Here is a 246,836-nt window from a genome sequence, read left to right as displayed (position 1 = left end):
CGTGTAGCCAATCAGAATATTAGAGTCTTACAGTATTAGACATACAAGTAGCCAATCAGAATATTAGAGTCTTACAGGACTAGACATACGCGTAGCCAATCAGAATATTAGAATCCTACAAGACTAGACATACGTGTAGCCAATCAGAATAGAGTCTTACAGGACTAGACATAAGTGTAGCCAATCAGAATATTAGAGTCTTACAGGAGTAGACATACTTGTAGCCAATCAGAATATTAGAATCTTACAGGACTAGACATACGAGTAACCAATAAGAATATTAGAATCTTACAGGACTAGACATACGTGTAGCCAATCAGAATATTAGAATCTTACAGGACTAGACATATGAGTAGCCAATCAGAATATTAGAATCTTACTGGACTAGACATATGAGTAGCCAATAAGAATATTAGAATCTTACTGGACTAGACATATGAGTAGCCAATAAGAATATTAGAATCTTACAGGACTAGACATACTGTATGAGTAGCCAGAGTGTTAGAAAGCTCCTGTTGGATCAATGGATTTAATGTTTTTTTCTTTCTAACCAACTGGGGAGGTGTAAGGCCTGGGCCTCTTTATAGTATCACATTAGTGCAGGGCCAATATGAGCATCACAGGGGCCCCATTGGGGTATATAAATGTGGATAAAGGTCTTTATTGTCTAGTATTGAATATTTTTATTCCACATGTAATGAACATCCCTAAATTATTCCATACCCCCCCCCCCAATTATACTACCCACGACCCCTGTGTAAGGAGCAGTAAAAGTTGCCAAAAAGCAGTGAATTGCCCTGAGTTTGGTGACAATGAAATGGTTGTCGGGATCCGGCGTTTCTCCTCCAGAACCAAAACGCGTGTTTATTCTCCGATTTGCCTTTCGGGGCAGATTATGAAAGTTAATCGCTGGTGGCAAAAGGCCAAATTGCAAATAAACAGAATTTATTTCCTGCAGGGTCGGCGCTGATTGGCTGTGGAAGTGAAATGGGGATTGTTGTGGTGCCTGCGTTTGTGCAAGTAAAAACATATTTACCCCGATTAATAGCGACACACCTTAACCCTTGCCTCTCGGCGCTTCCAATCAGGATCCTGTTGGGATTTGAAGGTGAAATTGTCCAGTAATTACTGAGAAGGCAGAGGGGCGAGTGGGGACTGGTACGTGAGAGTTGGGAAATTGATTAATAACTTTTATGTTTAACTTTCCCTTTCTTTTTGTAGCTCGTTAGCGGTGACAAATCATTGCACAATCCTGCTCGTTACTGCGCCCAATTACAGTCAATGGCAAACTCACCAGGAATAGAACCAGGACACTGACACACCGGGCGGATTTTGGGCGTTTTGTCCTCTCCCATCAGACTGATGCCAAAGTGCCCACAGCTGCCACCGGCCAATGAGGTGTGTGAACTTAAAATGTTCTCCATTGGAAGCAGCATCGGTTTATATTCTCTGCACTGCTGGTTCTGACTCCTTTTTTATTACTTGTAGTTTTTGAGTTATTTAGCTTTTTATTCAGCAGCTCCAAAATTCCCCTAGCAACCATGCATTGATTTGAATTAGGGATGCACCGAATTCACTATTTTGGATTCGGCCGAACCCCCGAATCCGAACTCTAATTTGCATATGCAATATATGTAAAAAATGTTTTCCCCTTCCCACCCATAATTTGCATATGCAAATTAGGGGTGGGAAGGGGAAAACATTTTTTACTTCCTTGTTTTGTGACAAAAAGTCACTCAATTTCCCTTGGATTCGGTTCGGCCGGGTCGAAGGATTCAGCCAAATCCGAATCCTGCTGAAAAAGGCCGAATCCCTAATTGAATAAGAGACTGGAATATGAATAGGAGAGGCCTGAATAGAAAGATGAGGAATAAAAAGTAACAATAACAATAAATCTGTAGCCTTACAGAGCATTTGTTTTTTAGATGGGGTCAGTGAGTCAAAAGAAAAAGGCAAATAATTTTAAAAAAAACTATAAAAAAAACAAATAATGAAGACCAATTGGAAAGTTGCTTAGAATTGGCCATTCTATAACATACTAAAAGTTAACTTAAAGGGATTCTGTCAGGATTTTTATGATGTCGTTTTTATGTCTAAATGACACTGTTTACACTGCAAATAATTCACTGTACAATATAAAATGTCATTCCTGAACCAGCAAGTGTATTTAGTTGTAATATTGGTGTGTAGGTGCATCTCAGCTCATTTTGCCTGGTCATGTGATTTCAGAAAGAGCCAGCACTTTAGGATGGAACTGCTTTCTGGCAGGCTGTTGTTTCCCCTACTCAATGTAACTGAATGTGTCTCAGTGGGACCTGGATTTTACTATTGGTCTTAGATCTACCAGGCAGCTGTTATCTTGTGTTAAGCTGGCCATAGACACAAAGATCTGATCATACGAATCATCCCATCTCCCGACCTGCCACTAACCATTCCGATCAAATAAAGTAGTAAAAAAACAGATGAGCCGATGTTCTGCCCCTGCAGCAATTGTACGAAAGTTATGTCTGACAAAAACTGGTGACAGTCTCCCTCTGAAAATCGTACGATCGGCAATATACGCAGAGAAATTACCCGCAGCCGACAGAAATCTTTTAACCTGTCCGATTGACCAAACGACTGATCACAACCGAATAAAAAATGTCGGGAAAATGTCAGAAAATCGAACAAATCAAGGATTCGTACGATTTTTGGACATTTTCAAGATATTTTTAGTCGGCTGATCTGTTCTTTGCGTCTATGGCCAGCTTAAGGGAGCTGCTATCTGGTTACCTTCCCATTGTTCTGTTGTTAAAGTGCTTGGGGGGTGATATCAGTCTAACTTGCAGTACAGCAGTAAAGAGTGATTGAAGTTTATCAGAGCACAAGTCACATGACTGGGGGCAGCTGGGAAACTGACAATATGCCTAGCCCCATGTCAGATTTCAAAATCAAATATAAAAAAATCTGTTTGCTCTTTTGAGAAATGGATTTCAGTGCAGAATTCTGCTGGAGCAGCACTATTAACTGATGTGTTTTGAAAAGAACATTGTATCCTATGACAGATCCCCGTACACTAAGCTGTTGTGCTGCTGAAAGTTGTGGAGTAAGAACGTGGCACGTGGCAGGTTACCCGTAGGTAGAAATAACATTTGTATTCAGACTGTAGGATCCTTTCAAGTGAAGGGACAGGCAGACAGGTGCCGGGGCAGTTTCATGGGAAAACATTTGGCAGCTACATGGGGCACAATAGCTTTCGTTTACTGTAACAATTTCTTCATCGGTTGCTTTAATTACATCACTTTAAACAAAGCAGGATAATTGCACCTGTGTCTGTAGCACATGAAAGTATCAGATTTTTTATCCTCACCCCCTTGTAGGCCCCCGTGGCACCCAACATGAAACAGACCGTAGTTTTGCACAGGTTTCTATAAATCCTTCATTTAAAAGGGCACGTCACCTTTAAGTATGTTACAGAATGGCCAATTCTAAGCAGCTTTTCAATTGGTCTTCATTATTTATAGTTTTTAAATGATGTGCCTTCTGCTTCTGACTCTTTCCAGCTTTCAAATGGGGGGGTCACTGACCCATATAAAAAAAACAAATGTAAGGCTACAAATGTATTGTTATTGCTACTTTTTATTCCTCATCTTTCTATTCAGGCCTCTCCTATTTATATTCCAGTCTCTTATTCAAATCAATGCATGGTTGCTAGGGGAATTCAGACCCTAGCAACCAGACGGCTGAAATTACAAACTGGAGAGCTGCTGAATAAAAAGCTAAATAACTCAAACACCAAAAATAATAAAAAAATGCTCATAGTTCACACATGTGAGTTACCTGGTACAATACTATCAGTGGTGGAACTATAGAGGAAACAGACCCCAAAATCGCATGGGGCCCTGGGAAAAAGTGGGGCCCAGGTCTGCTTCCTCTATAGTTAACAATACCCCCTCTTCCCAGAGTGCAAATCAGCATGGGCGGAGTTGGGCAGGGAGTGGGTGGAGTCTGGGTGAAGAGTAGGTGGAGTCAGGGTGGGAAGTGGGCAGGAGGATGGGGATCGTAGTGCGCTGGGTGCAGAGGGGGCTGACAGGCCTGGATTTGTGGAAAGGCCACCTAGGCCCGGGCCTAGGGTGGCAGGATTTTAGGGAGGCGGCATGCTGCCCAACCACACCCACATTGGTTAAAAACACTGGAGATACAATCATTTTTTTAATTTCCCATGCGCAATCCCTATTGCTCCGGTCCAGATGATGAAAATTTGGACGAATAAAGGGAAGGGAACAGGGGCGATGAATGCCAGTGGGCCTAGGGGCGCCAACTATGTAAATCCGTCCCTGGGGGCTGACACTCTAGTTACGCCTCTGAGTACTATCAATGGTGTCTCGTCTCCAAAAAAAAAATTCAGGACTTGGATGTGTCTCCAAAATAAACAATTCTTTGTAATAAAAACGTGCCAATAAACATGAATAATAAATGAAGAGGCATTGAAATCTAATGGGGCAAAACTGGACCCCATAGCTGTTCCCCTTCAGCAAAGCTGAAATTATCTTGGATCCCAGTCTCACGGTCACTGTATCAAGTTCCAGATATATAATATATATATATATATTGCTAATAAACTGTGGCCTCCATTGTGCTCATCGGCCAAATGGTCAACTTATTTCAACTCAGTCGCCAGTTGGGGCCATATTGGAGCCCATAGCCGTGCCCGTTGACCAAAGATAATATTTATATTGGAAAGAAGCCATTTCATTGTCACTATATATTCCGGCTATAAACTGTAAATGTACAGGGGTATAGAGACAAGCCAGACACCCAGCCTGCTAATTGCACTTCATCACTCAATACCTTTCAGCTCAGTCGTATGTGTCTTTAACATCTGCTCTTGCTTTACATAACAAACGACTAAGGACCCCATCAACCAAGGTCATCACAAGGCACCCCCCGAAATTGTGCCACCGCTTGAGAACAGCCTGGAAAGTCCTTATGTATCTTGGGCAAGAGACAGAAGAGTTGGTCGGCTTCTCTGAATATCTGGTGTAGGATTCTTCTCCAGTAACCAACAGACTCATGTATCACTTTACTACACCATCACAAAACTATAGGGTGGTCTCCATGACAACTATGGGTCTGCTGGTTTGACAGTAATTGGTTTATGTTCCTCAGCCTCTACAGGTCTCCCTTCTCTTCCGGTACAAGATTGAATCTCACATGGGAATGAACCTTAAGAAATAGATTCAACTGGTATCTGTTTATCCTCAACAACTGATACAAAGTCTCAACAAATGCCTTGGCAGCTATTTTAGATATATATATTAAAGGACAAGTAAAGTCTAAAACAGAATAAGGCTAGAAATGCTGTATTTTGTATACTAAACATAAACATGAACTTACTGCACCACAAGTCTAATCAAACAAATGATTTATGCTTTCAAAGTTGGCCACAGGGGGTCACCATCTTGTAACTTTGTTATACATCTTTGCAAGACCAAGACTGTGCACATGCTCAGTGTGATCTGGGCTGCTTAGAGATCGTCATAAATGATCAAAACAGCACAAGTCAAATAATATCTGCCAGAAGCCAATACACAAGACTGATTAATAATCAGAATATACAGACTGCACTGGGTCCTGTGTTGTCATGAAATCTTATGTGGATTTTTATAGTTTGTGTATTGTTTAAAGGACATGTAAACAGTGAACGGCCTCTTTGAAATCTTTAGATAACTGCCACTCTGGCTGTTAAAAGGTTAACAGTAAGGACATATGATCCCACTCACTCACATGTATGAGCGAGTGGGATTACATGTATGAGTGGGATTATGTGTATGAGTGGGATTATGCATATAATTATGCACATTTATGAGTATGAGTGGGATTATGCATATGAGTGCGTGGGATTACATGTATGAGTGAGTGGGATTACATGTATGAGCGGGATTATGCATATGAGTGAGTGGGATTATGCATATGAGTGAGTGGGATTACATGTATGAGTGGGATTATGCATATGAGCGAGTGGGATTACATGTACACATGAGTGGGATTACAAGTATGAGTGGGATTATGCATATGAGCAAGTGGGATTATGCATATAATTATGCACATTTATGAGTATGAGTGGGATTATGCATATGAGTGAGTGGGATTACATGTAGGAGTGAGTAGGATAACACATACTTGCTAATAAAATTACATTACCAAAAAGAACTTCTGAGCAAGGTCATCAGGCGCGGCTGGATATACAAATATAAATGATAATGAAGCCAATAGAAAACGACGGCCTGGTTGAAGCAGATCTTGTATTCAGGAAACACTACAGTGCGGCTAATGGAGGGGATACAGATACTACCTGACCCAATACAGAGACAATGATGCATTTTGTGTGGGGAATATGTGCCCAATTTAATGACATGGTAAAGGTTTATAGGGTTTACATGTCCTTTAATACAAACTTTCTCCAACTCTGCAGAACCAGTGGCTGCAGCAAAATAATCCTCCAAATAGAATCCCAGTTTATCTGTTTAAATCTGGCTCCATGATCTTTGTCCCTGCAGCTGGAGTTGGAAACAGTAAAGGGGATGTAAAGGCAAAAATAAAATCCAATACAAATCTCTACACAGTCACCGACTGCTCTACAGGGAAACAAACAAAGCTGCTTGAGTTCTGCATGGCTGGGAAGTAAGGCGGGGGCTCCCCCTGCTGTTCATAAGTATGATTGTTTCCCTGCAGAGCAGTTAGGGACCGTCTGACAATTCCTATCCACAGCAGTAAATGAAGGGAGAATTTCACTGCATACAGTCAGGTTTCTTATAAAAACAGGACGTATTTTTTAATTAAAGTATATTGGACATAGGTTTCTTTTTCATTAAAGAAAGTAAAAATGGGATTTTATTTTTTTGCCTTTCCTTGTCCCTTAAGCAAGCCAGTGCATTAGATGAGCTTATACATCTCAATAATGATGTGTTCATACTCCAGCTCATGGAGCAGACTACCTGTAGGCTAGATCATTTAAGCACCGATGGAGTAGCTACATGTTCCAGTACTGCTGCCTGGAGCTGCCTGTGATATGTATAACTAAGAGACATAGAGGAAGAGATGGGATACTTGGGCAGGGGCAGATCAAATATTAAAGCAAGGCTTGGTAATTATATAAGGACAGTCTCTCTTTAAGGTATTGTGCAAGGTCGTATATAAGAAACCCTGATCATCTCAGCTTCAATGCGTTGTGCCCAAGGTCTGTTCTATGTACAAGTGGGAGCATTCTGCCCCTATACACACAAGCCTAATTACCACCTGGAACATTATGTGCACCAAATACTCCACTTTCTTCTTTATAATAAAGGCCGTGTTTCATAAGGAATGATATCAATGTCTGGGGAACAGCAGCTCCACATCTGTCATTATCTTCCTATTAAGTTTATTACACTTCTCTCAGTTTAGTGTAAATTAGATACTGAATAGTAATGTACCCAAAGGGGAAAAAGCCAGGACAGGAGAGCAACCATATGTTTTATGTGTGGGGTTAAAATGCTGAACACTGGAAGTAGTAGAGTCTGGCACAGAGAAAGACATGGCAGGTAAATTAGGCAACATTAGGGTAAGATGAGCACACGGAGACAGTAGGGCAAGATGGAGACAGTGGGACAATGTTGAGAGAGTAAGGTGGGATGGAGACAGTAGGGCAAGATGAATAGAATAGGACAAAATTAAGGCAGTAAGGCAAGATGGAGACAGCAGGACAAGATCAAGACAGTTACGTAACATGGAAACTGTAGAGATGCTGAGCCAGTAGGACAAGATGGAGGCAGTAAGGTAAAATGGAGACAGTAGGGCAAGCTGAACGCAGTAGGACAAAATGACGGCAGTAAGGCAAGATGGTGGCATTATGACAAGATGGAGACCATATGGAAACATGGAGACAGTTAAGTAACATGGAGACAGTAGGACATGGTGAAGACATTAGGACAATATGGAGGCAGTAAGGTAAGATGGAGACATTAGGACAACATGGCAACAGTAAGGTAAATAGAGACAGTAGGACAAGATGGAGACAGTAGGACATGATGGACAAAGTAGGGAAAGATGGAGACAGTAGGGAAAGATGGAAACAGTAGGACAAGATGGAGACAGTAGGGTAAGATGGAGACATTAGGACAACATGGCAACAGTAAGGTAAATAGAGACAGTAGGACAAGATGGAGACAGTAGGACATGATGGACTAAGTAGGGAAAGATGGAAACAGTAGGGAAAGATGGAGACAGTAGGGAAAGATGGAGACAGTAGGGTACAATGGACACAGTAGGGCAAGATGGAGACAGTAGGACAAGATGGAGGCAGTAGGAAAACCCTGTGACAGTAAGGTAAAATGGAGACAGTAGGACAAGATGGAGGCAGTAATGTAAGATTAAACATATGTCTCCCAATGTGCAGGTCTTCAGGTGTGGTTGAAGTACAACTTCCAGCACCCAGGTATACTTCTGCCACATGGCAAGGTGATGGGTTGCTCTGTACTATGCCATGAGTTGGGATTACTCTATGGAACATATAATCTATCAGTATATTCTGTCTGTATTACTCAGTAGGTTCCTATGATTAAAATCTCTAATATGGAATGGGAAGGGGTTTCGTCTATGAACTGAAAGGCAGACAACTTGTTTTTCTATGGCATGAAAGTAATTTCTCTCTGGCAACACAATGTGTCCATGAATGTGTTTTCTCTATAGTAACAAAGTCGTTCACCTGTGACAGCCAGGTGGTTCCCTTTTCACTCCCAGGTATTATTACATAAAGGAACATAACAATACACATAGAAGTAAATACAGAAGTAGGTAATAAGTAGCTACTGAGTCTTGTCTAAACAATGGCCTAGGGCAACACATTGACCATGATTACGCAAGGACGTAGAAAGAGACAACAAGGTCAACTAAACCCTACAAAACAGATTGGACTTCATCTGCTTCTCTTTCCACGACATTCTTATATCACAGCCAGGGCTGATCCTATCAAATGTGGGGCCCAATTGGGACCATGTTGGCGGGGCCCCTAGACAAAGTGTTGCCGGCTACTGACACACCAAGTATTTAGGAAAATAAGGGCATACAGGCACAAAATAGAGAGGAACAGACAAGGTAAGAGAGTGAGAGGGATGAAATAGGGGCACATAATAGGGGCACACAGGGTAAGAGAGAGAGGGAGGAAATAGGAGAGTGGACTGGGCCAATTAGATTGGGGCAGGCTGGGCCGATTCAGCTTGGGAGCAGGCTTGGTTGGATTGGGGGCAGGCAAGGCCTATCAAGGTTGGAGGAAAGCTGGGCCTATGAGAGTTGGGGGGCAGGCTAGACCTATGGAGTTGGGGGATAGGCTGGCTTATCAGAGTTGGGGGTGGGATGGACCTATGGATTTGGGGATGGGCTGAACTCTCAAAGTTGGGGGCAGGCCAGGCAGCATCATGTGCTGAGGGAAATATTATCTGTGCTGCCCTGTGTTGCGGGGCCCCCAGAGATGCGGGGCCCCCAGAGGTGCAGGGCCCTATTGGGCCCAATTGGTCCAATAGGCCTAAGGCCGGCCCTGATCACAGCCCTTGGAAAGGAAGGGCGCAAGGAATATAAAGGGCCCAATTGGGGTCCCGACCAACTCAAGGTGTCAACATTCGTCTCCTAAACCGATCATCTCCAGAGTATGAGATATGGAGGGGCTTGTGCCCTTACAGTACAACATTTTATGTATAAAGATGTATGACAGTTTTTGATCTATAGTATCTATAGGATGGTGAGTGTGAAACTTCTCCTCACGTGTGTCACATTGGGAATATGTCTGACAAGTGTTTGTTCCATAGATTCAAGGAAATTCCGGAGCCGCATTTCAATTTAACTTCCAGGAACCTTTGAAGAATATAATAAATCTGTCAACAATAATTCATTAACAACCTTCCATGAGGGAACTGTCTGCCAGCACTTATCATTGGGCAGGAGCTTGATAACTTACTATAGCTTGTATTGATTGGGGCAGCCACCCAACCAATCAGATCAGAATGAGTGGTATGGACACTTGACCATGGGAACTCCACCCAAAAACTTGTTTTCTGATGATGAGTTCCCTTTAAGATATGTAGTTAGTGTTGTGGGACAGGTAGATCTTGGCATTATGTTGTGTGTGTGTGCAAGTAGGGATGGACTGGGGGTTCCTGGGCCCACTGGGGCTTCTTTCTCAGGGCCCCCCATCGCTGATGCAACCCCCCTTTAGCCCATGCATGCACCTTCTTTTGCTGCGACCGGGGAGGGTGGTTTGGGGCAGGGAGCGGGTCTGGGCTGGTGAGGCCCATGAGAGCCGGAGCCCACTGGATTTTTTCCCGATTCAGTGTCTCTACCCCAGCACTGTATTCCTCACTGCAGTTGACTTCTTTACAGTTCATCAATTTAGAAGAGTTGGTAGTGCAGCCGGCAGGGCCGGAACATCTACCTCTTCTTTGTCAGTCAATACAGGTCTTTATTCCTAGAGGATTTCTCTAACCCAAGCACAGACGGGCTCTTGTCCTACGCAAGCGCCCAATATGGACGACAAAAGGACTTCAGTTCAAATGAAGAGAAAAAAGGAAGTTTGATCACCGCAAACATTGGTGCTATTGCAGAAATTTATTTTCTCCAGCAAAGATTCAACTTATATCAGACTGAGAAATGAGGTTGGTTTCTAACCAGATACTAATAGGGTGAAGAAATATGGATTTAAAGGTGCTGCACCCCTCAAACAAACAGTATATGGGCACCTTCTGAATCATATATTGTTCAAACAGGGTGATGGCACTTGCTGACTTGCTGACTTGCACGGGAAATGCCTGAAGGTCCTATAAAACATTTGCATGATCTCAGCGAATTCACAATCACTCAACTTTATAGTTTGCCCTCTTTAAGGGCTCTTACTCACGAGCGGTTGTAGCTGCGCTCCCCTGCGTTCTGTTTTTCTGCGTTCAGCCGCAGGGGAGCGCAGGAATAGACGCATTACATTTTTTCCAATGGGGCTGTACTCACACAGGCGCGTGTAGGGGCCGAACACAGGTTGAGATGCAACTTGCTGCATTTTTCCAGCGTTCGGCGCCTACACGCGCCTGTGTGAGTAATGCATCTATCCCTGCGTTTCCCTGTGGCTGAACGCAGAAAAACGGAACGCAGGAGAGCGCAAAAATGGCAAGTTAGTGTAGATAGTTACTGTAGTGTAAGATGCACACATGGGAGGGACTCGTGGGTGAGCAGACAAGCAGCAGGGGCCCCAGAGGCGGTGTGAGGGCCCCTGGGTTAACAGCCCCAGTGGACCTTGCACATCCCAGTCTGACCCTGCCTTGATACTGTTAGAGCTATTTGCAGTAACGAAGAGAACAGAAGGACCCAGAAGATACAGGGACAAGTGAAAAGTTCATAGAATCTACTTATAATAACCCAGAACACATGACAAGATAACTATAGTACTTATTTCATATATACAGTAATACAACTCAGAACACATATGGCAGGATAAACCCAACAGATATTCCATCCATAACAACCTAAGGATGAATGCACATAAAGATCAGCCTAAGTGCTTGGTCATTGCTAGTTGTAAGGACAGATGATCCATGTTTATGATGGAGACCAAGGATCAGAGGTGAGAGCCATAACCAGGTTCTATTTGAAGGCACCACATATTCCCATGGGCTGATCCAAACAAATCAGAATGACAGAAGAAGAAACACACGAAGGTAAGTACTTTAAACAACACTTGTGCAATACTGATTTTCTGAAGAACCCATCTGAGCTAATCCCAGGCTGATGTCTCCTCTTTTCAAACAAGCCCAGTTGTGAGTTGAAGGAGCCTCTTAGTGAGAACCTTGATTGCTATGCTAAATGTAGGTTGTCTTTGGTAGAAATAAGAAAGGGCCGATTTTCCTTGGCAGGGGTCCACTAGAGCCAGGGCTCACTACATTGTAGCAGGGAAGTTGAAGGCATAAAGCCGATTGATCATGCGGTTGGTAAATCATTACCTTAAAAGGGGCAGTGTATGGGCTAAATGTGTACGGCGGCACAGCACTAAAACTGTCTGGCACCACTCCCAAGTGACTACACAATCTCAGTAGCAGGAGAGACAATGTGCCAGCACCTATTTTCTGCCCAGTCTCTGCCGAACTATTAGCCAATCAGCTAACATGTTCATGTGGGGGAGAATCCTGGGCAACAATTAGAGAGGGGCCCCTAGCAACAGGAAGGTAAGGGCCCACATTGGAACATGAGAGAGCATTGAGCTTTACACAATATTCCCTGTTAGTAAAAGTGTCTCAGTGGATCTTGCACTTGGTACCAAACATATATCTGCATGAATGTGGTGGGCATAGTATAATGGTGTCAACAGATAACATTTTTGGGATGTTTTTGGTCCCACCATATCCATGACCTATTGGTTTCACTCAGGCCTCGCACACAAATCCAGAAATTCATGATGTTTGACAGCTCTGTGCTTAATTGCTTTGGTGGGTAAAAAGAAACTGAGAAACCTGGGGACTGTTATCTTCCAAAATAAATATTTATATAAATTTGTTTTGAAGTCAAAATCCATCTGTATCCAGGTTGCAATTCACTGTCACAGGCGACTGGCATATTTCCACTAGTGGAGCAAACACTACAGGTACCATAATCCTTATCTGCCCTGGTACAAATGAGGCATCACCAGACTGAGTTTTCTGGACCCAAAGGAAACTTCATCGAAAGGGCCCCTGCTTCCAAGGCCCCAGCCCTAGTAGTTGAGGTAGTTCAAGGCTCATCGGCCCAAAAAGAACTAGTGCTTTTGGTTTGGTGGCCTAAAAATGATACACCACCTAGAAAATTGGCATCTCTACGAATGTTCCTCAGGAGGCGGAAAAGAAGGCAAGAAGTGTTACAGTTTTAGAAGGCCCAATACTTCATACTGACTTGAAGGAACATTCTATTCATGTATCTAGGACTAGACCTTCACCAAAGTGTGGCACTGCTATGAGCCTACAAAGTTCTTCTATGTTGCGATCCTCCTGTACATCCAAGAAGTAGATTCAGGAACTGATTCTTAGTTCCTCACTAAGGTTGTCACAAGGTTGCAATTGGGCTTCAGGTAAAAAGAAAAATAATGGTGCCTAGTACTCTAGCCAAAGATCTAGGTCTAGGGTAATACCTCAGCCAACAGTGTCAGTGTGGTACTATGAGCTTACAATTTTCTAGAAAGTTCATCTTTATTGAGGTCCTCCTAAAGATCCAAGAAGTAGAGGAATGGACTGGAACTTAGTTCCTCAACAAGATCCTGGCCCACAAACTAGTCACAAGGTTGCAATCGATCTTCAGGTAGAGACAAGACAACTATGGTTAGTAATCTAAAAGCTATCTTTATGAGCTACTCATCACCGCAAAAACACTTTCTTCTTCTATCAACAAGGCCAACAAAAGGGATTCTCTTATGTTCAGCACTTTACAGATATGATCTAATATTATGTAATACCCTAAGATTAATTAGAGGTTACAGAAGCTTAAAAACACGACGATAGAACACATCTTAACAGAGACCTGTGTTAGCAAAGTACAATAATGATTTTAATGTTACAGAATGCTGGCATGCCAACAATTTGTGGTACCACACCTTGGGCGTGGAGTGAAGAGACGGGATGAGCAGTCTGGAGAAGACTGTCACAGAGGTACAAAGACTATAGCTCCCAGCTGAGACTCAAAACATGTGCAGACAGCGTTTCATGTGATGTACATTGCACTTCATGTTCTCAACAAGATCCCCAGCCAGATAAAACAATAAAAATGTCAACAAGACATGAAACACAAGGATTAGCTTGGGGTGTGAGAGATAAAGTTATATAAGAAACTGTTAATACAAGGCAGGCATAGTGGCAGCCACGACAGTTCTGGCTTTGGAGAATACAATATGGCTTGAGAAGAGTTTGAAGAGTCAGTCTTGTGGCATGGTTCCAGCATCTCCTTCCACTGATGGAACAATTTGGTCTGGTGAAATCAAAAACTGTACTCCATGGCCAAAAGTATCCACCGACTTCCAACCCAGGGGAGCTTTCAGCCACAAGAGCATAAGTGAGGTTGGGCACTGATGTTGGGGATCAGACTCACAGTTGGGGTTCCAGTTCATTGTACAGGGGTTTAGTTGGGTTGGGGGCTCTGTGCAGTTATGTTCTTCCCATCATAGCAAATCCATTCTGTATGGACCTTGTTCTGTCCATGAGGCATTATTGTACTGAAACAAGAAAGGGCCTTCCCCAATCTGTTCTAACAGTCGGAATCATGGAATTGTCAGAAATGTCATTGTACCCTCACTGGAATAAGGGGCCCCAGCCCAAACCACAGACACATTATACAGTTCTGATTTGGTAGAAGTTGGTGGTACCACTGTGAATGTCCTGATCTAATGAGTTTTACAGGCTTGTCTAGCCCAGCAACTGGTTTATTTACCTGACTGCTGACCCTGTGAATGTTCTAATGCTCTGATTGGCTACAGGTTGGTCTAGCCTTTTGAACATTCCAATACTCTTATTGGCTTTAGGTTGGTCTAGACCTGTGAATATTCTAATATTTTCATTGTCTAAGGTTGGTCTGAACCAAGTGAATGTCCTAATTCGCTACTAGTTGGGTATAGCTCTAAATAGCAGCGAGTGGATCCAGGCCTGGATTTGTGGAAAGGCCACCAAGACCCGGGCCTAGGGTGGCAGGATTTTAGGGGACGGCATGCTGCCCAACCACACCCACATTAGTTCAAAAACACTGGGGTATCGCTTGAGATACAATAATTTTTTTAAATTTCCCATGCGCCAATCCCTATTGCTTCGGGCCCATTGAAAATTTGCATGAATAAAGAGGAGGGGAAAGGGTGACGAACAGCAGTGGCCTAATGGTGCCCACTTTGTAAATCCGGGCCTGAGTGGATCGCCTTGGTCGAGCTGTAGATGTTGTATTTGGCTGCAGGTTAATTCTAGCACAGTGAACATTCTAACCATCGGACATGACAAAGAAGCTCAATCTTCCATTGTTGGACCCTGTGTTGCCAACCCTACTGTTGAAGGTGTCTATCAACGACTCACGAATTCACGGGCACTGGCGTATTTTTAGCAGCATTTCTAAAATATCAGCTATAGGCCAACCCTAATTATACTTTATATTGGTTCCAAGTATTATTTACCAGCGTAGATGCTATAAAAAGCAAATAATGTCTGTATTTATGGAATATAAAACAAATAAAGGTAATTGCATATTTGCCCTTATATCCAGTGAGACTTACTCACCAAACCTCTACTCTAGGTTATTAAACGTTATGGGCCAATGAAACATTTATTGATTGAACTAAATGATAACTATGACACAAGCCCAGAATGTTTGGAGTGTGGAGTAGGATATGGCTCATGTCCAAAGAAGCCCATTAGATATTGCTCCAGGAATATGTAAAACTCAAATCACAGCCTGGAAGACCTTTGAACTGGGCATCTAGGAGACTACATAGACATTTTCTCCAAAACTCCCCACGACTAATACTCTGGCACCATTAGGGCCACCTGAATTAAGGTTGAGTAAGAAGCTACATGAAGTTGCTCCTCACTAGAGTTGCAAGCAACATAGACAAACACTTTTGGCCTCCTAAGGCACACCAGACAGCCTGACATCAACCCAACCTTGGCCCACTGTTAGATCATTTGTTACTCTGGCAGACCAGACCAACGCTTGCCAGTGGCCTAACAATAAGGCCAGCTGGCCCAGAGGCTGCAAGGTGGGTGGGTGGGGGCAGCATAGCAGGGTCCATTGAACCCTGTGAGTTATAAGACCAGGCACTGGAATCTATATTCTATAAATGTTATATTAAGGGCTCTGAAGAATTAGTTGCCAGACTAGTAGTTCTTGTTGGTGACTCACAATTGTGCATGGGTGCCTTTATTGAAAGCCCAGAACGCCATTTGCTTCAGTAGTGGGTGTTTTCTAACTGACTCATCTCATTTTGGGGTGTAAGGAACATGAAGCTCAGGGTGCTGGTTGCACCATCTCGCCTTCATTAGGAAGCAATCAATTAATTGCTGGCTTAGCGATACTGGCAGGGGATGTGCTGGCTACTAAATTATACAGGTATCAGTCGTGAGATAAATTTGGAATGGAATCCAGACATGATTACTCCACCCTACACTATAAAGTAGCACTCACCACCCTGTAAATAATTAAGTGTCCAACGTGATGGTTTTGCCATTCCTGAACCATAAATCCCACCACCCAGTAATCGCTGAACTACATTGTACAGTCGGTTGACAAGGAGGTGTCCTACCTGCCTCTCGTTGTCCGCCTAGTGGCCATTCTGTGAAACTGCACACATGCCTAAACAATCCAGCGTAGTCACTTAGGGGTCTCATCTAGTGTCTGAATGTCTGGTCTTCTACCCACTTGGAGCTTGTCATGTAACCTCTTACCTGCCTCTGCATTTATGGTGCGTCCTTGATTTTGCAAAATAAGCTGAATTGCAACCAGCCCCCTCTCCCATCTAAATGATCTTCACTTAACCTGCCAGGGTTATCAGAGGGCTCTTCTAGGCAGTAGAACTAAAAAAAAACTCTAATGGCACCAGGAAAGGAGAAAGTCTGTGACTCAAGCAGAGGGTGGGACTAACACTCTGATGGAAGTTTAAAGGGGAGGGACAGGAAGTGGAACTTGAGCAGCGGTTGGGACTAAATACTGATGGCATCTTACAGGGAGGCAGGAAGTCTAACACACACAGTGGGCTGGACTTGAACAGTGTAAAGTGATCTTACAGGCAATCTGTAAATCTAGATGTGGGTGGGACTAGGGGAGGGACAGGAAGCCTAAATCATTCAGTGGGTGGGACTAGGGGAAGTTAAAGGTGAATCTGTACCACACACTGAGCATGGCTAGAACCCTTATATGGAAGTTTACAGGGGGAGGAGCAGGGAGTCTGTGACAAGCTGTGGGCTGGACTATAATACTGATGACAGCTTATGGGGAGGGACAGGAAGTCTGTAACTCAAGCAGTGGGTGGAACTAGAAAATGTACATGGAAACAGTGGGTGAGGCTAAAAAAAACTCTATGGCGGCTTACTGGGGGGTTTAGGGAGACCGTGACTCAAGCAGTGAGCAGCCTAGAATATTCTTATAGCAACTTAGACATGGAAGGGCAGAAAGCCTTTAAAGCAGAATTAAACCCTAAAAATGAATATGGCTAGAAATGCCATATTTTAAATACTTAACTTATTGAGCCAGCCTAAAGATTCAGCATCTCTATAATAGTAATTATCCAGGCCTCCAAAGATGTCACAGGAGTTTCCCATCTTGGATTTTGATTTAGTAGGGTCAGTGACACTGCACATGCTCAGTGGGCTCTGAGCAGCTGTTGAGAAACTAAGCTTAGGGGCCGTCATTAATTACCCAGCAGAAAATGAGGTTGGTCTGTAATATAAGCGGATTATTAAATTCTGATGCTAATTGCACTGGTTTCTGTGCTGCCATGTAGTAATTATGTGTATTAATTACTAATCAGCCTTATATTGTGACATTTCTATTCTATGTGTACTGTATATTGTGAGTGGCTCCCTAAGCTCAGTAAGTGACAGCAGCACAGAGCATGTGCAGTGAATCAGCAGAAAAGAAGATGGGGAGCTACTGGGGCATCTTTGGAGACACAGATCTTTACTGCTAAAGGGCTGTGGTTGCCTTGGGCTGGTACCGAAGCACAAAACATCATGTACAACATTTCTAGCTACTTCTTTAGTTAGGCTTTAGTTCTCCTTTAAATCAAGGAGTGGGGCATCTTGGAATATAGTAGAGTTACCAACCTACTCAACCCCTAACTTTGTATTGTGATCATCGTAATACTCCGGCTACTTCTTTTAACCGTGTGATCTCTATTACAAACGTCGGACTTTCTCTTGTACTCATTGGCCATAGGTTGGCTTTGCCCATAAAGCAACAAACAAGCCATTTCAATGGAGCATCCAAGAGGAACCTACTACACCCAACATAAACGAGGGGGGCATACTGTATATAGCAACCTCCATAACAAGATGAATGGGAGAGGCTAAGTCCCTGGTATAAGTCAAGGGAGAGGAGAAGCCAAGGGAATACTCAATCCCCTGTCAACAGAGATGTTAAACCCATAATCGCCGTGTTCCTTGGCAAAACAACAAGTAAATATATAAATATCGACAGCATCCAAGCCTTGTTCTGAAGTCAATACACAGACATAATAGTCCCGAGCACAACAGACTCTTCCATGAAAGGCGTTTGTATCGGGCACTTGGCAACGTGGGGTATCCAGGTAATAGAGACAACGAGACAGCGAGACAGATACTGTTTCACAACAAACCAGGAGAGAAACGATTCCTCCAGGGCATCTGGCGTCCCTCTATACAAGTATCGGCTCTTGTACCTCCCGTCGTGCCCTGGCGCCACTTCACTTGATTTCCCCAAACTTATTTACACTTACTTTGCTCGTGTTCTGCCAACGTGAGTGGCTGGGTATGGAGCCTTGGGTTAATTCTGGAGATAGGGTTACACACAGGCTGTGCCTAGACTCTGTGAGGTTCCCTATCCTATATAATAAAGTTCAAGTGTCTCTGCGTCCAGTCCCTGTGTCCGTGGAATTGCGCTACTGCGCATGTGCCCCACGGACCGTCTCTGGCGAATTTACGCTAGCATCTCAGGCGAATTTACGCTAGCGAAGTAGATAGACGCCAACCAGAGCGTAAATTCGCACTTTAGTGAATTTGCGTAGCGCAGGTGAAAATTCGCCTGGCGAAGTGCGGCGAACGCTCGCGAAGCCTGCGCTAGCGATTTTTCGGCACCATGTGACAGAGGAGCAGCTCGAGCTGTGGGATGTGTGACCCGGGGAGTCCGCGGCGCAGTCAGTAAAGGTAAATGGGGGGTCGGGGTTGAGAGAGACTTCTACCAGCTCCTCGCAGAGCGTCTTGCCTCTTTACCGTCTCTGGCGAATGTTTGACTACATATGTTCTAGCGCTCGTTAATTTAACGGGCTTAATGCCTAGTTTTATATAAAATACAAATGGCCACCTATAACCGGTGCCGATATATAACATTGCTTCACATAAGGGGTTCAAACTGTGAAATGAAAGCTTTATTGGATTCCACATTACACATTATTCGGGCCAACAGAATATCACACAAAGGCTTATACCCTAATAAATTTTCATGGCTCAGTCTTCACTCACAATGTTGACGTGTGCTTGGCCCATACACGTGTGGAGAAGATGTGTAGATGGACCCGTCCATAGAAAATTGATGACTGCCGCCCATAACTGTCAGATCAGATGAGGTTACCGGGCCCCTGCTAGGCTGGGGGACACATGCAAGGAGTTCAATGTAGAAGTAAAGGGTAAGTAGCAGGATATTGTTATGATGGAGGCAGTTTAGAAGGTAAGGGGCATGCAGTCATGGAACCTCACTATGGGCTGGATAATTCATGCAGTTGGGATGGTGGAAATTCTATGGCCGGTCCAGTTCCCACTCACAGAACCACTTCGCACTGCTGATGCTCTTTCATAGAACCAGAGTGTTGCTCACTGAAATTCACACACACAAAAAAGCCAAGACCCTAGGACAGCGACATCTCTAGGTCAGAGAATGACAAGGTACTAAAGAACAAGGTGCTAGGGTTCTGCTGCTAGAGGGGTCTAGGCCCATTGCCTCTCACACACACACACACAGCAGAAGTCATAGAGAGGGAACACGTTACTGCAGCACTCGCAGGGAAGCAACACGGAACAGGCAGAGGATTAAAAGCAAATTCAGCAGGAGCTCAGGGGACCGAGTTGAGAAGATCACGAAGGAAGCCGTCGGGGTCTTCAATTTCAGATAAGAGCCCTACAAAGAGGAATGGATAATGGTCAAGGTACAACTGAGATGGGAAACCTACAACCTTGAACTGCAACTCCCAAATAAATAGTATTGAGGTTGTCCATCTGTGGGGCAAAAGCTCAGCTCTCCAGTTTGAATATAGAGGAAGGATGAGCCACTAGTCTACAGACTATATCTAAACCAGGTTATGTCAGCGCCAAATGATTGGGCAGCACAAAGGAATTCGCTTGGGCATATAATTAACTCAGAAGACATCCATTAACTAATTTTGTTACTATATGGGGCAATTAAAAAGGAAACTATTATTACTCCTCTTTATTCTACCGTTTCATAATTTTAGCTGTAATGTTTTATTTTTGTTTATGTCAAGTAGTAGTTAGTGGATTATCGTTGCCATATTGGTGCTGTAATGTGTAACAGCTAAAGCCTCCCTTACCGTCAGTCTGTTACATCACCATAGCGGGCAGGGAAGGGCTCCCATATTGCAACTCCCAAACTGTTGCCAAGGGAAGCTTTTTTTTTAATGTGCAGTAATTTCAATTCACTACTTAGAAAAGGTGTACTGCAGCTTTAAATCATATGCCAATAGAAAAAGAATAAAGATACGAACCGGCCACATCTATGAACTCGGAAAAGGATTCGACCGGCATGAACTCGTCCTGGAAGGTTTTTAAGGCTTTGTCTGCAGCCTCATAGATGGGCATGTCGTTGAGTCGGATGTAATCGGCCAGGGAGTAAGACCAGCCCCCCTCTGTGTTACTCGTTGGTACCTTCTGCAACAGACAGGAAGAGACCAAAGGGTTAAAATCATTGATCTTATCAATAAGATGACAACATATGATGCCCATCGTAATGCCAGTCCCATGCATGGCTGGTGACTCGTGCCCATGGGGGGGAAGCAGATTTCAGTTTTGGGCACCATTGCTTATTAAGCTTGTTCAGAGGTAACACAGGTGGGAGCAGTGGGCGTATCACATGGTTGCGCCTGGATCACAGTGTACGGCAATCATTGCTGTGCCATGGGAAGAACATGGGAGGACAGCTAAGAGTCACTGGGGCTCATTTATCAAAACTGGGCAAATTTGCCCATGGGCAGTTACCCATAGCAATCAATCAGTGAATAGCTTTTTAAAGCCAGCTGCAAGTAGAAAAATGAATGCAGCAATTTGATTGGTTGCCATGGGTTACCGCCCATGGGCAAATTTGCCCAGTGTTGATAAATGACCCCCACTGATTTATAAACCTGGTCAAACAGGCTGTGAGGTTTGTGTGTTACACAGGAAAACAACAAGAGCCATGGGCAACAGACTGACCATTATTGAGACAGTGGGGCATTTACCTTAAACATATTGTAAATGAGGTCAACCAGGGCCCAAAAGAGCAGACTGGAACGATACACTGAGTAGTCCTTTATGGTCTTATCTGTCAGCCTGAGAAGGAGAAGAGGAAAGGGTTAATGTTTGATTGATAAAGCCGCATGGATCTGTTCCTGCAAAGAACCAGTTACTGGGGCAGTTAATTTCATTGCTAATTAATTGCACCGTATTAATACACATGTAAACCATGTCCCAAATATCCCTGGCCACTCTAGGTCCATGTATTTAGGATGGGGGTCTTGTACTTTATATGAAGGACTATTTGCTGGGGCTCCTACAGCTTTCAGGCATCTATTATGGAGAGGGATTCAGTCCTGAGGATGAACGCTATGTAACTAAGTGTTCCACGATGGGGAATTAGAGCAGCTTATATTTACTAATTATTAACTGAACCTCTAATTTAAAGGTGTGGAGGCTGTCCAGCCTGGAGAGGTGCATGCTACAAGCCTCCCCATCCATCTTGCACTGACAGGCAGGAGTCAGACTCTCCATTCCTGTAATTAAAGGATTGATACAAATCTCAGGGAGCTTTGCACATTGCCTTGGAATGAAATCACAGCAGTGAGCCAAGCCTGTTTAGTCTGTGACAGGACACGCCTCTAGTGAAATCACTGTATCAGGACAGGACCTACCCAGCACAGGAATGTCACTCACTGGGCTCCTGAGTGGCCACACACACTCACTTCCTCACAGACACGAGCATCTTCCCTAAAATACTGCACCCAAATCAGCTCACATGCACGGGGGTACCTCCAGCATAAAACATGCAACACAAAGATTGCATGTTTATATCTGAGATAGTTCCCCCTATGATTTCTCATGTGCAAAGTGTTAATCAGTCCTGAGGGTTATCAGATCACCCACAAGCAAGGATGGATACATTGCACCAATCTGGCAGGCTTCTAATTAAAGAATAAGTAAATCTTAAAAATAAGTGAATGCTAAATTTATGAGGGGCTATTCTAAGCACTTTTGGAATGTACATTGATTTTTAATTCCAAGATATTAAGGGATACATGTGCTGTTACTATGAATGAATTTTGTTACAACAGCGCCACCTGCTGGTCATTTTCCCACCAGTCTGACCAGCAAGTAGTCAAGGAAGTTGTCAGGAGAAAGAAAGAGGCTGATGTTCTTCTGCTTAGGAAAGATGTGAGAAAGGTTTCTAATTTTATCATTAACATCAGAGCAGCCTCTTTCTTTCTCCTGACAACTTCCTTGACTACTTGCTGGTCAGACTGGTGGGAAACTGACCAGCAGGTGGCGCTGTTGTAACAAAATTCATTCATAGTAACAGTACATGTATCCCTTAATATCTTGGAATTAAAAATAAATAAATAATGAATGTACATTGCAAAAGTGCTAAGAATAGACCCCCATATCAATTTTACATTCACTTATTTTTAAAGTTTACTTGAAGAATCTGATGACATAGGTAGTGGGAAGGAGATACAGTACCTGTCACCACTAGATGGGGGAGATCATAGGATTTCCTGTCCAGGGATCACATGACAATGTTACCTGTTTGCTCCGCTGGGTGACACAGCTCGTGCGTGACTGATGACAAGTAGCCGGCGTAACACGTCAATTCGGATGGTTTTCCACCTCTCAGTGGGCAGAAGGTGAAGTGCTAGCGCTGTGTAATAATGGGGTCCGTCAACGTCGAAGGCACTTTCCACCCATTTCTCTTTGGGCTGCTCTAAAAAGGTCTGTACGTTTTTCTCTTCTCTGGATATGGCCCGGGTTCTGGAGAAACAAAGCGATGTTTGTGCATAGAATTATCTTTTGTAGCCGGTCAATTAAAGGAATTGTTCAGTATAAAAATAAAAACTGGGTAAATAAATAGGCAGTGCAAAATAAAAAATGTATCTAATATAGTGAGGCAAAAATGTAATGTATAAAGGCTGGAGTGAGTGGATGTGTAACATAATAGCCAGAACACTACTTCCTGCTTTTCAGCTCTCTTGCTTTCCACTGATTGGTTACCAGGCAGTAACCAATCAGAGACTTGAGGGGGGCACATGGGACATAACTGTTGCTTTTGAATCTGAGCTGGATGCTGAGGATCAATTGCAAACTCACTGAACAGTTATCTTTCTATTCAGGCCTCTCCTATTCATATTCCAGTCTCTCATTTAAATCAATGCATGGTTGCTAGGGTCATTTGGAACCTAGCAACCCGATGGCTGAAACTGCAAACTGGAGAGCTGCTGAATAAAAAGCTCAAACACCACAAATAATAAAAAATGAAAACAAATTGCAAATTTTCTCAGAATACTACTCTCTACATCATACTAACAGTTAATTTAAAGGTGAACAACCCCTTTAACTAACAAAACAGCTCCAACTTTCTTACCAGAATTAATTTCTCTATTCTATTGCTCCCACTGAGGTGGGGACATGGAAGACTTACGTGTTGAGGACATAAAGCACGGTGTGAATGATGTATGGGATGAGATGTATGTTGCTCTCCCTGCCTCCTCCTCCTGTGTCGGCGCTGAAGGATTGCTCCATGGCGAATCGGAGGAACAAGAGCTTGAGATCGTGTATGTTGAGCTGGTAGGTGGGTTCTCGCTGAACTGTGCACTCCTGTAGGTAAGTGTTGTGCCTAAGGGGAAAGCAAACAAATATATTCAATATCTGCAGCTCATTATACTGAATCAATTAAGATTTCTGTACTATTTCTGAAATAATCAAGTTTATATTCACTATCCCTCTCTAAGCATCTGTTTCTCTTCATTCTGTCTTCATGCGGCAGTTGGGTGTCAGATATTCACTGACAGATAGATCCAATATATCTTATAGGGGGGCTCCTTTTGCCAAGAAGACGTATTAGAGGTCACTCTATTAAACTCACCAGACATCATGTCTCTCTACATGCAGGATTTGTGCAAAAGTCAGCTATTTTGTTAGATTTTGTTTGTAGTGGAATCAGTTATTTGAGTGAAAGGAGCTCCCGTATAAAATATATTGGATCTAACTGTCAATTATTATCTGACACCCAACTGCCGCTGAAGACAGAATGAAGAGAAACAGATGCTGAGAGAGGGATAGTGAAGATAAACTTGATTATTTCAGAAATGATGTAGAATATTTAATTGATTGTATTTAGAAAACTTCTTATTTCAGTATGAGGAAGCGTATATTACATTTTCATTTTCAGTTTACCTTTAAATAAAGGGGAACTATCCTAAAAATTAAATATAAGCTTCCTCATACTGAAATAAGAAACTTTCTAAATACAATCAATTAAAAATTCTACATCATTTCTGAAATAATCAAGTTTATCTTCACTATTCCTCTCTCATCATCTGTTTCTCTTCATTCTCTCTTCATGCAGCAGTTGGGTGTCAGATAATTATTGAAAGTTAGATCCAATATATCTTATAGGGGGGCTTCCTTTCCTAGCAGATGTATTAGAGCTCACTCAAATAACTGATTCCAGTAGAAAAAAAATCTAACACAATATCTGCCTTTTGCACAAATCCTGCATGTAGAGAGACATGAGGTCTGGTGATTTTAATAGAGTGACCTCTAATACGTCTTCTAGGCAAAAGGAGCCCCCTATAAGATATATTGGATCATTCATCTGACACCGAACTCCTTAATAAAGAGGAAATGAGGATAAACAGATGCCGAGAGAGGGATAGTGGAGATAAACTTGATTTCAGAAATGGTACAGAATTTTAATTGATTGTATTTAGAAAGTTTCTTATTTCAGTATGAGGAAGGTTATATTCAATTTTCATTTTCACGATAGTTCCCCTTTATTTAAACCAAACGATCATTGTATATGCCCTTTGTTTATTCTGCAGCACATTCCTGTACTTTCAGTCCTTACAGTTGCCTCGTACATCAGCTTGGGGCCCACAGGAACACTGTGCCTTTATTCATTTTACAGCGTGTTCCTGTACTTTCAGGCCTTATAATCACCTTTTTGCTGAATCTCATCAGCCATTAATAAACCCACCTGACTGTTATATCAAAATCTCTCTGAAAGGTTCAGATTCTCTGCTATGTCTATTATCAAAGAGCTTCAGCCTGTGGCTCTCAAATTGTCCCTTTTCAACAGGACAGCCACGGGCTCTAATGGGTTGCTGGGAGTTGTAGTACTGAAAAGCCCAGTGCTTTACAGATACCAGTTTTCTGACCTGCTACAAATGCTTTCACCCAATCACAGTGGGGGCATTTATCAACATTGGGCAAATTTGCCCATGGGCAGTTACCCATGGTAGCTTGTTGCATTCATGTTCTACCTGCAGCTGCCTGAAAAACCAAGCACTGATTGGTTGCTACGGGTTACTGCCCAGGGCAAATCTGCCCAGTGTTGGTAAATAAGCCCCAGAATCCCTCTGTAGGTTCTACAACAAAGTCTTTAGAAATAAGATTGGGGTTACAGGAGGCAGGATACAGTAATGGGGCAATGATATGTTACCGGGCTAAGCAGGTGGCAAATGCAGACTCAGGTACGTGGGGGCCCCAAACTGGCAGCAAGCCGTTGCATTTAGTGTTGGCGTTCTGCAGGGCCGCGCTGTCCCATTCTTCCCGTCCACGGGCCAACCTGCAATGCAACATGTAGTATTGGTAAATAGAAAGAGTAAATATAAATATGCTTCAGGGAGGTAGGGCCAAGACAAATGTGACTACATTACTGTACCTGACAGCTGCTAAGTGACAGTCGTAGTGCACAATGTTGAAGTGAGACACGGTGCTGTATCCCTGCTGCTTGCGGGGCTTGTTCTCCGACTCCTCCAGGTTCATGCGCTTGGTAAAGGTGTAAATGCCAAGCACTTTAGTGGGCTGCAACATAGAAAGTGTGGCGTGAGACCCCCCCCTGCACAGTTTGCTTATTACATCTACACTCTGTATAGATGGGAAATCTCTTGCCTTACAGAGCATTTGTTATTTAGATGGGGGTCAGTGACCCCCATTTGAAAGAGTCAGAAGAAGAAGGCAAACAATTTTGAAACTATATAAAAAAAATAAAAATAAAGACTGATTGAAAAAGTTGTTTAGAATCGGCAATTTTATAACATACTAAAAGTCAACTTAAAGTTAAACCACCTGTTTAAAGGATAAGTAAACTTTACAAATAAGTGAATGTAAAATGGATGGGGGGGGGGCTATTCTAAGGACTTTTGCAATGTACATTCATTATTTATTTATTTTTAATTCCAAGATATTAAGGGATACATGTACTGTTACTATGAATGAATTTTGTTACAACAGCGCCACCTGCTGGTCAGTTTCCCACCAGTCTGACCAGCAAGTAGTCAAGGAAGTTGTCAGGAGAAAGAAAGAGGCTGATGTTCTTCTGCTTAAGGGATACTGTCATGGGAAATTTATTTTTTTCAAAATGAATCAGTTAATATTGCTGCTCCAGCAGAATTCTGCACTGAAATCCATTTCTCAAAAGAGCAAACAGATTTTTTTATATTCAATTTTGAAATCTGACATGGGGCTAGACATATTGTCAATTTCCCAGCTGCCCCCAGTCATGTGACTTGAGCTCTGATAAACTTCAATCACTCTTTACTGCTGTACTGCAAGTTGGACTGATATCAACCCCCTCACTTTTTCCCCCCAGCAGCCAAACAACAGAACAATGGGAAGGTAACCAGATAACAGCTGCCTGGTAGATCTAAGAACAACACTCAATAGCAAAAACCCATGTCCCACTGAGACACATTCAGTTACATTGAGAAGGAAAATCAGCAGCCTGCCAGAAAGCATTTCTCTCCTAAAGCGCAGGCACAAGTCCCATGACCAGGGGCAGCTGGGAAATTGACAAAATGTCTAGCCCCATGTCAAATTTTAAAATTGAATATAAAAAATCTGTTTGCTCTTTTGAGAAATGGATTTCAGTGCAGAATTCTGCTGGAGTAGCTCTATTAACTGATTCATTTTGAAAATTTTTTTTTTTCCCATGACAGTATCCCTTTAGGAATAAAATTAGAAACCTCTCTCACATCTTTCCTAAGCAGAAGAACATCAGCCTCTTTCTTTCTCCTGACAACTTCCTTGACTACTTGCTGGTCAGACTGGTGGGAAACTGACCAGCAGGTGGCGCTGTTGTAACACAATTCATTCATAGTAACAGTACATGTATCCCTTAATATCTTGGAATTAAAAATAAATAAATAATGAATTGCAAAAGTGCTTAGAATAGCCCCCTCATCAATTTTACATTCACTTATTTTTAAGGTTTACTTATCCTTTAAGAACAACTATGCGCTCATAATTGCTCAATTACTATTATCAATTAGCAGACTTTCAGTTCAACAGCTCCCAGTTACAGTGGGAGAGCCTCACTATTAATCAATTAACCCAAAGGTTGTTGACACTCTGACTCAGAATTAAAGGGATGGTTCTCCTTTCAGTTTATCTTTAGTATGTTACAGAATGGCCAAGTCTGAACTTTTCAATTGGTCTTCATTATTTTTTTTTTTTTGTTTTAAATTATTTGCCTTTTTCTTCTGACTCTTTCAGGCTTTCCAATGGGAGTCACTGACCCCATGTAAAACAAATATTCTGTAAGGCTACAAATGTATTATTATTGTATTATTCCTCATCTTTCTATTCAGGCCTCTTCTATTCATATTGCAGTCTCTTATACAAATCAGTGCATGGTTGCTAATGTAATTTGGGCCCTAGCAACCAGATGGCTGAAATTGCAAACTGCTGAATAAAAAGCTAAATAACTCAAAAACCACAAATAATAAACAATGAAAACCCAATTACAAATTGTCTCAGAATATCCCTCTCTACGTCATACGAACAGTTAATTTAAAGGTGAACAACCCCTTTAAATTGCTAATAGCAATAGGCGTTTGTTTACATTAATTTTCTTTTTGGTTTTAGAATTGAATACAAATGAGGTTGACTCATTATAGAGAGAGTTTATGGTTCTATGAAGGAATGTATAAAAGAGGGAATAACGTTGGGCGACGATTGGCAAAGGTTTCTAAGGCTGTGTCATACGTTCCACCCAAGCACTGAATACTTATACAGTTTGGTCATTAATTCTGAGCCCCACCTACTGTTTATTCTGAAGGGTGTCACTTCAATGGACCTGTTGGGGATATCCTTCTTGTTTGCAATGATTTCGGTAGGACAATTACAGTCTAATGAAACAGAGGCTCCCTCTAATGGCCAGAAACATGCACTGCACCCAATATGATGAATCAAGAGAGAACCCCAAATCCACACCGGCCAGACCCTCTTTGCCCCAACAGGGGTTGCAGGAATTGTCTGGGTGGTCCTTATGACCTTCCTCGGCCAGGGAGCTGACTCCCTGGTGGGTTACCTAAAATAGGGGGTTAACCACAATGGATACAGGGATCCCTTTTTATGGTATCACCCCAGAGAATCTCTCCTTGCAATGTCAGTCTATGCTCCTGGGAGCAGGACATTCAAAAATGGATTGGCCGAGTACAGAGTGGGGGGGATTAAGCCAGATCGACAAGACCCCCTAATTATTATTAAGTGTCCAGCCTCCTGGAAGGGGTGAGCTTAAAGCAGAACTTAAAGGAGAACTATAGCAAAAATTAATATGGGAATGAATGGGGTTAAAGGGGAGCTTTTGCGAAAATGCAAATTTAATATAATCTTCCTCATGCTGAATACAATCAATTAAAAATTCTACATTGTTTCTGACACCCAACAGCTGAATGAAGACAGAATGAAGAGAAACAGATGCTGAGAGAGGGATAGTGAAGATAAACTTGTTTATTTCAGAAACAATGCAGAATATTTAATTGGTTGTATCTAGAAAGTTTCCTATTTAAATATAATGAAGCTTATATTAAATTTGCATTTTCACAAAAGCTCCCCTTTAACCCCATTCATTCCCTGTGTCCTCCTGGGAAAATGCACTGCACTCCATATGATGAGTCAAGAGAGAATACTCTATGGGTAATATGCTTCTATATAAACCATAATTCTGCAGGGCTATTTTAGACGTAGTTTACTATGTATTTAAGGCATGTCTGCTTCCAGGAGAAGGGCTGCACTGAAGTCTGTATAAAGGAGCCAAGCCCAATGCATCACTGACAACTCTACCTGGAATTTGTATCCCTCTCTGCAGATGCAGCAGGTCAGACCAGGTTCCTCAATGAGTTCCTCCATCTGCTTCAGGAGAGTGGTCTTAGTCACCACCTGACCCTTCTCGTTTGTCTATGGAAGAGAACAGGTATTGTATTGTTACACACAGTATGATTTGCTAGCACAGGGCAGCTAAATATGTGTTACAGGCCCAATTTATGGATATGAGTGGAGCAAGTTGCTGCTCGTTAGCCTTGTAGGTAATAGAGATCTGATAAGTCAGTTATGTCCTCTCTCTGTATAGAGACATAGCAACTTAGGTATCCCCTGTACTAAGCACAATTCAGCATGAACAGTCCCCTAAATTTGCTCATAGTCTGTACAGAGAGATCCCATAAAACTATGACAGCATAGGTATTCCCTGTACTAAGCACAATTCAGCAGGAACAGTCCCTAAGTTTGTTCATAGTCTGTACAGAGAGATCCCATAAAACTATGACAGCATAGGTATTCCCTGTACTAAGCACAATTCAGCAGGAACAGCCCCTAAGTTTGCTCATAGTCTGTACAGAGAGATCCCATAAAACTATGGCAGCATAGGTATTCCCTGTACTAAGCACAATTCAGCAGGAACAGCCCCCTAAGTTTGTTCATAGTCTGTACAGAGAAATCCCATAAAACTATGGCAGCATAGGTATTCCCCTGTACTAAGCACAATTCAGCAGGAACAGCCCCCTAAGTTTGCTCATAGTCTGTACAGAGAGATCCCATAAAACTATGGCAGCATAGGTATTCCCTGTACTAAGCACAATTCAGCAGGAACAGTCCCCTAAGTTTGCTCATAGTCTGTACAGAGAGATCCCATAAAACTATGGCAGCATAGGTATTCCCTGTACTAAGCACAATTCAGCAGGAACAGCCCCCTAAGTTTGTTCATAGTCTGTACAGAGAGATCCCATAAAACTATGGCAGCATAGGTATTCCCCTGTACTAAGCACAATTCAGCAGGAACAGCCCCCTAAGTTTGCTCATAGTCTGTACAGAGAGATCCCATAAAACTATGGCAGCATAGGTATTCCCTGTACTAAGCACAATTCAGCAGGAACAGCCCCTAAGTTTGCTCATAGTCTGTACAGAGAGATCCCATAAAACTATGGCAGCATAGGTATTCCCTGTACTAAGCACAATTCAGCAGGAACAGCCCCCTAAGTTTGCTCATAGTCTGTACAGAGAGATCCCATAAAACTATGGCAGCATAGGTATCCCCTGTACTAAGCACAATTCAGCTGGAACAGCCTCGAAATTTGCTCATAGTCTGCACTAAGCACAAATGCTATTTTCTATAGACAGAGGCTAATAGTAGAATTTGCTAGCAATTACTAAATGAAAGGCTTTGCATAGAGGACCATGCCCTGCCCTGAAAAGGGAATCTTAGTGTGGGTTTTATGGAGTGATCGGCAGGTAGGTACTCACAGTCATTCCCAAAGTGCCCAGTGCTTTCTGCCTCATTGCCATTGCCATGCGCTTCTTCTCTGAACGAGTCTCTTTCCGCGCAGCATCGATCTTTTTATTGACATCTGGGTGTTCCCGGAGAGCCTCCAGGAGATTCTCAGCCAGGGTACCAATGCCTTCATCACTAGAGACCTGCTCCAGTTTATGCAAATTAGAGATGGATTCTGTACCGATTAGGGCCTGAAAAAAATATGAAACAAGAAAAAGATCAAGATTTATCAGATTCCCCACCCAGTGCCAGGAGTCTGGGCTGTAAGGGAGGGGAGAACAGGTGCCAGGAGCAGAGAACAGCAGGAGGAATAAATTGGGGTTAGGGATTCTATACTTGCACTAGCAGACAATCCCCCTAAACACATAACACCCCCAAAATTATGATTGTTCTCTTTTTATTTAAAGGAATTAAAGTGTAAAAATAAAAACTTGGTAAATAGATAAAATAAAACAAAATAAAAAAAATGTATCTAATACAGTTAGTCAGCTAAATATGAAATGTATAAAGGCTGGAGTGACTCTGAGTTAGTCAGTGACTATAAGGGGGGGCCACATGGGACATAACTGTTCAGTGAGTTTCTAATTGATCCTCAGCATTCAGCTCAGATTCAAAAGCAACAGTTATGTCCCATGTGGCCTCCCCTCAAGTCTCTGATTGGTTACTGCCTGGTAACCAATCAGTGGAAACCAAGAGAGCTGAAAAGCAGGAAGTAGTGTTCTGGCTATTATAGTTACATAGTTACATAGTTAAATTGGGTTGAAAAAAGACAAAGTCCATCAAGTTCAACCCCTCCAAATGAAAACCCAGCCCCATACACACACCCCTCCCTACTGTCACATAAATGATATATCCCCATATCTATACTAACTATAGAGTTTAGTATCACAATAGCCTTTGATATTCTGTCTGTCCAAGAAATCATCCAAGTCCCTCTTATAGTCATTAACTGAATCATCACCCGGCAGTGCATTCCCCAACCTCACTGTCCTCACTGTGATGAACCCCCTACTCTGTTCCTTTAAATGAAACTTCTTTTCCTCTAGTCTGAAGGGGAGGCCTCTGGTACGTGATTCTCTTTATGGGTAAAAGGTCCCCTGCTATTTGTCTATAATGTCCTCTAATGTACTTGTAAAGTCTAATCATGTCCCCTCACAAGCGCCTTTTTTCCAGAGAAAACAACCCCAACCTTGTCAGTCTCCCCTCATAATTTAACTCTTCCCTCCCTCTAACCAGTTTAGTTGCACTTAGTCTCTGCACTCTCTCCAGCTCATTTATATCCCTCTTAAGGACTGGAGTCCAAAACTGCCCCCATACTCCAGATGAGGCCTCACCAGGGACCTATAAAGAGACACAATTATGTTTCATCCCTTGAGTTAATGCCCTTTTTTATACAAGAACTTTATTTGCTTTAGTAGCCACAGAATGACACTGCCCAGAATTAGACAACTTGTTATCTACAAAGACCCCAAGATCCTTCTCATTTAAGGAAACTCCCAACACATTGCCATTTAGTGTATCACTTGCATTTATATTATTTTTGCCAAAGTGCATAACCTGCATTTATCAACATTGAACCTCATTTTCCAGTTTGCTGCCCAGTTTTCCAGTTTAGACAAATCACTGTGCAAAGTGGCAGCATCCTGCATGGAACCTATAGTTCTGCACAATTTAGTCTCATCTGCACAAATAGAAACAGTACTTTCAATGGCCACCTCCAGGTCATTAATAAACAAGTTGAAAAGCAAGGGACCTAGTACAGAGCCCTGCGGTACTCCACTAACAACACTGGTCCAATTAGAAAATGTTCCATTTACCACCACTCTTTGTAGTCTATCTTTTAGCCAGTTCTCTATCCAGGTATAAATACTATGTTCCAGGCCAACATTCCTTCATTTAACCAGTAACCTTTTGTGTGGCACTGTATCAAATGCTTTAGCAAAGTCTAAGTAAATCACATCCACTGCCATCCCAGAATCGAGGTCTCTACTTACATTCTCATAAAAAGAAATTAAGTTAGTCTGGCAAGATCTATTACACATAAAACCATGCTGGCACAGACTCATAGTATAATGATTTGCTATGAAGTCCATTATCTTATCCTTTATTAACCCTTCGAAAAGCTTTCCTACCACTGACGTCAGACTAACTGGCCTATAGTTTTGAGGCTGAGAACGGGATCCTTTTTTGAATAGAGGCACCACATTAGCAATTCGCCAGTCTCTCGGCACTATGCCAGATCTCAATGAATCCTGAAAAATTAAGTAAAGAGGTTTGGCAATCACAGAGCTAAGCTCGCTAAGTACCCTGGGATGAATACCATCTGGCCCCGGACCTTTGTTAATCTTAACATGTTCTAGTCTCTTTTGAATTTCTTCATGTGTGAACCATGCATCATTAGTTGTATTACTAGAATTGGGACTATTAAGAAGGAAACCTTCACTCATTAGTTCCTCATTTGTGTAGACAGATGATGTTACACATCCAGTCACTCCAGTCTTTATACATTACATTTTTGCCTAACTAACTAACTAACTATATTAGATACATTTTTTATTTTGCACAGTCTATTTACCTAGTTTTTATTTTTATACTGAACTGTTCCTTTAAAGGATAAGTAAAAGTTTAGTAAAATTAATGTAAAATTGATGAGGGGCTATGCTGAGCACTTTTGCAATGTACATTCATTATTTATTTATTTTTTTAATTCCAAGATATTAAAGGATACATGTACTGTTACTATGAATGAATTGTGTTACAACAGCGCCACCTGCTGGTCAGTTTCCCACCAGTCTGACCAGCAAGTAGTCAAGGAAGTTGTCAGGAGAAAGAAAGAGGCTGATGTTCTTCTGCTTAGGAAAGATATGAGAAAGGTTTCTAATTTCATTCCTAACCCAGGTGGCATGGATTAATTGCGCACAGTTTCTATCTTATGGAAAAGCACAAGAAGAAATGAGGGCAGAGAACAAAATGATGATTGTGTTCGCCACTAACTGATTTCTTGGCCACATTAATAAAGGATTGTACGTTGTGGCAACAGATTAATTTGGTAAATCAAATAAAGAACTGCAGCTGGCACAGTAAACGCATGGCGTGCCAAGGCAACATCACGAGCCAATAAAAACATACCTGGGTGGGAGGGTGTTGTGTGGCCAATCCTCGCAGCAAGCGCAAAATAAAGGGAAGAGCAGGCCGGGACAGGAACTTCTTCCATATATCAGCATCCAGGCTGCAAACAAAGATTCAATTTAGAGGAATAACAGAACCACACACAAATAGTTTGCCCATGCTCTGTGCCAACATAAATCCTTCCATCCCCTGTGGCACGTTCTCTAATTTGTCTCTGCAGTAAACCAAACTTTCCACTTACATATACATCTATATAGAGACTTACCATTGATAAAAGCAACACCCGGGAAATGATTGGTTGTTAGCACCCTTAGGTGATGCCCAGTACTAACAAAGCAGGGGGCCTAAAAATGTCAGCCATGGGCAAAAATGGGAGCTTTGTCTGTGACTGCAGCAATGACTGTTTCATGTATGTGGATAGAAAGAGGGATAATATTTGCAGGCCCAGTAGGATGCTTAACAAATATGGGGGTGATGGTGGGAAAGGAAGAAACCCTATGATGCCAGTTGGGATATGACAGTTGGGATATGACAGTTGGGATATGACAGTTGGGATATGACAGTTGGGATAACGGCCATTTCTATTTACTTTTTGGCACTAGGGATATGCTTCTTCATATAGTCCAAGGCATTCTGGGTAATGCCTTTCTGGAGGATCAGGTCCTTCAGCTGGTGCCCATTGCTGTTATTTTTGATGCCGGCAGCGATCTTGCAGAAACAGTCCAGGAAGACTTTGTCGTCAGCACTGTGCTCATCGTCGTACCTGCCGGGGGAAGACAATTAGTTCATGCATATCTCCTAGGACAAGGTCAAAACCCAGTACTTACTTACAATCACCCCCTAGAGAGCACACACACACAAGTCCCCGCCATTGAACAGACGCCATTAATTCTACTAAATAGAAGATAGTACCAGGACGTACTTCTCAAAAGTGCAATATGGTTTAAAGCGATCCACCAGAATCTGCATCTTCTCCATCTCTCCAAAGGACAAGTAGGGGATGATGCGCAGCAGACCCTGCAGGACACTGGGATTGGAGCGCACGAAGGTGCTGTTGATCTGGTCCAGCAACATTACAAGTTGATCCTTGTCTCCGGACAGCAGGAGGTTGCCCTGGGGAAAGTATGACATGGAACCGACTGAGGACATGGGACACTTTATAAAGTCTTCTGTTAATGTCTGAGGGGGTCTTGATGAATTAAGAGCTTTGTAGTTTCCCTACAGCAGAACACGTTCCTGTAGCCCTTTTAATAGAAGTAACTACAGTCTGAGCAGGTGACCAGGCAATGCTGTGTAGCCCCAAGGTTTGAATGAGATTATGTATGAAGTGCCACCAAAGGCTGCATAAAGGCAGCCATAGACGATTTACCTACAATATTGGACGAATGATCTGACTTTCCAATCTCCCGACCTGCCACTAACCTTCAGTTAAATAAAGTAGTAAAAGAACAGATGAGCCGATGTTCTGCCCCTGCAGCAATCGTACGATAGTTATGTCCGACAAAAGCTGGTGACAGTCTCCCACTGAAAATCGTATGATCGGCAATACACGCAGAGATATTATCAGCAGCCGACAGAAATCTTTTAACCTGTCTGATCAAATGTCGGGACACTCCACACGCGGTCCGAAAATCATACAAATCGAGGATTCGTAACAATCGGATGTTTGTGTCTATGACCAGCTTTAGACAAAGTTTAAAGTAGCGATGCACCGAATCCAGGATTCGGTTCGGGAATTGGCCAGGATTCTGCCTTTTTCAGCAGGATTCAGATTCGGCTAAATCCTTCTGCCTGGCCGAACCGCATCCTAATTTGCATATGCAAATTAGGGGCGTGGATGGAAATTGCGTGACTTTTTGTCACAAAACAAGGAAATAAAAAATGTTTTCTCCTTCCCACCCCTAATTTGCATATGCAAATTAGGATTTGGTTCGGTATTCGGCCGAATCTTTCGCAAAGAATTCGGCCGAATCCAAAATAGTGGATTCGGTGCATCCCTAGTTTAAAGGGATATTGTCATGGGAAACATGTTTTTATTCAAAATGCATCCTGTTTTTCAAAAGAGCAAACTGATTTTTTTAATATTTAATTTTGAAATCTGACATGGGGCTAGACATATTGTCAGTTTCCCAGGTGCCCCCAGTCATCAGGCCCGTATTTGTGGCGAGGCAGCAAAATTTTATGGGCGGCATGCCACCCAGCCACATACAAAGTGGCAAAGGGGAGCCGCAGCTCTTCAGTGAACCGGCACGTGGCTCACACGCTCGCAGGAGGGTGGTGCGTCTAACCGGGCAGGCGCTAGGACCTGGCAGCCTCAGGGCAGCTCCTCAGTGAATCTGCATTTCACTCGAACGTTCGCAGTGGGGCAGTGCGCCAAACCGGCAGGTGCAAAGACCTGATGGCCTTGGGATGCCAGGTGAGTAAATACGGCCCTGCCAGTCATGTGACTTGTGCTCTCATAAACTTAAGTCACACTTTACTGCTGTACTGCAAGTTGGAGTGATATCACCCCCTCCCTTCCCCTCAGCAGCCAAACAACAGAACAATGGGAAAGTAACCAGATAACAGCCCCTTGGTACATAGAAGAACAGCACTCAATAGTAAAATCCATGTCCTGCTGCGACCCCATTCAGTTACATTGAATAGGAGAAACAACAGCCTGCCAGAAAGCAGTTCCATCCTAAAGTGCTGGCTCTTTCTGAAAGCATATGACCAGGCAAAATGACCTGAGATGCACCTACACAACAATATTACAACTAAAATAATACACTTGATGGTTCAGGAATTACATTTTATATGGTAGAGTGAATTATTCGTAGTGTAAACAGTGTAGTTTAGAAATAAATCTATACCATAAAAATCTTATCAATCTTTTAATTGGACTGGTGTTCGTGTGTTTGAGCACACTCTATAGGCCAGATAACCATCACACTAACCTTGTCCTCACTCAGTGGCTCTGCATTGGACTCATCCAAGATAATCTCCATGATACTCAGCACCTGCTCGGCTACAACTGCTCCTCCGCTGTCCTTGCTCTCCTGCTCAGCAACCAAGGCCTAGGGGAGTGGGCCCAAGGGGTTAGTTGGAGCTAGAAGGTGCCACAGCATATTAACCTTGGCCTATGGCTTTTCTTACCAAGTTCAGGGTGCCCAGCATAACATTCAGGGTGTTCATCTCCAGCTTCACTAGCTGCTGTCTGTTGACTTTCACCTTCACGCAGTAACTGAACAGTTTCAGGAGGACCTGGTGGAGGAGAAGTTGGTGGTTACATTGATCAACCAGACTCTCGCCAAAACAGGAGGAACTACTTGACTGCAGCACAAAATACATCAATGCAAATTGCTGCCTTAAAGGCAGTGGTAAGAAAGATCTATATTTAATGGAGCTGATTAAATACTCTAGGTACAATCTCAGTTAGACTTACAGTAAGAAGATGACGTCCTTGCTTGAAATCTTTGATTCCCGTGAGGCGATTCAGCATGCACTCCAGGCCTCCGCACTGTGCCATTACTCCTGCCATCTTGTATACTTCTTCCTCATCCTCCTCTTCATCTGCAAGTAACAAACACCACCAAAAGGTTTTGTAGTGACACGGGCAGATAGTAATATTAAACGGGTAGATGGTCTGATTATACTGTATGTACGAATAAGAAAGAAGGCCTGACGGGCTGTAGGGTGCACCAGTACCTGTTGTCGAATCCAAAGATTCAATGAATTCCTCTGTTGCATCTCCCAGCAGGCCTCGCATTCGATAGATGATTCGCATTGGCTCTCCCTGCACAGGACACACATTAATACATTTCATTAAATAGGTGTTAATTATTAATTTTTCAAACCTTAAATATAAGTGAATGTAAAATTGATGAGGGGCTATTCTAACCATTATTTATTTATTTATTCATTATTTTTCTTTATTCCAAGATATTAAGGGATACATGTGCCGTTACTGTGAATTAATTTTGTTTTAACAGCGCCACCTGCTGGTCATTTTCCCACCAGTCTGACCAGCAAGTAGTCAAGGAAGTTGTCAGGAGAAAGAAAGAGGCTGATGTTCTTCTGCTTAGGAATAAAATTAGAAACCTTTCTCACATCTTTCCTAAGCAGAAGAACATCAGCCTCTTTCTTTCTCCTGACAACTTCCTTGACTACTTGCTGGTCAGACTGGTGGGAAAATGACCAGCAGGTGGCGCTGTTGTAACAAAATTCATTCATAGTAACAGACATGTATCCCTTAATATCTGGAATTAAAAAAAAAATGAATGTACATTATAAAAGTGCTTATAATAGCCCCCCTCATCAATTTTACATTCACTTATTTTTAAGGTTTACTTATCCTTTAACAGGTAAACAGACCAAAGGAAAAATCCAACAACACACCTCATTGGTTGGGCACCAAACCTTCTTGTAAACTTCAGCAACAGGCAGGTCCAGGCTAATGATCTTGTTATTGACCAGTAGCTGCGAGAGAACAGAAGAAAGAAATTGTTACGAGTCACACATGCAGCATGGAATAAAGCCCCAAAAGAACTGTTTTTCTACTTAATACAGTTCAACACGTTTAAGGCCAACAAAAAAGAAAATCTGCCTAAATGACACTCCAGCTGCAGCCATAACACACATAATATTATTAGGGATGCACCAAATCGAGGATTCGGGCAGGATTCAGCATTTTTCAGCAGGATTTGGATTCGGCTGAATCCTTCTGCCCGGACCGAATTTGCATATGTAAATTAGGGGTGGAGAGGAATGGTTTCCCCCATCCCTAATTTGCATATGCAAATTAGGAATCGGATTTGGTTCAGTATTCAGCAAAATCTTTTGCAATGGATTCGGGGGTTCGGCCGAATCCAAAATAGTGGATTAGTTGCATCCCTAAATATTATATAGGACAGCAATTGTATAGCCAAACAGCTACACATGGCCTGAAGTGCTTTATACCCACCTCCATGCCACTGTCATCCTCCAGCAGGGCCACAAGGTCGCAATCCTGGCAGATTTTGTTCTTAATATCCCTCATGAGAGGCCCAATACCCGGTTCATTGCTGCTGTACGGGTTGCCTGGCATGCGGCCCTGTAGAAAATCCTCCTGTTGGGGGTCTTTCTCAAGAGTTACAAAGAATTCTGTCACTTCATTCTCTTCCTGTATGTGAAAGACAGCGGGTAAAAATATTTATAACAAGGACAAGGTCAAGAATCATTGCCCTGGGTTTTGGATAGAAAAAAAAATACAAAAAAGACTTTAATTGTCTACTGCCTACCCATTGAGTCAATTCTTGCTGCAGTACTTGCCAAGTGACAAGTGATTGTCAGTATTTCCTGATTATGGGCCGCTCTACTTCCCGAGGTCAGGCAAAAATTAAGACTCTTGGCAAGAAAATCCAATCTTCGCTTAATGACATGTATAGGTACAAAGTTCTGTTCTAACTGTATAGGCAAAAGCAGGGTGTTGCAGTTGTAGGCCCACAGAGCACGTTTTCCTCCACTGATCTTTAAGGTTTACTTATCCTTTAAAATCTCTTGAATGTAAAATTGATGAGGGGGTTATTTTAAGCACTTTTGTAATGTACATTCATTATTTCTTTATTTTTATTCCAAGATATTAAGGGATACATGTACTGTTACTATGAATGAATTTTGTTACAACAGCGCCACCTGCTGGTCATTTTCCCACCAGTCTGACCAGCAAGTAGTCAAGGAAGTTGTCAGGAGAAAGAAAGAGGCTGATGTTCTTCTGCTTAGGAATAAAATTAGAAACCTTTCTCACATCTTTCCTAAGCAGAAGAACATCAGCCTCTTTCTTTCTCCTGACAACTTCCTTGACTACTTGCTGGTCAGACTGGTGGGAAACTGACCAGCAGGTGGCGCTGTTGTAACAAAATTCATTCATAGTAACAGTACATGTATCCCTTAATATCTTGGCATTAAAGAAATAAATAATGAATGTACATTGCAAAAGTGATTAGAATAACCCCCTCATCAGTTTTACATTCACTTTTTTTGAAAGATTTACTTCTTTTTATTGTAACCCAACCAAAAAACATCTGACAAAAGTAAATAACTGCTGGACTAAATTGGAGACAACGGCCTGTTAGAGCTCATCAGTGCAAGATATTGTATCATGGCTTCTGGTGGGGGGTAGGACTAGGGTTGCCACCTGGCCAGTATTTTGCTGGCCTGGCCGGTAAAAATTATGCTTGAAGCCAAAGTTATTAATAGGAGAAAAAGGCAAGAATATAGGAAGGCTGGTTTTTTTTCCAGAAAAGGTGGCAACCCTAGGTAGGACTTGGAGAGCAGTGAAGCAGAGGTACCAACCTGTTTAGGGCAAGAAGTTCTAGTGTTTGAAATATTTTATTTGGTTTTCACAGTAAACCATAAAAATCAATATGATAAATAGTATGCAGAATAAAAGGATTAATACAATGACATATTATACAGAATGTATAACTTACAATGAAGTAATATGTAAAAGCAAGAAGTTCTAAATGGATCCTTCTCACCCTAACCAGGTTTCTCTGAATTGGAGTAGTTAGATAGCATTGAATTAGGGAAAAACAACTGTGAACAGCAGCAAGAACTCCCTCTAGTGGCCAAAGCTACACTGTGCATGAGCAATACATGGATGAGACAGCAGAGGGGATAATCTTTTGGAGCAATGCAAATAGACTAAGGGTTTTAGGAACTTTTTTTTCCCGAAGAGGAAGAACATTTTAGACATACTCGTACTCACAGGGTATATGATACTGCAGAGTCTTTCAAATATAAACACAGGGGTCCGGTAATCATCTAGGCTGTAGCGCTTGGCTGTCTCAATGCACACTGCCATAAAGGCCTTGGTCTCCGATTCAGTTCCTAAAGGAAGGGCAGAATATGTGAAAATGCATGGAGGGAGGGGTGTATCCATCTTTTTACTGCATTGCTGTGTAATCAAATGATTGCACAAGGGAATTCTAGACCAAATATAAAGCAGGAACACCCCAAACAATATGGTCACCCTTCTATTCCATCGCAGGTGTAAGTACCTGTCGTCATATCCTCCAGCATTTCCAGTAACATATCCTGGGTCTCGTCGATCAGCTTAGTTCTCTGCACCACCAGCTTCCGGAGGCACAGGTAGCCGTTTAACACGGTCCCAACCAGGCGGCTTTTGAAGTGGCGTTTGATTGATTCAACCTCCACAAACGAGGACAGAAGGCCTGAAAAAACAAAAGGGATCCATAAAATATGTCAAGATACATGAGAGAGGAACACAATCTGTATATAAAAGTCCAAGTTACCCGTGAGGCTCTTCAAGGCGTAGCCCTGCTGCAAATCTGTACTCAGAGTCGCTTCTTCCAGTGCAAGCAAACGTGCAATTTCCTGAAGGTGAAAGATACACGCTAGTATCGATCTACACGAATATACTTTTATATTAGATTAACTGGAATATGCACCTTGTGTGTAGACTGAAGGCAGAGTGAGCAGACAATCAGTATACAGTGAAACCTCAATTTTAAGTCCCCTGATTTTAAAGGATAAGTAAACCTTAAAAATAAGTGAATGTAAAATTGATGAGGGGGCTATTCTAAGCACTATTTACATTCATTATTTATTTATTTTTTATTCCAAGATATTAAAGGATATATGTACTGTTACTATGAATGAATTTTGTTACAACAGCGCCACCTGCTGGTCATTTTCCCACCAGTCTGACCAGCAAGTAGTCAAGGAAGTTGTCAGGGGAAAGAAAGAGGCTGATGTTCTTCTGCTTAGGAAAGATGTGAGAAAGGTTTCTAATTTTATTCCTAAGCAGAAGAACATCAGCCTCTTTCTTTCTCCTGACAACTTCCTTGACTACTTGCTGGTCAGACTGGTGGGAAAATGACCAGCAGGTGGCGCTGTTGTAACAAAATTCATTCATAGTAACAGTACATGTATCCCTTAATATCTTGGAATTAAAAATAAATAATGAATGTAAATAGTGCTTAGAATAGCCCCGCCATCAATTTTATATTCACTTATTTTTAAGGTTTACTTATCCTTTAAGTTTTCACTCAGTTTAAATATTTTATTATTTATTTATTTATAAATGCAATTTATAATGCATTTTAATGGGTGCATTTCCCTGATTTTAAGTAATGTTTTCCAAGATTTTGCATCAAAATTTTGCCCTGATGGACCCAACAACTGCTGTTTGTTCTCTATGAATATTATTAGTGAAAAAAAGCGGTTTAAAATACTAACCAGATGTATAGTTTGCCATGGTTCTGTCGGTAAATGGTCAATTCCAATGAGTCTGCCCCTTATACAGTCCTGCACCAATCACTTATTGCTTTAGGTTGCGTATGTGACTGACACGGAGTCTTGAACTCGCCCCCCATAGTGTAACATTAACACTGTAATTCTCGATTATAGACAAGTTGCTACAACTATACTTGCGCTTTTTCTATCTCCGGGTGCACGCAGCTTTCCCACCGCAAAAGGAACCAATTATTCATAGAAAAATTCACACTGCAGCACCCCAAAATGGTGAAAATCTAAATTTATTTGTGCCAAAGACAACTTTTGGGCTCCCAGATTTCCACCATTTTGGAGTGGTGCATCGTGAATTTTTCTATAAATAACGCTGTAATGCTTGTCCCTTGTTATTAACACAGTAACTATTGTATCTCAAAGTAAACCTGACTCGTGTGTTTACAGTATATCCTTTAAAGGGGAAGGAAACCTAGTTGGCGCAAAAACCCTCCCCCCCTCCCATGTGTTGCCCACCCTCCCTCCCCCCCCTGGCCTACCCTTCCCGCTGGGCAAATGCCCCTAACTTGTTACTTACCCTTCTGCGCAGGTCTAGTCCAAGGAGTTCACCGACGCCTTCTTCTTCCACGCGATCTTCTTCCTGCTTTGAACAGCGTTTTGGCGCATGCATAGCAGTAGCATTTCGCTGTTACGGATCTACTGCGCATGCGACAAAAGTCACAAAGTACTTTTGGCGCATGCGCAGTAGATTGTACCAGGGAAATGCTCCTACTGTGCATGCGCTGGTCAAAGCAGGAAGAAGATTGCGTGGAAGAAGATGTCGTCTGTGAACTCCTTGGACTGGACCTGCGCAGAAGGGTAAGTAACAAGTTAGGGGCATTTGCCCAACGGGACGGGTAGGCCAAGGGGGAGGATGGGCAACACACGGGAGGTGGGGGAGGGTTTTTGCGCCAACTAGGTTTCCTTCCCCTTTAAAGAAAAAGTGCCTACTTGAAGAAAATGGGACCTATCACCTAGACATTAAAAACTGTATAATAAAAGTCCTTTACCTATTAAACATGAAATCAAAATTCTTTATTCTATTTAAGCATTCATAGTTGTAAACTCGTTTCAAAATCTCAGCTGTCAATCAAATATTGCTGCCCGCCTCTATGCCATAGGCAATTACTTTCACTTTTGTGATTGGAATAATATTTTTAGGTGACAGGTTCACTTTAACAAATTTCCATGATTTTACATTTTCCCAGATTTTACATTCATTTTTCCTGGTCCCCTGAAAAACGTAAAATGGGGGTTCTACTGTATATTGATACTGTCCTGCTGCCAACCAGCAAAGCAGCGGTAGACCCCAGTCCCCCTACACCCTTGATAGGTAAATACCTTGGTGATGAGATTGCCTACATAAGGCAGGACCCCTCTAGCTGTGAGATAAACCTTCCAGTGAGCTGGTTTGATCAGTTTCTGATAAAGTGCCAGATACTCAGCAGCACACTCCCCTGCGACACTCAGCTCATCCAAATAGCTGAAAGAGGGACAGAGAGAAGAGCATGAACACAAGAGTAAGAACCATTCAGACAGAATATTCCATTGTGTGTCAGATCCAGGACTGTGCAACCTATACATTCATTTTTACGTACAATATCTGTGCATGCAGAACCTATTTGTGTTGCATATTTCATAGCTGATACCAAAGCACAGCAAAATGAAACCAATGTCACTGGCTATGGTTGGGTTTCACTGATCCCAGCTGACCTGGTAAGAAGATCGAGGACCTGTTGCCTGCGGCTAGGAATGGTAGCCAACGCCTCCACGATGGTGCACGCAGCCTGGCGGGCGGCTTGGGTAGCAGGTGTAAATAAAACCTGTGGGAAAAGCAATGGGTTACTATCTGTGTATTCCAAAAGGGAGGAGAGCAGAGAAAGACAAGAGTTGCAATATACTCACCTGTCTCAGCCAGTTGTTGTGCCCCAGTTTGAGATCCAGAGGAGATGTCCTTTTGCCCTTTCTGCTCATGAATTGTTTCCATTTCCAGACATATTTCTCCTGCAGGTACATCTGCCTCCTCTCTGTTTTACTAGGAGACTTACCACTGTGATCAGCACCTGCCAGGAAAACAGGCTCTGATTATTTCCTATTACTGGATAAAGGCCTCTCCCATTTCCTCAGGGATCTGGCCCTTAATGTGGGACAACTCTATGGTTAAACCACTTGAGTACTAAGTTCAGTTTCTGGTTGGGACGTCAGAGCCATCTCCTTGTAGAGTTGGACAAGAGTCATTAAACCTGTAGTCCCCATGTTTGAGCAGTCATTTCTGTGTCACAGTCATGTAAACTAAACCTATGCACAGGCCTCCTTGACTGCTGGTGGTCATATCCCCTTAAATCAGAGATCCCCTTAAATCATCATCTTCACAATAGAATCCACCTTACCACGGGCAGAGAGGCATTTCTTCCAAGCTTCGTATGAGGCCTTTGGGTCTCTCTTCAGCCACTGTGGGGCCTGAGCGTGAATCTCATTGCTGTAGGGTTTGACTGTTGTAAGGGTGTCCACAGGTACCTCCTAGCCAACACAATATATTACTATGCAGCTCAATATCAGTTTTATATACACTTGTGTTAAACAGATCTGTTTTATTATTATATAACAGTAAGACCAGTGTGCATATTTCGTGTGGAGATGGGTACCTTGTTCTTCTTGCTAGTCGGAGAGGGGGGCTTAATAAGCTTCTGAAGGATCCGCAGGCACATTAAAGTGATGTTCTCCACTACTACTGGGGTTTTTATATTAACAGCCATCAGGAACAGGCTCAGAGCTACGGGTAAAACATATGAGACGCAGTGAATATATAGTGAATAAAGTAGCCCCTCTTGTAAAATATAAGGATATTATAAGTTACCGAGGAGTTCCATGACCATATAAAAGTACGAGGCCGAAGGCCGAGTGTTTTTATACAGGTCATGGAACTCCGAGGTAACTTCTAATATCCTCATATTTTGCAACTGGGGGTACTTTATTTATTATAATACACAAGTTTCAGTGAGTCATGTGACAGAAATGACATCAGAACTCACCGTTTATAAGGATATAATTTACAAGATATTCATGGCTTTTGTGTATTATATAAATATAAAATGTTTACTCTTTAACACAGAGAATCTTATACATTTTAAGAACAATAACAGGTAGGGTTTGGGATGTCCTAAGGAGGCAAGCCCATACAACTCTCTCCTGATTGGACATGCAGGGAACAGGAGTAGCAAATCTGCCTTATTGTCCTTAAACATTCACTACAGCAAATAGTGATAGTTCTTTTTTAAAACAGGGTTGATGGTGGCATAAATCACTTTTTGGTAAACTCACCGCAGCGCAGGCGAAGCTCCCAGCAGTTGTCCTCTTTGGATATGGAGTCTGTGAGAAGCAGCATCTCGTACTGAAGGCTGCTGGCCTAAAAGACAGAAAACAGAATGGAGGTGTTGTATCACAAAACAGGATTTTTGGATACTCACCGTTAAATCCATTCTCTGTAGTCGAAAGGGGGACACAGGGAACGATGGGGTTAAGCTCCACCCTCCAGGAGGCAGGACACTTAATAATTAATTAAGGGGCGTGCCATACTTGGCTTAACCCCACACACAGTGCTCAACAATTAGTTTGTCCCAAAAAAAACTATAACAGGATACTGAATTAACTGAATAACTATGACAGAATGAAAACCAGGGATTATCCTGGACACGACCATCCGGTCAACGGCTCATCCTAGGGCAGAAAGCCCCGTGTCTCCCTTTTGACTACAGAGAAACAAATTTAACAGTGAGTATCAAAAAATCCTGTTTTCTCTGTCGTCTTAGGGGGACACAGGGAACGATGGGGACTTAACAAAGCAGTCCCAGAACAGCAGGGTGGGATGAGCCAGATTGTGCATAATTAATGCAAGACAGACTGCAACACCTTGCGACCGAGAGAGGCCTCCGCCGAAGAACTTGTGTTGAGTCTGTAAAATTTGGTAAAGGTATGAACAGAGGACCAGGTAGCTGCTTTGCAGATCTGATCCACTGAGGCCAAATTGCACCACGCTGAAGAAGCTCCCATTGCTCTTGTTGAATGGGCTTTGACGCCCTCAGGCGGTGTCTTTCCTTTTGACAGATAAGCTTGTCTGATGGTTTGTCTGATCCATCTGGCGATGGTTGTCTTCGATGCTGGCTGACCCTTGCGAGGTTTGGTCGGAATGACGAAAAGAGATTGAGATCTACGAAAGGGCTTTGACCTTTCAAGGTACCACTTAAGTGCTCTGACTACGTCTAGATTGTGGATCCATCGTTCCTTGTTATTACTAGGATCAGGACATAGTGATGGTACTATAATTTCTTGATTTATGTGGAAGGATGACACCACTTTGGGTAGAAATGAAGGAACTGTTCGCAATACTGCTTTGTCTTTGTGGAAAATTAGAAATGATGGTTCACAGGATAGTGCACTTATTTCAGACACTCTCCTAGTTGACGAAATTGCCAGGTGAGCCAGGTGTAGGAAATTGAACTCATTGGTTCAAATAGAGGGTCGAGCAGGGCCTCGAGCACTAGATTAAGGTCCCAACCTGGGACCGGTGGTAGAAATGGAGGAGTTACATGTGCAACTCCTTGTAAAAAGGTTCGTATAATATCTTCTGTTGCTAGACGATGTTGGAACAGAATGGACAAGGCTGATTGTTGCACTTTTAGGGAGCGGAGTTTTAGACCTAGCTGTAGACCTTTTTGTAAGAATGATAGCACTCTGGGAATGTTGAGTTTGAGAAAGGGCAGATCAAGCACTTCACACCAGTTGTAGAAGGAATGCCACACTCTGTGATAAGACTTTGAAGAAGTGGGTTTACGTGCCTTTAGCATTGTTGAAATAACCTCCTCTTCTATCCCCTTTCTTCAACAGATGGCTGCCTCAACAGCCATCTCGTCGAAGCGAACAGGCCGGGATTGGGATGTGTCAGTGGACCCTGTCTGAGAAGGTCTGGCCTGCATTTCAGACTAATTGGATGGTCTATCGACATCTCCTGCAGATTCGAAAACCATGTTCTGCGAGGCCAATAGGGGGCCACCACAATGACTGTGATGGCTGATTGCCTGATCTTTTTGAGGACCCGAGGAAACATTGGTAGAGGGGGAAAGATGTATGGTAGTCCAAGTTTGAGTCATAGCATCTACCCCTGCTGCTATTACGTCTCGACTTCGAGCAAAGAATGTGTGTGTTGTTTCTGGATGCCATCAGATCTATCTGTGGTTGGCCCCAGTGCTTTACTAGCATCATGAATGCCTCCGGATGAACCTCCCATTCGCCTGGATGCACTTGATTTCGGCTAAGGAAATCTGCTTTGATGTTGGACACCCCAGGAATATGAATTGCCGACAATCTTACTCTGTTGGCTTCCGCCCACCCCAATATTGCTTGGGCTTCTGTCAGAGCTGCCTTGCTGCGTGTTCCTCCCTGATGATTTATGTATGCCACTGTGGTGACGTTTTTCTTTGGATGCAAACTGACTTTTCCTGCAGACGGAGAGACCAATGGTCTAGTGCCAGTTTTACGGCCCGTAACTCCAGAATGTTTATGGGTAGTTTGGACTCCTCGAGAGACCATTGACCTTGTGCAGATAGATTGTTCCATGTAGCTCCCCATCCTTTCAGACTGGTGTCCGTGGAAATTACCTCCCAGTCCGGAGTCGCCGAGGATTGCCATGTGGCCAGATTGGTTGTTTTCAGCCACCACTGGAGAGTCTACCTTGTCGTTTGAGACAAATTGAGGGCTTGAGAAAGAGGGCCTCCTTTCCATGACGATAGTATGCTTTCTTGTAAGGCTCGCAGATGAATCTGTGCAAAGGGAACCGCCTCGATGGCCGAGACCATGAGCCCTAACACCTTCATTGCCATATGAACAGTTGGCCTCTAATTGGATAGCAAGGAGTGTACTTGGTGTGTGATCTTGTGTTGTTTGTCTCGTGAGAGACATACCGATTGCGAGATAGTGTTGAATTCCAGACCCAGAAATATCATCTGATGGCTGGGCTGTAAGTTGGATTTTGACCAGTTGATGGTCCAGCCGAAACTCTGCAGCAGCAGGACTGTCTGATTTAGGTCCTGCTTGGCTCTCTCCTCTGATCTGGCCTTCAGGAGGAGATCGTCCAGATAGGGGGTCACTGACACTCCTTGTAGACGTAATGTTGCTGATGTTACCGCCATAAGTTTGGTGAACACTCTTGGTGCTCACGAGATTCCGCACGGTAGTGCTACTAATTGGTAGTGTTGATTCGCGAAAGTGACTCTAAGGTACTGCTGGTGGGGAGTCCAAATTGGTACATGAAGGTATGCATCCTTTATGTCTAGGGACATCATCAGCTGGCCCTGTTCCATTCCTCGGATCACTGACCGTAGGGTTTCCATCTTGAAGCGAATGGCTCGTAACAACTTGTTTAACTGCTTGAGATCCAACACTGGTCTGAAGGACCCATAGGGCCGTCTTTCTTTGGTACTATAAACAGATTGGAGTAAAACCCCAAGAATCTCTCCGGCCGTGGTACTGGTACAATTACTTCATTTGCTCCATTTTTGAAATGCAATGCAAGAAGGCTTGTGCCATTTGTAGGTGAGATGGAACTCTGGACATCAAAAATTTTCAAGGGGGTAGGTTTGTGAAGTCGAGGTGGTAGCCTTCTGTGATTATTTCGTTGACCCATATGTGCTGGGTCCACTCCTCCCGGAATCGTAGTAACTTGCCCCCTATCTGTTCCAGCGATTCTGGAGGCGGTGGCCCATCAGGCAGTGGTAGACTTGTCTCCTGCATGCTTGTTGTAGGTTTTGTTATTCTTCCATGTGTTACGACTCTTATCGTTGGACTTGTTACGAAAGTGTGAGCGCTGAGGTGGACTGGTTTTTGGAGTATATCGTCCACTTTGGCCACAAATTTTTTTTTTCGTGTCTGGCTGATCCCGCCAACCTGCTTTTCGCTTGGGGAAGAAAAGTACGTTTCCCTCCGGTTGCCTGTGAGATTATTTTCTCAAGTTCCTTGCCAAAAAACCGTTGACCCTTGAAGGGTAGCGATGTCAATGATTTCTTGGAACTAAGATCAGCTGGCCAGTTTTTAAGCCATAAGGTTCTTTGTGCCGCTATGGATAAGGCTGAAGTCTGGGCTGTAATTTGGGAGGTATCGAGGGAGGTGTCACACAGATAAGGCGATGCCTCTGCGATTGACTGTGCTGTAGTTAATAGATCAGTTCTGGGTACTGCCCAGAAACCCAAGCGGATGCCAAACTAGGCCTTAATGTTGAGCCAGCAGAGGAGTAAATGGCTCGTAGAAACCCTTCCAAACGCCTGTCTGAAGGGTCTTTAAAAGCTGCTGAATCAGTCACTGGAAGGGTAGTAGACTTTGACAGCCTGGAAACCGGGCATCCACCGCTGGAGGATTAGTTCACTTATCCACGAGTTCTTTAGGAAAGGGGTAGGATTTGGAAAATTTCTTTGTAGCTTAGAACTTTTGCTCTGGGATGTTCCATTCATCTTGCATTATCTCCAGCAGCTGTTCATTCGATGGAAATAATTTTGTGGATTTATGTTGACTTTTAAACAATTGTGGTGTTTCCGCTTGTTGCTTTGGTGTTTGTGAGATATTAAGTACTTCCAGAACTCCTTTAATGATTTTTTCTATATCATGTTGGGAATCGCGGTCTCTCTCACCATCCTGATTTTCCTCTTCCGAGGAATCATCTGAAGATGGAATTTCACCCTCTGACTGGGAAGATACCTGTTCTGCCGACGACTCAACGGGGGAAGTGTGCACTAATTTGTCCTCCTTAGCGTCATCTGTGCACTTGCTGGAAGGCTTCTGGTTAAACTTTGCCAACGCCTTTCCTAAATGGTCAGCAATAGCGGGTAGACCCTGCAGAGTGGCCAGGGACTGGGAAAGCTGGACTGCCCAGAGGGGGGGGGGGTCAGTCGGTCTTGTGCCCGACTGGGCCCTGGTTCCTGAGGTAGATTTTCTGCACTGGTGTTCTCGGTCTGTGCCACTGTAGGAATTCCTAAAGGAAGTCCCCCTGCTGCAGACTGCTCCGCTGCAGCTTGTCAGACCTCTGTGCTAACGCCGTGGACAAAATGGCAACTCATATGCGTTCCAGCGCAAGTGGGATCCAGAATGAAAAACAGGGACATCGCTCAGAGTCCCGCCCCTCCTTCTAGTGCTCGCACCAAGGTATTGGGCTTCTGGCCTCTCAGGTCTAGCTATTGCGCCTTATGCGCATTGACTCTGGAGTGCCGGTTGGTCTTGAGAGAGAGGGAGCAGCAGGGATTTATTCCCCCTGTTTCCACACGTTGACAGAGAAACAGAGTGAGTGACACAGGGAGGGGGGAGTGTTGGGGGGTACTGCTGAAGGCTGGGGCCACAGTAGCATAGGGGTTACTAGTGGGTACCCACGTACTTACCCAAGGGTATGTTCACATGGCCAGACCTTCTGCTGACCGAGTGGAAGACAGGCACTGTCTGGGTGGTCGTTATAGACCTCTGGCTATATAATGACCCCAGTGAATATTCCATGGTGGGGGCTAACCGTAAGGATGCAGGCAGCCCTGCTCCTGGTGTCACCCCGGGTGCCAGCCTCAGCTGGCCGAAGAATGCATTTCCCCATAAGGAAAGTCCATCCTCCTGGTAGCAGGACACATGAAAAACTGATTGATGAGCACTGTGCGTGGGGTTAAGCCAAGTATGGCACACCTCTTAATTATTATCAAGTGACCTGCCTCCTGGAGGTTGGAGCTTAACTCCATAGTTCCCCTAAGACGACAGAGAAACTGTATTTTCTCAGATAAGCAGCCAGTAGATACACAGAGTGAAATATTAATGCAATTACCAGGTCTGGATTGGCCCAGTGGCCTTTGAGAGCGGTGGACACTTTCCCTATGATTAGATCATTCATTTGCTGTGTGGCTTCTGGATTGTCCCTGTGAATAGAACCATTAATGATTAGACTTGTATAGAGATTGAACTACAACAAGAAACAGACATTCAAGAGTCACTGAGGTCCACTCATACCTGGTGAGAAGGCACATGACCTGCCGCACCTCATCCCGCATGGTGGCAGGCCCACGTCGCAGGTTATAGTCAAACAGTTCCCGGATGAGCCCTTGTGATACCAGGATGTGTCTGATTGTACTGTTAGTGGCCAGGGCACGGAGTAATGTAATACAGTGTTCGGTCACGGCCGAGGCACATCCGTAGCACTTCGTAGAGGAGGTGTGACCACAGCCCAACACTGAAAGGGATCTGTACTGGCTGGCAGTGAAGGTGGGCTGCACTGTGGTGCGGGAAGATTTAGTGGCTGCTTCTCTTTGCTGAAGGTCGTACTCCAGCAGCTCCTTCCGAGAGGCAAAGACTTTCTGGAACGGTATAAACAATGGACAAGATGTAAATGAGCAAATGGACACAAATCTTCTTCAGGCTTGAGAATAACTCACAGATACAATAACGGATACCTGAATGATCTTGGAGAGCTCATCAAAAGAATTCTTGCAGTCTCCGCAGTATTCCTGGGCCAGCTGTAAGATGTATCTGTTCACACTGGCAGATGTAGAACTTATGCTTCCGGCATTGGCAGCGTCATCCTGTAAAGTAAAAATCATGGAGATTGTTACTGCAGCGAAGGGCCACATAGAATGGGCACGGTGCAGCTTTGTAAAGAAAATTACCTGAGGCTTCTCTGGTGCAGCTTCATTTACTTTGCAGAGCAAATTCTCCAGCTGGGGTCTGTGACCCATCAACTGGTGGTACACACGGTCAGCTTTGTCCAGCAGAGTGTTGATATTGGTCACAGCCTGAAGTGGTGAATGTAAATAAGAAAAGATTGTGACATCTGCATTTGATAAATATCTGTAGAAATAAGTCAAACCCACTGGATTTGCTGTGTTTTTACTTGAAAACTTTTCACCAGTCATCCAACTGGCTTTCCCAATTCAGAATAACTCCGCTTCAGTAATTCTGAATTGAGAAAGCCAGTTGGATGACTGGTGAAACATCTTCAAGTAAAAACACAGCAAATCCAGGTGATTTGACTTATTTCTACAGAGATATCATGACCTTGATGAATGAGAATCGTCACAAACAGAAAGAGTGCAGAGAGGCAGGCGAGGGGTAGAACTGACACTTTAATCAGTATGTAAAAAACCTACTTTCTTCCGATCTTCTTCATTTTCAATGGGGTCCACCGCACAGCAGGGTCTGGCGTACAGCATGAAATCAAACCGGGCGTACTTGCAGAAGCCGCAGGCGTTGCACAGGAAAGGATCCTTTTCGTCGTAGTTAATGGATCTAAGAAGAAAAGGAGATTTTGTGTATTCACCGTTAAATCTCTTTCTCTTCTGTCTCTTGGGGGACACAGGGACAGTGGGGGTACAGCTAGTAAAACTAGTAGTAAAAAGGGCAACTGACTCCTCCCCTACTGGTTATACCCCCAGCAGGCGGAGCTTAGGTCAGTTTGCACCAAAGTCAACAGGATATAATGTATGTAAATGTAAGTAAATATAACTCATAACAGTATCATGTTTGACGGCAGTGAGAGCCTCAATCCAGGGAGGGAAGCCCTGTGTCCCCCAAGAGACTGAAAAGCAAGAGATTTAAAAGTGAGTACACAAAATCTCCTTTTCTCCAAGTCATCTTGGGGGGACACAGGGACAGTGGGGACGTACCAAAGCTGTCCCCTGAATTCCCGGGTGGGAGATTGAGGCCTATGTAGAGGAACCCACCGCGGCCTGAAGCACCTTTCTGTAAAAGCGAGTGTCAGAAGCCGCAAAGGTATCGAAATGATAGAATTTTTAAAAGGAATGAACAGACGTCCATGTTGCCAATTTGCATAGCTGTTCAGCTGATGTTTGTTTCCTGAACGTCCAGGACGTACTCACACGTGGAATGGGCTGTGACTCTGCTTGGTGGGGTCCGGCCCCATGCGGTGTATGCTTTCTGAATGGCTTGCTTGATCCAGCGGGATATGGACTGTTTGGTAGCCGGTGCACCCTGCCATGGTCCTGAGGGAATGACCAGTAGAGAGTCAGATTTTCGTATGTCTTGAACTCTGTGGAGGTAGAACTTTAGAGCCCTTACCGGGTCTAGGGTGTGCAAGTCCCTTTCTTTCTTCGCTGGAGAGGAACAGAAGGAAGGGACAACAATTTATGGATATAGATGAAGCTTTGAAACCACCTTCGGTAGGAAGGATGGAATAGTATGAAGGGTTGCTCTGTCATGTTGGTCCCATCTCGCAGTAGCGATTGCTAGTAGAAAAACGGTTTTCCAAGTGAGGAACTGCAGAGACACAGAGCCTAGTGGTTCGAAAGGTGGATGTTGAAGTGCACGTAGAACCAGAGTGAGGTCCCAGAGAGGGGGAGGAGCCCTTATTGGGGAGCCACGTGAGCTCTGATACTGATAGCGCTGAAATCTGAGGGAACCTAGGGACAAGCCCATTGAGAGACCTTCTTGCAGGAACTCCAGAACATTGGGTATGGATAGTACCCTGAACTTGACACCAACGGAGGTACGTGGACCAAACTCTGTTGTAGGCCCTGGCTGAAACCGGCTTTCGGGCTGCACACATTGTGTGTTCCACAGCCTTGGAGAATCCCTTCTGGATTAGAATTTGGGTCTCAAGAGACACGCTGTCAAGTTGAGGTATGTCAGATTTGGATGTCGACCTGAGTGAGAAGGTCCGGGAGTGGAGGCAGAGGCCATGGTTCTTCGATGGAGAGGTTGAGAAGATCTGTGAACCACGCTCGTCAAGGCCACCTTGGTGCTATCAGTATGAGGGTGGTCTGTTCCCGTTGTAACTTTCTGATGGTTCTGGGGATGAGTGGTAGGGGTGGGAAGGCATACACCAGTCTGACGGGCCAGGTGCATCGGCCTTTATGGCCATTGGATCTCTGTATCTGGCAGATTTCTGTTCTGCCTAGTTGCCATCAGGTCTACCTCTGGAGTTCGCCACCTCTGAGTTATCTTTTGTAAGATTTTGTCCTTCAGTGACCACTCGCCTGGGTCTAGGGACTGTTGGCTGAGGAAGTCTGCTTCAAAGTTTAACAGACCTGGAATGTAAATGGCTGACAGTTGGACTCGCTGTGTTTCGGCCCAGTGGAAGATACGTTTCTCATTGAGTGCTCCCCTGCTTCTTGTACTGCCTTGGTGGTTGATGTAAGCCACCGCAGTGGAGTTGTCGAACTGTACCTTTACTGCTTGACCTGCCAGGTCTTGCTCCCAGTGAAGTAGACCTAGGCGAATTGCTCGGATTTTGAGCAGGTTGATCTGTAACTTCTTTTTGTTCAGATTCCATTTCCCCTGGGCTGACCTGCCCTCAAGGACTGCCCCCCAGCCGAATAGACTCTCATCCGGTGTCAGGATGCGCCAGTGAGGTTCCCCTAAACTAGGGATGCACCGAATCCAGGATTCGGTTTGGGATTCGGCCAAATCCTTCTGCCCATCCGAACCAAATCCGAATTTGCATATGCAAATTAGGGGCTGGGAGGGAAAGCACAGGACTTTTTGTCAAAAAACAAGGAAGTAAAAAATGTTTTCCCCTTCCCACCCCTAATTTGCATATGCAAATTAGGGGTCGGATTCCGTTCGGTATTCGGCCGAATCTTTCTCAAAGGATTCGGGGGTTCGGCCGAATCAAAAATAGTGGATTCGGTGCATCCCTACCTTAGACATTTTCCCATGGGGAGATGAGTGGACTGTAACCATCACAGAAGGGAGAACAGAGTTTGTCAGGACAGCAGGATCTCTTGTAGTAAGGATTTGCTTCTCCAAGTGTTGAGTATGTTCCACTGGAGATCCCTAAGGTGGAATTGGGCGAACGGTACTGCTTCTATAGTAGAGACCATGACTCCATTGGGGCTCCTGGAGGGATGACGCCTTGATCAATAAATCGTCCAGATAGGGAGTGATGGAAATTCCTTCGTTGCGAATCATTGCTGTGGCAGCCACCGTGATTTTTGTAAAGACTTGAGGAGCCGATGAGAGGCCAAATGGAAGGCTTGTGGATTGGTAATAGAGATTTTGGAATACAAAGCGCAAATACTTCTGATGCGGAGGGAAAATGGGAACATGTAGGTAAACGTCCTTTATGTAGAGAGACATAAGGAATTGCCCTGGTGACATCGCTGCGATGACAGACCGAAGGGATTCCATCTTGAATTTTCGTGGGCGAATTAATTTGTTAAATTCTTTTAAGTCTAGGATGGGGCGGACTGAGCAGTCTTTCTTGGGAACTACGAAGAGGGACGAGGTCGATTACCTCTGCAAGAAGAAGTTGGAAATTACTCCTTGAAAGGCTGTGCATTTGGTAAGTTCATGGGGGGAGTCTTGACATGAAGAACTGGTGCGGGGGGAGAGACAAGAACTCTAGGTGGTATCCTCGAGTGACAACCTCGTGAATCCAGGCGTCTGGAATATTGACGTTGGAAAATTTGTTTAATCTCCCCCCTATCAACGCTGGACCCGGAGGCAGAGATAGCGGTGCTGTGAGACAAAGGCACAAACTCCGCTTCTGCACTAGATCTGTTAATAGTGGAGCCGCTCTTCCCTCCCTGTTTGTATTGATTTTCCCCTGTAGGCTGCCACTAAGGAGCAGTGAGGTGAGGGAGGGAGAGGGATAGGCTTCCACTAGGGAGAATTGCAGCTGTTCTTCTAGAAGGCATACAGCCTGTCCCATCGCTGCCCTACCGTGTGGGATAAGGAGGGAGCAGGGAAGGGTGAGATGAGGGAGCTCCCAGTGGGACTTACCTGCACTGGATAACCACTCTCCCTTGTCAGTCTGCCGGCCAGCCTGGTCTCCTCCTGCAATTGAAAGGAGAATGAATATGGCTGGGTGGTCTGTGCACAGCACCTGGGACCCCGGGGACAGTCCCACGTAGGAGGATGTTAATGAGCTCCTTTACGCAGTGTAAAGGTTCAAAACAGCCCCTGGTGTCAGCAAAAACTGACTGGAGAAAAACTTTCCGTCCTGACCTCCTGAGGACACAACTAAAACTGACCTAAGCCCCGCCTGCTGGGGGTATAGCCAGTAGGGGAGGAGTCAGTTGCCTTTTTTGTAGTGGTGTCCTGCCTCCTAGTTGTACTAGCTATACCCCACTATCCCTGTGTCCCCCAAGATGACTTGGAGAAAGGATGGTTATCCATAGTAGATACTACTGACATAGACAAATGTCCATCAAATTCAACTTTCCAACCATTTTCTATCTACTCCATAACAAACAAGGGAAAGTTGTGCTCACCACTAAATTTTAGTGCAATGAAACTGTGACCACAAAATTCATAGACAAATACAAGAGTCCTCTGCACTCAACCCTCATTATCAATATGTTTAAGACATTGAGACATTTTGTGCATACAGCTACCAATAATCTATAGTTATACAGGAGCAGTGACCAGCTCCATGTTGTAGTTCCGACCCATCCCAGCTATAGTCAGGTGATCCCACTGGTGTCCAATAAAAGGGCAACCAAGTTTGGGAGTTTTAACCTTGAAAGCAGCAAGTTAATTGCAAGTAAAGCTTAGTCCCTGTGTAAAATGTATAATGAATCAATTGGATTCTTAAAAAAATCAGATGAAAGTTGAGTGTAGGAACTGGCCACACCGGGGATGACTTTGATGTATTAAATATATTGCAATATATGGACAAACAATCCCCTGGGTAAAGAATTTTTTAGGACTCAAGGCAAAAAATGTCTCAATGTCCTAAATATATTTTCTATCTAGTCCTCTGGGGGACACAAACACTAAGACACTAATTCTGGATCAGACCCTTTTAACCCCTTTGCCACCATTATAGACTGAGCTCACAACAAAGAATTAACTAACTGTTCCAGCCAATAATCCATTTTCAGCAATGTCTTGCTTCTGGGACAGTTACAAACACTGTGGGAAGCTCGTGGCTTCCATTCTTACCTGCATTTGTGACACTGGTACACATTTTCCCCACAGTTGCCACAGACTCCGGGATTTGCGGGTACAGAGGCGCTGCAACGAGGACACTGAAGGGTCTCGGAGGAGGCCTGATAATTCTCATAGAAGTCGGCAAACTCGATCATCAAGTTGGATGCCACAATAGGCAGTGGAAGGTCGATCTTTACCTCGGTTTGTCCAGGGGTCAGTTGCACTTTCTTAGCCTTGTGCCAGCGGGCAGGCCTGCGACATTAGGAATTGTTAGGATTGTTAGCAAACAAATACCCAAGCGTTCCCATGGGAAGCAGAAATGCATTACAAGGGAAAGTGCCACATACTTGTTTTTAAGCTCAACAATAGCCTGTACGGTGCGATTGTTATAGTACAGGTTGATGGTTCGCACCATCTTGGTCCGTTTAAGGTCTCCAATCTTCACAGTCACTTTGCTGATAGTGTGGCTACCAATGAGTTTAACCACCTGCTGGGTTGTAGTGTAGCGGGTGTCCACCTTTATGGAGGAAAGCTTGATGTTCTGCCAAGAAGAAACAATGGATTATAGCGAGAAGTTGATGCTGATGCCAATAGCTCTCCATAGGAAATTCACTGGCTGCCACACACACAGAAAAACAAGGATATTGATGTAAAGTCAAGGATACTTACACACAGAGGAACTTCTGGGTTATTACACACCAGGCATGGGTCACTTTCCAAATAATAACCATCAAATTCTACCAGACCAGAAAGGGTGCTGAACAGAAAACACATCTGTGATTTAACTGTGACAGGGAATAAAATGAAATGTAATAAAAACAGCTGAACATAAGACTTACTTGTAAATGTTTGAGTTCGGGTGGTTGGTCAGGATGTGGTTTTGTGTTCGCAAGATTTCCACAGCCTTCTGGGAGTATTCCTTGAACTGAAATAAGAATGAACATGTTGGATATTAATTTCGGGATACACATTTTATTTTCTGTACACTGATCTACATCAGTGGAAGCTACCATATGGTTTCCCCTGAAGGAAGCAGAGTATGAAATTATTATCTTACTGTTCAAATCATTCCATCATTCTTAATGTCTATTTCCATGTGACTGCACTGGGCGCAGGAAGAATATATTTTAGTTGGTCAGGCACTTACCTTCTTCTCACTTTGAGGGGTCTTCAGTGAAAAGTATCCAAGCAGATCTACGAACTGGGCAGCTTTGCGTCCGTAAGCTGGGAGTTCAGGCCAAATGGACCACATAAGATCTAGTAACAATTCTTGCTGGGACTTGTTAGAGTTTCTGGGTAAGAGGAAAAGTAGCAGTCAGTATTCACAGTTTCCAGTGGAAGAACACAGGCATTTTGATAATCTGTACATATTGGTTACACAGTATTCCTGGGTAAAGGAAAAACCAGCATAAAGAGCTAAGAATTGAGCCTGCTAGAACACAGAGGAGGCAGTAACTTGCTCACCTGTAGATATGGAGAGCTAAGCAGTAGGCCTGCTAGAACACAGAGGAGATAGTAACTTGCTCATTTGTAGATATGGAGAGCTAAGCAGTGAGCCTGCTATAACACAGAGGAGGTAGTAACTTGCTCACCTGTAGATATGGAGAGCTAAGCAGTGGGCCTGCCAGCGCACAGCAGAAGCATTTGATTCTAGTAGGAAGCATCGCAAGAACTGGATAAGTGTCTCCTTGTCTGCATATTTATTAAGCTGATTGACCAGGGCGGTGCAGAGCTGCTCCTCTTGGCTGTTGGAACTTTCTCCTGCAATATGAGACAAAATATTTGGAATGTTGGCTTTGCTCTAGGATCAAAATCAACTGCAATCAACTTTCTATTCCATAGTCTTCACCTTCTTTCTCTTTCTCCTTATCCTCCTTTTTGCTCTTCTTAGTGGATGACTTGGTCTGGGAACCGGTTGGGCCAGAGGAAGGTTGAGCGTTGGAACTGGAGAATGACGATGCAGAGAGAACTTTACTGCCACACAGAGCACAGGAGAGAAGCTGCAGCAGCACCGGAGAAACCCCTTCATCCACCAGGAAACTGACTTGAAGCAAGAAGTACAGGACCGCTGAAGGGAAACAACATGGTTCAGTCATTATTCTTTGACCACGAGGCATCAGGTAATATATCAGGTCTTAATATCAAACGCAGGAAATCGCTTACAATCATCCTTGATGCAAAATTTTTGCCAGTTGACAGTTCTCTGGGACGCGATCTCCGCACACGCTTTGAGATGTTCCATCTGAAACACAAACAGCTCTCAGAACGTTTGACATGTCAGATTGTTTTCATTTTTGTAATGTTTCTGTGTAATAGGGGCCCTTTTTTATTCCCTGGGGCACAAGTGCTAGAGCTATAATAGGTGCAAGAGCCCCATCAGACTCAGGAGGTGCAGCCAAGCCCTGTCATTACTGTCAGAATGATGCACAAGTTAGGACTAGGGGGTAGGAGGCACGCCTCCCCTCACCAATATAGTTCTGACAAACATTTATAAAGACTGGTCAAATTTGCACTTACTAATCCATGGCAACCAAAGAGATATGTGCTTTTATTGTTCAATCTTCAGAGGAAGCTGCCTGTTATTCTGAAGACCCCTACCCATTTCATTTCACCCCATGGTTGGTGAAACAGGGAGGGGCCGGTGGGATGGCATACAAATCGTTTCAGATTTCACTAGGAAACTTCGGCCGACTTCATTCGTATGCCATCCCGCTGCCGATTCGTATTCTTGCTGGAGGGAAGGTATCTCGGGGAGATTAGTCGCCCTGAGCAGAAAAGGTTTGTCACTGGGTGACTAATCTCCCCGTCTGCCACCACACTTAAAGCTGGAACTTTACTGCAAAAGGCACCAGGATATATGGGTCTGGTACTTTGAGTAGGAAAATGATAGAGGCATTCCCTGAGGACTGAGCAGTGTGAATCCTAGGGTAGAAAAACACTTGTCTGCTGAAACAGTCTCAATAAGCACACAGGGTGTTGTCTTCTCTGACGTCCAATAGACAAACTCGCAGGAGTGCAAGCAGGAACAAAACATTATTCTGTAGTTATAAAGGGGGACCCAAAAAAAAAGAAAAATACAGCAAAGAATCAGGAATACTAAAACACTTACCAAATTAATGAGTGTGTCGTATTGTAATGCAGATCCTGAACTGGCAGTGACTACACCGGCACGCAGGAAAATTCCATGTTCCTCCAATAGTTTTTTTATACTTTTGACGTGGGAATCGAGCGTGTGCAAGTCCCTCAGCTGACGATATTTCTCTTTGGAGCCGCAGATGAAGAGGAGGAGTTTGCGCACTTGTCGTCGAACGAATGGAGTCTGTTGAATCATCAGGTACTGCGCAAGAGAAGGGTTAAATTAGCACAGAGCTTGGAAAATGCAAACGATTCATCACAAATCAACATTGAAGCACCAACGCTTGACATAAAACATGAGTACTGGCATGAATATAACAAAGAACTGGGAATGTTAGAGCTACTTACCTCTGACAGGAAGTAAAACCAGGAGTGATCAAACACAGGAGGTGGGATTCTGGAACTGGTATCGGCAATTTTCTTAATTTGGTAGGGAAGGCGTAGAACCATCTCAGTCAGCAGCTGGGTATAGGCCTGGAAAACATCAGCAGCGTGGCCCTGCAAAGGAAAAGACAACTGGTCTAGAGAAAATAAATTCACAAGATACAAAGCTATTGTATTGCAATAACAAATCTCCCAACAGCTGGACAAACCCGTCTCACAACTGCCAGCTTTTAAAAATCAAAAGTTTATAAAATTAGCATTATAACAGATTAAAAGTTAGTACATACTGACCCCATATGATCCACCTTCCGCGTTTCGTACCCTCCGGTAGTTAATCATCGGTTTTTATGCCAGTATTCCCTTAGTCCCAAAATTTTAAAACAGTGTAATCCCAATAATTTTAATTTAAAACCAATCAGAAAGGTTTATCCTCTTTATTTTGATCCTACTATTTCCAGGGTACTAGTACTGTCCCCTGTATCATGTATAAACAATTATAACTCCTATAACACTTCTATAGTAACATATGGAAACCAGCCCTTTGTTATATTTTATAAACAACTTGTAATAAATAAGTCAATAATACAGTTAATACAGTCAGTATAATATTACGCGGTGCAATTGAAAATGTTAAAATATCACATCATTATAGTCTTCATAAAACCAATTTTACTCCCATATACTTCCTATTTCCATTCTAAGTGTCTCATTTATCTCACACGTGGGCATCATAGATATTGATATAAGTATACATATAGGTAACCCTATCAGGACTGAACTCCATGGCCTTTAAGTGTAATATGTAATGTGAAACTCATAGTTTAAAGGACCAGTCACATAATTTTTTATTTTTTTTAAATTGTTAGTACATAGAACAAAAAACAAAAAAAACAAATGAAACTTTCAAATCACTAAGTCTTTATTAAGAAATAACTTACCGAAACTCCAATTGTGCTCCTCTTTATAAAAGGCAATCCAGCAATCCATTGTGAGGCGCTTGATTTCTCCTCCTTGCTTTCCTTATAGGAGATAGCCAGGGAGGAGATATCAAGCGCCGCATGATGGATTGTCACCATGTCACCTTTTCTAAAGAGGAGCGCAAGCGGAGTTTCGGTAAGTTATTTCTTAATAAAGACTTAGCGATTTAAAAGTTTCATTTGTCTTTCAGTTTTTTTTTTTATATATACCAATGAATTTTTTTCTAAAAAAAATTGATGTTACTGATCCTTTAACCCCAAGGGCAGTGTTTGTAAAGGTAAAATCCAGAATACCTCCCTCCTTGCCAGAAGGCTCATACAATCGCCTCCTCTAACTCCTAATCTCACTCTTTCTATCCCTTGAACTGAAAAGTAGGGGGTGTCCCCACCATTACACTGTGCAAAATGTCTAGTAACATTGCTCTTCTTATTTGCCCGTGAATTTCTAATTTGACTCAAATGTTCTCTTATCCTTTCCTTATCCTTAAAAGCGGACGCACCTTAACATACTGGCGCAGGAAAAAGGGGCTCATGTCAGGAGGGGAGGAAGTGGTGTGGGGCTTCAGGAGTTGGCTGGTAGCCACGGGCTCCTCATCACTCTGCTGGCTCTTCCAGTAATCAAGGAGAGACTTGAGCACATGTAAGCAGTAATCCACAGCTCCGGAGCTCAGCAGGGCAGTTGCAGTCGCACTAGAGATCAGCGACGAGGACTTCAGAGAAAGAAAGATGAATGAGTGATTGTCTGTTGTGTTCCACGAGTTTTCATTATAATTAACCTTTCTTAAAGGGGGCTGTTCATCTTCCAAACACTTTTTTCAGTTCAATTGTTTTCAGATTGTTCCCCAGAAATAGACTTTTTTAATTACTTTCCATTTTTTATTTTTTACTGCTTAAAGTTTAAAGGGCAACTCCATAAAAACTTAACAAGCTTTTTAAAAAGTAAACAAACATAATTTCAAGCAACTTTGCAATATATATCATTTAAAAAAAATGCAGACTTTTCATGATTTTTAATGGTTTCTGACAGTAAGCCTAGCCCCCTGCTAGGCATTAATTAACACTTTATAAAAAAAAAAAACAGGTAACTGTGATGGGTATATTAGGGGTTTCTGTGTTATTTTGCCTCTTTATCAAATTTTGGTTTGGAACCCAGAGTTCCCCTTTAATGTTCTTGTCTCTGGTGTTTGAGTTGGGCAGTAGTGATGTGCAGGTCGGGATTTTCCCGACCCGCACCCGACCGTAACCCGCCCTCCCACATCTGACTTCTGCGTTGCTTTTATAGACTCGCACCCACCCGCCCTGCCGATGACGTCACAAAAGGGGCGGGACGAGCAGTCGCAGCGTCTATAAAAGATGAACCCTAAATCTGGAAGCCGGCATTTGATGGTGGTGGGCGGGGAGAGCAGGGAAAGAGCTCAACCCGCACCCCTGAGGAAGAGTGCGAGGTCAGCCTGAACCCGCCAGATCGGGCCGGCCCGCACATCACTATCCGGCAGCTCAGTAATTCAAGCGCAAACTCTAAACTGTTACAATTTTACAACATTTAGTTGATCCATTTCTCAGCCGCATCTCTGGAGTATTAGTAACTATTGTATCAAGTCTAACAGCTGCCTGTAATGGAACCCAGGGATTCTGCTCAGCAAGGACAAAGATAAGAAATGGATCAACTAAATGTATCAATTTAGAACAGTTTCCAGTGTCGGCGACCCCCCTCCCCAGAGCTGCTTTATAAAGGTGAGAAATGAAAGTTTACACTTCAATATTAGAAAAATGGTCACACATAGAAAATAGAAAGTACTTGGGAAAAGTCTTTATTTCTAGGGAACTGTCTGAAAAAAGTGTTAGAAGGTGAACAACCCCTTTAAAAGGACTATAAACTGCTTATGTATCCCCACCCTCTGCACATACAGATGGAAGGTAGAAATCGGGTGACCCCAACCTTCTCAGAGGAAGTGTCAGGGTAACCTAACCACCTGTATAGTGGAAGTGGGCATGTCACCCCACACTCTGCATACGGAAGTGGGAATCAGTGACTGTGTAGTGACCCCACTCTCTGGGAGGACATAGTCATGTGATCCCACCTTCTGTATGCGGCCATGGTCATGTAACCCCACCTTTTGCATTCAGCCCTAGGAGGAAAGTAGAGATATGAATCATTTACTTCACAGATGGAGGATTTGGAGCCAGATTTTGTTCTGGACATGAAGACGCTGAGCAGCCTCATGATGACCAAGTGAACCTCGTTAAGCGTTGTGCGTTCATTCTTCTTGGACACATCCTGGGACAGGGGGTTAAACAGATTGCAGACATATTAGGCTCTGTAGAGATGGGTAATAACTGAGCATCACAGTGAGATTTCCATGTATGTCAGCCACAGGGCTTGTTACCTTTTTGTCCAGGCCAAGCTCTGCAATCAACTGGGACAATAGGTTATCCAATGCACCTTTATCCTTCTCCTCCTCCCCATCAAGATCTGCTGTCAGCATCAGTAGCACCTGAGTAATAAGACACAGACAGCATCAGCTATAGGTGCCCTTTCCTCTCTCTTGACCACCCACCCCGGCTTGAGATTAAACATATGCCTTGGGGCAGCCATTCAAGCAGATGATACTCAATAGATAGATAAGTTCTGAAGAATCCTATTGTATAATACATCACTTATCTGCTTTGTGTTCTGTGCCTTTTCCCTATTTTCAGCTTTGAATGGCTGCCCCCATGGCTACACAGCAGCTTGTTTATATAAACTATAGTAGTACTTATCTGTTATCTACTGTGTATCCTGTGCTTGAATGGCTGCCCCCATGGCTACACAGCAGCTTGTTTATATAAACTATAGTAGTACTTATCTGTTATCTACTGTGTATCCTGTGCCTGAATGGCTGCCCCCATGGCTACACAGCAGCTTGTTTATATAAACTATAGTAGTACTTATCTGTTATCTACTGTGTATCCTGTGATTGAATGGCTGTCCCCATGGCTACACAGCAGCTTGTTTATATAAACTATAGTAGTACTTATCTGTTATCTACTGTGTATCCTGTGCTTGAATGGCTGTCCCCGTGGCAACACAGCAGCTTGTTTATATAAACTATAGTAGCGTTTCTGAAGCAAACACACCAGTTGTACCAATGCAGCACAACAGTTGAGTAAGTTTTCATTATTTTACACATTTTTTGGTGTTATTGTTCCTTTAACCACACTGGGTTCAGATGAGCTGTATGTCACACCTCCTCTGCACTCTCTCGCTTCTTGTGTCTTTCCCCTACACCCCAAAGTTTATTATCTGCATACCTTTCCCTTGCAGCTATATAGACCTGTTTGAACTCTCCTACTTCCTTTATGTTCTTCCTCAGGGACAACTTTAGCCTCACATCAGGAGACAGCTAGAAAACATCCTCACAAACTTGATCACCCCTAATACCCCAAAAAATTGCACTGTCACTTAAAATGCCGACTGCTAGTACCGGTGGCTATATAAGGCTCAGTAAAGTTAAATGGGTGTATTGTTTGCCTTTGTATTACCTGCATGTATGGGATGGCACGGACCCCTCCGACCCCTCGTAGACTAGGCAGCGACTGAAGCAAGCGTTCCAGCAGCATAAGGCGCACCATGTGGAGTCTGAAAATGGCATAAAAATCGGTGAATTATGAAGTAACCAAAGTCTGAATTGTACTTGTCAGATGTTACTGTAGCCTTACAACTAAAGCCAACCTGTTGCTGGTATGAGTGTCACCCTCTGTCTCCCCTTCTCCATCAGAGCCGTCGCCCTCATGTTGGCCAGTAGTAGTGCTGATTGCTCCAGTGCTGGAACTGATGCTTCCCGGGCCTGTAGGGTGCCCTTCAACTGTGGTGTCACCATAAGCGCTGCTTCGTCCTGAGACTAGAACAAAAAGGAGAAGGGTGGCAAAACCAAGAACGGACGTGCAGATTTCCACTATATTAAATAGTGCCCCCCCCCCCCCCACATTATAAGAAAATTGGTGGCCAGGGCCCCTTAAACGTCCATTCCTTCCCGAAGTCAGCAACTCTCAAAAAGATGGGGCGCCCGGCTAATCAAGTAAGTGTGGCGTGGCCGGGGCCCCCTTACCCTCGGGGCCCCCTACAACTCTCCCCCCTGTCCCCCCATGATGGCTGCCCTGCCCACAGCACTCCCTTGGGCAATCAATTTTCAAAGCCCTGTCAGTATCACTTTAACTAAAACATAAAAACATGGATTTGGAGCTACCGCTTTTATAATGGTCACATCCTCTCTAGTCCCTCAAGCAACTTCAGTCTGCTTCCCACTGATCTCAAATTCAAGCCTTACACTATAATGGCTGTGGCCCTTTTCATGACGGACACAAGACAGACGTACCACTATGCTCACCAGCCACCGAGTCGACTGCACTGCCACCGCTTTCTGAGCCCACGCTGCCTCCATGATCCGCTGGAGAAGTGCGTAGATTGGAACCGTCTGTTGCTGCGGTGCTTCCTTCATCGTCTGAGGCTGGAGCTACAAGCATGAGGAGAGCTGTTACAGGTAAAAACACAGTCTCTAACTAACACGTCAGTGGGATGCAGACCCCCAACAAGCAGGACATGTAGCCCCCTGCTACAGAATATATGATCACTATTTTCCAGAAGCATGTGACCTCCCAGCTATAGGCCTGAAAGCATGCAACCAACAGAAACTTTGGGGACAGTTAAAGGGGAACTATCGCAAAAATGAAAATTTTATATAAGCTTCCTCATACTGAAATAAGAAACTTTCTAAACACAATCAATTAAAAATTCTGTACCGTTTCTGAAATAATCAAGTTTATCTTCACTATCCCTCTCTCAGCATCTGTTTCTCTTCATTCTCTCTTCATGCAGCAGTTGGGTGTCAGATATTCACTGACAGTTAGATCCAATATATCTAATAGGGGGCTCCATTTCCTAGCAGATGAATTAGAGCTCACTCAAATAACTGATTCCAGTAGAAACAAAATCTAACAAAATAACTGCCTTTTGCACAAATCCTGCATGTAGAGAGACATGATGTCTGGTGATTTTAATAGTGAGCTCTAAGCTTTTAAACAGCTGGATTTCAGCATAGAAAATGGCATTTATTCATAACTGTGATGGGTATATAATGGGTTTCTATGTTATGTGCGTCTCTATCAAATTTTGGTTTGGAAGCTGGAGTTTCCCTTTAAAGGGGAAGTAAAGTCTAAAATAGAATAAGCTAGAAATGCTGTATTTTGTATACTAAACATGAACTTACTGCACCACAAGCCTAATCAAACAAATGATTTATGCTTTCAAAGTTGGCTACAGGGGGTCACCATCTTGTAACTTTGTTATACATCTTTGAAAGACCAAGACTGTGCACATGCTCAGTGTGATCTGGGCTGCTTAGGGATTATCATAAATGATCAAACCAGCACAAGTCAAATCATATCTGCCAGAAGCCGATACAACAAGACTGATTAATAATCAGAATATACAGACTGCACTGGGTCCTGTGTTGTCATGTAATCTAATGTGGATTTTATAGTTTTTGTATTGTTTAATATAAACTTTCTCCAACTCTGCAGAACCAGTGGCTGCAGCAAAATAATCCTCCAAATAGAATCCCAGTTTATCTGTTTAAATCTGGCTCCACGATCTTTGTCCCTGCAGCTGGAGTTGGAAACAGTAAAGGGGATGTAAAGGCAAATATAAAATCCAATACAAATCTCTACACAGTCGCCGACTGCTCTACAGGGAAACAAACAAAGCTGCTTGAGTTCTGCATGGCTGGGAAGTAAGGCGGGGGCTCCCCCTGCTGTACATAAGTATGATTGTTTCCCCGCAGAGCAGTTAGGGACCGTCTGACAATTCCTATCCAAAGCAGTAAATGAAGGGAGAATTTCACTGCATACAGTCAGGTTTCTTATAAAAACGGTACACATTTTTTAATTAAAGTATATTGGAGATGGGTTTCCTTTTCATTAAAGAAAGTAAAAATGGGATATTATTTGTTTGCCTTTACATGCCCTTTAAGTACAAGCAAATGAAGCAATACCCCTCAAGCAGATGCAAGAAAATAACTTAAGCATCACCAAATGAGAGGGTTCCCTGTGATATAGCCATTGTGAGTTGAAAGGCAGTTTACAGAGTAATACGGTGTATGGATTTACATTAATTCTAAGGCTATGGGCACACATACAGCTGCATACTTTTGCAGGCTGAGAGAAGCAGATCCGCTCAGTGCCCCAGTTCCATTGATTTGAATTCCATCAGCATGTGTGCGGTCAAACTCAGCGGACCTGAAGCCTAGGTCAGTTTTTGGGTTGACCTGAGCCCGTGTGTGAATGCACACAGATTGAATTCAAATCAATGGAGCTGGGGCACTGAGCAGATCTGCTTCTCTCAGCCTGACATCAGCCTGTGTGCCCATAGCCTAAGCTTTTTCATATACACACCACCCCATTTTTATAAATGGCAGTAGGTACAGACCTGATGTACAAAGTCCCTGCTGAATAAAGCTAGGCCCAAACACCATGGAGTAATCAGAACCAACTTGAAAACTAGCTGGAGCTTTTATAAAAGTGCCCACAGAAATGCAAATGTATTTGATCTGTGCACAGCAATAACACAACAGCAGCTTATGAACATGATGGGCGTCCTCAGGACTGAGCTGCATATACCTGATGCAGTGGTGTCTGATAAGGTTCCTGCATCCAAGGAAGAGGAGCTCGGAGCCTGCCCAGAGAGCCCTAAACTCTGTAGCCCTAGGGCGCTGCTGCTGCTCCCTGTGAAGAGAACAGAAAATACTACAAAATATGTGATCTGCTCCCATATCACACAGATGTAAAGCACAACAGCCAATAAGATGTTAGTGTTCACCATACTAACTTGTTAAAAATAGAGGTTGCTATTACTTACAAGGCTGGGCAAACACATGTATGTATGCAAATGTCTGAGAGGGAGGAAAGCTCAGAGTTTGCCTCTTGTAGTCCATTGATTATAAAAAATATATAGATATACATCCTTGATAAAGGCCCTAATGTGGGCCGAAACGTTGGACACGTGAGTGATGTTGAAATAAACCTTTTTTCTGATTGAAGATTTGGTGTGCTGGTCCATTTTATATATATATATATATATATATATATATATATATATATATATATATATATATATATATATATATATATATATATATATATATATATATATATATATATATATATATATATATATATATGTATATATATTTATATATATATATATATATATATATATAAGGAGATTTTGTGTACTCACCGTTAAATCCTTTTCTCTTCAGTCACTTGGGGGACACAGGGACAATGGGTATAGCTAGTACCATTAGGAGGCAGGACACAACTACAAAAAAGACAACTGGCTCCTCCCCCACTGGCTATACCCCCAGCAGGCTAGAGAAGAGCTCAGTTTGTACCAAAGTCAACAGGATATGACATAACGCAATGTAACTTTTCAAAAAAGCCAATAACTGCTAACGAGAGAAAAAACGGTTAACTTGTCTGACGGAAGTGAAAACCTCATCCCAGGGAGGGAAGCCCTGTGTCCCCCAAGTGACTGAAGAGAAAAGGATTTAACGGTGAGTACACAAAATCTCCTTTTCTCAAAGTCAGCTTGGGGGACACAGGGACAATGGGGACGTTCCAAAGCTGTCCCCGAACAATCGGGTGGGCAACAAGAGGCTTATGTGGTATCAGCCACAGCGGCCTGAAGCACTTTTCTGCCAAAGTGAGTGTCAGATGCCGCAAAGGTGTCAAAATGGTAGAATTTTGCGAATGAATGGACCGAGGTCCAAGTCGCCGCCTTGCAAAGCTGGGCAGTCGAAGCCTGATTTCTGAAGGCCCAGGACGTACTCACACCCCTGGTGGAATGGGCAGTGACCCTGGACGGAGGCGTTCGACCTCGGGCTTTGTATGCTCCTTGAATAGCTTGTTTGACCCAGCGAGAAATGGATTGCTTGGTGGCGGCTGCTCCGCGCCGCGAACCTGAGGGAAGTACCAGCAGGGAATCCGACTTGCGGAAGTCTTGAACTCTGAAGAGGTAAAACTTTAAGGCCCGCACTGGGTCCAGAGTGTGCAGCGCCCGTTCCTTGTGATTTGCTGGAGACGGGCAGAAGGAAGGAACCACGATCTCTTGGTTAATATGAAAATCCGAGACCACCTTAGGCAGGAAGGACGGGATGGTACGAAGGACCGCTTTGTCGTGATGGAAGACGAGGTAAGGTGACTTGTAGGAAAGAGCGCTAAGCTCAGAAACCCGTCGTGCAGTAGCAATAGCCAGGAGGAAGACTGTTTTCCAGGTCAGGAACTGAATGGACACCGACCCCAGAGGCTCAAACGGAGGAAGTTGAAGGGCCTTGAGCACTAAAGTGAGATCCCAGGTGGGCGCCGGAGCCCTGACAGGTGGAGCTACGTGAGCCACTCCTTGCATGAAGGTCTTGACGTCGGGAATCAGGGCAAGTTTTTTCTGGAAAAGCACTGATAAGGCCGAGATTTGAGACTTGAGGGAACCCAAGGACAGTCCCAGAGAGAGGCCATCCTGCAGGAACTCCAGAAGGGCTGGCAGAGAGAACCGCTCGAAGTTAATCTTGTGAGTGAGACACCATTGACGGTAGGTAGACCAGAGCCTGTGATAGGCCCTGGCTGAAACTGGCTTCCGAGCCGCACACATAGTGCGTGCCACTGCTGGAGAGAACCCCTTTTTAATCAGAATCTTGGTCTCAAGAGCCACGCCGTCAAGTTGAGGTAAGCCGGGTTCGGGTGCAGGATTGGACCCTGAGTGAGAAGGTCTGGGAGAGGAGGCAGTGGCCACGGGTCTGCGACGGAGAGGTTGAGAAGGTCGGTGAACCATGCTCGTCGAGGCCACCTCGGTGCTATGAGGATGAGTGTGGACCGTTCCCTTTGGAGTTTTCTGATCGTCCTGGGAATGAGAGGAGTCGGTGGAAAAGCATACGCCAGATGAAAGGGCCATGGGGCCGTCAGAGCATCCACCGCTAGGGCTAATGGGTCTCTGTAACGAGCCAGGAAGGCTGGAACCTTTCTGTTGAGCCTTGTCGCCATGAGATCCACCTCTGGAATGCCCCATCTTGAAGTTATTTCTTGAAACACCTCGTCGTTCAGGGACCACTCGCCCGGGTCGAGAGACTGCCTGCTTAGGAAGTCGGCTTCCCAGTTCAGGAGACCCGGAATGAAGATGGCGGACAGTTGTACGCTGTGAGCCTCGGCCCAGTGGAATATGATCTTTATCTCGCTTAGAGCCGCCCTGCTCCTTGTGCCGCCCTGGTGGTTGATGTAGGCCACCGCCGTGGAGTTGTCCGACTGTATTTTGACCGCCTGCCCCGCGAGGTCCTGCTGCCAATGGATGAGGCCTAGGCGAATGGCGCGGATCTCGAGCAGATTGATCTGCAACTTCTTTTCGGTGAGATTCCACTGTCCCTGGGCTGACTTGCCTTCGAGCACGGCTCCCCAGCCGAAGAGGCTTGCATCGGTCGTGAGGATGCGCCAACTGGGGTCCCCGAGGCGTTTCCCCCTGGAGAGGTGAGAGGAGTTGAGCCACCACAGAAGGGACGTCCGGGTTTGAGGAGAGAGGAGGATCTCCTGAAGTAAGGACTTCCTCCTCCAGGTGCTGAGGATGTTCCACTGGAGTTCCCGGAGGTGAAACTGTGCGAAGGGGACTGCTTCTATGGTGGAAACCATGACGCCCAGTACCTTCATGCAGAACCGCACGGGATGCCGGGGCTTCTGCAGGAGTGATCGAACCAACGCTTGGAGATGGAAGATCTTCTCCTGAGGGAGAGAGATCCTCTGGGTGAGCGTGTCGAAGTTCATGCCCAGAAAGTTCATGGATTGACAGGGGATTAAGGAGGATTTTTGCAGGTTGAGAACCCAACCCAAGTCCCGGAGCTTGTCCATGGAGATCTGGAGTGAGCGCTGGGCCTCCTGGGGGGAGGAAGCTTTGATTAGAAGGTCGTCCAGGTACGGGGTGATGGAGACCCCCTCGTTGCGAATCAGTGCGGTGGCAGCCGCCATAATCTTCGTGAAGACCCGGGGGGCGGACGTGAGACCAAAGGGCAGACTTGTAAACTGGTAGTGGGAGCTTTGGAATGCAAAGCGTAAGAATCTCTGATGAGGAGGGAAAATGGGAACATGCAGGTAGGCGTCTTTGATGTCGAGAGACATTAGGAATTGCCCTGGGGACATCGCCGCGATGACAGATCGGAGGGATTCCATCTTGAATTTTCGCGGACGAATGAGCTTGTTCAGTTCCTTGAGATCTAGGATCGGCCGGACGGAGCCGTCCTTTTTGGGAACAATAAACAGGTTTGAGTAGTAACCCCTGAAGTGTTCGTCCGGGGGGACAGGAGTAATCACTCCCGCCGTGAGAAGATTGGAGATGGCCCCCTGAAAGGCTGCACGCTTGCCTGATTCTAGTGGAAGTCTGGACATGAAGAATCGGTGAGGTGGGATAGACGAAAACTCCAGATGGTAGCCTCGTGTAACCACCTCGTGAATCCAGGTGTCTTGAACAAGAGATACCCACGTGTTGGCAAAGTGGGATAATCTCCCCCCTATGGAGCCCGGGGCGGGAAGGACGGCGTCATGCCGAAGTAGTCTTGTCGGTGGGCTTTGAGGAGTGCTTACGGTTCTGCCAGGGAGGTCGGGGTTTGTTTCCGAATCGACCCTTGGTGGAAAAGGATTGTCTTGGGGGAGAGGATCTTGCGCTCTTGGAGTGGGAGCCACGAAAAAACTTGTTCCTCCGAAAGGAGGGACGTGCCTTAGGTTGGGGAAGAAGAGTGCTTTTACCCCCGGTAGCTTGACTGATGATCTTATCCAGATCTGAGCCGAAGAGGAGCTTCCCCTTGAACGGGATGGAAGTCAGGGATTTCTTAGAGGAAAGATCCGCTGACCATAGCTTCATCCAGAGCGATCTGCGGGCTGCCACCGAGAGAGCGGAGGCTCTGCTGATAGCTTGAGCGGCGTCAAGGGAGGCTTCACACATGTAGTCATTGGCCTCCTTGATTTGAGATGCCAGTTGCGAGAGTTCGTGACGTGGCGCTCCGTCCGCAATGGCAGAGATAAGAGTGTCAGACCAGGATTGCATAGCCCGGCTGACCCATGCTGTAGCTAGGACCGGCCTCAGCGAGGATCCAGAAGCTGCAAATAAGGAGCGTAGTAAACTCTCTAACTTCTTGTCCATAGAGTCTTTGAAGGAGGACGCATCGGGGACTGGTAATGCCGTATTCTTAGAGAGTCGGGATACTGGGGCGTCCACGGATGGAGGAGTAGCCCATTTATCAGTAAGCTCAGGTGGAAAGGGATACAGCCTCAGGAACCGACGGTTAGTTTGAAAACGTCTCTCGGGAGTGTCCCATTCTTGTTGGATAATTTGGTCAAGCTGGTTGTGAGAAGGGAACATAGGCGAAGTCTTATTGCGTCGCTTGAAAAGGGACTTGGAAGACTCTGCGCGGACCTCCGGCTCCTGAAGGTGGAGGGTGTCTAGGACAGAGGAGATAAGTGAGTCCACAGTGTCAGAAGAAATCCTAGAATCATCGTGGTCTGAATCTGAGAAAAGCTCCCCATCTGAATGATCCTGTTCATCCCCTGAATCAGGGGGTGAAAAGAGCCTGGGAGGGGAATCGCTGTCGTCTTCGGATGGGGTGGGGGCCCTGCGTTTGGAGGGTCTAGGTTTATGACTGTCAAGGCGAGAAAGCAATTTGTCTAGCGACTGTGCTAGTTTTGGAATGCCTGTGGCTAATTGGGTTGCCCACTCAGGTGCTGCATGTAATTGGCTAGGAGAAGCTTCAGGGCTGGATGCTAAGGGATCCCCCTGGGCAGCCTGATTCACCAGGGGTGGAGAAGGTGGTGAGGGTTCAGAAACCTGCTGTGGAGAGCACTGGTTGCAGAGGGCTGATTTGTGCCCTGTGGGCAAATGTTTGCGACATTTGGCACAAGACAGAAAAGTGATCAGGGCTGAGGAAGACCCCCTAGAGAAGAGGTTGGCACTGGGTCCATCAGACATATTGGAAAAAATATGGGGAATACCTGGGAGAATAACCCAGTCGAATATAGCCTGACACTTATCTGAGCAGTAGGAGAGAATCGAGTTGTCAATTCTGCAGTGGTGCCTGTGTCTCTGCTACCAGAGTATTGTAGTCTGGGAGCAGCGCCTGTGCGTGTCTAATCCCTTGAGCGCGATCCAAGATGGCGGCCGCGAGTGAGAAGGGAGCGCAGAAGATCGCGCGAGAGGCCCGGGACCGCGGGAATTCACTTCCGCAATACCAAAATGGCGTCCGGTAGTACTGCGTATCCGGAGCGCATCCAACCGCATCTGAGCGGCTTAGAGAGAGTACTCTCTCTGCGGCTGGCTAAACCCCTGTGTAGGAGCCGCGACCGGAGCCGCATAAATAGGAGGCCCCTGCGCAGATATTAGGGAATCCCTCCCTGCTCGCTGTGGATGCGCCCAGAAATGAAGGGGAAACACGGCATAGGAAAAAATCCCTCCCCTTACCTCTCCAGCGAGGTTGTTAGGGGGGTGAGGGAAAACCCAAATCTGCCCTCCATAGTTAGGGGAGGGAGAAGGGAAGGAGGAGAGGGAGCCCACTAGGACTTACCTGTCCTGGAGACCGCACTCCCCGTTCTGTCTGCCGGCCAGCCTGGTCTCCTCCTGTGAAGGAAGGAGAGGAATTGGCTGAGTGGTCTGTGTAAAACACCAGTGACCCCAGAGACAGATCCCACGTTGGAAGGTGCCAGTGAGGTACTTTACACAGTGTAAAGGTTCAGGTCACCCCCTGGTGTCAGCCAGGCTGACTAGACAATAAAATAAAAAATTCTTCTGTCCTAACCTCCTGAGGACACAACTAAAAACTGAGCTCTTCTCTAGCCTGCTGGGGGTATAGCCAGTGGGGGAGGAGCCAGTTGTCTTTTTTGTAGTTGTGTCCTGCCTCCTAATGGTACTAGCTATACCCATTGTCCCTGTGTCCCCCAAGCTGACTTTGAGAAATATATATATATATATATATATATATATATATATATATATATATATATATATATATATATATATATATAGCGGTGAAGAAGATACCAACGTTTTTGGACATCAAGGATATATATATCAAGGATATATATATACACACACACACACACACACACACACACACACACACAGATAAAACCTACCCTGCTGATCCTGCTGCAGACTGAGTGCGATTGCTAATTCCACCATTGTCTCATCATCAGCATCTGGAGGAATATCCAGCATTGGTGGAAAACCTTCTGCTCCGGCCAGGAGAGCCTCCAGAGGTGATGGGTTTCCATTGTTTACACTGTCAGCACTCTCTAGCACCATAGATTCCGACTGTAAAAAACAGAAAAACGTTCTCACAAAACTGCAGTTCACCAACATCAAGTGCGGGTCTTACAATCGAAGTTGCTCACCACCATTTCAAAGTCCCCGTGATCAGTTTCATTCTGTTCTTGGCTCTGCTGCCGAAGATGTTCCCTGTGAGCGATACCTGAAGTATGCATCTTGTCTTCAGCTTCATCGTCGTCGTCATCGTCCTTGTCTCCTAGGCCAAAAAAAGCACATTGCTATTGAAAGCAGTAAATGTCTGCGCCTTTGTGTTCTCTGGTTCTGACTCTTGAAACAATGTAGCAGCCTTCAGTTTCTCCCAGGTCAGTTAATCTAGTTCTGCTAGACTGCACCAGGAGTCAGAGCCAGCAGCGCATAGAATACATGCTGAAATTCATAGCAGTATATGCCTTGCTTTGACGTTTATATTTAGGTCACAGAAAGGCAACCTTAAAGGGGAACTATCATGAAAATAAAGATAAAGTTGATTATTTCAGAAATGGTACAGAATCTTTAATTGATTGTATTTAGAAAGTTTCTTATTTCAGAATGATGAAGCTTATACTGTATTGAATGTTCATTTTCACGATAGTTCCCCTTAAGTCAGGCAATGTGTGCAGAAGGAGAAGAGCCATACCCATGGGTGTGTTACTGCGCGGAGATGATGGTAGGGTGACATGGCGGCGCTTATTGCGAGGTCTCAGCACCCGAATAAGAGCTTGCTTGCAGGAGAAACTCACAGCAGGGTCCTACAATATAAATGATCATTATACAGATTAGTAAAATGCTCTCCGTGTGGTTTTTATCCAGTGATGGCCAATCGGACCAGGAGTATATTAGTATATTAGAGGAGTATATTAGTATATGAGAGGAGTATATTAGTATATTAGAGGAGAATATTAGTATATTAGAGGACTATATTAGTATATGAGGAGTATATTAGAGTAGTATATTAGAGGAGAATATTAGTATATTAGGAGTATATTAGTATATTAGAGGAGTATATTAGAGGTGTATTTTACTATATTAGAGGAGTATATAAGAATATAAGAGGAGTATATTGGTATAATAGAGGAGTACATTAGTATATTAGAGGATTATAAGTATATTAGAGGAGTATATTAGAGGAGTATTAGTATATTAGAGGAGTATATTAGTATATTAGAGGAGTATGATAGTATATTAGAGGAGTATATTAAAGGAGTATATTAGTATATTAGAGGAGTATGATAGTATATTAGAGGAGTATATTAAAGGAGTATATTAGTATATTAGAGGAGTATAAGTATATTAGAGGAGTATGATAGTATATTAGAGGAGTATGATAGTATATTAGAGGATTATATTAGAGGAGTATATTAGTGGAGTATATTAGTATATTAGAGGAGTATATTAGAGGGCAGTAATAAATCTAGGGGCTGGTATAACAAGCAAACACTTACTGGGCACAGCAGCATCTGCATGTAGATCTTGGACGCCAGGTTGATACAGTCCAGCTCACAAGTACAGTATCCGTGTATGATGTCCACCAGAGCATTGACTGTGGCTTCCACATGAGTGAGCCCTAACATGGTCATAAACAAATCTCTTTAGTTTTATATAAAATGACAGGCAGCAGAGACAAATCTTTGGGACAGCTCTCAGAACTCACCCGGCAAGCAGGCAGGAGCCAGGAAAGCATTTTTTGGTTTGGATGCATGGAGTTTCCAGAACTGTCTGACTAGCTGTGTGATGAAAACATAAGCCTCGTCTCCATCTGCAGCTCTCTGTGACTCTTTCCCTTCGTCAGGAATCTCTAAAGAGAAAGAATATAGACGTGTGTTTGTGCACCAGGTCGATGGGAAGAAATTTTACATTGCAAGTATCTGCCTGAATCTCACCTGCTTCTCCCACTGGCAGTTTGGAATCTGTGAAATGGACCAGGTTTGTTGGACGCATGATGGCAATAGACCGGGCGGTGATGACCAACCTCTGGAATACATCTGGATCAAGGTCCTTGGCTTCATGAACGCAGGAGGACAAGCATTGCACAGCATTGCTCAATAGCGCCTGATCCTGGGAAACAAGAATATGAAGATAACAAATAAGCAGGAATAGCTGTGATATATACAGGCAATGGTGTGCCGTAACCACAGGGTGGCTGGGCACTGACTCTACCACTCCCTGTAGGAATGTGGAGCTTGGGAAGGGAACTCGAAGGAGGGGAGAGAGGAGGAGGAGGGGGGGAGAGAGAGAGAGAAGGGGAGAGAGAGAGAGAGAGGGAGAGGGAGGGGGGGAGGAGGGGAGAGAGGGAGGAGTGGAGTCCCTGCAGGAATGTGGAGATTGGGAAGGGAAGAGAACACAACAGAGGGCAGGGTATGGAGGAGGGGGGAGAGAGGGAGGGTGACGGGAGGGAGGAGGGGAGAGTGAAGGAGGGGATGGTGACAGGAGGGAGGGGAGAAGGAGGGAGGGGTGGGTGACAGAGGCAAGGAAGGGGTGTAAGACTGAAGGCGAGAACCCGGCTAGGACTAGGCAGAAGACAATTTCAGAGGTAGCTGCCCAGCGCCCCCCTATCATTGCGCCCTAGGCAGCTGCCTCTTCTGCCTACCTCTAGTCCGGCCCTGATTGGCAATATATCTTAGGGTGCCTGTTCAGATGAGCTCAATGGAAAATGAACTACATTTTTACCTTGTGATTGTGATAAGCAGAGCGGCTGGTATGCAGACTGGCCAGGAGATTCTTGGTCTGTAGCTGAACACTGGATGGGGTGGGCATGGACAGCAGGATGGTAGCCAGTTCAAGAGCAGAGGCCTTGCTTTTTTCCTGAATCAAAAAAAAAAAGGAGTATTTAAAGGGTTGGTACACCTTTAATTTAACTTTTAGTATGTTATAGAATGACCAGTTCCAAAAACTTTTCAATTGGTCTTCATTATTTAGTTTCATTATTTGCCTTTTTCTTCTTCTGATTCTTTCGGGTTTTCAAATGGGGGTGTTTGACCCCATATAATAAACAAATGCTCTGTAAGGCTACAAATGTATTGTTATTGTTACTTTGTATGAATAATCTCTCTATTCAGGCCTCTCCAGTTCATATTCCAGTCTATTATTTAAAACAATGCATGGCTGCTATGTTATTGTCTATGGCAGGGTATTTTTTTTAGGAACAAAAAGTAGCTACTGTTAGAAGCAGCTACATTTTGTGGCTACAAAATGACAAAAAAAAATACCCTGCCATAGAAAATACTGAGAACTGCCTCTGCTAAAACACACGGGGTTATTTATCAAAATCCGTTTTTTTCTGACTTTTTAAGTAAAAAAAAAAAAAAAGTCAGAACAAACTAGAATCCACGATTTGACCTTATTTATCATTGAAAAAACTTGATAAAATCTGATCGGGGAAAAAAACTCATATATAAAAAAACACTCATATTTTTCCTGAAATCGCTCGAAGCCCCTGAATTTTTCAGATTTTTGATCGAAACTCAGCATGGGCCATGATATCTTCAAATTTGAAATGGGAACTTTGCCATTTACTTCTATAGTTCCCCGACAGCTTGGAGATGGAGTATTTTCAGATTTGGACTTTTTCGATCCTCCGGAAATTTTAGGTATTTTTTTTCCACAAAAAATTCTGATTTTATAAAAAAAACAAAAAAAACAATAAAACACAAATTTTGAGTTTTTGGCATTCAGACTTTAATAAATAACCCCCGTAGCGTCTTAGCAAAGCCAATAATCACTATTGTCTATTTTGTAGCCATGACAAATAGCTGCTACTAGTAGCTGTGTGTCTTCACCCATACACTCCAGTACTACTCATGACCTACCTTCTCAGGCACTGGTCCATAGGCAAAGCAGCTTTCAAGGGCTTCCAAAGAGCTTCCCACTAGTCTACAGAGGAGAAAAACATTTTGTCCAGGTGAGAACTTACACATTCCCACATATCCACAGCCTAAGCCGAGGGCTGTTATTAATCGAACATCTTAAAGACGCAACGCGAGTTCCATTCTGGGTCAAAACAGTGGGCACAATGAGAAGGGGGGGAAATTAATGGCAATTAATAGCTCGGTGCACTGCAAGTCAATCAGAGCCACAGATCTGTGGCAGTTTGTTGAGATCCATGTGCTGATATACTGTAATACAGTCTATTATACAGGCAGCATGGCTCTACTGATATTCCCTGGCTGTAGCATATACAATTGTGAAAGCTAAAATGATAATAAAAGAAAAACTGGTCTTAACAGAGTTAAAAACACCTTTAATATCCTGACAATGCTTTTATTGAAAGGATTTGGACTGCACTATAAACAAAAGTGTTTTTAAATAATAAAAATATAATGCAGTGCTGCCCTACACTGGTAAATCTAGTGTGATTGCTTCAGAAACACTACTATAGTTTATGTAAACAAGCTGCTGTGTAGCCATGGGGGCAGCCATTCAAGCAAAGGATACACAGTAGATAACATATAAGTACTACTATAGTTTATATAAACAAGCTGCTGTGTAGCCATGGGGACAGCCATTCAAGCACAGAATACACAGTAGATAACAGATAAGTACTACTATAGTTTATATAAACAAGCTGCTGTGTAGCCATGGGGACAGCCATTCAAGCACCGAATACACAGTAGATAACAGATAAGTACTACTATAGTTTATATAAACAAGCTGCTGTGTAGCCATGGGGGCAGCCATTCAAGCACAAGATACACAGTAGATAACAAATAAGTACTACTATAGTTTATATAAACAAGCTGCTGTGTAGCCATGGGGGCAGCCATTCAAGCACAGGATACACAGTAGATAACAGATAAGTACTACTATAGTTTATATAAACAAGCTGCTGTGTAGCCATGGGGGCAGCCATTCAAGCACAGGATACACAGTAGAGAACAGATAAGTACTACTATAGTTTATATAAACAATCTGCTGTGTAGCAATGGGGGCAGCCATTCAAGCACAGGATACACAGTAGATAACAGATAAGTACTGCTATAGTTTATATAAACAAACTGCTGTGTAGCCATGGGGGCAGCCATTCAAGCACAGGATACACAGTAGATAACAGATAAGTACTACTATAGTTTATATAAACAAACTGCTGTGTAGCCATGGGGGCAGCCATTCAAAGGGGAAAAGGTTCAGGTTACACAGCAGATATCAGATAAGCTCTGTAAAAAATAATGGTGTTATCTGTTATCTATCTACTATTTAACCTGAGCCTTTTTTTTAATTTCCGCCATTGCTATACAGCAGCTTGTTTATATAAACTATAGTAGTACTTATCTGTTATCTACTGTGTATCCTGTGCTTGAATGGCTGCCCCCATGGCTACACAGTAGCTTGTTTATATAAACTATAGTAGTACCTATCTGTTATCTACTGTGTATCCTGTGCTTGAATGGCTGCCCCCATGGTTACACAGCAGCTTGTTTATATAAACTATAGTAGTGTATCTGAAGCAAACACATCAGTTTTACCAGTGCAGGGCAACAGTACATGATAAATACTGTTTCTACCTAAATAAATCTATAAAATTGGGAAAGTCATGGGATACTACAGACCTACAGTTATGACCCAAAATTACACTAGTGTGGCAATAAATGTCAGTACAAGGTGATTTGTAGCCAGTGATGTCAAGGGCAGTTGTATCGGTTCTCCTATCAGCTATTCCCCTGAATTGGTTCTTTTCAATGATACTGTTCTGCACAACCAATACAAATGAACAGTGGGCCTATGGAAACTAAAATGAACTAATCTGTTCAGCCAGTTGTACATTTATGGCTGGAATAGTTTTACAGGATAATCGTTTAAATAAGCTCTATGGGCTACAATCATTAGCGCACTAATATCCACACGTTCATTCACTACCAAGACTTAGGCGTGGGATCTGTTATCCAAAATGCTTAGAACCAAGGGCTTTTCCATATAAGGGATCCTTCCTTTATTTGGAGTATTGTGTTTTAAGGACAACAGGATTGTTGGCCATCAATAAAGAGTTATGATTGTTCAGTTATCTCGGGAAAGATTTTTGTTTGTTTAAAAAGGGCATTATGGGATAATGCACTTCCATATTGCAGAGCTTTCTGGATAATAAATCCCATACCTGTATAGATATATGACTAATGTTAAGCTTCAGTTTGTAGCATGGGAAACCATTCAAATGTAGTGCACTAAACCTAAGATTACCATTGCAGGGTGTTACATAAAATCGAAGGTAAAACCTAAAAGTTTATCCAGTTACCGCCATGCAAAAGGGGCCGAGATGGTTAAAGGGGAACTATTGCGAAAATGAAAATCTAATACAAGTTTCATCATACTGAAATAAGAAACTTTCTAAAAACAATCAATTAATATTCTGCATTGTTTCTGAAATAATCAAGTTTATATTCACTATTCCTCTCTCAGCATCTGTTTCTCTTCATTCTCTCTTCATGCAGCAGTTGGGTGTCAGATATTCATTGACAGTTAGATCCAATATATCTTATAGGGGGGCTCCTTTCCTAGCAGATGTATTAGAGCTCACTCAAATAACTGATTCCAGTACAAACAAAATCTAACAAAATAATTGCCTTTTGCACAAATTCTGCATGTAGAGAGACATGGTGTTTGGTGATTTTAATATAATGAGCTCTAATACATCTTCTAGGCAAAATGAGCCCCCCTTTAAGATATATTGGATCATTCATCTGACACCAAACCCCTGAATGAAAGCCAGCAGTTGGGTGTCAGATATTCATTGACAGTTAGATCCATATATCTTATAGGGGGGGGGGGCTGCTTTTGCCTAGAAGATGTATTAGAGCTCACTCTATTAAAATCACCAGACATCATGTCTCTCTACATGCAGAATTTGTGCAAAAGGCAGTTATTGTGTTAGATTTTGTTTGTACTGGAATCTGGTATTTGAGTGAGCTCTAATACATCTGCTAGGAAAGGGAGCCCCCTCCCCCTATAAGATATATTGGATCTAACTGTCAGTGAATATCTGACACCCAACTGCTGCTGAAGACAGAATGAAGAGAAACAGATGCCGAGAGAGAGGAATAGTGAATATAAACTTGATTATTTCAGAAACAATGCAGAATATTAATTGATTATAATTTAGAAAGTTTCATTTATTTCAGAAACAGTACAGAATTCTTAATTGATTGATTATGTTTCTTATTTCAGTATGATGAAGCTAATATTACATTTTAAATTTTGCGATAGTTGCCCTTTAAAAAGCAAAAGAGGCACACTAGCAGGGGTGGGTCGGGGGAAGGATTGTGCTCACACTCACTCGTGCATAGAAATGAGAACTTACTAACCGGTCCAAGATCGTTAGGGGTTCAGGGTCAGGACTATGATGGAGCAAAGAAAAAAAAAAGGGAAATGTGAAGTCAAAAGAGCTAAAGGGGCTGAGCGTTTGAGTGAACCCTAAAAAAAAAAGGATTAGACTACCTAACACAAGGGATCCCTTTCCCCACACCATGAAGATTTAGGACATGACCGGGGAAGCAGCTACTCTCACACCTTTCAATGGCAGTGCCGTTGTTTGAGGGTGGAGCCGTCGCCTCTCCATCTGTGGATCCGTTCCCTTGGTTCAGGTTGGGGGGGCACACGCTGCTCACAGACGCAGACGGGAAGTCATCCGGGGGTTCATCAGGCCAACCGAATTGCTCCTTGGTCTTCCCATAAATTTTAATGGCATCAATCATGGTGACACCAGCTGGATCCACAGAAGCACCGACTGCAACAAGTATAATAATGTTCATGAGTGTAATCATTCTAGCATTGCAATGCAGGCATGCAGCACACGGCACTCAAAATGTAAAAGGTATTTCAGTTGGGGCTGTTGAAAACCAGCAGCGAGGTGGTTAAAAAGAAAAAAACAATTGTTACATAGCATTAAAGGGATACGGTCACGGGAAAACATTTTTGTTTCAAAAATCATTAGTTAATAGAGCTGCTCCAGCAGAATTCTGCACTGAAATCTGTTTCTCAAAAGAGCAAACAGATTTTTTAATATTTAATTTTGAAATCGGACATGGGGCTAGACATATTGTCAGTTTCCCAGCTGCCCCCAGTCATGTGACTTGTGCTCTGATAAACTTCAGTCACTCTTTACTGCTGTACTGCAAGTTGGAGTGATATCACCCTCTCCCTTCCCCCCCCAGCAGCCTAACAACAGAACAATGGGAATGTAACCAGATAACAGCTCCCTAACACAAGATAACAGCTGCCTGGTAGATCTAAGAACAACACTCAATAGTAAAATCCAGGTCCCACTGAGACACATTCAGTAACATTGAGTAGGAGAAACAACAGCCTGCCAGAAAGCAGTTCCATCCTAAAGTGCTGGCTCTTTCTGGAAGCACATGACCAGGCGAAATTACCCGAGATGCACCTACACACCAATATTACAACTAAATACACTTAATTTACACTTAGGAATGAAATTTTCTATTGCAGAGTGTAAACAGTGTAAACAGTGTCCTTTAGAAATAAATAAAAATCATGACAGAATCCCTTTAATAAACTTACTGAATAAGGTTAACTTTTTGTCTGCTTGCAGAGCTTCTTCACGCGTAAAGGGAAAGTCAAACCATCGAGCGCGGCTCAAATTTAACTGCATAGTGCGGCCAAACATCTCAATGTAAGACGGGGCCCTCTCAACGGCCTGGGTGCCAATCTGAAGGCGCATTCCAGTCATAACCATGGTGCTGTTGTTGTTTGTTACTTCAACTGTAAATCCGCCAGGCTGGAGAGGAGAACATTATGCTTAGTGTCAATGGACCTGTGCCAAGGGCTGATCATTAAGTGAAATTAAATTGTACTTACCTTAGTGTTTGCAACGTACATCCCAGTTGAATTGAGTCGGTGCTTTATCTGCTGTGCATTGTACAACTGCAAAAGGTCGTTGCCTCCAAACTCCACATCCGTAAGCTGCTGATTGTGCTCGAAGAAATCAATAGGAAAGGTCACCTGACTGGATGTACGGGTCACTAGAAGGAAGCATGGACAGATAAGGCCAAGATAAGACACTACAATGCAACCTGTAGAGCAGGGATCACCAACCTTTTGAAGCCATGAGCAACATTCAGAAATAAAAGGAGTTGGGGAGCAACACTAGCATGAAAAATGATATTGGGGTGCCAAATAAGTGCTGTGATTGGCCATTTGGTTGCCCCATATGGATTGTCAACCTACATTGAGGCTCTGTTTAGCAGTGCACCTGGTTTTTATGCAACCAAAACTTGCCTCCAAGCCTGGAATTCAAAAATAAGCTCCTGCTTTTGGGCCACTGGGAGCAACATCCAAGGGGTCGGAGAGCAACATGTTGGGTATCACTGCTGTAGAGAATCACATGAGTCCTAGAGGTGCAAACGGCTACTTACTGACAGCGGCAGGCTTGCGTTTGCGTACAGGTTTCAGGATACTAATGCTGCTGCTGGGCTGCAGAGAAGGCTGAAGCCAATAGGATGTGTTCTCTACATTGGCCATGTAGATGCGCAGACTTCCATCCTCACACAGAAGGATCATGGTGGTCCTCTGCTGGTCATTGCTGGCCGTGTGCCGAATGGCAACCATGTCCTGAATCTACAGAAAGCAACAGGAGTCAAATACATGGAACAAACCAATGGGTATATCTTTAACTTCACTCTTTGATAAATATACCCCCCCCCCAAGACTGGCATCATTCCTGCAGTCTCTCTCTGCGCTTACCTTGGCTTTGGCCGGCAATGTCTTGATCTCCTGAATGAGAAAACTGTCGGGCTTCACCATGACCACAAGAGGAATTCCTGTCGTCTGCTGGACACAGCACACCAGACCGGGATGGTTCATTACTTCTGACCACTGACAAAGGGCTGGAGAGGTCTTACTCCCTCCATTTGAACTGTGTAACAAGCAAGGAAGCTTCATTAAAGGGATACTGACATGGGATACTGTCAGTTAATAGAGCTGCTCCAGCAGAATTCTGCACTGAAACCCGTTTCTCAAAAGAGCAAACAGATTTTTTTATATTTAATTTTGAAATCTGACATGGGGCTAGACATATTGTCAGTTTCCCAGCTGCCAGCAGTCACGTGACTTGTGCTCTGATCAACTTCAGTCACTCTTTACTGCTGTACTGCAAGTTGGAGTGATATCACCCCTCCCTTCCCCTCAGCAGCCTAACAACAGAACAATGGGAAGGCAACCAGATAACAGCCCCTTGGTAAATAGAAGAACAGCACTCAGTAGTAAAATCCATGTCCCGCTGAAACCCCATTCAGTTACATTGAGTAGGGGAAACAACAGCCTGCCAGAAAGCAGTTCCATCCTAAAGTGCTGGCTCTTTCTGAAAGCACATGACCAGGCAAAATGACCTGAGATGCACCTACACACCAATATTACAACTAAATACACTTGCTGGTTAAGAAATTACATTTAATATTGTAGAGTGAATTATTTGCAGTGTAAACTGTGATTTAGAAATTAAAACTACATCATAAAAACCATGACAGAATCCCTTTAAGCACACAGATCTTCCTTTAACCTGTTAATAGTCTACAAACAATAGGCAGCCCTACCTCTTTATGTTAATGGGGAAAAGGCGCAGTATCTCCAAAGTCACTCTGTTCATGGTGGCGGCGAAGGATTTGCCTTGACTGTAACTGAAGAAGAGCATCTGAAGGACGTGAGAGTAATAGACAGAGACGCCTCCCCCTGCAACTTGCCCGTTACTGTCCTGTATGAGATGGTCATTCAAACAAGGGAATAAAGAGAAGCAGTTAGGTTTAACAACTAACAAAAGCTGGCACTTTAGTACACTTTAGTACAGCATATAGTAATAGCACATCTACTCTTATCATGGGTCTAATATGGAGCAGTATTCCCTCCTGTTTTGTTTTTTTAAAAGTTGTATTGAGAATTATTAGCATTACAAATGAGATCGGTATAAACAATATTTAAAGGGATCCTGTCATCGGAAAACATGTTTTTTTCAAAACACATCAGTTAATAGTGCTACTCCAGCAGAATTCTGCACTGAAATCCATTTCTCAAAAGAGCAAACTGATTTTTTTATATTCAATTTTGAAATCTGACATGGGGCTAGACATTTTGTCAATTTCCCAGCTGCCCCTGGTCACGTGACTTGTGCCTGCACTTTAGGAGAGAAATGCTTTCTGGCAGGCTGCTGTTTTTCCTTCTCAATGTAACAATGTGTCTCAGTGGGACATGGGTTTTTACTATTGAGTGTTGTTCTTAGATTTACCAGGCAGCTGTTATCTTGTGTTAGAGAGCTGCTATCTGGTTACCTTCCCATTGTTCTGTTGTTTGGCTGCTGGGGGGGAAAGGGAGGGGGTGATATCACTCCAACTTGCAGTACAGCAGTAAAGAGTGACTGAATTTTATCAGAGCACAAGTCACATGACTCGGGGCAGCTGGGAAATTGACAAAATGTCTAGCCCCATGTCAGATTTCAAAATTGAATATAAAAAAAATCTGTTTGCTCTTTTGAGAAATGGATTTCAGTACAGAATTCTGCTGGAGCAGCACTATTAACTGATGCAGTTTGAAATAAAAAATTTTCCCATGACAGTATCCCTTTAACATTGCAGTACTATGCATCAATAATGTACATATCAATTAAACATTGGGCATTAAAATATTATTCATTTGTCTTCCGTTCTTGGTAAGTGATATGCTCTGAAATGTGGTATTGTGAGAGGATAGGAGGTTGGGTGGGGTGTAATGTACTAATTAGGAGAGGGGGGAACGAGAAAGATAGGTAGAGCCAGACATAGAAGATAGATGTCATGGGAGACCAGTATAACTATATTCCTTTACTGATTTGCATTATAGGAGTCAGTATCTTTGAATAGTAGCCACCTTGTCCATGTAGTAGAGTATTTGGTAAACTGTTCAAGGTTGAAGGCAGTAACTTCTTCAAGCTTGTGGATTTCAGAAATTTTTTTGAGCCACTCTTTAATCATAGGGATCTGTGTGGATTTCCAATGCAATAGAATTAAGAGTTTTGCTGCGTTCAATAGTTGTGGCTCTAAGCTGGGGATGAAGGTTGAGGTAGGTTGTGGGCTATGGAATAACCAGACATACCCAGGATCCGCAGGTATATCAGTCCCTAGAATTTGGCTAGAGAGTGAACAAACCTTTTATGAGATTGCATGTCCAAAAAATGTGGGGCATGGTGCTTTTTTTCTTTGTTGCAACGTCAACATTTGCCGTTTGAGTTTTTATAAATGCTCTGTAGCTTAGAAGGTGTGTAGTACCAACTTGTTAGTATCTTATAATTTAGTTCTTGGATTCGGCTGCACCTCAAGCTTTTGAGTAGTTTGTAGAGCCTGTTTCCAATCGGTTTCTCTTCCCACTGGATATTTAGTTCTCTAGACCAGGTATTAATTGATTTCACCGATGCCCATTTGGTTGGTATTTGGTGCAATTTGTATATAGTGGAGATACCATGCTTTGGTGGGTCTTGGGACGTACACAGGGTCTCGAAGGAGGTGAGGTCACGTCCCAATGTTTGTGGGGCCCCCAGGCTATAGGTGGCCATACACGGGCCGATAAAAGCTGCCGACAGACCGCGTCGGCAGCTTATTGGCCCATATATGGGGCCCCCCGACGGGCTTCACCAATCGAGATCTGGCCGAAAGTCGGGCAGATCACGATCGGATGGGACAAAAAATCCCGTCGGATCGCGGCCGCATTTATTCGTTGATGCGGTCCCGCGATCCGACCGCCCATTGCTATTCGTTAGGATCCGATCGTTGGGCCCTAGGGCCCACGATCAGATCAGCCCGATATTGCCCACCCCAAGGTTGGCATATAGGGGAGAGATCCGCTCGTATGACGACATCGCCAAACGAGCGGATCTCTCAGTGTATGGGCACCTTATGAAAGATGTGAGCAATTTGGGCAAACTTTAGGTGGTCTATTGGTTTAAATGGTTTTCTTTAGTTATTAATAATTTATGTTCCATAAAATGGCATAGTTGTAGATTCCCTTCTTGCCAGTCTTTGAAGTTGTTGACTTTTAGTCAGCCAGGGTCCTCCTGTTATTATTTTAAGCCCTGGGAAAGACCCCCGGCAGAGATTAAGCTACAGGTTGTAGCACCATGTATGCCAATTCTAAGCAACTTTTCAATTGGTCTTTATTATTATTATTATTATTTTTTTTTATAGTTTTTGAATTACTTGCTGCCTTCTTCTGAATGTTTCCAGCTTTCAAATGGGGGTCACTGACCCCATCTAAAATCAAATGCTCTGTAACGCTACAAATGTATTGTTATTGCTACTTTTTATTACTCATCTTTCTATTCAGGCCTCTCCTACTAATTTTCTAGTCTCTTATTAAAATCAATGCACGGGTGCTAGGGTAATTTGAACCCTAGCAACCAGATTGTTGAAATTACAAACTGGAGAGCTGCTGAATAAAAAGTAGAATAACTAAAAAAAACACAAATAATAGAAAATGAAAAACAATTTGTTTCAGAATATCACTGATATTCAATGGTTTCAGAATATCACTCTCTACGTCATACTAAAACTTAACTCAAAGGTGAACAACCCCTTTAACAAATCCACACAACACAGGCCATGCTCTCCTTACAAACCTTAAGGTCCTCATGGTTCACTTCCAGAACATTGGTGACATAAAATGGCCCATGCCTGGCACTGCTGGCCTCCTCCATGAGCTGAGTGTACACATAACCCGCAGAGGACATAATGACAATGATGTTTTTTCCTTCCTCGTTGAAAAGGAAAGTGACGTCCCGTATTTTGGAGCTCGGCAGCAGGAAGTAAAATGTGGGGCTGAGAGCATCTGAAGACAAGTCGTAAACCTTTAATAAATAGAGAAAGTTGCATTATCCAGCAAGATCTTCCTTTGAAGATACTTGGGTCTCACAAGGTACTGATAGAGATTCTAAATCAACAACATATATAGCGGGAGATGCCCTTTCTAAGATGCAGGCTTACCATACCTTTAAAGGAGAACTAAACCCTAAAAATTAATGTGGCTAAAAATGGCATATTTCATATAGTGAACTTATTGCACCAGCAGCAATGATCCAGGACTTCAAACTTGTCACAGGGGGTCACCATCTTGGAAAGTGTGTGACACACACATGCTCAGTGGGCTCTGATTGGCTGCTGAGAAGCTAAGCTTAGGGCTCGTCACTAATTATCCAGCAGAAAATGAGCTTCCCTGGCTGTAATATAAGCTGATGCTACAGGTTTGCTGATTATTAAATTCTGATGCTAATTGCACTGGTTTCTGTGCTGCCATGTAGTAATTATGTGTATTAATTACTAATCAGCCTTATATTGTGACATTTCTATTCTATGTGTACTGTATATTGTGAGTGGCTCCCTAAGCTCAGTAAGTGACAGCAGCACAGACCATGTGAATCAGTGAATCAGCAGAAAAGAAGATGGGGAGCTACTGGGGCATCTTTGGAGACACAGATCTTTACTGCTAAAGGGCTATGGTTGCCTTGGGCTGGTACAGAAGCTCAAAACATCATGTACAACATTTCTACCTACTTCTTAAGTTAGGCTTTCTCCTTTAAGTTCCAGTTTTATGAGCATCCTATTTACCTTTACAAAGTCTGCAGTTACAATGGCCAGTTCAGTCTGAGAGCCTGGCAACCACACAGCTTTAATGATAAAATTCCCAGTTGCCAACTGAGGATGAAGCACCAAGTGATCAGAGACTGATCCAGAGCTGCTGAACGTCAGAACGTGACAGTCCTAGGGAAGAATATAAAAAGGTTTAGAACAAACAAGTCAGTCTGGGAAATTACCTATTAAAGGAGAAGGAAAGCTATGGAGGCATTTTATTGCCAATGGATTAGCTGCAATAGTGCAAGCTAGAATGCTATATTTATTCTGTAGAATGTTTTACCATACCTGAGTAAAAAGCTCTAGAAACTCTCTGTTTGTTTAGGATAGGAGCTGCAGTATTAACATGGTGTGACATCACTTCCTGCCTGAGTCTCTCCCTGCTCTGGGCTCCGATTACAGTAGAGAAGGGAGGGGAGGGGGAACAGGAGCAAACTGAGCATGCTCTTGCCCAGGGCAATGAGGTTTAAGCTGAAGGCAGGAAGTCGGATACAGAAGCCCATGTGTACACAATAGAAGGAAAGAAATGCAGTGTTTCTTTTGACAGGAGACTCAGAGCAGCACTACTTTGGGGGTTTACTGGTATATTTAGATGGACCTTTCTGATAAGGCTTACTTAGTTTTAACCTTTCCTTCTCCTTTAAACACAACTCCTGCTAAGCACAACTCCATGCACCTACCTTAAGTCCACACACAGCCAGGTAATCCTCTTTACAGGGGTTCCCAGTCAAGCTGAGAACAGTGAAGGGAACAGGGGCAGAGGCCAGGCGCGTTAAGGTGAGTTTTCTCTTGCTGGAATCGGCTTGTTTCAGGAGAGCAGAGAGTTGTAATACTGTAATCTGCACAGAGCAAAAATGTGGATTTATGCTCCTAGTATTACCTTAAAGGAACAGTTCAGTATAACAAAAACTGGGTAAATAGATAGGCTGTGCAAAATAAAAAATGTATCTAATATAGTAAGTGAGGCAAAAATGTAATGTATAAAGGCTGGAGTGAGTGGATGTGTAACATAATAGCCAGAACTCTACTTCCTGCTTTTCAGCTCTCTTGCTTTCCACTGATTGGTTACCAGGCAGTAACCAATCATAGACTTGAGGGGAGGCACATGGGACATAACTGTTGCTTTTGAATCTGAGCTGAATGCTGCGGATGAATTGTAAACTCACTGAACAGTTATGTACCATGTGGCCCCCCTTATAGTCACTGACTAACTCAGAGTTAGAGAGCTGAAAAGCAGGAAGTAGTGTTCTGGCTATTATGTTACACATCCACTCACTCCAGCCTTTATACATTACATTTTTAGCTAACTATATTAGATACATGTTTTTTATTTTGCTATTATTTTATCTATTTACCAAGTTTTTATTTTTACACTTTAATTCCTTTAAATTGGAACTTGTCATAGTTGTCATAAAATGCCACTAATTTGTAGTCTTTTTTAGCTATTTTTTTTATAGGTGCATTTTTATTGTTTTATTTTAAGTTGAGCTATTTAATGTTTCAGTAATGAGCAATAATGAGTAACATGTTACAAGTCCTGGTTGTACCAGAGGAAAATTGGGTTAAGGGAACATGTGTCAGTAATTACCCTTATGACAGCACAAGTCAAGTAAGAACGTTCATCTTATGGAGGCCCATCAGGAAGAACACTTTCCAGCCTGTCCAATAATCGTGCATGTGACCCAGCGAACCATACAAAGGTCACCTACTCCAGAATACCTCCCTCTATGCCGATATGTATGTCCTGGTTAATTATATCTAAACCCACCCACTGCCCAACAGCTGATGACCCCCAAAAAAACAGAAGACACGTGCACACACTTACTTTTCCCTTTTCATGGCTTACAGCAAGATGCTGCCTCCGGCCGTGGGGGGAGGACAGGACACACATTGCGACTCTGCGCAACACATGGGCGCTAATCAGCTGACGGATCGTCTGTCCCTGATCTCCACTGTAATTCATTCTCACGTTCTCAAAAGCTCCTTCCTGAGAGCCAAGTGTGGGAACCTAGAGGGGGGAAGAAAAAGCACAGAAATGTACCTCAAATAAAACTCTAATGCTACACAGCAGCAATGCTTACGGCTGCACAATTGTCCTAAGCCTCCCCTGCACTTACCATTAACTGATCAGTCATTTCCACACTCTTGTCCATAGAGTGTAGCTGATCCAAAGCCTGCTGGGCTCGGCTGCTACTCCCAACTGCAGAAGCCTGCTGGAAGTTATTTTGTATGGCACCCATCAAGAAGTTCAGCATATCCAGGACTAGGGGTGCAAAGGAGACATTCGCCTGGAAAAGAGGGAGGAATACATGTTACCTGTACCTTCCAATCGCACAAACCAAGGCCGTGCATTTAAATGCATCTATAGATCCAACACATATGCTTCACTTTGGTTTATACTTAGGGGCAGATTTATTAAGGGTTGAATTGATAAGGGAGTTATTCAAATTCGATTCGAGTTTTTAAAAAAAAAATGTAATTTGATTTATCCTACTCTGGCCCTCGAATTTGACACCTAAAACCTGCGAATTGCTGTTTAAGTCAACGGGAGACGTCCAGGGATCAATTTGGAGTTGTTTGCAGCCTTCCTGACATTCATGAGTTTTTTAAATTTGAATCGAATTTGATTCGAGTTTTTCGGGTCGATTCAATTCATCAGTTTTAAAAATTCAGTTTTATTAATAAGTTTTGATTAGTCAATTTCTAATTAATGGGAGTTTAGGGGAGTTTTTAAAAACTCACATGAATTTGAAATACGAGCTTTGATAAATGTGCCTCCCCGTGTTGTTCCACATATATACAATATAAGTATATATATACTTATACAAACAGCAGTTATGTGCAGCTCCTTACTCTTACTATTTGCTGGGTGTATGCTCATCAAGTAACCAGCAGCTAACTAGTGAAATGGTGAGGGAAAAAGAAAGGTCACAGAACTGCTAATCATGGGAAAATGCAGAGCAGTCCTGTATATTTAAACCAGCCACCTTCCTCTCCACTCACCTGACATACGAGTTCCTCTCTGCAGCCTTCGATGTTACGGCACAAGCTGCTCCTCTTTGGTTTGTCGTCGTCTCCCTTTCCATCACTGATGGTGACCTTGCCCTTGTCTGAGAGGGCGGAACCTACGTGGCGAATTGTGCTGTCTGGAAGGCGGGGCTCGTTCTGGAAAGCAGATTCTTTCATGGTGGAACCTATCCCACTGCTGGGGGTTCTCTTAACCAAGGCCTATGTGAGGGTAATAGATTAATATAATCTGACCACAACTCTAATGGTTAGCATTAGCAGATAGAATTTTGAGTCTGGACAGACATATCCTATGGGATTGCAGGACAACAGTTTACACTATAATTAACCTTGGTCATCTTGCTCAGCTTTAGAGCAAAGAGGTTAGCAGAATATCTAAAGCAATATTTCAGTGTAAAAATAAAACACATAGGATGTGCAAAATAAAAAATGTATCTAATATAGTTAGTTAGCCAAAAATGTAATGTATAAAGGCTGGAGTGACTGGATGTGTAACATAATAGCCAGAACACTACTTCCTGCTTTACAGCTCTCTTGGTTTCCAATGATTAGTTACCAGGCAATAACCAATTAGAGACTTGAGGGGGAGCCACATGGGTCATAACTGTTGCTTTTGAATCTGAGCTGAATGCTGAGGATCAATTACAAACTCACTGAACAGTTATGTCCCATGTGGCCCCCCTTATAGTCACTGACTAACTCAAGAGTTAGAGAGCTGAAAAGCAGGAAGTAGTATTCTGGCTGTTATGTTACACATCCAGTCACTCAAGCCTTTATACATTACATTTTTGGCTAACTAACTATATTAGATACATTTTTTATTTTGCACAGCCTATCTATTTACCCAGTTTTTGTTTTTACACTGAACTGTTCCTTTAACTGCTTTCACAGGAAGGGGATGCTGTTCATTTAAACTTACCAGGCAGCTGCCATCTTCCTTTGCTCCGCAGTCACAGAAAAAGGAGCCGTATTTAGCATAGGAAATCTCGTGATCCTTGTGGCAGACTTTAGCACACACCGTACACACTCCCACGCCATCAACCATTCTGCACGTGTGGCAGTGATACCTACAAAATGAGCAAGCCCCCAATTTTATGCTCTGTTATAGTTCAGAATCAATATACAGAGGATGATATGTTCATTCAGACACAGGAAATAAGACTGAAAATTCTTTAAAGCACTCAAATGAAGGCAATCTTCCACTAGGTAATTAAATTGAAGTAAAGTAATTTATTGTGTTCACAGCCTTACGCGTTTCGTGTTACAAATGCTTAGTCATAACACGAAATGCATAAGGCGGCGGACACAAATTACTTTACTTCAATTTTAAAACCTGGTGGACTATTGCCTTCATTTCAGTACCTGCTTTAAAGAATTTTTGGTTTGTCCTCTCCCCTGCTAAGGGCGGTGCACCTGGGCCACTTCCTATATACAGTGAGTAACCATCTAACTATTTGGAGACCCCTTTACAAGAAAGATTATACCACAGGAAAAGGAGATTTTATGTACTCACCGTTAAATCTCTTTCTATTCAGTCTCTTGGGGGACACAGGAACAGTCGGGTTAGCTGGTACCACTAGGAGGTAGGACACAACAAAGTAAAACTAGAACTAGCTCCTCCCCTGCCAGCTATACCCCCCCAGCAGGCGGAGCCCCAGTTCCGTTTGTACCAAAGTCATCATAATGTAACTAATAATCCTTATCATAACCGTTTAATGAAGAATTAACCTAACTTGGTGACAATTTACAGAACATGAAAATATTGAAAAGACCACATCTGACAGGTAGCGAAACCCCCTATCCAGGGAGGGAAGTCCTGTGTCCCCCGAGAAAGAGATTTAACAGTGAGTATACAAAATCTCCTTTTCTCCATTGGTGTTTTGGGGGAGACAGGAACAGTGGGAACGTACCGATGTTAGAGCGTCCACACTCTGTGCTAGAGGATCCCGATTCCTGGTGAAGAAGCTGGGTACCTTTCGATTGTGAAGGGTGGCCATGAGATCCACGTCCGGTATTCCCCATCTGTCTACTATCTCGTCGAAAACTTCCCCTTTTAGGGACCATTCTTCCGGATACAGGGACTGCTTGCTGAGGAAGTCTGCTTCCCAGTTTTGGATTCCTGGTATGTATATGACGGACAGCAGCGTCTGATTGCTTTTCGCCCAGTGAAAGATGAGCTTGACCTCATTCAGTGCCTTTCTGTTCTTTGTTCCGCCCTGGTGGTTTATGTAAGCGACTGCCATGGAATTGTCCGATTGAACCTTCATGACTTGAACTGTGAGTTTGCGTTGCCAGTGAACTAGTCCCAGGCGGATTGCCCGAATCTAGAGTATGTTGTTCAAAGTTTGCTCTCTTCCATTGACCATAGGCCCTGAGCTGTTCTGCCTTCTAGTACCACTCCCCATCCGAATAGGCCTGCATCCATTGTCAGAACGCACCATTGAGGGATTACAAGCGGTCTTCCCTTGTGGAGGTTGCTGCTGTTCAACCACCAAAGTAGGGATGTTCGGGTCCTGGAGGAGATTCGTATCATCTGAAAGAGAGAATTCTTTTTCCATGATGATAGTATATTCCACTGTAGCTCCCTGAGATGGAACTGTGAGAGGGATACCGCATCCATTGTCGACACCATAACCCCTAAAACCTTCATGCAGAACCTGGCAGTGTGAGCTGGTTTCGCTAAAAGGTTCTTGACCAGAGATTGTAGGCGGAGGATCTTCTCTTAAGGTAAAGAGATCCTCTGCTTCAGTGTGTCGAATTGCATCAATAGAAAAACTGTCGACTGACTGGGAACCAGAGAGGACTTGCTCCCGTTGAGACACCATCCCAGGTCTTGTAGTGTCATTACTGTGACCTGAAGGGCCTGCTGTGATTCCTGAGACTGATGGAGCCTTGATGAGAAGATCGTGATTTAGATTCCCCTCTTGCGGATAACCTCTGTGGCCGCCGCCATGATCTTCGTGAACAACCGTGGGGCCGATGTCAGACCGAATGGAAGTGCCGTGAATTGGTAGTGTAGATTTTTGTAGGCAAAGCGTGAGAATCTCTGATGGGGAGGGAAAATAGGAACATGTAGGTATGCATCCTTTATGTGTAGAAAAACCAGGAACTCCCTTGGATACATCGCTGCGATGACTGAGCGGAGAGATTCCATCTTGAACTTGCGTGGGCGAATAAACTTGTTCAGTTCTTTGAGATCTAGAACTGGACAAAATGACCAATCCTTTTTGGGGACTATGAACAGGTTTGAATAATAGCCCTTGAATCTTTCTCCAGATGGAACCAGAATGATCACCTCCTTTTGGAGTAGATTGGAGATGACCGTCAAGCTGAAGTGGTCTTGGTAAAGGGTTTGCGGCTTTGCCAGGAGGATCTGGTCTTGCCCCCCCCCAACGGCCTCTCCCTGAGGTAGTATGACGAGGGGGTGATGATCACTATGTCTTGTTTTGGGAGCCCCGAAAAAACTTCCCTCTACGAAAGGACAGGCATGTTCTTGGTTGTGGGAGTAAGGTGCTCTTGCCACCTGTTGCTTGACTTATGAGTTTGCCGAGGTCAGGACCAAAAAGAAGTTTTCCATTGAATGGAAGTCAGGGATTTCTTGGAAGACATATCAGCGGACCACAGTTTGAGCCACAAAGACCACCAAGCAGCAGCTGATGACCTGGAGGGTGTCCAGGGATGATTCACAAATGTAGTCGTTTGCTTCCTTGATTTGTGAGGCCAGAAAGGATAGTTCATGGCATGGGACCCCCGATTGAATAGCGTCCAGTAGAGAGTCCGACCATGTTTGGATGGCTCTGCTAACCCATGCCGTGGCAAGGGCTGGACGAAGAGATGTGCCAGAAGCAGAAAAGGCTGAGCGAAGAAGACCTTCGAGCTTTTTGTCCATTGCATCATTGAAGGATGAGGCATCGGGGACTTGAAATGCAGTATTTTTAGAAAGTGGCGATACAGGAGCAATTCAGTGATGGGGTGTAGTCCATTTCTCTGCGGCTTCGGTACTAAAGGGGTAATTCTTTAGAAATCTCCTGTTAGGTTGGAAACGCCTTTTCTGGTTTATCCCACTATTGTTCAATGATCTGATCGAGTTGAGTGGGAGGGGGAAACTGGTGACACCTTACTGTGTCTCTTGAAGAGGGAGCTAGAAATTCCCGAAGAAGTTTATGGTTCCTGGAGGTGGAGAGTAGCTAGAACCGAAGACACTAAGGCATCTATGGCCTCCGACAAATAAGTGTGGGTTCCCTCATCCTCCTGGTCACTCTGGCATAGCTCTCCCTCAGAGAGAGCTGGGTCAGGGGGTGGAAGGGACTGTTCGGGTTCATCGCCGTCACTCTCATTCTCTGAAAAAGAGGGTGAAGCTCTTCTTTTGTGTGCCTTGATATTAGGACTGTCAAGACGTGATAGAAGTTTGTCTAGGGATTGGGCTAATTTTGGGATCAGAGTTGCTAATTGGGAAGCCCATAGCGGCATATCCTGAGGGTCTTGCGGGGAGGGAACTGTGGTAGCATTTCCTGAATGCCCCTGGGAAGTCTGAGCCCCTTGAGGATGAGCAGTCTCTGAGGAATTGGAACTGACAGCTGATGAATTACAATTTGAACAAATAGGTTCCTTGTGACCCCTAGTTAAACGTTTGCAACATTTAGCACAAGCTAAGTATTTAACAGATGTGCCCCCCCTAGTAAAAAGGGGTTCACTAGCCCCATCAGACATGTTAAGACAATACCCGGAAAGCCTAAATGGCTTGAAAGTGAACAAGCCTTCTTCTCTGTGGGGAGTGATGGGCTGTTCTGAGATCCCCGTGCAGTGGAATGTATTGGAGTCAAGCAGGAGGAGATATCAATCTGGGTGATACTGCTGAAATATATATGGCAGCAGCTACCCCACTGATGCGCCGTGTAGTTCCCCTGCTCAGCGTTTACGTCCTCCCTCCTGAGGACACAACAAAAAACTGAACTGGGGCTCCACCTGCTGGGGGGTATAGGAAGGAGGGAAGGAGCTAGTTCTAGTTTTACTTTGTTGTGTCCTACTTCCTAGTGGTACCAGCCAAACCGACTGTTCCTGTGTCCCCCAAGATGACAATGGAGGAAAAAAGATTGTAAAGGATAAACAGCCAAGTACTCACCAATGCTGGTTCATGAACTCTTTCTGGGTGATAGTAAATGTGCAAAGTTTATTGCACAGGGAATCTTCATCCTATAATTAAAGAAAAAATAAAGTTAATAAAATTTAAAAAATCAGCACAACAAGTGTTCAATGGATTTCCTGCAACTTGCCCTAACTTGTTGGGTGTGCATGCAAATTTGGCAAGGCTGGAAAGACTCCTTAGCACCCTACTGAAATTAAGGTGTAGGTTCAGTTGTGGGGAGTCTTGTCAAGCAGACTCTATGATCACAACAAATAAGAAAACATCTGACATACTGGAAAAAAGCTTCTATAGACTGTAATTACTCTATACTCTATGTTTCTATACATTCATTAATTTTTTGAGAAGGTCGATGCAGGCTGGTGTATCTGGTGGGAAAAAGAGATGCAGATTCGGTGGGGTTAGGGTGCAGGGGATCATGTACTTACAGAGTCCTCAGCCTGAGAGTCATCTTCCTCAGCAGCCAATTCCTCCACCCAATCAGAATCCACCTCTATTGCTCTCTCCTCCCCGTCAACAGGAGGATGGCTGTGCCCGTGTCCAGAGCTGTGACTCAACGCATTGGTGACATCAGCCAGATAAGCCACAATGTGACATGTGCACTCCAGGATGGTCACATGCTATAAAGAAAATCACCTTAGTGATGCCCAATGCATAACAGGAGCAGTTATTTGATCTGGAGACACGCTGTATACTTACCTTCCCCTGCATCACATTGTTGTTCATTTTCTCCACAACATTTTTCTGTGAAAGGTACTTCTTACTGCAAAAGAAGATTTACATTTAGGAGCTAAAGAAAATATATACACAGACAGGGCTACTAGCATAGATAAAGACTGGATACCAGTGTTCCAGAAAAAGAAATCTTTAGCTTTACTTCCATAGAAGGAAGTAGGATAAGTAAACCTTTAAAATAAGTGGATGTAAATGTTATAAGGGGGCTATTCTAAGCACTTTTGCAATGTAAATTCAGTATTTATTTTTAATTCCAAGATATTAAGGGATACATGTACTGTTACTATGAATGAATTGTGTTACAACAGCGCCACCTGCTGGTCAGTTTCCCACCAGTCTGACCAGCAAGTAGTCAAGGAAGTTGTCAGGGGAAAGAAAGAGGCTGCTCTGATGTTCTTCTGCTTAGGAAAGGTTTGAGAAAGATTTCTAATTATTTTCCTAAGCAGAAGAACATCAGCCTCTTTCTTTCTCCTGACAACTTTCTTGACTACTTGTTGGTCAGACTGGTGGGGAAAATGACCAGCAGGTGGCGCTGTTATAACAAAATTCATCCATTTTAACAGCACATGTATCTTTTAATATCTCGGAATAAAAAGAAAATAAATGATGAATATAAATTACAAAAGTGCTTAGAATATCCCTCCTCTCATTTATGCATTCATTTATTTTAAATGTTTACTTATCCTTGAATTCTCCCTAACCTAAGAAACCCTTACAAATTGGTCCCACAAAAAGCAGACTGTGATGGTCAGGTTCCCTGCTCACCATCTTGACAACCAATCCATGGCAGCTCTGTGCAGCTGTAGATGTCCAGCCCCTTGCCCGGCACTAGCCAATGTTGCCATGACCACCATCAGCTCTGGAAAGCCAGTTCCATCTCCGTTAGCAAGAAGGTCCGTGGCCATGGGTATGAGGGTGCTGAGCAGCACGGTGCAAACTCCTTCTCCTACTTGGCTGCAGATAAGCAAGAGGTTACAATAAATTATACTCCAACTAAGGATGAGATTGGAGAACTACATTTCCAGCAGAAATCCCAGAAGGATGGTAGTTTCAGATCACCTGTTCTCTCGCACAATGTAAGCAGTCAGCAGTTGCAGTAACTGGCGGTTCTCTTGCACAATTTCCGATTGGTCTGAGTCTTTGGGTGGTGCTGCTGTCATACGGATGAGCCAAGACTGTAAGCGAGGTGGCTCCACGCAGGCAAGCTGAGCCAGTGTTCCACAGAGACGGAGAAGGCTGGGATTGGGGCTCTTCTCAGCTGCAAAGAAACAAAGCACAGCTTACAAAGCAGCTGCAGAAAATATAGCTTCTGACGGGTTCTTCGGAGTGGTATCATAGCTACTATTTAGCCTAATTTTATAACTTGCAGTGTTACATGTGCAATAATATAAATACTGTAGACTCACTTAATTGGAAGAGTTTGGTGAAGAACTTCAGGACTTTGTTGCAGAATTTGGCTGAGAGAGCCTCATTTGCAGTAGCCATCATGATCTGCACCAGTTCTCCCCTGCAAGAAACCAGAGAGATACAGAGTAAGCAAAAATACAGCAAATATGCACAACGACAGAGCTCCCAACAAAACATACTCATAGGGGAACAAGAACATGATATAAGAGCTAGATGAGTAGGGAAAGGGGGGCAAAAGAGGTGGGAAGCCCATCACTAGCCATTATAGCACCACTCAAGGCCAAGGTAGAGAAACTGATGGTACTACCTGCATTAGCTCTTTCTCGATCCTTTCACATTGACCATGACAGGATTTTTAATATTGTTCAGGCATAGGGAACCACAACTCTAAACAAACCAGGTCAATTTCAAGTTGTCACACCAAATTAATAGATGAACCAGCGCTAAACAGCTTGAGGACAGACAGTACAAAAACAAAAGGGTTTGAGATTGGATACTCAAACATTTAAAATTCTGCAAGCCTTGTTCAGCAACCAGTAGTTCTAAAAAATGTACTTAAAATAGTGTAAATAGTTTTACACTATTAAAAGGATTTTACACTATTTTAAGTACAGTAGAACCCCCATTTCACGTTTTTCAGGGGACCAGAAAAAATGGTGTAAAATCCAGGAAAATGTAAAATCAGGGAATGTATTATGCAGAATATATAGGTGGGACAACAAAACAACAATGTAAAATAAGGGAAAACTTAAAATCAGGGGATGTAAAATTGAGGTTTCACTAACATCTTTTAGAACTACTGGTGGCTGAACAATGGAGAGAGAAAAAATATATCAATGCTTGCAGAATTTTAAACATTTGTGAGTAACCAATCTCATACCCTAGAAGGTGTCACTGTTTAAAAGGATTGGTAAAGGGTATATAAACCCCAAAAGGTGAAGGAAAAAGAGCACTTCCCCTAATTGTGGGTGTGCAATAGAGCCTGGAATACTACATTAGGCTATTTTGTTTTTGTATTGTCTACCCTCAAGCTGTTTAGCGCTGGTTCATCTCTTAATTTGGTGTGGCTGTTATATCCAAGGGAGAACAGAATGTGGACCGGCTGAGGAAGTGAACTGCGGAATTCCCAGACATTTCCTTATATTTTGAGCAATATCAGGTTGTGCATGCCCATCTTATAGTTAGATTACAGCCCCAGCATTATAACTTTCCCTGCTACCTGTCAGTGAAGTAGTCCTCCATTGCTTTGCGGGCTTGGCTGCTTTCTAGTTGCTTCTCCAAGTGTTGCAGACACTCCTCTAAAATGGATTCGTCAAGACCACTGGGAAGTCGAGAAGAGAACAATCAGTAACAGTCTCAAATTTCGTGGTCCCGGGACCAGTTATATTGAATAACTCACCTTGCTGGGTCCGAGTAGTTGGCCAGGATATTGTAACAGCCGGTTATGAGTTTCTCGTAGACGCATGAGAGGAAGTCATCGGACTCTGCTGGGCCCAGGACCCGCTCCAGGGAGGTAATGCATAACTCAGCCACACTCTCTGTGCTGCTCTCCAGAAGAAGGGGTAGCAGGGATTGTATGAGTTGCCGTGAATTCAGATCCTCGGGGTACCATCTGAAACAGTAGAGTCATTAAGACATAGTAGGCAATGAAGGTGATGTTATCTGTAGCAGCACTTGCATTACTGGCTCAGTAGTAAAAGTTGCTTGAAGTCATGTCAAAGATTTCCTCTATTGCTCCCAAACTTTACATCCTCTCATACCCCATGCACCCCATGTACTGTTTTTAACAACAATAAGTCTATGCACAAAAACAGACAAAGGCTGCTCTAGTTTTCTTACTCTCAGTAGCCTGTGCTAGAGCAGCTAAAATAATGAAACAAAGTATCCAATTGGCACAAACATCACAGCCAAACATGATAACTCGGGCAGTAGAGTGGTAGAGACAACAAAAAAGTGTTTGATTCAGTGGTGTGGGCATATCTGTGGGCCATAATGAGATCAATGGGCATTGGGAAAAATGTTCTAAGATGGGTGCAAGCTTTATATAGTAACCCTAGGGCCAAGGTTAAAACTAACCAAAATGTGTCATAGTCCTTTACTTTCTCCAGGGGCACTCGGCAGGGTTGCCCCCTCTCTCCGCTGTTATTTGCTCCAGCAATGGAGCCCCTACCTATACTTGTGAAAGAAAATGTAAACTTCGTTGGGCTCAAGGTTGGTCGCCATATGGGAAAAAATTGCAATGTATGCAGATGATACTCTATTATTTCTTGAAAATCCATATGCATCACTCACCACGGCGCTGGAAATGATTAATGGCCATACAACATTCTCAGGTCTCAAAATTAATTGGGTAAAAAAACAAAAATTTTTCCTATAGACCAATTCAACCCAGACCAACCTCAAATCCAGACCAATGTAACTTGGGCTGACTCATTTAAATACTTAGGAATAATTATACAGAGACATGGACAGGATTCTAGAGTTAAATGTGGCCCCTATTCTAACTAGCTTAGAGGGCAAACTTGGGCACAGTTGCCCCTGACAACTATAGGAAAAAATCAACCTTTTTAAAATGCTCTTAATTCCACGATTTACATATGTATTTCGCCAGTCTCCCATAAGCATTCCAACCTCCCTCTTTAAAAAAAAAAAAAAAAAAATAGACTCGCTACTTACATCACTTTACTGGGTGAACTCTGCCCCCCGAGTCTCCCTAGCCACACTACAACTCCCCATAGATGCTGGGGGACTAGCTGGACCAAACATGCGTATGTACTACTTATCAGCTAGACTCGTGACAGCATGGTGTTGGGCTTCACCAACAGGCTCGAACGCAGCCACTATACTTGAGTCACATTTAGTGGGACTCTCGGAGGCACCTGCTTCATAGAGGATTAGGTATTAACAAGAACATTACACGAACCATGAAGGTCACAATAACTGACTGGAAATTAGCCCAAAAACACTTCCCTAGGGATAAAAACGATTGCTCACGGTTTTCACCCCTATGGTTTAAAACTAGTCCCTTCAATACTGGCTATACTCCAAGCAGGCGGAGCTTAGACCAGTTTGTTCCAGTCAACAGGAAAAATCTTATTAACCATAACAACTTAGTACTAAATGTAACATGTCTGATGGAAAAATGAGAGCCTCAGTCCATGGAGGGAAGCCCTGTGTCCCCCAAGTGTCTGAAGAGAAAAAGATTTAACAGTGAGTACACAAAATCTCCTTTTCACCAAGTCATCTTGGGGAACACAGGGACAGAGGGGACGTACCAAAGCTGTCCCCTAAATCCTCCGGGTGGGAGAGTGAGGCTTAAGTGGAACTGACCACTGCGGCTTGAAGCACCTTTCTGCCAAAGCGAGTGTTAGAAGCCGCAAATGTATCGAAATGGTAGAATTTTGAGAATGAGTGGACAGAAGTCCACGTAGCTGCCTTGCAAAGCTGTTCTGCTGATGCTTGGTTCCTAAACGCCCAGGACGTACTCATCCCCCTAGCAGAAAAAGCTCTGAGTCTAGCTGGTGGCATCTTGCCACTTAGGCTCTATGAATTGCTTGCATGATCCATCGTGAAATGGAAGATTTTGTGGCCGCCCCTCCTTGGTGGGGGCCTGAAGGAACGACTATTAAGGAGTCCACTTTGGGAATGTCCCAGACTCTGTGTAGGTAGAGCTTTAGAGCTCTAACAGGATCCAAGGTGTGTAGAGCCTTCTTCTTAGGATTGGAAGGTGAAGGACAGAAGGTCGGTATCGTAATCTCCTTGTTCAAATGAAACCTGCTACCATACATACTACCTTTGGCAAAAAACATGGAATAGTGCGTATGACCGCCCTCTCATGGTGAAAATCAAGGAAAGGTGGTTTGCAGGACAGTACGCTGTCTTGCAGAGGCTATCGCCAGAAGGAAGAAGGAGAAGAGGTACTGATCCTAGCGGTTCGAATCGAGGATCTTTAAGGGCTCGTAGAACTAAGGTAAGGTCCCATTGGGGAGCTGGTGCTCGCACTGGAGGAGCCATATGTGCTGCTCCCTGCATAAAGGTCTTGACATCAGGCAAAAGAGCAAGTCGTTTCTGAAAAAGGACTGATAAATCAGAGACTTGTGACTTAAGAGAGCCTAGGGATATACCCTTTTGCAGAAACTCCAGAATGTTGGGAATGGAGAGTTTTTTAACTGGGTCTTATGACATACGCACCACTGGTGGTAGGTAGACCAAACTCTATGATAAGCCCTTGCTGAGACTGGCTTTCTGGCTGTGCACATGGTGTCAGCTACTGCCTTGGAGAACCCCTTCTGGGTTAGAATTTCGGTTTCAAGAGCCACGCCGTCAAATTTAGACTTGTTGGGTTTGGGTGCCGGATCGGTCCTTGAGTTAGAAGTTCTGGAATTAGAGTCAGGGTCCAAGGTTCTGCCACGGACATGTTGAGAAGGTCTGTGTACCAGGAGCGTTGAGGTTATCTTGGTGCTATGAGGATGAGAGTGGTCTGCTCTCGTTGAAGTTTTCTGAAAGTCCTTGGTACGAGGGGCAGGTGTGGAAAGGCATAGGCCAGATGGAAGTGCCACTTGGCTTTTAGAGCTAGTGGATCCCTGTATCAAGCTAGGAACATTGGGACCTTGCGTTTGTGCCGAGTCGCCATTGGATCCACCTCTGGGGTGGCCCACATCAGTGTTATCTCAGGGAAGATCTCGTCTTTCAATGACCACTCTCCCGGGTCTAGGGATTGCCTGATTAGGTAGCCCGCTTTCCAGTTTAGAAGTCCCGGAATGTAAATCGCTGACAGTTGGGTCTGAAGAGTTTTGGCCCATTTGAAGATGAGGTTGACTTCGTCTAGTGCTCCCTGCTGTTGCTGCTGCCATTATATTGGTAAAGACTCTCGGGCAGACATTAGCCTGAAGGGAAGGCTTGTGAACTGATTCTGGAAGGCAAATCGCAAGTATCTCTAATGTGGAGGGAAAAAAGGGACGTGAGGGTAAGCATCCTTTATGTCGAGAGAGAGATCAGAAATTGCCCCGGGGACATGGCTGCAATGACTGATTTGAGAGACTCCATCTTGAATCTTCGTTGACGAAGGAATTTGTTTAGTTCCTTGAGATCTAAAATGGGTCTTACCAATGCGTCCTTCCTGGGCACTACTAAGAGGTTTGAATAAAAGCCCTTGAAAAGCTCTGCGGCTGGTACAGGAGTGATCACCTGTGATAGTAGGAGGTTGAAAATGGCGCCTAGGAAGGCTGTCTTTTTGTTTGAGTCCTGTGTAGTCTGGACATAAAGAAACGATGGGGGGGGGGAGTTGAGGAAAATTCTAGATGGTAGACTTCTTGGAGGAAAGGTCTGCTGACCACAGTTTCATCCAGAGTGCCGATGATCTGCTGATGACCTGAATGGCATTGAGCGAATCCTCACACATGTAATCATTTGCTTCCTTAATCTGGGATGCCCATTGAGAAAGCTCATGGCGGGTTGCCCCAGAGGTAATTGAGGTGAGTAGGGAGACTGACCAGGACTGAACTGCCATGCTAACCCATGCCATGGCTAGGACAGGCCGTAGGGCGGTGCCGGAAGCCGAGAATGCCGAACGTAGAATAGTCTCTAGCTTTTTATCCATTGAGTCCCTGAAGGAAGAGGCATCTGGGACAGGAAGGGCGGTGTTCTTGGAGAGCCTGGATACTGGCAGGTCAACCGAGGGTGGCATTGACCACTTTTCTGTTAGTTTCTTAGTAAATGGGTAGAGCTTCTGGAACTTTCTATTTGTTTGAAAACGTCTCTCTGGATTATACCATTCTTGTTGGATGATCTGAGAGTGTGAGTGAGAGGGGAAGACTGGTGAAGTCTTACTGTGACGTTTGAATAGGCTCTTAGTGGCGTAAGATGAGGCTCCTGGGTCCTGGAGGTTAAGGGTCTCAAGGACCGAGGAAATTAAGGTATCCACTGATTCCAAAGAATTCCTGTGTGAATCCTCATCCTCTTTGTCTGAGTTTGATGAAAGCTCACCTTCTGAGCGATCAAAGTCCTCTCCTGAATCTGGTATAGATGGTGAAAAACATCTGGGAGGGAAATCACTCTCTTCCTCGGATGGAGAAGGAGCTCTACACTTAGAAGCTTTCATCTTGGGCTTATCAAGACGAGAGAGCAATTGATCCAGTGACTGGGCCAATTTTGGTATCCCGGAAGCCAACTGTGCTGCCCACTCAGGTGCGGGAAATTTTATGTCCTATCCTCCTGAGGACACAACAGCTCCGCCTGCTGGGGGTATAGCCAGTAGGGGAGGGGTAATTTTTTCCTACTGTTATGTCCTGCCCTCCTGGATGTACCAGCTATACCCCACTGTCCCTGTGTCCCCCAAGATGACTTGGAGAAAAACCTGATAGCTTAAAAAAAGGCAAGTAGCACCAGGAAGCAAATCAGATATTGCTAAATAAACAATCCACACTGGTACCACCAGACAAGTTCCACTCAGATAGATATACGGGTAAATCTTAGGCTTTATGTTTAGTTAAGTTTAAAAATCAACAGGTTGCTGCAAGGCATATTTTAAAGGGATGCAAACACAAATACCTACAATACATTGTTGATTATGCATATGTATTATCTAAAGGCCATATTATACATAAGTCCCAGGACAAATGTTCTTATGATATAAATAAATATGCATGTATAAGAAAAACAATTATTCATGGCTGTAACCTTTATTATTACATCATGTCTGTGCATGCATACTTGTACCTTTAGAAAATCCAATAAAAATAACTAAAAACAAAAGTATCCAATTGGCTGATAGATTAGAATAGTGCAAGCTATAACACTATATTCTGCAGAATGCTTTACCATATCTAAGTAATCAGCTCTAGAAGCTGTTTTCTTAGGATAGCAGCTGCCATATTAGCTTGGTGTGACATCACTTCCTGCCGGAGTCTCTCACTGTTCACTCATAGCTCTGGGCTCAGATTACAGCAGGGAGGAGAGAGGAGCAAACTGAGCATGCTCAAGCCCTAGCCCTGGAGGTTTAAGCTGAAAACAGTTAGTCTGATACAGAAGCCCATGAGTACACAATAGAAGGAAAGAAATACTGTGTTTCTTTTGACAGAGGACTGGTGTATTTATATAGACCTTTCGGATAAATCTCACTTAATTTTAGCCTTTCCTTCTCCTTTAAAGGGATAGTTCACCTTTAAGAAAGTTTTAGAATGTCTAATTTCAATTGGACTTTGTTTTCTCTTTTTTACAGTTAAATAAAAAAATTTAATTTAATTTGCCTTTTTCTTCTGAATCTTCAGAAGCTTTCCAGCTCTCTAATGGGGGGGGGTCACTGATCCCATCTAAAAAAACAAGTGCTCTGTAGGGCTACACATGTATTGTTATTGCTACTTTGTATTACTCATCTTTCTATTCAGTCCCTCTCCCAGGCTCTTTTACAAACCAGTGCATGGTTGCTAGGGTAGTTCAGACCCTAGCATCCAGACTGCTGAAACAGCAAACTGGAGATCTGCTGAATAAGTCAAAAACCACAAATAATAAAAAATGAAAACCAATTGCAAATTGTCTCAGAATATCCCTCTCTGCATCATAGTTAACTGAAAGGTGAACAACCTTTAAGTCGTTGGTTTATCATAATAAAACCTTATGAATAATGTGTAATGATTTTCATATGCCTTCTGGGCAACACATTCTATGCTCCAGACCTATTGCTGCATCTATAGATGAGACCAGCCATTAATGCTAACAAATCTCTAGAGAAATGACATGGTCAGTGATAATGCACTGGGCATGGGAATCCATTCAGAGGCCCTGTGTAGAGTTAGCAAAGCCTTTAGTTGCCCTTTAAAGGGATACGGTCATGGGAAAAAAAACATTTTTTCAAAATGAATCAGTTAATAGTGCTGCTCCAGCAGAATTCTGCACTGAAATCCATTTCTCAAAAGAGCAAACAGATTGTTTTATATTCAATTTTGAAATCTGACATGGGGCTAGACATTTTGTAAATTTCCCAGCTGCCCCTGGTCATGTGACTTGTGCTCTGATAAACTTCAATCACTCTTTACTGCTGTACTGCAAGTTGCAGTGAAATCACCCCTCCCCTTTTCCCCCCAGCAGCCAAACAAAAGAACAATGGGAAGGTAACCAGATAGCAGCTCCCTAACACAAGATAACAGCTGCCTGGTAGATCTAAGAACAACACTCAATAGTAAAAACCCATGTCCCACTGAGACACATTCAGTTACATTGAGAAGGAAAAACAGCAGCCTGCCAGAAAGCATTTCTCTCCTGAAGTGCAGGCACACGTCACATGACTTGGGGCAGCTGGGAAATTGACAAAATGTCTAGCCCCATGTCAGATTTTAAAATTGAATATAAAAAAAATCTGATTGCTCTTTTGAGAAATGGATTTCAGCGCAGAATTCTGCTGGAGTAGCACTATTAACTGATGAGTTTTGAATTTTTTTTTTTCCCATGCCAGTATCCCTTTAAGTAAATTCAACAATTCAAAATGCTGGAAACATACACAATGAGTAAGTAAAACTCTCCCAATTTGCTGACCCAACTTGCCCCGCACAGTACTCACATGATCAGATCCCCAGTGAGCCTGACAAGCGACAGGAGAACGTGCTTAAGGGAGGCAGCGAGAGACAGAGTCGGACTACACAGAGTTCCCAGGTGAGCTGCTTGTACAGCGCCGATATAACTCTCGGAGGGAATTGTGTCATTGGCAAATGCATTGCGCTGGAAGACAAACAAATCTGCTGTTAATATCAGATGCCACAAAAAGACACAAAATTGTATTTCTGCATGCCAAACTATCTACTAAAAATCATCAAAGTGCCAAAACTTCAATAGATTATAAGATATTTAGGGCAGGGACCTCATCCCAACTGTGTACAGAAACTCTTTGCACTTATTATACATTAACCAGTGAAAATAAATACATAACTGTACATGCTTTGTGTTTACACCTTGAAAAGCACAACATAAATGTGTGGTGCTATCAAAATAAATAAATACAACTTTCCGCTCCTCAAGCTTAAAGGATAAGTAAAACTTTAAAATAAGTGAATGTGAAATTGATGAGGGGACTAGCACTTTTGCAATGTACATTCATTCATTATTTATTTTTAATTCCAAGATATTAAGGGATACATGTTCTGTTACTATGCATGAATTTTGTTACAACAGCGCCACCTGCTGGTCATTTTCCCACCAGTCTGACCAGCAAGTAGTCAAGGAAGTTGTCAGGAGAAAGAAAGAGGCTGATGTTCTTCTGCTTAGGAATAAAATTAGAAACCTTTCTCACATCTTTCCTAAGCAGAAGAACATCAGCCTCTTTCTTTCTCCTGACAACTTCCTTGACTACTTGCTGGTCAGACTGGTGGGAAAATGACCAGCAGGTGTCGCTGTTATAAAAATTCATTCATAGTAACAGTACATGTATCCCTTAATATCTTGGAATTAAAAATAAATAATGATTGTACATGCAAAAGTGCTTAGAATAGCCCCCTCATCAATTTTGCATTCACTTAGGGGCAAATTCACTAAGATTCGAAGTTGCGCCAGGCGCAACTTCGCCGCACTTCGCCAGGCCTAGTTTCGCCAGCGCTCCGCAAATTCACTAAAATCCGAAGTTGCGCTCAGGGGTAGCGTAAGGTTGCGAAGTTGCTCTAGCGTTGATTCGCTAAGTAAAGCGAAGTTACGCTAGCAAAGGCTAATTTGCATACGGCGCGAAATTCAAATTTCAATGGAGGAATACATATCAGCACTACAAATGCCTAGAAAACCTTCAAATCATCAAATAAAAATTTTATTTTGCCCTACACATGTGCCCACTGTCTAGGTAAGTTGCCATGAGTCAGGAAATGTAGGGGGAAGGAGGGGAGCCCCTAAAATTTTTTCGATCTTTTTCAGCCTATCACCCATAATGTAGAAAACACGCCAGCGTTTTTTGGGACTTAGAAAAATTTGACTTTTTTTGAAACAATCCCTATCTACTCTATTGCGCTTCGCCAGGTCTGAGGTGGCGAAGGAAGTCTAGCGTAAAAGGTAGCGTTCAGTTCACTGCGCGCGTTAGTAAATTTGCGTAGTTACGTCGCTAGCGAAACTTCGCCAGGTGTAAGGGTGCGAAGTTACACTAGCGAAACTACGCCAGCGTTCGTTAGTGAATTTGTGCAGTAACGAAAATGACAAACGCTAGCGCAGTAACGCTAGCGTTCGGCGCTTAGTGAATTTGCCCCTTAGTTTTAAGATTTACTTATTCTTTAAATAGATGCTGACAAAATTTTTATTTTACAGGTAGCTGTGAGGGACACTTATTCCAGAAAGATGCTACTAAAATTGGAAAAAAAAAGGCATGCTACTCTGTAAATCACAAAAACGAAACATAAGAAAATAAGAGAGGCGCAGTTCAACACTTACCCATGAGCCAATGCTGGGAAACTCATTAGTGTAGATGGTATTCCAAGACTCACAAAGAGACTGCACGGCAGTCGGAAGATTTTGTACCAAGACTGGGCCTGGGATGGTGAAAATATTCATGTTAGAAAATATCAAATAAAAGGGCACTCACTTTCAGCTCTAAAGTGTAATAGTTAACTGGAAATTGGGACCCTATGTGAAAAATAGGTATTTGGGGGCATAAAAATATGGAACAAAAGACCACTCACTCATCTGTTGTTCTGGAAAGGACAATTCTCCAGCTCTTTAAAGAATAAGTAAACCTTTCAAATAAGTGAATATAAAATTGACATGGGGGGGCTATTCTAAGCACTTTTGCAATGTATATTCATTATTGATTTATTTTTAATTCCAAGATATTAAGGGATAAATGTACTGTTACTATGAATGAATTTTGTTACAACAGCGCCAACTGCTGGTCAGTTTCCCACCAGTCTGACCAGCAAGTAGTCAAGGAAGTTGTCAGGAGAAAGAAAGAGGCTGCTCTGATGTTCTTCTGCTTAGGAAAGATTTCAGAAATGTTTCTAATTGTTTTTCCTAAGTAGAAAAATAAATAATGAAGGTACAGTGCAGAAGTGCTTAGAATTTGCACCCTAATCAATTTTACATTCACTTATTTTCAAGGCTAACTTATCCTTTAAGGTAACCTCCTGGACATAACATTTCTAGTGGATGTATTTGCTTGCTCATTACCCAGGGTGTTAGATTTGCACTTGGCAGAGCCAATTGCCAGCACAGCAGCATATCCCAGCAGCTTCTGCTCATCCGATCCTTCTTCGGGGAGGTTCTGCAGGAGGTAGCAGCGTGTGAGAGATGCATACATATCCAGAAGCTGTAAGGCAGCAGGCAGGAGGTTCTTGGCTACTTGAGAGGCTTTTTGTGGGTCGGTCTCGGTTGAGAGCCTAGAGAAATGCTCGTCCAGAGACACCTGCACTTTGCAGATGACAGCGTCCAGTGTATAAATGCATTGCAAGTTGGGCCCCTGTCGCAGCTGCTCAAATGTGTAAGCGCCGGTGCTGCAGTACATGGAAATCTGTTTGAGAGCAAATCATACGTTAATATATAACATTTGTTATCTTTAATGTAGGGATGCACCGAATCCAGGATTTGTCCTCGACTGAATCCTTCTGCCCGGCGAACTGAATCACAATTTGCATATGCAAATTAGGAGGAAAATCGGGGACTTTTTGTCACAAAACAAAGAAGTAAAAAATGTTTTACCCTTCCCACCCCTAATTTGCATATACAAATTAGGATTTGGATTCGGTATTCGGACGAATTTTTTGCAAAGGATTCAGGGGTCCGTCCGAATCCAAAATAGTGGATTCTGTGCATCCCTACTTTAATGAATCTCTGAGTTTCATTACATGCAGCGTTAGAATTGATACAATAGTTGCTAATATTCCCACAGATGCTGCTGAGAAATGGATCAACTAAATGTTGCAACTAAACGGATCACCTAAATGTAGCAAATTGTAACAGTTGAGAATGCTCTTGGATCACTGAGCTGCCAGACTTAAAGGGGTTGTTCACCTTTGATTAGTATTTGGTTAGTACGACGTCGTAGAGAGTGATATTATGAGATAATTTGCAATTTGTTTTCATTTTTTATTATTGAAGGTTTTTGACTTATTTAGCTTTTTATTCAGCAGCTCTTCAATTTGCATATTAAGCAATCTGGTCACTAGGGTTCAAATTCCCCTAGCAACCATGCATTGATTTGAATAAGAGACTGGAATATGAATAGGAGAGGCCTGAATAGAAGGATCAGTAATAACAACTAACAATAACAATACATTTGTAGCCTTACAGAGCATTTGTTTTTTTAGAAGGGAGTCAGCAAGGCCCATTTGAAAGCTGCAAAGATTTAGATGAAAAAGGCAAATAGCTATAAAACTATAACACATAAATAATGAAGACCAATTGAAAAGTTGCTTAGAATTGGCCGTTCTATAACATAATAAAAGTTGCCTTAAAGGTGAACCACCCCTTTCAACACTAGAGACACGAACATTAAATTTAATCTTAAATTTTGGGAAAACAGTAAAAAGCAAAGATGGAAAGCAACTGAAACAATTGATGAACAATCTGAAAACAACTCCACATGAAAAAAGTGTTTGGAAGGTGAACAACCCCTTTAATGAACACAACCAGAACTGGCCCTGAGTTTAAACTTGTGCTGGCCCTACAGCTACTGTAAGGATCATCGCTCTGCATTCTCAAACACAAAAGCTATAGGGAAAAAAAGTCTGTTCCACATATTCTGCCTTTAGCGTTAGTGAATCCAGCTACATGTCATGTGCTTTTCAATGCCAGCCTTGGTCAGGGTTTATAAATCCAACTAAATGTCATGTGCTTTTCAATGCTAGCCTTGGCCAGGGTTTATAAATCCAGCTACATGTCATGTGCTTTTCAATGCCAGCCTTGGCCAGGGTTTATAAATCCAGCTACATGTCATGTGCTTTTCAATGCTAGCCGTGGCCAATGTTTGGCCAGCCCCTCTCACCTGTTTGGCTATGTACTCCTCTGCCATTTCCACGTCGTACTTGATGGAGTTGCAATTGGCAGACGTTTGGTCGATGGAAGTGGCAGCCAGCTCAGACTTCATGCCCTGTTTTACAAGGTGATCCTGTAGGAAGCACAAAAATAATACTTTGCTGAAATGGAATTGAATAAACCATAATAACCTGCGATTGGATCTTCTCTTCTGTGCAGTCTCTCAGAAACGGAACAGTCCTAACAATAGCCTCTTCTGAGACACCTCTGATTCCACGGGCCCTAAAGTCCCATGGAATGCATTTGATTTATGCAGATAGGAATACAACAGACATTCCTCACCTTTATCCATTGCTGGTATGAGGACACTCGAAGGCGGGAGGCCCAGCGCAGGGTGTGCAGGATTTCACATTCAGTAGAAGCGACTCCATTTAGGGAGAGCTGTTTGATGTAGCCCTTGGATGGAGGCAAAATTCCCAGAATTCTCCACAGTATCAGAAAGTGATATTGCAGTGCACAAGCCTCCTGACAAAAACAAAAAAATAACAGCTTAATAGCTAGAGGCAGTGAACCCTCCAGATACCTGTACCTGCCCCCTACCTAAAACACTTTAAATCTGCCCATCAAGGTAGTTCTTGGCCTGAAAACATGCACTCCATTAGGGTTGCTTTCAGTTCCCATTAGAGTCAGTGGAAACTGTAGCTTCTTTGCAGGCTAAAATACTTTCTGCAAGCTTTTGGGCTAAAACTGGGGAAATAAGACTTTGCAGGTTTGAGCATCGAGAAGCTGCTTGTTCCCGTGTACATATGATTACATTTGCAAGCATGCAGTATCCCTGCAAGAGTTAAGGATCACATCTTAAAAGTGTAAGGGGAACATGAGGAAGACATTACTGAAGCTATGAATGAATTCCAGTAACTGAAGACTTAAAGAGATACTGACACCAGAAAATAAACATTTTTTATATCCATTATAACATTATCTTTGAATGCTATTTATAATTTTGCAATAAAAGTATTTGCCTGATTCTTTTACATTACATTTCTTACCCCCATGTTTGTCTATGAGGGGGGCTGCCATATTTGTGCAGCAGGAGTCTGTTAGCATTAGAAACTCTAACTGACAGACTGAGATGGGACAGTCAGGTTGGCAAAACAGTCAGGTTTAGGAACTTCATGTAATAATTACTTACAAAAGCAGAACTATCAGCAAAAAAACGATCAACGTGACCTACATGTAACTTTTAATGTAGATTAATATTTTAAAAAAAGTGTCAGTATCACTTCAAGGAAAGAAACGACATGCAGCTGTCTGCTCGCATGCTTCTTCTTTCTAAAAACACCCCCGTCCCCCAAAAAAAGGGCGCACAACACATAGCCCATACCAGGGGTGTAATGTTTTTGTTTTCATTGCGTCGCACTGTATCAAATTGAGATCCGGCAGCAAGCAAGCGAATTAGGGATGAGTACAGATTGTCGTACTTCATGACTCGGGAGAACAATACTTCACACACCTAGGAGGGGGGAGAGAAATAACAGGAGAGTCAGCTGGCTGTCACAGAACATGAATCTATGTATAGAGATATATGTGTATGGCAGTGTTCCCTTACTGTGCTGTCCAGTCGATGGAGGTCATCCTCTGAAGCTTCCTGAGACAGAATGCAATAGAAGCGAGGTTGTGGGGCAGCATCTAGAGAGCAAACTGATATGATTAGAATACCGACAAGGACTTCTGCTTGGCTTACTCACCCACTAGGGTCTGCTGATATGAGGGGATTATCAGCCCGCAGGGCAATTCACACAAAACAACCTACAACATTATCATAATTAGTTTATACCACTTTCCACAAATACTATAGTCCCACCTGCTGAACAATGTTTGGCCCAGTTTTCTTCAACTTCTTTAAAACTGTGGTATAAAGGAGAGGTGCGAGCAGTGCTGTCTTGAGATGTTCTGGACCCGAATGGTGGAGTCAGAAGGTTATGTTGCACCTAGAAAGAAACAGGAGGGATTTCTTTGTTACAGTTTCACTCTGCAGTGCACTTGGAACTATTTATGTGCAACACAGAATGCTGCTGGGTACCCTTTATACCAGGGTATTCCAGAATTAGATATACAATATAACATAAGAAATGCCCCAGTCAAATAAACTGTACATGCATCTGTTATACAGTGATTTAGAGCAGCACAAGACTAATAAGTGAATATATCAATATCAGGTTTCTGCTGACCTGTTCAAACAGATAGAGAGGGGGCTTAGAGTACTGGTGCAGCAGGTAATCAAACACAAGCAGCAGTCGGCCGAGCAGCAGAGGTACAGTACAGAGCTGGGAGTCCAGGCTATCTGACAGCTCCTGCAGAGTCTGGACACACAGTAAGAGCACAGAGCCACGTCCTCTCTCTGACAAGTTATGGAAGATCATTAGAAGCAGCTGAAGATGATCCACATTCACATCTTCTGTGTCACCAGGAACTACTCCCTGCATTGCATTCTGTTTCAGAGTCCCAACAAACCTGGAAGACAGCAGTTATCAATGAGGACAATCTATGCCAGTCTGTTAAAGGTTCTGTACCATTCCTTAAAATTCCTTAATCCTTTTTTGTTTACAAGTTTATTAAGTATACCAGTATAACATCAGTAGTTCACAGGTAGGTATTGCAAGAATAGTACAGGTAAATGCAGTACATTCAATATCGGCAGATGTAACATACAAATCACAAGCATCAGACATTCTAAAACCTTGCCATGTCTACCTTGTATATTGGGTGAGTTATTAAGTAGTATAGGGGTTTGTATATGTGCCTGAGTATCTTACCCACTTACCGCATGAGCTTATACTTGTTCCTTGATATAACGGGGTGAGGGGGGGGAGCCTGGTGGCATTTTGGGTATTCCTCCGAGTATTGTGATGAGATTTTGTGTAATCTGGATAGAGTGAGATAGGTCCTCTGTAGAACTTTGAATTAGAGTAATTTGTCTCTAGCTCCAACCAGATACTCATGATGTGAGTCCAGAATATCCAGCCAGATATCCTCGTTTATACGAGGAATGTCCTGCGACCATTGTCGAAGGGGAGTAAGCTATGAGACTGAATAGGAATATCATGTATTCTTACCTCTCCCAAACTCGTAGACATTCAGGCACGTCTGGCTCTCCCTGAGCACTTGCCTTGTGCTGCCAGAGCAGGAGCAGTCGTGACAGCACAGAGAGGCTCTGGGCATGAATATAAAGGGGCCACGGACCCTCGCTTAAAGGAGCAACCCCCAGTTGTTGTAGGAGAGCATTCTGCCAGGAGAAGACAAAAGGCTGTCAGCAAACCACACAGACAGAGACACAAACAACAGCAGACAAAAACAGGGAAGTACTATCAAACCAAGAATCCTAATAAACAAATCCTGGGTGTGTTATTTAGATCAGGCCTTGCTAAATGAATAGTAAGAAGTCCTAATATTTCTGATGGCAGTCATTCCCAGGAAATAAAAGGGGTCAGTGATAATGATAGAGCCAAACCTGTAGTGTAGGAGACTGTAGATCTGAAGTCACAAGGCAGTGGTTAAACTGGTAGAGAGCAACTGCAAAATCTTCATCCGAGGAGCCTAGGAAACAGATTTATGGTAGAAAAAGGTTAGCTGATGGCATCATCGGGTACAGTTTCCTTATTAGGATTACTGTACTGCTCAGCTAGAGATAGCTTCACCATTCTCATCTTTTATATCCCACTAGGCCACTCACTGTCCTTACTCGTCATATTCTAACTACCGTATATACTCGAGTATAAGCCGTCCCGAGTATAAGCCGAGGTACCTAATTTTACCTCCAAAAACTGGGAAAGCTTATTGGCTGGAGTATAAGCCTAGGGTGAGAAATGCAGCAGCTTCTGGTAAGTTTCAATCAAAAAATTGAGGGTGTCGGCGTCTCGTTTTTGGATGCCGGCGACCATTCTTGGACGCCGGCGAATATTCTTGGGCGCTGGCGACCGTTTTTGCGCTTGACCCGAGTATAAGCCGAGGTAGAGCTTTTCAGCATATTTTGGGGGCTGAAAAACTCGGCTTATACTCGAGTATATACGGTACCCCCAATTCTTATGTCATTCCTCCTTACCTTTCAGCCCATCTTTATCCATGTCCTTGATGATGCTAGCCAGAGTGGCCATGTGCTGCTCGGTCAGAGAAACGCTCAGATAGTTGCGGATGAAGTTGCTGCGACAATTTAGCATGCAGCCCGTGATAAAGTTCAAAGTGCTGGAAGCCACGCTAAGGAACTGAGTTGGGCGAGAGGAGAGAAGTCTTTTATAATCTCATCAAGCATTTGATCTTCTCATGCTATATTTCACCATCAGTACTGAGATAGAAGAATGACCGAAAGTAAACAAACAAAAAAAAAATCTGTGGTTTAAGGGCAAATACATCAATTCTGTGCATTGACTTTACTGCAAATTAAAATGTGAAATCCTGATAGAATTCAGTGTATGTGGTGGCACACGCAGAACAAGGAGGGCATGAAAATCCTCTCCCTTTCTAATAATGTACTGTAGTCTTGCACCATGTTCTGAATATCCCAGTGCAATATGAATATGTATTATTACCCAATTAACAGCACATAGAATTAGTTTTAGTTTCTCTTCAAGCCACCATTAAACCACAGAGTGGCTATTGTCCTTACCAGTTCTGGATCCTTGCGGCTGGCCAAAATATTGCCATTTTCCCCATTATTTTGCTTGCTGGGGCTCTTTGCCCTTGGGGAGCTCTCTAGAGGGGGTGGGGGAGGAGGTGGAGGAGGAACAGTTTTTTCTTTGCTTGGGGAGATTGTCTCTTCAAACCACTGCCCCAGGATTGGCTCGCTGTCATCATCTGAACGGAAAGAGGATAAACAATATGGATGGTGAAAGTTTAAAGGGTAACTATTGTGAAAATGAAAATGTAATATAAGCTTCAGCATACAGAAACTTTGTAAATATAATCATCGTAATGAAATAATTAAGTTTATCTTTACTATCCCTCTCTCAGCATCTGCTTGATATTTATTGACAGTTTGATCCAATATATTTTATGGGGGGGGGGGGCTTCTTTTCCTAGCAGATTAATTAGAGCTAATTCCAGTACAAACAAAATAACTGCCTTTTGCATAAATGTGGAAGCCAAAGTCAATGCTCTGGTGGACATCATACACGGATACTGTACTTGTGAGCTGGACTGTATCAACCTGGCGTCCAAGATCTACATGCAGATGCTGCTGTGCCCAGTAAGTGTTTGCTTTATGTGTTATACCAGCCCCTAGATTTATTACTACCCTGTAATATACTCCTCTAATATTCTAATATACTCCTCTAATATACTAATATACTTCTCTAATATACTCCTCTAATATACTAATGTACTCCTGGTCCAAGGCTGTCCAGACAGGGCCTCTCGATTGGCCGTCATTGGATAAAAACCACACAGAAACATTCGGGAGCATTTTACTAATCTGTATAATGATCATTTGACCCCGCTGTGAGTTTCTCCTGCAAGCAAGCTCTTATTCAGGTGCTAAGACCTCGCAATAAGCAGCGCCATGTGACCCTACCATCTTCTCCGTGCAGTAACGCGCCCATGGGTATAGCTCTTCTCCTTCTGCACACATTGCCTGATGAAAAGGGAACTAACATTAACATTTAATATAAGCTTTATTATACTGAAATGAAAAACATTATAGATACAACCAAGTTTATCTTCACTATTCCTCTCTCAGCATCTGTTTCTCTTCATTCTCTCTTCATGCAGCAGTTGGGTGTCAGATATTCACTGACAGTTAGATCCAATATATCTTATAGGGGGGCTCCTTTCCTAGCAGATGTACTAGAGCTCTCTCAAATACCTGATTCCAGTACAAACAGAATCTAACAAAATATTTGCCTTTTGCACAAATCCTGCATGTAGAGAGACATGATGTCTGGTGATTTTAATAGAGTGAGCTCTAATACATCTTCTTGGCAAAAGGAGCCCCCCCTATAAGATATATTGGATCTAATTGTCAATTAATATCTGACACCCTACTCCTGCAAGACAGAATGAAAAGAAACAGATGCTGAGAGAGGAATAGTGAAGATAAACTTGACTATTCCAGAAACGATAAAGAATATTTAATTGATTGTATTTACAAAGTTTCTTATTCCAGTATGGTGAAGCTTATATTACATTTTAATTTTCAGGATAGTTTCCTAATGCAGACAGTATAAAACTTTGTCTAGTTTAAGAGCGGAAAACAGCAGATTAAGAATGTCTATCGGCATACATTAATGGATCATTGCTTTACCCTGACTGCTGTCCTCTTCTGTACTGCTGAAGTCATCCTCATAGTAAGTATTTGAGTCTGTAGAGGCGCTGGCATCGCTGCTCATAGAGCCCTTTCTTTGGCGCTGCAGGACACAAGCCTATGAGACCAAACAGTAAAAGTCAAAAGCTGATGAGCAATGGCAGAATGTGTTGGAAGTGCAAGGATAACCACACATACTTCAGTGTATACAATAGAGGAGTCCGAGTTCCCAGGCTCACTTTATAGCTGCACTAATGGCTCAGCTCAATCTAGTCAGTGGCTGACTCAGGATATGAATCATAAAGCTTTAATAAAAGTTAATGTAAACAAGGCTCCAGGGCCTGATGGCATACACCCCCGGGTTCTAAGAGAGCTTAGTTCAGTTTTAGACTGGCCCCTATTTCTGATTTTCTCAGACTCGCTTTCTTCTGGTATGGTGCCTATAGATTGGAGAAAAGCTGATGTTATTCCAATATTTAAAAAGGGATTACGATCTCAGCCTGGCAATTATAGACCAGTAAGTCTGACATCTGTGGTGGGAAAATTATTTGAAGGCTTGTTAAGGGATCACATACAAAATGTTGTCCTAGTGTGGAGGCAATGTGGAGAAGTTGGCACATATATGCATATGTGGTGGCACTGTGCGTCAGTTAAGCTTTTCTGGTTTAAAGTCTTTGCCCTACTGAAGGACAGATTGGACTATACCCTGCCATGCCTGCCCCAGATAGAGCTGCTTCAAATATATCCTAAAAACTATCCTAGCCTTAACAGGAAACTGTTATTCCACATCTTCAATACAGCGGCTACTTTAATAGCGAAATCCTGAAAACAGAAGGAGACGCCTACTATACAGCACTTACTACAACAACTGGAATTTAGAGAACATATGGAAAGAATGACCGCAGGAACACTAGAAACCAAACTCAAATGTGGTCAAATCTGGGACCCTTGGCATCCTCTATAAATCCCGTGACGTTGAGTCCTCTGTAACTCTTACTATTAGCGGTAACTGGAGTGATAAGTAGTGGGTTGCCTACTCTAAAACCTTACCTATTTTGCCATATATGCCATGTACTTTTTATGATTTTTTATTCTTCAATGATGCTTTTGTTTTGTTTTATTTTCCTTTATTTTCATTTTCCTTTCTTCTATTTCATACCGAGCATACTACATACTGTTTATGTTTATATGTGCTTTAACTATGTAAACTCAAGTCAAATGTATATTTTTGAACTAGTTTATTACATAATAAACATACAAGTTTAAAAAAAATTGTGTCCTAGTCAATGGCATTATGAGCAGCAATCAGCATGGCTTTATGAAGGATAGGTCATCTCAGACAAATTTGATTGCTTTTTATGATCAGGTAAGTAAGATGCTGGACAGTGGGGGGACAGCTAAGTGACAAATGAGATTCAATGTTGATAAATGTAAAGTCATGCCCCTGGGATGTAACAATATCCAAGCAACTTATATCCTTTAATGGGACTGCACTAGGCAAATCCATTATGGAAAAGGATCTTGGAGTCCTTGTAGATGATAAACTTGTCTGTAGCAAGCAATGCCAGTCAGCAGCATCAAGGCCAAATAAGGTCTTGACTTGTATTAAATGGGGAAGAGAGTCACGGGAGGAGGGGGTCCCACTGTATAGAGCACTGGTAAGGCCCCATCTAGAATATGCCGTACAGTTTTGGTCTCCATCACTCAAACAGGACATTAGTGTATTAGAGAGGGTACAGAGAAGGGCAACTAAGCTTAGCTGGTAAAAGGTATGGAAAATCTTAGATATGAGGAAAGACTGGCCAAATTGAGGATGTTCACGCTGGAGAAGAGGCGCTTAAGGGGTGATATGATAACTATGTATAAATATATAAGGGGATCATATAATAATCTCTCTAATGATTTATTTACCAGTAGGTCTTTCCAGCTGACACAAGGTCACCCATTCCGATTAGAAGAAAAGAGGTTCCAGCTAAATATTGGGAAGGGGTTTGTTACAGTGAGAGCTGTGAAGACGTGGAATTCTCTCCCTGAATCAGTTGTACAGGCTGATACATTAGATAGCTTTAAGAAGGGGATGGATGGCTCTTTAGCAAGTGAGGGAATACAGGGATATGGGAGATAGCTCATAGTACAAGCTGATCCAGGGACTGGTCCCATTGCCATTTTGGAGTCAGGAAGGAATTTTTTCCCCCTGAGGCAAATTGGAGAGGCTTCAGATGGGGTTTTTTTTGCCTTCCTCTGGATCAACTGGCAGTTAGGCAGATTAAAAAAAAAACTAAAATGTTGAACTTGATGGACGTGTGTCTTTTTTCAACCTTACTTACTATGTAAATGTTACAGTTTATCTAGCAACCCACATGGGGTATAACAGGGGTCAGTATGTATCTCTACATGGCTTACTCACATGCTGTCCATTTACTTTCGTTCTCATTGTTTGAAGTTTCCTTGGGCCTATTAAGGCTAAGCCACATGCACACAACAAGACAAATGAACTGCATCACCTTGCGGTAGGATGTAGACAGGATGGTGAATAGCAGGTTAGTCAGAGGGATGGAATCGATAAGCCTCTGGATTCTTTGAATAGATGTGCTCTGAGCTGTGATGTTTAACTCTGCCAGGGGTCCATCCGTGTCCAGTGGCTGCTGTGAAAAACATTGGCAAAGCTAAGAATAACATTTCTGTACATGTGACTGAAGCACCAGGGAAAAGGGCTGGAGTTAAAAAAAAAAAAAAAAAAAAAAAATGGTGGTCAGTCACCTTGTGCAGAGTCTCCACTTGCAGGTCCTGGAACAGTGATGTGAGCAGTTTGATTGCGTGGTTTGCTAGAACTACTGACAGGACCCCAAACCCCTGGTGTCTATAGGGAAAAATAATCACAATACATTTTATAATGCAGTACTTATACATTGACCTATCATCAGGGTATCTGATTAAATATACACTGTATTGTAACGGCTTAATGCAAACAATATGTCAGCTTCCTCGTTCGTGTGTGTGTGTGGGTGTGTGTAAGCAAATATCCTCCAGTAAGGTAAATGGATGAAAGCAGCCGATTAAGATGAAGCGTACCCTTTCACGGGTGCCAGTTTTGGGGAGCCCACTCCCTCTTTGGCCCGAGCAATGTCCCGAACTCTAAGTGCTGCCAGGGGATCCTTTTCCTTTCCTTTATCAGCAAGAGCTGTGGGACTCAGGTTCAGAATCAGGTAGAGGCTGTTCACAAGGCACCAGGCCCCCAAGAGCTGGAAGTTCTGGTAGTGCTGCAGGAGACAATGGGTGAAAGAGAAATTTGACTTGGATTAGGATTTAACCCAGAACTGAATCCGCTAGTTACCACAATACAGCAATATAAGCAGGCTAACTATACAGGCTGCTATAGACCAATACAGACAAAAGACTGGTTTAGTAAACTATAGGTTGCTCCAGATTATACATTTTTGTTTTAAATTATATGGAGAGGAATATTGTACATGAGCAATTAATACTTAACCTAGCCCATAGTTGCTCAGCTCAACACTCTAAATAAGCAGCTTCTTTAGAAATAGTGGACTGATACAGCAAGGGAAGGGCAGTAGTTTTCATTCAGTAATCCTGCCTCCTAGTGGTGCAAGTTATACCCCAAGTTTCCCCAAGATGAAGCGGCAAATATTCCAGTACGAACAATCGTATCCTTTATTTCTAGTAGATAGCAATAGATATCATACCATTGTAATAAATAAAACTTGCAGAGCAGGAGTGGTAACAAAACAGTTGTGCCTCGAAGACTAATCTTAGTAATTCTTACCTCTCCTCCGGCTCTGCGGGAACTGTTAATGGCCTGTCCAATCATCTCATAGATTTCAAGCTGCAATGCAAGTTTAGAAAGGATCAGGTAAGAAAGAGAAGCATTCAGTCTGTACAAGCCATGGGCTGTCATATTATACTTACACATTTCTGCACAATGGTCGCAGCATCATTCTCATAGTCTTCCTCTTTGCAGCTGGTGGATCCTGTTCGGACTTGTTGTGTACTTCCAACATGGAGGATTGCCATACATGTTGCTACACTCACACCTTTACAGAAAAATAATTATATATAATTTATATATATATATATATATATATATAAATTATTATGTTACAGATTAAATACGCAGGATGTAAAAACAAAGATTGAAGCAGCATGTCAGTCTACCTGCATATAAACAGCTGAGGGCCAACAATGTGACATCCTTCAGTCGTTGGGGAGTGAGTGGTTCCATTACAGGCAAGGAGAGTGTATCAAGGGCCATAGTCACATCAATCACAAGAGAGTGGAACCTGCAATGTGGAAAGTGGTAAAGTGAGATATTATAGTAAAATATAGATTTTCATATACGCATTTTTCAATCGGCCTGGCTCACACTCACCCATTGCGCACCGCAGTGGCGTCTCCCACAGTAGCAGGCATGATGAAGAAGGAATTCGCTGAAACGGCGTCCTGAAACCTGTTTATGTACCTCAGGAAGTAGGGGAGGTTCAAGCAAACACGCAGCAGCTTCTCTGACCCCCCTGCCAAGTGGGAAAAATGACATTTATAAGACATTGTATTTACGAGGGTAATTTTAATAACAATCAACGTTTATGTAAACATTAATCAGTAAGATACTGAAGAAATCCGGCCTTACCTAATTCTTGGAGACTGGCCACATTCTGGGAAATGAAGACGCTCTTGGTTTTGGCATTAGACACCGGATCGGCTGTAGAATCTTCACTCTCATTTTCCACCTGAGGAAAAGGTTTGTCAGTTAAAGGAGAACTAAACCCTAAAAAATTAATGTGGTTAAAAATGCCATAATTTATATAGTGAACTTATTGCACGAGGCTTAAGTTTCAGCTTGTCAATAGCAGCAATGATCCAGGACTTCAAACTTGTCACAGGGGGTCACCATCTTGGAAAGTGTCTGTGACACTCACATGCTCAGTGGGCTCTGATTGGCTGTTGAGAAGCTAAGCTTAGGGCTCGTCACTAATTATCCAGCAGAAAATGAGCTTCCCTGGCTGTAACATAAGATGATGCTACAGGTTTGCTGATCATTCAATTCTGATGCTAATTGCACTGGTTTCTGTGCTGTCATGTAGTAATTATGTGTATTAATTACTAATCAGCCTTATATTGTGACAGTCTATGTGTACTGTATATTTTGAGTGGCTCCCTAAGCTCAGTAAGTGACAGCAGCACAGAGCATGTGCAGTGAATCAGCAGAAAAAAAGATGGGGAGCTACTGGGGCATCTTTGGAGACACAGAGCTTTACTGCTAATGGGCTGTGGTTGCCTTGGGCTGGTACAGAAGCACAAAACATCATGTACAACATTTCTAGCTATTACTTCAGTTAAGCTTTAGTTCTCCTTTACAACAGCCACTGCACTAGGTTAGGGGGAGGAAACAAGGTGAATGAGCCTAACCTGTGTGTGTGATGCATGAGGTGGAGACCCTGCCCCTCTAGGGTTAAACACAGAAGTCAGCTGGTTTAGGAAGTTCATCTGGACCTCTTTTTGGCGCAGCTCTGGGCTCGGCAGAACTGCAATTTCTTTCTGATCTTCCACTAAACGAATGAAGAAAAGAAAAAATATATATGTATATAATAAATGTAATGTTATGGGAAAATCAGCTACAAAACAAAACTCCCGGAAGGTTTACACTTACCATCAGAGAGAGTCTGCACAGTCTGAGGGAGTTTGGAGGATTTCATCATTGCTGTAAAGGTGATGATCTCGGTTCGGTCCAGGCGGCTGGTACCACTGCATAATCCCTTAATGAGTAGGATCAGGTGTTTCTACAGAAAGGAGAATATGTGTAAATGTAAAGTCTAATATCTGCTGGGCAGGCACACAATATAAGGCAATCTTCCACCAGGCAGATAAAAGCAAATGAAGACTTAATGTCATAGAAATGCAGCCTTGCGCGTTTCCTGTTACATACACTAAGGGTCAGATTCGGGGAGATTAGTCGCCCGATGACAAATCTCCTCTTCTTCGGGCGACTTAACTTCCCAAACTGCCTCTGCAGGCTAAATTGTAAATCCCCAGCGGGATGGCACTCGAAGCAATTCGTTTTCTGAAGTCGCCAAAAGTTTCCTCATCAGGCAACTTCGGAAAACAAATCAATACGAGTGCCAGGCAGATTCGGCGAGATTAGTCGCCCGGCGACAAATCTCCTCTTCTTCGGGGCGACTAATCTCCCCGAAGAAGAGGAGATTTGTCTCTGGGCGACTAATCTCCCCGAATCTGCCTGTGTACCCTGACCCTTAAAGGCGTTGTTCACCTTCCAACAGTTTTTTCAATTCAGTTGGTTTGAGACAGTTCACCAGAAACAAAGACTTTTTCCAATTACTGTCTATTTTCTACATATGACCTTCTTCTAATATAAGTGTAAATTTAATTTTTTACTATCTAAAGCAGCTCTGGGAGTGGGGGGTCGCCGACCCTGTAAACTGTTCTAAATTGAACATTTAGTTGATATATTTGTTAATATTATCCCTGCTGAGCAGAATCCCTGAGTTAGAATTGATACAATAGTTACTAATACTCCAGAGATGCTGCTGAGAAATGGATCAACTAAATGTTGTAAATTGTAACAGAATCTGCACCTGAATTACTGAGCTGTCAGACTCCAACACCAGAGACACAAACAAAAATGAAAAGCAATTGAAAAACGTGTCTATTTCTGGAGAACAATCTGAAAACAACTCAACTGAAAAAGTGTTTGGAAGATTAACAACCCCTTTAAAGGGGTGGTTCACCTTTAAGTTAACATTTAGTATGTTATAGAATGGCTAATTCGAAGCAGCATTTCAATTGGTTATATATAATATTTTTTTTTATAGTTTTGGGATTATTTGCCTTCTTCTGCTGACTCTTTCCAGCTTCCAAATAGGGGTCACTGAACCCATCTAAAAAACAAATGCTCTGTAAGGCTACACATTTATTGTTACTTTTTAGTACTTCATATTCATATTTCAGTCTCTTATTCAAATCAGTGCATGGTTGCTAGGGGAATTTGGACCATAGCAACCAGATGGCTGAAATTACAAACTGGAGAGCTGCTGAATAAAAAGCTAAATAAGTCAAAAACCACAAATAATGAAAAATGACAACCTATTGCAAATTGTCTCAGAATATCCCTCTCTACATCATAATAAGATTTAACTTAAAGGTGAACAACCCCTTTAAAGGGCAGATTTATCAAAATGTGAGATTAGAACTCACCGCAGAGAAACTCACTCGCTTTCTATTCATTTCTATGGTTTTTTTTTAGAATTGTATTTATCAATGGAGTTCACCATTTGATAAATATGCTTTTAAAAATCCCACAGGAATGAATAGAAAGTGAGTTTCTCTGTGTTGAGTTCTAATCTCACATTTTGATAAATCTGCCCCCTAGTCATAAGCTCCTGCCATGAAACTACTACTGATGGGGGGGGGGGGGGGCTGTAAAAAGCTCTAGGACCCATTCATTCTTAAACATTGGGGGGGGGGGGGCTAGAGAGAATTCAGTAATTGTTTGGTTCAAGAGCAGGTGGCCAATCACCCTGCAGAGAACCAAAGAAAATAAAACCTGCATTATCAGAAGTGCCTAAAAGATTTTGGCAATAAAAAGCCTGAAGGATATTGGGAAGGTACTGCCATACAGGTTTCTCTCACCTGAGACACAGCACAGGCCTCATCAGGACTCTCCAGTCGTAACAGGGAGAATTCAAGCAGAACTTTGCAGGCAACAGCGACAGACTGGAGCTGGTTCCTAGGAACTGCAAGGGGGAAACATGGAGAGAAACAATAGAATTAGTTAATCTGTAGTAGTAGAGACAAGAAACAAACAAGTTTGTGCTTTTATGATGCCCACTGCCCTTTTCTATCGATGCACACTGCCCCCTACTGCTTACATTTTAATTAGGGATTCACCGAATCCAGGATTCTGTTCGGGATTCGGCCTTTTTCAGCAGGATTCAGATTAGGCAAAATCCTTGTGCTTGGTCGAACCGAATCCGAAATTGCATATGTAAATTAGGGAAATCACGTGACTTTTCATCACAGAAGAAGAGTTTTTTCCACTTCTTCCTTTCCTGACCCTAATTTGCAAAATTAGGATTCGGATTGGTATTCAGCCGAATCTTTCACCAAGGATTCGGCTGAATCCCAAAAAGTGGATTTGGTGCATTTGTTATTTAAATGTCTTTATTGTTTGCACCAAGCAGAAACATGTTAGAAGACCGTATAAAACATGCCGATACAATTGTAGATGAGACCACAAAAATAATTTATAGTAGGTCTACATATTCCTCAACCATCCAGTGATCAGAAGTGTAGATTAAGCATTACAATACTCGAAAACTTTAACCGTTTACACTTCGTCCCCCATCCTGGAGCCCCACATCCTTCCACCAAAGGTTGTTTCATATGGTGAATTATCAGAGCATTAATGGGTATTCTCGTGTGCTGGAGTTCCCACTAGAGGCTTTCTCCCTGCTAGTTCCTCAGTCATGGACCAAGTAGTGAATTGGAATTTTAATAAAGAAAAGTTACCCCCGTTGTCTATTCCTTACAGATCCAAGTATTTATAATAAGTCTTTAGTTTGCAGAGCTGTGCCCAATGCTCAGGACATTCCAGTACTTACTCTGGCCGCACACTGTAGTGATGTAGTGAGTGGAAAGTGCCACAAAGGAGGAGTAGAAGGGCTCGTACTGTTTGTCATGATGCAGAATCTCTGTTGTACTGGGGGGAGAGAGACAAAAAGTGTTAAATAAATGATAAATTCCGGAGTTCTCTGACACTGGTCCCTATGAGCTGCTGCTACTACAGAGTATAAAAATAGGGGTGTGGAAGCACTCTAAAGGCTAAGTAATAGTATATTTAAGTATAAAGGAATATACAGAAATGACATCAGAACTCACCGTTTATAACTGATGACATCAGAACTCACCGTTTATAAGGATATAATTTACAAGATATTCATGGCTTTTGTGTATTATATCCTTATAAACGGTGAGTTCTGATGTCATTTCTGTCACATGACTCACTGAAACTTGTGTATTATAATAAATAAAGTACCCCCAGTTGTAAAATATGAGGATATTAGAAGTTACCTCGGAGTTCCATGACCTGTATAACTCGGCATTTGGCCTTGTGTTTTTATATGGTCATGAAACTCCTCGGTAACTTATAATATCCTTATATTTTACAAGAGGGGGCACTTTATTCACTATATAATTTACAAGATATTCATGGCTTTTGTGTATTATATCAGTATATTACAAACTGCAGCTCCCTCAGCTGCTGCTGAGTTACAACTCCCCGCGACCCCTTCCAATGTTTTCAATTTCTTTCCATCTTTTATTTCTGTTTTTCCAAAACTGACGTTTAAAGTTCCTGTCTCTGGTGTTTGAGTCTGGCAGCTCAGTAATTCAGGTGCAGATTCTGTTACAATTTGCTCCATTACTTGATACATTCCTCATTGTCAGTAACTATTGTATCAAGTCTAACAGCTGCCTGTAATGAAACTCAGGGATTCTGCTCAGCAGGGACAAAGATAAAAAAAAAAGGATCAACTCATGGATCAGTTTTGATCAGTTACAGTCGGTGACCCCACACTCCCAGAGCTGCAGTTGAAAAATGAAACATTAAACTTCAATATTAGAAAGACTTTCACAAATAGAAAATAGGAAGTAATAAAATGTAATAAAAGGCACAGCGGCAGTAACCCATAGCAACCAATAAGATGTTTGCTTTTGAACAGGTGACCTGTAAATTCTACCTTCTGATTGGTTGCTATGGGTTTCTGCCCCTGTTCAAACTTCATGCCTTTAATTACATAACCTTTATTTCTGGTAAACTATATGAAAATGACTGGATTGAAAAACATGTTGGAAGGTGAACATCCCCTTTAACAGGCCCGGATTTGTGGAAAGGCCACCTAGGCCCGGGCCTAGGGTGGCAGGATTTTAGGGGGGCGGCATGCTGCCCAACCACACCCACATTGGTTCAAAAACACTGGGAATGCGCTGGAGATATAATCTACATGAAAATTTGCATGAATAAAGGGGAGGGGACAGGGGTGACAAATTGCAGTGGGCCTAGGGGCGTCCGCTATGTAAGTCCGGCCCTGCCCTTTAAGCCTCTTAATGCCCTAGAGAAAGGGATAGTCAGGGCTGCAGGGAGTACTGTAATATAGACAGGCTGGACAGATGGGCACCAATAATATTGTATGAGACACAAGTACCACAAATACTGGGATGTCTATCCCGACCCAATCAATGTACTGTGGATATTATTTCTTCTAGAATCCAACTGGCCAATGAGGTGCTTTGGGAAATGAGGAAGTGAAGAACCCAGTGCTTAATTGGTTGGTTTCAGACAGATCACCAGAAATAAAGACTTTTTCCAATTACTTTCTATTTTCTATGCGTGACCATTTTTCTAATATTGAAGTGTAAAGTGTCATTTTTCACCTTCTAAAGCAGCTCGGGGGGAGGGTCGCTGACCCTGTAAACTGTTCTAAATGGATACACTTAGTTGATCCATTTCTTATCTTTGTCCCTGCTGAGCAGAATCCCTGAGTTTCATTACAGGCAGCTGTTAGACTTGATACAATAGTTACTAATATTCATGAGGAATGTATCAAGTAATGGAGCAAATTGTAACAGTTCAGAGTTACAGAGAATTACTGAGCTGTCAGACTCAAACACAAGAGACAGGGACATTCAACTTTACACTTAGATTTTGGAAAAACAGTAATAAATAAATAATAGAAAGTAATTGATAAAAGGTCTTTATTTCTGGGAAACAATAGGAAAAAATTGAACTGAAAAAAAAAAGTGTCTGGAAGGTGAACAACCCCTTAAAAGGTGTATTATGATGTAGAGAGGGATATTCTGAGACAATTTGTAATTGGTTTTCATTTTTTATTATTTGTGGTTTTTGACTTATTTAGCTTTTTATTCAGCAGCTCTCCAGTTTGTCATTTCAGCCATCTGGTTGCTATGGTCCAAATTCCCCTAGCAACCATGCACTGATTTGAATAAGAGACTGAAATATGAATATGAAGTACTAAAAAGTAACAATAAATGTGTAGCCTTACAGAGCATTTGTTTTTTAGATGGGTTCAGTGACCCCTATTTGGAAGCTGGAAAGAGTCAGCAGAAGAAGGCAAATAATCCCAAAACTATAAAAAAAAATATTATATATAACCAATTGAAATGCTGCTTCGAATTAGCCATTCTATAACATACTAAATGTTAACTTAAAGGTGAACCACCCCTTTAAAGGGGTTGTTAATCTTCCAAACACTTTTTCAGTTGAGTTGTTTTTAGCTTTTTATTCAGCAGCTCTCCAGTTTGTGATTTCCGCCATCTGGTTGCTAGGGTCCAAATTCCCCTAGCAACCATGCATTGATATGAATAAGAGACTGGAATATGAATAGGAGAGGCCTGAATAGAAAGATGAGGAATAAAAAGTAGCAATAAAAATACATTTGTAGCCTTACAGAGCGTTTGTTTTTTAGATGGGGTCAGTGACCCCTATTTGGAAGGTGGGAAGAGTCAGAAGAAGAAGGCAAATAATTCCAAAACTATAAAACTTTTTAACTTTAGGGTTGAGTTCTCCTTTAAGTCACATGACATAATAAATATAACGAAATTCGTCCTAATCCTGAAGCAGACTTTAGATTCCCGGACTAAGCATTTTTAATCTCCGCTAAAGTAAAGAGCTGACAATCTACTGCTTGCAAATCAGAAATCAGAGACTGTGGGGCTCATTTATAAACAGTGGTTAAATTTGCATCTGGGCAGTAACCCATAGCAACCAATCAGTTATAAGCTTTTTCAGCCAGCTACAAGTTGAGCACTGAAAGCAAGTCTTCTGATTGGTTCCCATGGGTTACTGCCCAGGAGCAAATGTGCCCAGTGTTTATAAATGAGCCCCTGTGAGATCGCAGCTGCTGCAGAACCCCATAAAGTAACGGGCACTTCCTGCTCCTGCCGACTCACTGTTTGCAGAGGAGCAGGTAGTAACAGTAAAAGTGCCAGAGCCAGAGAGAAGCCTCATTATAATGAACTGCTGATCAGTAGCACAGGCACAATACACTCATGTCTCCATATAACTCCTCTGTACTGTCTCTTTAAATACATGTCTGCCAGATTGACTTGCCAAGAGGTTCTGAGGCAGCTGCAGCCCTTCCAGATCCACAGCAACACAAGGAGGTGCAGCCCATCTGCCAGCCAGGAACACAATCACCTGACAGGCCTCTAGTGTAAGTGTGAACTACAACTCCCAGAAGGCACTGGCAGCGACCAGGAAGTGGCTATTGAAGGGGAGATTCCATATATAGACAATAAGGCCCCTATATCAGTGAGTGAGTGGGAGACTGAAGGGATGAGACTCCTGTCAGGGCCGCAGTGACACAGCTCTCCTGTACCCGCCCTCCCCCAGCCCCGCCGCGGCACCCACCTCTCTATCACCGAGGCCACCAGCTGAGGCAGCTCCTTCATATCAAACGCCGAGTATGAGGCTGAGAGCAGCGGCCGCACCGCAACTTCCCAAGCGGGCCCCGAAGAGCCTACGCTGGACGCCATCTTTCTCTAACTGAGCCGCTTCCGGAAACTAGCGCAGTCTTTACCGGATATTGGTGCAGCTAAAGGTCACTCATCCGGCGCCGCCATGTTTGTAGAGGCAGAGCCTGAGAAAGTCATCACTGGTCTATAACAATAATAATAATAATAGTAATTCTTTGTTCAGTGCTAGAAATGGACCCTGGGAAGTTAGCCTGGCTACAGGTTTCTGGGTGCTGCACAAAGAGACTCTACATTTAGTACTTTATGTTATAAAATGGCTCATTCTAAGCAACTTTTCAATTGGTCTTCATTATTTGTCTTTTTTCCAGCTTTCAAATGGGGGTCACTGACCCCATCTAAAAACAAATGCTCTGTAAGGCTACAAATGTAATGTTATTGCTACTTTTTATTCCTCCTCTTTCTATTCAGGCCTCTCCTATTCATATTCCAGTCTCTTATTCAAATCAGTGCACGGTTGCTAGGGGAATTTGGACCCTAGCAACCAGATGGCTGAAATTACAAACTGGAGAGCTGCTGAATAAAAAGATAAATAACTAAAATAATAAAAAATGAAAACCAATTACAAATTGTCTCAGAATATCCCTCTCTACATCATATTAACAGTTAATTTACAGGTGAAAAACCCCTTTAAAACTAGTTTGATACCTGAGATCAGTGTGTAGGGGACAGACAAGATCATTTTGTTGAGTTGATTTCTTTCCTTCTGGACTTTATAAAGTAAGTAATTCAATTCCACCCTTGCTCCTTAAAGTGATACTGACACTAAACATTTTTTTTCAAAATATTAATCTACATTAAGGGGCAAATTTATCAAGGGTTGAAGTGAAAATTCGAATGAAAAAATGCAAATTTTTAAGCTATTTTTTGTGTACTCCGACTAGGGAATAGTCCAATATCGAAATTTATCATGTACTGTCTCTTTAAAACTTCGACCATTCGCCATCTAAAACCTGCCGAATTGCTGTTTTAGCCTACGGGGAACATCCTAGAACCCATGTGGAGTCATTTGGTGGACTTTGAAAAATGTAAGTTTTTTGGGGCAAATACTTTGTTTCGAATTCGATCGAATGCGCTAAAACTTCTATTCGAACGATTTGAATACAGCCTTTTCACCCCCCGAAGTTAAAAACTTCTATTTTTTTTAATAAATTTCGATTGGTCCTTTTATATTCAAATTTCGAAGTTATGGGAGTTCAAAAAAAACTCCCATTACTTGAAATTCGACCCTTGATAAATCTGCCCCTCAAATTTACCTATGATTCATGGTAATCGTTTTTCGCTCATAGTTCTGCTTTTGTAAGTAATTGTCACTTGAAGTTCCTAAACCTGACAGTTTTGTCAACCTGACTGTCACATCTTAATCTGTCAGTTAGAGTTTCTAATGCTACCGGACTCCTGCTGCACAAATATGGCAGCCCCCCCTCATAGAGGAACAGGGGGGTAAGAAAGGTCATGTAAAAGAATCAGGCAAATACTTTTATGGCAAAATTATAAATAGCATTCAAAGATAATGTTATGATGGATATAAAAAAAAGGTTATTTTCTGGAGTCAGTATCTCTTTAAAGGAGAACCAAACCCTTAATAAAAACCCCTACCCTACATAGAGCCCCACCGCTTCCCCCAGCCTAGGTATAAACTTCGGTAATTGCCGCTAAATCTTTACCTCTCTTTGCAGATTCAGCGCAGCGAACCTCACGGGCACCATTTTCCGGCTCTTCTGTAATCTTCGGGTCTTCTTCCAGTGCTTCGTAATTTCTGTAACTTTCTGCGCATGCGCAGTTATCAAAAACCCGAAGACTGCTCCAACTGTGCATGCGCCAATACAGTGCTTACTAGGGATGTGCGGGCCGACCCAATACCCGCAGGTCGGCAGGTTCGGGTCGACCTTGCATGCTTCACCACCGTCAAATGCTGGTTTCCGGGTTTGTCTTTTATAGACGCTGCGACTGCTCGCCCCGCCCCTTTTGTGACATCGTCGTCGGGGCAGAGCGGATCTATAAAAGGAACCCGGAAGTGCGGATCGGGGAAATTCCGACCTGCACATCACTAGTGCTTACTGCACAAAGAAGACCCACAGATTACCGAAGAGCCGGAAGATGGCAGCCGTGAGCTCCGCTGCGCCGAAACTGTAAGTAAAGACTTGGGGGCAATTACCAGAGTTTACACCTAGGCTGGGGGGTCTATGTAGGGTAGGGGTTAATAAGGGGTTGGTTCTCCTTTATGGCCACTAAACAATTCCATATCCTCAAACAAGGGATATTTGGGTGCTTTTTAAATAGCAGGGGTTAACAATAATTCTGGGGATAAGGCTGTTATTTAGGGTCACTGGGGTGCAAAATAGGGCGACTCCTGAAAAGTTGATATCAGTTGACTTGTCCACATGTTACAATCCGGTTTACATAGACCCAGACATGTGGCATACTTACTTTATTTATCAAAATCCGAATTTTTTCTGATTATTTTATTTAAAAAAGTCAGACCAAACTAGAATCCACGGTTTGACCTTATTTATTATTAAAAAAAAAGCACAATTTAATTGATTCAGGATAAAAACTCGATAAAATCAAGCAAAAATCTGCATTGTACAATTTTTGTTGGCTGTCAGATCCCAAATACACTGAGCAAGACTTGGCAATTCTTGTCAGTTTAGAGAAAAGCACATCACTATCAGGGAGTATTTGCTCAGCTAAATCACATACTTCTTTCCCCCAGGAGTTCACTTTCAGGTGTTGTCCATGGGCCTTCAAAGCTCCTTGCACTCTGGAATCTTTAGTTACCCTTGTATGGCTGACTGATGAAAGCATCTGCACTTCTCCAGTTAACCAGTACAGTTTACTGACAAGTCATGGTTGGATAATAAAGGAAAATCAAACCTTCAACCATCCATTAACCACCCATGTCAAATGAAAGTCACAGGACAGTAGGTCTTCACTCAGCAGTAAAATCCCTAATACAATCTCAGGTAGTTACTACTCATTGGGCAATGACAGTTCTCGGGCTGATCACATCCTCACTGGAAGCAGTTCAATAGACACGTTGGCTGTATGATCCCCAGTTTTCATTCAGCTACTTCTGAAATAGGGTCCAGCTGAATAAAGATCTGAGTTGGTGATTGGATAGTTACAATATAGCCCACATCAAATTATTTTACCGGCTGGTGGCCGGTTACTGTTCAGCGCTGTGGACTGGGCCAGGAACATCCCTTTCTTCCCTGACCTGCACATAACCGACCAGGTGGCTCTGTTGCGATGAACCCGGAGTGAGCTGCGCAGTGCTCCATGCCCCTTCATGTGGCCCCTCTCCTGGCCGCTTCTGGACTCCATGCTAATATACCACGCTGAACACACACCCTGCGGCAGCAGCAGCGCAGGAGGAGGAGTAAGTATCGGCACCGGGTCTTCAAGGCAGGAATGGACGCACTGCCCTCCTCTACTTTCCTGCACCCCTCGTGAATCCAATGGGGAGCCCGCCGACACTGCATTCCTACTGCTGCTCCTGGGAGGATGAAGAAGAGCTGGAGAATGAGATGGCTGCAGAGGACACGCTGTCAGTGAATAGCCAGGGAGGAGAAGTCAAGCGCCGCAGAATGGATGGTCGCCTTTTCGCCATTTCTGAAGAGGACAGGAAGTGGAGTTTATGCAAGTTATTTCTTAATAAAGGCTTTGCTATTTTAAACTTTAATTTGTCTTGGTGTTATTTTTTCGTTGTATACTAACGAATTTTTGAATTTTTTTTTTGATGTTACTGGTCCTTTAAGACATCCAGATCCAACCAAGTTCTGCCTGACAGATTGTCTTTTAGACTTATCTGTAGAAATAAGTCAAATCAACTGGACTGGCTGTGTTTTTCTTGAAGACATTTTACCAGTCATTTCACCAAGTCATAAAATTGAGAAAGCCAGTTGGATGACTGGTGAAACGTCTTCAAGAAAAACCACAAGTCCAGTTGATTTGACTTATTTCTACAGATATACCATGACCTGGATTAATGAGAATCTTCACAAACGGCTTTTAGACTTGATAGCTTCTAGATCCAACAGGAAGGTCCCTCGGGTTTCTTGGAATGTTCACCTCTGTTACCTTTATTCTGCTTTTTTTCAATGATTCCAAGTGTTCTTCAGCAACATCAAGCATCAGTAATCCCAACTGACCAATTCTGGCCCAAGAGAACATGGTTTACAGACCTGAAATCAATGTCCAGAGGGATTTTCATGGGAACTTGAGATATCTATACCCAATCAAGTAACGGCTTGGAAAGGGGCTTCTGACTAGCCAAAGCCACACTGATGAGGTTGTATCATCTTGCACTCTGGGAAGTCTTCCTCATCAAACATTTGTAGGGTGTGAAAGGTTTTCCAAAAAGGAGAACTTCAAGCTTTGTTGGTGGCACCAACTCATCATTGGGAAATATGAATTCTCATAAAATTCATCCAAAAATGAGTAAGAAGTTTGTAGAGTGGCTACATAAAGCAAGATCCACATCTTCATCAGACATGATAGACTTTTCTAGAGGCAATGTCTTGCTCCCTATATTGGATTTGTACATCGAGGGAGGTCCAGACAATTATTCCTCCCTTTGTGTTGCCTTTTTGTGAACGAAATTTAGAATTTCAGGGACTCATTTTCACTTTTTCATTCGCTTTCTGTTCTCTCATTCTCATTTCATGTTCTACCCGTTAATCATTAAAAAAAAAACATATTCAAGGAGTTTTCAAAACATCTTTTATTTTATCTTTATTTTACAGCGGTGAACTGACATTTTGCTCATTTCATATTAAATAGCAGTTTAGGACTATCAGTTCCAACAATAAACCACAGGATTTAGAGCTTCAACTCCAGTGATATATTCGGTCGCCCTTTCCTCCTGATGGGCGGTTTTCAGTGCAAAGATAAAACAGGTTCCAAGTATGGACTAACCTATTAAAGGAAATGTAAAACCTTGTAAAAATGAACAGCAATTGCCCTATTTACATTCTTTTTTATTCTAGTTTATGAATCTGAAACAACATCGCCACCTGCTGTTCATTTCAGTACACAGCAAATAAAGTTAGTGAGAACGGAAAGTCCTCTGCTCAGAAAATTAATTTAATGAGCAGAGAGACGTCACCCGATGCTTCTCTGGTCAGGTCTTATTACAATAACATCACTAGACTTTCCGCTTCTCACCAACTTAAATCCGGCAGTTGGTAGAAATGATCAGCAGGTGGTGCTGTTGTTTGAAATTCATTATATTAGCAGCGTAGAAACTGAGAATATCTTGAAAACAAGAAAATAATGAATGCAGATGTGCCCAGAGCACTGGTTTCCATTTCCATTAATATCACAAAATAAATAGATCAAATGATTAAATAATCCTAAATGCATAAGAATTTTGTTTAAACCTATTGGTTAGGATTGCTGTAGATTAGGAAGGTCAGACTATTCATCACAGCTCAGACAGAATGATGGGAGCTGTAGTTAAGCAAAAGCAAACAGGCTGTGAGTTCAATTCCCAGATAGAGTTGACAAATTCACAAGCACAACATTACAATGGTTTAAATTCTCACGGAATTAATTTAAATAAATAATAAAATTTACAAATGAAAAGTGGGGTGATTACTGGGGCAACCCCCATTCATTTTCATTCCACGTAATTTTGGGGGCCAGAGAATGGAGAATTAATCTGAATGCTAAAAATGACAATTATAAATTAAACCGATTTGAATTCACTATAAAAAAAAAGTGCTGTGTCCTAGTTGCAGTCAAAGTAAGAGGACTAGTGTATTTGGTGATGGATTAACAGGTACCGATCATAATTTATCATTTGTTTAATCACGGCTGTGGGCACTGCCTGTATTTAATGCCAATAGCAGGACTTTCCAGTATAGTAGGGACCAGACATATTTCAGGTTCATTTCCTTTATATAAAGAGATTTGCCCCCTGTTCTATAAAGGAGAACTAAACCCTAAAAATGAATGTGGCTAAAAATGGCATATTTTATATAGTGAACTTATTGCACGAGGCTAAAGTTTCAGCTTGTCAATAGCAGCAATGATCCAGGACTTCAAACTTGTCACAGGGGGTCACCATCTTGGAAAGTGTCTGTGACACTCACATGCTCAGTGGGCTCTGATTGGCTGTTGAGAAGCTAAGCTTAGGGCTCGTCACTAATTAGCCAGCAGAAAATGAGCTTCCCTGGCTGTAATATAAGCTGATGCTACAGGTTTGCTGATTATTCAATTCTGATGCTAATTGCACTGGTTTCTGTGCTGCCATGTAGTAATTATCTGTATTAATTACTAATCAGCCTTATATTGTGACATTTCTATTCTATGTGTACTGTATATTGTGAGTGGCTCCCTAAGCTCAGTAAGTGACAGCAGCACAGAGCATGTGCAGTGAATCAGCAGAAAAGAAGATGGGGAGCTACTGGGGCATCTTTGGAGACACAGATCTTTACTGCTAAAGGGCTGTGGTTGCCTTGGGCTGGTACAGAAGCACAAAACATCATGTACAACATTTCTAGCCTGCTTATTTAATTTAACTTTCCTTTAAGGGGGCCTAAGTGATTGGTTCAACCTAATTCGGCCAAGCAATATGATGTACAGTGACCATTTTCCTTTGAACAGTCAGGCGGCCCCTGAAAGACAAGTACCTTTGTGTGACTACAACTATCAGCAAGGGCTGGCACCCAGTGCTGTACAGCAAACCTATATCTTTGCCAGCAATTTACAGGTATCATTTCAGACCAGACACTTAATTAGCTCCTCAGCTGATGGGTTTATCCAACATAACGAGGCAGTGAAATAACGAGGAATCTGGTCTTGTTGCAGGGAATGGATTTAGCGCCAGGCTCGATTCAGCAGCTTCACTTGGGCCAATCTCTTGGTGATCATTGTAGCAAAGACCAGGCCAATGAGGACGCTGCTGATCAGGATATAATCGTAATCATCCTTCAGGACATCAAACTGCTTCGAAGGGTAAACCCGGGTCTGGTAAAGGTCAAGTCCATAGGCCACAACCTATTGAGAAATGGAAACGGAGATCAGCAAATGCGGTTGGTCGCCAACTAAGTACGGCACCTTGAACTGAAACCCTTACCAGACACGTTGACTCCAGGCCAGAGGGAGCCGTGTAAATTCCACGCATGCGAGAGATCGTCTGGTTGTAATTTATAAAGCGTTCCGCGTGGATCTGAATGTCCGGCGTATAAGGGATTAAATTCTCCTCCCTGAAATGGACATTGAAAAACACAGTGGAATTATCATTGATCTCAATGCAGATATAAATAGAAATAGCCAGGATTATTGTGGTGGGTTGACCTCGGATCTCACCTGGTGTATTCATTTGGTATCTCCGGACGCCTTGGGTCCAGTAATGCTTTAGGGAGGGAAAGGATAGCTCCAGAAGGAAGACCAACTGCAGGGAGGAACAATAAGGGGATATTGTGATACAAACTTATCTTATGCTCTAGATCACACAAAAAGCAGACGAAGAGTGAAATAATGACTTTGTTAAAGGGGAACTACAGTTGAACCCCGATTTTACGTTTCTCAACCGGGGGAAAAAAACGTAAAATCCGTGAAAACGTTAAAGGAACAGTTTCGTGTACAAGTAATTAACAGGGTTAATAGATAGTATGTGCAAAATAAAAAATGTATCTAATACAGTTATTCAGCCAAAAATTTAATGTATAAAGGCTGGAGTGAGTGGATGTGTAACATAATAGCCAGAACACTACTTCCTGCTTTTCAGCTCTCTAACTCTGAGTTAGTCAGTGACTATAAGGGGGGGCCACATGGGACATAACTGTTCAGTGAGTTTGTAATTGATCCTCAGCATTCAGCTCAGATTCAAAAGCAACAGTTATGACCCATGTGCCCCCCTCAAGTCTCTGGTTACCAGGCAGTAACCAATCAGTCAGTGGAAACCAAGAGAGCTGAAAAGCAGGAAGTAGTGTTCTGGCTATTATGTTACATAAACATTTTTTTATTCTGCACAGCCTATTTACCCAGTTTTTATTTTTACACTGAACAATTTCCCTTTAAATAAGGGAAACGTATTAAGGACACTGAAAGTAAAGATTTCACCATTCGTGACTTGTGCCCCAGGGGGCTCCTTTTGCCTAGATGTATTAGAGCTCACTCTATTAAAATCACCAGACATCATGTCTCTCTACATGCAGGGTTTGTGCAAAAGGCAGTTATTTTGTTAGATTTTGTTTGTACTGGAATCAGTTATTTGAGTGAGCTCTAATACATCTGCTAGGAAAGGAGCCCCCCTATAAGATATATTGGATCTAACTGTCAATGAATATCTGACACCCAACTGCTGCATGAAGAGAGAATGAAGAGAAACAGATGCTGAGAGAGGAATAGTGAAGATAAACTTGATTATTTCAGAAACCGTACAGAATGTTTAATGGATTGTATTTAGAAAGTTTCTTATTTCAGTATGATGAAGCTTATATTAAATTTTCATTTTGGGACAATTCCCCTTTAACCAGCTATAAACAAGCCCCACTCCCATTAAAGGAAAACTATACCCCCAAAATGAATACTTAAGCAACAGATAGTTTATATCAAATTGAATGACATATTAAAGAATCTTACCAAACTAGAATATATATTTATATAAATATTGCCCTTTTACATCTCTTGCCTTGAACCACCATTTCGTGACTCTATCTGTGCTGCCTCAGAGATCACCTGACCAGAAATACTACAACACTAACTGTAACAGGAAGAAGTGAAGAAGCAAAAGGCAGAACTCTGTCTGTTAATTGGCTCATGTGACCTTACATGTGGTTTGTATGTGTACACAGTGAATCGTACGATCTCAGGGGGCGGCCCTTATTTTTTAAAATGGCAATTTTCTATTTATGATTACCCAATGGCACATACTACTAAAAAAGTATATTATTATGATAATGGTTCATTTACATGAAGCAGGGTTTTACACATGAGCTGTTTTACTCAGTATCTTTTAATAGAGACCTACATTGTTTAGGGGGTATAGTTTTCCTTTAACTTACTGAGAATATGGCGACTAGTGATGCCTCGCTCGGTTATGGTGGCCTGCATGGCACGGATAGCCGAGGGGAAGATGTAGGACTGCTGTAGAACATGGGGGAGAAGTGGCCTATCCAGAGAACTGAAGTTTGTGCTGTTATACTGTTCTGTTCCTTCATAAAGCTCTAAAACTGTCAGCTCATTGCGCCGCGCCTTGCTGTTCCAGTACTGGTACTGTGGGGAGAGAGCAGCCGTTATGACAAAAGCAAGATGGAGTCAGAAAAACAGTAGAATGTCCATGATCTTACCACCACCCAGTTCTCTGAATGGATGATCTGCACAGGGCCCCGAGCTCTTCTCTGCACAGATGAATGGATAATGCGTCCTGTCACCCCATCAATGAGATAGATCCCAATAAAGCAGCGCTCTGGGTGTGTGTCTGTGCTCTCCGTCACCAGCACCAGCAGGTTGGGATTCAGGTACTGAAGAAAAAAGAAACAGTTTTAGGCCTACTCATGTGTACAGACAGAAGGAAAGCAATGGGGGAGCAATGAAGAGATAGAAGATTGGGGCATTTGGAGAGGGGTTCGTTTTATCACTAGGAGCCATTTTTCCTCACTTTACTGGTCCCTTTAATCACAGCAGCTCAGAGGTTACCTGGCAACTAAACCATAGGAAAATAATCTACCTTAAAGGGGTTGTTCACCTTAAAATCAACTGTTAGTAGGATGTAGAGAACGATATTATGAGACAATTTGCAATTAATTTTCAATTTTTATTATTTGTGTTTTTTGAGTTATTTAGCTTTTTATTCAGCAGCTCTCCAGTTTGTAATTTCAGCCATCTGGTTGCTAGGGTCCAAATTCCCCTAGCAACCATGCATTGATTTAAATAAGAGACTAGAATATGAATAGGAGATGTCTGAATAGAAAGAGGAGGAATAAAAAGTAACAATAACATTACATTTGTAGCCTTACAGAGCATTTGTTTTTAGATGGGGTCAGTGATCCCCATTTGAAAGCCTAAAGAGTCAGAAAAAGAAAGCAAATAATTGAAAAACGATACAATATAAAAAATGAAAGTCAATTGAAAAGTTGTTTAGACTGAGCCATTCTATGACATACTAAAAGTGAACGTAAAAGTAAACCACCCCTTAAGCTTGAAGTTTCCTTACCTTGTATAGAACACTGCGGTCACCCATTACACGTCCTTGGGAATGGACATGCTCGTTGGATCGCTTCCCCTTTACAACGGTGATTCTCTGCTGGTCGGCTGGCAGCAAAACTTCCCAGATCTCCTCTGTAGAAAGGTCCTTTAGGAAGCAGATAGAATACAACATAATACACAGCATTTCATTCTCAAGTAATGGCGAGTGCTTCAGTAGAATCTAAGATGGCACAGTGCTTAGTGTTGCTGCCTTGCAGTGGTGGGCACTAAATTTGATTCTAGACAGTATAATTTGCTCCTTGTATAACTGACATAGTGTGTGTGCGTGAATGTGATAAGGAACTTAGATTGTAAGCTCCACTGGGGCAGGGACTGTTGTGAATGATGTACATAATCAGTGTAAAGACTGTGGAATATGTTGCACTATATAAAGAAGAAGAATTATAATGAAACAAAAGACACTCACCTTATTCAGCCGCAGACCAGATAGTTTGCCCTTTTCCACATCTACCAGATAAAAGAATATGGTGGAATGCAGCTCCTGCAGCTGCTGCAGAACATACTTTGTAGCAGGGAAAGCAATGACCTGTGAGAAATAAAAGATTCCAGATATAATGCCCAAGCCATGCTCATCAGATTGATGTTTATAAGCCTCTCCTTACTTTCTCCCCTCCATTACCTTGTGCTGATCATCCAGCAGCAACAGGACCTTAGCATAGTCATTGTCCATGATGGGGAGGAGCAGAGACTGCAGGATGGGGCGCTGCAAAGGGGGAGGGGCCAGCTGGCTTAGCTTCCCAAAGATGGGGTTAAACACGTACATTGCACTTTTCTCAGTCACCTGATATTAAACAACAAAGAGCAGGTAAGCATGGCAATTATATCAATTCCCACGATGCCTTGCAACTTCTGTTATTATCACACCTGCAAAGATCATGCATGGCATTGTGGGACTTGGAGTCAGAGGCAGCAGTGCAGAAAAAGGGACAAACACAATGATAGTTAAACAGAACTATAAACCCAGTGAGAATGAGGAATGAATGGATATTGGGAAGTTGTATCAGGAGTCAGAACCAGCAGTGCAGAGAAGAGAAAGGGACAGACACAATGACAGTTACACAGAACTATAAACCCAGTGAGAATGAGGAATGAATGGATATTGGGAAGTTGTATCAGGAGTCAGAGGCAGCAGTGCAGAGAAGAGAAAGGGACTGACACAATGACAGTTACACAGAACTATAAACCCAGTGAGAATGAGGAATGAATGGATATTGGGAAGTTGTATCAGGAGTCAGAGGCAGCAGTGCAGAGAAAGGGACAGACACAATGACAGTTACACAGAACTATAAACCCAGTGAGAATGAGGAATGAATGGATATTGGGAAGTTGTATCAGGAGTCAGAACCAGCAGTGCAGAGAAAGGGACATACACAATGACAGTTACACAGAACTATAAACCCAGTGAGAATGAGGAATGAATGGATATTGGGAAGTTGCTTAGAATTAGACTTTCATTAGGCACAATCTTATTTGCTATTATTATTTGGTTCAAGTTCCCCTTTATTGTATTTCATTATTACCTTATCCTTGACCAGCAGGGTGCACTGAGGTGGGTGAGGGAAGTGAGCCGTCGTTCTCTGGACAAGTAACTTGAATGAAGAGCCGGGGTGAACTCCATGCAGGTAAAACTTCCATAGGATACTGCCAGAGCTGCTCTCAATGCCAAACAGCTGCAGATACAGAGAAGGGCACAATGGAAAGAGGAATCATCCAATCCACCTCATTAACCAACTCTGTTCCCCTGTATGTCCCCAAACTATACTTCCTGGAAGTTAAATCTAAGGTACAAGGGAGATTAAAGGGGCAATATAAACCTTGTTCAAGCAGAGACAATGAGCTCTGAATAAACAAGCCCCTCCCTTCAATAGCTGCTGAGTGTAACTCAGGTTCACAGATAAGGAGGAGTAAATTATACAAGGGGTTACACAGAATGGGCTAAATTAGCTGCCTTCTCTACACAATTGCTCAGAAGAACCATGACGATAAAAGTACTTTCAATTACCATTTGTAGTAAAAGGAATAACAAAAACCACATATACTAATTAAAACAAAAAGCAAAATGTATATTCTGCAAAAATTGTGTTTTTTGAGCTGATGCTATTGCCACTTTAAACTCAATGGTGTTTCCCTTAAAGGAAACCTTAAAAATAAGTGAATGTAAAATGGATGAGGGGGCTATTCTAAGCACTTTTGTAATTTACATTCATTATTTCTTTATTTTTAATTCCAAGATATTAGGGGGTACATGTACTGTTACTATGAATGAATTTTGTTACAACAGCGCCACCTGCTGGTCAGTTTCCCACCAGTCTGACCAGCAAGTAGTCAAGGAAGTTGTCAGGAGAAAGAAAGAGGCTGATGTTCTTCTGCTTAGGAAAGATGTGAGAAAGGTTTCTAATTTTATTCCTAAGCAGAAGAACATCAGCCTCTTTCTTTCTCCTGACAACTTCCTTGACTACTTGCTGGTCAGACTGGTGGGAAAATGACCAGCAGGTGGCGCTGTTGTAACAAAATTCATTCATAGTAACAGTACATGTATCCTTTAATATCTTGGAATAAAAATAAATAAATAATGAATGTACATTGCAAAAGTGCTTAGAATAGCCCCGTCATCAATTTTACATTCACTTATTTTTAAGGTTTACTTATCCTTTAACATCTTCAGAATATCTCCAGGATCCCCCAATCTGACGACCCCGTTCCTTGGCAGTTATTTGTCACCTTTCCAGAAGCCGTCACCATAACCATCATCTTTTGCAGGTTGAAGTCATCCCTGGCCAGTGTGTCGACGTTGATCTCATTGCGGATTTGGCTGCGAGGCTTACGGGCGTCACAGAACATCTTCCAGAGGTGAGCGCTCCAGGACTGCAGTAAGATCAGCTGGGACGACAGTCGCTTTAGCACCATCCCTATCAGCCCGTCTGAAGTGGAGAAAGAGAGTCAAAAAATAGCAACATAACCAATCCAAAATTTTTAACCCTAAGTATCCCAACAGCACCCCCCTCCCCTTACAAGGTCACAGCACAAACACAATAATGGAGAGAAGGAGATGGACAGATAGATAAAAAGAAATGGCAGGTGCAGTTACCTTGCATAGCTGGATCCAGGCAGCAGTCAAGCAAAATAAATGGAGACAGAGTAAAACAGAACTGCGTGTGAGAAAGGTGCTAAAACATGGGTGACTTAGGGATCCCACTAACCCTCCTGAAAGACGTATTGCTGGCTTAGTTCAGGGACAGGCTTATGCATTAGCAAAACTAAAACACAGGGGCAGATTCATAGGATGAATTTGAAATTCGAATTTTTTCGATTTTTTTTTATGGTCAAAACAGTCAAATTCGACTAGGGAGTTATTCAAATTTGATTTGAGTTTTTTTAAGAATTCAAATTTGATTTTCGAGATTTATCATACTCTGGCCCATTAAGAATTCGAATTTGACTATTCGCCGCTTAAAACCTGCCAAATTGCCGTTTAAGTCAATGGGAGAGGTGCAGCGATCAATTTGGAGTTTTTTGCAGCCTCCGAATCGAGTTTTTTAAATTCAAAACGAATTGGATTTGAATTCGATTCGAGTTTTCGGGTTGATTTAATTCATCCGAGATTTTTTTTTTTTTTTAATCAATTTCGACTGGTCAAACTTCGAATTTATGTGAGTTTTTAAAAACTCACATGAATTCGAAATGAATGAATTCACAGGGTTGGCCAAAGTTTTAATGGTTCCTCCGATACTGCCCTTGCCCCAATAATATCAGAATATATTGTTTTTATATCAGATAATCCCTCTGAAACGGGACTGTGAGTAGAGGGAGATAAGGAAGGTTGTACATGTAGGTTTTAAACTGTGGCAAGATATTGTTATGTAGATTTATTAAGACCCTTCTTTCCTCTGAATAAATAAGCTCCTCCCTTCACTAGCTGCTGACTGTGCCTCAGGTTCACAGATAAGGAGGAGTTAATTACACAAGGGGTTAAACAGAATGGGCTTAATTAACTGCCTTCTCTACACAATTGCTCAGAAGAACCATGAAGATAAAAGCAGAGGAGGTGGTTTGAGTGCCCCTCGGGATTATTTACCTGCTTTCTTGCCAAATTCCCCTTCCAGTTCAGCCTGGGCTCCTGTCAGAGGTAAATCAACCGTTTCCATGGTGACCACATCGGCCAGAGATTCCTCTCGCAGCCAAATTAATTTTCCTGTAAAAGTAAGAAGCGCAATAGTGGGGCCCATATAGGAGTCAAATGAATAGACTAATATCAGGAATTGCCTGGCTGCTGGAGGAACAGACTAATATCAGGAATTACCTGGCTGCTGGAGGAACAGACTAATATCAGGAATTACCTGGCTGCTGGAGGAACAGACTAATATCAGGAATTACCTGGCTGCTGGAGGAACAGACTAATATCAGGAATTGCCTGGCTGCTGGAGGAACAGACTAATATCAGGAATTACCTGGCTGCTGGAGGAACAGACTAATATCAGGAATTACCTGGCTGCTGGAGGAACAGACTAATAGCAGGAATTACCTGGCTGCTGGAGGAACAGACTAATATCAGGAATTGCCTGGCTGCTGGAGGAACAGACTAATATCAGGAATTGCCTGGCTGCTGGAGGAACAGACTAATATCAGGAATTACCTGGCTGCTGGAGGAACAGACTAATAGCAGGAATTACCTGGCTGCTGGAGGAACAGACTAATATCAGGAATTGCCTGGCTGCTGGAGGAACAGACTAATATCAGGAATTGCCTGGCTGCTGGAGGAACAGACTAATATCAGGAATTACCTGGCTGCTGGAAGAACAGACTAATATCAGGAATTATAATTACCTGGCTGCTGGAGGAACAGACTAATATCAGGAATTACCTGGCTGCTGGAGAAACAGACTAATAGCAGGAATTACCTGGCTGCTGGAGGAACAGACTAATAGCAGGAATTACAATTACCTGGCTGCTGGAGGAACAGACTAATAGCAGGAATTACCTGGCTGCTGGAGGAACAGACTAATAGGAGGAATTACCTGGCTGCTGGAGAAACAGGAGCTGGTTATCTTCAGTCTGTACCAGGGCTCGATAACCCACCGAATCGTCCTTTCTCAAGAATGTTTGGAGGTAGAACTTAAATGAAGACAAGAAAGAAGTGAGTATAGGGGAAAGGCAAGAGAAGAATGAGAAACCTTTTGTCTATTCCACCTACAGAATCCGGTCGCACACAGATCTGATCCAGGGTGAAGCTCATGGTGGTCTCTAAGAGTCGCCTGCCACTATCAGCCATGTACAGATTGATGCTGTAGGTGTGTCCAGGGCAGTACCAGGGCTCCTGTATTGGCACAAAGAAAGCTGCTGTATCAGTATCAGTATGGTGATAAGATGGTGCACTATACCCAATCAAACACCTGAACAGAGACCAGCACAGCATTACCTGAGCACAATTTTGTCCTGTTAGATATTCAGACTCTGCTCCAGATTTTGGGTTCTGAAAATAAACATTAACAAAAATAAATGTACCTCAGGCACAAATAGATGCTAAAGGGTCGGCTTATACTCGAGTATATACGGTAATATAGTTAGTTAGCCAAAAATGTAATCTATAAAGGACAAGTAAACCTTTAAAATAAGTGAATGTAAAATTGAAGAGGGGGCTATTCTAAGCACTTTTACATTCATTATTTATTTTTAATTCCAAGATATATGTAACGTAATAGCCAATAACACTACTTCCTGCTTTTCAGCTCTCTTGGTTTTAGGGATGCACCGAATCCACTATTTTGGATTCGGCCGAACCCCCGAATCCTTCTTGAAAGATTCGGCCGAATACCAAACCGAATCCTAATTTGCATATGTAAATTAGGGTGGAAAAGGGAAAACACTTTTTACTTTCTTGATTTGTGACAAAAAGTCACACGATTTCCCTCCTGCCCCTAATTTGCATATGTAAAATAGGATTCGGATTCGGTTCGGGCGGGCAGAAGGATTCTGAGCTGAATGCTGAGGATCAATTGCAAACTCACTGAACAGTTATGTCCCATGTGGCCCCCCTTATAGTCACTGACTAACTCAGAGTTAGAGAGCTGAAAAGCAGGAAGTAAAGTTCTGGCTATTATGTTACACATTCAGTCACTCCAGCCTTTATACATTACATTTTTGCCTAACTAACTATATTGAAACCATTTTTTATTTTGCATAGCCTATCTATTTACCCAGTTTATTTTTACACTGAACTGTTCCTGTAAGAAAAAAAAATAGTGTCTGTCGTGCATTCATTTTTCTGATTTTATCAGGGTTCAGATTTGGTTTGGTTAGATGCTTGGAATTGGCCGTATCGAAGCCCTGCAGAAAATGGCTCAGAACCAAATCATGACATTGTCCTAATTTATGTACTCACTGTACCAGCTCAAAAGCTACAGCTGCCCTATAACAGTAATGCATTTAAATCTGTCCTCAGGAGCTTGGCATCTTGAATCTTGTTAGTGTCAGTGGCACTGCACATGCTCAGTGTGCTCTGCGCTGCTGTTGGGGCTTAGGGGAGTTACAACTGTCACTCTGATTATTAATCAGTTCTGATATAAAATGCAAATTAGGCGAGCATATAAATGTAATTTCTTGAGGACTTACCCCCTCTGTTTTGCACTGCATCACTGCAACAACTGTTTTCTCTCCTGTGGTAGCAAAGTTCACCAGTGAAACCTGCAGCAAAGCAAAGGGAGTGAAACACTGGGGAGAACCGCCCCCCATTCTTACCCCTCCCACCAGTTCTGGAGCTCTCAATAATCCAAAGGGCAAAAGGGACCTCTTTATAAAAAGATTTGCCACATTTACATGACATTATGCCTAAAGAGCATTCGGGAAGTGTTGGGATGTTGCCTTTAGTCTCTAGAAAAATAGCAATTAAATAATTGTAATGAAATAATTCACATTTCCTTTTGCTCTATAATAATAAAACAGTAGCTTGCATTTGATCCCAACTAAGATATAATTAATCCTTATTGGAGGAAAAACCAGCCTATTGGGTTTATTTCATGATTTTTTAGTAGCTTTAAGCACAAAACAGAAGCAGAAATAAGCACAAGCCAGAAGCAGAAATAACAAATGGAGATCCATTCCTTATCTGGAAAACCAAGTCGTGAGCATTCTGGATATTCTGGGGAGGTTGAAAGGTGAAAATACCCAGCTGCGCTCATTGTCTGCTAGTTACCCTGGTTTATTAGCAGAACAGAAGAGAGGCAGTCAGCCCAAATGCCCCACGTGGGGGTGATACCTGAGAGAAGTCGCGCAGTGGGGTGAGAACTCCATCACGGTAGTGCATTAACAAGAAGCGTCGGGGTGCAATCTGCAGGAAGAACTGTGACAGGCTCCCTCCTATACCATTTTGAGGTGCTGTGATTACATCCAACTGAGTAGGATCTTCAGCCAGTTCAATATCCAGGGACTATAAGAGACACAGCATTAATAAGGCACCCTAAGGCATTAAAGGGGAACTCTCGCAAAAATGAAAATTGAATATAAGCTTCATGAAATAAGACACTTTCTAAATACAATCAATTAAATATTCTTTATTGTTTTGGAAATAATCAAGTTTATCTTCACTATCCCTCTCTGTTTCTCTTCATTCTGTCTTCATGCAGCAGTTGGGTGTCAGATAATCATTGACAGTTAGATCCAATATATCTTATAGGGGGGCTCCTTTTGCCTAGATGTATTAGAGCTCACTCTATTAAAGGGGAACTCCACAAAAACACAACTTAAGCTTCTTGAAAAGTAAACATAATTGCAAGAAACTTTGCAATATACATCAATTAAAAAAATGCAGACTTTTCATGATTTTATTTTAGGGTTTGGAACAGTTCCCTAAGCCTAGCCCCATGCTCTCCTGCTGATCTGTCTGACTACTTTGCTGAGTTGACTGACTACTGTTACTTTGTATCAACAGCCATCTGTCCTCAGCCTGCATCCTCCAAACCCCACAATTCCCTGCACGCATGATTTCAATAAGGAAAAGTGCAATGCATTGTGGGTTATGTAGTTCCTGCATGCTGTCTGTAAGCTGTGGAGAAGTTGTTACCATTTGTAACATCAGTGTTTAGTCCCTCCTTCCCTGTCAGGATTTCAAATAATGCAGAAAGAGAAGAATTGTTAAATGGCTGGATTTCAGCATAAAAATACCATTTATTCATACTTTTTGAAGAAATTGGTAACTGTGATGGGTATACTAGCGGTTTCTGTGTTATTTGGGCTTCTTTATGAAATTTTGGTTTAGTAGCCGTAGTTCCCCTTTAAAATCACAGACATCATGTCTCTCTACATGCAGAATTTGTGCAAAAGGCAGTTATTTTGTTAGATTGTGTTTGTACTGGAATCAGTTATTTGAGTGAACTCTAATACATCTGCTAGGAAAGGGAGCCCCCCTATAAGATATATTGGATCTAACTGTCAGTGAATATCTGACACCCAACTGCTGCATGAAGAGAGAATGAAGAGAAACAGATGCTGAGAGAGGGATAGTGAAGATAAACTTGATTATTTCAGAAACAGTACAGACTATTTAATTGATTGTATTTAGAAAGTTTCTTACTTCAGTATGCTGAAGCTAATATTAAATTATCTTTTTCACAATAGTTCCATTTTAATCATGAAAACAAAGAGATGTGTTATAAAGAAGAGCTGCCCTCCAGCAGCTCTTGATTTACAAATGCAGAAACCCCAGGAACAGGGATTGGACAGGCCTGTTCTACAGCCAAGGGACCCACCTGCACAGAATAGCGTGTTGTCTCCTCGCCAGAGAGTAAAGAAATAATGTGAATGGAGGCCATTGGTACATCTCCACAAACCAAAACACCTTCTCCAATCACCCCACAGGTCCCATGCAGGGTACGCAACCATGGAGTCAAGACCCGGACCTGCAAAGAGATACAAAGATATGTATTGCAAGGAAACAGGGAGGCTTTTGTTTCTACAGAACCTATGAAGATATAAAGGCAACATAAATGATGCCCCATGTCTCTGGGCAGGGCACCCCAAACTGACCTGGTGGCTGATGGAGCCGTCTTCCAAGCTGAATGTGAGGATAGTCAGGTGACTGTGAGGGACAAGTCCAACAACATGGACAGAGCCTTTGTATGGGGAGTAGAGTAGCTGGTACTGTACAGTATCACTGGGGAGGGGAAGAGCTCAGGTTAAAAAAAAAAAGCCTAAAGAAAACATAAGGCCAGTTGTAACATAAATTATCCCAAACGGTACAACTCAAATCCCCAATGAAATGGCCAGTGCCACATGGCTAGCAGGGGAGTAAACAACAAAATATAAAGTGCATATAGTGTAGTATCCCCCTTTGTCACCAATCAAATGTGTGTTTCTTAAAAAGTTTGCCCTTTAAACCTTTAAAGGATAAGTAAACCTTTAAAATAAGTGAATGTAAAATTGATGAGGGGGGCTATTCTAAGCACATTTGCATTCATTATTTATTTATTTTTAATTTCAAGATATTAAGGGATACATGTACTGTTACTATGAATGAATTGTGTTACAACAGCGCCACCTGCTGGTCATTTTCCCACCAGTCTGACCAGCAAGTAGTCAAGGAAGTTGTCAGGAGAAAGAAAGAGGCTGATGTTCTTTCTTTCTTAGGAATAAAATTCTGCTTAGGAATAAAATTAGAAAATAAAAATAAAAATTCTGCTTAGGAATAAAATTAGAAACCTTTCTCACATCTTTCCTAAGCAGAAGAACATCAGCCTCTTTCTTTCTCCTGACAACTTCCTTGACTACTTGCTGGTCAGACTGGTGGGAAACTGACCAGCAGGTGGCGCTGTTGTAACAAAATTCATTCATAGTAACAGTACATGAATTAAAACAAAATAAATAATGAATGTACATTGCAAAAGTGTTTAGAATAGAACCCTCATCAAATTTTACATTCACTTATATTTAAGGTTTACTTATCCTTTAACAGATACCAGGGAGGGGTTGTAATGTGAGTAATCATGCAGTATCCAAGTGGCCCAAAAACAGACAGCACCAATTCATGCAGCCAAATTTCCTACTCACAAGATTACACTTTTTCAGATGTGCATCAATAAATGATTTGTCTGTTTTTGAGCACATAGAACACTGCAGGATTGAAATCCTCACATACACCCCCCCCCCCTGGCCTCTATTAAAGGTTTAAAGGGTAACTTAAACCAAAATTTTTAAGAAACACACATTTGATTGGTGAAAAAGGGGGATACTACACTATACGCACTTTATATTTTGTGGTTTACTCCCCCACTAGCCATTTCATTGGACATTTGTATTGATAGTTGAAGAGATATCTGGACCGGCAGGAGGAAATAGACTGAAGTTTTAGTAATCTAATCATTTTCTATTTGCAACCCAAATCCCCACCAGCCCCCCAATGGGTAAAGCCACAACGTCTTGCTTCTAGCAGTCCAGTAGAGCGTCTCTCTCAGAGCAGCCAAAATAATTTATATTTTGTTCTTATCTCCTTTATCACCAAGTCATGAGATTCAAGGAAACAGCATAGTTGTGCACCATAAAGGCTGACACACACTTCTTACCTCTCTGGGAGAGACTCCGACCACTTGAGATGTCCATTGGAGAGAAAGTAGAGGGATAATGCGGAGTTCTTCAAAACTGCCACGTAGCGAGCTGTATCCTGACTGCCAGCAAAACTCACTGCCTGAAAACTGAGGCCAAGAGATTAGTTTAGCAAAAGAGCAATACCGGAATCAAAACAAATAGGAGGTGTGTATGTGTGTGTATATCTATATCATTACAGTTAAGGAACCTCAAATAGAATTAAAGCTTTTTTATTAATCAGATGATGACTGTGGTACTAACTATACAAACAAGCGATTTTATTCATAATATTATTGGTTGAAAAAAGACACGTTCATCATGTGTTATGCTTATATATAACCTGGACTCTCTCCAATTCAAATATGGCAGTCCCCACCCAAATGTATAAAACAGGATTTTTGATACTCACCGTTAAATCTGTTTCTCTGTAGTCGATAAGGGGGACACAGGGACAGATGGGGTTAAGCTCCACCCTCTAGGAGGCAGGACACTTAGAATAAAAAAAGGAAAAGGGGCGTGCCAATACCATGGCTTAACCCAACCTAGAACTAAACCATTCAGTTAGTATCAAAGAGACTGCTAAGTAATAAACAAACAATCGCAGAACTGGTAAACAGGAAAACTTTTCACTTGCTGACCCATAGGTCCAACTCGCTGAAGGGCGGGAAGCCCTGTGTCCCCCTTATCGACTACAGAGAAACAGATTTAACGGTGAGTATCAAAAATCCTGTTTTCTCTGTCGTCTCAAGGGGGACACAGGGACAGATGGGGACTTAACAAAGCAGCCCCAACAAAAGAAACAGGGTGGGAGCGAGATAAAGACACATCACTGCACCACCGAATGCAGTACCTTCCGGCCAAAGGAAGCTTCGGCCGAGGAAAAGGTGTCGAGGCAATAGAATTTCGAAAATGTGTGGACAGAAGACCAGGTGGCCGCTCTGCAGATCTGGTCCAAAGAAGCTGAATTCCGCCATGCCCAGGAGGCAGCCACTGACCTCGTTGAATGAGCCCGAAGACCTGCCGGGGGAGCACGACCCTTGGAAACGTAGGCCTTCTCAATGGTCTCTCTGATCCATCGGGCAATGGACACCTTAGACGCCGCCAAACCTCTTCGAGTCCCCGAGTGCAGAATGAACAGGGACTGCGAACGCCGGAAAGATTTGGACCTTTCCAGATACCAACGGAGAGCCCTGACGACATCCAGGGCGTGAAGTCTGCGTTCCTTGTCATTTTTGGGATTCGGACACAGGGATGGTACGACGATCTCCTGATTGATGTGGAAAGAAGTCACCACCTTGGGGAGAAACGACGGAACAGTGCGCAGTACAGCCTTGTCCTTGTGAAGAACAAGGAAGGCCGGATCACAGGACAAGGCGCCGAGCTCCAAAACCCTCCGGGCAGAGGATATGGCCACAAGGAAAACGACCTTCCGAGTAAGCCAGTCCTCCGAGACCGTCCCAAGTGGTTCGAAGGGAGGATCCAGAAGGGCATCCAGGACAAGGTTGAGGTCCCAACCAGGGGAACGGAGAGCGGAAAGGAGGAGCAACATGAGCCACTCCTTGGAGGAAAGTACGGACCGCGTCATCCATGGCCAGACGGGATTGGAGCAAGACTGAAAGCGCCGAAACCTGTACCTTTAAGGAGCTGAGTTTCAGACCCAACTGCAGACCCCTTTGGAGAAAGGATAAAACTCGAGGAATGACACAGTCCATGAAGGAAGAATCCGCTGAGGGAACAGAGGTCTCCCTGCACCAGGTCCAATAGCTACGCCAAACTCTGTGGTAGGCCTTCGAAGAAGTGGATTTGCGGGACTTCAACATGGTGGCGATGACATCTTCCGCTATCCCCTGTCTTCTCCAGATGGCTGCCTCAACAGCCATCCCGTCAAAGCGAAGAGGCCCGGGCTGTGATGGACTATAGGACCCTGAAGTAGCAGGTCGGGTCTCGGGGAGAGACGCAGAGGCTGGGCTACGGACATCTCCTGAAGATCCGAGAACCAAGTTCTCCGGGGCCAGAAGGGGGCTATGACGATGGCCGTGAGGTGAGACTGCCGTATCTTCTTCAGCACCCGAGGAAGCATGGGAAGAGGAGGGAAGACATAGGCGAGGTCGAATCGCCAGATCTGAGTCATGGCGTCTATTCCCACTGCAAGAGGACCGCGGGAGCGGGCGAAGAAGGCGGGCACCTTGCAATTGGCTCTGGACGCCATCAAGTCGATCTCTGGTAGACCCCATTGGCCGACGATCTCCGCAAATGTTTCCAGGTGAAGCTCCCATTCTCCCGGTTCTAGAAGGTGTCGACTGAGGAAATCGGCGCTGGTGTTGTCCACTCCCGGGATGTGAATGGCGGAGAGTCTTACAGAGCTGGCTTCCGCCCAGTGCAGTATCTGCTGAACCTCCGCCAAGGCGGCCTTGCTGCGAGTCCCGCCTTGTCTGTTGATGTATGCGACGGTGGTGGAGTTGTCGCTTTGCACCTTTACAGCCTGGGACTGAAGATTGGGCGACCATAGCCCTTGTGCGGACCGACTGTCCCACGTTGCGCCCCAGCCCTGGAGACTGGCATCCGTAGTTATCACCAACCATTCCGGAGTCGCCCAGGATTGACCCTCGGACAGGCTGGCTGGCAGAAGCCACCAAAGGAGAGACTCCCTTGTCGAGTTGAGAAGGGAGATTCTCTGCAATAAGGGACCTCCCTTCCATGCGGCTAGAATGTTGGATTGAAGCGGGCGAAGATGCAATTGTGCAAAGGGGACCGCCTCGATCGACGAGACCATGAGACCGAGAACCTTCATAAGGAGATGTATGGAGGGTTTGGGGGTCTGAAGCAAGGATTGCACTTGAGTTCTGATCCTCTCCTGTTTCTCCGGAGGGAGACTCATTCTTTCTGAGCGAGTGTTGAACTCGAGTCCCAGAAAGATCATCTTGTGACAGGGAAGTAAGTTGGACTTCTTCCAATTGATGGTCCAACCGAAGTCCTGAAGTAAGGCAATGGCTCTCTGAAGATCCCGTTCGCTCTTGTCCTTCGTCCTGGCCTTCAGGAGCAGATCGTCCAAGTAAGGCGTCACCGATATGCCCTGGAGTCGCAGGGCTGCCGCGGTCACTGCCATGAGTTTGGTGAAGACCCTGGGGGCTGAGGAAAGGCCGAAGGGAAGAGCCACAAATTGATAGTGCCGATTTTTGAAGGCGAACCTCAGATACTGGTGATGAGGAGGCCAGATCGGTACGTGGAGATAGGCGTCCTTGATGTCCAGGGACATCAGCCACTGGTCCGTTCCATCCCCCGGATAACGGATCAAAGGGTTTCCATTTTGAATTTGACCGATCTGATGAATTTGTTGAGGAATTTGAGGTCCAGCACCGGTCTGAAGGAGCCGTCTCGCTTGGGGACCAGGAACAAATTGGAGTAAAACCCTGAGAATGTCTCCGGAGGAGGTACTGGAGTGATGACTCCACTCCGTTCCATCTGGTGGACACAATCCAGAAAGGCAAGAGCCTTGGTCGAACTGGTAGGGAGTCTGGACATGAGAAACTTTCGAGGAGGGAGGGAAGAGAAGTCCAGATGATAACCTTCCGATATGATTTTGTTCACCCAGGCGTCTGAAGCGTGCCGGAGCCAGACCTCCCGGAATTGCAGTAGTCTGCCCCCCAAGGACTGCTGCGATCCCGGAGGGGGTGCCCCGTCAGCCTGAGGCGGATTTATCGGCAGAAGACTTGTTGTAGAACTTGTTGGGCTTCCATGCAGGACGTCCCTTGTCAGCTGGTTTGGAGCGAAAATTGGAGCGCCCGGAAGGACTGTATCTTCTGGAAAATCGGGTCGACTGACCCCGAAAGAATCTGCTGCGGCGAGGCGGTGTTGAAGACTTGTTCTTTGACTGTGGGAGAAAGGTGCTCTTTCCCCCGGTGGCCTGAGAAATAATTTTCTCGAGCTCCTCACCAAACAGTCGTTGTCCCTTGAACGGAAGAGAAGTCAGAGATTTCTTGGAGCTAGTGTCGGCCGCCCAATTTTTTAGCCATAGGGTTCGACGTGCCGCAACAGCAAGTGCCGAAGTGCGAGCGGTAATTTGGGCTGTATCAAGGGTAGCGTCAGACAAGTAGGCTGAAGCCTCAGCTAGAGAACGTACGGATTCTATAAGGTCGACCCTGGGAACGCCATCCTGAAGATCGGAAAAAAGAGATTCGGCCCATGCTTGGATGGCTCTGGCCACCCAGGCCGAAGCTAGTACAGGACGAAGGGTAGACCCCGCGGAAGAGTATACAGCTTTGAGGAACCCCTCGAGACGTCTGTCGGACGGATCCTTAAAGGCCGCCGCATCGGTGACGGGTAGTGTTGTGGACTTCGATAGCCACAACACTACGTCCACGGTCGGGGGCATTGACCACCTGTCCACAAGATCCCTAGAGAAGGGATAGGATTTCGAAAATTGCTGAGGAGTTGTTCATGAGAAGGGAAACAGAGGGAAGACTTATGTTGCCTCTTAAACAAGCTGGATGATTGAGATTGGGAATCCGTGGAAGGAGTGACCTTAAGAACCTCGGTAACCCCTTAAATAATACGATCGACGTCATGCTGGACATCACGGGCCGCGGACTCCTCGTTGACCTCCTCTGCGCCCGAAGAAAACTCGGAAGGGGGTAATTCACCGTCGGAATGAGAGGACTCCCCTCCTGAAGCGGAGTCCTCGGACGGAGTATGAGTACTAATGTGGCCCTTAGACTTCTCCGATCTTTTGCGTTTGCCGCTGGATTTATGGTCCAGCTTGGCCAAGGCTTTACCTAGAGTATCAGCAATGGAAGGAAGGTTCTGTAAGGAAGCTAGGGACTGAGAAAGTTGAAGCGCCCAAAGGGGGGCTGGAGGCTCAGTAGAGGGTCCGGGGGAGGGGTCTGGGACAGAGACCTCAGGAGTGGGAGTCCCACCCGGGGCCTCCGTGCTGTCACCAAGATCAGGGTTGTCCACCGGAGCAGAGGAGGAAGACAACCCCTTTTTGCAAGACCTGCAGAGGGGCTCACCTTGACCTCCTTGTATTTTTGCTTGGCAGTTTTTGCAGGTGAAATATGTAATTTGTGCTGCTGCTTTTGCTGGAGCTCTCCCCCCTGCCCTTGGGAAAAGTCCCCCTGACTTACCCTCTGCCATTATAGCGGTGTCTGAGTTACCTGCTGAATGGTAGGAATGGTACTGCTTAGGGCTGTAATGCGCTGTACCCTGGCAATGGAAGGGTTAACTTGCGCACGGCTGTAAGGCGCTGTACCCTGGTAATGGAAGGGTTAACTTGCGCGCGTCCTGTAGGGAGATCTTGTCCTCTGTCCTGTGGCCCCCTGCAGTAAAGAGCCCTCAGATGTGCGCCATCCTGTGGAGAAGGCAGCGCGAAGGAGAAGAAAAGAAGTGGGAGTTAGAACACGCCTCCTGAAAAGCGCGCCTAAGCATGCGTTCCACCCGGAGCGAAAAACAAAATGGCGCTGGAACGCATGGCGCGTCCCTTCCTCCTCCGCATCGCAACGCCGGCGAAGGAGAGAGGAAGGTCCAGAGTGCAAGGGGGGCCGCCCCCGGATAGCAGAAGAGCCAGAGGGAGTGAGGCCTTAATAGCAGGGACCCGGGGGTAGGGGGGGGACGCCCTAGTATGTTTCTGATGGAGGGGAGGGAGAGCCAGCAGAGGTTAAACCACTGAAAAAGGGGTTATACTCACAGTTTCGCCGCACCGGTTAGACCCTCTGCTCTCCCATAACGGAATGCAGGCATGTCTTGCCCAGGACTGACCGTCTGTATAGCTAATGCTAGTAGTGACTCCGGTGGGCATCCCTCGTAGGAGGCACACCACAAGGAATACAGGTAGCCCTGCTCCGGGTGAAAACCTCATTTGCCAGTATTCTGACAAAATAATTCGTAGAGAAAATTTGTCCATCCTCCTTGGAAGCAGGACACTTAAAAACTGAATGGTTTAGTTCTAGGTTGGGTTAAGCCATGGTATTGGCACGCCCCTTTTCCTTTTTTTATTCTAAGTGTCCTGCCTCCTAGAGGGTGGAGCTTAACCCCATCTGTCCCTGTGTCCCCCTTGAGACGACAGAGAAATACAAATATACAGAGAAGGAATGTTCTGGGCACACAATAAGCTATACCCTCATACTGTACTGTCTAAGGGAATCAATATGGCACCTCCTCCTCCCATATGTATAAATACAAATATACAGAGAAGGAATGTTCTGGGCACACAATAAGCTATACCCTCATACTGTACTGTCTAAGGGAATCAATATGGCACCTCCTCCTCCCATATGTATAAATACAAATATACAGAGAAGGAATGTTCTGGGCACACAATAAGCTATACCCTCATACTGTACTGTCTAAGGGAATCAATATGGCACCTCCTCCCATATGTATAAATACAAATATACAGAGAAGGAATGTTCTGGGCACACAATAAGCTATACCCTCATACTGTACTGTCTAAGGGAATCAATATGGCACCTCCTCCTCCCATATGTATAAATACAAATATACAGAGAAGGAATGTTCTGGGCACATAATGCATTATACTCTCATTACACAAGGGACAAGAAACTATACAGCTGAGGTATATACACATGCTCAAGTCTCAATATGGCGTCTCACCTTCCAGGTTCCAGAGCAGCCTCCCAGTTTAGAGCACCAATGTTTGTCTCCCAGGAGCGCAGCAGGCGCCCCCCAGACACTGTAATAGCATCTGAGAAAAAAAGAGTTCAATTAAATAAAGTGGCCACAGGGAACCCTAAAAAACAAAAGCAGAACCGGGAGTAGAACTAACCTTGGCCAATCATCATTAGCGCATCCACTGTCCCCTCAGACGTGTCCTTATCAACATGGCGCCACACTGTCAGGGGCAAAAACATTTTTACTTTTTAAATTAAAAGTAGGAATAAACACACCTTCAAAGCATTTATATGACCAACTAACAGCCCTTGTACAAATCTTTTCTGAATTAAATCTACAAGTACTTTACTTACAAAGATCACCAGTCCGGGAGTTCAGAGCCGCAATGATGTTCTTGTCGGTAACCGCAATCAGCTTTTTGGCTCCCAAACCAGATTCCAGTGAAGCAAACTTGATCCTCCCCACATATTCCTGCCTCCTGCACAGGGAAGAGCCACGGCTCAGCCAAATAAACATTGAAACAACAGAGACGACACTATTTCCTTTAGCGAAGTGATCCTTTAATGTGGTCCAATAGGAGGCAGTGGGTCAATTTACCATGTAAAGTCACATGACACTGCCCATTGGGTGCCACAAGGGTGCGGATTTGGACAAATGCCAAGCAGTCACCCTCAAGGTTGTTAGAAGAGATCTAGTGCTGACTGTTAAATAGAATGTCAACCTAAATAATAGTTTTTGTCTAATAAAAGAAAACACAATATACATTAATTACAGATTTTCTATCATTTTTAAGTTATGTGTATTGTTATTGAAAGACGAGTTTGCCTATCCCTTTTTATTTTCTGCACTGCACCCCATCCTTCTCATTCATTCCTGCCCCACTACCCTTTCCTCCAATCCCAGGCCAAAAGATGACAGGAAGGCTCCTATTCACCTTATGAGACTCCTATGGACCCCGTGAGACTCCTGCGAGCCCAATGAGACTCATGCCCAATGAGACTCCTGCGAGCCCAATGAGACTCCTGCGAGCCCAATGAGACTCCTGCGAGCCCAATGAGACTCCTGCGAGCCCAGAGACTCCTGCGAGCCCAATGAGACTCCTGCGAGCCCAATGAGACTCCTGCGAGCCCAATGAGACTTCTGTGAGCCCAATGAGACTCCTATGCCCCCTGTGAGCCCAATGAGACTTCTGTGAACCCTGTGAGACTCCTATGAACCCTGTGAGACTCCTATGAACCCTGTGAGACTCCTATGAAACCTGTGAGACTCCTATGAACCCTGTGAGACTCCTATGAACCCTGTGAGACTCCTATGAACCCTGTGAGACTCCTATGAACCCTGTGAGACTCCTATGAACCCTGTGAGACTCCTATGGAGCCTTCTCTGTCTCCCCTGTGACAGGAACAACAAAGACAATGGTCCCTGGTCTCACTCACCAATCAAACTTTCCCACTTGGTCCTCATACACAGCCCCGCTCAGTGCCAGAGAAGCCAGGAGCAGAGAAAGCCAACACAGATCAGCCGCCATGACACCCGGGGACAGCGGCTCCTCCACACTCAGCACCACAGATACAGGGAAACTCGGGCTGAGCGACGTCCTGGACCATAGAGATTGGTGACACTTCACTGTCAGAGTCCCACGATCAGAGCTAGCCAATCAGAGCTCCCCCGGTACCATAGAGTTCTAAGGCCTCCACAACACCTTAGACTACAAAGTGCCTGGGAAAGAGCGGCACTAAACGGCTTATGTATATGTAAATATGTTATCGGTTAATCAGTGCTGGGGCTTTAAACCACTGTAAGAATTATAGTTTTATAAAACGGTCACGGCGGCGAGAAGTAAAACTGTCGGGGGACTTGGATTATACGGGCTTTTCGTTAGACAGCTATAGTATCCCACAATGCACCGAGGCCTGAGGTCCTGAGCTCCATGCTGCCGGAGTAGACACGTGACTGTGTGTTCAGAGACTTCAGGACCCAGCCATGCCCAAGTCTAAGAGGGATAAGAAAGGTGAGTTTGGGGTACAGATTCCTTAGGTCGGTTGTACTGGGTTGTACTGGGTTGTACTGGGTTGTACTGGGTTGTACTGGGTTGTACTGGGTTGTACTGGGTTGTACTGGGTTGTACTGGGTTGTACTGAGCTGTACTGGGCTGTACTGGGTTGTACTGAGCTGTACTGGGTTGTACTGGGTTGTACTGAGCTGTACTGGGCTGTACTGGGCTGTACTGAGCTGTACTGGGCTGTACTGGGCTATACTGGGTTTCATGGGCTATACTGGGTTATACCGAGTTATAGTTGCTGAGGATGGTGGTTCGTGTAGTTCAGGGACCATAAGAAGAAGGACCGTGTTGCCTATGGAAATCATACGATGTTTGGTCTCAGTGATAATGGGGTAGAACTGTGGGGCGGACCTGTGTGTAGAGATTTCTCTGTTCCAGTGATATTCAGTCTCTTGTTTCCCTTTCAGTTTCCTTAACTAAAACAGCCAAGAAAGGGCTCGAAGTGAAGCAGAATCTCATAGAAGAGGTGAGACCCCCCCCCTCATACCGTTTATTTATATGGAGCCCCCATGATTACAAGTTCAACAAATCTGACCATAAACCTTGTGTGTGTGTTAATCAAATGTGGAATTTACTTTTTCATTTATAACAAAGATAATTTTTTTTTAAGCAAGTAGTCAATGAAGTTGTCAGGAGAAAGAAAGAGGCTGATGTTCTTCTGCTTAGGAATAAAATTAGAAACCTTTCTCACATCTTTCCTAAGCAGAAGAACATCAGCCTCTTTCTTTCTCCTGACAACTTCCTTGACTACTTGCTGGTCAGACTGGTGGGAAACTGACCAGCAGGTGGCGCTGTTGTAACAAAATTCATTCATATTAACAGTACATGTATCCCTTAATATCTTGGAATTAAAAATAAATAAATAATGAATGTACATTGCAAAAGTGCTTACAATAGCCCCCTCATCAATTTTACATTCACTTGTTTGTATGGTTTACTTATCCTTTAAATGTCTGCGCTGTCACTGCTTGATATGTAACGTACACAAGCTCCTATGTAAGTTACTAGGCATGTTGAGGGAGTTTCTGTGTAAATTGTGTAACTTTATATGTAACTTAAACAATTTCGGATGAAGATTTTACCTGCCCCAGCACAACGCCTCCCCCCAATGGGGACCCTGATTGAAGGGGGAATATTTGTAGATCGAGAACTAAGGGTTAAACACCGGGGCAGCAAATATGTTGGTCTCTGGCACTTGCGCATCTTTCATATAAAAAGCCCCCATGTATCCCCTGTGCCGCCAGATACTGGATGTGATACTTTTGGCAGATTTATTATACCGTACAGACCTCTGCCTAAAGAAGTATAGGGCTTATTTGGGGAATGGATCAAATATGGTGACAGAGCCCCTTATAAAAAGTGCTCATGTCGGGGTATTTTTCTAATAGTTTTGCACCATCCCAGGGCACCAGTTTAGTGATTTGCCTCACAGTCGGGACACTGGGGCCCAAAATAGATGTTTTAGCTATTAGTTCTCCTTTAATTTTTGCCATGAATCAAACTGACACTTAGGGGCAGATTTATCAAGGGACGAATTGGAAATTTGAAATTCGATTTATTTATTTTTATGGTCAAAACTGTCAAATTCGACTAGGGAGTTATTCAAATTCGATTTGAGTTTTTAAAAAAAATTTGAATTAGATTTTCGAGGTTTATCATACTCTGGCCCTTTAAAGGAGAAGGAAAGCTACGGAGGCATTTTATTGCCAATAGATTAGCTGCAATAGTGCCAGTTATAATACTATAGTTATTCTGCAGAATGTCTTACCATACCTGAGTAATCAGCTCTAGAAGCTCTGTTTGTTTAGGATAGCAGCTGCCATATTAGCTTGGTGTGACATCACTTCCTGCCTGAGTCTCTCCCTACTGACTCATAACTCTGGGCTCAGATTACAGCAGGGAGAGGAGCAAACTGAGCATGCTCAAGCCCTAGCCCTGGAGGTTTAAGCTGAAAACAGGAAGTCTGATACAGAAGCCCATGAGTACACAATAGAAGGAAAGAAATGTGCTGTTTCTTTTGACAGAGGACTCAGAGCAACATTACTTTGAGGGGTTACTGGTGTATTTATATAGACCTTTCTGATAAAACTTACTTACTTTTAACCTTTCCTTCTCCTTTAAGAACTCATTTGACTATTCACCGCCAAAAACCTGCTGAATTACTGTTAAAGTCAATGGGAGAGGTTCTGGGATCAATTTGGAGTTCTCAGCAGCTTTCCTGAAATTAGAGTTATTTTCGGAGAAAAAAATTGAATTGAGTTTTTAAAATAAGAGTTTTCAGGTCAATTGAATTCATCCGAGTTTTTAAAATCTGATTTTTATTTTATATATATATATTTTTATTGGTCGATTATGGAGTTTAGGGAAGTTCTTAAAAACTCGCATGAATTCGAAATTGGACCTTTGATGAATGCGCCTCCTATTGTTGCAGCTGCGGAAATGCGTGGACACCTACAAGTACATCTTTGTGCTCTCGGTGGAGAATATGAGGAACAACAAACTGAAGGACGTCCGGAACGCGTGGAAACACAGCAGGTCAGTGACAATGGACATTGTGATTCCTCCAGCCCCCCCCACTCTGTGCTAGAATGTCACTGACAATTTTGTGTATAAAATGTTTTCAAAGGGGAAGTGCGCCTACAAACTGTTATTTGTGCAATAAAAGAAAATACCGTTTTAAGCAGCTGCTCAATAAACAGAAATTCCACCTTTTTTTACTGGTTGTATATTTGTGTGACTCCTGAAACAACGAAGCACAAGTTGGTTCTACTTTAGATCTGTTAATCAGCATTGTTTCAAGAGGTAGAACCAGCAGTGCAGAGAGTATCAGTTGCTGGATAGACACTGCTTTTAATCCCAACGACTGTTACACATAACTATAAGGAATGATTGGATAATGGGAAATTGTTATTATGCTAATATGTCATTATGCAGAACAGCAGTGTTTGTGTGAGCGAGAGACGCTCTCTGTGTGGAGGGAGAAATGACAGTGCACTGCATTCAGATTATTATTTCTGGTCGGCAGGTTATTCTTTGGGAAGAACAAGGTGATGATGGTGGCAATGGGGAAAGGAGTCAGTGATGAATACAAGGATAACTTACACAAGGTAACGCTCCCATGAATCTTCTCTTCTGTATTATAGTAAAACCCCAAATTTATGCTTTTCAAGGGATCGTGAAAAAAAAAAAAAAAGTTAAAGAAAACATGTTAATGACACGTGTAGGAATCTTTTTTTTTTTATTTGAAACAGCTATTAATAGGGATACACCAAATCCAGGATTTCGGTCCAATCCTTCTGCCTGACCCAACTGAATCCTAATTTGCTTATGCAAATTAGGGGCAAGGAGGGAAATTGCGTGACTTTTTGGTCACAAAACAAGGAAGTAAATAATATTTTTCCCCTTCCCACTCCTAATTTACATATGCAAATTTGGGTTCGGTATTTGGCCGAATCTTTCGCAAAGGATTCGGGGGTTTGGCCGAATCCTAAACAGTGGATTCAGTGCATCCCTAGTTATTAGCTAATATAAGTAATTCTAAATCGACTGGACTTGCTGAGTAATCAATGAAGACGTTTCACTTCTCATCCGAGCAGCTTCTTCAGTTCAAGTTCACAATCTTGTGCCCGAGGTCCCTTTCTCCAATTCCAGCCCAAACGGCTTCTTACAGTTTTCTCTCTCTCTCCTGCCCCCTCCTTCTTCAATCAAACTGCCACTTCCCTTTCCTTGTAAAGTTTTTGTGCCCCGGTCCCTTATGCTCCTGCAGTACAGCTCCTCCCCCTCAAACTGTCAGGACACACATGCGGCCGCATCCAGAAGAAACTGTACATATATGTGAATAGAACAGGTTTTTTTGAAATAAGGGACAGGGCCTGAAATTACAGCAACCAATCAGATGTTTGCTTTCATTATTGTAACAGGGCTATAAATGCAAGCTGCTGATTGGTTGCTATGAGGCTAGGGCAATCTCTGGCAGTGAATTCATCAGTAGTAAAACTGTATCCAGTACCTGTGGGTTTGGGGAAATACACACACACTGCATTGAGTAGAGGGATACAGTAGAGCCTGTATGTGCGGGTTTAATCATTGTCCTTCCCGTGTCCCTTTAGCTGAGCAAGTGCCTGAAAGGGGAGGTCGGACTCCTGTTCACCAACCGGACAGAGAGAGAAGTGGAGGAGTGAGTATGTTGGAGTCTTAATAGTGTACGAGGTCCAAAGAAGGTTCACGTTCTTAAGAGCACCCGACCCTTTCTTAAAGCTGTCTAATGTATCTGCAACTACAGCGGCTTCAGGGAGACAATCCCACGACCTCCAGCTGTTACTGTAACACCCCTTTTACTGTATGTCGGGGGGTCTTGTGCTGGACTGAGGTGCTCATACAGTTTGGGGCTCTGTGTTTGCAGGTGGTTTGATCAGTACAAGGAAACGGATTTTGCCAGAGCTGGAAACAAAGCCACATACTCGGTGGTACTGGATGCCGGGCCTCTCGATCAGTTCACTCACTCAATGGAACCGCAGTTACGGCAACTGGGACTCCCCACTGCTCTGAAAAAAGGTGAGTACCAAATTGGCGTGAAGTTGTTATATTCATAGGCATGGGGTAGGCACATAAAGTACCTACCCCTTATACCCAGGTACCTACTGTACTGGGACTGTGTATCTCATCTGCACATAAAGTACCTACCCCTTATACCCAGGTACCTACTGTACTGGGACTGTGTATCCCACCTGCACAGAAACTACCTACCCACATACCAAACCACCTGAGCTTACAGTTCTGGGAGGAAGTAGCCAGTCCAGCTTTCCCAGCCTGATGCTTTTCTCTCTCGCAGGAGTCATCACGTTACTGTCAGACTACGACTTGTGTAAAGAGGGGGACGTATTAACCCCTGAACAAGCCAGGATTTTGGTAAGCATAAAGAGCTTTAAAGTGGTAGATGCTAATTAATTTTAACTTTCATATGTTATGGAATGTCCTATTCCTAGCATATTTCCAATTGGTCTTTATTTTTCAATAGTTTTTGAATTATTTGCCGCCTCATTTCAACTTTCAAATGGAGGTCACTGACCCCAGCAGTCAAAAAAAAAATAAATCCTACAATTTCTCTGTGAGGCTACAATGTTATTGTTCCTTTTTATTTGGGGCTGCCAGTCTCTCTCACACCACTGGATGGTTGCTAGGGTAAATTGGACACTAGCAACCAGCTAGCTGCTTAAATATGAAACTGGAGAGCTGTGAACAATAAAGCTAAATATTTCCGAAACTATTAAAAAAAATTCTCGTGATATCAGTCAGCATCATCGTTTAACGGTGAACTACATGTCTTTAAAGGGGAACTAAAATATTAAAGTTCCTTATCACTTCCCTTTTCCTTGAACTCTCATAGAAATTATTTGGCTTCCAAATGGCCGAGTTCAAAGTCTCCATCAAATCAATATGGACTGCAGAAACGGGCGAGTTCCAGAAATTGGGAGGTGAGACGCAGGAGAAGAGTGAAGCGGAAGATATGGATGAGGAGGAAGGGGATAATGATGATTAAGGACAAACTCCCCTACCCCCGAGCTGGAATATGAGATATGGGACACTTCTCCCCCTCTGGGACTGCTGATACTGACAGCCAATCATATAACAGAATGTTACTGTGTTTTAACAGATGACATTTTGGCCTAAAATGTATTTATTACAGTGGGAGGCACCGCCCTGTGACTGACCGTTTGTTTTGGTTAAGGTCACCGAGCCCTCGGCCTGTTTGTCACAGGGTTCAGAGCCGCTCTGTACTGAGCACAATAATCCGCTGCATTTTAGGAATAAAATCATGTGATTTGGTTACAGAACAAGTTTCAGTTCTTGATAAATCCATCTCCCTGCACCCTTCATGGGCCCCACAGAAAAAATGATTTAATAAGTATATATATTGAATTCTGGGTCCCCCAGCAGCTTCAGGGTCTGCTTTCTCTGTAGTTACACCCCTGGGGCTAATACAACAGGGTGATCAGGACACAAAATGTGGCCCCTGGGATAGTTTCCCCATCAGCAGCAGGAATCAGAGTTAAGTTCTGCATAAGAATTTAAAGGGGATCTGTACCCCTTTGTGAAACCATGTTCTAAGACAGCATGACTGGCAGCCCTAGTCCAGCAACTTCAGGGTTACATTCTTAAAGCAGTATTGCACAATAAAACATGCAGATGTGTATGTATTGTGTTTGGGCTGATGTCATCGCACATGTTCCGGGGGATTTATTAAATTCTTTTGTACAAAGTCGTCTTTTGGAGTCACTGGGTTCCTTTTTATGAAGGATTTAGTCTGAAAAGCAGTAAGTTGTCCAGAGCTAGGGGGGAGTCCCTTTATCCCCAAACTCCCCAGCCAAAAGGCCTGCAGGATACAAGAGTGGTCAGACCCCCTTCCCCCATGACAGTGGGATAACCAATGGTCCTCCAAGGAGGACCCAAAGACTCCCCAGGCAACCAGAATATAAAAAATCTTTGCTTGAAAGGCTGGTGCTAAGGAGCAAATGTGCATAAAAGAAAGTGCCAGTTCAAATCTAAAATTTGGGGCCTTTGGACAGAGGATCAAGTGCCTCTCTGCTCCACCAATGAATGGGGACTTCATACCTCCCTTTACTGGGCGATATCCCACCCACTGATAAGAACAGATACTTGATCTTCACCAAAAGGCAGAGAAGCAATAGAAATATAGTATTGGGATTGTGCCGCAGGGCTGGAAATGCAGACATAAGGTCCTGACTTGAAGGGGTAGTGGGTGCAGGGAACTCACTCCCAGCAGAAGCTGCACTCAATGAAGACAGAGTGGGGCACGGAACTTTCAGCAGAAGGAGTAGGGACTAAGGGAGAAATCATGGCAGGCAGTGCAGCTTTACTGAAGGGGCAGCAAATGAGAAGCCATTTGCAAATAAACATCAGGAATGGACTCCAAATAGGGTTGCCACCTGGCCGGTAAAAAATGATTATCCCAATGCAGGCCCGGACTGGCAATCTGTGGGTTCAGGCAAATGCCACAGGGGCTGCTGTATGTCTCCATAGGCAATCACTATTTATTGGGCTGGTAAGGGGCTGTTTGGGCCTCTGTGTACCTGGCCAGGGCCTATTTTGTTTCTCCGTCCAGACCTGTCCCAATGTTATTAATAGGGAATAAAGATAAATATATAGGAAGGTCAGTGATCCCAATGTTATTAATAGGGAATAAAGATAAATATATAGGAAGGTCAGTGATCCCAATGTTAATAGGGAATAAAGATAAATATATAGGAAGGTCAGTGATCCCAATGTTATTAATAGGGAATAAAGATAAATATATAGGAAGGTCAGTGATCCCAATGTTATTAATAGGGAAAAAAAATATATAGGAAGGCCGGTATTTTTTTCCAGAAAAGGTGGGAACCCTAACTCCAAAAGAGCCCAATGAGGGAGGAGGAAACGAGGCGGAGAAACGACTCAGGAATTGGTTCTTTGTACTGAGCAGCCCATTGGCCTTCTATTTGCCTTAAAGCCCAAAGCAGGTTAAATATCTAAAGGGAACTCCAAATACTGTATCTCATAATGCCAGGCTGTGCCCCATACAGGTAAAGGATCTGTTATCCAGAAAGCACTGAATTATGGAAAAGCGTCTCTGATAGACTGCATTTTATTCAAATAATCCAAATTTTTTTTAAAATGGTTTCCTTTCTCTGTGTAGTAATAAAACAGTAACTTGTACTTGATCCCAACTAAGATATAATTAATCCTTAAACCAGCCTATTGGGTTTATTTCATGTTTAATTTATTTGCTATATAAAATTTATTTATTTTCTATATAAATCCCAATTACAGAATAACTGGATTTCAAGTGCTATCAATAAGACAGAACCCTGTACTTGAACTAAGATATAATTAATCCTTATTGAAGGCAAAACCAGCCTATTGGCTTTATTTCATGTTTTCATGATTTTCTAGTAGACTTAAGGTATTGAGATCCAAATTACAGAAAAGTCTTATCTGGAAACCCGCTGGACTCCAGCATTCTGTATAACAGATCCTATACCTGTAGTAGAACAAGTTGTGCAGGAGTCTGACAGGGTGCCCTTGCTGGACAGACTGTTGTATTTGCATAAAATACAACATTTCCTAAAATGAGCCTCCCAAGTTCATTGGTTGGGGATGTACTGAGACGGGTTATAATTAGAAACTATTTATTGAGATTTTCATCTTATAATCAACAACTAATGGGTCTGGGATTCCATTGTGAAGGCTGCACCCACCCAGGTCCCATTCCAACTGAAAGTGTTTATTTTAGTACAAATCCCTGGGAATCAACAGTTGGGGGCTCAGGTCAGGCGACATTACTCGAGTGCTTGGGTTTCACTTAGCGGAAATAATTGGGACAGTCGTGAGCGACCAGATTCCAGGCTTCATTGAAAGCTGCAACGACTGGTGGGAGCAGGGGACCCCCTTCCAGCCCAGCCATGTTCTGCAGGTACTGCTCCATACTGGACATTCCCAGGATAACTGCATCTCCAAGATTCCCCTGGATGGGAAAGAAAACACAGGTAAGCACTATGTATAGGACATTTAGGGGGTTAGTTATCAAAGGATCAAAGGTCGAGTTTTAGAGGATTGTAAGGTTTTTTTTCTACCTTGAAGGAACTTACAACTCAAATGTTTTCTGATTAAAGAAAAAAACTCATGTATAAATGATTGAACATTTCCCCAGTTCTTACTGAGAGACTGTTGGTTTGGCAAAATCTTCCCTCATCAGTCCCCGAGAAAGTTAACTTGCCGAAAATGGTTTTAATACCAATATTTTTAGATGTGTTCCATAATGCACCCAGAGCACTTCCCCGAACCTGGTTCAAAACACTTGATTCGATTATAAGGGGTTTTATATGGTCAGGGGAATGACCCAGACTGGCCCTACAGACGCTTCAGGCCCCACTAACGGGGGTGGACTGGCCCTGCCTAACTTTGAGAGATACTTTCTAGCCAGCCAGCTGGTCTACACGCATTGGTCTGCTCCAAATGGACCCCTATTTGGGACAACAAACATCTCCCGCATTTTAACTCAGTGCCGGACATTTCCAGATGGGCAGGTGTTAAACATTAGGAGATTTCATAGCTAATGGGGACTGTAAACAATTCAGAATTCAATCTCCCAGCAAATATGTTGTTTAGGTACTTTCAATTAAAACATTCCTTTCAGTCTCAGTTTCCTCTAAGACCACTAGTGATCACAGATACCACCTTGGAGGTATATCTCCGCAGACACATGTATATTATATTGATGCAATCGGACATAACCCAATTGACAACATTGGTGTGAAGATATCGCAGAACTAGACGATGAGAGGTGGAAAGATGCCCCAGCTTTAGTGCCCCAACTTCTCTAGCAAGGGTAGGTACATACAGACCAAATTTCTTAACAGAGAATACCTTACCCCACAACGATTGCCCAGGATTTACCCCAGAGTTTTAGACCAGTGTCCCAAATGCCTTAATTCTGTAGGTACATTCGTTCTTGTCTTCTGGGAGTGCCCAATAGTCCAGGGATTCTGGCGAGAGGTTCTCGCAAATGCAGAAAATGCTCTAGCGCTTTCCAATATACGGTCACCCAGCCTTTGTCTACTGGCTATCACTGAAGCACTACCACTGAGACCCCAGGCAAACTGTGTTAAGGTGGCCATACACGGGCCGATAAAAGCTGCCGACAGACCGAGTCGGCAGCTTATTGGCCCGTGTATGGGGGCCCCCCCGACGGGCTTCCCCGATCGAGATCTGGCTGAAAGTCGGCCAGATCTCGATCGGATGGGACTAAAAATCCCGTCGGATCACGGCTGCATCTGTTCGTTGATGCGGTCCCGCAATCCGACCACCCGTTCCCGTTCGATAGGTTCCGATCGTTGGGCCCTAGGGCCCACGATCGTATCAGCCCGATATTGCCCACCTCAAGGTGGCCATTTCGGAGAGAGATCCGCTCGTTTGGCGACATTGCCAAACGAGCGGATCTCTCCGTGTATGGCCACCTTTACCTGCAACTGTTCTATTATGCAGAAAAGGCAATACTGCAGTCCACGGGGCTGTGGATGCCCAGATAAATTCGAAGCCATATGGGGAACATATGAAATCAGTGAAGAGTACTATGAATGCAGTAGGAATATATGTGTAATATTCTCAGCTAGGTAACTTCCCCTCCGCTCACTCCTTGCTCTCTCTTCTACTTGCTCTAGCCTTTACATTCTTGTATTGTTGAAAAATTAAAATGCTATAGAAAAACTATAAAACTAGGGGGGGTTGTGGGTGCACACCTGAGGCCAATTTCAAAAAGTTTAAAGCCCTGTCTAAATGTGTGTACATAGAGAAGTGTTTAATGGGACGTTGGGTTTTTTTAAAAGCCGCTCAGCAGTTGGCGGGGGAGGATTTAGAGTTTTTACAGAGTTTGGAACCAAAGCACAGGAGATATTTACATAAAGAATTGTTACTACACAGAGAGGTAATATTCCTTTTTTACTATGACTAAAGATAAATAAGTTAGGGACCACCATGTGGGGTTTTACCTTGACGTGGTATGGTGGCTTATTAATATTATGATCATAACTTTGTAACAAAAAAACCCTGTTTCAAAATGACATGCACTTGTATATTTACTTGGATTATTTAGACAGGGCTTTAAACTTTTTGAAATTGGCCTCAGGTGTGCATCCACAACCCCCTTAGAGAAAAACTATAGACAAAAAAAAGAAAAAAATGGAATGGAAAAAACGAGAATCAGTGAAGAACCCGAAAACCAGAAACTGGAATCGATTGAATTAATCGAGTTTTCGCGTGAAACCCACAGAAAAAAAAACATCATGAAGGCTACAAACATCTTTAAACGGTTGAAGGGACCTCTGCTATTGACTTCTACGTGACCTTGACAGCTTTTAGCTGGAGTATTTTGTATTCTAGCTATTTCCAGCTTCGGATATAATAAATCTTGAAAATATATATATTTTATTATCCAAAACTTTTAATTTTGACTAAAATCGCCTCAAACTTCTGTTTTCTCTTTGGATTAAATTCTCAGCATCATGTTGTTTTATTTCCCCTCCCTATGTCTATTGCTTGGGTATTACCCATTAGTGATGGGGGGATGGCCAGGAAAACATTTACCTGGCCATCCTCCCCTTTAACATGCCCTCCCTATCCTTTATTAGCTTTATAATAGACTGATGGGGCCAGGAAGGATCTTATACTTTTGCTAAAACATTATTTCCTTATGTCTGGGCTACCATCAAGAGGGAATAAACCCATTAGTGTTTTTCTTCAGGTTAAAGGGAAGGATGGCCAAGAAAAGAAAATCTCAGTAAGTATGAAAATGATTTTCTCTTATCTGATCCCCATTGTAAGCAGCTTTATGGCCTGCTTTATGGCAGCTGAGATTCTAGCTATCTGTATAACAGAACATTCTGTCCCAGTGGCTGCACAGATCCTATCTGATCCCCATTGTAAGCAACAGTCCTGTCCTGCTTTATGGCAGCTGAGATTCTAGCTATCTGTATAACAGAGCATTCTGTCCAAGTGGCTGCACAGATCCTATCTGATCCGCAATGTAAGCAGCAGTCCTGTCCTGCTTTATGGCAGCTGAGATTCTAGCTATCTGTATAACAGAACATTCTGTCCCAGTGGCTGCACAGATCCTATCTGATCCCCATTGGAAGCAGCAGTCCTGTCCTGCTTTATGGCAGCTGAGATTCTAGCTATCTGTATAACAGAACATTCTGTCCCAGTGGCTGCACAGATCCTATCTGATCCCCATTGTAAGCAGCAGTCCTGTCCTGCTTTATGGCAGCTGAGATTCTAGCTATCTGTATAACAGAACATTCTGTCCCAGTGGCTGCACAGATCCTATCTGAACCCCATTGTAAGCAGCAGTCCTGTCCTGCTTTATGGCAGCTGAGATTCTAGCTACCTGTATAACAGTCCTGCCCTGCTTTATGGCTACATTATTGGACTCATGTTAAATGAATGTGACACAGAGTCCTTAGTGTAATATGTGACTGTACCTGCAGTTTTGAGTGGTGGTACATCCATCTGAGAGCGGCAGATGTCAGGCTGGGTTTCTCTGACCCGTATGTCTCCTGCAGGGACTTTTGCACCAGATCAATTGCATCAAAGTGATGTTTCTTCCAGTATCTGTGTAAGAATCACAGGTCCAGTTACAAGAGTACTGCTGCAGGAAGCGACTCCTGAGGATTCTTTGCTCAGTTCTATCTTTCCCGTCACATTGAGTGAGAGAACTGAGCAGAGAAGCATTGGGTGAGTTGTGTGGGTGGGTCTATGTCCCCTTTAAATGATGTATATGACTTGCAGTACCACATTATACCTGCTGGAGGCAGCAGTTCCCATCCATACAATATACATTACAGCAGCAGGGAAAGGGAATTCATTCTTGTTGCACCATGAAGGTATATTTGTATGTTATCCAATAGCACTGCCAGAATTGGGCCCTACCTGTTCCTGTAGGTTTCTGCCCAGCTGTTCCCAAAAAATCTGCATGTGGCCTGTTCTTTGTCTTTATCTTCATACTTGTACCTCCCGGTCAGCAGCCCCCCTGCACAGAGAAATCACTGAATATTACATGCAGGACCCATAAAAGGGGAAACTGATGATTCTCACACATTTAGCTCATGTATCCTACGAGTATATAAATTCATGTGGCAGCCCAGGTTGGTATCAGGTTAGGTTACGGCACTCAGGGTCGACGTGGGTCGAATATCTTTGCCCTGAGCACCAGTTTGGACCATTTTACTATATAATTTCTAATCAATTAATTTTCTCCATATACATGTGCTGTAATTGGTGGCAGGGTCATTGGTGCACCCTGTTCCTCATATATCTCACGTAATTCTATTAGAACATTAGTTTCCCAGAGTTCAGCTCTTTACTTACCCTTTTATCCACCAGCCAATTCCATCACTATGTGGCTCTCACAGAACAGAGTCCCTGAGAATCAGCACACAAGACTGTGTTTGTCAGACCTTTGCAGTTTTAGACTGCTAATAACAGGAGTTCAGGAAGTACAGAGACAGCTGAGGTTGCTGACATTACAACTCACCTTCAGAGGGGCCTGTTGCTCTCAAATCCTGGTGCTAGCAGCCTAAAACTGCTAATGTGATAGAAACCACAAGCAACATAAAATTAATGTCAATTGGAAAAATGTTTAGAGGATCACTCAGAGATCCACTTTCTGTTCTTAGGTCTTGTGATCTTCCTTGGACTGCTGCTTGGGCTGAGTTTTCATTTTATAACAGGTGGGACTAGTTTACATACTGGCAAAAGTAATCACAAGCCTCCAGTCTACATACTACTTTATTATTGTGCACTTTATCCATATTCAATTAATAACAAGGGTTAAACATTACATTGCTAATGTTACACTATGTGCAAGACCCTCTGTCAGTCACATACAATAAGTGATTGGTGCAGGACTGTATAAGGGGCTCACTAATTGCAATAGACCATTTACAGGCAGAACCCTGGCAATATATACATCTGGTTAGTATTTTACCTCTTTATTTCACTAATAATAACATTCATAGAGGACAAAAAAGCAGTTTTTTTGTTGATGTTAAATCCAGGAAAACATTACTTAAAATCAGGGAAATGCACCCATTGAAATTCATTATAAATTGGTGGGACCCCAAATAAAAAATGTAAAATGCGGGGAAACTTAAAATCGAGGTTTCGCTGTATTCCAAACTGAAAAAAAAAGATTAATTCAGAAAGATTTTCAGCGCAGGTTTCTCATTTTGTAAGTTTTTCGTTTTTTTTTCAGCCAGGCTTGTGAATGTCAGTAACCCTAGTGCGGGTCAATAAAATGTCACCCTGACCCCAACCCAGTGCACTTCCCTACATATAGTTCTGTGCCCAACCAGACCTGCTCTGACTTCATGGAAGGGGCACACAACAGAGAGAGTTTAACAAGACATACATGGAGGCAGAAGTGGTAAAAGTCTGGTAATAGCAGTCTAAAACTGGAAATATCTCTGCTGCTCAAGAAATGCAGTCTGTGCTGTGTAATTCAAGGGGTTGTTCACCTTCCAAACACTTTTTTCAGGTAGAGTTGTTTTCAAATTATTCCCCATAAACAAATACTTTTTTTTTGAATTGCCATCCATTTTTTATTTTTGCCAAAATTTAAGTTTAGACTCAGCAAAACCCCCTCCAAGAGCTGCTGTAAAAGGCAAAAAATTTGACTTTACATTTCAACATTAGAAAAAAAGCCTCAAATAGAAAATAATTGGAAAACACCTTTATTTCTGGTGAACTGACCTGATGTATTAAAAGATCTGTTATTATACACAGTGTGTGGCTCCTACAGAGTAAGAACCTGCTAGACAAATAGTAAAAGAGCTGTAACACTTACCTACACTCTCCCTACTAACTGTATCCCACTCAGTACCTCCCTTGTGTTCCTTAGGGAGAGACAGTATGTAAATTACTATGTAAATGTGTTTCTCTCATGTCTTCTAAGAAATTTGAATTTTCTAGTTTTCATGGTTTCTAAGGTATTAGCAGTTTTAGACAGCTAGTATCAGGCTTTTCGCTCATCAGCACCTTGTGTAGATCAGAGTGTCTGCAGCCTAAAATTTACTGTCTCTGCACTCCCTGTATTCAGTTAACCCTAGGGTTGCTGCATAGCTGTTTATTAGAAGTATAAAACTGGGGATATAAAAGGACAGTTGTGCAGATAAGACATTGGGGTTCAGCCCACACTAACTACAGCTCCTATGAGTGAACAAGGAATCTGCCTGGTTTTAGGGGTCACCCAAACATTTGCTGAATTATCATTTCTTCATGCAGCAGGTCTGCACCCAACACTGGGTGACACTCATTTACATATTGGAAAGTCTGCACCAATCACAATCCTGTATTCTGCACTTTCATCATTTTTATTTATTGTATAAATTCCATGTCATTTCCCCATAGACTTGTAGTGTAAGTGGGGGGGTCCCTTGGTGCAGATCTGGGGGGGAATCATGTGACTGTCTCTCCCTAAAGAGCACAAGGGAGGTACTGAGTGGGATACAGTTAGTAGGGAGAGTGTAGGTAAGTGTTACAGCTCTTTTACTATTTGTCTAGCAGGTTCTTACTCTGTAGGAGCCACACACTGTATATAATAACAGAATTATCAGGTAGTTATATGCTTAAACTCTTGAGTAAAGATTACAATTTACTCAATAACTTTTTATTTGCTTAAAATTTTTTGAACAGTTTATAATTTTTTTTTAAGATATTTGTAGTTTTAAGCTGCTACTTCCAGTCAACAACCCATGGGTGCTATTAATACATTAAGTGCTGCTGAGTAAATACCTGCTACTACCTGTCTAAAATTGCTAATATTTCAGAAACCAGTAAAAATAGAAAGTTAATGCAAATTGCAAAACCACTCAGAGGGCTTGTGATTAGTGTATGGGGGGGGGTGGGAAGACACATTTACATACTAATTTACATATTGTCTCTCCCTAAGGAGCACAAGGGAGGTACTGAGTGGGATACAGTTAGTAGGGAGAGTGTAGGTAAGTGTTACAGCTCTTTTACTATTTGTCTAGTAGGTTCTTACTCTGTAGGAGCCACACACTGTGTATAATAACAGAATTATTATGTAATTATAGAATTATGTGAACTAATGTTATAGCTTGCAGTATAGGTTTCAATGTGTTCTAATCCCAAAAGCTGATTTTAAGGTGACGCTGGGATTTTCTCATAACTGTTTCTAAACATAACTAAGCCTTAAAAACAAGTGAATATAAAATTGATGAGGGGCCTATTCTAAGCACTATAACAATGGTATATTCATTATTTATTTATTTAATTCCAAGATATTAAAGGATACATGTACTGTTACTATGAATGAATTTTGTTACAACAGCACCACCTGCTGGTCAGTTTCCCACCAGTCTGACCAGCAAGTAGTCAAGGAAGTTGTCAGGAGAAAGAAAGAGACTGATGTTCTTCTGCTTAGGAAATATGTGAGAAAGGGTGTCCTAACTGTAGTGCTGCTGAGTTTACTACCTGCTACAAGCTGTCTAAAATTGCTAATATCTCATAAACCACTAAAACTAGAAAGTTAATGCAAATTGCAAAACTGCTCAGAGGGCTTGTGATCAGTGTATGGGGGAGAGACAAATTTACATACTAATTTACATATTGTCTCTCCCTAAGGAGCACAAGGGAGGTACTGAGTGGGATACAGTTAGTAGGGAGAGGGTAGGTAAGTGTTACAGCTCTTTTACTATTTGTCTAGCAGGTTCTTACTCTGTAGGAGCCACACACTGTGTATAATGACAGAATTATCAGGTAGTTATATGCTTAAACTCTTGAGTAAAGATTACAATTTACTCAATAAGTTTTTATTTGCTTAAATTTTTTGAACAGTTTTAATAGTATATAATTTTATTAAGATATTTGTAGTTTTAAGCTGCTAAACCCATGGGTGCCATTAATACATGAAGTGCTGCTGAGTAAATACCTGCTACTACCTGTCTAAAATTGCTAATATCTCAGAAACCAGTAAAAATAGAAAGTTAATGCAAATTGCAAAACTGCTCAGAGGGCTTGTGATCAGTGTATGGGGGAGAGAGACATGTATCTCCCTAAGGAGCACAAGGGAGGTACTGAGTGGGATACAGTTAGTAGGGAGAGTGTAGGTAAGTGTTACAGCTCTTTTACTATTTGTATAGTAGGTTGTTACTTAGAAGGACCCACAAGCTTTGTTTAAATAAAAAAAAAATAATATCTTATGATTAAGTTTGACAGCAAAAATGATGGATAGTCTAAGCCTATGAAATGAATGTATGTGAACAGATGCAGAACAATTCTTAAAGCATGTTTGACATTTTCCAGCTGCTAGCATCAGATATTTAAAAGTCAGCAACTCTAGGGTTAAGTTAATAAAGGTTTCGTTCAGCAGCACCTTTTCTAGGTCAGAATCTCTGCAGCCCCGTATTCAGTTAACCCTAGGGTTACGGACCCTCAAAAGCCTGGTAACAGCAGTCTAAATCTGCAAATATCTATGCCAGTCATGTAATGCTGGGGGGCTGCACTGTGTCTGTAATAAAACACTGGGGACTCCTCTATACATGATATGAAATGCTGGACGGGCAGTTATTTATATATTAAAACTGTCAAACAAGCAAAATCCATGATTAGCCAATGGGCATTATATTCACTAGTACTTATTTAATAATTCTATCTTTATACAGTGTGGGGATCCTACACAGTCACATATGAAATACTAAATTGCTCAAAGTAGTTATTTGCATCAGTTCACAAACACATTACTTGGGTTTACAATATCTTCATAAATAAAAAACATTAAGTATAATAACTTCATAATTCTGCTTTTTAACACAGTGTGTGGCTCCTACAGAGTAAGAACCTGCTAGACAAATAGTAAAAGAGCTGTAACACTTACCTACACTCTCCCTACTAACTGTATCCCACTCAGTACCTCCCTTGTGTTCCTTAGGGAGAGACAGTAGGTAATTAGTATGTAAATGTGTCTCTCCCCCATACACTAATCACAAGCCCTCTGAGCAGTTTTGCAATTTGCATTAACTTTCTATTTTTACTGGTTTCTGAGATATTAGCAATTTTAGATAGCTAGTAGCAGGTAGTAAACTCAGCAGCACTGTAAGTAGGACACTTCATGTATTCCTAAGCCTTTCTCACATCTTTTCTAAGCAGAAGAACATCAGCCTCTTTCTTTCTCCTGACAACTTCCTTGACTACTTGCTGGTCAGACTGGTGGGGAAATGACCAGCAGGTGGCGCTGTTGGAACAAAATTCATTCATATTAACAGTACATGTATCCCTTAATATCTTGGAATAAAAAAATAAATATACATTGTACAAGTGCTTAGAATAGCCCCCTCGTCAATTTTGTATTCACTTGTTTTTAAGGTATACTTATGTTCTGAAACACTTGTAAGAAAATTCCTGCATTACTTGAAAATCAGTTATCAGGATTAGAACACATTGAAACCTATACAACAAGTTATGTTACATACATAGTTACATAGTTAAATTGGGTTGAAAAAAGACAAAGTCCATCAAGTTCAACCCCTCCAAATGAAAACCCAGCCCCATACACACACCCCTCCCTACTTTTAATTAAATTCTATATACCCATATCTATACTAACTATAGAGTTTAGTATCACAATAGCCTTTGTATTATGTCTGTCCAAGAAATCATCCAAGTCCCTCTTATAGTCATTAACTGAATCATCACCCGGCAGTGCATTCCCCAACCTCACTGTCCTCACTGTGATGAACCCCCTACTCTGTTCCTTTAAATGAAACTTCTTTTCCTCTAGTCTGAAGGGGAGGCCTCTGGTACGTGATCCACTTTATGGGTAAAAAATGGTTTAACAAATAGAAACCTATTGAGAAAATTTTAATCTTTACTCAAGAGTTTAAGCATATAACTATATAATAATTCTGTCATTATACACAGTGTGTGGCTCCTACAGAGTAAGAACCTGCTAGACAAATAGTAAAAGAGCTGTAACACTTACCTACACTCTCCCTACTAACTGTATCCCACTCAGTACCTCCCTTGTGCTCCTTAGGGAGAGACAGTATGTAAATTAGTATGTAAATGTGTCTCTCCCCCATACACTAATCACAAGCCCTCAGAGGTCACAATATCTGCTGCCCTCACGTCTCTGCACTTCCTGTAATCAGTTAACCCTAGGGCTGCTGACCCTCAAACAACTGGGATAGCCATCTAAAACTGGAAATGTCTGTGCTTCTCATGAAATGCTGGGGGCTAAACTATGGCTGTTAAAGGCGTGAGGGAGAGAAAGTTAAATTACTATATGCACCTGTAAGGGTTACATGTCACAGTCCAGATTTAAAGATACTTTATACCCAAAATGGTTTTATATAAACTAATTCATAGAGCTTTGTAGAGTAGTTTTGTAATTGTATTATTTTATTAGATATTTGCAGTTTTATACTTCTAATTAAAGGCTATGGAGCAGCTGAATACAGGGAGCGCAGAGACTGTAAGGGCGACAAGCCTGATATTAGCTGTCTAAAACTGCTAATACCTGAGGAAGCATGGAAACTAGAAAATGTATTCAAATTGAAAAAGTTGCTTAGAGAGACACATCTACATACTAATTTACATATTGTCTCTCCCTAAGGAGCACAAGGGAGGTACTGAGTGGGATACAGTTAGTAGGGAGAGTGTAGGTAAGTGTTACAGCTCTTTTACTATTTGACTAGCAGGTTCTTACTCTGTAGGAGCCATAAATTGAGTTTAAAAGCAGCATTATGAAATAATTATACATAATGTCTAGTGATGACAATAAGTTGCTTACTAGATTTGAAAATTATTGTAAACCAAAGCAATGTGCTTGTGAGCTGCTTTGAGCAATTTAATGTTTCATGTTAAATTTCCACTATTTAACACTTTCTAAGGTACTTGTAGTTTTATAAGAATATTTAATAATTTTCAAGCTTGAGGAAATATAAAAATGATGCAAGCAACAAAAAAAAGTTGCTAATTTTTTTTCTCAAACATTGGTTTAATGCTGATCTTCTTTTGGCGACTTTTTTCAGTCATTTTCATTAATATGTCCAACTTTTTGTGGTTTCAGAAAACAGTAGCACATATATTTTGGTATCAGCTTTTTTTTTTATTTTTGAATTGTGGGAAAACCGCTAACCCACCAAGTTTGGCGCATTATCCTGTAGAGAGAAATTTACACTTACAAATTTACATATTTAATATATAAATAAATTCCACCTCCAGCATTTCATATCATGTATAGAGGAGTCCCCAGTGTTTTATTACAGACACAGTGCAGCCCCCCAGCATTACATGACTGGCATAGAAATCTGCAGATTTAGACTGCTGTTACCAGGCTTTTGAGGGTCAGTAACCCTAGGGTTAACTGAATGGAGGAAGTGCAGAGACAGTGAACTCTTAGAGCCTGAATGTGCTTTCTTACAACAGTTTTAATTTTCGAAAATATTTGTAGTTTTAGACTGTCGGCAACCCTAGGGTGTCCTACCTGTAGTGCTGCTGAGCTTAATACCTGCTACTAGTTGTCTAAAACTGCCAATATCTCAGAAACCACTAAAACTAGAAATTTAATGCAAATTGCAGAAGAGCTCAGAGGGCTTGAGATCAGTGTATGGGGGAGAGACACATTTACATAGTAATTCACATACTGTCTCTCCCTAAGGAGCACAAGGGAGGTACTGAGTCGGATACAGTTAGTAGGGAGAGTGTAGGTAAGTGTTACAGCTCTTTTACTATTTGTCTAGCAGGTTCTTACTCTGTAGGAGCCACACACTGTGTATAATGATAGAATAATCATGTAGTTATAGAATTATTGTATGTGAAATAATGTTATAGCTTGCAGTATAGGTTTCAATGTGTTGTAATCCCAAAAGATGATTTTAAAGTGACGCAGGGAGTTTCTTATAACTGTTTCTGTAGGAGCCACATACTGTATAATAACAGAATTATTGGGAAATTATATGCTTAAACTCTTGAGTAAAGATTACAATTTACTCAATAGGTTTCTATTTGCTTAACCATTTTTGAACAGTTTTAATAGTTTATAAATTTCTTAGATATTTGTAGTTTTAGACTGCTAGTTCCAGTCAGCAACCCTTTGGTGCCATTAATAGTGCTGTAAGTGCTGCTGAGTAAATACCTGCTACTAGCTGTCTAAAATTGCTAATATCTCAGAAACCAGTAAAAATAGAAAGTTAATGCAAATTGTAGAATTGCTCAGAGGGCTTGTGATCAGTGTATGGGGGAGAGACAAATTTACAAACTGTCTGTAATAAAACACTGGGGACTCCTCTATACATGATATGAAATGCTGGAGGGGGAATTTATTTATATATTAAAACTGTCAAACAAGCAAAATCCATGATTAGCCAATGGGCATTATATTCACTAGTACTTATTTAATAATTCTATCTTTATACAGTGTGGGGATCCTACACAGTCACATATGAAATACTAAATTGCTCAAAGTAGTTATTTGCATCAGTTCACAAACGCATTACTTGGGTTTACAATATCTTCAAAACTAGAAAACATTAGGTAAAATTACTTCTTAATTCTGCTTTTAAACACCGTTTGTGGCTCCTACAGAGTAAGAACCTGCTAGACAAATAGTAAAAGAGCTGTAACACTTACCTAACACTCTCCCTACTAACTGTATCCCACTCAGTAACTCCCTTGTGCTCCTTAGGGAGAGACAGTATGTAAATTAGTATGTAAATTTATCTCTCCCCCCCATACACTAATCACAAGCCCTCTGAGCACTTCTGCAATTTACATTAACTTTCTATTTTTACTGGTTTCTGAGATATTAGCAATTTTAAGACAGCTAGTAGTAAATCAGCAGCACTTTATGTATTAATGAAACCCCAGGGTTGCTGACTGGAACTAGCAGTCTAAAACTACAAATATCTTAAAAATATTCTAAAATCATAAACTATTAAAACTGTTCAAAAATTATAAAGCAAATTGTAACCTATAGAGTATTTACTGATCACAAGCCCTCTGAGCAGTTTTGCAATTTGCATTAACTTTCTAGTTTTAGTGGTTTATGAGATATTAGCAATTTTAGACAGCTAGTAGCAGGTATTTACTCAGCAGCACTACAGGTAGGACACCCTTTCTCACATCTTTCCTAAGCAGAAGAACATCAGCTTCTTTCTTTCTCCTGACAACTTCCTTGACTACTTGCTGGTCAGACTGGTGGGAAACTGACCAGCAGGTGGCGCTGTTGTAACAAAATTCATTCATAGTAACTGTACATGTATCCCTTAATATCTTGGCATTAAAAAAATAAATAAAGAATGTACATTGCATAAGTGCTTAGAATAGCCCCCTCATCAATTTTATATTCACTTATTTTTAAGGTTTACTTATGTTTTGAAACAGTTGTAAGAAAATCTCTGCCTCACTTTAAAATCAGTTGTTGGGATTAGAACACATTGAAAGCTATACAGCAAGTTATAATGTTAGTTCACATAATTCTATAACTACATAATAATTCTGTTATTTTACACAGTGTGTGGCTCCTACAGCATAAGAACCTGCTAGACAAATAGTAAAAGAACTGTAACACTTACCTACACTCTCCCTACTAACTGTATCCCACTCAGTACCTCCCTTGTGCTCCTTAGGGAGAGACAGTATGTAAATTAGTATGTAAATGTGTCTCTCCCCCATACACTAATCACAAGCCCTCTAAGCAGTTTTGCAATTTTCATTAACTTTCTAGTTTTAGTGTTTTCTAAAAACTAGACAACTAGTAGCAGGTATTTAGCTCAGCAGCACTATAGGTAGATCACTTAATGTATTCATTTCACCCTAGGGTTGCTGACTGGTACTCAGTCTAAAACAACAAATATTTTAGAAAATTATAAACCATTAAAACTGTTCTACGAAGCTCCCCGAATTAGATACAAATTTTGGAATACGTTAAAACCTGTTTGAGCGTAAGCCTATAACTACCGGGCAATACTGTCATTATACACAGTGTGTGACTCCTACAGAGTAAGAACCTCCTAGACAAATAGTAAAAGAGCTGTAACACTTACCTACACTCTCCCTACTAACTGTATCCCACTCAGTACCTCCCTTGTGCTCCTTAGGGAGAGACAATATGTAAATTAGTATGTAAATGTGTCCGCCCCCCCCCCCCCAAACTACTAGTTTTAGTGGTTTCTGAGATATTGGCAGATTTAAACAGCCAGTAGCAGGTATTAAATGGATACTGTCATCGGAAAACATGTTTTTTTCAAAATGAATCAGTTATTAGTGCTACTCCAGCAGAATTCTGCACTGAAATCCAATTCTCAAAAGCACAAACAGATTTTTTTATATTCAATTTTGAAATCTGACATGGGGCTAGACATTTGTAAGTCCCTGTAAGCTCCCTGTATCAGTTTAAAAGAAGTTTTTGGGATCAAAGCACATTCAAGCTCTAAGAGCTTGTCTCTGCACTCCCTGTATTCAGTTAACCCTCAAAAGCCTGGTAACAGCAGTCTAAATCTGCAGATTTCTATGCCAGTCGTAATGCTGGGGGGCTGCACTGTGTCTGTAATAAAACACTGGTATGAAATGATGGGGGGGCAGTTATTTATATATAAAACTGTCAAACAAGCCAATGGTCACTATTCACTAGTACTTATTTAATAATTCTATCTTCATATAGTTTGCGGCTCCTACACAGCCACATGATTCCTCCCCCCACCACTAACAGTACAGAGATATATATATATATATATATATATATATATATATATATATATATATATATATATATATATATATATATATATATATATATATATATATATATATATATATATATATATATATATATACACACATTTACATACACAAACACACAATTACAAGAGTCCTCTGCACTCAACCCATTATCAATATATTTAAGACAGACATTTTGTGCTACTGCTACTGAAAAATGCCTTACCCTTTAAACAACACAAGGATTGTTTGTCCATATATTGCAATATATTTAAGCTGAACAACTACCTCAAAGTCATCCCATATCTGGCCAGTCCTACGCTCAATTTTATCTGATTCATTAAGAATTCTATTGCTTCATTATACATTTTACACAGGGACTAAGTTTTACCTGCAACTTACTTGCTGCTTTCAAAGTAAAACTCCCAAACTTGGCTGCCCTTTTATTAGACACCAGTGGGATCACCTGACTATAGTTGGAGAGGGGTGGGAACTACAACATGGAGCTGGTCACTGCTCCTCCAAAGGTCCAAAACCCATTAAATAAGATGAGTGTGCAACAATAACAATCAGTATGTAAATGAGAGTATTCTGATTGGTGATGACTGTTAACAATATGTAACTTTGTCTCTGATTGGGGAGAGTTGGTCATTCTACGGGGACCAGTAGGGATTTATAACAGTTATTACTGGAGAATCCAAATTGCTCCACTAAGTGAAGAAGGCCAGGGGCTTTATTGCTAGAAGATGGGGGAGAGTGGGAGGAAACTCCAGTGTAAGTGGAATTGGTTAGATATCAGTCCATTGACCCTGACCCATGAGACTAGCGGCACTTAACACTGACATTCATGGTCTTTAACAATGGGGCCCCTCCCAAAAACTCTAATCACTTTCAGACCTTTTGTGTCTATTGTTCCCGATCCAATAGATTATAAAGTCTTGAGATCCGGTCTCTCAGATCCTCCTCTCTCATTCTGTAACACATGTTTATTATAATGGCTTATCTTAATTATTGTAAAGGGCTGTGTAAATTATTAGCACTATATAAATATATGTTCATTATCATGTCCTATATCCATACACTACATTCAACCTTTTGTGTTTTTGTCTCTGGGTGAGGGAAGGAACTGTATCTACTGAGCACAGGGAGCGATAAAAATCAGCATGGCAGCTCCCAGTGACAGGTATGAATACAAAGGAGCAGATAAGGAATTCTCTATCCCCCCTATACTAATGGTATATAATTATATTGGGCATTTGTTTGTGCACAGATATTCCCTGTTGAAGCAGAGTTTTATAAGGGGAGTTGTGCAGATAAGACATTGGGGTTGTTGCAATGTCCTAACCATTATCTGCAGCTCAAGGCCAGACACATTAACCCTGTTTATTTTTCAGTGACACACAAAGACATTTTTATAACTGGCCTCAAATGCAAATCTGCTATATATATGGATTCAGATGGATGATCTTTTGGGAGGGGGGGTGTTAAAAAGATATAAAATATTTCCAATGAGTAAATGCAGGAGTGATAAAAAAATTAACAGCAGGTCTGTATTACTCACCAGCCAGTGGGTTGTAGGCATAGAACCTCATTCCCAGTTGCCTCAGGCAGGGTAGAAGCTCAGTCTCCACTTGCCTTGTGGTTGCATTATACATGCCCTAAAGGGGGAAATATAGTGAATAAAGAACCCCCTCTTGTAAAATATAAGGATATTATAAGTTATCGAGGAGTTTCATGACCATATAAAAACACAAGGCCGAAGGCAGAGTGTTTTTATACAGGTCATGGAACTCCGAGGCAACTTCTAATATCCTCATATTTTGCAACTGGGGGTACTTTATTTATTATAATACACACATTTTATAGTTAGTCATGTGACAGAAATGACATCAGAACTCACCGTTTATAACTGATGACATCAGAACTCACCGTTTATAAGGATATAATTTACAAGATATTCATGGCTGTTGTGTATATATATATATATATATATATATATATATATATATATATATATATATATATATATAATTAACTTGTTACTGATAACGGATTGTAAGTGATTGAGAGGTTCTCTGACCATATAAAGACACAAGGCTGCAGGCTGAGTTATACAGGGAACTCTGAGTATCACTCATGTATTATAAGGGATAATGTACCCCCTACTGTAAATGATAAGGATATTAGAAGTCACTGACCGGTTGTTCTGTGACCATATAAAGACACAAGGCTGCAGGCTGAGTTATACAGGGAACTCTGAGTATCACTCATGTATTATAAGGGATAATGTACCCCCTACTGTAAATGATAAGGATATTAGAAGTCACTGAGGGGTTGTTCTGTGACCATATAAAGGCACAAGGCTGCAGGCTGAGTTATACAGGGAACTCTGAGTATCACTCATGTATTATAAGGGATAATGTACCCCCTACTGTAAATGATAAGGCTATTGGAAGTCACTGAGGGGTTGTTCTGTGACCATATAAAGACACAAGGCTGCAGGCTGAGTTATACAGGGAACTCTGAGTATCACTCATGTATTATAAGGGATAATGTACTGTACATTATAAGGATATTTAAGACTATAAGTATACATTTGAGGAAATATACCTTTATTGGCTAACGAAGACTAGCAACAAACACATTCATTTTTTCTGTGGAGACAACAAACTACTACGTGAATCCGTTATCTACTTCACACTGTAGGTCTAATTTGTGCCTAGTCTGGACTACTTTGCACAACCCACCTCTCTGTAAATCTGTCCCTGCTTGTAATACAAATTATGCTTATGTGTTGTTTCTCCTTTTGTCCCTCACAGTCTTCTTTGCAAACAAAATGCAGTGTATATATGTTAGTGCCAACAGAGCTTCATTGTAATCAGTTTTGAAGAAGGAACTGCAATGTTCTGAAAGCTTGCTGTGATTATCATCTTGGTTAGCCAATAAAGGTATCACCTTTACACCACTTTTGTTATGTTTCATATCAAAACTGCTCTTCCCTATAACTTTCTCAACGGGCTAACACGGTGCAAAAAACTTTACCTGGAGCCACTAAAGATAAGTGCTAACATGTTGCCGTTCTGTCTATCTTGCCCTATTATACATACTGACCTAGTGCATCTCACATCTCCTACCCAATATCGTTTCCCTGTGGGACAGAGCTCAGGATGAAATGTTTTGGCCCCTGTGTTAGACAGAGAGATTGCACACGTTACAGACATAAAAATCAGTTTCTTTCTAACCCATCCCTACATTACTTGCTGTTTTGAGTACAATGTATTCCTTTTATCTCCAGTAAAATTGGGGGAAGTTGTCAGCGAATGAGGCAGGTTCTAGACAAAGGAGACAGTGTTGGGAAAAGAAGCAAAACCAAGTGGATAGATATATCCAGCGGCCCTTCTGAGTCCTGGGTTACACTGTACCGGGTCACACTGTCAGCTTTGAACAGAAACAGATTTTGTTTTCCGGTCACAATGTTCAGTGTTTCCTCTGGACCAGAGACTAATGTGGATACAGCTCACAAACACTTATTTCACGAAAAGCAATCATTGTCCATCTGACTTCCCCGTTTCATTTCCCCAATACTTCAAATTTCTTAAGCTGGTCAAACGGGCGGATCTGTCACGGATGTGCCAAACTTGAGGTGGGAAATATCGTTCTGATCCAATAGTTGGCCCAAGTTATGCTAGCTGTCAGATCAAGGGCCAAATAAATGAGCAGATGCAGACCTTCCTTGATCCAATGGGAAAATCAAACCTGTGTGATCATTATCTGTCGGGTGGGCCTGCAAGAGGACCCCATACACGGTCAGATAAACTGCTGAATCAGTCTCAAGTGCCCAAATGGACATCTTAAATCTTCCCGTGTATGACCACCTGTAGTTATATCTTTCTCGCTTACCCAAAGGATATTACAATGAAATAAAGAAGAAATCACAAATTCCTCAGTGCATTTGTGCAATGGCACACTTAAGGCGGCTATTCACAGGCCGGGAAAAGCTGGCAAAAAAGTCGTCAGATTATTACCCGGTGTATGGGGCCCTCCAATGGGCTTCTGCAATCAATATCTGGCCAAAAATAAATGGGCAAATGTCAATCAGGCAGGCTTAAAATTGGTTTTTGGTTCTTTAATGAAGCCCTCGGTCCAACCCGCCTGCCTGTATTGTAATCCAATTGTTGGGCCTAGATCAGCCCGATAGGTAGGTATATCCGGGAGAGATCCATTCGTTTGGTGACCTCTTGAAGAACTTTTCATGTATAGCTACCTTAAAGGGGTGGTTCACCTTTAAGTATTTTATAGAATGGCTAATTCTAATCAACTTTTCGATTGGTCTTCATTATTTACAGCCTTTAATTACTTGCCTTCTTCTGACTCTTTCCAGCTTTCAAATGGTGGTCACTGACCCCATCTAAAAACAAATGCTCTGTAAGGCTACAAATATATTGTTATTGTTACTTTATATTCCTCACCTTTCTATTCATGCCTCTCCTATTCATATTCCAAGTCTCTTATTCAAATAAATGCTGGTTTGCTAAAGTAATTAAGACCCTAGCAACCTGATTGCTAAAAATGCTGGAGAGCTGCTGAATAAAAACCACAAATAATAAAAAATAAAAAATAATTGCAGATTGTCTCAGAATATCACTCTCTACAACATACTGAAAGTTAACTTAGAGGTTAACAACCAATTTAAGTGATTTTGTGCTTTTTTTACCCACCATAATTGCCTAATCAGGGGCCAAAATGCAGACACTCACAACCCAATGCCCTCTATAGCATCTGTCCATGAATTCAATGGATTACCTGGTAGACAGTGGGCAGCACCCAATTCCTGTGTTTGCAAATGCAGTAAATTTCCATCACCTCCCAAGCAGCGTAATTGGACAGTCCCAGTTCCTTAAACTTGCCCTGAAAAGAATACAGAATTTTTGTGTGACTGACAATAAACACAGACAGCAAAGTCATACACACCATCTTATTATTTGACCACAGTCATATATTTCATTACATGTATCGTTCTGAAGCAGTGCACTGTCCTAAACAAAGAGCAGAGAGGAAAAACTCTCTCTAGGCCCGAGCATTTTTCTAGCCAAACAAAAAACTAAATTCAGCAACTTCAGTGCTAAATAAATGTGTAGGAGACCAAAGAATATTTACCCCCTCTGTACTATAATAAGAGCAACTGAATAGACTCACCTCCTGGTGCAGCTGTTGGCAGGCAGCCAGGGTCTCCTCTACAGGAGTCTGGTGATCAGGTGCGTGCAGGTAGAACAGGTGGACACTGGGAGTCTGAAGCCGCTGAAGAGATGTCTCCAGTTGTTGGCGCACACTCTCGGGCTTCAGGGTCTTCCCCTCCCAGGGATTTGCTTTGGTTTCCAATTTGGCTAAGAAAAATAAAAGCTATCTGTATAACAGAACATTCTGTCCCAGTGGCTGCACAGATCCTATCTGATCCCCATTGTAAGCAGCAGTCCTGTCCTGCTTTATGGCAGCTGAGATTCTAGCTATCTGTATAACAGAACATTCTGTCCAGTGGCTGCACAGATCCTATCTGATCCCCATTGTAAGCAGCAGTCCTGTCCTGCTTTATGGCAGCTGAGATTCTAGCTATCTGTATAACAGAACATTCTGTCCCAGTGGCTGCACAGATCCTATCTGATCCCCATTGTAAGCAGCAGTTCTGCCCTGCTTTATGGCAGCTGAGATTCTAGCTATCTGTATAACAGAACATTCTGTCCCAGTGGCTGCACAGATCCTATCTGATCCCCATTGTAAGCAGCAGTCCTGTCCTGCTTTATGGCAGCTGAGATTCTAGCTATCTGTATAACAGAACATTCTGTCCCAGTGGCTGCACAGATCCTATCTGATCCTCATTGTAAGCAGCAGTCCTATCCCGCTTTATGGCAGCTGAGATTCTAGCTATCTGTATAACAGAACATTCTGTCCCAGTGACTGCACAGATCCTATCTGATCCCCATTGTAAGCAGCAGTCCTATCCCGCTTTATGGCAGCTGAGATTCTAGCTATCTGTATAACAGAACATTCTGTCCCAGTGGCTGCACAGATCCTATCTGATCCTCATTGTAAGCAGCAGTCCTATCCCGCTTTATGGCAGCTGAGATTCTAGCTATCTGTATAACAGAACATTCTGTCCCAGTGACTGCACAGATCCTATCTGATCCCCATTGTAAGCAGCAGTCCTGTCCTGCTTTATGGCAGCTGAGATTCTAGCTATCTGTATGACAAGAGCAGTTTGTCCCAGTGGCTGCACAGATCCTATCTGATCCCCATTGTAAGCAGTATTCCTGCTGTGCTTATTGCTGAGATTCTAGCTATCTGTATGGGGTTAAGGGATGATGATTGAAAATTTGCTACCATGGCGACAAGTCTCCCCAAAAATGCCTTGCCACAATAAACTACATTACTCACAGCTTTTCAAGTTAATCTCGGGAAAATGCCTGCTTTAACATTTTCCATTGATTACAACGAAATGCTCCAGAGGGCCTGTGGAAAAAACTTGGGGATGCTTAACATTTTCGCACCCTCCAATGAAATAGATTTTACATATTCCTCAAGTCACAAGAATACCTGTTCCTCTGTCAGAGACAAACATACTGTATGTAAAATACTGATCCTGGGCTAATAACTCACAAATTATTGGCTAAGACATTAAATATTTCTGTATTTTTGATTGTTCAAGGGGAGCACTATTCGCACAGAAGGAGATGAAATCAGACTACAGTGTAGTAATAGTAATAACTGTATGGGGTCAGGAGCTACACTGCAGTGAATTGACTGAAACCTTATTTATTCCCAACTGACTTTCACACTTTCTCTGTTCAAGCCGTTGTACTTGAAATCCAACATCTGGTCATGTCCCTTTAGCCCATAACAAGGTTACAGCTAGGGTTGTTACCTTTTAAAAGAATATTTAGCGGCCAGAAGGGGGGGGTGGACTAAAGGGTGTGGCAGTGACAAAGGGGTGTGGTTATGATAGAGATGGGGCGGGGCACTGCACGCAAAAGCCTAAGGATGAGCTATGGAGCGGCAATCCTTGAAGATAAAAGATGTGTCAGGTAGATGGGGGGCGGGCCAAGGGCTAATCTTAAGGGTATTACAAATTTACCAGCAACTACATTACCAGTAAATATGTAATACCGGCCCCGGGAGGTGTTTTACCGGCTATGCGGGTAAAATATCTGTGGGTGGTAACCCTAGTTACAGCCTGTAGTGTAAAGAGGGCCCTGGGGATAGGGAGGCCCAGACCGTGGGGTCAGCATCCTCTATATTCACTTTAACACCCCAAAAATGTGCACACCCATTGATTGAGCAGGCAGACTAGTAGGCGAGGAGGAGGGGCGGACGTGAATAAAAGCAGCCTGAGAAGAGGGGTCGGTAGATCGTGGTGCGGGCTGGGCCCCCCTAAGATTTTTTGTGGAGGGGCTGGTGGAGCGTTACACCGTTGGTTAAAGGCATGTGAAAGCATTGCTGTTTCAGTGGTCATTCCAAGACTAACTAGAACAGCAAATGAGTGTCCATCCAAAATCTCAAACTTCAAGCTGGGCTCTCAGGGCCATTTAGAAAAGCAAAATATGCATTTTGCCCAATTTTACCCCACATATTTATACATATTTATGTACAGGATCTGTAGCTTTATTTGCTCACACTTGGACAAGCCTGGTTCTTTCACAGTAAAATCAGCCAAACACCTCCCCTGTGGGAAGTGTTGCAAATATACAATGTTCTTGTGATACAATTACTCTGACTGGACATGTATCTGGAATGCCTGCCATAAAGTAAGACAGTGCAGACACTACATTCCCATCAGCCAAATTGGGCTACTAATTTAAAGGCCAGGCGGGTTTTAAAAGTACAAACTAGCCAAGGTATGGTTTTGGGCTACTTTTTGGGCCTTTGGTAGGGTTGCCACCCACCGGGGCCGGTATTACAAATTTACCGGCAATGTAGCTGCCGGTAAATTTGTAATAAGATCAAAAGGAGCCCTCGGCCTGCCCTCGGCTTACCTTTTCTTTTGCCTCTTCTAGCGTCCGCGGGTCTCCGTTGCGTGGCACCGCCCCCTTTGACGTCACGCCCCACCCATTTGAGGCCCCGCACCCAGCAGCCGGTAAATTTTTTTTATAAAAGGTGGCAACCCTAGCCTTTGGCTGGTTTCCAAAGTACAAACCAGCCAAAGTTTTTTGCCCTAATGTGCCAAGCCTGTGTCTCCCAATGCATTTATGTAGTTCTTGCCAGCTGCCAAGTTTAATGGAAGACTACAATACCCAACATGCAATAGGATGGGGTAGAAGTCGGGCGTCACCAGATTTTGGGATCCTGTCCCTCATAAGCATTCTCACATTTTCCGGTGACTTTTCCCAATTTCAGACAATTTTGTGGCAAAAATCTGCTGGCCACCAAAATGTCTAGAGCGGTTTTACCAATATTTATTGTCATTGTATCTGTATTAGGCCTTATGGACCCCATATAACTCCTGGGGCCCCCTCTATAGTAACTAGGGGTGCCACCTTTTCTGGAAGAAAATACCGGCCTTCCATGTTTTCCTATTAATAACATTGGCGTGTAGCATCAATAGTAACCCTAATAGTAACAGCCCAGGCTGTGATGGGCGAATCTGTCCCATTTTGCTTCATGGAAATATTTGCAAATCAGTGAAAATTAGAAAAAGGCGTGTTTTCACATATACATTTATTTTATAGACTTGTTTTCACTGCACATTTGTGCTATTTGTGGGCTACTTTTGAAGTGACTCTCGGCTAGTTTTGGGCTGGTTTTGTAGCCGACTTTGGCTGGTTTTGAAGATTAGACCCGGCAACCCTGATTCATATCGCCAAGAACAAATTACAGTTTTCAGAAGTAAAAACATGTTTTCCTAATCTGGACTACTCTCTCATAACTTTAGAAATCTTTTAAATAAAAATAAAAACTTTTATGACTAAAAAAGCCCCGCCCCCGAGCAAAGTCCTACGCTCCAAGAACAGCTCCTCCTGTTTAGCGCACCAAGCCTCGTTACGAATTGAAGCCACGCCCACCCATCGCACCTTGAAGTCTGTGATTGGTAAACTTAAACACGTGCATGTTTCAGCACGGAGGCCTGACACGCACAAGCCTGGCATTCTATACCGGTTTACCTTGTGACCCAAGTTGCATCCCTCCAATTATCCGCTCGGTTTCTCCCTCCGCGTACATTAGCGCCGTGTCCAACTCTTCATGCCCGCGCCCGAGGAAATCCCGCACCACTTCCCCGCTACTCCTCGCGTCCATCCGCCTCCCGAACTCCATGGTGCCCAGGACGGTGCGCGGGAGCAGAGGACCCGGCGGGGGAGGCGCGGTCGGGGGAGAGCGAGACATTTGGGCCAGAGCTCGGACTGACAGGATCACAGTGTAAGGAGGCAGACGGGAGAAGAGCACTGACATCCCTTCAGTCACGTGCTTATTTCCAAGGGGCAAAGGGCAACAGGGAGGAGCCGTTTATATTAAGTCCCGCCCCTAAGTCGGATTGTAGTCCACCCCTTCCCCTGTGTCCCAAATGTGCTGGGCCTGGAAACATACACCAGCCTTATTAATGATGTACAGAGGAATATTCTGAAACAATTTGCAATTGTTTGTGGTTTTTGACTTATTTAGCTTTTTATTCAGCAGCTCTCCAGTTTTTCATTTCAGCCATCTGGTTGCTAGGGTTCAAATTCCCCTAGCAACCATGCATTGATTTGAATAAGAGACTGGAATAAAAATAGGAGAGGCCTGAATAGAAGATGGGGTCAGTGACTCCCCATTTGAAAGCTGGAAAGAGTCAAAAGAAGACGACAAATAATTCAAAAACTATAAAATGTAAGTAATGAAGGAACAGTTGCTAAGAATTGGCGGATTCAAATATAACATACTAAAAGTTAAAGAAACAGTAACACCAGAAAATGAAAGTGTTTTAAAGGAATGGAGATATAATATATTGTTGCCCTGCACTGGTAAAACTGATGTGTTTACTTCAGAAACTCTACTATAGTTTATATAAACAAGCTTCTGTGTAGCCATGGGGGCAGCCATTCAAGCACAGGATACACAGTAGATAACAGATAAGTACTACTATAGTTTATATAAACAAGCTGCTGTGTAGCCATGGGGCAGCCATTCAAGCACAGGATACACAGTAGATAACAGATAAGTACTACTATAGTTTATATAAACAAGCTGCTGTGTAGCCATGGGGGCAGCCATTCAAGCACATGATACACAGTAGATAACAGATAAGTACAACTATAGTAGTACTTATCTGTTATCTGCTCTGGTGCTGCCATGTGGATAACAGTTGTGGGCCCTCAGTGCCCCTGACTAATACAGAATGTCAGTATATTGTGCAAAAGCATGTCAGGCACATGGATGCAATTTTAATACAGAGATATACCCTTATAGTTCATTACACCAAAGTGGCCACTCCTAGGGGTCTCTTTCAGTATTTCGGGGATGACTACTGCCACTGTGCTCGACAAATTCTGTACAAATCTCACAATCCAAACTGTCATTGGCTGAGAGAAAATACAACCAGTTTTGCAAAATTCTCAAAAAAATGTCTGATTGACTCGTCCATCCCATTATGACTGGCACAGCCACATTCTAAAGGACAAGTCAACCCTCCGACAAAGGGTTTTAGTTGTGTAGTAAATGTGTATTTTCTTCTTTTTGTTCCTATTCTTTTTTTTTGTAAATCATTGTTTTAAAGATTGAAAGCTCTATGGGGCAGGGACCTCCTTCTTCTTGTATATTTAATACTTAGCTCTTAGAAGAAGGCAAATATTTCATAAACTAAAAAAATGAAGAGGAATTGAAAAGTTGCTTAGATTTTGCCATTAAATAACATACTTAGCTCGAGTGAAGGAATAGAATAAAAAAAACTTCGAATTTCAAATGTTTTTTTGGGCTACTTCGACCATCGAATTGGCTACTTCGACCTTCGAATCGAACGATACGAACTAAAAATCATTCGACTATTCAACCATTCGATAGTCGAAGTACTGTCTCTTTAAAAAAAACTTCGACCAACTACTTCGCCACCTAAAACCTACCGAGATGCAATGTTAGCCTATGGGGAAGGTCCCCATAGGCTTTCTAACAATTTTAGGTCGAAGAAAAATCGTTTGATAAATGGATTAAAATCCTTCGAATCGAACGATTCGAAGGATTTAATCGTTCGATCAAACGATTTTTCATTCGATCTAACTATTTGTGGTAACTCCTTCGAGTTCGATATTCAAAGGATTTACATTCGGCAGTCGAATATCGAGGGTTAATTAACCCTCGATATTCGACCCTATGTAAATCTGCCCCTAAAAGTTTTGTATTTATTATGGTAATCACCCCCTATATTTGTGCTATTAATTTATTCTTCTGTGGTACAGTGCTCTGTTACACACAGTGCTCTGTTATATCACACTATAAATATAGTGTGATTTAATAAATACAGTGCTATATAAATACAGTGCTATATGATACATACAGTGCTATATAAATATAGTGTTACATAATAAATACAGTGCTATATAATAAATACAGTGCTATATAAATACAGTGCTATATAAATACAGTGCAATATAATAAATACAGTGCTATATAAATACAGTGCAATATAATAAATACAGTGCAATATAAATACAGTGCAATATAATAGATGCAGTGCTATATGATACATACAGTGCTATATAAATATAGTGCTACATAATAAATACAGTACTATATAAATACAGTGCTATATAAATACAGTGCAATATAATAGATGCAGTGCTATATGATACATACAGTGCTATATAAATATAGTGCTACATAATAAATACAGTGCTATATAAATACAGTGCTATATAAATACAGTGCAATATAATAGATGCAGTGCTATATAAATACAGTGCTATATAATAAAAACAGTACTATATAATAAAAACAGTACTATATAAATACAGTGCAATATAAAAAGTACAGTGCAATATAAATACAGTGCAATATAATAAATACAGTACTATATCAATACAGTGCAATATAATAGGTACAGTGCTAGATAAATACAGTGCAATATAATAGATGCAGTGCTATATGATACATACAGTGCTATAGAAATATAGTGCTACATTATAAATACAGAGCTATATAATAAATACAGTGCTATATAAATACAGTACTATATAAATACAGTGCAATATAATAGATACAGTGCTATATAAATGTAGTGCAATATAATAGATGCAGTGCTATATAAATACAGTGCTATATAATAGATGCAGTGCTATATAAATAAAAACACACATAATGTTAGTAAATAGGCTTGGGATTGTTTTAAGGAATATTAAAGGGACACACAATATTTTTGGAAGTGCCAGGAATTTCAATGTAACATAAAAAGCCCAGAAACATTTAAAAAAAGAAAAATTCCCCCATTTAAAATTGTTTCACAAGCTCCTTTCTATGAAATTCTTGGAAGTAGGAAGGAGAAGGGAAAGCAGTGTCTCGGGATGTCACCGCCTGTGCCAGACTCTCATTGGATCACAGGAATTGATTTCATTTAGTCTGACCCCAGAGAGTCGTGCGTCTGAGGTTTGTCTGTGTGGATTCGGGTCACACTGTTCCAGTAGAGAAATAAAATCACAACATGTTTTTGTGTTTCCTGATTTCCCAGCCCTGTTCCCTGAGGGACATTATTGAGCTGCTTTATGTTCTTTCTGTGCAGCAGCCCCGTCGGACGAATTTATACAACCCGAAAACTCGAATTGAATTCTATTCGAATTCAACCAAACTCAATAGAAGGCTCCAAATTGCTAATTGGACCTCTACCATTGACTTATATAGCAACAGTCTAATTGGAATAAAACTAGAAAATCTAATTAAAATTTTTTATATTTTTTTTTTAAAAACGATTTGAAAAATACTCGAATGTGAGGCAGGCTGCAAACATCTCAAAATTGTTCACTGGACATCTCCTATTGACTTATACAGCAATTCGGCAGGTTTCAGGTGGCAAATAGTCGAAATATGAATTCTTAAAGGGCCAGAGTATGATAAATCTTGAAAATCGAATTAGGTTTTTTTTTTTAAAAAACTCGGTTAGAAAAAACCTTGAATGTCAGGAAGGCTGCAAACATCTCCAAATTGCTCATTGGACATCTCCCATTGACTTATATAGCAATTCGGCAGGTTTCAGGTGTCAAATAGTCGAATTTGAATTCTTAAAGGGCCAGAGTATGATAAATCTCGAAAATCGAATTAGGTTTTTTTTTAAAAAAAAACTTGGTTAGAAAAAACATTGAATGTCAGGAAGGCAGCAATCATCTCCAAATTTTTCACTGGACCTCTCCCGTTTACTTATATAGCAATTTGGCAGGTTTTAGGTGGCAAATAGTCTAATTCTAATTTTTAAAGGGCCAGAGTATGATAAATCTTGAAAATCAAATTTTCTTAAAAAAACTCGGTTAGAAAAAACCTCTATTGTCTGGAAGGCTGCAAACATCTCCAAATTGCTCATTGGTCCTATCCCATTGACTTATATAGCAATTCAGCAGGTTTCAGGTGTCAAATAGTCGAATTTGAATTCTTAAAGGGCCAGAGTATGATAAATCTCGAAAGTCTCATTCCATTTTTTTTAAAAAAAGGTGGCCAAATCAGGCAGAACCATATATAATACATGTAGTGCAGAGGTGCTGTGCCTGTGCACAATTTGGGGTGTCTCCAGTCACACTGCAGGATTGTGTTTGAGTTTCAGGAGGAGTCTGCCTGTGTAGGGACAATAGCACATATCATTCTTCAGTCCCACTGACCCTTCTTTTCTAACCATAAATCCCTCTTAAACATTAACCCTTCAAAAGTTTTTCCAGCACAAAAAAGGATGGGGGATTCCTCTTAGTGGGCCACACAGATTTCTACAGAAAGTGTTGAATGGAAAGCAACACAAAACTGACCCATTGTGTTGTGTGTCACTACATTCCCATGTGTCTGGTAGGCTCACCCTTGCACCTACGTATGTACTGCACCCTTTATTGGCTAATCACAATTACTATGAACTAGGGCTAGAGCCAGTGAAGGGCTACTAAAAGCATTCAGAAAGGCTGGGTGTTAGGTGGTATGTGGGTGTCCCTTGGAATACCCCTAGCAGGAGTCCCCAGGAGCAGGAGAGCCCTGTACTTACTTTGTTCACCTTTAACTGCATCCCTCAACACAACATTTAGACATAATATTGCATGGCAAAGGTTTAGGGGAAATCACCCGGCGCTGACAGGGTTAAGTAAGTTTGTTTGTATTGCAGTGAGTTTGTGTCAGCTCTGCTGTGTTTGTTTATTTGCCACAATACCCCATTGTATTGTAGGCTGTTGTGTTGGCCCCGGCTGTGAGGCGCCTCCTCCTATTTACTACTCACCGGAGATTGCCCCTCACACGCACAGGCTGACAATTTTCAGGAAATAATTAAAGGAGAAGGAAAGCCACCAAAGCAATTTATTGCCAATAGATTAGCCACAATAGTGCAAACCGTAACACTATACTTATTCTGCAGAATTCTTTTCCATACCTGAGTAATCAGCTCTGTTTGTTTGGGATAGCAGCTGCCATATTAGCTTGGTGTGACATCACTTCCTGCCTGAGTCTCTCCCTGCTCACTCATAGCTCTGGGCTCAGATTACAGCAGGGAGGGGAGGAGGGAGAGAGGAGCAAACTGAGCATGCTCAAGCCCTAGCCCTGGAGGTTTAAGCTGAAAACAGTAAGTCTGATACAGAAGCCCATGAGTACACAATAGAAGGAAAGAAATGTGCTGTTTCTTTTGACAGAGGACTCAGAGCAACATTACTTTGAGGGTTTACTGGTGTATTTATATAGACCTTTCTGATAAAGCTTACTTACTTTTAACTAGGGATGCACCGAATCCTATATTTTGGATTTGGCCGAACCCCCGAATCTTTCGCAAAAGATTCGGACGAATACTGAACCAAATCCTAATTTGCATATACAAATTAGGGGTGGGAAGGAGAAAACAGTTTTTTTACTTCCTTGTTTGTGACAAAAATTAACGTGATTTCCCTCACCGCCCCTAATTTACATATGCAAATTAGGATTCAGTTTGGGCCGGGCAGCAGGATTCGGCCGAATCTGAATCCTGCTGAAAAAGGCCGAATCCTAGCCGAATCCTGGATTTGGTGCATTCCTACTTTTAACCTTTGCTTCTCCTTTAAGTGACCTGTGGGGACAGGAAGGTGCCGTAGAAATGAATTGGGGCAATGTTGTCACCTCTCAGGCTCCTGCAATTGCCCTCATGGAAACCAGCCTGGCATCACTGATTTTGCCAGAAAACATCCCATTTGAGCCAAAATTAGCAGTGGTGCCAGTCCCACACAGGCAGATTTGGGCAATTGTGTGGTGGTGAAGAGGGACCCTTGTGCCATGAGGTTTGGGTAACGTCACACAGTTTTTTAAAACCTCTGCTGTCGCCATGCAGAAAATAATGGTGGTTAAAGCCTGTCCATCATCAGTCATTGCCCCAATGGGGTGCCCAAAGCACACAGAGAGGTGACAGGTGGTGCCTTTGCTTAGAAATACCCCCTGCAGGCCTGGACTGGCAATCTGTGGGTTCTGGCAAATGCCAGAGAGGCTGACATAGGACTCCATAGAACGTCACTATTTAATGGGGGGCTATTTGCGCCTCTGCATACCTCCCAACTGTCCCGTTTTCAGCGGGATAGTCCAGCTTTTGACAGCTCAACTTGCAGTCCCGTGTTTGTACTTTCTCTGCACTGACCAGCTAAAAAAAAAACATACAAAGTCTCTAAATTAATTGGTTTTTGGCAGAGAACCCAGAACAGCTGCAGATAAGATACTTTTGTAACAATTTTGAGATAAGCAAATAAGTAATTGTAACAATATAAGACAACAGGTCTCTTGGGAGACATTCAACTCACAGCTTAAAGGGCAATTCACCTTCATTAGCAAAACTGTAATAACGAAAAAGAAACACAGAAATATGTTCAAAATTTCATAACTTGCCAAATATTGTAAAATGAACATGGTAATTAGGGGGTGTAACTAAAAAAATTGTCGTGGTCAAAAAATTTTTTCACCCGGCTATGCTAGGGTTGCCACCTTTTCTGGGGAAAAAAAATACTGGCCTTCCTATATATATATATCTTTTTTCCCTATTAATAATAGGGATGCACCGAAGCCACTATTTCGGATTCGGCCGGATCCTTCTCGAGAGATTCAGCTGAATACCGAAACCGAACTTGCATGTGTAAATTAGGGGTGGAAAAGGAAAAACATTTTTTCCTTCCTTGTTTTGTGACAAAAAGTCACGCGATTTCCCTCCCTGCCCCCAATTTGCATATGCAAATTTGTATTTGGTTGAGCCAGCAGAAGGATTCGGCTGAATCTGAATCCTGCTGAAAAAGGCTGAATCCCGAACCGAATCCTGGATTCGGTGCATCCCTAATTAATAACATTGGGATCAACCATTATTTTTACCGGCCAGGTGGCAACCCTACACTACTCGCAGCAAATTTTTTGTTCCTTTTTTTTATTTCCAAAATGTTGGGAGGTATGCCTCTGGAATCTGAGTGCAGAGCCCCCCAACTGTCAGCAGCAGATCCTTCCCCCTCCAGAATATGAGGGGTGCACCGGTTGCCCCCAGCATGGCACAAGGGCTAATAAATCGTTCCTGAGGGACAGGAGGGGCTGAACAGAATGAATATAATTCCTGGCTGCAAAACAATATAAATGTTCTTCATTTTGGGGTCTGTGACCCCCTGGCAGTCATAGGATGCTGGGAGTTGTAGTGCAACAACAGCTGAAGCCCATTAGACATCTGTCTCCCAATTGTCACCTACTGTCTCTTCTTCTTCACTTTGTCCAACCTTTTGTCTCTGCTCACCAGCCTGTGGGGTAAGTGGGGTTGGGCAGTTGGGGAGGAGTCACAGATACACAAAGGCTTCTGCCCCGGGTCACATGATTGGGGGTTAGTACTTTGGCTGTTCTTGTGGTTTAAAGGGAACAGTGGGAAGGCAGAGAGCTGAGAGCAGGAGGGGAGAGACCAAGAGACAGGCACTTACATTACACTCACAATCTGGGAATACAGGGACACTCAATGTAAGAAGGGGACGTATAGAATTTATCTCTGATCAGCTCCAGCAATAAATTAAGGGATTGAAGAGCAGAGCTGACTTGAAGAACTGGAAGGGCTGAAAAGAGGATTGTGCTAAACTGCTCTACTCAGAGGTAAGAGATGAGGCATCAGGGAGTGGGGTACAAATGCAACTTCTTATATTTGTATTTATACATATGGGAGGAGGAGGTGCCATATTGATTCCCTTAGACAGTACAGTATGAGGGTATAGCTTATTGTGTGCCCAGAACATTCCTTCTCTGTATATTTGTATTTATACATATGGGAGGAGGAGGTGCCATATTGATTCCCTTAGACAGTACAGTATGAGGGTATAGCTTATTGTGTGCCCAGAACATTCCTTCTCTGTATATTTGTATTTATACATATGGGAGGAGGGAGCTGCCATATTGATTATATAACAGGAGGGTATAACTTAGTGTGAGTGCAGTACTATGTGTACGTTTGGTGGGTGGAGGCATCTTCAGGTGGTTTATTTATATCTGTTTCCCTGTCTCATTCCCAGTTTCACTGGACCCCAACACGGCCGACATAATGGCTTTGCCAACACTGTCCCCCGCGAATGGAACTTACTGCCAAGACGGAATACAGTGGATTTTAAATGTGTTTGGCGAGTGCGCAGTGAATGGGCGGGATTACGCCAGCGTGTATCTGGGTGTGATCTCCATGGGGTGTTTCATGGTTTGCACTTTCCCGTGAGTATATTAAAGGGACAGCGTATAAATATGTTTCCCTGTAGTGTCAGTGGAGATGACGGGCTGTGTGTGGCCAATCGACTGTAGCATCAGGTTCTTATCTATTTCCCAAAGCCACGCCCCCTCTCCTATACCTTACAAACTTGTTCCATTGGTTAGAACTGAACCCCTGACTCTGTTCTACAGGCAGCATGGGGGGTGTGGGAAGGTCTTGCACCATAAACTTCTTCCCTTTGATTTCTCTGCTATCTGTAAGCTCCTCTCACTAACATCCTGCTTTGTGTTTATCTATCTCCTCCCCACTCTGCCATGCTGGTTGTGACTCCTGAAACAATGTAGCAGAGGCCAGCTATAGATTAAAGGACTAATTCACTTTTAAAGGACCAGTAACATCAAAAAAAAATTAAAAAAAAAAAATTGTTAGTATACCATGAAAAAAAACTCACCAAGACTAATTAAACTTTAAAATCACACAGCCTTTATTAAGAAATAACTCCTATAATGAAGGCAGGGAGGAGAAACCAAGTGCCGCACGATGGATCGCCTTTTCTGAAGAGGAACGGGAGTTTCAGTCGGTTATTTAGACTAAAGACTATTATGTGATTTTAAAGTTTAATTAGTCTTGGTGGGTTTTTTTCGTGGTATACGAACAAATTTTTTTTAAAAACATTTTTGATGTTACTGGTCCTTTAATGTAATTCTTAGAATGATATAGAATTGCCCATTCTGAGCAACTTTTTAATTGGTCTTCATGTTTTCTTTCTGAATTATTTTCCTTCTTCTTGTTCCTCTTTCCAGCTTTCAAATGGGGGTCACCGACCCCATCTAAAAAACAAATGCTCTTGTTGTTATTGCTGCTACTTTTCTATACTACTATTCGGACCCTCTCCTATTCATATTCCCATCTATTATTTAAAGAACTGCTGGGTTGCTAGGGTAAATCAGACACTAGCAACCAGGTAGCTGCTGAAGTGGCAAACTGCAGAACAAAAAGTGAAATAATTAAAAAAAAAGGAGACCAATTGCAAATTATCTCAGCAAACCACTGTGTAAATTATAATGAAATGTACAGTACATTAAAGGTGAACTATCCCTTTAATAAACCTGTGATGCTGAAAGGAAGCCTGACTTCCCCTTCACTGGAACCATCAGTGCAGAGAGGGACAAACAATTTTATGTGCATCTTCCCCAATACTTTGCCTTGGCTCCCAAGATGTTGCTGGACTACAGCTCCCAGCATGCTTTGACATATGCTGGAAGATTTGGGGAATTGTAGTCTAATAACATCCGGAGGTAAAGAAAAAACAGCTGATGATGAGTGTAGGCTTACAGTGTCAGGGTGCAGGGAGTAGTGACACAAGTGATATAATGTATTCCTATAAAGGGTAACTAGACCAGCCTCGCTGATGCTGAGTACATTTGTAAAATGACAGTTGTAAATTAGAATGTGCTGGAGGCACAGGGCGAGCAGGTTGGGTCTGAGAGTTGTTTGTAACCCGAGTCCAATGTGCAGCGACATCTCCCAACAACCCCCCACGGACTTGTATATATTTGTAACTTTAGGTGACACCTAGGGGGGTTAGTGGCAGCAAAACATACTCAGTCTCTAATCTTATAATGACCTGCTCTAGGAATTGCTAATTACTACTGTCATGGGAAAACAAGTTTTTTTTCAGTTAATAGTGCTGCTCCAGCAGAATTCTGCACTGAAATCCCTTTTTAAAAAGAACAAACAGATTTTGATATATTTAATTTTGAAATCTGACATGGGGCTAGACATATTGTTAGTTTCCCAGGTGCCCCCAGTCATGTGACTTGTGCTCTGATAAACTTCAGTCACTCTTAAGGGCAGAGACGCACTCCGGGAGATTAGTTGCCCGGCGACAAATCTCTTCTTCAGGGTGACTAATCTTCCCGAACTCCCTTCCCCTGCTTTACCGCCGGCTAGAATGTAAATCGCAGGCGGGATGGCGCTTCGTTTTCCAAAGTCGCCGGAAGTTTTCTTGTGAGGCAACTTCGGGCAACTTCGGAATACAAAGTGATCCGAGTGCCATCCTGCCGGGGATTTACATTCTAGCAGCCGGGAAGGCAGTTCGGGAGATTAGTTGCCTGAAGATGAGGAGATTTATCGCTGGGCATAACTGGGTTATCTGTGTTAACTCCAGTTAACCAGATAACAGATCCCTGGTAGATCTAAGAACAGCACTCAATAGTAAAATCCAGGTCCCACTGAGACACATTCAGTTACATTGAGTAGGAGAAACAACAGCCTGCCAGAAAGCAGTTCCATCCTAAAGTGCTGGCTCTTTCTGAAATCACATGACCAGGCAAAATGAGCTGAGATGCACCTACACACCAATATTACAACTAAATAAATACACGTATTGGTTCAGGATTTACATTTTAAATAATAGAGTGAAGAATTTGCACACCCTAAACAACACGACAGAATCCCTTTAAAGGGTAACTGACAGTAAAATCAGTTCTTGCTCATGCTGGTGTGTGTGTGCCTTGAGTTTTACGTACCATTCAGTCGATGCATTGCTGTCGTTTCACAAGACACACGGCAGGATTAGTTACCCTTTAACCAAGAAGCTCACATACATTTACAGCTGTCTGAGGTCTTTGTAGTACTGAGGCCCTGAGTTCAGTTCTGACCTGGGCAGGTTATTTGGCTCGTGATAAAAGCGACTGGAGCAGTTACTACCGATCACTACAGAATATGTTGGTGCTATATAAATAAACGTGTGTTTTTGGGCTGGGAATACCCTAACGACTGTGCCGTTCTCCCCCCCACCAGACAGTTCTATGAAGCCTTCAAGACTAAGAAGATGCACGAGGCAATGTCCTTATGGTTTGTCCTGCTCTGGCTGCTCGCCGACACCTTAAACCTCACTGGGACTTACCTTGCCAACCAGCTCCCCCTACAGGTAGGGTTCTGACCCACACAACTCCCAGCCCAACAGAACTCCACCCTCATTCCCTGCACTGATCCCCCTTTTCTCTTCCCCCAGAAATACTTTTGCATCTACTTTGTTGTGAACGACTGTCTGATGCTTGTAGTCTATCTCTACTTCAAGTTCCAGGACAGCAAACCCAAAAGTGAGTATCTGAGCTCCGTGTGGGACTGGGGTGTCTGGGGCCCACCGGGGCTGCTGCCAGGGTCCCCAGTCGCAATATTCAGCTTCTACAAATGCCACTCTTCTCCCCTGCCACATACCTTATTTCTCTCTTAAGGGCAGATCTTGGGGCACGAGAAACGAGAATACATTTCTGGCGGGTTGGGGGAACAGGTCTGAGTTAGGGGGGGGTTTGCAGGGGCCACTGCTTTTTATTCCCAGTGTCCCACCGGCCCAGTCTGACCCTGTCTGATCTCTTACAAGGCCAAAACTGCTTGGGGTAGGGACCATATGTGCAAGGAACTACAACTCCCAGCATCCTCTAAATAACATTATAATTTAGAAACAGCTGGGAAATACTAGGGATGCACCGAATGCAGGATTCAGCCTTTACAGCAGTATTCGGGTCCGGGCCGAATCCTTCTGCCTGGCCGAACCGAATCCGATTTTGCAAATGCAAATTAAGGCGGGACAAGAAATCACTTTTTGTCACAAAACAAGGAAGCAAAAAATGTTTTCCCCTTGCATATGCAAATTAGGATTCGGTTCAGTATTCGGACAAATATTTTGGTTCGGCTGAATCCAAAATAGTGGATTCCGTGCATTCCTAGGAAATACGAGGTATAAATAGTGAGTTGATAATTAATATTCACGGCACCAAAATGCTCTTTTCTCTTTTCTGCCCATTCAGCTTACACTGCCTTACCCACTGTTTGTGGATTTGCCCTTCTGGGCTCTGTGGCCACTTTCTCCCTCCATCAGGAGTCAGAACCAACTGTGCTGAACCCCGGGAATGTGATACCCAGCCGGCACCTGCTCTCTGCTGAAGGGAATGAGGTGCGTGTGTTTCAACAACTGTATAAATCAGTTAAAAGAAAACTAAACCCACTTAGCCACCATAAGGCACCCCAAAACCATGCACCCCAAAATGACCATGCTCCCAGCTTTTCTAAAACTGCCCATAATTGTGCTCAGTTGCACACTGACGCTACTAGTAGCCACACAGGGAGTCCAATTCACTTGGGCAAGTCAGTAGCGGATATTGACCCAACTCTGGAATCACCAATGTTCTGTATTGTGTCTAAAAGGAGAATTCTGTCCGGATGGCGGTTGGTTTTGCCTGTGGAATAATCGCGTACGCAATATGTCTCGTCTTCCGGATTCCCCAGATTGTGAGCAATGTAAGTAATGGGCCCGATGTTTCCTACAGTTTTCACTTAGCAACAACCAGCAGTGCAGGAATGTTTGTTAAACCATAACTTGGGCACATTTATACTGCCATGAGCTATTGGGGACTGTATTTATATATCTGTTTGTGTTCCGGAGGCATGAAATCGAGTTCATACAATGTAGTTGGGAATATTTCCTAATTGTATTATATAGACCATGTCGAAGTGGCCCACCGGTATACCAGGAAAAGTCCCGGTGGGCCCAGGTGTCAGTGGCCCCTCAAGCTGCTAAACATTTGGCCTATTTCATGGTCATTCCCTATTTCTATGAGAACAAAGAGGCTAAATAGATGGAAATATAGATTATAGTATGTAAAGAAAAGAGACTAGGAGAATAGAGGTTGAATGAGGAGAGGAATAATAATAGAACTGAGAGTGGGCCCCTGGTCTAAGATTAATTGGTAGGCCCCTAGTTAAAGGTTTTTGGGTGGGCCCCTGGTGTCCCAGTCTGACACTGTATATAGAGGTGTTATTTGGGGTAATATACAGCAAGTTGGACTGGACTGCAGCCTCTCTGGCATGAGCTGAACAAAGCAAATCAGTGGAGGGGAAAAATCTTGGGCGGTGCCCTTCAGTGGGTGTGACCAAAGCCAAAGAAATGGGCACCTCCATCTGCACCTCTTTTATCTGGGGTAACTTGAACTTGTACTATATTTTAGCCTCATAATTCCCTTTTTTTGTGGGACAGTCCTGATTTTGACAGCTCAGCCCGCTGTCCCGGGTTTGTTATTGAAATTTCCCGACTTTCTCTTTGATCTCCTGCACTGAACATCCAGAAAAAGATAAAATGTTTTTAACTTAATTGGCTTTTGGCAGAGAGCCCATAATACGTGGCAGGTGCAATTAGATACATTTGTAACAATTTAAGATAAGCAGAGAAACAATTGTAACAATTTAAGATAAGCAGGTCTCTTGGGGAAACTGTGGCTTGCAGCTTAAAGGGCAATTCACCTTCATTAGGAAAACTGTAATAACACATAAAAAACACAGAAATGTGTTAAACCTGCCAAATTTTCTAAAATGAACATGGTAATTAGGGGGTGTGGTCACACAAATGGGTGTGGTCAAAAAATTCCACCGCACTCATTTTTTCCCTCTTTCTATTTCCAAAATTTTGGGAGTTGTGCAGCCTGTCTGTCACTGACTGGCAGCAAAGTGAGCCTGGGCAGAGTCCTAGATATGCTTTACAGCACTGAAGTTCTGTTATTCTAAGTTGATAAAGAAATGATCAGCTTTAACCTGTTGGTGTTCTGTGTCCTGTAGTTTAAGAGGAAATCAGTGGAAGGTTTGGCCCTGGGTATGTTCCTGTTCATTATGGTGGGAAACATCTTCTACGGACTGAGTATTGTTATCAAGAGCCCAGAGGAAGGACAGACGGACGCCAGTGAAGCTCTAAATCATCTGCCCTGGATCATAGGCTGCATCATGTTGTTTTTTCTCGATGTTATTGTATCCTTTGTACAGATGGTGCTATTTTTATCATTACAATGGGAAATATATCTCTGTATTTATACAAATGGGAGGAGGAGGTGCCATATTGATTCCCTTAGACAGTACAGTATGAGGGTATAGCTTATTGTGTGCCCAGAACATTCCTTCTCTGTATATTTGTATTTATATATATGGGAGGAGGTGCCATATTGATTCCCTTAGACAGTACAGTATGAGGGTATAGCTTATTGTGTGCCCAGAACATTCCTTCTCTGTATATTTGTATTTATACATATGGGAGAAGGTGCCATATTGATTCCCTTAGACAGTACAGTATGAGGGTATAGCTTATTGTGTGCCCAGAACATTCCTTCTCTGTATATTTGTATTTATACATATGGGAGGAGGAGGTGCCATATTGATTCCCTTAGACAGTACAGTATGAGGGTATAGCTTGTTGTGTGCACAGAACATTCCTTCTCTGTATATTTGTATTTATACATATGGGAGGAGGAGGTGCCATATTGATTCCCTTAGACAGTACAGTATGAGGGTATAGCTTATTGTGTGCCCAGAACATTCCTTCTCTGTATATTTGTATTTATACATATGGGAGGAGGAGGTGCCATATTGATTCCCTTAGACAGTACAGTATGAGGGTATAGCTTATTGTGTGCCCAGAACATTCCTTCTCTGTATATTTGTATTTATACATATGGGAGGAGGAGGTGCCATATTGATTCCCTTAGACAGTACAGTATGAGGGTATAGCTTATTGTGTGCCCAGAACATTCCTTCTCTGTATATTTGTATTTATACATATGGGAGGAGGAGGTGCCATATTGATTCCCTTAGACAGTACAGTATGAGGGTATAGCTTATTGTGTGCCCAGAACATTCCTTCTCTGTATATTTGTATTTATATTGATTCCCATATAGTAAAATACATGTAGGTCAGGCCGCAAGTAGTTAATTTGTGTGTGTGCCCAATTAACCCTGATATTGTTCCAGTTATTCCTCCTTCACACAAGTCCAGTGTATGTATCAGTTCGCCAGTTATAGACCAAGGAAAGATTCTGAAGAGAAGTCGCCGCTTCTGGAGTCCAACGGTCCCATCTGTGCCTGACGGGGAAATCTGGATTGTGCAGACAGGGGGCAGCGTTGAGTCACTTTATACAGACTGGGGAAATGTTCTCACACTAATTCTCTATGGACACAGCTGTGTGTGGCCCTACAGAGAGAGGACAGGGTCATAAGCCTACAGCTCCCTCTGTTGGCAGAAGAGTATTTTTTTTATCAACCCTGAACCCGAAGTGGGTTTTTTCCTCTTTGTTTTTTTTCAAGGTTTGAAAGATTTTTACCGTTAAGCTTTGAATGAAGGGCCCCCATATCCCTGTACCCCTTGCACAAACACTCCATGTTACAGTAAGTACAGGAGCCACTGAATAAAGAAAGGATATCATCATCTTTTCATATTCCCTTTTTTATGCCGGTCACTTGGTTGTGAGGATGTACTGAATGAATCTGCTTTTTATAAAGTTACATTGTTACAAACTGTAGTGGTTTGGTTTCCTTTTCTTTTCTTCTCTTATCCAGATAATAAGGGCAAGAGGCTGCCAGACATTAGATACTACTGGGAAACCAAAGCATAAAAGAGCCCCGGGTTGCAAACATCCAACTTACATACAACTCACACTAACATACAACTCATACATACATACAACTCATACATACATACAACTCATACATACAACTCATACATACAACTCAACTCATACATACAATTCATACTTACATACGACTCATACATACATACAACTCATACATACAACTCATAAACTCATACATACAATTCATACTTACAACTCATACTTACATACAACTACATACAAGATAATAGTTAAAGCTCCAGCTGTTGGTTATAGTGTGGGGTATAATTGTAAAGATCGCCATCTGTTGGTTGTAATTGTAAAGATCGTCATCTGTTGGTTGTAGTGTAGATTATAGTTAGAGAAAGCTCCATCTGTTGGCTATAGTGTGGGGAATAATTGTAAAGATCGCCATCTGTTGGTTGTAATTGTAAAGATCGCCATCTGTTGGTTGTAGTGTTGATTATAGTTAGAGAAAGCTCCATCTGTTGGCTATAGTGTGGGGAATAATTGTAAAGATCGCCATCTGTTGTTTATTGTGTAGATTATAGTTATGGAAAGCAACCTGTGTTGTCTATAAATGGGTATTATTGAACAGATCGCCATCCGTTGGTTGTAGTGTAGATTATAGTTAGAGAAAGCTCCATCTGTTGGCTATAGTGTGGGGTATAATTGTAAAGATCGCCATCTGTTGTAGTGTAGATTATAGTTATGGAAAGCAACCTATGTTGTCTATAGTCTGGAGTATTATTGAAAAGATCGCCATCTGTTGGTTGTACTGGCGATTTTAGTTAGAGAAAGCTCCATCTGTTGGCTATAGTGTGTGATATAATTGTAAAGATCGCCATCTGTTGGTTGAAGTGTAGATTATACAGTAGTTAGAGAAAGCTCCATGTGTTGGTTATAGTGTGGGGTATAATTTTAAAGATCGCCATCTGTTGGTTGTATTGTAGATAATAGTTATGGAACGCAACCTATGTTGTCTATAGTGTGGGGTATTATTGTAAAGATCGCCATCTGTTGGTTGTAGTGTAGATTATAGTTATAGAAAGCTCCATCTGTTGGCTATAGTGTGGGGTATAATTGTAAAGATCGCCATCTTTTGGTTGTAGTGTCGATTATAGTTAGAGAAAGCTCCATCTGTTGGCTATAGTGTGGGGTATAATTGTAAAGATCGCCATCTGTTGTTTGTAGTGTAGATTATACAGTAGTTAGAGAAAGCTCCATGTGTTGGCTATAGTGTGGGGTATTATTGTAAAGATCGCCACCTGTTGGTTGTAGTGTAGATTATAGTTATGGAAAGCAACCTATGTTGTCTATAGTGTGGGGTATTATTGTAAAGACCGCCATCTGTTGGTTGTAGTGTCGATTATAGTTAGAGAAAGCTCCATCTGTTGGCTATAGTGTGGGGTATAATTGTAAAGATCGCCATCTGTTGGTTGTAGTGTAGATTATAGTTATGGAAAGCAACCTATGTTGTCTATAGTGTGGGGTATTATTGAAAAGATCACCATCTGTTGGTTATTGTGTAGATTATAGTTATGGAAAGCAACCTGTGTTGTCTATGAATGTGGGGTATTATTGAAAAGATCACCATCTCTTGGTTGTAGTGTAGATTATAGTTAGAGAAAGCTCCATCTGTTGGCTATAGTGTGGGGTATAATTGTAAAGATCGCCATCTGTTGGTTGTAGTGTAGATTATAGTTATGGGAAGCAACCTATGTTGTCTATAGTGTGGAGTATTATTGAAAAGATCGCCATCTGTTGGTTGTACTGGCAATTTTAGTTAGAGAAAGCTCCATCTGTTGGCTATAGTGTGTGATATAATTGTAAAGATCGCCATCTGTTGGTTGTAGTGCAGATTATACAGTAGTTAGAGAAAGCTCCATATGTTGGTTATAGTGTGGGGTATAATTTTAAAGATCGCCATCTGTTGGTTGTATTGTAGATAATAGTTATGGAACGCAACCTATGTTGTCTCTAATGTGGGGTATTATTGTAAAGATCGCCATCTGTTGGTTGTAGAGTAGATTATAGTTAGAGAAAGAATCCTATGTTGTCTATAGTGTGGGGTATTATGGTAAAGATCGCCATCTGTTGGTTGTAGTGTCGATTATAGTTAGAGAAAGCTCCATCTATAGTGTGGGGTATAATTGTAAAGATCGCCATCTGTTCGTTGTAGTGTAGTTTATAGTTATGGAAAGCAACCTATGTTGTCTATAGTGTGGAGTATTATTGAAAAGATCGCCATCTGTTGGTTGTACTGGCGATTTTAGTTAGAGAAAGCTCCATCTGTTGGCTATAGTGTGTGATATAATTGTAAAGATCGCCATCTGTTGGTTGAAGTGTAGATTATACAGTAGTTAGAGAAAGCTCCATGTGTTGGTTATAGTGTGGGGTATAATTTTAAAGATCGCCATCTGTTGGTTGTATTGTAGATAATAGTTATGGAACGCAACCTATGTTGTCTATAGTGTGGGGTATTATTGTAAAGATCGCCATCTTTTGGTTGTAGTGTAGATTATAGTTATAGAAAGCTTCATCTGTTGGCTATAGTGTGGGGTATAATTGTAAAGATCGCCATCTGTTGGTTGTAGTGTAGATTATAGTTAGAGAAAGCTCCATCTGTTGGTTATAGTGTGGGGTATAATTGTAAAGATCGCCATCTGTTGGTTGTATTGTACATAATAGTTATGGAAAGCAACCTATGTTGTCTATAGTGTGGAGTATTATTGAAAAGATCGCCATCTGTTGGTTGTACTGACAATTTTAGTTAGAGAAAGGTCCATCTGTTGGCTATAGTGTGTGATATAATTGAAAAGATCGCCATCTGTTGGTTGTACTGGCAATTTTAGTTAGAGAAAGGTCCATCTGTTGGCTATAGTGTGATATAATTGAAAAGATCGCCATCTGTTGGTTGTACTGGCAATTTTAGTTAGAGAAAGCTCCATGTGTTGGTTATAGTGTGGGTTATAATTGTAAAGATCGCCATCTGTTGGTTGTATTGTAGATAATAGTTATGGAACGCAACCTATGTTGTCTCTAATGTGGGGTATTATTGTAAAGATCACCATCTGTTGGTTGTAGTGTTGATTATAGTTAGAGAAAGCTCCATCTGTTGGTTATAGTGTGGGGTATAATTGTAAAGATCGCTATCTGTTGGTTGTATTGTAGATAATAGTTATGGAACGCAACCTATGTTGGCTATAGTGTGGGGTATAATTGTAAAGATCGCCATCTGTTGGTTGTAGTGTAGATTATAGTTATAGAAAGCTCCATCTGTTGGCTATAGTGTGGGGTATAATTGTAAAGATCACCATCTGTTGGTTGTAGTGTAGATTATAGTTATGGAAAGCAACCTATGTTGTCTATAGTGTGGGGTATTATTAAAAAAACATTGTTGGTTGTAGTGAAGAATTTAGTTACGGAAAGCGCCATCTGTTGGCTATAGTGTGGGGTATAATTGTAAAGATGCCATCTGTTGGTTGTAGATTGTAGTTATGGAAAGCAACCTATGTTGTCTATAGTGTGGGGTATTGTTGAAAAGATCGCCATCTGTTGGTTGTAATGCAGATTATAGTTAGAGAAAGCTCATCTGTTGGCTGTAGTGTTGGAAAAAATTCTAAGGATCACCATCTGTTGGTTGTAGTGTAGATTGTAGTTAGAAAAAGCTCCATCTGTTGGTTGTAGTTTAGGGTCTAGTTGTAAAGATCACCATCTGTTGGTTGTAGTGTAGATTATAGTTAGAGAAAGCTCCATCTGTTGGCTATAGTGTGGGGTATTGTTGTAAAGATCGCCATATGTTTGTTGTTATAAAATTGCCATAAATGTCAAAAAGTAATTTAATAACCTTAAAGTTAAATGTATAATGAAGCAACTGTATAATGTCAGTAGTCCTTGCGGTTGCAGGAGGGCCCATGGGGTCTGCTTCCTCTACAGTAATATGGAACCCCACTCCCCAGCCTCTCTTACCTTTTGGATGGGAAGGGAGATGCAGGCTGCTCCAGCACTGGGCGGGGAGAAGGCGGGAGTGGGTGGGGCAGTGCGATGAGCCCTCCAAAAAAATTTTTGCAGCTGGTCCCGGCGCATGGTAGCCACCAGGGCCAGCCTTAGGGAAATTGGACCGATAGAACACAATCTGCCCGAGGCCTACACCAGACTTCGTTACACTTTTGGCATCACCATCATTTTTTCTGGCTCATTCCAGAGCTTTCTCTCCAGATGAGACCGTGACATCACACACATAGGAGCAGATTTACTAAAGGGCGAAATTTTGTCGCCAGCAACCGCTTTGCACACATCGCACCACTTCGCCAGGCGCAAATTCACTTCCATTACACTAATTCACTAATATGTAAAGTTGCTTCCTGGGTGCAGAACACTGGCGACTTTTCACTAGCGTTACTTCGGCAGTGCGAGCATTTCATAGCGAAGATGCGCTAGCGTTCATTTGCTTGTGATCTTGCACTTAAGTCAATTTGCATAGGGCAGGTCATATAAAGTTCAAGCAAATGCTTGAAGTTACCACTTTTTACTACAAATGTTCAGGGAACTTTATTAAAGACAAGAGAGTTAATATAATGCCCTACACATGAGCCCACAGTAAAATGAATGTTCCATATGTTAGGAAATGTCTGGAGAAAACCGCTTACCCAAAAAAAAAAAAAAAAAAGTTGGAGTCAGGATTTTTCGAGGGACAGTCCCAATTTTGACAGCTCAACCCACAGTCCCGGATTGTTACTGAAATGTCCCGACTTTCTCTTTGATCTCTTGCACTGAACAGCCAGAAAAAGATACAATGTTTCTGAAACGTAATTAAATAAGAGGCTTTTTGTCAGAGCCCAGAACACTCAGTGCCTGCACTTAGATACATTTGTAACAATTTAAAATAAACAAAGAAACAATTGTAATAAGAAAAGCAAAGAAACAACTGTAGCAATGTAAGATAAACAGGTCTCATGGGGAAACTGTGACTTGCAGCTTAAAGGGCAATTCCCTTTCATTAGCAAAACTGCACTGAACATCCAGAAAAAGATAAAATGTTTCTGACTTAATTGTCTTTTGGCAGAGAGCCCAGAATACGTGGCAGGTGCAATTAGATACATTTGTAACAATTTAAGATAAGCAGAGAAACAATTATAACAATTTAAGATAAGCAGGTCTCCTTGGGAAACTGTGACTTGCAGCTTAAAGGGCAATTCCCCTTCATTAGCAAAACTGTAATAACATAAAAACAACAGAAATGTGTTCAAACTTCCTTAACCTGCCAAATTTGGTAAATAACATGGTAATTAGGGGGCGTGGCGCACAATGGGCGTGGTCAGTGCGATGCGATCTCGATGTCCCGCGTTGGGCAGTAACTATAGTAACCCCGGGATACAGAGCCACATACACGGTCTGTAATTACAGCGAGACAGTCGCCTGTTTACAACTCACACCTTTATATTCACTTGCGCTGAGTGAGAGCGCGGGGCGGGGACTGCCGGGAGGAGGCGGAGACACTGATTCATCAGCACGTCACATGATATCCCGCCCAGCGTCACCTGACCTGTTTGTATTGCTCGGCTCCTTGAAGTTTCTCTCAGAGAGAGAGAAGGGAATTAGCCGGCCGGGAGGAACCTTGTGAGGGAAAAACACGGTGTCTCTGGGGCTGCTCTGTGTGAGGGGCCGGAGACATTAGCTGCTTATTTACCTGAGAGTGACAGACAGTCTGAGTGTATTGTAGTTCAGTAGATACAAATAAATAGTCACAAACTAAACGGACCGGAAAAAGGGCAGAGCTGATGGGGATGAACCAGAGAAGCTGATTATCAACTGTCATTTCATGAGAGGTAAGAGTTCTGGGAGTCTGAGAGACGGGGTGCCGGGAGTCTGGGGCGTAAGAGAGATGGGGTGCCGGGAGTCTGGGGCGTAAGAGATATGGGGTGCCGGGAGTCTGGGGCGTAAGAGAAATGGGGTGCCGGGAGTCTGGGGCGTAAGACAGATGGGGTGCCGGGAGTCTGGGGCGTAAGAGATATGGGGTGCCGGGAGTCTGGGGCGTAAGAGAAATGGGGTGCCGGGAGTCTGGGGCGTAAGAGAAATGGGGTGCCGGGAGTCTGGGGCGTAAGACAGATGGGGTGCCGGGAGTCTGGGGCGTAAGAGATATGGGGTGCCGGGAGTCTGGGGCGTAAGAGAAATGGGGTGCCGGGAGTCTGGGGCGTAAGAGAAATGGGGTGCCGGGAGTCTGGGGCGTAAGACAGATGGGGTGCCGGGAGTCTGGGGCGTAAGAGATATGGGGTGCCGGGAGTCTGGGGCGTAAGAGAAAATGGGGTGCCGGGAGTCTGGGGCGTAAGACAGATGGGGTGCCGGGAGTCTGGGGCGTAAGAGATATGGGGTGCCGGGAGTCTGGGGCGTAAGACAGATGGGGTGCCGGGAGTCTGGGGCGTAAGACAGATGGGGTGCCGGGAGTCTGGGGCGTAAGAGATATGGGGTGCCGGGAGTCTGGGGCGTAAGACAGATGGGGTGCCGGGAGTCTGGGGCGTAAGAGAGATGGGGTGCCGAGAGTCTGGGGCGTAAGACAGATGGGGTGCCGGGAGTCTGGGGCGTAAGAGAGACGGGGTGCCGGGAGTCTGGGGCGTAAGAGATATGGGGTGCCGGGAGTCTGGGGCGTAAGACAGATGGGGTGCCGGGAGTCTGGGGCGTAAGAGAGATGGGGTGCCGGGAGTCTGGGGCGTAAGAGAGATGGGGTTACATGTCTGATCTGTGTTCAAATCTGCCTTAATTGCAATGCATGTGAATATTGTATTTTAAATTCAATTTTGGGGGGAATTTCCAGTGATCTCAGTCCATCTCTGTTCTTTTTTATTCCCAGAAGACCAGGAAACATGGAGGAAATCCCTAACAACGGTTCATCCTTCCCCCCAAACGGGACAAATTGCCCCAACGGGACGCGGTGGATCTGGATTGTCCTTGATGAGTGCACGGCGGATGCTCGGGATGAAGCCAGTGTCTACATGGGGCTCTTTTCCATCCTTTGCTTCATGGGGGCCTCCATCCCGTGAGTATTTTTGGGAATTTGACCTATTCCATACAGTACAGGTATAGGATCCGCTATCCGGGAAACCCGTTAGTCAGAAAACTCAGAATTACAGAGAGGCCGTCTCCCATAGACTCCATTATAATCCAAATTTGTAAAAATTATTTTCTTTTTCTGTGTAATAATAAAACAGTAGTTTGTACTTGATCCCAACCGAGATATAATTAAATGGGTTGTTCCCCTTTAAATTAACTGTTAGTATGATGTAGAGTGATATTCTGAGACAATTTGCAATTGGTTTTCATTTTTTATTATTTGTGGTTTTTGATTTATTTAGATTTTTATTCAGCAGCTCTCCCGTTTGTAATTTCAGCCATCTGGTTGCTAAGGTCCAATTTACCCTAGCAACCATGCATTGATTTGAATACGAGACTGGAATATGAATAGAGGAGGCCTAAATAGAAAGCAATAAGAACACATTTGTAGTCTTACAGAGCATTTGTTTGTAGATGGGGTCAGTGACCCCCATTTGAAATATATATATATAATAACATACTAAACTTAACTTAAAGGTGAACCACCCCTTTAATCCTTGTAGGAAGCAAAACCAGCCTATTGGTTTTATTTAATGTTTACATGATTTTCTAGTAGACTTAAGGTATGAAGATCCAAATTACGGAAAGATCTGTTATCGAGAAAACCCCAGGTCCCGAGCATTCTGGATAACCGGTCCCGAGCATTCTGGATAACAGGTCCCATACCCGTATTTCTCACTCTGTCACAAGTTCAGCACTCGGGGAAGTTTCAGAACCCGTTTTGTGGTTTCCCAGTTAGAATGTAGAAATGTCATTCTCTGTTCTGATATAGAGACTATTTCTTCCTGTGGTCATGGTGATTGGGGTTTGGGTTGGATTAGATTAAAGGGAAGGTGTTGCTTCAGTATAAATTGTGTGTATTGTAATAGGAATAGTATGATGTCCTGTCCTATTGCAGCTACTCATCTGCCACTCAACACATGGGAATTAAAGGGACACTATAATTAAATTATAATCTTTGTGTCTGTGCTAAAACACTTAACCCCATATGTAATATAAGACTCTAAGCTTGCCCAGGAGCAGTCACCCATAGCAACCAACAAGATTTGCTTTTAAACAGGTGACCAGCAACTGCTGCCTGCTGATTGGTTGCTATGGGTTACTGCACCTATGCAAACTTTGTGCATTTTATTACATAACCCCATTAATGCCTTATTTACTGAAGCAGGTTGTTGGGAGAAACTATTTGCATTTTAAGAGACGGAGGGCCAGAGACAATGAGCACCTACACCCGGCAGCCTTCCCCCTCCATTTATAGACCCGCGCTGCCCCACAATGATGTCAAAAAAGGGGTGGGGCGGGTGCAATTCTTTAAGGGCTCTTACAGACGAGCGTTTTTACCTGTGCTCCCCTGCGTTCCGTTTTTCTGCGTTCAGCCGCAGGGGAGCGCAGGAATAGACGCATTACATTTTTTCCAATGGGGCTGTACTCACACAGGCGCGTGTAGGCGCCGAACGCAGGTTGAGACGCAACATGCTGCATTTTTCCTGCGTTCGGCGCCTACACGCGCCTGTGTGAGTACAGCCCCATTGGAAAAAATGTAATGCGTCTATTCCTGCGCTCCCCTGCGGCTGAACGCAGAAAAACGGAACGCGGGTAAAATCGCTTGTCTGTAAGAGGGAAGCCGGCAGTCTAAGGTTGCAGGCAGGGACCCACAAGAGGGTCAGCGTGGTCAGTCCGAACCCACCCGACCCGCGGGGAATCCTGCTGATCCCATGGGTATTGGCCTGGCCCGCACATCACTACTACAAATGTTCACATCTGGGCTTTGAACCCCAACCTGATCACATGTTCTACATTCCCTGTGTGTATCCCTCTGGCCTTGACTGAATAATGGGGAGCAGGAGGAATGGGGGTTTAGTGTGCACAGTTTAACATACTGTGTAAAACTGGAGTGAAGCATTAAAGGAGAACTAAAGCCTAACTACAGAAGTAGCTAGAAATGTTGTACATGATGTTTTGTGCTTCTGTACCAGCCCAAGGCAACCACAGCCCTTTAGCAGTAAAGATCTGTGTCTCCAAAGATGCCCCAGTAGCTCCCCATCTTCTTTTCTGCTGATTCACTGCACATGCTCTGTGCTGCTGTCACTTACTGAGCTTAGGGAGCCACTCACAATATACAGTACACATAGAATAGAAATGTCACAATATAAGGCTGATTAGTAATTAATACACATAATTACTACATGGCAGCACAGAAACCAGTGCAATTAGCATCAGAATTGAATAATCAGCAAACCTGTAGCATCAGCTTATATTACAGCCAGGGAAGCTCATTTTCCGCTGGATAATTAGTGACGAGCCCTAAGCTTAGCTTCTCAACAGCCAATCAGAGCCCACTGAGCATGTGAGTGTCACAGACACTTTCCAAGATGGTGACCCCCTGTGACAAGTTTGAAGTCCTGGATCATTGCTGCTATTGACAAGCTCAAACTTTAGCCTCGTGCAATAAGTTCACTATATCAAATATGACATTTTTAGCTACATTAATTTTTACTTCTCCTTTAACAGTGATGTTGCCTAGAGCAGCCAATCACAATTAGATTTCAACAGAAAAGATCTAAGTCTCAGTCCAGGTTAATTCTCAGAGAGTATCAGTGCTGACGAGGAAACCCAACAGCTGCATATTTATCATTATCAGCGGCCACATGACTCTGCTGTGTTTCAGGAGCTGACTCTTCTGGCTTTTATGCTGAGCAACCAGTTTATCTGCTAAACAATCACTTCTGCTCGTGCCACTTTAACCCCTTCAGCTGAATGCCATTTGTATTTATTCTTATTAGCAATTACAAGTAACTTTATTAGCACCGAACTTGTAGCACGGAAAGTGCCAAACCAAAGAATTTCAGTTGGCAAAAGTTGTAGTTACTAATAGTGCTTCCTCTTTATATTGGATCCTTTTGGAGCTTGTGGCACATCTCTATGAATGTACTGAGTAATGTCAGACTTTAGTTGCCCAGTGGAGGGTGGCATTTACATTAGAACTCCTGGCTCAGGCTGAATGAGGACAAGAATATGTTCCTAATGTAAAACATACCCCTGTGCCAGAACTGTAGAAAATATCTTGGTGTCTGGCACAGCTTGCAATACCCATGTCCTAATCCCTCCAAAACATGCTGATTTGCTGTCCTCTCAGTTAGAATGAAGAAGCACAGAGCTATTAGTAGCAGCTACAAAATAGACAATAGTGATAATTGCCCTTACTTGGGCTATGGGCACACAGGCTGTTGTCAGGCTGAGAGAAGCAGATCTGCTCAGTGCCTAGGGTGGCCATCTGGCCAGTATTTTACCGGCCTGGCCAGTAAAAATTATACTTGATGCCAATTGTATTAATAGGAAAAAACAGCAAGAATAAAGGAAGGCCGGTATTTTTTTTCCAGAAAAGGTAGCAACCCTATCAGTGCCCCTGCTCCATTGATTTGAATCTGATCGGCCTGTGTGCACTCACACTGAAGCTGAAGCTGAGGTCAATATTTGGGTTGACCTCAGTCACAGGCACTGTGCGCACAGGCCGACCTAATTCAAATTAATGGAACAGGGGCACTGAGCAGATCTACTTGAATCAGCCTCCAAAAATACTGACAAGAGCCGGAGCCTTCAGTCTGTGTGCCCATAGCCTTACACATTTGTTTTAGCAGAGGCAATTCTCAGTATTGTCTATGGCAGGGTATTTTATATTCACAACAAGTAGCTGCTACTAGTAGCTCTGTCTGTCTTCACCCTTAAAGGAGAAGGAAACCCCCTGGGTGCAAAAACCCTCCCCCCTCCCCTGTGTTGCTCCCCCTCCCTCCTCCGCCCTGGCCTACCTGTCCCGCTGGGCAAATGCCCCTAACTTGTTACTTACCCTTCTGCGCAGGTCCAGTCCACGCAGTTCACAGACGCCATCTTCTTCGACGCGATCTTGTTCCTGCTTTGACCGTCGCATGTGCAGTAGACGCATTTCGCCGGTACAGATCTACTGCGCATGCGCCAAAAGTCACGGCGCATGCGCAGTAGATCCGTACCGGCGAAATGCTCCTACTGCGCATGTGCCAAAAACGCCGATCAAAGCAGGAAGAAGATTGCGTGGAAGAAGATGGCGTCGGTGAACTCCGTAGACTGGACCTGCGCAGAAGGGTAAGTAACAAGTTAGTGAGACACTGCACTTTGCACTTTGAGTGACTGAAACAGAAACAGAAAACTGCAACTAGAAAAATAAATAAGTATAAGAAGCAGCAAATTGTGTAAGCGACTTGCAGCAAACACAGTAGCATAGTTCAACTAGATCATACGTCTTTAAGTGGTTTAGGAGGAAGGAAAACAAAAAACAACCTGGTTAAACTTAACTGACCCCAAATCAAATCTCCCAGCCCTGGTCACTCGTGACATCACAGCTAGATAAGAAGCAAAGCTGCTATTGGCTATAGAATGGGCACAAGGAAAAGCAGATTTTGAATCAATTCGTTATTAGGTTCATTGGTGCAACATATTTCCAACACAAGGATTTATTTTCACTTTCATGTTCTACAGACAGATGAAGCAGCTATTTACTAGTCGTCTCTCCTGGCAAGTGTAGTGATAATTGTTGTTCAGCCTCAGCCAGGAAGATATGCGTCTGCTTATCTGTGTTGTTTGTAACACAATCCCTTGCCTGGAGGACTCCATGTGCTTTGCTAAAATGCCGCTACCTGCGTTGTTTGTGTGATTTGTGTCTTGGGATCAGCAGGTGGCTGGGTATTTCCAGGAATGTTTTCTTATCACCAGGCTGAAGGGCTGATAAATAGCCAGAGATCCTTCAGGTAAAGCACAGGGGAGATTGTTATTATTCTGGTTATGTACAGAGAAAGTACAAAGTGTATCTTATCTGCAGCCAAGCAGCCGGGATGTTGTTAGCAATTCCCTGTTTTGATTGGTCCTGAATCCACACAGATTAAGATCTGCCATTTATAGTTATTAGAGTTATTATAGTGGAATCTTGTCTCAATTAAGACACCCAGATGGTGGGCCAGAATTAAGTTTCTGTCATCATTTTGAGTTATTGGATCAGATTAGGGGGATCCTTGTCAGCAGGGGGTCATGTGCTTTGTGAAAGAGCCAGCACTTTAGGATGGAACTGCTTTCTGCAAGGCCGTTGTTTCTCCTACTCAATGTAACTGAATGTGTCTCAGTGGGACCTGGATTTTACTAATGAGTGCTGTTCTTAGATCTACCAGGCAGCTGCTATCTTGTGTTAGGGAGCTGTTATCTGGTTACCTTCCCATTGTTCTGTTGTTAGGCTGCTGGGGGAAAAACGGAGGGGGGATATCACTTCAACTTGCAGTATAGCAGTAAAGAGTGACTAAAGTTTATCGGAGCACAAGTCACATGACTGGGGGCAGCTGGGAAACTGACAATATGTCTAGCCCCATGTCAGATTTCAAAATAAAATATAAAAAATCTGTTTGCTCTTTTGAGAAGCGGATTTCAGTGCAGAATTCTGCTGGAGCAGCACTACTAACTGATGTGTTTTGAAACAAACATTTTTCCCATGACAGTATCCCTTTAAGAATTAGAATAGGCTGAATTGTTAATAGTGGCCATACAGTGGCTAATGGCAGGTTGTTATGAATACACAGAATTGGTTGTGCTTTGAATCACCAATTCATGGAGTTGGTAAATGTCAATAATCAATGATTCTTCCCCTGTTCTCCCTCTCAGGCAGTTCTACACGGCCTGCAAGACAGGCAAGATGGACAAAGCCATATCCATTTGGTTCCTCTTGGGCTGGACGATTGGAGACTCTCTGAATCTTGTGGGGACTTACCTGGCGGATCAACTTCCCCTGCAGGTATGACTGTCACTCAGCACTCAGAGAAGCAATCGTACAACTCAGGTTAAATGTTAATGCAGGTACTGGTAGGGGCTGCATTTATTCATTAAATGTGTTGTTCACCTTTAAATTAACTGTTAGTATGATGTAGAGAGGGATATTCTGAGATGATTTGCAGTTGGTTTTCATTTTTTATTATTTGTGGTTTTTGACTTATTTCACTTTTTATTCAGCAGCTCTCCAGTTTGCAGTTCCAGCCATCTGGTTGCTAGAGTCCAAATTCCCCTAGCAACCATGCATTGATTTAAATAAGAGACTGGAATATGAATAGGAGAGGCCTGAATAGAAAATGAGTAATAAAAAGTAGCAATAACAATACATTTGTAGCCTTACAGAGCATTTTTTTAGTTTGGGGTTAGTGACCCCGATTTGAAAGCTGGAAAGAGGCAAAAGAAGAAAGCAAATAAGTCAAAAGCAATAAAAAAAAATGACCAATTGAAAAGTTGCTTAGAGTTGGGCATTCTGTAACATACTAAAATTTCTTTTTTGGCCTTCTAAAAGAAAACATAATTCTAAGCAACTTTGCAAGATACATTCATTACAGATTTTCTATGGTTTTTAAGTTATGTGCATATGTATTGCTATTGAAAGCAGTGTTTTTCTGTCCCTGTCTATTGTCTGCACTGCTGGTTCAGACTGTTGATACAATGTAAGACAAGGCAGCGGATTAACACCTGTCTTTGCTGCTGGGGAACAAGCAGGTGTTAAGCAAGTGCTGCTTTCAATAGGAACAGTTCAGTGTAAATAAAAATTGTGTAAATAGATAGGCTGTTCAGAATAAAAAATGTATCTAATAAAGTTAGTTAGCCAAAAATGTAATGTATAAAGGCTGGAGTGACTGGATGTGTAACATAATAGCCAGAACACTACTTCCTGCTTTTCAGCTCTCTAACTCTGAGTTAGTCAGTGACTATAAGGGGGGCCACATGGGACATAACTGTTCAGTGAGTTTGTAATTGATCCTCAGCATTCAGTTCAGATTCAAAAGCAACAGTTATGTCCCATGTGCCCCCCCCTCAAGTCTCTGATTGGTTACTGCCTGGTAACCAATCAGTGGAAAGCATGAGAGCTGAAAAGCAGGAAGTAGAGTTCTGGCTATTATGTTACACATCCAGTCACTCCAGCCTTTATACATTATATTTTTGCCTAACTAACTATATTAGATACATTTTTATTTTGTCTGTCTATTTACCCAGTTTTTATTTTTACACTTTTAATTATGTTTTCTTGTCTTAGGCAAATTGTTATGTTGGCGTTGACTTGCCCTTTAAGCAAGTCTGTTTAGGGTAAACATATGAATCCAACCTCCACTAGTAATTACCCTGCTCCTGGGCTGCTCTCTTTCCCATGGTCAGACAGGAACCTCCCCCTGGGTAAGTGAATCCAATCTCCCCCAGTACTTACCCAGGTACAGAGCTCTGATTCTCTGTACTTCCTGCTCCTGGGCTGTTCTCTTTCCCATGGTCAGACAGGAACCTCCCCCTGGGTAAGTGAATCCAATCTCCCCCAGTACTTACCCAGGTACAGAGCTCTGATTCTCTGTACTTCCTGCTCCTGGGCTGTTCTCTTTCCCATGGTCAGACAGGAACCTCCCCCTGGGTAAGTGAATCCAATCTCCCCCAGTACTTACCCAGGTACAGAGCTCTGATTCTCTGTACTTCCTGCTCCTGGGCTGTTCTCTTTCCCATGGTCAGACAGGAACCTCCCCCTGGATAAGTGAATCCAATCTCCCCCAGTACTTACCCAGGTACAGAGCTGTGATTCTCTGTACTTCCTGCTCCTGGGCTGTTCTCTTTCCCATGGTCAGACATGAACCTCCCCCTGGGTAAGTGAATCCAATCTCCCCCAGTACTTACCAAGGTACAGAGCTCTGATTCTCTGTACTTCCTGCTCCTGGGCTGTTCTCTTTCCCATGGTCAGACAGATCCCTACCTGGGTAAGTGAATCGGTTGTCCACCAGTACTTAGGTAGAGAAGCTCTGATTCTCTGAACTTCCTGCTCCCATGACATGTGAATTGTTCTTCTGTTGGGAATAGTCAGAACATTCTCTTTCACTTAATATATGTGACCATTTATTGTTATATAGTTCTTGTGGCCCCGGGCCCTGGTACATTGATTTTCATCTTTTTTTCTACAGAGATACACTTCAGCCTATTATATATTTGCGGATCTCTTAATGCTGTGTTTTTACTTCTATTTCAAATGTCGGAACCAAAGTCCCAGCTGTGAGTATCTGTACTTAAGTCTAACGTCACTGTGTGTGTGTCTGCTATTTTCTGCACTGCAGAATACATGGTACATGGTACATGCACTGACTACATGTACCATTGATACAATGCAGCAATATTCAATGCTCCCCTAGACTTCACGTCCCACAATCCTGTGCTGTTTTCTGTTGGTCACAGGACAATGCATTGTTGGAAATTGAGCTTTGGCAGAAGGAGAGCTGAGTACTGCTGATTTGCTTCACTGGTAGATAATAGTCAGAACCAACAGTGCAGGGAGGTGCACATAATAACCACTGATATTGATTATGAGACCTTCCTTTTTGCCTTGTCTCTTAGTGTATGCCCCCATTAATGCAGTGTGTGGAATCGCCTTTTTGGGCTCTTTTGCCACTTTCTCTCTCCTGCAAGAGGCGGGATCCAGTCCCCTGAATTCTGCAGATCCGTTCCACAGCCGCCACCTGCTCTCGACTGATGGAGAAGAGGTAAGTGCTCCCTGCTGCCCCCTGTAGGTGTGGCTCAGTATTGCCTGCATAGTAAAACTGCCTTCCTGATAACACTGTGTTTATCTCTCTGTGTATATCACACTTTGTATATCATACTTTGTATATCACTCTGTGTATATCACTCTGTGTATATCACTCTTTGTATATCACTCTGTGTATATTTCTCTGTGTATATCACTCTGTGTATATCATACTGTGTATATCACTGTGTATATCTCTCTGTGTATATCATACTGTGTATATCACTCTGTGTATATTTCTCTGTGTATATCACTCTGTGTATATCATACTGTGTATATCACTCTGTTTATATCACACTTTGTATATCACTCTGTGTATATCACACTTTGTATATCACTCACTCTGTATATCACTCTGTGTATATCACTCTGTGTATATCACACTTTGTATATCACTCTGTGTATATCATACTGTGTATATCACTCTGTGTATATTTCTCTGTGTATATCACTCTGTGTATATCACTCTGTGTATATTTCTCTGTGTATATCACTCTGTGTATATCACACTTTGTATATCACTCACTCTGTGTATATCACTCTGTGTATATCACTCTGTGTATATCATACTGTGTATATCACTCTGTGTATATCACTCTGTGTATATCACTCTGTGTATATCACTCTGTGTAAATCACTCTGTGTAAATCACTCTGTGTAAATCACTCTGTGTATATCACTCTGTGTATATCACTCTGTGTATATCACTCTGTGTATATCACTCTGTGTATATCACTCTGTGTATATCACTCTGTGTATATCATACTGTGTATATCACTCTGTGTATATCACTCTGTGTAAATCACTCTGTGTAAATCACTCTGTGTAAATCACTCTGTGTATATCACTCTGTGTATATCACTCTGTGTATATCACTCTGTGTATATCACTCTGTGTATATCACTCTGTGTATATCACTCTGTGTACATCACTCTGTGTACATCACTCTGTGTATATCACTCTGTGTATATCACTCTGTGTAAATCACTCTGTGTAAATCACTCTGTGTAAATCACTCTGTGTATATCACTCTGTGTATATCACTCTGTGTATATCACTCTGTGTATATCACTCTGTGTATATCACTCTGTGTATATCACTCTGTGTATATCACTCTGTGTATATCATTCAGTGTCCTTCTGCTTTTTGCTGTAACTGAATCAGTGAAGGATATTGGGAACACCCCATATAAACTGCAATTTTTAGGCCCCACCCAATACAGCAAAATCCACATAGATATTGCAGTGACTTTACAAACGGTAGTAAACCCTGCTGCTCAACCAAGCTTTACTCAGTTGTTGCTGGACTACAAATCCCAGAATAATACAACATATAATGAAGGTTGAGGGATGCTGGGAGCTGTAGTCCAGCAACATCAGGGTTGTATTAAAAATCATATTAATAATCTTTTCTGTCCCAATATGGCAGCTACGATCGGATCTTTGTGTCCTAGACACAAAGACACTCCTAGACATTCTATATTCAGCTGCATTCACTGCTCTTTCATGGTTTACATCTTATCTGTCTGACCGTTCCTTTAAAGTTTCCTTCTCTAACTCTACTTCTACTACTTTCCCACTCTCTGTTGGAATTCCTCAAGGCTCTGTTCTTGGCCCCCTGCTGTTCTCGCTCTATACAACTTCACTAGGAAAACTCATTCAGTCATTTGGACTTCAGTATCACCTTTATGCTGATGACTCTCAACTCTACTTGTCTACTCCTGATCTTTCTAATTCTGTCCTTTCCCAAGTCACAGACTGTCTCTCTGCTGTCTCCTCCTGGATGTCACAGCGCCACCTGAAACTGAACCTTTCTAAAACAGAACTCATTATATTTCCTCCAAGATCTTCCCCTGTCCCTCAGATATCACTCACCGTAAACAACACCACCTTTCATTCCACCACACAGGCTGCCTAGGAGTTATACTTTTTTCACCACACATCCAAACACAAATTTTGTTGTATCAACTGCGCAACATTGCTCGAATACGACCCTATCTCAGTTCAGAATCAACTAAAACACTGATTCAGTCTCTCATCATCTCCCGCCTTGATTACTGCAACTAAAGGTGGCCATACACGGGCCGATAAAAGCTGCCGACAGACCGTGTCGGCAGCTTATTGGCCCGTGTATGGGGGCCCCCGACGGGCTTCCCCGATCGAGATCTGGCCGAAAGTCGGCCAGATCTCGATCGGATGGGATTAAAAATCCCGTCGGATCGCGGCCGCATCTGTTCGTTGATGCGGTCCTGCGATCCGACCGCCCGTTTGGCGAACGCTAGGATCCGATCGTTGGGCCCTAGGGCCCACGATCGGATCAGCCCGATATTGCCCACCTCAAGGTGGGCATATCGGAGGGAGATCCGCTCGTTTGGCGACATCGCCAGACGAGCGGATCTATCCGTGTATGGCCACCTTTACTCCTCACAGGTATTCCAACAAGTCACCTTTCACAACTCCAGTCTGATCTAAACGCGGCCGCTAGACTCATTCATCTATCTCACCGCTCAACATCAGCTGCTCCCATATGTATGTCCCTTCACTGGCTCCCAATCTCTTCTAGAATCAGATTCAAATTACTTACACTCACATTCACATTAATAATGAAGCCCCTCCCTATATTTCATCTCTGATCTCCAAATACACTCCTTCATTCGACCTTCTCTGCTTCTGATCTTCCCTCTCTTCTCCTTTCATCACTTCTGCCCATTCTCACCTACAAGACTTCTCTCTGGCTCCTGCTTTTCTCTGGATCTCTCTGCCTCCAGCTGTCGGACTTTCTTCTTCTTTACAAACTCCTTTAAGGGGAACTCCACAAAAACATAACTTAAGCTTTTTGAAAAGTAAACATAATTTTACTTTTGGCAGGATTTCAAATGATGCAGAAAGATAAGAACCATTAATCGGCTGAATTTCAGTATAGAAACTGTCATTTATTCATACTTTTTGAAGAAACAGGTAACTGTGATGTGTATATCAGGGGTTTCTGTGTTATGTGGCCTCTTTATCATATTTTGGTTTGGAAGCCGAAGTTCCCCTTTAAAGAATGACCCTGTAAATAACGCCAACCCTGTAAATTGTACTAAATTGATACATTTAGTTGATAAATTTCTTATCTTTGTCCCTGCTGAGCAGAATCTCTGGGTTACATTACAGGCAGCTGTTAGACTTGATACAATAGTTACTGATAATCCAGAGATGCTGCTGAGAAATGGATCAACTCAATGTAAAATTGTAACAGAATCTGCACCTGAATTACTGAACTGCCAGACTCAAACACCAGAGACACCGACATTCAACTTTACACTTAGATTTTGGAAAAACAGTAAAAAATAAATAATAGAAAGTAACTGAAAAAAGTCTTTATTTCTGGGGAACAATCTGAAAACAACTGAACTGAAAAAGTGTTTGGAAGGTGAACATCCCCTTTAACAGAAAAGATTTATTTTTCATCACTTCCTAAATTTCCTGTTGTGTTTTTCAGGAGTATTCGGTGAAGAACAAGATTGGCTTTGCTTGTGGCTTAATGTCCACTTTGTCCTACTTGATCTCCCGACTGCCTCAGATCTACACCAATGTAAGTAACTGCCCCCCCCCCTCAGATCTACACCAATGTAAGTAACTGCCCCCCCCCCCTCAGATCTACACCAATGTAAGTAACTGCCCCTCCCCCTCAGATCTACACCAATGTAAGTAACTGCCCCCCCCCTCAGATCTACACCAATGTAAGTAACTGCCCCTCCCCCTCAGATCTACACCAATGTAAGTAACTGCCCCTCCCCCTCAGATCTACACCAATGTAAGTAACTGCCCCTCCCCCTCAGATCTACACCAATGTAAGTAACTGCCCCCCCCCTCAGATCTACACCAATGTAAGTAACTGCCCCCCCCCTCAGATCTACACCAATGTAAGTAACTGCCCCCCCCCTCAGATCTACACCAATGTAAGTAACTGCCCCTCCCCCTCAGATCTACACCAATGTAAGTAACTGCCCCTCCCCCTCAGATCTACACCAATGTAAGTAACTGCCCTCCCCCTCAGATCTACACCAATGTAAGTAACTGCCCCTCCCCCTCAGATCTACACCAATGTAAGTAACTGCCCCTCCCCCTCAGATCTACACCAATGTAAGTAACTGCCCCTCCCCCTCAGATCTACACCAATGTAAGTAACTGCCCCTCCCCCTCAGATCTACACCAATGTAAGTAACTGCCCCCCCCCCCCTCAGATCTACACCAATGTAAGTAACTGCCCCCCCCTCAGATCTACACCAATGTAAGTAACTGCCCCTCCCCCTCAGATCTACACCAATGTAAGTAACTGCCCCTCCCCCTCAGATCTACACCAATGTAAGTAACTGCCCCTCCCCCTCAGATCTACACCAATGTAATAACTGCCCCTCCCCCTCAGATCTACACCAATGTAAGTAACTGCCCCTCCCCCTCAGATCTACACCAATGTAAGTAACTGCCCCTCCCCCTCAGATCTACACCAATGTAAGTAACTGCCCCTCCCCCTCAGATCTACACCAATGTAAGTAACTGCCCCTCCCCCTCAGATCTACACCAATGTAATAACTGCCCCTCCCCCTCAGATCTACACCAATGTCAGTAACTGCCCCTCCCCCTCAGATCTACACCAATGTAATAACTGCCCCTCCCCCTCAGATCTACACCAATGTAAGTAACTGCCCCTCCCCCTCAGATCTACACCAATGTAAGTAACTGCCCCTCCCCCTCAGATCTACACCAATGTAAGTAACTGCCCCTCCCCCTCAGATCTACACCAATGTAAGTAACTGCCCCTCCCCCTCAGATCTACACCAATGTAAGTAACTGCCCCTCCCCCTCAGATCTACACCAATGTAAGTAACTGCCCCTCCCCCTCAGATCTACACCAATGTAAGTAACTGCCCCTCCCCCTCAGATCTACACCAATGTAAGTAACTGCCCCTCCCCCTCAGATCTACACCAATGTAAATAACTGCCCCTCCCCCTCAGATCTACACCAATGTAAATAACTGCCCCTCCCCCTCAGATCTACACCAATGTAAGTAACTGCCCCTCCCCCTCAGATCTACACCAATGTAAGTAACTGCCCCTCCCCCTCAGATCTACACCAATGTAAAGGTGGCCATACACGGGCAGATAAAGCTGCCGATATGGGTCGTTTGGACCAATTTGACAGCTTATCTGCCTGTGTATGGGGGCTTCCGACGGGTCTTCCCGATCGATATCTGGCCACGATATCGATCGGGAAGGTTTGATTTTTAACCGACCGACCCGTCGGAGCCCCTTGGCGCATAGTAATTCGATCCTTCGGCCATACGGCCGAACGTTCGAATTACCCCCAGTATAGCCCTGCCGTTTGTGGCATATCGGGGAAAGATCCACTCGTTTGGAAATGTCGCCAAACGAGCGGATCTTTGAGTCTATGGCCACCTTAAGTAACTGCCCCTCCCCCTCAGATCGACACCAATGTAAGTAACTGCCCCTCCCCCACAGATCTACACCAATGTAAGTAACTGATGTCAGTGTCTCATTTGGGCTGGATCTTGTTTCCCTGCAGTTCAAGAGAAAATCCACAGAAGGTCTGGCCCCGACTCTGTTCCTGCTGGTGATTGTGGGTAACGTGACGTACGGAGCCAGCGTGTTACTCAAGAACCCAGAGTCCGACCAATCGGAGGGAACCTACGTTGTCCGGCACCTTCCCTGGCTAACGGGCAGTCTGGGGGCTGTGTTTTTGGATCTCATTGTATCCTTTAATCTGCTGGTGATTGTGCCCCTGCAAGTCCTGCACTTTGCACTAGTGATGTGTGGGCCGGCCCCAAACCCGCGGCTCCTCCTGTGAGTGCTTTTGACTTCCTGTTTTATAGACTCACGCCTCCTTTGTGACATCATTGGCTGGGCGGGACAGTGCAGGTCTATAAATGGAGGGGGGAAGGTGGTGCAGGTCAAGGTTTTCTGGACCAGCAAATCACTAGTTTATACTGACCCCCAACTCCATTCTCTGATACTTAACTGCCGTCAGAGAGTCCTAGTCCCGCCCCTGCAGTAACCATGAGCTGGGCTTGAATAATCCAAAGGCAGTAACCAATCAAACAATGGCTTTAACTGGTCTTCCTGCTGTTGGCTGAAGTAAGGTAATCTCTGCCTGGTTGCTATTGGTTACTGCCCCATATATATTGACATATATTTACCCCCCCCCACTCAATCAAGTTCTGACCCAAACTGGTATAAGCTTCCAGCCTGACAGTCAGTGGCTTATTGGCAGTTAATTGATGCTTCCCAACAGCCTGCCCATATCTGTCTGAGTTTCGGGTGGGTTCAAAAACCCTATGGGATTGAGGACCTCTCCCCAGGGTTACATTATAATGGTTCAGCCCGATGTGGCCCAACCACCATCAATTTGATATGGGAACGCCCGGCATTTGGGAAGTAGAACTAAATGAACATGAAAACTAAAGTGATTTTTATTTTACAATTTCTCCTTTACACGAGCGCAGATTTTAGGGCAGTTTTTTAAATATCGAGGGAGAAGCAACGACTCGTTGGAACGGGAGCCCCTTCTACAGCCCAAGGGCCCCACCTACGCCTGACAGTGAGTTGTCTTAAAGAAACAGCGCAGCTTTTATCCACCTGGGAAATGGAGCCGCTCACAGTTGTGGACTTTTTTTTATTGTACTGCACAAATACTTGACAATTCCTGATTTTAACTTCAGCCATATTCACTGTTGGTTTTTAGATGGTGCTTCACGGGAAGATCACTGCTCACTCATTGGACACTATGCACTTTAGCAGGTCACGTGCTTAGGGAAGAAATTCCCACCAATCAGACTGCAAGAGGCAAATCCTTATTAATTCTATTTGTGTGATTATTTTTATTCTCTTATAATACACAAAAGCCATGAATATCTTGTAAATTATATCCTTATAAACGGTGACTAGTGATGTCATTTCTGTCACATGGCTCACTGAAACTTGTGTATTATAATAAATAAAGTACCCCCTATTGTAAAATATAAGGATATTAGAAGTAACCTCGGAGTTCCATGGCCTGTATAAAAGCATGAAACTCCTCTGTGACTTATAATATCCTTATATTTTACAATAGGGGGAACTTTATTCACTATATAATGTGTGGCATGAGTGCAGGGCAGTGGATACAGTTCTGCTTCCTGCTTGTGAGCTGAGCCCTGCCCAATCTATAACAAGGGCATCTGTTGCCAAATAGTGATACAAAGGGATGCGCTTGTGTATCCATGTTTAGACTTATTTTAGTATTTAGATATTTTAACAAGCCAATAGCAGAAGGGGAGGTGGGGTTAAAGGGAATGTTGTGCTTATATTAAAGCTACTGTCGTGGTAGATACTTATTCAATTATTTGTCAAGGTCACTTTTATACACCGTAATGTTTACATTAGGGGCGCTGAGATTACAATCTTCTTGGTACAATTGTAGCACAGCTTTGGCTGCAGGAGGATGCTGGGAATTGTAGTCCTACTCCTCAGCAGAACAATAACCAATCTGTAAAGGAAAGGGGAACCAGGAAACACCTTTAAAGGAGAAGGGAAGGTTAAAAGTAAGTAAGCTTTATCAGAAAGGTCTATATAAATACACCAGTAACCCCTTAAAGTAATGCTGCTCTGAGTCCTCTGTCAAACACCACATTTCTTTCCTTCTATTGTGTACTCATGGGCTTCTGTATCAGACTTCCTGTTTTCAGCTTAAACCTCCAGGGCTAGGGCTTGAGCATGCTCAGTTTGCTCCTCTCTCCCCTCCCTGCTGTAATCTGAGCCCAGAGCTATGAGTGAGCAGGGAGAGACTCAGGCAGGAAGTGATGTCACGCCAAGCTAATATGGCAGCTGCTATCCTAAACAAACAGAGAGCTTCTAGAGCTGATTACTCAGGTATGGTAAAGCATTCTGCAGAATAAATATAGTGTTATAACTTGCACTATTGTGACTAATCTATTGGCAATAAACTGCCTCCGTAGCTTTCCTTCTCCTTTAAACATGGACCTTTAATGTTCCCTGTTAAGAAGTAGTCACTGCACGTGTATTTAGGAGGGACGATGAGTTGCTGTTTATTAAAGGGAATAAAACATTTATTTGGGAGAACACTGAATTGTGTCATTTCCTATTACGTTTCCACTTCTACAAATGGACACAATGGAAAAGCGCTTGTCATTCCTCTTTGTCTTATACACAGTCAGCACAAGGGGGCAGCAGAGAGTCGCTGGTAACTGCATCTGATTTCAGCAAAGAGAGAAAGTTGCAGTTCTACTTTGCAGAAATCCGTCCTGCCCCCCCCTAAAATCAGAAAGGGGGGTTTTGTTAAAAAAAAGTTTTTAAAGGGAATATAAACCCTAACATTCTGTTTCTTTCCAATACACAGTAAAGGAAAAGTTCAGCTTAACATAAATATACGCAACATATTATTTGCAACTTTTTGGTTGGTCTTCATCAATCATTTGGTGTCAATTTTTGTCATTATTAGCCTTCCTATTCTCTCTGGAGCCTGCAACTGAGAATGCTCTGTGGTTGTTGGGGGTGATGGACCCTAGCAACCACAAACAGATATTGGCATTGTTATTCCTAGCTTTTATTTCTATTTTAGGCCCTCTGTTATTCATTTTTTCATTAGGGGCTCAGAATGGCTCCCTGGTTGCTAAGGCAATTAAAGGGCATGTAACGGCAGAAATTCATGTAATGCTATGGATAGGAATTGTCAGACGGTGCCTAACTGCTCTGCAGGGAAACAATCATACTTATGAACAGCAGGGGGAGCCCCCGCCTTACTTCCCAGCCATGCAGAACTCAAGCAGCTTTGTTTGTTTCCCTGTAGAGCAGTCGGCGACTGTGTAGAGATTTGTATTGGATTTTATTTTTGCCTTTACATCCCCTTTACTGTTTCCAACTCCAGCTGCAGGGACAAAGATCATGGAGCCAGATTTAAACAGATAAACTGGGATTCTATTTGGAGGATTATTTTGCTGCAGCCACTGGTTCTGCAGAGTTGGAGAAAGTTTCTATTAAACAATACAAAAACTATAAAATCCACATTAGATTACATGACAACACAGGACCCAGTGCAGTCTGTATATTCTGATTATTAATCAGTCTTGTGTATTGGCTTCTGGCAGATATTATTTGACTTGTGCTATTTTGCTAATTTATGACGATCCCTAAGCAGCTCAGACCACACTGAGCATGTGCACAGTCTTGGTCTTGCAAAGATGTATAACAAAGTTACAAGATGGTGACCCCCTGTGGCCAACTTTGAAAGCATAAATCATTTGTTTGATAAGACTTGTGGTGCAGTAAGTTCATGTTTATGTTTAGTATACAAAATACAGCATTTCTAGCCTTATTCTATTTTACACTTTACTTCCCCTTTAACCCATAGCAACCAATTAACCTTTTAAATTCCAAGCCTGAAAGCTGCAGAACATCACATAATATGATTCAATACCACGGTGCCTAAACCAGACAGGTATGGGAAGCAGGGCTATATTGTGGGCATTATATATATAGTGAATAAAGTAGCCCCTCTTGTAAAATATAAGGATATTATAAGTTACCGAGGAGTTTCATGACCATATAAAAGTACGAGGCCGAAGGCCGAGTTATACAGGTCATGGAACTCCGAGGTAACTTCTAATATCCTTATATTTTACAACTGGGGGTACTTTATTTATTATAATACACAAATTTCAATGAGTCATGTGACAGAAATGACATCAGAACTCACCGTTTATAACTGATGACATCAGAACTCACCGTTTATAAGGATATAATTTACAGGATATTCATGGCTTTTGTGTATTATATAGTGAATAAAGTACCCCCTCTTGTAAAATATAAGGATATTATAAGTCACCGAGGAGTTTCATGACTATATAAAAGTACGAGGCCGAAGGCCGAGTGTTTTTATACAGGTCATGGAACTCCGAGGTAACTTCTAATATCCTTATATTTTACAACTGGGGGTACTTTATTTATTATAATACACAAGTTTCAGTGAGTCATGTGACAGAAATGACATCAGAACTCACCGTTTATAGGGATATAATTTACAGGATATTTATGGCTTTTGTGTATTATATAGAAATATATTTGCTATGAGGGCCTAGTCCCCCATTATTTGCAGCTTCCATTCCCCATGTATTCAGAACATCTCTGTCCTTTTCCCTGACTGAACCCCAACTCTGGAGAATGGAGACGACTAGTTGTACCCTTTCCCTACCACTAGGGGTCAGTATAACTCACACAGGTTAATTGTGCAGTGAATGACCAGCTGGAAGTTGCAAGTGACAGTCAGGTTTATCTAAGGAATCTCTCTATATAATACACAAAAGCCATGAATATCCTGTAAATTATATCCTTATAAACGGTGAGTTCTGATGTCATCAGTTATAAACAGTGAGTTCTGATGTCATTTCTGTCACATGACTCACTGAAATGTGTGTATTATAATAAATAAAGTTCCCCCAGTTGTAAAATATGAGGATATTACAAGTTACCTCGGAGTTCCATGACCTGTATAACTCAGCATTCGGCCTCGTACTTTTATATGGTCATGAAACTCCTCGGTAACTTATTATATCCTTATATTTTACAAGAGGGGGTACTTTATTCACTATATAACTGGCTACAGATCATATTAATGGAAGGAAATCGTCTCCACTCAGGAGGAAATGTTGGGAAGCAAAGCCCCAGGATTCCCCTATCAGTTTACCACGTCATACACAGTATTTATCTGCACAGACCTACATTTTTCAGGGTGCCAGCAAGACCCAGATATTCAACTGGATAACAGATGGAGGCCCTCCTGCCAGTTCTTGGTTGGATGATGTAGTTCAGTAATATGTAGCAGGAATACATCTACTCGGAGTAGAATACATTGGCTCCACAGGGTTGTATGGCACTTGGAAACCACTGGCAGATTCAAGGCTCTGTGATGTGGGGCTCATTCTCTTTGCTCTGTCTCTGATCTTTATAAAGGGCAACTTTATCCTCCCCTGCGTAAGTATTTTCTATCCAATCTAATCATGGGTTTGTGTTGTTTTAACTCTCCTTGCACTAGGTATGTAGCCATGGCTCTAGGTACAAGTCTAGCATTAGTTGGGGTGATACTACCCGAGGGCACATTTAAGGGGCTGCTCCTGCTGAATTGTGCTTAGTACAGGGAATACCTATGCTGCCATAGTTTTATGGGATCTCTCTGTACAGACTATGAGCAAACTTAGGGGACTGTTCCTGCTGAATTGTGCTTAGTACAGGGAATACCTATGCTGCCATAGTTTTATGGGATCTCTCTGTACAGACTATGAGCAAACTTAGGGGACTGTTCCTGCTGAATTGTGCTTAGTACAGGGAATACCTATGCTGCCATAGTTTTATGGGATCTCTCTGTACAGACTATGAGCAAACTTAGGGGACTGTTCCTGCTGAATTGTGCTTAGTACAGGGCAATACCTATGCTGCCATAGTTTTATGGGATCTCTCTGTACAGACTATGAGCAAACTTAGGGGACTGTTCCTGCTGAATTGTGCTTAGTACAGGGGATACCTATGCTGCCATAGTTTTTATGGGATCTCTCTGTACAGACTATGAGCAAACTTAGGGGACTGTTCCTGCTGAATTGTGCTTAGTACAGGGAATACCTATGCTGCCATAGTTTTATGGGATCTCTCTGTACAGACTATGAGCAAATTTAGGGACTGTTCCTGCTGAATTGTGCTTAGTACAGGGAATACCTATGCTGCCATAGTTTTATGGGATCTCTCTGTACAGACTATGAGCAAACTTAGGGGACTGTTCCTGCTGAATTGTGCTTAGTACAGGGAATACCTATGCTGCCATAGTTTTATGGGATCTCTCTGTACAGACTATGAGCAAACTTAGGGACTGTTCCTGCTGAATTGTGCTTAGTACAGGGAATACCTATGCTGCCATAGTTTTATGGGATCTCTCTGTACAGACTATGAGCAAACTTAGGGGCTGTTCCTGCTGAATTGTGCTTAGTACAGGGAATACCTATGCTGCCATAGTTTTATGGGATCTCTCTGTACAGACTATGAGCAAACTTAGGGGACTGTTCCTGCTGAATTGTGCTTAGTACAGGGAATACCTATGCTGCCATAGTTTTATGGGATCTCTCTGTACAGACTATGAGCAAACTTAGGGACTGTTCCTGCTGAATTGTGCTTAGTACAGGGCAATACCTATGCTGCCATAGTTTTATGGGATCTCTCTGTACAGACTATGAGCAAACTTAGGGGACTGTTCCTGCTGAATTGTGCTTAGTACAGGGGATACCTATGCTGCCATAGTTTTATGGGATCTCTCTGTACAGACTATGAGCAAACTTAGGGGACTGTTCCTGCTGAATTGTGCTTAGTACAGGGAATACCTATGCTGCCATAGTTTTATGGGATCTCTCTGTACAGACTATGAGCAAATTTAGGGACTGTTCCTGCTGAATTGTGCTTAGTACAGGGAATACCTATGCTGCCATAGTTTTATGGGATCTCTCTGTACAGACTATGAGCAAACTTAGGGGACTGTTCCTGCTGAATTGTGCTTAGTACAGGGAATACCTATGCTGCCATAGTTTTATGGGATCTCTCTGTACAGACTATGAGCAAACTTAGGGACTGTTCCTGCTGAATTGTGCTTAGTACAGGGAATACCTATGCTGCCATAGTTTTATGGGATCTCTCTGTACAGACTATGAGCAAACTTAGGGGCTGTTCCTGCTGAATTGTGCTTAGTACAGGGAATACCTATGCTGCCATAGTTTTATGGGATCTCTCTGTACAGACTATGAGCAAACTTAGGGCTGTCCCTGCTGAATTGTGCTTAGTACAGGGAATACCTATGCTGCCATAGTTTTATGGGATCTCTCTGTACAGACTGTGATGTGATTGGTCCATATAAGGAGGGAGTAAAACACGGGGGTTACAGGTATTTAGAATTATTTTATTGTTAGTACAGGAAGGCTCATAGAGAAGACTTCAAGCTTTACAAAAAAATATATATATAACAAAACAGAAAAAAAAAACATACTCTAAGCATTCCCAGAGTCACCAGGGAAAGGTGAGGAGGTTACGGGAGTCGATGGAGTAAATGGAAGAATTTCCCGTTTTCTATAGAAATCCGATGTCCGTCGTGTCTCCAGAGGGTGTGACAGTCGCGCTGTTGCTGAAGGGGTTAATCAGTATGTACAGTACAGAGTAAAAAGGGGGCTGGATAGCGAGGATTGGGAGGAGCCTAGAACACAATGGGGGAGGGGAGATAAAGGAACCCCAGGCAGTAAAAGATTCATAGAGTTTTATTTAATAGAAGCAAAACCGCGGTGATGGCGACGTCCGATGTTCGAGATGCAAAACGACTGGAACAAAATAAAAACGGAGGATGAAGTGGGAGAGACCATGTAAGAAATGAGAAGGGGGTGCGGGGGGGGGGGCACAGAACATTTAACTTTGCTGCTTTCGCTTCAGAGCTTCCACGAGGTCGTTCTTCAGAGCTTCCTGTTTTGATTTGTCTGCAAATGACTGGACGGACCTGCGGGGGGACAAATGGTATTGGTTTATTCTTGCGCATCATGTGACAGGAAGTGTTAAAGAGAAAGCATGTCATGTGACTCCTCAGGCCTGCGCTACTGCTGGTGGACATAGGGGCAACATGCTATAGGCCTTAAAGGAACAGTTCAGTGTAAAAATAAAAACTGGGTAAATAGGCTGTGCAGAATAAAACATGTATCTAAAATAGTTAGTTAGGCAAAAATGTAATGTACAAAGGCTGGAGTGAGTGGATGTGTAACATAATAGCCAGAACACTACTTCCTGCTTCCTATTTACCTAGTTTTATTTTTACACTGAACTGTTCCTTTAAAGGGGTGCTTCACCTTTAAGTTAAAGTTTAGTATGTTATAGAACAGCAAACTTTTCAATTGGTCTTCATTATTTATTTTTTAATAGTTTTTGAATCATTTGCCTTCTTCTTTCAACTCTTTACAGTTTTCACATGGGGGTCACTGACCCCATCTAAAAACAAATGCTCTGTAAGGCTACAAATGTATTGTTATTGTTACTTTTTATTATTTATCTTTCTATTCATCCCTCTCATTCATATTCCAGTCTCTTATTCAAATCAATGCATGGTTGCTAGGGGAATTTGGGCCCTAGTAACCAGATGGCTAAAATTACAAACTGGAGAGCTGCTGAATAAAAAGCTAAATAACTCAAAAACCACAAATAATAAAAAATGAAAACCAATTACAAATTGTCTCAGAATATCCCTACATATAATAATATATCTCTACATCATACTAACAGTTAATTTAAAGGTGAACAATCCCTTTAACCTATTTTTTTAGGGGGGGGGAGAATTTATTGAAATGATTGGGTCTCTGAAACGGTTCCCATTATGTATATTGGGGTTAGGGCGGTTGGGAAGGGCCACAGTTAGGGTTCCCACCTTTTCCGGAAAAAAATACCGGCCTTCCTATTTATTTATCTTTTTTCCCTATTAATAATGTTGGGATTAACCATCATTTTTACCAGCCAGTCCGGTAAAATACTGGCCACGTGGCAACCATAGCCACAGTATAAAGTATAGGGTTATTAATGGGGAGTCTTTGCTCTGCTGGAAGGAGCTAGGGTGAGAATTGGGGTGAGCCGGACACAAAGACTGAATAATCACCAGGACCAAATTGGGCTGATCCATTTGGCCCAAAGGCAAACAATCGTCTCCTAATGTGTCTATAGAGTTTGGAGATGCGACTCCTGATACATTTAGTGAAGGATTACTTTGCCTTTAATACAAATGGTTTCACTGCTCGGTGGCCTGAGTGTAACTGTTGTTGACAGTTGGGGGAATGTGTCACGGGGAGATGAAGAGAATCATTAGACATGAAGTGTCTCAGCCGCTGCTCTATCCACTCACCTCAGCCTGTTTGTTAGTTATAACACAGACTTCTATCATTTATATCTACACACACTGCTACATGAAGTGACTTATCTGCTGCTGCAGAGAGTTGTAGTCAAACAAAACCTGACATCCATGGGTTTCCCTCTACAGACTCACACCCGTGGTCTCACTTTCCTCTTATTCCACTGCATCTCGTATCCACCAATTACAGCTCATGGGAGGGTCTCTGAGGGTGACTTCTGATTGGTTCACTTTGGTTCCCCAGCAGATATGGGGGGGGGCAGTTGGTAGAGAAGTGTTTTAAAAAACAAAAATCCTTAAAAACTGGGGCATATGAAGCAACTACTTGATAGACTTGTATTTGCCCCAGTGTGGAACTTTCTGTACGTAGGGAGGAGTTAGACTGGTCAACAGCAGGAAATTCGGCTAAACTCGGGTTAATCACTCCACATCCCCACATGTCCCCAAATACAGACACAGACCTCACACCCTCTTTATGTTACTGTTGTTAGTAAGTGTTGGTTGGGCAGAACATTCCCACACACGGGCCCCTCCCTCCCTCAAACACAAGCCACACGACCTCTACGCACCCCCACTGACTTGATGGGGAATGTTCAGCAAATATTGGGCGTGCCCAGGTTCCAAGGCGAGAATGAGTAGGAGGAAAAGGGTCAAGTTCTGACTCATGACCAACCTTTGAGTGTGAACCTCCTCTAACCCTCCTGAGCAATGAGCCATACGACTGGATGGCAGTCACTGTTGGCACCAAGAATGTACTTCCTGCTTCCCATAGATGCAATTCCTGCATGTCATCATCATTTATTTATATAGCGCTGTCAAGATACGCCGTGCTTTAGATGCACTTCCTGCTTCCCATAGATGCACTTCCTGCTTGCCATAGACGTACTTCCTGCATGTCATAGATGCACTTCCTGCTTGCCATAGACTTACTTCCTGAATGTCATAGATGTACTTCCTGCTTCCCATAGACGTACTTCCTGCATGTCATAGATGTACTTCCTGGTTGCTATAGATCTACTTCCAGAATGCTATAGATTCACTTTGTAAGGAAGTTTGGAAACACTCACAAACGCAGATTAACTGCAATTAGGCTTTTATTCCATTGCCACACAACTTGTTTCGGGCACCTGGCCCTTTCTCACTTGAAATGGAATAAAAGCCTAATTGCAGTTAATCTGCGTTTGTGAGTGTTTCCAAACTTCGTTACAAAGTGAATCTATAAGGGATGCCAGAGGCGGAGCATCCAAGGAACCAGCACAGGAATCGTTTGAATTTAACGCTAATCAGTGTAAAAAGCCTTTTTGTGTTGAGCATGCTATAGATGTACTTCCTGGTTGCCATAAATGTGATCCAATTGTTCAGCCCTGGAGCCATTAAGTCCATTGATGTGGCACCAAATGCCCCAACCAATGAGCTGGGGAAACAGTCAGATAGCCCAGGGATGTGCCGGCACTGACTGACTGACACCGCTGACAGTTGAAAGATTATGTTCTACATTATGCCCTTATTGCTTTGGGTGAATTTCCCCTTTAAAGCTGGAATCTATAGGCACTCGCATGCGACAAAGAACCCAGCCAGTGCTGCAGAAATGCATGCAGCTGCAACAGGACTGAGCGTGAGGCAGGACTCACAGACACAGCATGCGGCACCTGCATCAGACAGTGGCCACTGACAGTGATACCTGGGCTAGTTCTCGGGCTGCAGGTAGATCTGGCGTTGGGTCAGTACCTGAGACAGTTCCCTTTGCAGTTGCCTAAACTTAATGTTGTCGGGAATTGCGTCTATTGATCTACAGAGACAGGGTCAGAAGTGAGGGAACAAGGAAAAGAATGGGGGAACGACAGACAAAACACCAGCTGGGGGGCCCCACATTATCCTGACACAGGAGGGAAGATCTTGGCCAAGTGCAGAGCAGAAACCTGATTGGCTGGAGACAGGGGGAGGGGCATGTCAGGCCCACGTTACCTCAGCCCGTTGACTATGTCCTTGGTTTTGCTGAAGTAGATTTCATTGAGAGTGCTGCGGATTTTGTTCTCCATGTCCTGCGAAGAAATAAAGTGTCAGATCAGCGGGTTCCATTCCCAACGCCCCGTTATTCTTCAGCCCCAGGGTCACATGAAAAGCACAACGACTGCCAACTGCAACTGCCACTCGGGGGCTGCAAAGTGCCCACAATGAAGGTCTCAGGCTTTTTGCACTCAAGTGACTGACAGTTGCAGGTGGCAGTCGGTGATGCTTTTTAACTGGAGAAGTGACACTTTACATACACATCTCCTATTGTTCCTTATAGATTATTATTATTATTATTATTATTAAATATACAGGAAGCCGTGGGAGCACAGGACTGACCTCCACCAGTCGCCCGATGTTGGCTATGTGGGGGGAGGAGTCACTCACAGTCTCATCCTTCTCCATCTGGAACAAGACAAAGGGACATTATTAATGGAAAGCAAAGAAAGACATAGGGCAGGTATATATACTATACACTAAAGTCCCTTTCACTGAGCAGAGTTTACGGATTACTAAATTGAAGTAGAATAAAGACCAATTGAAAAGCTGCCAAGAATAGGCCGTTCTAGAATATGCTAGAAGTTAAAGGCGCACTACCCCTTTAAAGTAAACAGGGAAGGCTGCTAGGTTACCTGTCGGGTCAGACTTCCACCTAAGTTCATGGTTCCGGATCCGGTCTTGTTGGTCTGTAGCCACAGCATGACGGTGGAGGTCAGTTTGTAATGGGCCGTGCGGCCACTAGATTTCTCCTGGAAGGGCAGAGAAAGGGTTAATGGCAGAGCGAGTGTTAAAGGAACAGTAACCACGAAAAATGAAATTGTTTCAAAGTAATGAAAATATAATGCAGTGTTGCCCTGCACTTGTAAAACTGTGGTGTGTTTGCTACAGAAACACTACTATAGTTTATATAAACAAGCTGCTGTGTAGCCATGGGGGCAGCCATTCAAGCACAGGATACACAGTAGATAACAGATAAGTACTACTATAGTTTGTATAAACAAGCTGCTGTGTAGCCGTGGGGTCAGCCATTCAAGCACAGGATACACAGTAGAGAACAGATAAGTACTACTATAGTTTATATAAACAAGCTGCTGTGTAGCCATGGGGGCAGCCATTCAAGCACAGGATACACAGTAGAGAACATATAAGTACTACTATAGTTTATATAAACAAGCTGCTGTGTAGCTATGGGGCAGCCATTCAAGCACAGGATACACAGTAGATAACAGATAAGTACTACTATAGTTTATATAAACAAGCTGCTGTGTAGCCATGGGGGCAGCCATTCAAGCACAGGATACACAGTAGATAACCGATAAGTACTACTATAGTTTATATAAACAAGCTGCTGTGTAGCAATGGGGCAGCCATTCAAGCACAGGATACACAGTAGATAACAGATAAGTACTACTATAGTTTATATAAACAAGCTGCTGTGTAGCCATGGGGGCAGCCATTCAGTTATCTACTGTGTATCCTGTGTTTGAATGGCTGCCCCCATGGCTTCACAGCAGCTTGTTTATATAAACTATAGTAGTGTTTCTGAAGCAAACACACAGTTGTACCCATGCAGGGAAACAGTACATTAGATTGTCATTCCTGTAGAATACTTTCATTTTTTGGTGTAACTGTTCCTTTAAGGGCAGAGCGAGGGTTAACAGCAGACGTATGGGGGACAGTGAATCAGCCGCAGCCGAAGGTAAAAACAAAACAACAAAATGTTCTGGAATTTAGAGAGAAACTATGCTGCCCCCCAGGCTATTGCTTTTCCTTATTAGCAGAGCGGCCCCTAAATAAGGATCAGACACGCACGGGCCGTTTCCAGTCCTGGGGCAGAACACTCACAAGTGTCACTAATGTGCAGCCAAACGCTGGGGGTGACGTTGGTGAACACCTGGAATAGACTCCTCACCCCCAACTCTTGTGCCTAAGGATTTACCTGAACCTCCACCACATGGATTGAGTCCCAGCAGCCCTTGATCTTCTTCGACCCATCCCCCGCCTTCTTGATCAGAATGACTCCTGCAAAGCCGTGATCCAGATCCCACAGGTACACCGAGGACACGCCCCCTTCATAGTACCTGCGGGGAGGGGCAATTAGATCGGCAATTAAAGGAACAAACACACACAAATGTTTATTCTCTGCACTGGAACCTGAAGCCCAGCAATACAGTTAAGATGTGACACACAGTTACCAGCATTGGGGGGCTGTTTATTGCCCTCCACTGGCAACAATTGCCCCCCATTACTTGCAGCTACCAGCAGGGGGAGTAGTGAGACTGGAACGTGTATGTCCCTCCCCCCAGAGCAGCCAATAGGGACATTACTTGCAGCTACCAGCAGGGGGAGTTGTGAGAATACAGCGCAGATTATAGGACCACTGGATGGAGCAGGGGGAGGAGCCCAACAGCAGAGCTGGATGTATAGGAGGAACATTAAAGGGATTGGGAGGAGCCTGAGAAGCAGGAGGCTGAGGGGCAGAAAGGCTGGCAGACGGGGGGTGGGGTGAGAGGCAGGAGGCCTGAAGTGCAGGGGGGGGGTGAGGTAGGAGGATAAGAGGCCATGGGCTGAATGGGCCTTAGATGCAGGAGGCTGAGGGGCACTAAGAACCAGGAGGCAGGGGGCTGAGGGGCAGATGAAATGCAGGAGGTGGGGGGCTGAGCGGCAGGAGGGCACCAAGAACCAGGGGGGAGGGGACTGAGGGGCAGGAGGCCTTAAGTGCAGGAGGCAGGGGGGAGGGGCTAAGTGGCAGGAGGATGAGAGGCAGGAGGCCATGGGCTGAGGGGGCCTGAAGTGCAGTAGGCAGGGGGGCATTAAGAACCAGGAGGCAGGGGGGGGCCTGAAATGCAGGCGGTGGGGGGGCTGAGAGGCGGAGGGGGCAGCTGTTTGATGTGGTTGAGGCTGATGAGTTCTTACATGGGGGCTTTTATGGGTATTTGAGGAATGTGCTAAACTGATGTCTGTGACCAACAAAATCCCCCGGAAAGAAGCCCCCCCCTGCAGCTCTAACAACAAACACATGCCCCCAGCTCTGCCCCCCCTGACTCTGCACCCCTTCATGTCTGGCCCAGTATAAGGCTGTGTGAGAAGTCTGGGGGGAGCAGCGTAGCCGATATAGAGAGAAGTGCCCCCCCCCCTCGTGCCGGGCTGTAAATTGCCGGGTGACTAACTGCCCCTTATAGGAAATGACACTTTAACAGCAGACTCCACCTCATCTGGGTGAAAACAGGGGGGGCAGTGGGTGCTGTAACTGATTCAATGCACACAAACAACAGAAAGGGAACACTGGGGGGGACACCCCCAAACCCACTCACTGCTCATCCTGTGGGGCCACTGAATGTCAGCGCTATGATTGGCTCCAGCAGTGAAATATGTGGGACACACGGGGGGCAGTGCCGGGTGCCAATGTAAATTCCACTCCTGTGGCAGATTGTGAGCCAATCAAACTGCAGCCTCAGCTCAGGATACAGTATCCCCTCCCTCTGCACTGTCTGTTCTCCCTCCTGCACTGTAGGTAACATTTATACATGGGCATAATCTGCCCGGTAACTCATAGCAACCAATCAGCAGCGTTAATCAGTCTATTAAAGTATGAATGAGAAACTCTCAAATTTGATTGGTTGCTGTGGGTTACATAATGGCTACAACTCCCATATCCCTCGTATAGAGTGCAGCCCACCTGTTAGCGAGAAGCAGCACAATTATTTTCCCCCCATTGCCTGTAAAAGGTGCACCCCGAGTTACCCCACGTCTCCCGCTATCATACAAGGGCATTAGCTCCCAGTTAGACTGTCTGATTAATTACGAGGGATGCACTGAATCCACTATTTTGAATTCAGCCAAAACCCCCAAATCCTTCCCAAAAGATTCGGCCAAATACCAAACTAAATCCGAATCCTAATTTGCATATGCAAATTAGGGGTGGGAAGGGAAAAACATTTTTTACTTCCTTGTTTTGTGACAAAAAGTGATGTGATTTCCCTCCCTGCCCCTAATTTGCATATGCAAATTCAGATTTGTTCACCCGGGAAGAAGGATTCGGCCGAATACTGCTGAAATAGGCCACATCCCGAACCAAATACTGGATTCGGTGCATCCCCATTAATTAGACTTCTCTCTATAGCTCTCATCTCTGCACAGTGCCTCTCCTGTAGTTGCTGAACTACAACTCCCTGCTGCTGGAAACTGGCATTTGCAGTATGTCAGCTCCCCCCCCCCCCCACCCCGTGAGCACTAACACAGGCCTCTGATTCCTCTCTGGCAGACACAGGGCTGTTTGTCCAAGTGTTTGGGGGATAAAGTACAAAGCTAAAGCTGCGCTCGGCACTGACTCCATTGTGACATCACCGTGTCTGTGCCGCGTCCAACTCCATCTTTATATGTTGCCCTGGTGGCAAAGTCCAAAACAAAGAAATCTGGATTCAATCAGCCCCCCCCCCCCCACAAGCAGCTCTGCTCCCTTCTATGTACAAAGCACAGAC

The 246,836-nt window shown here is 42.9% G+C and overlaps 7 protein-coding genes and 12 non-coding genes across 38 annotated transcripts in view; 9 read left to right on the top strand and 10 right to left on the bottom strand.

Annotated features, from left to right (window-relative positions):
* Window positions 1-19,086: 19,086 nt before the first annotated feature.
* Window positions 19,087-131,701, bottom strand: LOC108695960 (E3 ubiquitin-protein ligase UBR4). 17 transcript variants are annotated; one of them, XM_041569848.1, is made up of 107 exons: window positions 131,508-131,701; window positions 127,681-127,778; window positions 126,710-126,813; window positions 124,713-124,842; window positions 124,472-124,611; window positions 123,693-123,792; window positions 123,435-123,576; window positions 123,221-123,345; window positions 122,975-123,099; window positions 122,832-122,891; window positions 122,120-122,307; window positions 121,808-121,907; window positions 121,552-121,692; window positions 119,048-119,165; window positions 118,319-118,378; window positions 117,416-117,603; window positions 116,855-117,014; window positions 116,264-116,349; window positions 115,869-116,038; window positions 114,984-115,266; window positions 114,617-114,743; window positions 114,362-114,441; window positions 114,137-114,265; window positions 113,095-113,277; window positions 112,763-112,885; window positions 110,950-111,289; window positions 110,218-110,315; window positions 108,377-108,534; window positions 101,222-101,434; window positions 101,042-101,143; window positions 99,822-99,922; window positions 99,475-99,673; window positions 99,181-99,369; window positions 98,380-98,443; window positions 98,109-98,300; window positions 97,660-97,730; window positions 93,457-93,604; window positions 92,514-92,738; window positions 91,628-91,798; window positions 91,336-91,518; window positions 90,191-90,349; window positions 89,487-89,639; window positions 88,502-88,729; window positions 85,458-85,615; window positions 84,610-84,781; window positions 84,282-84,483; window positions 83,725-83,888; window positions 83,428-83,644; window positions 82,345-82,633; window positions 82,212-82,244; window positions 78,729-78,792; window positions 77,590-77,724; window positions 76,803-76,977; window positions 76,574-76,717; window positions 76,365-76,486; window positions 75,560-75,671; window positions 75,009-75,139; window positions 74,751-74,928; window positions 68,217-68,321; window positions 65,918-66,073; window positions 65,275-65,443; window positions 65,085-65,181; window positions 63,950-64,057; window positions 63,724-63,840; window positions 62,063-62,272; window positions 60,550-60,699; window positions 60,176-60,403; window positions 59,230-59,308; window positions 58,916-59,134; window positions 58,659-58,827; window positions 58,214-58,358; window positions 57,906-57,991; window positions 57,736-57,823; window positions 57,414-57,607; window positions 57,079-57,318; window positions 52,323-52,461; window positions 51,843-51,968; window positions 51,630-51,758; window positions 51,190-51,533; window positions 51,008-51,098; window positions 45,487-45,571; window positions 44,811-44,938; window positions 44,556-44,685; window positions 44,071-44,228; window positions 43,879-43,988; window positions 43,507-43,648; window positions 41,172-41,253; window positions 40,917-41,090; window positions 40,625-40,746; window positions 38,840-39,037; window positions 38,275-38,355; window positions 37,585-37,672; window positions 37,322-37,449; window positions 37,033-37,140; window positions 36,834-36,953; window positions 34,820-35,010; window positions 34,487-34,660; window positions 33,898-33,997; window positions 30,741-30,959; window positions 29,286-29,399; window positions 25,882-26,024; window positions 25,660-25,785; window positions 23,638-23,832; window positions 22,746-22,970; window positions 21,188-21,278; window positions 20,459-20,621; window positions 19,087-19,854 (listed from the first exon to the last, which is right to left on the bottom strand). In XM_041569848.1, exons 1-107 carry the CDS (start codon window positions 131,630-131,632, stop codon window positions 19,790-19,792), a joined length of 15,624 nt encoding a protein of 5,207 aa, XP_041425782.1. In that variant the 5' UTR covers window positions 131,633-131,701; the 3' UTR covers window positions 19,087-19,789. The 17 variants fall into 17 exon arrangements, with proteins under 17 accessions (XP_041425782.1, XP_041425787.1, XP_041425789.1 ...); XM_041569853.1 differs by having other exon boundaries at window positions 65,930-66,073; XM_041569855.1 differs by having other exon boundaries at window positions 65,918-66,055.
* Window positions 131,702-136,340: 4,639 nt separating this feature from the next.
* emc1.L (ER membrane protein complex subunit 1 L homeolog) lies at window positions 136,341-160,729 on the bottom strand. Of its 2 annotated transcripts, XM_018224441.2 has the most exons (24): window positions 160,483-160,729; window positions 159,400-159,524; window positions 159,201-159,266; window positions 159,029-159,119; window positions 152,401-152,529; window positions 150,869-150,995; window positions 150,592-150,741; window positions 149,103-149,273; window positions 148,460-148,531; window positions 147,267-147,320; window positions 147,042-147,164; window positions 146,866-146,962; window positions 145,926-146,042; window positions 144,939-144,947; window positions 144,572-144,771; window positions 143,371-143,520; window positions 142,470-142,631; window positions 142,257-142,376; window positions 141,798-141,935; window positions 140,932-141,105; window positions 140,647-140,857; window positions 138,947-139,031; window positions 138,714-138,843; window positions 138,047-138,634 (listed from the first exon to the last, which is right to left on the bottom strand). In XM_018224441.2, the coding sequence occupies exons 1-24, from the start codon at window positions 160,572-160,574 to the stop codon at window positions 138,455-138,457; spliced, it is 2,973 nt and encodes a 990-aa protein (XP_018079930.1). In that variant the 5' UTR covers window positions 160,575-160,729; the 3' UTR covers window positions 138,047-138,454.
* A 263-nt stretch (window positions 160,730-160,992) lies between these two features.
* Window positions 160,993-167,367, top strand: mrto4.L (MRT4 homolog, ribosome maturation factor L homeolog). The gene is given in 8 exon segments (NM_001086380.1): window positions 160,993-161,057; window positions 161,516-161,574; window positions 163,540-163,643; window positions 164,134-164,215; window positions 165,218-165,285; window positions 165,511-165,662; window positions 165,940-166,016; window positions 166,495-167,367. Coding segments are annotated over 8 exon segments (723 nt in total). The 5' UTR covers window positions 160,993-161,029; the 3' UTR covers window positions 166,648-167,367.
* A 1,910-nt stretch (window positions 167,368-169,277) lies between these two features.
* Window positions 169,278-193,867, bottom strand: akr7a2.L (aldo-keto reductase family 7, member A2 L homeolog). The gene is given in 7 exon segments (NM_001096307.1): window positions 169,278-169,629; window positions 173,141-173,270; window positions 173,589-173,688; window positions 185,959-186,055; window positions 189,201-189,305; window positions 189,594-189,781; window positions 193,547-193,867. Coding segments are annotated over 7 exon segments (1,002 nt in total). The 5' UTR covers window positions 193,767-193,867; the 3' UTR covers window positions 169,278-169,467.
* Window positions 175,445-175,501, bottom strand: LOC121395841. The gene has a single exon (XR_005962720.1). It is a non-coding gene; the product is annotated as a U7 small nuclear RNA (small nuclear RNA).
* Window positions 176,189-176,245, top strand: LOC121395840. The gene has a single exon (XR_005962719.1). It is a non-coding gene; the product is annotated as a U7 small nuclear RNA (small nuclear RNA).
* On the top strand, window positions 176,659-176,715 carry LOC121395850. Its single transcript, XR_005962729.1, has one exon. It is a non-coding gene; the product is annotated as a U7 small nuclear RNA (small nuclear RNA).
* LOC121395839 lies at window positions 177,354-177,410 on the top strand. The gene has a single exon (XR_005962718.1). It is a non-coding gene; the product is annotated as a U7 small nuclear RNA (small nuclear RNA).
* On the top strand, window positions 177,790-177,845 carry LOC121395860. Its single transcript, XR_005962739.1, has one exon. It is a non-coding gene; the product is annotated as a U7 small nuclear RNA (small nuclear RNA).
* Window positions 178,496-178,552, bottom strand: LOC121395838. The gene has a single exon (XR_005962717.1). It is a non-coding gene; the product is annotated as a U7 small nuclear RNA (small nuclear RNA).
* Window positions 179,600-179,656, bottom strand: LOC121395837. Its single transcript, XR_005962716.1, has one exon. It is a non-coding gene; the product is annotated as a U7 small nuclear RNA (small nuclear RNA).
* LOC121395854 lies at window positions 180,343-180,399 on the top strand. Its single transcript, XR_005962733.1, has one exon. It is a non-coding gene; the product is annotated as a U7 small nuclear RNA (small nuclear RNA).
* On the top strand, window positions 181,390-181,446 carry LOC121395836. The gene has a single exon (XR_005962715.1). It is a non-coding gene; the product is annotated as a U7 small nuclear RNA (small nuclear RNA).
* On the bottom strand, window positions 182,251-182,307 carry LOC121395835. The gene has a single exon (XR_005962714.1). It is a non-coding gene; the product is annotated as a U7 small nuclear RNA (small nuclear RNA).
* LOC121395853 lies at window positions 183,195-183,251 on the bottom strand. The gene has a single exon (XR_005962732.1). It is a non-coding gene; the product is annotated as a U7 small nuclear RNA (small nuclear RNA).
* LOC121395855 lies at window positions 183,666-183,722 on the bottom strand. The gene has a single exon (XR_005962734.1). It is a non-coding gene; the product is annotated as a U7 small nuclear RNA (small nuclear RNA).
* Window positions 193,868-201,448: 7,581 nt separating the features above from the next.
* Window positions 201,449-209,585, top strand: XB5947741.L (novel protein similar to pqlc2 L homeolog). Its single transcript, NM_001096895.1, is given in 8 exon segments — window positions 201,449-201,644; window positions 202,058-202,247; window positions 205,048-205,177; window positions 205,262-205,349; window positions 206,058-206,203; window positions 206,455-206,547; window positions 207,859-208,044; window positions 209,063-209,585. Coding segments are annotated over 7 exon segments (894 nt in total). The 5' UTR covers window positions 201,449-201,644; window positions 202,058-202,086; the 3' UTR covers window positions 209,153-209,585.
* A 5,704-nt stretch (window positions 209,586-215,289) lies between these two features.
* Window positions 215,290-232,327, top strand: slc66a1.L (solute carrier family 66 member 1 L homeolog). 2 transcript variants are annotated; one of them, NM_001097669.1, is given in 8 exon segments: window positions 215,290-215,506; window positions 216,529-216,711; window positions 222,462-222,591; window positions 224,771-224,858; window positions 225,198-225,343; window positions 228,868-228,960; window positions 230,953-231,138; window positions 231,890-232,327. In NM_001097669.1, coding segments are annotated over 7 exon segments (909 nt in total). In that variant the 5' UTR covers window positions 215,290-215,506; window positions 216,529-216,538; the 3' UTR covers window positions 231,983-232,327.
* Window positions 232,328-238,350: 6,023 nt separating this feature from the next.
* capzb.L (capping actin protein of muscle Z-line subunit beta L homeolog) overlaps window positions 238,351-246,836 on the bottom strand; it is a 32,634-nt gene continuing 24,148 nt past the window's right edge. The window contains exons 5-10 of one of the 2 annotated variants that reach the window (XM_018226549.2): window positions 244,295-244,436; window positions 242,988-243,104; window positions 242,695-242,760; window positions 242,311-242,387; window positions 242,027-242,134; window positions 238,765-238,956 (exon numbers count right to left, since the gene is read on the bottom strand). In XM_018226549.2, the coding sequence (XP_018082038.1) occupies window positions 242,032-242,134; window positions 242,311-242,387; window positions 242,695-242,760; window positions 242,988-243,104; window positions 244,295-244,436 (505 nt within the window). In that variant the 3' untranslated portion in view covers window positions 238,765-238,956; window positions 242,027-242,031. Of the gene's footprint in view, window positions 238,957-242,026; window positions 242,135-242,310; window positions 242,388-242,694; window positions 242,761-242,987; window positions 243,105-244,294; window positions 244,437-246,836 lie in introns of both variants that reach the window. The other variant, XM_041569847.1, reaches the window with a different exon arrangement.

The sequence above is a fragment of the Xenopus laevis genome, chromosome 7L (genome assembly GCF_017654675.1).
Source record: "Xenopus laevis strain J_2021 chromosome 7L, Xenopus_laevis_v10.1, whole genome shotgun sequence".
NCBI classification, from domain to species: domain Eukaryota; kingdom Metazoa; phylum Chordata; class Amphibia; order Anura; family Pipidae; genus Xenopus; species Xenopus laevis.
This window is presented reverse-complemented; position numbering and strand designations above follow the sequence as displayed.

What these genes read in the sequence shown, in the direction of transcription:
- LOC108695960 (XM_041569848.1), bottom strand. Translation starts at nt 131,632, where the DNA reads ATGGCGTCCAGCGTAGGCTCTTCGGGGCCCGCTTGGGAAGTTGCGGTG. An exon ending in ATTTTGCATCAAGGATGATT is followed by an intron (nt 59,135 to 59,229) that starts GTAAGCGATTTC and finishes GTTTCCCTTCAG; the next exon opens with CGGTCCTGTACTTCTTGCTT. An exon ending in GAGAGGGATACAAATTCCAG is followed by an intron (nt 26,025 to 29,285) that starts GTAGAGTTGTCA and finishes TCTATGTTGCAG; the next exon opens with CCCACTAAAGTGCTTGGCAT.
- emc1.L (XM_018224441.2), bottom strand. Translation starts at nt 160,574, where the DNA reads ATGGCGGCTGATCTGTGTTGGCTTTCTCTGCTCCTGGCTTCTCTGGCA. An exon ending in CTCCCGGACTGGTGATCTTT is followed by an intron (nt 159,267 to 159,399) that starts GTAAGTAAAGTA and finishes TGCCCCTGACAG; the next exon opens with TGTGGCGCCATGTTGATAAG. An exon ending in CACTAGTCGCCATATTCTCA is followed by an intron (nt 139,032 to 140,646) that starts GTAAGTTAAAGG and finishes TCCTCCCTGCAG; the next exon opens with TTGGTCTTCCTTCTGGAGCT.
- slc66a1.L (XM_041568311.1), top strand. Translation starts at nt 216,539, where the DNA reads ATGGAGGAAATCCCTAACAACGGTTCATCCTTCCCCCCAAACGGGACA. An exon ending in CGGATCAACTTCCCCTGCAG is followed by an intron (nt 222,592 to 224,770) that starts GTATGACTGTCA and finishes TTTTTTCTACAG; the next exon opens with AGATACACTTCAGCCTATTA. An exon ending in TCGGAACCAAAGTCCCAGCT is followed by an intron (nt 224,859 to 225,197) that starts GTGAGTATCTGT and finishes CTTGTCTCTTAG; the next exon opens with TGTATGCCCCCATTAATGCA.